The 288,358-nt window shown below is 46.1% G+C and overlaps 2 protein-coding genes and 6 long non-coding RNA genes across 9 annotated transcripts; 2 read left to right on the forward strand and 6 right to left on the reverse strand.

Moving 5' to 3' along the window:
- Positions 1-3,121: 3,121 nt before the first annotated feature.
- On the reverse strand, positions 3,122-5,183 carry LOC125390037 (uncharacterized). The gene is made up of 2 exons (XR_007228618.3): positions 4,419-5,183; positions 3,122-3,804 (listed from the first exon to the last, which is right to left on the reverse strand). It is a non-coding gene; the product is annotated as an uncharacterized LOC125390037 (long non-coding RNA).
- Positions 5,184-6,513: 1,330 nt separating this feature from the next.
- Positions 6,514-7,833, reverse strand: LOC148117778 (uncharacterized). The gene is made up of 2 exons (XR_015736770.1): positions 7,489-7,833; positions 6,514-6,836 (listed from the first exon to the last, which is right to left on the reverse strand). It is a non-coding gene; the product is annotated as an uncharacterized LOC148117778 (long non-coding RNA).
- A 23,892-nt stretch (positions 7,834-31,725) lies between these two features.
- On the forward strand, positions 31,726-32,642 carry LOC146889760 (uncharacterized). The gene is made up of 2 exons (XR_014999739.2): positions 31,726-31,948; positions 32,304-32,642. It is a non-coding gene; the product is annotated as an uncharacterized LOC146889760 (long non-coding RNA).
- A 3,623-nt stretch (positions 32,643-36,265) lies between these two features.
- Positions 36,266-193,758, forward strand: Cradd (CARD and death domain containing adaptor protein). 2 transcript variants are annotated; one of them, XM_085683228.2, is made up of 3 exons: positions 36,266-36,418; positions 49,738-50,044; positions 193,059-193,758. In XM_085683228.2, the coding sequence occupies exons 2-3, from the start codon at positions 49,744-49,746 to the stop codon at positions 193,358-193,360; spliced, it is 603 nt and encodes a 200-aa protein (XP_085539354.1). In that variant the 5' UTR covers positions 36,266-36,418; positions 49,738-49,743; the 3' UTR covers positions 193,361-193,758. The 2 variants fall into 2 exon arrangements, with proteins under 2 accessions (XP_085539354.1, XP_048274304.1); XM_048418347.3 differs by lacking the exon at positions 36,266-36,418 and adding an exon at positions 48,528-48,651.
- LOC125389710 (uncharacterized) lies at positions 98,814-104,629 on the reverse strand. The gene is made up of 2 exons (XR_007228520.3): positions 103,953-104,629; positions 98,814-99,024 (listed from the first exon to the last, which is right to left on the reverse strand). It is a non-coding gene; the product is annotated as an uncharacterized LOC125389710 (long non-coding RNA).
- LOC148117779 (uncharacterized) lies at positions 115,763-120,391 on the reverse strand. Its single transcript, XR_015736781.1, has 2 exons — positions 119,991-120,391; positions 115,763-116,893 (listed from the first exon to the last, which is right to left on the reverse strand). It is a non-coding gene; the product is annotated as an uncharacterized LOC148117779 (long non-coding RNA).
- Positions 193,759-215,849: 22,091 nt separating the features above from the next.
- Positions 215,850-218,613, reverse strand: LOC146889757 (uncharacterized). Its single transcript, XR_014999696.2, has 2 exons — positions 217,266-218,613; positions 215,850-216,581 (listed from the first exon to the last, which is right to left on the reverse strand). It is a non-coding gene; the product is annotated as an uncharacterized LOC146889757 (long non-coding RNA).
- Positions 218,614-250,693: 32,080 nt separating this feature from the next.
- On the reverse strand, positions 250,694-251,866 carry LOC148117780 (Y-box-binding protein 1). The gene has a single exon (XM_087901980.1). The coding sequence runs from the start codon at positions 251,742-251,744 to the stop codon at positions 250,776-250,778; it is 969 nt and encodes a 322-aa protein (XP_087758106.1). The 5' UTR covers positions 251,745-251,866; the 3' UTR covers positions 250,694-250,775.
- Between the last annotated feature and the right edge of the window lie 36,492 nt (positions 251,867-288,358).

Raw genomic sequence — 288,358 nt, forward strand, 5'->3', positions numbered from 1 at the left:
GATAGGAAGTCTTGGCAGATTTGCTTACACGTAACTTTATAAATGAAAAACTAAGAAAAGGTCAAGATAGGATTTCTGCTTTGCAGGACTGTGTTATTTCAGCAAATTTTTCATTAGCATTTATACAAACCTGAATCACTTAATTGTCTATCAAAAATATTTCTTTGAGTCCTTTTCTTATTACTGTGTAATTGTTAACTGCCTGGGAACAATATGTTATCATGTTTCTGTTCGTGTTTGGTTTCCCTTGGTTTTTATAGTCCACCAAATGCAGCATTGCTATATGAATGTAGGGCTAAACTCATCCTAACGTTTTATTCAGTTTGTTCCGATGACTTTCACTATTTTTGGGTAAATTTGCGTTGATAATGCTGTGTATAGCGCTAATTTCTCCTTTCCCCTTTTCACAGCTGAGGACTAGGTCAGCTGGTGTCTCCATGTACTTTTCAAGTCGCTCCTCTGCTCAGAGAGGCGCTAGCCTGGTCACCGGCCACTACTCACACCTCTAACTCAACGCCTGGTCAGGCATCGCCGGTTCCGGGATGGTAGCTTTTCCACACTGTCCCGCGGAGGTGGGGAAGTATGCTATTCCTTGATTCTGTGCTGGAGATGCAGTGGGAACCAACCAGGGGTGACACCTACCTACTGGGGCTGTGAAGCTAATGAAGACATGTTGCTCACGTCCTGGGCAAGCACCTGGTATCTACCTCACAGGTGGCCACAACGACCTGCCCATCTTAGATGCAAAAGAGCTTTGTAAGATGCCAGCGTCACTCAGATTCACTCCCAATGATGCCTTTCCTGGCCCAAGCCCTGACCCTTCCCCCAGTCTCACTGTGAACTCTGGTTCCTCTGTTTCTCAGTACCATTTATCTCCTTTGGAACACCATTCCCATAGCCTACCTGTTTTATTTCCGTGTTGTTTCATGTCGGTTTCCCCTCCTCTGTCTGACGGCATGTGGGATGGGCTCTCAGTAGTCAGTCAGACCCACCCTTACACTGAATACTGTTACAGCCTTGGTTGCTACAGTGTGATCTTAGACTGCCAGCCTGCCTTCAGTGCTGTAGAGAGCTGCCCTGCCTAGTAATATACCCCTTTCAATGGTTGAATCTCAGTTCTGAAATGCCAGCCATTATATGTACGTATACACACAATTATTTATTTGTTTATGTATTTATTTTTGAAACAGGATCTCACTATGTAACTTTGACTACCCTGGAACATGCTATGCAAGCAAAACCGGTCTTGAACTGACAGAGATCCACCTGCCTCTGGCTCCCAAGTGTGCTACCACACCCATCCTAAGCTAGCGACTCTTTGGGCCAGCCTAAAGGTCCTTTGAGGTGGCTTCATAGTCTCACCTTGTCTTGTGCTCAGTCTTGCTTCCTTCCTGGAATCCAGCGTGTGCCACCATGCCCTTGGTAAAGGAAGATCTTTACCATGACCCTGCTTGCCAATTGAGTGTGTTCAAATGATTCAAGGGTAACTGAACCTTTGGGGATATTGGTTTAAGTCCTGTTCTACCTCCCTTAGTCAAACGCAGTGTAGATTCTGCACAGGACCTATCTGGGTTTCTATCCTGGAGTTTATTTCTTCTTTTTCACTCTGCTCCATTTTCACTTTCCTGGTCTCATCCCTGCCTCCCTCCCTCCCTTTCTCCTCCCTCCTTCTCCTCCAGGTTCCTTTCTCTGGCTCTGATACTGGCTCTCAGGCAGTTGAGGAAGGAGGAGAAAGACCGGGGAAAGAGGAGACATGGGTGGGGAGCAGCTCCTTGGGTTTAGGTGTTGGTAGCTCCAGCACCTTCCCTCTGAGGCCGCTGTGGACCTTTGTGCAAAGCTGTGCTGCACCAAGGAAACCAATATCCCAAGGTGCTGCCAATTGCGCGGCGGGCCTCAGAAGCAAGGTGGTTTCTCATCCTGAATAAGAAGAGCCCTTTAAAGCAACAAAGCTCCTGTATAAATAGAGGGGAAAGAGAGCTCTCGTTTCGAGGCCCCATGAAAAACGGCCTCTTTGTTGTTCATTTCTCATCCCCAGAACAGGCTCCTGTAGTGAGTCCAGCGTTTTTGGTCTTTTTCAAAAGGCTCCTTCTGTCCATCCCAGAGAAAGCACCAGGCTCAACTCTGGAGTTTGAGACTGCGCTCTGGCGCTCGGGAGGCTGCGTCGGAGCTGAAGTCTGTATTCACCAGGCAGGCATTTGCTAACCAAGCCGGGTCCAGATGACACTCTGTGTGTGAACACACCTTGAGTACCTCACGATGCTGAAAAGAGATTGTCGCTTGGTTCTCACTTAAACAGAGCTTCATAGTTAAAGTCGATATGAAAACTAAGAAAAAAATACTGCAAGACCAATATAAAGCTTTAGAAAATATTTTTCATTTCGGATGAATGTTTGGCCAGCATCCCGGTTAGCTATCCAACTAATAACCAAATGTTCTTGTCATGCCTAAAAATGCCAGGCTTCTGTGTAAATCTCATTTCTTCACTGATACATGGCAGGCCTGAGAAGACTCATGAATGGGCCTGGGGGTGGTGAGGTGGACATTATTGTGCTGGATTAACTGGTACTTTTCTTGTTATTCTGAAGTCTCCCTCATTTCTCCAAACACTTGATGCTCCGAGACCAATAGGGAAAGTCTCCCATTCTCCCATCTGAGCACAGAGGAAGCTGTACGTCCTCAGTACAGGACAGTTTTCTGTAGCAAATGGGCCTCCCCCCCCTTTTTTTTTTAAATAGAGGGCAGATGTGTGAGGGGCCAGAAGAGACTCCAAGGGGCTGCCCCTTTAATGATAATAGATTATAAAATCCTTATAATATTTAGGGTTTACAGAGGTCTTAGAATTGCTGTATAATCAAATGTGAGAACTCAAGAATGTGGCCACCTTCTCAGCAAGATGTATAAATCATAGTAAATTGTTTTGGAACAGAGACTGGATCTTCACAAGCTTTAGGCTCAGCTACAGCCATTTTCCTGCAGCATAAGCCTTATAATCTATGTGAAACAGTGAGCTGTGACAAGCACATGTGCATGCGCTTGCACATGCGTGAGCACATGTGTGCGCATGCCCACACCCACACCCACACAATGCCATCATCACAAAAACAAGGAGACAGATACAGTGTCTGGTGTGATGCTTTTACCATGAAGATATTAAGACCATGAAGCTCAGCACTTTGGGGTGTGTGTGTGTGTGTGTGTGTGTGTGTGTGTGCATGTGTGTGTCACATCCTGTATGTGGAGGCCAGAGGTTGACTATGGGTGTCTTCTTCAACTGTTCTCTACTTTATTTATTTGAGGCAAGGTCTCTCACTCGTCCTTAGGCTCACCGATTCGGGCTAGTCTAGCAAGTCAACTTGCAAAGTCTTCTCCTCCCAGGAGACTGGATTACAGGTGGGCTAAAAATGCCCATTTGTTTTTAGTATGGGTTCAAGGGATCTGAACTCAGTCTTCACACACACAGGGCAAGCACCCAAGCCACTGAGCCATCTCTCCATCCCTAGCTCTAATCTTCGTTTTTCTGACCCTCTGTACTTCCAGTTGATCCTAGGAGGGTGGGGATGTAGTAGAGTCATTGCATCTAGGACAACAGTAGAAGGCATTCGTGTTTGTTGACGGTACCTAGACCTTGAAGAAATCATAGCAGAGAACAGGGATTGCTTTCTGTGATTTACAGAGTGGTTCTTCTGAGGAGTTCTTCCATCCATTGCGGGACTTTAGTCACAAGACAATCCAGGCACTCTTGGAGGTCTTGAATTATTGGGTACTGTTGGGGGAGGCTGCTTGTTAGTTCCTGGTCGCTTAGCCCTGAAAATAATCACACAGAAACTCTACTAATTAAATCACTGCTTGGCCCATTAGCTCTAGCTTCTTATTGGCTAACTCTTACATCTTAATTTAACCCATCTATAGTAATCTGTGTATTGCCACATGACAGTGGCTTACCGGCAAAGATTTGGCATCTCTGACTCTGATGACTCCATGGCATCTCTCTGACTTTGCCTTCCTCCTCCCAGCATTCAGTCCTGTTTTCCCTGCCTACCTAAGTCCTGCCCTATCAAGAGGCCAAGACAGTTTCTTTATTCATTAACCAATAAAAGCAACACATAGACAGAAGGACCTCCCACACCAGGGTACTGTACACAGTACACAGTAAGGACTACAGGTTGCAGGAAATGTGATGATTTCCTTCAGAGAACATATAGAATGGATCAAAAGGGCTTTGGTACTGTAGAAGGAGTGGCAGGCCGCTTCCCGCCGCCTGGCTCCTGGCTAGCTTTATCCCTGAAATAATTACACGGAAACTGTATTCATTGAAACACTGCCTGGCCCATTATCTGTAGCATCTTATTGGCTAACTCTCTCATATTGATTTAACCCATTTTTAATAATCTATATCTCACCATGAGGTAGTGGCTTACTGGGAGATATTTTGCATGTCTGGCCTGGCAGCTAGCTGCATGGCGTCTGCCTCATTGCCTTCTTCCTCCCAGCATTCTGTTCTGTCTACTCCGCCTATCTAAGCTGTTGTCCTATCAAAAGCCAAGGCAGTTTCTTTATTAACCAATGAAAGTAGCACATAGACAGTTAACCCTCCTCCATCATGGTACGAGGAACTGTTGTACCCCAAACACAACCTTTGTCTATCAATCAATCAATTAATCAATATGCTTCTGAATAGAGGTCCAAGGTTCAGGTCACAGAAACTGTTCCTCCCTTCTGCCAGAGAGCCTAAAATGACATTCTGGGGTGACGCTCTTCCTTTGACGGGACTGTGTAACACGGAACACCTGACACCTTAGTAAATGTGAAATGCTCTTATTCTCCTGCTCAAAAACTGCCCACAGCTCTCTGGTGCCTCCTACATAGAAACCCAACTGTGATAGCTGTTTCAAGTGTCAACTTGGCATGACCTCAAATCCCTTGGGAGAACCACACCGAGGGGTGACTTAGATCAGTTTGACCTATGGGCATGCCTGTGGGGGAATCATCCAGATGGTCTTAACTGAGAAGACCCAGCCTGAAAGTGGGTTGGGATCCCAGTCTGCATAAGCAAAAGCTTGCTGATCGCCAAGTTGAAGGCATTCATTTCTCTCTGCTCTTGGAGATGTGGCGTGACAAGCTGCTGCCGGTCTCGCTGCTGTGACTTCTCTGAAGTGATTCCAACCTAGAACGGGAAACAGAAATAAGCCTGTTCGCCCCTAAGTTGATCTTCGTCGGGATATTTTTTAACCACAGCAACAGAAATGGAGGTAGGACACCAGCCTTCTCATCGGGCCGTGACGTGAGTCAGCCCCAGCGTTTTGGGCTGTGTCGACTTCACTCTTAATTCCAGAATAAATATATGAATTTGTCCTGAGCGGTCAGGCATAGTTTGACTGCAGAACGCTGGGCAAGAAGAGTTTATAAATACCATGAGGGTTGCTGAGAGTTAGGATACAAACTAGGGCCTGACAGCCACCTTGCCACCATAGGTGGTGACCAGAAAAGCCATGCCATGAAGGGTAAGCAGTCACCCTAAGTGACACCATACAGTCATGGCTGACCCCTGATTTCTATGAGAACTCATTTGTCACTAGGTGGATTAGCTAGGGTTTTCTAGAATAAGGCAGATAGAATGAATATGTGTTACAAAAGGGGATTTATTAGATTGGGCTATGTGATCAGTAGTCTACCTATGGCTGGCTGTACTCTGGAGAAGCTAAGAAGCCCAGAACTGCTCTGTTTATAGACTGGATGCCTCTGCAGTCCCAATCCAGTATTGAAGGCCGGAAAATTCCTGGAGAGGTGCTGGCCTTCATTCTGTGTCTGAGGAAGCTGGAGGTTCCAGGGACGGGCAGCTAGGTAGGAGTGAGGGTGGGCAGGCAAAAGCAGTCCTGCTTCTCCCTGGGATTTCTGTGTAATGCTCCCACTCAATGGGAGGGTTTCCCCCATCAGTTAAACCTGGAAACTCCTCTATCCGAGTAGCCTAAGGGCAAGTCTCTTAGTTGATTGTAGATCAAAGCAAGGCGACAGTTAACCTTAACCAATCCAGTGAAATTCCCAAGTTAAGTTTCTGCCGCCTTCAACTGCCCTCATGCTTGAGCCAGCCTCTTCCCTCCCATTGCAATCCCCTTCCCATTGGAGCATGCAGGACCGTCCTTGGATAAGTACAATGCTATACTTGGCCCCCTAACAGAAAGTAGAATTGGGGTGAGGGTCAAGGGGTGCATCTTGATGGCTAGGGAAAGTATGTTCTGGGGACCAGCTCTGAGGTCTCAGGGAGATGGGTAAGGACAAAGGTTAGTGTTTGTGTGAGGAAGGTCACACAAATTTTTCCTGCTTCCTTATTTGATCCTAGCAACATAATGTGTGTACGTGCGTGCGTGTGTGTGTTTGGGGGTATGTGCATGCAACTGGAAGCTGGAGTGTTTTGTTGTTGTTTTGTTTTCTAGATTAATAAAAACACCTTTTGCCTGGGTTGGTGAAAGTGCTGGAAGGCAGATTAGAAAAACAAAGCCAAAAGCCAAGACACCGTTGCATTCCTGACATTTTATGAGTCACCTATGGCTGATCAGCCACAGCCATAGTAAAGAAACATTCCGCTCACCCGGTGCTCCCGATGCATCTGAATGGGGGCAGGGCGGGCGCTGGGGAACCGGGCAGGCAGTAACATTTGGCGTGACTCGCTCACGCTTTGGGGACCGCCGTACTAGTTCAGTTCTTCATCCTGACACGCAGGAAACACGAAGTGAAACTGAGGGTCTGTCCCGGGTGGCAATTCCATCATGACCACGCATGAAGACGGGGATTTTATAGTTCCGCTGCAGCCTGGGGTCCTCGCTCCTCTGTGTGCCTGCCTGTAAAAGCTCAAACATCAAACTGCGGTGTTTGAAGTCGGGAAACCGGCAACTCTTGTTGGTGTAATTGGGACTTGGGGAGGGTAAGAGAGGGCTCAGAGGGCTTGGTGATGCTGAATCTCCAACGCTGTGCGGGTTCCACAGGAGTGTTTAGTTAGGAAGAAGTGGTTAAGTTGCTTATCCGTGAGGGTCTCTCTCTCTCTCTCTCTCTCTCTCTCTCTCTCTCTCTCTCTCTCTTTCAATAAAAACATCACAGTGTGAGTGTGTTAAATGCTGTTACTGTAGGCAATCATTTGTTACCACGGCGGACTTAGAAACAAAATGAAGTTGAGGGTGTATTTAAGAAAATAATATTCACAGTGAAAATATAAAATTTAAACATTCAGTAGTGTGTTCACAACTCTCCAGGATCTTTAGACACTGGTTAAAAAAGAAATGAAACCTAAAGTAGGGGCTGGCTCAGTAGTTCGGAGAATGTCCTGCTCTTTTAGAGGACCTGGGTTCAATGCCCAGCTGTTACATGGTGACTCACCACCATGTTGTAACTCCAGTTCCAAGCATCTCACTAGGCATACACATGGTGCACACACAAGCATGCAAGAAGAAAAGAAAAAGACAGACACAGACAGACAGACACACACCCCTGAAGTACCTGAAGTCTTGTGCCAGCCCAGGGTGGTGATTTGAATATTAATGCACCCCATAGGTCTATGGATTTGAACACTTGGTCCTCAGCTGGTGATTTAATTTGGGAAGGTTGTGGAACCTCTAGGAGGTGGAGCCTTGCTGAAGGGAGAGCTTCATGGGGGTGGGGGTGGAGATTGGGGTTTTATAGTGTAGTCCTACTTCCCGTTCTGGGGTTTTGCTTCTTGAGTGCAGATGAAATGTGATTGGCCAGCCTCATGTCCCTGTCACCAGGCCTTCCCCGCCCCACTAAGTTGTCTCCCCTATGGAACTATAAACTGTAGTTAGCCCTTCCTCTGAGCTCCAAGTTGCCTTTCCTCAGGATATTCTATCTCTAGTGCACAGAGCTTGCTGCTTCCCATTCCCCACTGCACGGCCACCTGCCTTGTCTAAACGCCAGGAATCCTGGTTCGAACTGTAGCAACATCCTCCACGGTCGCACCTTGTATAATCCATCGTCCACTCAGTAAGAAATACAGATTTAAAACACGGAGGCTGGGAGTGGTGGCGCACACCTTTGATCCCAACACTAGGGAGGCAGAGGCAGGAAGGTCTCTAAGTTCAAGGCCAGCCTAGTCCACAGAGTTGTTTTCGGACAGCCAGGGCTACACACAGAGAAACCTTATCTTCAGAAACCAAAACCAAAACCAAAACCAACCAAACACAAAAGCTGGTTCCAATTACTCCCCAGCCTGAATGTCTTCAACTTTTTCCTAGCCCTCCAAGCCAAAGTCCAAGACCTGTTCCACAGCCTCCTGGAACCAACCATGAAACCCACGGTTGATCCCTGCTGCTTCTCTGGCCAGTTCCCAGCATGCTTTCTCAGTCTCACCAATTTCCAGCCCCTGTGCCCCACCCCCAGCCTTTTCCTGCTTCCCGTGCATCCATCCACACCTTCAGGATTCCACCAGTGCATATGAACAACAGGTCTCCCAGATCTTGGCACCGATAGCTGCCTCCTGTCCTTTTAGTATGCGACTCAAATGTCGCCTCCTTAATAGCCTTTCCCAAGCTGTTATTTGTTCTAGAACCTTATTTTATTTTTCACTGTACCCAAGACGTGTGTGTGTGTGTGTGTGTGTGTGTGTGTGTGTGTGTGTTTGAGAGAGAGAGGGAGAGAGAACCCCAGGAAACATGAGCCTTGGCTACCTTGTACAAGATGTGTATCAATCAGAGCACCAACAAGCAACAGATAACATTCTCAAAATACCTTAAGTGAAAGGAAATTAACAAAAGAAACTGTCTGCAGGGGCACAGGCGGGGTTAAGGGAACCAGTGAGGCCTGGCGAAGATCAAAGTAGCCTTGCCGCCTAGGCCTGAAAGGATCAAGAGAAGGCGGCCTTAGTAGTCTGCTTTTTGTTTCTATAATAAAATACCCGACACCGGATAACATCAGAAAGTTCAAGGCACCTGTTGATAGCCTTTTTGCTGGGAGAGTCCTGAGCTAGTGCTGCCTCTTGGATCATAAGGGAAGGTCCCACATGTGAGCGCACTTGGGGAGACTAAGTTTTCTTAATACCCCACAACAGGGATTAAATGGCAACAAATGAACATGTGTGTGTATGTGTATGTGACTCAAATCATATTAAGCCATACCAAGACCATGTCTAGAGATGGGAAATACTGGCATTGAGGAAGAGGGGCTGTGGCAGGGAGTGAGCGAGACAAGGCTACTTTACACACCTTTTGCTCTTCACTCGCCTTTCTGTCAGCGTTTCCTGGCCAAACCCTACTCCAAGCCAGAGGTTAAGGATGCAGAGGGAGTATGGCTCTTGCATGCCAAGCTCCTCCAGCTTCCTGGGGCACAAATAAGGCAGGGAAGAACAGCGATCGGAGCTGGAGCTGGATGGAAGCAAACCAGCAGAACCAGCCAGTCCCTGCGTGGGCGTAGGCCGACTGAGGAAGCCAAGGAAACCCAAGAGACAACAGGTACCTCAAGAAGCGTGGCTCAAGCGTCTGTAGCGTGCAGGCAGGCAGCCTCTCCAAGTCTTCAGTCAGGCGTGGTGGCTCACAACTATCATCTCAGCATTCAGGCTGCTAAGGCAGGAGGATCGCCATGAGTTTGAGACCAGCCTGGTTTTAGATCCGCCTAGGCTACCAGTGTGAGGCCCTATCTCAAAAACAAAAAGGGAAAAGTAGCCATCTTTATTTCTTCCAGGAAATCTGCGAGAGACAGCATCGCCCCTGTGTGTGGGCAAAGACCCTGAGACCTCAGAGGCTAAGGAACCTCAGTCGAGAGGAATCACGGCACCGAGATTACAAATGAGGCCCGCTTTCTTTTTTTTCCCACTGCATCAAGTTAAATATGTTTATGTACTGCCAATACTGACAAGGTCAGCAAGGACCCCGCATCGGTCATTGCCGGAAATGCCCCTCAATCCCAAGGTGCCTCTGCTTCGGCCTCTGTGGCTCTTAGCCTGCCCTAGGTCCACAGAGGAAGATGGCTTCCCCCAGCTGGAGACTCTAGTGACAGGCGAAGGCCATTCATGCTCCAAGTACCATCTATTGTTTTCCTTCATGTAGGCAGTCTGAACTTATTTTTATTATCTATAATTGTGTGTCTTTGTGTAGCTATGTGCCCAGAGTCGATGCCCAGAGATCAGAGGAGGTACTGGATTCTCCAACCCGAGGACTGGGAACCTATCTTGAGTCCCCTGCTAGGGCAGCACATGGTTTTAACCACTGAGAAATCTCTCAAACCCTTAATTTTTATTTTTTAAATAAAAATTTCATATAAACATATATTGTATGTTGAGCATATTCCTCCAAACCATGCCCTCCCCCCACATTCTCTCCTGCCTCCTGTCTTCCCTAAGACGGTTTCACCTCTGCTTTCAGATCTGATACATACATGATTTTATGTATCTATATTAAATCCAGGAACCACAAATGAAAGTGGGTTTTTGTTTGTTTGTTTGTTTTGTTTTTGGTTTGATTTTTTTTTGCTTGTTTTCTGAGGCTGGCTTAATTAATTTAGTATAATTGTCTCTAGTTGCATCCTCCCCACAAACAACATAACTTCACTTTTCATTGTGTACATAGATCACATTCTTTATTCATGCCTCCAACTTGGACACCAAGGTTGGTCCGTAGTCAGCCATTGTAGAGTAGAACAGAGCCAAGATCACCAACGTGCAAGCATCTCTGTGATGGTTTGATTTGAGTCCTTCAGGGAAACACCTAGAAGTGGGTCATACGCTAAATCTATTGTTAGTTTTTGGAGAACTCTCCGTACTGGTTTCCTTAGCGACCGGACCAGTTTACATTCCTACCGGTGGTATTGAAGGGCTCCCTTTTGCCCACGCCCTGGCCAACATTTATTGTTTGTTTCCTTGATGTCATCCAGGCTGGAGTGAGATGGGGTGCAATGCACTTTAATTCGAAGCTATCTGTTTCTTCATGGCATAATTATTTGGGAGCATCCCAGCTCCTTAAATCTCCGGAGAGGGTGGGATTCCTTTGTCCCTTGACATTACATCTGCAGCACTTGTTACATCTGCAGCACTTGGCAGGTGCCAATCAATACTGCCAGCTCTTCGGCGTCCTTTGGTGTTTAAGGAGAATTTATATGTGACACAAACTTGTACTCCTGTTTGCATCTGATATTGGATCGTGAGTAGTTTTATCACCCAAGCTGTATAAACAGTGCTTTCAAAATTATTAACATCTGTCAGTTGTACATAGTAATGAGTACATGTCTATAATGTGCTTGGATCATTTTTTTAATCACCCCATCATCCTCCCTTATTCCCCTTTCTCCCTAATTCTAGACTCCTTATTCTTCCCAAACAGCATTCCTTTTACCTTTATGACTTTTAAAAAAAGAATCTGGATTCCACATGTGAGGGGAAGTGTGTGATGTTTGTGGTTCTGAGGCTGAGCTACTTCACCCAATGTGATGACCTCCCATTTCATCCATGGTCCTGCGAATGACATGCTCTCTTTTCTTCATGGCTGAATAATTCTCCATCGTGCACCCACAGTGCACTCTCTGCATCTCTTTATCTATGGATGGGAGCCCAAGCAGTTTGCTTAACCTGGCTGCTGGGAATATTGCCATAGTACACAGCTCGGTGCTCTAATAGGAACCGTCGGGGTCTAAGTTACTTCTGGTCATTTTTGTTGCTGGAAACTTAGATACATTGTATCCCCATTCCACTCAATACCAGTGCGGTCAGGAGCTACCTTCTGGAGCTGGATTTCTTCCAGTGGCATTACTTCTACAAGAGTGTCTGTCTTTAGGGAATACCTAGAAAGGATGATTAGGCTCAACAGCTGTAATTACATCAAATAGACTCAGCTTTGAGAATCTAATTTGTTTTGCAATCTAATCCATCTTGTTGCGGAAGAGTCAAAAGATCAGCGTTACCTGGTATACACAGGTGGAAGAATACCTTTGTAAAACCCACTCATGCTTCTATCCTCTGGCCCCCCATTCACCTGCTGGGGGGTATGGCTTCTTCCTAGGAGGCTGTGGTCTTCTCCGAAGATATACCATTTCACCATCTGTAGTGTAGCCTTGCCTGTTGGGGAGCTAAGCCCAGAGGTCTTTATGACTGCTTGAAGTCCCACCCAAGACCACATCAATTTCATTATTTTGTTGGGCACTGCAGAAGTTTTTGAGGTGTCAAATTGAAATGTCAACTTTCATTGCATTTAAAATAACAAACTGCCCCCGTCAGCTTCAGAAAATCCCCTGAAAGATGCCTTAAAGCCTAGGGAGGGATGTGAGAAGGGAATTATAGATGGAAGTTTCTGTCCTACCCAGTCCCATAGCCATTCAGTCCCAAATAAACACAAAGGCTTATATTAATTACAGACTGTTTGGTCTATTAGCTTAGGCGTATCATCTAGTTCTTACAACCTAAATTAACCCATAATCCTTGTCTATGTATAACCACGTGGCTTGGTAACTTTTCTCAGTGAATCCTTCTCATCTTGCTTCCTCTGCGTCTGGTTGGTGACTGCCTCTCGGCCTTTCCTCTTCCCAGAATTCTTTTAGTCTGCTTGTCCCACCTATACTTTCTTCCTGACTACTGGCCAATCATTGTTTTATTAAACCAATAGAAGTGTTAAATCTTTACAGTGTACAAGAGCATTATCCCACAGTAGGGAGCCAACCGTATTGGTTGAGCATCAGTGTAAATCTGGTTGGAAACTGTACCATCTGTTTTGCAAGCACAATACACTGGCTGAGGATGGTGAAGTCTGATGCTGACTGCCCTGCCGCTGCTTCATTGACATCACTTCCTACTGCTTGAGCAGAGCAAAATTCTCAGTTTCTCTTCCTTACTTTCACAATCTGCCAAATAAGGTAAAAATGCCATCTCCTTTCCAGTCCAAAGAAGCCTCAATCTATTTGTACAGGAGGACACAATAAAAGGAGATTAATTCCTGGAACATGTTAAAGAGTGTGAATATTCAATATGCCGCTTGCCTTAGGGTCACTGTCGCTATGATAAAGCACCACGGTCAAAAGCTATTTGGAGAGGAAAGGGTTTATTTGGCTTACACATCTACATCATAGTCCACCTCAGGACATGGCTGGAACCTGGAGGAAGGCGCTCACATAGAGGCCATGAAGGGGAGCTGCTTACTGGCTTGTTCTCCATGACCTGCTCAGTCTGCTTTCTTATAGAACCCAGGACCACCAACGCAGGGATGGCACCACCCACAATAGGCTGGGCCCACCCCCATCAGTCATTAATCAAGAAAACACCTTACTGCTATGGAGCAATCCTTTTCTACACTGTGGACATGTATTAGTCTCATTTGTCAATAAAAAGTTGACAGGGCAGTACCCGGGCAGGAAATTAGGTGGGACAGCCAAACTGAGAATGGTGGGAAGTAGGAGGACGGAGTGGAGGGGGACACCAGCCAGCCGCCCAGGAAGCAAGACATGCTTAAGGACAGGGAAAGCCACGAGCCACGTCGCAATGCACAGGTTAATAGAAACGGTTAATTTAAGTTGTAAGAACTAGTTAGTAATAAGCCTGAGCATTCGGCTGAGTGTTTATAATTCATAGTTAGCCTCTGAGTTGGTTATTTGGGACCGAAAGTATCTGTTTACACCTCACGGAGTTGCCTACTGGCCAAGAGAAAATTCAAAATAGAAATGCTATAAAAGCATTTTCTCAATCGAGAGTCCCTTTCCCCAGAGGACTGCAACTTGGGTCAAGCTGACATAAAACACCAACACAGCGCTCATCTTATTCCAAGTGTTCTTTATTCTTTCCTTATGACCTCTCTACAGGGCAGATCAGGCATTGGAAAATGGTTAGTCAGTGGCTATGTTTCTCACCTCGGCCTGTAGTTCTTCCTTCAGTTAGAGCCCACACTTGGAATCCTGAAGTTTTATATAAAAGACCCAGATTTTCTTGGAAAAAAAAAATCTCATGTGGTAGCAACCAGCCTAAGGCAAATGCCACCGGCTTCTTGAAATGGGAGTCTTCCTTGCTGGCGTGCCACAGGATGGTAAAGATGGGTTTGCCTAGCATGTGCAGGGCCCTGAGTTCCATCTCAAACATTGCAAGTGAGCAAACACATGGGAATTATGTCAATGTGAGTAGTAGATACTGGAACAATCGCTTCGGGCCATGACTTCCGTCTTGGTTAAGATACCCAAGGTGGGACAGGATTAAAACAGTGGGGCTTATGTGTGTTTGAGAACTGTTGGTTCCTCATCGCTGCTGTTCCCCAACTGTCTGCTCGGATCACTTCAGGGTCAGCTCATAAGGTCTCCTCATAGCTACCCCTTCATCCACTGGTTAGGAACTAACAGCCAAAGGCTCACATAGCATATATTCACACACACACACAGGCACACACTCACACACATACAATGTACACACACACACACAAACACAAAGTGAAGGAAAGCATACCTTCTCAACGATGTATACTGTCTGTTTTCTGCAGCCATGTATTTCCTTAAGAAAGAAAGCCTTCATGCAAAACAAGCAACAACAAAAAGTTTGCCCGGCAAGGTAGCCCGAGTAGTTCGTGGGTGGGGCTGAGGCAGGAACTTTGTGGACCAGATGGTGAGACTGTTTGGAAACAAATAAAGAAGCCTGGCACAGTGGTTTAGTCTCAGCACTCAGTAGGCAGAGGCAGGTGGATCTCTAGGAGTTTCAGGAAGTGAGACCCTGACTACAAGCAGATCTGCAGAAGCCCACCTAAAGAGCACACACACACACACACACACACACACACACACACACACACACACTAGTCTCATCTGTCAGCGCCCTCCTTGCAAGAGAGATTCTTGTCTCATGTTCTCTGTTGCTCGGAGAGGAGACACAAGGTCTGTCCATGGGCAAGAAGGGGCAAGTCAGGTGGCTAAACCTCCAACTGCCAGGCGCTTCTCAGCCAGTAGGAACACACTCAGCTCCTGCTACGAAGCTAACCGGGGACACACAGTTTCTAAGAAAGAAATTGTCTCTATTTTTAAACTAGACAAAAAGCCGTAGAAAACACATAACTTGTTCAATCCAACAAATAATTGCTTAAGAAGAATGCTTGCCACATAGTAATCCTTCAGCAAATGTCAGCTCCCAATTCTCTGTCTTACGGGCAATTTGAGGAACGATTATTTTCCAAAATCACGTTGAGTTCCTTAGAAAGGTTTGAAGTGCTGCGGGGACTTCACTGTTTCGAGTTTGAAATTCATTCGAGCCTAGCGGTGACGGCGCACGCCTTTAATTCCAGCCCTCTGGAGACAGGCAGGCAGATCTCTTGAGTTTGAGGTCTACACCTGAGGTCTCACAGCCTGGAGTGAGCTCCAGGACAACCATGGCTTCCTAGAAGAACCCTGTCTTGAAGAAACAAAAACCAAACAAAGGAAGGAAGAAAGGAAGGAAGGAAGGAAGGAAGGAAGAAAAGAAGGAAGGAAGGAAGGAAGGAAGGGAGGGTATTCATTGGATTCTTTCATTCTGTGTGTGGACATGGATGTTGTGTACCACAGGGAACATGTGGAGATCAGCTTTCAGGAACCATTCTCTCCTTCCGCCACGTGGATCCCAGGGATAGAACTCAGGTTATCAGGCTCGTGTGGCAAATGCTTTCATCTGCTGAGTCATTAGGCCTGCTGCCCTGGTAGGTTCTGTGGCGGCCGCAGGAACTCATGGGGGATGCCCTTTAAGATGCTCTACTGAGACAGAGCATGACCCTCTAGGACCTCACCGTGGTCAGAACGTGTTTCCCTAAATTCACATGCTGGAACTTAATCGCAGGAGTGAGCGTACTGAGAGGTGGGGCCACCAGCAGGTGCTGAGCCAGCCGTGAGGGTGTCCAGTCCTCAGGAAAAGGGTTGGTGACCTTATAGAAGGTTGAAGGGAACTGATGCTTGTTTCTTTTTGCACCTCTGGCCCTTACAGCCCGTGAGGGCCCAAACTCTAGCTGGGAAACCAAGACCAGGTCTTCATTTTGACTTCCCAGCCCCCAGAACTTTGAATCATGACTTTTGATGATAGATTATTCAGGCTCGAATGTTATTCAGCAGCTGAAGGGGTTTGGACCTTCCTCCCAGGACTCTTCCCAACCTTCTGCCCAGAGTGGACAGGCAAGGAGTCAAGAGCCACAGTGAAGATTAAGGTGTCTTCCACTGATTAGGCAAAGCTGTCGGCAATTCGAATAAGACCCTAGAACAAGACCAGAGAAGGAGTTTGCTAGCAGCTAAGCCTTGGTCTGGCTGTTGAATGTTCTGGCCAGCACGTTTAACTGTTCCTTCTCAGCTCAGCTTTCTGGGTTGCCTTTCCAAAAAAGCAGGTTGGAGCCCCGCCCTTCACTATCCCCTGAGGTAATTTTTTAAAACTCCCAGCTGCAAGTGAAGGCCCTGTTTCCCCCCCACCTCCGAGATCCTTAGACCTCTTCACCATTGGCTCATTCTAGCGCTGGTAATTTCCCAGGCTGAATCATCCTGACTATCTGGCCATCTCCTAGGGGAGGCGAACAGTTTCAAACATTCTCAGTGACTCATGCATTCTCACTAGTTCTATTTATTTTTTTGTTGATGTTACACACACAGAAACTCATAGAGTACCAACATTTTCCGTGGACATGCCTTTGCTTGAACTTCAGCTTCCTCTCAACCAGCTGAAAGAGAGGTTTAATTATTTCATCTTTAACCAGCTCCTAGACCTCGACCCTCCAAACAGGGAGACTGTCGGGGTGGGAAGGGAACGGTATACTGGTTTTTATGGAAGGAAAACTGCCAGTCGCTTGAAATGCGGGGCCACTTGCTTTGCTTGCTTTCCTGACTCTGGCATGGGAACCTTGCGTCTGAAAACCCTGCAATAATGAGACTAACAGAGGCAACAGAACAACCCGTCTATGACTTAAAGCAGTTCCAAAAACAGTGTCCCAGGGACCAGGACAACAAGACCCCATGATAATGTCAGCCTGAGGTGGGAGTCAGGTGCGCCTCTGAGAAGAGCTAGTGCCTGGCTTTTAGCTTCTGCCAAAGACTTGGCTCTTGTGAGTCGGAGATCCTTGCCTGGGTCTTCTTAAGGCATATTTAAAATCTACAAACCTTTTTGTGCTTACTCTGTGGCCCATTCGTATCTGTGGCTGCCATTTGTGTTACCAGGAACTGACTTGCGAGGTTCTTAAAGTGATATCTCGGTCTCTGCTGTAGGTTGGTGTGAGTGCCTCAGGCTGCCAACTTCGCAGCACGCCAGACCCTCCATCCTCAGCCTGGCACCCTTCCTTACCCAGCCTTATCTTGCTGGCCTTTTCTCCAGTCCGCTGCACCCTCCTAACAGACTCTACAGTCCAGGCATACCTCATAAGCACACAGTTGTCGACCAAGCCAGGACGCTCTCACGTCAGAGATTCTGAACACTGTGTTCTGTCCCAGCAAATTCTTCCTAGCCCGTCTCCCCGGAGAACTCCTACTTATCCTTCATGGCCCAACTCAAGCATTTTTTTCCTCCCTGTATCTCTCCAAACAGCCCCGGAACGTCTGATCCGCCCTGTACCTAATGTACAACCCTGTTGCACAACCCTCTTGACCTCAATCTCGGTTAAAGGCTCTATTGGTAAGAAATTATTTTGCACTGTTTATATGCTTTTCATGCTATGGCATGTTGCGATAATAGAAAACACAGAATGCCTATGGAGAAAAACCTCCCAGACTATAGTAACAGACTCGAGTGGGCAGCTCTTTTCTGAGCTGGCACGCATGTTGGCGCGTACCCACACACTCAGATGAAACGGGGCTGTCTGTCACATGCCCGAGACAGGTTTGAATAACATAACAAATAGTTTGATATTTTCTGTATTTTAAAGCATCAGCTATTTATTATAACTTATGTGCCATACAACCACCCATTTAAATTATAGAATAAATTCGAGGAGTTTTGCTATACAGTTGCTTATGCACACAATTATTTTGTGAACGTTTATCCCTCCTACCCTTGGACAATTTCTATTTCCCATGTACTCTAGCCCTAGCCAACCCCAGGCAACCACTTACTTATTTTCTGCCTGTCTAGACTTGCCTGCTCTGCTCATGTCATGCAGATGGAATTATCCAACATTTAGCTGTTTGTGCTCCTCCTGCTTTAACCTTGTGAGAACAGGTGTACAAGTGGGTGGCCCTGTATCTGCCTAATAATTCCTTCTGTATGTTGTTGGTTTAGTATTGTTTATACTTGTTGAGGATTTTGTGACGATATATTAGTTTTTTTTTTCTTGCTATCTCTGTCTTGTTTGGTTCTCAGCAGCATGATAGACTCTCTGAAGGAGTTGGGAGGCAGTCTCTTGTCTCTTATACCTTTTGTGAGTTTCTGAGGAAGTAATAATAATGATTATTATTTTAAAAATCTATAAAGTTTACCAGTAAGACTATTAGCTGTTTTTTAAAATCTGTAGATAATTTTAAAATTGCTAATTGCCTTGGGATGAAGACTTTTATTATTATTCAAATATTGTGAGGTCAGCAACTTAAGAAATAAGTCTGAGGACAGGACAGTTTGTAACTTATGGCTCCCAAGACGACCAAGCCGTGGGGAAACATCAAAGGCCACATGGGGAAATATCAGGGCGGTCAGGGAGTAAAGGGGTCAAGGGGAAAACTCGGGCAAGAGACTTTGCTGCAGCTTCTCAGGGAAGAATGGCTGATGAAGGGTGAGCAGGGTTAGGGTTGCCTGGTAGGAGTGACTTCAGAGTATGGTCTTTGAGGCTCATGAATTGTTTATCAATTGTTTGGTACCTGGCGCTGCTGTGGTTACGACAGAAGATAGCTCAGGACTGGGGATGTATAGCTTAGCGGTAGAGTGCTTGCTTAGCATTTCAAAGACCCTGGCTTTGGTTGAAGGCAGTAAAGGATGTGGGTTTATTAGTTGGCACATGTCAAATCCTGCTAGCTGTAAGAACTGGTAGCCCGGGATTGCCTCTCCCCATGTCCATGAGACTTCAGGTTTCAGATCATCAGAAATGGTAATTCTCTTTAATGCTTCTTATAAGATAAATATGCAACTTCTGCACTGAGTCTTGTTTCATTTAATAGCTTCTAATATTTCTTGTCAACTTAAAAAAATGACTTTAAGTTGGGTGTGGTGAGGCATGCCTTTAGTCTCAGGATGCCAGAGGCAGCAGTAGGTGGATCTCAGTGAATTTGGAACCATCCTGGTCTACATAGAGAGTTCCAAGACAGCTGCATAGGGAGACCCTGTCTTAAAAAGCAAAACAAAATAAACAAAAACCCCAATTAATATCTACATGAGATTATTCTTTCTTATTACAAATGATGCAATCACTAACTTTACATATACGTCATCTAGGAAGTATTTGTTTTTGTTTTTTGTTTTTCGAGACAGGGTTTCTCTGTTTAACAGCTCCGACTGTCCTGGAACTCGCTCTGTAGACCAGGCTGGCCTCGAACTCACAGAGATCCGCCTGCCTCTGCTTCCTGAGTGCTGGGATTAAAGACGTGAGCCACCACCGCTCGACTTCTTTTTCTTATTTATTTAGGTATTTCTCAGACTCATGTCAAACTTCTAGAAGCAGGTGAGTCACCCACCTAAGCCCCCTACTGGGCCTACGGGTGTGTGTTATACTGTTCAGCCGACATTCTTCTCCCCTGCCTGTTTTTTTAATGCCGTGTGTGTCCATGATGTGTGTAGGTACATGCGCGACAAAGCACACATGCCCTTGAGGTTGTCTCCTGCCACCACGTGGGTTCCGGGTATCAGGTTCAGGTTCACAGGCTCAGCAGTATGCTCCTTTGTCCCCCGAGCTATCTTATCAGCCCCCTTTCCTTCTGACGCACAAGTAGTTTTAAAACATACCTAGGTCTGAAATAATTCCTACAATCCCACAATTCCATTCCAAAGTGGCTCGCCCTGCACATTCCACCTTCTTCTCAAGTTCATCACAGCGGATGCATTGGTTCTCTGTGCTTTGGTCTTTCCATGTATTTGCCTGTGAGGTCACACACACACACACACACACACACACACACACACACACACACACGGTGGTGGTGGTGGGGGGGGGTTGAGGGAACAGGACGACATGGTTTTGGCCTTACATCAGGGAGGTCATTCTTACTTTCTAGGCTACGCATTCTTCCAAGTCACAATTTAAGCTCATTCATTTCTAAGCTGCCCCACTGATTTCCAGGGCCAGTGAACAGGTGGTTCATGGGTCCGTACGATGTGTCAGCCCCCAGTGTTCAGAGACATCGTCTCATAGAATATCGCCACCACCATAAGGATGAATAAATTCACCACCCCATTTTGAAGAATGTGTAATTCCCACCCTCAAGAATACCAGCTTAGAAGAGGAGTTACTCAGTTAAAAGACTCTTGACATAAAATTGCTTTCTAAGAAGTGGGATCAATCTCTTTTCCAGGGAGAAGTGTGTAAGAATGTTTACTAATATGCAGATAGGACATTTCGAGTTTAATTTGCATTTTTATATTATTTTGAGAGTGAGTGCTTTTTCTTCTGCTCCTTTAGAGAACCATGACTAATACCACATTTATTAGACAATTGTATTTTCTTGCCGGATTACAAAATTTTTTTGCTTTTGCTAGTTTTTCAATAAGATCTATTTTTGTGTTGTATTTATTTGCATGAATGATATATTGTTTCTATTTTCCTTTTAGAGTTTCAGTTGAAAATATTATTTCGCATTTGTTTTGTGCATTTAATTAAAAATACTTTATCACTATTTTATGCATATGAGTGATTTTCCCACATGTGTGCTTGTGTACTACATATGTGCCCGGTGCCTGCAGGGACCACAAAGGTGTCAGATGTCCCAGGACTAGAGTTGCAGACAGTTGTGAGCTGTCATGTGAGTTCTGGGAATCAGGCCTGGGTTCTTTGGCGGAGCAGCCAGGGTTCTTAGATGTTGAGCCATCTCTCCAGCCTCTGTGCATTTAGTTTCCATGAATCATTATTATTGTCATTGTTATTATTATTATTATTATTATTATTATTTTGAGACAGGATTTCTCTGTGTGGCCCTGGCTGTCCTGGAACTAGCTCCGTACACCTGGCTAGCTTTGAACTCACAGAGTCCACCAGCCTTTTCTGAGTGCTGTCTCCTGACTGCTTCAATTAAAGGTGTGCACCACCAATGCCTGGCTAATTTTCATGGATTTTTGATAGACATATTTTTTAAAAATTCATTTTAATAAAGGCAAAACATTCAGAGTTCCCCCATTGCTATTTCTTTTCTTATGCTTTTACTACAAAATTCTTCCCTGAATCAATCCAGAGTAATAATCATCTGTTTACCTAGTTATTGGTCACTCTCTTCCACCCTCCGTTCTCCCTCCCCTTCGTTCTCCTACTGTTTTATGAAATGAGGTCCTCCCTCCACATCCCAGGCTGGTCTCTAACTCGTAACTCCCCTGCCTCTGCTTCCCGAGTGTGAGAAGGTGGAGATTCGGCATACGCTTGCATATCAGCCCTGCTTCCTTTTAACATGAAGCAATCCAAACCAAATGACAAGAGTTATGGGGAGCAGAGGAAGATCTGACTTTATTATCTTTCCTCAAAGCACACTCACAGATCTCACCGAACAAGTTTCCCTGTGTCTGGTGCCACGGTCTGTCTCCACTCACCATCCACGTGGGGCCCTGCCATTCATGAACAATTTTGACTTTTCTCAGAGATCCCATTCCCGTTTTGTTTACAGTATGGACAGTAATATCAATTTGCTTGATAGAGTTCTTAAATAATGTCTAGATCCTTACAGAATAAGCGTAAAATGGACATTTAATGGTAAAATCATATAGATCATTTACAAAACATTGATTGATTGATTGATTGATTGATTTGTGTGCAGGTGTGTGGAAATGCAGGTTCTTTACTTTCACTATGAGGGTCCTGGGTACCAGAATTAGGTTGCCAGGTTTGATGACAAATGCCTTTGCCCACTGAGCCATCTCCTGCCACCACAGGTAATTTTTACCCTTATTTCTTATTGATCAGTCTTAGCAGGTTCTATAGTTTGGGCCTTAAGTATCCTCCAAAGGTTCACATATGTAAGGCTTGAACCCCAGACTGTGGCTCTATAGAGGAGAGGTGGAACCTTCAAGAAACATAGGAGGAGGTTAGGTCCTTATGGTGCCCTGTGCTGCCACAGGCCCGAAACTACGAAGACAGAACAACCTCAAACTGAAATGTCCGAAAGCCTGAGCCCACATCAGCTTTCCTCCTCAGAAGTTGGATTTTTCTCAAGGATTTCGTCACCGTGATGGAGAGCTAATCCGTGAAGGTTGTGTCTGTTTTGCTTACCATTTCAAACAACCCTTCTTTGGTTCGTTAGTCTTCTCTTTCTGATGATAGCTCTGCCATTATTTTCTAGTGCTGGATTCGGTGGAACACGGTTACTGTATTTATTAAGCTCGGTACCTTTTTCTAATATACAGCTCCCTGTTTTTTGTGCTTTGGGGCATTAAATTTCATTTTATCTGGAAAGTATTCCTAAGCCGTTTGCCTTCCTGCGATAACATCCATCTCTACTCCTCTTTTGATTCTAGTTTTGATCTTAGTTTCACAAACCTGACTCTTACGTTCCCTACAGTACTCTTAATAGAAGAGAGACAATTTAGTTAGCTATAAGCTTCAATCTAACGCAATCTATCAAGTCCCCCCTCAAGTTGAAAGAAGATTCCTTTAATTCTCCTGCAAGTCTGAATTCTCTGATGATTTTAGACATTTTCACGACCTCTGTCACGTTTGCTTGTTTGTCTCCCTTCCAGGGCTGCTGTTTGTGCTTCCTTTCAGACGTGCACACCCTCTAGGTCTCTAAACACCCGAAACACTTTCAGCATTTTAGTCCTTCTGGATATGACGCAGCCGTGGCCCTCAAGCTCCATCTCCCAGCTCAGCAGGGAGATCGAGTTGTTCTCCTGCTGTGCTCTTTGGGATACTATTCTCGGTTACTGAGTTTTTCAGCGATATTTTTGTAACCAGTTTTGTTTTCTGTGTCTTCCTACTTTGTTAGGTCTTTTCCCCCGCAAAATTGTTCCCTGTTTTTCATTTTTATCGAGCATGTTATTGGCCAACGTCAACAATCCTGTTTCCTTTTTTTGCTGTCTTTCTTTTAGCGATTTTCTTCAATTCACATCTCCTCAAACCTACAGCAACAGCCTGCGCAGTAGACATAGTGTAGTGGTGGATTAGGTCCTGGGAAAGAATGGGGCCCCTTTTCACCTTTTCACAGGCTGTTAATGAGGATGAGGCAGATGAGGCTGTTATCGCTACCTGGCAGAGGAATTCTCTCTCTCTCTCTCTCTCTCTCTCTCTCTCTCTCTCTCTTTTCCAAGACAGGTTTCTCTGTGTAGCCCTGGCTGTCCTGGAACTCACACCTCAAACCCAGATGGTCTCAAACTCAGAGGTCCACCTGCCTCTGCTATCTAAATGCTGGGATTAAAGGTGCCACCACTCCCCAGCAAGGGGATTTATTCTTTTGTCCTCCATATCCTGTTTGGTCAGCTCAACTCCTAAGTAGCGTAACACAGAAATGACTTTGTAAGATCACGTGAAAGCACAAGGAAGAACAGGTCCAGGAGTTTGGCATCAGCAGCACAAGTGGCGAAAGAGGCACCGATAGGAGGAATTCCGAGAAAAGCATTCGCCTCACCTCGGTTTTAGGGTCATTCATTGTGCCCACAGCCGGTTGGTTAGTGAAAGCAGTGGTTAAGTGTATACTTAATTCATTTTTTTCCTCTTGTGCACATGCCTGCGTGCATGTGTGCGTACGAACGCAGGCGTCTGTGTGGCGTCCATGTGTGTATGCATGTTCACATGTATGTGTGTATGTGTGTGTGTGCGTGGGTGTGTACCTTTGTGCGTGTATACGGAGGCCCAAAGTGGATGTTGGGTGCCTCCTTTGATCACTCTCCACTGTCTCCATTATAACTATTGAGGCCGAAGTCACCAATTCTAGTTATTCTAACAAGCCAGGGAGTCCCCTGCTCTGCTCCCTCCCTTCCTAGTACTGGGAAGGCATGGAAGGTTTTATGTGGGTACTTTGACTCTCCACATCAGCCCTCTTGCTTGCGAGGGAAGAGAGCTCCCTAGCTCCCGTACTTGACGCCTGACAATAGTTGTAACATCTGGGATAAGCATCTGCATTAATTAGGTATCCTATCTGTCATAGCAGGACACCCAAGATGATCAACTTATCGAAACAATTCCTTTTGGCTTGCAGTTTTGGAAGCGCCAGTCCGTGGCTGTTTAGCTCATCGCGTTGGAGCCTGTGGTGAGGCAGTGTGTCGTGCCGGCACTGTTCATCTCAAGGCTGGGAAGCCAAAAGGCGGAAGAGGAAAGGCGTGGGTCCTGCAGACCCATTTGAGGGCACACTCCCCATCTCCAATAGCGTCACCCTGAGGAGTAAGGCTTTAATGGGTGGACATTTAAGATCGGAACGACAGCCCACCTTACTGTTACTCAGTTTCAGTACTGTCACTGGGAAAATTGGGCCCTGCCTCAGAATGCAGTTGTTTGAATACTAGGAGATAATATGTAACGTTTTAAACATGATTTCTGACCCTCAGTTGGATGATGATGATGATGATTTTAAGACAGGGTGTCACCAGGTAACTCTGGCTGGCCTGGAACTCTCTACATAATCCAAACTGGTCTCAAACTCACAGAAATCTACCTGCCACTGCCTCCCGAGTGCTGCAATTAAAGGTGTGTATCACCATACGTGGCCTCAATAATTAGAGTCTAATAAATTATAGTTACTTTTCCTAACTACTCCCCAATCATTTTTCTTCCCAAAGGAAATCATACACGTGGGACAAATGAACGAATATGATCAACTTTCAGGGACCGTGAACAACTTTTCATTTCGTATGTCGGTGCGCTCATACTTAGGTTATTCTCAGGCTGAGATTCAAGACGTCTTCCACCCTCTCCTCCTACACTCAAGTCCAAGCTTTCCGTGTTTCTAACAGATCTCACTTCGTTTCCGGCCTGGGTCCCGGAGCCCAGGCAGAGGGTGCAGGCTGTGCCCCTGCGCAGCAGCGTCCACAGGCAGAGGGTGCAGGCTGTGCCCCACCGCTCAGGAGCGTTCACGGCTGCCGGTCTGATAGCTGCTGGGGAGTTTTCATTATTTGTTTGCGCCTCCTCTTCCTTCGCCCTTCTTTTGCGCTACACGCTCCCGCCCCCGCAAACAGCTGCTATTGTTGGCTTCTGCCGTTATTATTCTTGCGAACACTGGGAACTGTTCTTTGGTCCAAAGTCTTCCCAGCTGGCCCTTGGCTAGTATTTTCCAAAACTGCGAAGTTTTACAGTTCCCAGTCTTTCGCATCAGCTGTACTTTCTGTATTAGAGATAGTCATGGCACGCTCAAAGGTTCGGTGAGTCATCCCCTCCCTTCCACCATGGCTTTAAAAGGGACAGAGAGTTCAAACTCCTAAGACAGACAGAGATGGATCACTTAGTTCCTTTCTGCTCGGTGGGGATGACTTGCGTCAAAGATGCTCTTGTCGACTCCACCTCTGGGTCCTAATTTGTTCTCGAAGTCCATGTGGTACATGCAGTTGTTTTCTAAGTTGTCTTCTGTCTTTATTTCTCTGTGAATAATTCTTAAGGAGTTCCAGACTTTGGAATGGGTACCAGGCTTTGAAATCTCACGGACCAAAAGTTCAAAACAACATCCACCATGAAAACGTTGGACAATAACATTCGGTTACATTGTATGGGGGGGTAAAAGTGGGGAGGATATCATCTTTATCAGTACAATGTCATTGAATGTTCACATCGAAATCGAAACCAAGGAAATAATCCTAGAATAAAGGCACATCCTTCAAGCAGAGTGCATTTAAACGGGAAACCAGCTATGTGGTGCTTTTTTATGCTCTGCTCCAGACTAGAGAAACCCCCTCTAAGCCACCCGCTGAAGGAAGGGCTCCCCCTCCACCCTCTTTCGAGGTTATCCCGAGCCCTCTTTCCTGATGCTGTCTTTATCGGGTCAAGGTTGTTCCTACCCGGCACTTTGCCCTCTTGCTTTAGCAACATTTACAGGCCTTTCTCTCGGCAAGGGCGTCAGTGCCGCTGGAGAGAGCCTTGGCCATCAATCCTGTCAGCCTGCATGGCAAAGGAGCTGGTGACGGGAGAGCCGGCAGTGGTAGCAGCTGTGAGCGCTGCGGAAACAGAGCAGCTGCTCACTGTCATTCCAGGGCGCTCTCATCATTCATCCTGCGCAAGGGCAGCCGAGGTGCCCTCCTCCACCCCTGTCCAAGTTCTCACCTGGGCAGAGGGAGCCTGGCACCCTTCATCTTGGTTCCATTTGTCTCATCCTCTTCAGGGACCGTCTGTCAGGTCTTTACATCAGATTCTGGTCTGTGGCCCAATGTCACACACAAAATGCAGGGCCACACAAGCCAGGATCCCCATTTGGCTTCCCTCAGATTTTTCTTCCCCCACCCCCTTCTTTTTGAGGCGAGGTTTTGCATAGCTAAGGTAACCGGCAACTCTGAGTAGTCAAGGATGTCCTTGAATTCCTGATCAACCTGCCCCACCTTCCCAAATCCTGAGATTACGGGTCTGTACCACTATCCTGGCTTTTTGTTGCTGTTTTGAGGCAGGATCTCATATAGCTCAGGCTAGCCTCAAACTTCCTATGTAGCCCAGGCTGGCCTGGAGATTCTGGTCCTACTTTCTCCTCTCAAACCGTGGGATGATAGGAATTGAGTCACCGGGCCTGGCTCAGATTCTCTTAATCCCAACCACAACATCTACAAAATCCAGAGGAAGATGAAGTGTCTGGTATGCTTGGATTGTCCTTTGTTCTCTCCCTTCCCTCCCCTCCCCTCCCCTCCATTCCCTCCCCCCCTCTTTTTCCCTCCTCTTTCGTCCCCTCCCCTCCCCTCCGGTTCCTTCTCTTCTCTTTCTTTCTTGCTCTCCCCTCCTCTTCCTCCTTTCCCTTCCCTCCCATACCCTCTCTTACCCTCCCCTTCTCTTTCATGGAGTTCATCCTAAGAACTGGTGACTTCACACTGTCATTCTCTCATCCTCCAACTCGCAAACAGTCAAATAAAACCACACGCATTAGGGGTCAGGACGTTAATCTTCTTCCTCACAAAGGTTACTGAAGACAATAAAGTGGAAAGAGAGTCGAGTTTTGGGATCCAGAAGATTTCGTTCCAGCCATGGCTCCACTTGCTGCTGATTAACTTGGGCAAAATGGGAATGAAAATAGTGAGATCAGCCTCATGAGACTGATGTAAAAATCAAATGAGATTATCAAAATGCTTGTCGCCGAAATGAGTTTTTGTCACTTCTTAGCATTTCTTTCTTCCTTTCTTTCTTTTCTTTCTTTTTTTTTTGGGGGGGGAGGGGGTTTTAGATACTAGAAATGTCCATGAGCTAACAAAGACACTGGATTGAAGTAATCAAGTTTCAAGACGTTCTTTCCCTACAAACAACATATCCTTCTAGAGTTTACTATCTGGCTCATGTAGGCACACAGTGAAGTTAAGATTTCATAGCCTTATGTCAGATGCTATTCCCACAAAGACTTACCAACACTGCAGTTTAGACCGGAACTGAACAAGGGCAGCAATGGATCAGCTAAGGTGGACAGGGAAATGTCTGTAGCCTCAACCTCGGTTGTCAGGAGCCTTGACCCTACACAAAGAGCTACAGACAACTTCTGAATGCTGAGAGCTGGAGACACAGCCTTACCCAGGGAAGAGCACACCAACTGGTTATCCAGTACCAAATGGTCAACCCTGAAAGCATCACACAAATAAAGGTACTTGAGAGGGAGGAATAGGAGTATATGGGAGGGCTTGGAGTGTGGGAATGGATAAATGATAGAATTTTCTTATAATGTCAAAAACTAAAAGAAATACTTAAAAATATTTCCTAGTCTTTTATTTTGGTTTTTAAATTATGTGTATGTTTGTGTGTCTGTACGTGCCCGTGAGCACAGGTGCCCACCCAGGCTAGGGATATTGTGTCTCCCTAGAGTTCCAGGTGGTTGGGAGTCATCTGGTGCAGGTGCTGGGAATCGAACTCAGATCTTCTGCAAGAACAGTCTTAACTGCTGAGCCGCCTCACCATTTTTTGCGTCGATAAAGAGCTATGTGACTGAAGTTTGGCGAACGGATTGTGGAAGCAGGTAGTGTATGTCTCTTACGGGTCTGGTTAGGTTAGTACTCCAAACCCACTGAGCATCATAGTTTGGCAGCATGACACAGTGGAGTACAGGTGACTTACCCCTGTGACAGCATGCTTCAGTGTCACCAAAAGCGCCCGAGATGCTTTCATTCCCATATCCCTGGCCAAGGAAAAGAGCAAACTTTGAAGAAAAAAAAAAGGTTCCACTGATTGTGTCCCTTTGATACCATTGTGGAGTTGAACCACCATGATCTGGCAAGAATCTATGTGGGAAGTCTATGTGCCCTTTCCTTGTTTGGGTGGTGGGAACAGGAAAGACCACACAACAACCGCCAGGCTAGCGTTGCAATGTATGGCAAACAACACAGGAGCCCAGATTCTGCCCCCAAAATGTAGGCCTTTGTGCGTATGCTGCCCTTTCTGCCTGAAGTGGCAACCACCCCCCAACAGTGTGTTAATCCTGGTTGATTTCAGGCCTCAGCTCCAACACACCTTCTAGGAGTGGCCCACTCACACTCAGGGTTAGGCCTTTGTGCTATGTACTAACACCTACACATGCTTCCTTAGAAAAGTGACATACCTTTCTTCGACTGCAAACATAATACATGTTCATAACAGTTCCTAAGGTTTGGATGTGGTTTGAACGTATCCCCAAGAGTATGTAGGCTGGGAGCTTGCTCCCCAGAATGGTATTGAGGAAAGGTGATGGGTCCTTTAAGAGGGAGCCCCCACCCCCACTTCTCTGGATTTCTGTCTTGCCATGTGATCTCTCTGTCCTTCTGCCAACGCTGTGATGGCATCTGCCATGAGGTCCTCATCAGGGATCAGTTGATTCTGGTGTCGTACTCCTGCACTTCAGAACCATAAGCTAAATGAGCCCTTTTTCTTGAAAGTTATTTGGCCCTAAACAAAAAAAGTATTTTGTTATAGTAAATGCTAATACATTGCTATAAACTTTGGAGTGTTCAAATATTCAAAAAACCCATAATCTTCCATTATCTCATCATCTAAGGGGAAACATATTTTCATACATATAACTTAGTTTCCCTTCAATTTTTGTACGTGCTTTTCCCTTTTAATTATATGTCATGAAGGATTTTCTGTTTACCTATAGGACACTGTGAAATTAAGTATGCAATAGCTTGTAGATGTTCCATAATTAAGCATCCCTAAGAATTAAGCCTTCTTGTTATGATTGTTTTACTATAATGAAATTTCCATTTTAATAAATGATTCTGAGATGAACAGCCTTGAATGTAAATCTTTGCCTACTTCTCTGATATTTAATTTTGAAAGAGTCTCTTATTTTATTGAAGTCATGAGTATGACTGTGGGTTTGTGTATGAGTCAGTGCCCTCAGAGGCCAGAGGTATCAGATCCCCTTGGAGCTAGAGTTGCAGGCATCCATGAGCTGGGTGCTGAAAACCAAACTCTGGACCTCTGCAAGAGGGGCACATGCCCTTTCCTTCTTAACCATCTCCCAGGCTCTTTTACTTCTTCAACATAAACTCTTAGAAGTAAAATTCTGGAGTCAAGGGGTGGGCAAATGGATGCAAAGATGAGGACGGAGAAGTGGAAAACCTCCCCAGGCCCTGCCCTTTCCTTCCTGGTGGTTCTCTCCTAACACCTCCTGCAGAGAATTACATACAGCATGTGCGTTTATAAAGTCCAGGTTGTGGCAAAAGGGGAAGACTATACACTCGTATTATGACTCACAAATGAAACTCCTTCCTTTATTTAATTGAAAAAATATTTTCATACAATATATATTGATTATGCGTTTCCTCTCCCCCAGTTTCTCCCATGAAACGTTTCTCTAATTTGGGGGGGAGGGGAGTGGGCTGCTGAGATGGTTCAGTGGAGAAAGGCACTTGCCAGCAAACTTGATGACCTATGTTCTGTTCCTGTACCCACATGTGTAGCAGGATGTTTCTTCTGGGTCACCAATCAGCTCCCGAATCGTGACACGGAGACTTATTATTATAAGTTATAACTGCTTGGCCTAGCTTAGGCTTATTTCTGGCTAGTTCTTTTACCTTAAATTAACCTATTTCTCTTTATCTTTTTGTTTTGTTTGTTTCATTTTTGTTTTTTTTTTTTTTGAGACGGGGTTTCTCTGTAGCTTTGGGGTCTGTCCTAGAGCTAGCTTTTGTAGACCAGGCTGGTCTCAAACTCAGAGATCTGCCTGCCTCTGCCTCCCGAGAGCTAGGATTAAAGGTGTGCACCACCACCTCCCAGCTTTTATCTGGCTTTTGCCTCGAGGCTTTTTACATTTTCTTTTTGTGTCTCTTACTTCCACCGTTTTTCCAGGCTGCCGGCTGCTTGACTTCTTGTCCCTGGGGTGCCCCTCCTTTTCTCCCTTGTTCTCCTCTCTCTCTCTCTCTCTCTCTCTCTCTCTCTCTCTCTCTCTCTCTCTCTCTTGCCTAGATTTTTCTTCCTGTTATTCTCCCTGCCTGCCATTCCCATCTCTCTCTCCTCTGCCTAGCTATTGGACATTTTTTAACTTTTTAACTTTTTAATAGACCAGTCAGGTGCATTAGGCAGGCAAGGTGCAACAGCAACACATCTTTTCCTAATTAAACAAATACAGCAGAAACAAATGCAACACACCTTCACACTGTTAAAGTAAGACTCTGCAGCATTAACAAATGTAACACATCTTTACATCGTTAAAATAATATTCTACAACACACACGGAGGAAGGACAGACTGACTCCTGAAAGTAGTCCTCTGACCTCCCTCATGTGCTGTGGTGCTCACGTGCCCCACCCCTACATCAATGTAATTAAACATTTAACTTGTTAGGAGACAAATACTTCCTCAGGCACTTTTGTTTATAGCTCTGTGACTACTAGTGGGTATGATATTTCTTCCCCAAATCTCCATTGGTCATCATATTTCTTGTATGATTTGCTGTTATGACTCACATAGAATGCATCAGTGCCTTTTGAAATCCTGTAAAAGCTCAAACTGCATCATCCAGACAGCACAAAGGGGAAACCCTTCACACGAATGGATGTCGATGTTTCTGTATGAACATGCATAGTTGAGCGTGTGTTTTCTAGTAATAAGGATAGATGGAAGTGTGGCTCCAAATGCAGTTGGCCTCTAGGGACTAAAAGGTCCTGGGGGAACTGACAAGGTGGCCCAGAAACAGAAATTGAGGCTTTCTAAGGCAAGCCAGGAAGTCAAGCCCAAACCTAGCCTTCTTCTCTGTGCTTCAGAGCGTTTGCCACTGGCCACTGTTTAAATCACCTTTGGCACAGCCTTTATAATGCCATCCTTTCTGGAACCACAGAGGAAAAATAAAATCCATCCCTGTATGAAACCACTACCCAGACGTTAATTAGAGAACTGTTCACCCGGACGGTGATGCCTTTGTTAACGAGCCCTTCTATAATTATCACCCAGTTTTTACCAAGTGTGAGTCCCAGTTAGAAGAAATTGCCATGGTCTCCTAAGAATGACATTATAGAATGCTGGAGAACACAGGCCAGAAATGTCTTTTCGTTGCCAGAGGGCTAATGCAGTGAGTCACTGGCTGGAATCTAGCGTTTGATTGCACCTCAGCAAAGCTTCTCAAATTTGCTTGGAGAGGCTTAGGAATTCATCTCACAAACCCAAGAGCTCCAAGCACTGAATGAAGAAAGTGGACGGATTTTTTATTTCACGATAAAAGTGGTTACAGCTTTTTCGTTGTTGTTTTGGCCTTAGGGATGAAAACTCAGAACAGCCTTCCGCGAAGCCTGGGATAAATAAACGTGCTGTCCCTTTGTATCCGACTGATGATCTTCATGAGCACAGCCACGCATCAGTATCACATTCAGGTAATAAATAATTACGCACTCCTTGCTCTGTCAATAACTAATTACTCGACTGTGTTAACAGAACCAGCCTGCACGGGCATGGTTATTTAGATTCAGGAGAACTGATGGTGTGATTACATTGACCTTTACAATAATTTATCCAAGTCAAACTCTTCACAGCCTGTGCTTGTGAACAGGAGGCTCAACAAGCCCCACCCCTTTCTTTTAACCTTGGGAAGTGGCTACGTCAATACCAACCCCGCTCCAGGTGCGTGTGCCAATAATTAAAACCTTGGCATGGCTCTGCATGAAAGATATGTAAACTGTTCCAGGCCGGGGCTGTGAATTGATTACCACCTTCCTTAATCAATTGCAGACATCCTTCATCCTATGTCATCCTGACAGCAGAGCCATCAATGGCAACCTGATGAGAGTCACAAGGTGCGCAGGGCTGAAAGTCGTTCATCTCCCCTGGCACGCATGTGGACGAAGAGATCCTAGAAATACGTTGACTAAAGGAGCTATCGGATTTTGTACCCCCAGCCTCCTCATCCTGGGATGTTTCTGGCCATGAGGAGCATTCCCTGGTGTTCTAATCTTGCCTACTCATTTTATAACAATCTTTAATGTTAAGTATTGAGTTTAAACTGATGTTATAGACTGACTGACTGTGTCCTCTGGACCCCAAATTCATGCATTAAACCATAGCTCCTTGTGCTAGTGGTATCTGGAGGTGGGGCTTTGGGGGAGGTAGCTTCTGCTAGATGGAGTCACGGATGAGGTTTCACCAATGGAATAGAGTACTGAGTTGGAAAAGGAAAACAATCACACCCTACTCTCCCCTCTGCTATGGAAAGCTGTAGTGAGAAGTCCGGAGCCCTCGCCAGGATCCGAACTGACAGAGTACCTTCATTTTGGACTCATAGACCTCCAAACTATGAAAAAGGATGCCCCTTGAGCTCTCTGGTTTACAGTAAACATCCCTTTGGTCAAAGCTCAATGTTGCAACTAACTGCAGAGGAGACTGAAAAATGCATCTTTAGTTGGATGTCTGTGAGCACAGGAAAATCTTGGGACTAGAGGGCGGGGAAGTGGTTCGGTGGTTAAGAATACTTGTTGCTCTTGCAGAGAACTTGGATTTGGTTTTCAGCATCCACATGGAAACACCAGCTCCTGGGTATCTGATACCCTCTTCTGACCTCTGTGGGCAACAAGCACGCACATGCTACCAATAATCCAAGGCCAGGCCAGTATATTATATAGAGTCATTTTATATATATATATATATATATATATATAGAGAGAGAGAGAGAGAGAGAGAGAGAGAGAGAGAGAGTCAGTATATATATATATATAGTAAATTATATAGAGTCATTTTCCAGCCAATCTATTCACACAAGCCTGGCTGATTTGGTAAAGACATTGATTGATCTTCAGAATCTCAGTATGTGTTCAACTCAATGATAGTCTCTCAACCTACCCAAAATGAAAATAAAAGGTAGGAATGAGAAAAAATTAAGATCATAGCAGAAAACTAAAAAGCCAAAAAGATACAACTGGGTGACGTTCTATTGATATATTCTACACATTTCAGATATATGAAAAAATGGTGATGGAATTCGACTTATGCTTAGAATATTTTATAGTCTGATAAGCTTTTCAGAGAATCACTTTGTTCCGTATGAGGATGAATCAGAAAGCAACTTCCCTCAGGAGTTCCTAGTGATGGACAGATGGTGGCAGTACTATGTGGAGATGAACATATCAGGGAAACGGCCAGCGAATTTGGAAGGGCAATAGTTTCTCATGGAGGAGGGAAGAGTGGGTGTGTCTGAGATTCACAAACACTATTTCTATCTGTGTCGTACCCTCCCCATCCTAGGCGTCACCACTCCCCTTCAGCAGGGGATTGCAGTAGCCCCCTAAATGGTCGCAAGCATCAGATGCTGTCCATGAGAGCTTGTGGTGAGACGGCCCTTTGAAGATCTCTCCTGTGCTGCCCTGACTCCATTTTCCAGGCTCCCCGTTGTTTTCTGGTTACATTCTCCTAGGAAGAAGAAACCGACTTGGAGATTAGAATGTGCTTTTGTTGCCTTATCTGCTGTGATCATTACTGCTGACTGTCAGCTTGACAAGATTTAGCATTACAATGGAAACATACAGGTTTGGATGTGTCTGTGAGGGAATTGCTAGATTATGGTAAATGAAGTAGTAGGACCCGCCCTTCATGTGAGCAGCACCAGTCCACAGACTGGGATCCCAGACTGACTGAAATGGAGAGTGGGTGCCAAATAGCAATATTCCTAGCTCTCTGCTCCCTGACTGCCTCCAGCTCCTGGGGTATGATGGACTGTGTGCCCTCAAACTGCGAGCCACAATAAACTCTGCCTTCCCTATCTTGTTCTGTCTGTTTTACCGCAGCAAAAAGCAAGCACCTTCTCTTAAAGGTAACCACTGAGGGTGAGTGAGGCCCCCTTCTTTTTACTTTTAAACTTCTATCTGTTCAGTTATTTTGATGTATACGGGCGTTTTGCTTGCATGTATGAGTGTGCACCACGCATGTGCCTGGTGCTTGCAGCAACCAGGAGACAGTGTCGGATCCTTTGGAGCTGGAGTCTACAGATGGTTGTGAACTATCATGTGGGTGCTGGGAACTGAACCCAGGTCCCCTGGGAGAGCATTTGGTTCTTTTTTTTTAACTACTTCATTATCTCTCCAGCTTCTAAGAATTTGTTTATAATATGTATTAATATATGTAATATTTATAACACACACATAGAAAATAAAACTGTGGGCTGGGCATAGTGGCTCTTGTCTCTAATCCCAGCATATAAAAAGGTGGGTGCAGACCACAAGGATGAGGAGTTCAAGGTCATCTTTGACGACATAGCAAATTTGAAGACATTTAAGGCTACATCATGAGACCTTGTCTCAAGAAGTCAAAATTAAAGGATGGAGAAATGGCTTACCTCTTAAGAGCTCTTGTATTTGCTGCTCAAATACAAGGACCCCAGTTCAGATTCCAGCAGCCATGTAAAAGCTGGGTGTGGTCCTGAATCCCCCATAACTCCCACCGTTGAATGGCACAGGAACAGGAGGATCGCCGAGGCTTGCTGGCTGTAAATGTAGTTGAATAACAGGAGGTCAAGGTTAAGCAGAGGTCGGGCCTCAAAGAAACAAAGTGAAGAGTGATAGAAGGTGATGCCCTTTCCCTTTCGCTACCCTCGGTGCCTACTGTTCATAGGAATCTACACACACACACACATCTTCACATAGACCACATACAAATATTACTCCCCCCCCACATGCACACCCCTGCACATACACATGAGCATAAACACACTCACGAAAAAAAGAGAAAAAGAATGACAAAAGACAAAGTAAACAAAGCTATGAGCTACTGTCCCATAATAATTAGTTAACAACCACGGATGGCTGCTTTGGATAACACACATTATGTTGCAGGTAAGATTGATTCTATTAATCAGTTTCCACGGAATGATTCTTCATCATAGTGAACAAAGAATTTTTGTTCCTGTACAGCCTAGACCTGCTTCGGTTGCTTAGCAATGGGCTCTACCAAACCATCACAGGTTTTGGGTTTTCCCTTCCCAAGGCATAGCACACCCCAGGTATTTCCAGACGGCACCACAGTACTCTCTTGAGAAAGGACCCATAATCATTCTGCATTTAATCTAACAAACCAAAACCCCTCAAGGTCACACTCTTTCTTTTTAGGTTGCTGCAAATTCGCTGTCCTCTTTTTTTCAAAGTGGAAACTGCATCCTCACTCATTGAAATAACTTGGGGACAGACTGGCATTTGCGACCAAGAATCGTCCGTCGGCTAATACAGGTACAGAGTTGGGGGCTAGGCAAGTGAAAGACCCAAGAGGCTTCTCACAGAGGGTCTTCGGACACGCTTTGTAGGCTGTAAAGTCACAACCATAAGGTACGGTGTCTCCTCTGTGAACTCTGTGATGCTCAGGAAAGATGAACTTGGGGAGAAAAAGAAGCAAACTGTATGGGACAGTATGCAATTAGCCGCTAGATGACGGAGTGTTCATGGAAAAACCCTTTAAGGATCCCGAGAGGGTGGAAGGTTAAGGAAAAGAGCCCACGTTAATCAAGAGTCTCCCAGGCAGCAGGCACTTCAAATGGACGCCTCTTCCAGTAGTCGTAAGAGGACCTCCAAGCCAACACCGCCATCCCTCTTCATTTTCGGGAGAGGACAGGAAGTCATAAAGGTTAACTGGCTCGCTTGTAAACAAACCCAGGACTGGGCGAAACGGAGAGCCCTGGAGAGTGGGGCCAGACGAAGGTCCTCCCACTGCGCTGCCCCTTCCCCCAGCTCTCTTTCCTTTATTCCTAAGCGCAGGGCTGAATTCCAGGCGGTATGGTCCTCAGGGGACCCAGCTCAGCTTCGGTTCAGGCTTCAGGACCTTTGTGAATACCCGTTCTTTGGGCCAACAGGAAGTCCCCTGGGACACAGGTAAAGGAAGAAGGATTTCTTTTGATACGGTCTTTGAACAATGAGGCCTGTGGAATGGTGCAGGATTTGTACAGACATAGTCTGACCCACAAAAGGACACTCCTGTTTTAATAGCGGCCAAATCTCTTCCACCCTCCTGATTCGCACTGGTTCACATTTCTGGCCCAGCTATCTTTCTCCTTGATTGCCTTCAGAACACTCTGGCCTCTTCTGAGGAAACCTTTCCTTGAATTTTATCTCCTACCCTGCTGTAAAGACTTTCCAAGTAACAGGGTGCTTATCACCCCTGACACAATGCCCCAAGGTCCAGTATCACTTAGGAAAACAGAAGATAAGTTGTTTTCTTCTTCAGAGAAAAAAATTAAGACTTGGGTGGGGAAGGGTCCCTCACAGCACCAGACTGGGCTTAGGAAGTGCTCTGCCTTCTCTACGAGCTGGGTCATAACAGGAGACACAGAAAAGGCTCCTGTATTTCCCAGATCAATACAGTTGATTATCTTCATGAGTCCTGGAGACAGGAAGGACAGAATTCAATCATGGCCATGCCCACACCATTTCCAAGGAGCATTTGTACAATGCATGTGTGTATCAAGAAGTGAAATGATTGTTTTAGGTGTGCATTTGTGGGTGTGTATGTGTGTGTGTGTCTGTGTGTTTGTGTGTGTGTGTGTGTTTGTGTGTATGTGTATACCTCGTGGAGGTCATATCATAAAGTCAGGTGTTAGTCTTCAATTTCCACCTTGTTTGAGACAGGATCTCTTGTTTTTCTGTTTTATTAGGCCATCTGGCCATGAGCTTCCAGGGAATCTCTGCTTCCCATCTCTCCGCGGGTATGCTGGGATTACTAGTGTTCACTTTGGATTTGGGGATTCGAACTTGGAGTCTCACACTTGTATGGCAAGTGTTCTTACTGACTGAGTCCTCCACCTAGCCCCTGTTAGGTTTAGTTTTGTGCAACATTGCCATTGTCATGAGAACCTGTCATACACACAAACCACAAAATACTAACTGTAATTTCTGTGATTCCATGTACCATTCAAATGGTTTTATACTGGTTTCTCTTCTTATTTATTCTTTTCTCATACAATACATCCCAACTGCAGCCTACCCTGCCTCTACTTCTCCCAGTACCCTCCTCCGCTCTCTCTCAGATCCACTGTTTCTCTTGTTCCCTTCAGAAAAGGGCAGGCCTCCCAGGGATATCAACTGAACACAGTTAACAAGTCACAAAAAGACCAGGCACAAACCCTCATATCAAGGTTGGACAAGGCAGCCCAGGAGGAGGAAAAGGGTGCCAAAAGCAGACAAGAGAGTCAGAGACACCCCACACTCCCACGGTTAGGAACCCCACAAACACCCCACGCTAAACAACTACAATATGTATGTAGAGGACTTAGCTCAGACCCATGCAGGCTCCGGGATTGCCACTTCAGTCTTTATGAGCCCTTAAAAGCTCTGCTTAGTTGATTTTGTGGGCCCTGTTGTTCTGGTGTTCTCAACCCCTCTGGCTCCTACCTTCCTTCCTCACCCCCTTTTCCACAGGGTTCCACAGGAGTCCACAGGCTCTGGCTAATGTTTGGGCGTGGGTCTCTGCACCCGCTCCTGTCTGCTGCTGGAGGAAGCCTTTCTGATGATATTGGGATAGGCACTGATCTGGAGTTCTGGCAGCTGGCTTGGCCTCTGGTCGAGCAGGGGGCTTCCGTTTGAGTTGTGGGCCACCGTTTATATTGGTTTTTATGAAACACTACCACAGAATATAAAGAAGAATGGTAAGAATAATGCTAATTATTTTCTTTTGAAGTGCTGGGGATTGAACCCTGGGCCACCATGCTTGCTAAATATGCACTCTACCATGGGGCTACAACTTCAGCATAATTTAAAGAGAACGGTTTCCTATTTCCTGTTTGCTTACTCTTTTTTTTTCTTGCTTTTTTAAATAGAAGGACTGAGGGAATAAAAAGAAATGAAGAAGGAAGGTCGTGAGGGCTTCGAACTCCGGTGGAAGAGAAAGTTTATTGTAGATAAAGGGAAAGCGTAGCCAGAGGCAAAGACACCTGGGAGAGGTCTGAGTGAATGTGACCCCCAACCAGGCCGTGTGAGGAGAGGGAAAATGGGTGGGGGGGAGTCAGGAGAGTAAAAGCTGCTGTCTCGGTTAGGATTTCTATTGTTATGAAGAGACGCTATGGCCATGGCAACTCCTATAAAAAAGTATTTAATTGAGGTGGCAGCTTACAGTTCAGAGGTTCAGTCCATTATCATGGAGAAAAGCAGGCAGACGTGGTTCTGGAGAAGGAGCTGCCACGTGGAAGCAGCTGACTCACTGAGTGTGGCTTAAGCATCTCTGAGCCCTCAAAGCTTGCCTCCACAGTGACACACCTCCTCCAAGAAGACCACGCCCACTGCAGCAAGGCCACACCTCCCATTAGTGCCACGCCCTTTGGGACCATTTTCTTTCAAACCACCACAGGTAGACAAAAGAGGCTGGGTAACCAAAATGACTGGATTGTACTGGGAAGGGGTGCTGGGAGAACCTGGCAGCCAGGTCTACTTTGAAATGTTAAATAGGCACCTCAGCCTTTTGTCCCAGGTTCCAGGCCTAACAAAGACCTCTATTTCACTTTGCCTCGGACTCCGCGGGTACTTTAAGTGCCTCCTTCTGGCTTTTACATCTGCTGTAGGTAAAAAGTAAGCAACGAGGTGATTGTCTGGACGGTTGTGACGTGCTAGGTTGACTGAGATGAGGGATGCTTAGGTAGCTAAAGTGAGGGTGGTTCTGGAAGAGATTAGCATTTGAAATCAGTAGACAGAATACAGAAGGTACCGTTCAGTCCCGGAGAATAGGACCTAAGAAAAAGATGGTGGGGAGTGAATACGCTCTTCCTAGCTCCAACGTCCATTTTTCCCCCCTGCTTGCAGGTAGCAAAGCTGCTGGTTTGTAGTCCTTCAGGCTACACAGGGAGTGCCAGCACCTCTTGTTTTGTCCTTGTTGCTTAAAAACTATCTAAACTACCTTAGTCGAAGAATGAGCTGAGAGCAGACTATCTCTTCTGGTAGTTGCGAGGACTGAGGGTGTTAATGGCTGTTAAGTAAGAAGACTTCACTAGACGTTAGCCATACAAGGATCTGACTTTGTTAGGGTCGCCCCTAACTAGCTCTTATAACATAAATTAATCAGCTTCTATTAATCTGTGCTCTACCATGTAGCTCTTTTACCTCTTTTCTGTTTCTGTACGTTGAACTTTTCCCAAGTCTCCTGGCATCGCCTGGACACCTAGATTCGTCTTCCCAGTTTCTCTTCCGCTGCCCTAAAGTCCCACCCACCCACCCATACCTCCTGCCTAACTATTGGCCACTCCGCCTTTCATTACAGCAAACACAGCAATACATCTTCACACACTGTACAAATATCCCACGGCACCGAAGTGGAAATAAAAGCCAGACACAGACACAGCCACTGTGTGAGACACAGAACAAACAGATTAAGCCTAGCTGACAGCAGTGGCCCGTGAGAACCCTGCTTGAGCTGCTAAGCCACTTTGACCAAATCCGCAGTTGTGAGTCAGTCAACACAGCAAACAGCAAGTACAACCGGGGAACTCCTCAAGGTCACCTTTACTTCCTTCCTGCTGGAGCAGGATCCCTGTGCTAGCACTTTGTGCTTGATTCCAGACAACGTGAAGAAGGAGGCACCGGATATAACACTTATCCAGCCAGCACTCCCTGGGCCTGGTTGGGCATGGATGGTATTATCAATAACTGTTCATAATAAACAATGGCATTTTACCCAGTGCAGAAGCGGAGAGGATCCTCCCTCCTTCACTATCTTTTTTCCCTTCTTCCTTTTCTTTCTTTCTTTCTTTCCATCTGTCTGTCTGTCTGTCTGTCTTTAATCCTTTTCTCCTCTGTAACGAGTCTTTTTCTGTCCCACCAGCCAGCTCTCAAAAACTGACATGGAGACTTCTTATTAATTATAAAAAGCTTGGCCTATAGCTTAGGCTTGTTTCTAACTAGATCTTATAACTTAAATTAACCCGTTTATATTAATATATGTTCTGTCACATGGTGTTACCTCTCTTCTGTCTTGCACCTCTTTTTTCTTCTCCACATCTCCTGACATCTCCCTTGTTGGGAGCTGCAGATCCCTGGTTGCCCCATGACTTCTTCTGCCTTCAGCTGCTCTGAGCACGAGACCCTGATGTCAGGCTGCTGAGTCTGCAACTGAAAGATTCCCGAGAGCTGGGTGTGGCTAAGGATCCCTATATAAGCTGCCCTTAGACACAGTAAAGTGGCATTTGGCATTCTTGTATCAAGGATGACCTGTGTCCGTGTCTCTCTCTGTCTGTCTCTGTCTCTGTGTTTGTCTGTATGTTTTTAAGTCTCCAGATTATTTCCTGGCTTGTGTACCAGTTCTGTAGTAGCACGGAAGCTACAGGACCATTGGGATTTTACAGGACTGTTCAGGTTTTTACACTCCCTCATACCCAGATACCTCTCCTCACCTTCCTTCCTCTCCCTGGAAATCCTACCTATATCTCCTATCTCACTATTGGCCATTCAGCTACACCAATCACAGCAATACACCTTCACACAGTATACAAATATTCCACAACGCTCTTCCTCCTCCTCTTCCTTTTCTACCTCCTTCCTTTTCTATCCCTTTGTATAAACCAGACTTCTCTGTTACAGGATATTTGCACACTGTGAAGATGCATTGTTGTGACTAGTTTAATAAAAAGCTGAGCCGGGCGGTGGTGGCACATGCCTTTAGTTCCAGCACTTGGGAGGCAGAGGCAGGCAGATCTCTGTGAGTTCGAGGCTGTCCTGGTCTACAGAGTGAGTGCCAGGATAGGCTCCAAAGCTACATGGAGAAACCCTGTCTCAAAAAACAAAAACAATAAATAAATAAAACAAAAGAAAAAGCTGAATGACCAATAGCGAGGAAGTAGAGGTTAGGCCATACATCTCGGAGAGGTTAGGCAGAGAGAGAAACTCAGGGAAATGAATCTAGGGGCTCAGGAGATGCCAGCGAGACACTGAGGAAGTCAGACATACAAGATGGAGGAGATGTAATATAAATTAATATTAATGGGCTAATTTAAGTCTTAAGAGCTAGTTGGGAACAAACCTAAGCTAAGGCCAAGCTTTCATAATTAATACATTTCCGTGTCATTATTGGGGAGCTGCTGGTCCCAAAGTAAGTCCAACCTCACTTTTCTGGGACTCCTTATGCAGCCCAGGTTGACCTAGAAGTCATGATCCTCCTGCTTCATCCCTCTAACGCTGGAGTGAAGGCAGCATGTCTGTGTGTTATTCCTCGAAGTTTGTTTTTACATAAGTGAGAGAAACAACCAGTGGGAACATGACTCGCTGGTGCGGGGCATATGGCTGAGGATGCTTCTGTGGCTGTGATGGGCTACCGATGGCTACGCACCCTTGACATTCCTCTCGTTGAGGAGCGAGACCTCTTTCTTTTCTCCCTGGATCTGGGCTGTGGCTGAAGAGCCTGGCTTTGGGAGAAAACAGGCAGCTTCTGCCTTTGTCTCTGGACGCCTTGAGCTTCTCTGCCTGCTGTCGGGAGCTGGCAGAATGCCTGAGAAGACATGGAAGGGCAGAGCGTTCCGATGAACCTAGACCCTGCCAACAAGCTAGTATAGGACAGAACCAGACAAAGCCACCGGATGCTATCAAATAGGCTTCACAACAAATGCGTAACTAATTCCCTGCCCCAACAAATGACAGTCGAGGAGGGGAGAGCAAATCCTCCTGAGATTTGCAAGGATAGGATGTTTCTGTTTACTGTTGTGCATTTTGTGTTCTGAGATCATAGGGGAAAATCAACGAGGGTCATATTCTATAGCCCTTTCTGCTTTTTCTTTTTTTCAAAGAGGCTGAGCCAGTACTACTTGCGTGGGTGGAAGGTGGGGGCTTGTTTGGGTAGAGACAATATTTCAATCCGTATCACGCTTCTACTCAACTGGTGTTCCAAGCCTCCAAGCATTTCTATTCCTGTTATCTAGGAGAAAAGAGACACCCAGAAGCCTCTAGCACTTTTTTTTAATGGCTTGCCTCTTTTCCTTATTAAATAATCAAATTAAATCTTCGTTTTAGCATGAGTGTTGGCTCTTTGTTCAGAACTGTACGCTCCCTGTATACCTATCACACGGCTGGATGCGCGCCCACTTAACAGCACAAAGGACAGGAAGGGGTAAATGGCTATATTTGCTTTTTATTAAGATGTAGCTGAGCTTTTTGGTGGATTGTTATCAGAAAGAACAGTTATCATTAATGATGCTAAAACAAAATCCTTATATTTAGCAGACATTGTCTAGGCTTTAAGTGGACTTTATGAAATAACCCAAGATAAAAACTTGGTCCATTTGACTACTTGGTATTTACTGATAGCTCATCCTGGCAGACCCATGATGATTTAATTTTGCTTGGAGAGACATTTTCAACAGGATTCATGGTGAAGTGCATTTGTGGTCAGTGTGACCAGTTGGTAAGAGTAATGTCCAGGGACTTTTGTGGGCATGCAAATTTTTCTGTGCATATTTACGATACTAAAGTCTATGGTTTTCAAATATATGGCTATACTTGAAACAGGTTTATACATTCTTCGTTGTTCATTAAAGGAACCTTACCACTGGGAGATGTAACTCAGTGGTGGAATGTTTCTGCGGTGTGAATAAGGTCCTAGGTTCAACCCCTGAGCTGCTAATATAAATGAATAATATCCGGCAACCATTGAGTTGCGTGTACATTGGAAAATATAAAACATCTTAGCTCATTCCCCTGGGACCAGGGCAGCCTGCTTCTATTTTACTTTACTTGAACAAGAATCTAAAGTTTGGCGGCTAAATTATTTTCATAAAATAACTCAGTCTCATTTATGCCTGCTATTTGAATTTTATAGTTAGCGCCTCTGATGCTGTGATAAAACTGACCAAAAATAACCTAGGGAGGAAGGAGTTTATGTTATTGTGTGATGGTTTACTCTTTTGGCATTTTTGGGGGGGACAACATCCAACACCCAAATAAATCACATGGAGGCTTATTCTTTGTTATGAATGCCCAACCTTCGCTTGGCAACCTTCGCTTGGTTGTTTCTTGTTGACTTTTCTTAATTTAAATTATCCTGACTACCTTTTTCCTCTGGGCTTTTATCTTTCTTACTTCTGCATATCTTACTTTCTCTCTTACTCTGCGACTGACTGTGTGACTGGGTGGCTGACCCCAGGCATCCTCTCTCCCCCTTTTCTTGCTCTTCCCTTTCCAAATTTCTCCTATTTATACTCTCTGTCTGCCAGCCCCACCTATCCTTGCTCCTGCCTCGCTATTGGCCGTTCAGCTCTTTATTAGGACCATCAGGTGTTTTAGACAGGCACAGTAACACCGCTTCACAGAGTTAAACAAATGCAGCATAAACAAAAGTCACACTCCTAAAAATAATATTCTCCAACAAGTTTATTTCGTCTTACCCTTCCAAGCGGTAGTCCATCATTGGGCATAGCCAAGGCAGAACCCTAAAGTCAGGGCCTGAAGCTGAGACCACGAAGGGGTGCTTCTTACCGCTTTGTTCTTCATGGCTTACTCACTTTATTCTCCTACAACCCAGAACAACCAGGTCAGGGTGGTACTGCCCACAGTGGGCTGGGGCTGGGCCCTCCCACATCAATCATCAAACAACACTGTGCCCCACAGACACGCCCACAGGCCAATCTGGTGGAGGCATTTCTTCAACCAAGGTTCCCTCTCCCTCTGTGACTAGTTTGTGTTAAATTGACAAAAAGGGAACCAGCACGCTGAAGCTCATGCTTTCTCTCTAACCGGTGACACCTGATGTCAGCCCGGTAGATACTCAGTAGACAAGTTAGCTATTAAAATGTGCCATTTAGGGAACTACAGGTTGGTTGTTACTTAGTATTTGAGAGGGTCTCAAGGGCATCTAACTCTTAGTCTCTCAGTCTTGTACTTAACTGTATCACTAGAAAACCAGTACCTGGGCTGCCTTCTCTTATGCAATGCATCTGAAGACCAGAAATGTAGCTTGGTGAATATTTCGGTATCTTATGCATAGCAGCATGGGAAAACCCCTTAATTTATCTGATAGTTCATATCAAGGCTCCTTTGATAATTTCCTGCTTGAACCAGGTCCAGAAAAGTTTAAGCTGGTACATATTGTCTTAGGGTTTCTATTGTAAGAACGAAACACCATAGCCAAAAGCAAGTTGAGGAAGAAAGGGTTTATTTGGTTTAGGCTTCACATTTTAGTCCATCATTGAAAGAATCCAGGACAGGAACTCAGATAGAACAGGAGTTCAACAGGGAAGCACTGTGGAACAATTCTTTTGCGTACTGTGAATATGTATTAGTCTCACTGGTTCAATAAAATCAACTGGCTAATAGCTAGGCAAGAAGAGGTTAAGCAGGAAAGTCAGACTGGGAGGATGCTGGGAAGAAGAATGGCCGAATCATGGAGTTACCAGCCAAACACAGAGGAGGCAGGTGATAAACATGCTGTGCTGAAAAATAGTACTGCCATGTAGTAGAGTGTAGATAAGAAATACAGGTTAATTTAAGTTGAAACAGCTAGTTAGTAACAAGCCTAAGCTATCAGATGATCATTTGTAATTAATAATAGTTCTCTGTGTGGTTATTTGGGAGTGGGCTGGTGGGACAAACCTGACTGATGGTCCTGATTAAAAACTCCACCTACAAACGGTATCCAAATGTCCAGCACTTACATCCACATAAGACCGAAGAAAGCTTATGAAATGATTCCAAACTTACAAAAACAGAGTCAAACATGTCTTCCTGATAACTGCCCTTTCTTTGGGAAGACTCAATACTAGCAGCAAACAGAGGTACAGCAATTTTAAGAGGCCCTACAGTCAAACACTTAAGTGAGGTTTATGAACAATGGGCAGGGCACAGTGGGCGGTGTGCTAATCAGTGGCAGCTTAGACCCAAATACTTCCCAGTGTTGGGGCATTACATGTGGCTCCCTGATACCTCCACCATGAGGCTAGGCTCTCAGGGAACTGAAGGGGAGGACCCAACATATCATGAGCTAAGCTGTACAGTGGTTTAAGTTTTGCTCACGTAGACAGAAAAGATTACAGATAAACAATAAAGACAGACCCAGATGAAAGAAACTTCTTAAAGGGTTAGTGTGTTTTAAAATGTACATAAGCTTGGGAGAGAAAAAAGAAAGAGTATAGACAGTTTTGGAAAAATAATAATTTAAAAACAATAAAGTACTTTAAAAAGGAATAAGGTAATATAAAAAGAAAAAAGCCCTATAAAGATGAAAAATTATATGGGTAGTCTGGACCTTGTATGTTATTGTATTGTTTTCAATTTTTTTGACTGCTGATGAATGAGCAATCACTGCTAAGACACATTGGATTGTGAAGGCTGCTGGATTAAACCAACCTATATATTTTAAAAATGCCTTGATTCAAAACAGAAGTCAAAAGATACGTTGCTTTGGGGAAGAGTTTATGCTTTTGTTCCCACAGAAAACAAAACGCTGTGGATTCATTTAAGGTTGAAGATGATCACATTTGATTGACAAAGACCCCTTGAAAATCCTGGCTACAGACATAAAGAAATAAACCTAGAAAAGCTACAAAGCACATAATGTATATTTTATCTGCTCAAACATAAAAAAAAAACCTTTGACTCACTTGTGTATAAAGTAAGTCTATACTTGTATTAATACAGATATGTATGCTACCTTTAAATGTTTTTGTATTTTCAGAACAAAGGGACTAGACACCAATAGAAACAAGTGGTTCAGGTGATCCACCATTTTGGAGCACCCTGTTGTAGTTTCCTCACAGTTTTGCATCCAGAACAGCTTCAAGGCTGCTGGCTGAGATGATCCAGCTTCATAGACCACTACAAATTCAAGAATTTAAAAGGACAAGGCTGTAGGCAGAAGTTTCTGTCCTGCCAACAGCTCCCAAATAAACACATGGAAGTTTATATTAATTATAAATGCTTGGTCTATAGCTCAGGCTTGTTACTAGCTAGCTGTTGTAATTTAACCCATATTTCTTATCTACCACTGCCACATGGCTTGTGGCTTGTTACCCCATTTTCTACCTGTCCCGATTCCTCTGCATCTCTGGCATCTCCTGCAACTCTGCCCTTCTTTATCCCAGCATCCTTAGTTTGGTTGTCTCTCCTGTACTTCCTGCCTGGTTCTCCGCCTGCCAGCTTTTAATTAACCCATGAGAGTAATGCATATTCACAGTGTACAGAAAGGTTATTCCTCAGCACAAGACATGGTGGCACTTATCTGTAATCTCAGCTACTAGGGAGGTTAGAGCTGGAGAATCACAGGTTCTACGTCAACCTAGGCAACTTCGTGAGACTCTGTCTCGAAATAAACAGTAGGGAAAACAGAAAGAAGGCTGGTGATATGGGTCAGTGGTAGGGTGCTTTCCTAGTTTATATGATGCCATATCTTCAATCCCCAGTACTCAATATAGTAAAGTAAGCTAGAGGTTGAACTGTCTTCTTCTTCTCCCTCTCTTCTTCCTCCTCTCCCCCCTCCATCTCTTTTTGAGATAAGGTTTCACTTTATAATCTTCTCTGGCTTTGCTACAAGCACCAAGTTGGCCTTGAACTCACAGAGGTCTGCACGCCTGTTTTGAGTGCTGGGATTAAAGGCCTGTGCAACTGTGCCCTGCTTAGAGTTATTTGCAAACTCATGAGACGTTATCCTTCTGTTAAAATTTTGATTCTTATTATATAATGGGAAAATACATACTTTTGTACATTGGAATTTTTCAGTTTCTTGTGAACTAAATCAAGATCTAGTTTTGTGATTATTTCATGTCTACTAAAAGAAGGAATCTGTTTTTTTTCTCTGTCCCTTTGTCACCTTATTTTCACATCTATGAAACTGGAAGAAACCAAACATCCAGCTTCTTTGACTTGTTATTTTTTTAATATTGCAAAAGTAAGGATCAAATTGAAAGACATAAAAATACTCAGGTCTTCTGCAAGAGCTGTCTGTGCTCTTAACAGCTAAGCCATTTCTTCCCCACCAACTCTTTTTTGTTTTGTTTTATATCATTTTGTTTCTCAAGATAGGGTTTCTCTGTGTAACATTCCTGACTGTACTGCAATTTGTAGACCAGGCTGGCCTCGAACTCACAGAGCTCCACCGGTCTTGATAAAGGATTCTTTTCGTATTCTCAATTTTTTTTGGGGGGGGAGGCAAGCTAGGTATGATGGAACACACCTTTAATCCCACACTTAGAAGGCAGAGACCGGTGGAGCTCTGTGAGCACAGACAGCTCTTGCAGAAGACCTGAGTTTGGGTCTAAGCACCCACGTCTGGTAGATTAAACTTCCTGTAACTCCAGGTCCAAGGGATCAAATGACCTCATCTGGCCCTGTATAAAGATCTGTTTTCATGCACACACACACACAGACACACACACACACACACACAGAGACACACAAAGACACACACACACACACACACACACACACACACACACACACACACACACACCCTACAATATAATAAAAGAATTAGCAGCTGGGCATTGGTGGCGCACGCCTTTAATCCCAGCCCGCAGGAGGCAGAGGAGGATCTCTGAGTTCGAAAGCAGCCTGGTCTACAAGAGCGAGTTCCAGGACAGCTAGGACTGTTACACAGAGAAACCCTGTCTCAAAAACGAAACAAAACAAAACAAAGCAGTTACATCCTTTTTGGTATATCATCCAATTAATTAAAAAAATGAATTGACGAGTTTATTAATCGCTTCATGTTAAAAAAGTAACGTGTGTGTTTGTGCAAGTGTCTGTTTTACTGGGCGTTGAACCCAAGGCTTAGTTGCTTGAGTAACTTTTGACCTGCCTGCTATGTGTAAGGCTCTCATGGAGAGTTTGTGTTAAGAGTCAACGATTCATTTACTTAGATAACTTCTTAGATCATTTAAAGTACTTTTTTTTTTTTTTTTAAGTCTGGAGAGGGTGTCTCTTTTACCCACACCAAACATGGCGGAGAAAGCTTTAAGCTGACTTCTTGGTCCCTCAACAAAGATGGCTCCCACACGCCCTGCCCTTGCCCTCAACAAAGATGGCTACAGTACTTCCTGTCTAGGGCTTTTGCCTGCAACAAAGATGGTGTTTATGGCACGGGTTCCCTAAGAGTTTGGATTCCGGTTGTAGTCTTTTTTTTTTTTTTTCTAAGATACGTGGTCGCAGACGTAAGTAACAGGAATCCATCTTCTCCCTAAATCCCTGCGCTGTGGCGACACCGCCCCTGCGCGGCTCTCTCGGCGCAGTTTGCTCTGGTCCCAGCAGGGCGAGGGTTTGGGTGGCGGGGCCGGGGGCCGGGAGCGGCATTCCCGATGAAGATCATTCCTCGGGTTCGTGTCCCCTGCACGTCGCTGGTGTGACACAAGGACGGCTTTCAGCAGCCGAGACAGGGAGACCTCAAAAGTTCCGCAGGGAAGCACGCTGCGGGCTATGGACACTCCCACCCCTCCCCCGCCCACCTGCCAGCTCAGGACTTTGCAGAGGCTGGTGGCAAGGTTGGGATCGGGTGTCCCCCGTCTGCACTCCCTCCGTGGGTGTCTGAAGCCCTACCCGCCACCCATGCTTGCCCTTTCCCCCCTCCCCATGACCTTCATTGCCATGCCACAACACACTAGCCACCTGCGCTCATTATACGTCCCGTCTGTACTGTGACCCAGGCTCTGGACTCTGACGGGTTTACTGTAAAAGGCACACAAATATTTTCTTGAAGGTGCTGTCCTGCGGAGGGAGGATTTGTCTGTAAGAAAGATCCATAAATCGTTCTTACCTCTAGATTGTCCTCTCTGCTCGCCCCCAGCCCCCCCATGCTGGTCAGGGTCTATAACTGTCCCTGGTCATTTTGGCAGCTCCTGTAGGATGGGTGCTGCCCTGATGGATGAAAGCAATATTACATTAAAATCCGCTATAATTAAATGCTGTTCTATAATTCTCAGGGATTGCATTTTGTGTGAGGTCTCAGATCTGTTTTCTGTCGGATCTCTTACTGAAAAAGTAATTGAAATAGGGCCCTACAATGTGGAAAGTAGAGATAGAAACAGATTCCTCATTAGTGTGGTTCATTATGCTCGGAAGTGTTTGAAGTTGACTTGACTTGGCTTAGCTGCCAAGGTAGAAAACACTGTGGCTTGACACTCTCTTAAGATGCGGAGATCTGACTGACCTTAAGGTGCTTATTAATGATGTTATAGCAACACTGTCTTGAGGGGGTCCATCAGCATTCCCATACCCTGAGTGCTGATTTTGTTTCTTTCCAGGGAGGAATGGATGCCAGAGACAAGCAGGTGCTCCGCTCACTGCGTTTGGAGCTGGGTGCTGAGGTTTTGGTGGAAGGGTTGGTTTTGCAGTACCTCTACCAGGAGGGGATTCTGACAGAAAACCATGTTCAAGAAATCAAGGCTCAAACCACAGGCCTCCGGAAAACAATGCTGTTGTTGGATATCCTGCCTTCCAGGGGCCCCAAGGCATTTGATACCTTCCTAGATTCTCTCCAGGAATTCCCCTGGGTGAGAGAGAAGCTGGAGAAGGCAAGAGATGAAGCCACGACTCAGCTGCCCGCTGCAGGTAGGCCTCAAAGAGATCAAAATGGCTCGGGAATTGTCGCAACTCTGCCCTTTGAATTGAGAATTGGGTGTTTTAGCGGGGCAAGGGTCAGTGGTTTATGAACACAGACAAGGACGTTGGATCGAAAGGGCATTGGGGTCACAATATGGAGGTGTTAGGAAACTCAAGGGAAGAGGGGAGAGGGAGCCAAGAGACTGAGAGGTTAAGGAGGGAGCCCAGAGGACAGCTGAGATACGCTTCCAGGGAAGCCTGGCAAGTCGCTCAGGAGGCATGTTCTCATGGGAGAGCCAGGTCAGTGTGAGCCCTTTGGCAACAGGAGCCGTTTGGAAAGTACAGATGGGAACGCAGGCTTTGGCCTACTGATAACTGAGGTGTGGGGTGCCAAGCTGCCAGCTGGAGAAGGTCAGATGATGGGGGAGACAGCCTCCAGGAAGGCACACCCTGCACCTGTCTCTTCAACCAGCCTCTGAGACCCAGGGGATTGTTAGTTAGTTAGTTAGTTAGTTTTTTAAAAAGGTTATTGGTTTAAAGTGGCCTTTGAAATTTCAGCTTTCTTCAGACACCTGGGGCATTTTGTTTGGCAAGGGCAGTCATTTGAGGGGGAGAATCTCATTTTGCTTTTCAAGGAGAATTGGAAATTGTGGTTTTAAAAGAAACAGTTTGGTGCTGTGTGCCTGTATATAACTCTTCCCTGTAAGCTGTCTAATGAATACTATTTTTACAAAGATCAGGGAACAGAGGCCTGACCTGGAAAGTCTATGTTTTTTTTTTTTTTTAACAGGTTGATAAAGTCAACTTTAGCCGTTTTCCAGAGTTAAGAATTCAACATATTCTGGCTTTTTGATACAGGACCACTTAAGTCAGTGGTCTTCAGAATTTATTGTTACTGTTTTTTAAAAAATGACTGTAACGGAGCACAGGTCTTTAGTCTCAGCTCCCAGTGGGCAGTGCCAGGCGGATCTCCGTGAGTTCGAGGCCAGCCTGGTCTACAGAGAGAATTCCAGGATAACCAGGGCTACATAGTGAGACATGACTGTAACTCTTTTAAAAACTTAAATGCTACCAGTAAATTCCTTTTATTAACTTTTGCACCACAGGTCTCGTATTTTGAATGGTTTGAGACCACATGTACTAAGTAATTATAACTAACGCTTTATTCATAAGTGACATGTATTTGGGTATCTGACTAGTATGGGACATCCAGTTAATTTAGAAAGACCCGGTAAACACTTAAGTGGAAAACCTAAAAATATCTGTATTTCTAACTTGTCCGAATTCCATGCCATTGCTGGCTTTTGAGGATCTCTAGAATTTTCAGCTTGGGTTGTCCTTAGAAAATGACGTATTCCATGTGCCTGAATACAACCAGGGTAAAATATCTCAGGTATTCCTACCACGTTGTTAAGAGCAGAATATATAACATGGAGCCGGGGAGTTGTCAAAAATGACTTGTGCTTTCTTGGTATTCGTTTAGAATACTGGTTCTCAACCTTCCTAATGCTGCGACCCTTCAATATAGTTCCTCATGTTGTGGTGACCGCCAACCATAAAAAACCATATTTCACTGCTACTTTGTAACTTCAATTTTGCTACTGTATGAGTTTTAACGTAAATATCTGATATTCAGGATAACTGATACGTGACCTCAAATGAGTCGCGACCCAGGGGTTGAGAACCACTGATGTAGCAGGCCTTCCTGGCTACATGCAGTTGGAAATGACGGAACAACCCCAAGCCTTTCACTCTCAACACATTTAGTTTAATTGTGTGTTTATTTTGGGTTATATAAACAGTTTTGTCATGGATTGTCCTAGAAATGTGGCCCTCGTTTTTGTTTCTTCAGATTTATTCAGAGAGCAAGAGAGAATTAATAAAAGTGAGAGAGAAGCTGAGGGGAAAGTGCTTCTTAAATATATTTATTTACTTTATGTGTGCGAGTGTTTTGCCCGTGTGTGTGGATGGGCCTGGCGTGAGCCTGCTGCCCACGGAGGGAAAAGGAGGGTGTGAGCCTGCTGCCCACGGAGGGAAGGGGAGGGGGCCAGATCCCTTGGAACTGGAGTTGTAGATGGTTGTGAGCTGCCATGTGGGTGGAAACCAGGTCCTCTGCAAGAGCAGCCCGTGCTTGGAGCTGCTGAGCCCTGTCTCTTTCTTCCCTGAAGAGTAGCTTTTAAAGGGGAAGTAAAATAAAACAGTGTGTGGTGAGAAAAAAAGTTGAGCATATCTGTATAGAAGTTCGGAAAAATAGATTTCCCGAGACTGTTAACTCTGGAGAGGTTAAGCGGAAAGCTGGATTGACTGTAGGACAAATGAGCACTGTGAATTGTTTGATTTTATATTAACACTGATAGTGAAAAAGATTCTGCTGTTGGGGGTTTGATCTGTAGAGTTCTCAGGGACAGTTACATAAACTCATGTTAAAATGTCACTGTGGTTAGATACTGACTCTTTTAAGTAACACTGAAGATTTAAGTCAGGCGTGGAGACTAACACTCCTCATACTGGCTTTAAGGAAAGTGACCCTCCTTTCATGGCTAGCTCTCTCTTTGCCGGGTGCTCGCAGATGTGTGAGCTCTCAGCTACTGCGGCAGTTTTGGCGTTGCCCTGCCTGCCTGTCTGCTGCCAGGCTCCTCGCCATGACGGTCATGGGCTCTAGCCCTCTATATGAGCAAGCCCCAATAAACTCCTTATTGGTAAGAAGAACAATTAACGCTGCAATTGCCTTTGGGAACCCGACATTCCTAATTCTTATGAATGCGCTGTGAGTTTGAGGTTCATCATTCATTCTCCTCCTCCTCCTCTTCCTCCTCCTCCTCCTCCTCCTCCTCCTCCTCTTCTCCTCCTTCTTCTTCTTTTTTGCAGTTTTCTAGCTCAGAAGAATCACTTTAAAAATCCATATTGATTATTGAAAATATATTATTATATTATGCCATAGGGCCCGGTGGTAAATGTGTATAGCTATAAGTTTTGTGTGTGTGTGTGTGTTTGGGACTGAGGATGGAATAAATATATTTTAAAGGAGCTGATACTTAATTGTTTTCTGTTACATTAAGTATTTTTAACTATTTAATTTCGTGAAACTATGATTTTAAAATTAAATTGAGGTTTAGTGAATTGGAAGCTTGTGTGGGTGTTGGTTTTTGGGGGGGTGGTGAATGGAGGGGGCTTAAAGCCACGGGTTAGCGCCAGAGCTGTTTGCCTTCTCACTTAATGTCTCTGGAAAGAAAGCAAACGCAGGCAGAGGCCTCTTTTCTGGGACCCGAGGGTTTTTCTCACGTGGTGTCAGAACAGCGTGAGCGGGCTTTACGGTGGCTCCCTTTTATTTTTGTAAACGCATCTTGGGCTGGGTGGTGTCAGTGCACTCACGCCTTCAATCCTAGCACCAGGGAGGCAGAGGCAGGTTGATCTTTGTGAGTTTGAGGCCAGCCCGGTCTAAAAAGCATGTTCCCAGGACAGCTAGAGCTACACAGAGAAACCCTGTCTCGAAAAACAAATAAACAAACAAAAAACCAAACCAAAACAAAAAGGTGTCTTGGATTCTGAGAACTAGATTCAAGGAAAATAGGGTGTTGTAACAGCGGCTGTTTCTTACTTTCCCTCCCGTTGGCTGTGATTGTTCTCATTGAACGGGTTTGGTGCCCTGCCCTTGGGAAGCCTGGAGAAGAGATGGGACGGACTGGCTTTCTCTTAGCCAAGCGTTGATCCTTCCCCAAGAATGACCTGACTTTATTTTTGCTTCAGTATTCGACTTTTTTCCTCTGGTAGTCTTGGCTTTCTCCTTTGTGTATTTCATTTCTGTGTTTCATTTCTACATTTTGAGCTGCATCAGGCATTTGTGTGTGTGTGTATTAATTATTTGTCTTTGTATATATGCTAAATGTAAGTTTTTAGAGAAAAACTGAGTTGTGTCTCATTCTCTACACCCCTAACTTCCACCCCTCAGCAAGTCCTCAAACATAAAAGAGCAAACAAAAGACTACCCGAAATCTTCTGATTGTATCTCAAAATTTTCTCAGGTCTCCCAATCTCTATTTTAAAAAAGCAAAACAACAACAAAAACAAAGTATAAAAGACCGAGACGTAAGAGGATAATTGGCTTGTGTTTCCTCACCCCACAAGTACTCTTACCTTTCAAAAGAATTCTGCCGATAAAATGGCTTAAGCCATCTTGGCACAGAAGAAGGAACACTTCGCAGGGCAGGGCGTTGTTACTGTGGCCAAGGTCACACACTAGACATTAGATCAGCAGGAACTCCTCTCTGGACTCTTGCTGGGTCACTTTAGGAGACAGGACAGCTCTGGGTGTGGCGAGGGCAGCCTGTGGCTGGTGGCCTGGCTTCCCCTCCTGGTGGGCCTGTCTACCCAGCAGCTCTCCCCAGTGCCTGAGCTAATCTGTCTGAAGCCCTGGCCTGGCTATCTGATGGGACTTAGTGTAAGCATGGTCTGTCTCGTTTGCCCCGGCCTGGCTGCGGGACTCTATCTGTGCCATGGTTCTCTCTTACACAGTCTTCCTGGGAGCTCCGCCTTTCCCCTCATCTTCCCTCCGGCTTGGGTTTTATTTTTTTCTCTCCTTCATCAACCAGAGTCCTGTTGTATTCTGGCCACTAGTAAGAGGGAGCCACAGCTCTGCCTCCTGCCTAGGTCCTCAGCCTGGTTCAGTGGCAGTCCCGAGGCTAGCCCGTGTTTCAGCCTCGCCTGACCTTCAGGGGGTCATCCCAGTGGGCGATATGTCCCGGGTTTCCTGACTGGCCTCACTGGTGCGGTACACTGGGTTAACTTGCCTATTTCCTCTCTGCCCAGAGGCGTCAGGCCCAGCCTGCCCCTTGTGAGCTGGCCTTGACTGACCCTGCCCAACACCGTCAGCCGCTCTCTTGCGAGATGCATTTTGATTCTTAGATATGCTCTGGGATGTATTTGACGTTAATTCAGCTCTTATGGCAGATGTCTTACTACACACCACCATGGGTTTATTTGGTTTCTGGCTTGGGGTTCTCCTTTGGCTCTTCCAGTCTTGCTGTGCTGCAAAGCCTGCCCCCCACCCCCCTTGTGATCATTGTGGTGCTGATCTCAGTTTCTCCAGCCTGGACTCTATATCCAGGCAGCGAGATTGTTCCGTTAAGCCCCAACATGCTTAGCATATAATTTCTTTCGCACTAAGGACCATGAATCTAGCGTGAAGGGTCTGCAGATAACGAAGGCTTTCCTTCCTTCAGCCTTTCACATGTGTTGTAGTGAGCGTCGATCATGTGTTAGCCATTAACACATGGGGACACAACACTAAATGAAACCGTGCACATGGAGCTCACTGTGTTCTCCTGGAGGGGAACCGAGGGTGTGGGCAGACGGTTAGCTCATGAAATCGCCGTGGCATGTGTGTGGTGGAGAGGTGGTCAGGGAAAGCCTCGACAAGCCTCTCTGATGTGCCGACCTCACTTCTGGGACAGCGCAGATGGAGTGCAGCTACGGGGAGAGACTTGCCTCCAGGAATAAATTACACGCTGCACCAGCACAGGCTCTGGCTCTCAGTTACTGCCCGTTGTGCAGTAGACTTTGTAGGGTTCATTTGTGTCTTGGTTTGGTTGGGTTTTTCAAGAGATAGGGTTTCTCTGTGTAGCCCTGAGTGTCCTGAAACTCACTCTGTAGACCAGGCTGGCCTCAAACTCACAGAGATCCCTCCTGCCTCTGCCTTCCGAGGGCTGGGATTAAAGGCATGCCCCACCACCGCCCGGCTGTATGGTTCTTAAGATGCATTTCGATCATTTGGGATGTGGGATTAAGTAATAGCGGAGCCCATAATGAGAAGCCACTTCCCGTTTACTTCTGTAACAGTCCAGGTAAGGATAGAGAGTCTATGCATAAATCATTGCAGGCAATAAAATTCTAACAGTGTTTAGTTGCTGCCCCCCCCCCCCCAGTGTGTTTTCCTGCTGGTAGAGAGTGGCAGAAACACGGAAGATTCACTACCACTGTTGGGTTGTTTAGAAAAGGAAGGGTCTGTGTAGCTCAGATGGCAGACACTGCACACAGTAGCTTTTGGTCTAGGCATTGTCATAGGCTTGTTCGATTTCTACCTTGGGGTCCTTCTCATGGGCCCCTGCAATTATACCACCCAGATGAACATGCCACGTTTCCGTGTTTGTTGTCTTCCCAGTGAGTTCTCTCTGGGCATTTGACCGTGACTGACTAGTGTATGCCATGGCGAGATGGCAGGACCTGGCTAAGTTTATCGGTTGGCACTATGAAGTTTGTAACTTTTTATCTAAATACGGTGTTTGCTATTGTGAGGCTCAGCAGGCTGCAGCCGTATCCTGGTATTTGGGAGCTGGGAGGGAGCCGCCCTTCATTTTCCTTTTCTCTGTGAAAACGGAGGCCTGGGAGATTAAGTCAGCTCGCGCATCATCACACAGCTAGTCGGTGTAATTTATTACCGAGACTGGAAGCCTAGCCTAGTCTTGATTTAGGACTCTTCCTGCCTCACAATTCTGCTTCCCCACTGGGTCTGCAATGGAACTGTATGATGCTGTGGTGTTAATAACGGAAAGAGGCTTTTAAACTTCCGTACTAATGCATTTTTGTTGTTGTTGTTGTTAAGAGTTAAAAACGTCAAGATCTGCAAGTGCAGTGGGTTGAGAGCGCCTTAAAATACCTTGTTTTTATGAACGCTGGTTTGAGTCATCTACGCGGAGTCATGCCATTCAGGGCTGTGTCTTATCAGCGGCTTCTCCTAGCATTTGCAGGGCGGACATAAGTAGAAGCAGACGACTTTTATGAGTCTTTATGGGACTGACGAAATAACGCATCTGCTGGCAGCTAATTGCCACTCTTTCTAGGAACGGCGAGCCATGTGACAGGTCCTGCCCCAGCAGGGATGGCTCCAATTCACTTCAAAATGCATTTAATGCTCTTTTCTGCTGAGAAAGTCTGACCGTGCCTCTCTCCCTCCCTCCCATAGTTACAGGGATTATTTGGCTGCCCTCAGTCTCCAGATCCCCTTCGAATGGTTAACCTGGCTTGTGTTGGAATTACCTGGGGGAATTTTTTTATTTTTATTTTTATTTATTTATTTTTTTAAATAAGAGTCCTGATGTGGGGCTCCTGCCCCAGGCCAAACCATTACAAACTTTCTGGAGGTAGAATCCAGACAGTGACATTAGACGCGTGCCCACTGACAGGCAAACCCAGACACAGATGGCTTACCAGCTTATTTTAAAGTAGAGAGAACCTTGAGATCTGGCCAGCTGGTTAGGTAGGCGGCTCGTTTCTTACTATTGCCCCCCAAATGTGGGCGCCCCAGAACTATGAACTGTTCTTGTTTTCAATGGGGAGACGCGGCAAGGTGGTAGAAACAGATGACAGAGAGGGACATAAGTGCCCAGATGCTCTCGGTCCTTGAATTTCTTGAACACTTGCTGAAGACTTTTCCAGAATGTCAGACCCCAGGCAAGCGCGTCTCCACTGCTGCCATTCAAATGTTGGGGACATACACGCTAGATGCGCCTAAGATCAAAATTGGAGGGATTTTGCGTTAGCTGCAGAAGTCGGATTTGGGGCAGAACTTTTGTTCTTTATTCACTCCGTGTGGCACTTGCAATACCCTCCCCTCCGTCTCTGTGCTCCGCAGATGAAGCTCTCACCGTGAGGAATGAGTAGCTGCTGCTCTCAGATGCAAAGTGAGCCAAGGTGGCTCCAGGGTGGAAGGGAGGGGGAGACAGTAGTCACTGGGGAGAGCAGGCCTGGCTCGCCCGTCCTGTGCCCCTGTCCGCCTGTCCGCCTCTTGGGTAGCAGGCTGTGTACCTCTGATTTTCTTTGTCATTAAAAATGAGTTTGGGGGCTGGCGAGATGGCTCAGGGCTGAAGAGTATTTGCTGCTCCTTCAGAGAGCCTGAGTTTGTTCCCAACACCTATGTCTGGTGGCTCACAACCACCGGTAACTTGAAGCTTTAGGGGGCCCAGCACCCTCCTCTGGCCTTCATGGGCACTCACAGGCACATGTGCATACACACACACACACACACACACACACACACACACACACACACACACAGAGCCAATGCCTGTCCGGGATGCAGGAGATCGTGAGTTTGATCCCTAGCTCTATGTAAACCGGGTCAAGTGGGGGTGCCTGTATTTCTAGTGCTGGAGAGGTGGAGACAGAGGGGCCAGAAGCCAAAGGTCATCTTCAGCTGCACAGCGAGCTCTAGGCCTGAGCTCTATGGAGACCTTTATAACGTGGGTGAGACCGTGTAAATACCGGGATGTTTAATAACTCACTTAAGGCTACACAGGTGTGTGGAGCCAAATTGTAAAGCCTAGGTGTTTTGACTTCAAAGCCTGCTAACTTATGCTCTATCTAAACACCGTATCAGAGTAGCCATTTCCCTTCCCGTGTCTGGACCACCCAAGTGTATTCCAACACTCTTGGCCTTGCGTAGTCTTTGCTCTGGCCAGACACAGGCTCTTAGAAAACCTTTTCCTTTCCCATTGTCGTGGGATTCATTCGCTCCTGATGTCCCCTTTCCTAATCTCACTCAGTCCCTTGAAGAGGAGGTTAGGGTCTGAAGCCAGACCCTATGGGGGCCCAGGAACGGAATCTCCCCATTTCTCTACTATCTTGAGGCTCAAAGCAGACTAAAACTTGGCCGTGATTAAGGGACGGTGTGGTGTCTCTGCTGACGCTGGAGTCAAGTCCTACTTCGCAGCTCTTAAATCATGCTAGCTCCAGCCAGTGGGCGCAGGAGCGAGCGAGGGCGGCTGGCGGGGCTCCAGAGCGTCACCAGCCGCCTAGCAAGGTCGCAGTTCATCTTCCTCAGCACGGTTCAGACTTGCAGGCTGCTCCTACAACCAGCTGCAGGGAATGTTTGCTTTACCTAAAATTAACAGGCAGCTGTGTTTATACTTGTTCTTCAGCTCGGCCGGTAAGAAGCATAGATGTATATGATTCTTTGGAAGCCCCCCACTTCCACCTTAATGTGATTTTCCAAATAATAAACTTGAATTCAAAAGGAAGTATGCTTTCTAGATGTTTCGTGAGGTTTTAGTCCTAGGCTTTGTTTTGCTAATGGCACGAAGGGATTTACCCCTTTGTAGGAAGTGTCCAGGCTCTGTTTATACTCAGCACCATGGCAGAGAGGGTGGCAACAGTTACCAAAATAACACCGCTGAGATGTCCGAAGTGGCTGTGAGGACGCAGGAATAAACAAACCCGGTCTTCACATTCTCTCACTAGGTCGTCAACACAGACCACTGCTGGGACTGATGAACTGGTGGGAGGGGGACAGCACCTCGGTGTCTGCTGCGTCAGCCGCCAACCTGAATCCAGCGTGTGATCCCACACCAGAGGACTCAGTCCCTGAGACTGCCCTCACTTCTAAGGCCAGAGTTCAGTCAGCTTAGAGCCTAAAGCCCTTCCGCTTAAAGGTGGGATCCCCGAGACGATCACCCCCCTCTTGCGTAGCTGATTTTCTTAAGCTTCTCAGAGAACTGAGAGAAACATATTTACCAGCTTATTATAAACTGGTTTATTAAATTATAAACAGTCTATTATTGTGAAGGATAGAGGTGAAGAGATGCACAGGGCATGGAGTGGAAGGAGAGACACTCTTCTGCGTGACCCCATTCTGATGCCTCCAACTGTAACCTTAGCCCTCCGGAAGCTCTCTGAACCCCACCTCTTGGAGGTTTTAATGGGCTTCTTTATATGAACACGACCGATTAAATCACAGCACCGATTCAGGTGCTCTCTGCTCTCTGGAGGGACGGGATTTGAAGAGTCATTGTCCCAGCACTTGGGGGATAAGAGGCAGGGGGAGCAGAAGTCGGACCTGTCAGTCTCAACTTCCCGCTCTGTCTCGGACTTTGAATGACTGTCCCCATCCAGAAACAATCAAGAGGCTGTGGGTCGTCAGTCAGCTTAGCAGCGTGGGAAAAGGCAATCTCTTTGAAGATCACCAAAATTTGGAAGTTGTATGCCAGGCAGTATGGCAAGGGCCAAACATTACATATTTTGTGATGTCGTAGTAGCAAACCAGAGGCCTGTGGATTTGAAGCCGAAGTGTAAGTCCTTAAGAGCCTGTCTCAGTTCCACCAAGTGTGAATGGCTCTGTTACCGGCAGCAGCTTGTCTACTGGGACTTTCCCTGCTGCCTTGACTATGAAGGTGTAGAGCCGGCGAAGATCTTGGTGGGTCTCATTTTTATAGATCCACTGTGCCCACTTTGAGTTGAGTTGCAGCCCGTGGACCACGCCTGGGTCACAGTGCTTCTGTTAGGCACTGGGATCATGTGGAGTGGAGAATTCTGGCCATCCAGAGGGGAGAGGGAATGCTGATGGGCACAGAGTAGGCTCTACTCCCCAACTCCTTCTGGGCTTAGCAGGCTCATATGCATGGGCCTGACAAGAAACAATAGCCAGTCCTTTAAGGTAGGAGGATGGTCCATGTTTTCATAACAAGGACCAAGTTAAGGGACAAATGTGTCAGAGAGAACACAGGAGAGTCATGTTTGGAATAAGAGACCCCCCCCCCTCCAAGCCTCTTAAAAATCAGAATACATTGGCAGGGGACAGGGTTGAACTTCCTGCGGGTTAGAAAGAGAGTTGGGTTTTGGTACTGGCCTAAGGAGCACACCCACACTTGTACGCACAGGCGCTCCGCCAGTTGGGTATGAAAAGTCAGTCTCTTTATGCTCTCAGAGACTGTTTGAGTTAGGTATTATGATTACCTCTTCCAGTTTACAGAGACTGGAGCTGGATACATTGTCCAAGCTCACGTGATGTGGCGGCGAGGCTGCTGGATTGTGAACAGACCACTCTTTTCCAGTCACTCAGCAATCTTATCTTTATTGCTGATGTCACTTCTTGCTTCTTACTGGGTCACCTTAGATTTCCTGACCTGACCCGAGATGACTTATTTTCGGACTCAGAGTTTCCACGTAACATTTTCATTGTCCATATACCAGAGTTTCTGCTTGTTTGTTTTTAACTGTTTACCAAGTAAGACTTTTTAGACCGGGCGGCGGTGGTGCAGGCCTTTAATCCCAGCACTTGGGAGGCAGAGGCAGGCGGGTCTCTGTGAGTTCTAGGCCAGCCTGGTTTACAGAGTGAGTTCTAGGACAGCCTCTCAGTTTCTCAGTTAGACAGAGAAACCCTGTCTCTAAAAACAAACAAACAAACAAGCAAACCAAAAACCAAATAAGACTTCTTAAAAAACAATTTTATTTTTCTATCATGTGTATATGCATGTGTTTGTGTAGGGAGTTTGTGCACTTAGTGCAGTTCTTGCAGAGGCCAGAAGAGGGCATCAGATCCCGCTGGAGTTGGAGTTACAGCTGGTTGTAAGTCGCTGGGATGCTGAGACCCTGGCTTGGGTCCTCTACAAGAGCAGCACTGTTCTTAACTGCTGAGCCATCTCTTTACCCCCAAACAAGAGGTTTTAAAAAAAAGAAGATGAAAGATTTCTAAGAAATGTGATGAGACAAAAGAAAGATCTCGAATGTGATAAGACATGGAACTTCTTTGTTCAGTTTTTAAAAATTCTTATGTTATTAGTGTGTTTGTGCCCACGTGTGCATTTGTGCATATGACAAGAGCATGCGGAGGTCAGAGGGCAGCTTTCAGGAGACTTGGTTTTGGGGATTGAACTCATCCTGTGGTTCCCATGGCAATGGCTTTTCTCCACTAAGACATCCAGGCTGGTCCTGTTAGCTTACTCCGAAAGCTTGTCTTTTCCTCCTTCTGTCTCTGCGACGGCTTGGTCGGTCGCATGCTGGTGCCATAGGCAGCTCTGCCCCCTCAGTTCTTTCCTATTTGCTTTGTCATGGTTTGACTGAGGACTCTTTGCTGTAACCAGGTAGAAATCATGAGTTGGCAAGGGGAAGCTTTTGCTTTTGCTTGGTGTGCGGCATCAGGGAGCAGCCATAGTGTGGGCAAGGGGGCAGCAGAGACGGTGGTAGCAACAGCAGCAGCACCCTGTAGTGCTACCATCCTCGTACCTCACCATTGTTACAGCCCTCAGCCCTCAGCCTGGGACCCCGGCTCTGGAACTCTCCTGGGGCCTTCACTTCCTCTTCTCCGCCTCCTCGCGCCCCTTCCTCCTTCTGTGGTCTTGGCTCTCCCTTCTCCCCATCCCATTTTCACTGTTTCTCTCCCCTTTCAGCTCTGGCTCCTCTCAAGCTCCTCATCCGCTACCCCCTGAGCTGCCACGCAGTCCCCTGCCTCACGGCTTTCACAGCTTGATCGCTTGAATGTCTGACCGCTCTGCTGCCTGCCTCTGCCCCTTCTGTTTCGTGGTCTCCTTTGTGTTAACAGCTCAGCGGAGAAAAGACCTTCCGAGAGAAGCCTCTTACTAGGCCTGTTACTGCAACACCAGGGGAGGCAGCACAAGAGAGTGTCTCTTAGTCCAGTCTCTGAGTGAGCACAGCAGCCTGTTCGTCCAGCCAGAGAAGTGTGTGTTTGGACCTATGTGGCCTCGCTCCTCAACACTTGTGGAGGCCATGGAGGGTTGCGTTCAGACCAGTCATAGCTTGTCTCTTAGACCGGTCAGCATCCCCAAGCTTCTGTTTTGTACCATGGCCTTGTCTTAGACCATAAGCCGTAGCTGCCCCTCTGCTAGAGTCCCAGGGGAAGAGCCACCGCCTTTCTGACCGTGTGGGAACTGTTCTAGGGTTCCAGAGTTCACCAGGGGCTGATGGAGTCAGCCATTTCCTTTGCTCAGCTGTCACAGACATCTGGGGAACTTGGGAAATGTATTGTGCAGAATTCTTATTTTTTAAATTATTGTTTCAAATTTTTATATATACATAATACATATTATGCATACATGTACACACAGATGTGTGTATGTATATCTGTCTCTCCATGTAGATCTTAATCACACATATCCACTCCTCAGCTTCTCCTTTTGACTCTTCCTGCTCCCCACGAATTCATGTCCTCTTTTAATTTTTTAAAGCTATAACGTGTTGAGTCTGTTCACTGGGGCGTGGGTGGGCAGATTGCCAGTGGCGACCCCTCAAAGTTGTCAAGGATCCTTAACCAGGAAGTTAATGCTGATTAGTTACTAAAGGAGTGAGGAGATCTCCAGGGACCGCCACTAGAAAAAGCGTTTTTTTTCTCCCCCTCCCCCTTTTTTTGGAGCTGAAGGAGAGTACAGGACACAGTGTCTAAGAGGGTAAGGATGCTGAGGTTGGCTCCCCACAACTGATGGCTTCCGACGGGCGTGTGGCAGGGGACGACTCAACTCTAGTTAAAGGGCGGGCCACTGAGAGTTTGACCTTGCTCCAGTGAGTGTATGGATAACACAAATTGATTTTTTTTTAATTTTTCATTCTTTTTTTGGGGAGGAAGTTGCAAGGGAATGGGGGCAGACATAGAAGGACTAGGAAATGAGAGATGGGGCGCATGATGTGAAATTCCTAAGATGGGAGAGAGAGAGAGAGAGAGAGAGAGAGAGAGCGCGAGAGCACATGCATGCTTGTTAGAGGCCCTTCCTCCCTCCCCACCCCTCACCCCACCCTCTGAGTCAGGCCTCATTGGAGAAGAAGTAACTCTGGCTCCTTACAGAAGTGTTCTGTGAGAGCAGGTCTCCCGATAGGGTGTGTGCATGGACCAGAAAGCTGTCTGAGATAGAATGTAGCAAAGAGGCCGCCTGGAAAGCAAACACTATGGACTCTCAAAGGCTACCAGCCGGATGTCTTAGTGGGTCAGAGCATCCCAAACTCAGAAACAAAGGCCCAGCCTTTGCCAAAGCCTTTTGGTCTCCCTGCAGTGCCTTCTAAAGCTGGCCCAGCACTGTATGGCCCAGGAGAGCAGTGGCGTCTCGGGATCCAGCTCAGCACCAGCACGGAGAAGACAGAGAGTGAGATGTGATGTGGAACTCCCAGGGCTGCGCAGAGCAAAGAGCTTTTGAATATTTATCATTACTGGATACTCTGCGAAGGATTGAAATTGTTGTGTTTACTTTATTTTATTTTTCATTCTGTACGACTAGGCTGCTGTGTTCTTTAAGGCAGGGAGCATCCTTAAATTTTAAAAAGTCAAACTTGGAAAGCATAGCCGAGTACCAGTTACATGCCGGTCATTGTGCGTTTACAGATGAAGAGAGGAATTCCTATGACCACCGAGTCATCCTTTCAAAGGGTTCAGGCTAACTAGTGAAAGACAGGAGCAAACATGTATAGTCTAGTAGTCCCAGGATTGTTTTCTGCTGCTGGGAAAATCACCCTGACAGGAGCAACTCGGGATTTATTTCGGCTCATAGCTCCAGAGGGACACAGTCCATCACGGTGGAGAAGCCTTAGCTGTGGGAACGTGTGGGTGGGTGCCTGTCCTTTTACTTCAGCTGGCTGGAAGCAGAGAGAAAGAACAGGAAGCGGGGCCTAGGCTGTAAAATCTCAACACTAGCTAGCCTTCAGTGATACCCTTCTGTCATCAAGACTCTACTTCCTAAAGATCCCAGAGATCCTTCGGTGCCTTGTGAAGACATGTTAAAGACCTTGCCAGACACCAGCACTGAGTGCCCGCGCCTTGATCTAGGACTTCTAGTGCCCAGAACTGAGAAATAACTTTCTCTTTGTTTATTACCGGTCTGGTGTTTTGTTACAGCGGTACAAACACAAACTATGTTACTATGTTGTTCATAGTAATTATATACGTTTTTATTTGTTAATTTCATTACATTTAAAGAGATAACTATGGTTTGTAATAAACTAGTAATAAAGTATAATATAAAAATTTTGAGCTGTCTTTTGTTTAAAAATCTATTATCTTGCATCCTGGCTGCAGGCTCCCGTCATTATTCTGGCTTCCTCTACCACTGTCTACCTTATTTATTATTCTTTTAAGTGCAATTTATTTTTATGTGTGTGTTTTGTTTGCATGGATGTAGGTGTACCACATGCATGACTAGTGCCCACAGAGGCCAGCAGAGGGCGTCAGATTCCCTAGAATTAGAGTTACCGTCAGTTGTGAGCCCCCCATATGGGTGCTGGAAATTCCACCTGGTTCTTCTTTCCGGAAGAACAGCCAGCACTTTTTTTTTTTTTTTAAATTTTGTTGTTTTATTACACACACACACACACACACACACACACACACACACACACACACACACCAGAAGAGGGCACCAGATCTCATTACAGATGGTTGTGAGCCACCATGTGGTTGCTGGGAATTGAACTCAGGACCTCTGGAAGAGCAGTCAGTGCTCTTAGCCTCTGAGCCATCTCTCCAGCCCCAGCAGCCAGCACTTTTAACTACTGAGCCATCGCTCCAGCCTCCAAACTTATATGAGGTGTACAATATGGATGCCTTCATAAGGGAAGGCCGAACTCAGGAAGCAGTTAAACTTGTGGTTTTTTTTTTTTTTTTTGAGCTTGATGAAATACAGAGAAACAGTGTAACCCAACGGTAGTAAACTCGGGAACTTACAAGGCCTGCAGGTTCTCGTTTTCCTCTGGGATCAGGACTTCAGAGGCAGGAGCCTCTGCTTTCTTTGCTACAGACAGGGCCTTCTCACAGGAGGGTCTGACAGTTGGGAAGGGGCAGGGAAAGCCGTGGTGAGCAGCCTCTGTCTGCTGCTTCCCCAGATTGCATGGTTTGGAGCAGAGCGCCCTAAAGCCCCCTCTCACCATCATAGGGGCTCCCGGTGGGAAAGCGCTCGCTCACCCCAGACATTTCCAGAAAGTCTCTGTTTACTTGCGACTAAGGCTAAAGTCTGGGATTTCTTACAAGACGCTGAACAAAAAAGACAAGTTCAGTTATGTATATGTGAGTATGTCACACCTTTTTAAGAGTCCTGAGTCAACTTGAGAGAGTCTTTTCAAGATTATTGAGACCTGTTGCAGCTTCACTTAGCAGAGGCTGAGGGTGTTATGGACTGAAATGACCTTACCCCAAGTGCCTCTTAAGGAACCTGAGACAGCATTTTCACTCTGCTGTTGAAATATTTTTTGTTTGTGTATCTTTCGGTGAGTATCCGATTTCAAAGCCTTTCCCTAGATGATTATATAACCTGACTCTTTTTTAGAATCCTCCATTCACATGTTTTTTGATATTAAGTTCCAAAATCTTTTCTTTGTTTTCCACAAACTGTTAGATTATAGGCAATTCTGATTTTGCCTGTGTTGTGTTAGAAGTTTTCTGTAGGTCGGGCTGGGTCTGTGGGCGTCTGGTCTTCTGGATCACTGACTGTCTTTCTGTCTGTGCTTTGTAAGGCATCCTGATGACTTTTTCACTTAATTGTAGAGTGTTTTATTGCAAAGGGACCAAACACATCCCTCCTCCATCACCCCTTATTCGCTGGCTCAATACCATGCATGAGTGTGGGGGCAGAAGACGCAATTGGTAAGTAGAGAAATCACAGTACAACTAACTCACACCTTCTTCAGCCTTCCGCTGAAGTAGTGAGGGTCTCCCATGTGCCGGAAGTTCAGTCAGTCTAGAAGGTCGTCAAGTGTAGTTCCTGGCTGGCCAACCCCCTAGGTCCCGTGAGCCCATCCAGACCCAGTGGTTCGCGTGGAGTCTGGCTTGTCGGTCAGTTGTCGTCATCATTAGATGGGGCTGCAGGACTGAGCTGCGCAAATTCAGCAGGACTGGACGTACAGGAGGAAGGTGGCTGTGGGGTGGGGCGTGTTTGTGGATGAAGGAGATACTCACGTCCGTTTCCAGTGCTTGCTGTGACCTAACCCCACTTGGTGCCTATTGTGTTCTCAAGGATGAGATGGATGCTGGAATTTCTACGTTTTTCCTGGGGAAGCTGAGCCCCTGTCCAGGCCACACAACATTCCACTGCGTACAGATGCTCTTAAAACATTGCTGGTGAGGTCAAAGCAGGATAAAGTCTTGTTTCTGCCTTTTGTATGCTGGTTACTGTTTTTTTTTCCCAACCTCCAAATTTAAATAACTTCACTGGTAAAGGAGACACCTCCTACTCATTTCCAGGGGCAGGTAAGGTTAGGGAAAGGACATGGGAATCAAAATTTAAAACCGAAATTGCTACATTAATGGGAGTAGTATTGTTTTTCATTTTTTTATGTGTGTGTGGACATTTTGCCTGCATCTGTGTCATGTATTATCAGCGTGTGGTGCCCATGAGACCCAAAGAGGGCACTGGATCCCCATGGGATTGGGGTTACAGATGGTTGTAAACTGCCGTGTGGGTGATAGGAATTGAGCCCGGATCCCCTGGAAGACTAGCTAATGCTTTTGACCACTGACCCATCTCTCTAGCCCCTGGAGGAGATATTTTTAATGTGGTCGTGTGCCCAGTCCATAATCAATAAGTACGTATTTTTCTCTTGCCTCACCTCTGCCTTTTATCCTTAGAGGCACCTGGAGAAGCTAGACATGGTGATGCATGCCTGGAGTTCCAGCCTTGGAAGGCTGAGTCAGGAGGATTGCAAGTTTAAGGCTGCCTGAGCTGCCTTTCAAGACCCCCTTTTCAGACAAAGAACTAGTAAACCGATGGTTCTCAACCTGTGGGTCACGGCCCCTTTAGGGCTTGAACGACCCTTTCATAGATTAGAAAGACCAGATGCTTACAATATGATTCATGACAGTATCAAATCACAGTTATGGAGTAGCAATGAAAATAATGTTATGGTTGGGGGTCGCCACACCATAAGAAACTGTATTAAAGGATCGCAGCAGCCTTAGGAAGGTTAAGACCCACTGCCGTCGAACAAGCAGTTCTCCCGACATGGTAGGCCCCCCCCCCTTTTTTTTTAAATTATTTAGGTGTTGCCAGACCCTCCCCCTCTTTTCAAGCCCTGAGGATTGGTTTTCGTACATGTTTCCTTCCACATACACACAGGGAGTCATTGTTTACACTTCCCTTTTAGTGAAGCTCGTAGACATTTTCCAAGTAGCCTCTTGCTGTTTTGACTTTGACAAAGCCACTGTCCTCCATTATGACTGTTGCTTTCTCCCAAGTCCGTGATCTTCCGGGGCCAGTGTCCTGCGTGTGGTTTGTTGTTGATCTATATGTCATGTGTTACCTAAGGTACAGCCACGTGCTGATATATTAGGGATTAGGGTTTCCACGTGGGAATTTAGGGGAAATCTTTGCTTTTCTATTGCTCTATAAAGCCTTTGAGTGGGATCATTAAGAACTCAAACTATGGTGGAGGGGTGCTGGACAGATGGCTCAGAGGTTGAGAGCACTGACTGTTCTTCCAAGGTCCCAAGTTCAATTCCCAGCAACCACATGGTGGCTCACAGCCATCTGGAATGAGATCTGGTGCCCTCCTCTGGCCTGCAGGCGTACATGCTGGCTGTATATATAAGTAAACTGTATATATAATAAGTAAAACTTTAAAAACAAACAAACAAAAAACAAACCCAAACTATAGGGCTAGAAGTGTTCAGTGCCACCCCGGGACTCTAGGCATACAACTCGACCCCACGAGGACTCTCTAGTGTATCTGATGCTACCAGAGGGATGTCTGAAGATTTGGGAGTTCCAGTCTCCCACGTGTCCAGGAGGCCACACATAGGAAGGTGTTCTGGGGCTTTTCCTGTTCTCTCTGTTGGATTTTTTTTTTATTTTATTTTGGACTGGTTATCTTTTTCTTTGTGCCTACTTCTCCTTTTCTGATGGGGATGCCTCCCCTGTGCTGTCCCGCCATTTTCATCTGGGACTAGATAACTTCTCTGCAGAATATCTCTCAGGTTCGAAGTTTTGCCCTCAGGATGAATCTCGTCTGGAGTCCACCATGTCTGGTTCAGATGACAAGCTGGATGGGGACTCCGGATTGGTGCTGGGAGGGGCTAACAGAATGAAACAGATGTATTTTGGATACTATCCTGACTCCTAGACTATGGTTTGAGTGGGTTTGTCTGCAGAGGTTCTCTTGGAAGCAGAATCCCTAAATTCATATGTGAGGCCTTTGCAGTGGTTGGGATTAGAGGAGGCCAGGGGAGTGGGGCTTCTAATGGCCTTCTAAGAAGAGGGAGAACAGGCCTAAGCTGGCTACTTTGCCTGGTCTCACAATTTAATACCTTCTGTCATGTTAAGATATAAGACGGTCCTCACCAGACATCAAATGGATGCTGGGACCATGCTCCAGAACCGCATCCCCCAGAACCACAGCCAAACACGTTCCTTACAAGCTGTCTTGTAGAGTGAACATTGGGCCACTTCCTGCCGCCCGCCCGGCTAGCTTTACCCGAAATAATTACACAGAAACTGTATTCATTTTAAACACTGCTTGGTCCATTAGTTTTAGCCTCTTGTTGGGCGCCACTCTGTAGAAGGAGCAGTGGGCTGGGTTCCTGTTGCCCAGCTCCCAGCTAGTTTACACCCGAAATAATTACTTGGGAACTGTATTCATTTAAACACTGCCTGGCCCATTGTCTTTAGCCCCTTATTAGCTAACTCTCACATATTAATTAACCCATTTCTAATAATCTGTATATCACCACGAGGTTGTGGCTTACCAGGAAGATTCTAACCCACCTTCATCTCGGAGAGGAGAGCCATGGCGTCGGCCTCACTGCCTTCTTCCTCCCAGCATTCTGTTCTGTCTTCCCCGCCTACCTATGTTCTGACCTATCAGGCCAGGCAGTTTTCTTTATTAATTAACCAATAAAAGCAACAGATATATAGAAGACTCTCCTACATCACTGTCTGGTCTCATAGTTAGCTTTAATGTCAACTTAATATGCCAAGTGGCACCTGAGAGAGGTAGTCTCAGTTGAGGACTTGCCTGGTCAGATCCACCTGTGGGTATGTCTGTGGGGATTGTCTTAGGTTCATTGTTGTAGAAGCACCCAACACACTGTGCTTAGCCCTGCTCACAGGGCTGGTGATCCTGGGCTGCATGGGTGGTCCTGGGCTATACTAGTCATCCTGGGCTGTACGGGTGGTCCTGGGCTATATGGGTGGTCCTGGGCTGTACGGGTGGTCCTGGGCTGTACGGGTGGTCCTGGGCTGTACTAGTTGCCATGGGTTGTATGGGTGGACCTGGGCTGTACGGGTGATCCTGGGCTGTATGGGTGGTCCTGGGATATACAGGTAGACGTGGGCTGTACGGGTGATCCTGGGCTATATGGGTGGTCCTGGGCTGTATGGGTGGTCCTGGGCTGTACTAGTTGCCATGGGTTGTATGGGTGGACCTGGGCTGTATGGGTGATCCTGGGCTGTATGGGTGGTCCTGGGCTGTACGGGTGATCCTGGGCTATATGGGTGGTCCTGGGCTGTATGTGTGGTCCTGGGCTGTACGGGTGATCCTGGACTATATGGGTGGTCCTGGGCTGTATGTGTGGTCCTGGGCTGTACGGGTGATCCTGGACTATATGGGTGGTCCTGGGCTATATGGGTGGTCCTGGGCTGTATGGGTGGTCCTGGGCTGTACTAGTTGCCATGGGTTGTATGGGTGGACCTGGGTTGTATGGGTGATCCTGGGCTGTATGTGTGGTCCTGGGCTGTACGGGTGGTCCTGGGATATACAGGTGGACCTGGGCTGTCCGGGTGGTCCTGGGCTGTACAGGTGGGCCTGGGCTATTCAGAAAGGCTAGCCAAGCATGAGCCAGTAAGCTATGATCCTCCATGAATTTTGCTTCAAGTTCCTGGTTGCGTTCCTGCTCTGAGCTCTCTCACTGATGGGCTGTGACCTGAAAGTGCAAGCCTAGTAGACTCGTTCCTCCCTGAAGTTGCTCTTTGTCGTGGTTTCCTGTCACACAACAGAAACTAAGGAGGACGACTGGCCTCAGCTGTCTTGTTATCAAACACAAGACAGACTAAGAAACCTATTATTGTTCATATTTTATCTTACATATTTATCTTAACTTCTCTTGGACAGCTAGCAGATAGATCTCTGCCTGACCTTCAGTGACAGTGACTCTTTGGCAGTTTTCAGCGCTTGCTGTGAAATGCTTGCTGAATATCAGCCATTAGCTATTCACTTCACCAGACTTTAGGCAGTTTGTTCTGGTCACCAGCCAGATAATTTCTAACATGTCTGGTTATGAATGCGTTTTATTGTTGCTAATGATAGCAAATATTATAATAATGAATTTCACTTGGGAATATGCTCCTCATCCTTTCTTTTTCTTTTCCTTTTCCTTTTTTTGTTTTAATGACTGGAAATTTCAGTCTTGCGTGTCCTGGTTAAATACAGGAACAGCTCTTGATTAGAACCCGTGGGGCCCAGCTCTGTCCATGGCCAAATCTTTTTTAAAATAAGGGAAATTCTAAGTGAGAGTCTGAAGCTCTCAGGATTGGTCCCCACTGGACTGATTTTTCCACAATCACTGCACATGTAGACAAGATGAAAGCCATCTCTCCCACGTCCACATTGCCCAGCGGATTTCCAACACTAAAGCGGTCTTTTCTGGCTGGAATTTTCTGTACATAGTAGCTTTGACTTTGGCAAGGGTTTGTGCAGGTTAGCTTTTGCCAGTTCAGCACAGACTGGAGTTACCCTGGGGAAAGGGGACCCCAACAGAGGGATTGCCTCCCTCAGGTTATCCTGTGGGCATGTTCTTGTCCCACTTGGCTTAATCTTAGGAAGCTAACTGACTTGAGACTGAGCCTTCAGAACCGTGAGCTAAGAGAAAACCTACTTCCTCTAAGTGATTTCTCTCAGGTCCTCGGTCCAGCTATGCAGAAGAAACTAAATACTTGCTAATTTATGTGTCCCTGCCCTGGCTTACATCTCTCTTCTAGGTTAATCCATAGCCCACCCGAGTTAGCCCTTAGCTTCGAGCTGACTTCTCTCTTGCCCCTTCATTCTCTTGGGTGAGGCAGAAATGGTGAGGCCCCTTGCTGCTGACCTTGCCTCTGTGTTCTTTCTCTACCTCCTCCATTTAGACAGCCTGTAGTTTCTGTATTTACCTCTCTTAGGAGCTGAACAGTTTTAAAACTAATTCAAGTCTTTTCAACAGGAAGAAAAGCTTATTTCATATACTATAAGGGAGAGTTGGCTGGGTAGTAACAAAAATATTGACTGCAGCCTAATTCCCATTTGTTTCTTTGCTACCTTGCCATGGGGTATGGAGTATAGAAGTTGAAAACCTATGGCCTCAGTTATCCTGGTTTATATGACCTATAAGCTAAGAACAGTGTGTGTGTGTGTGTGTGTGTGTGTGTGTGTGTGTGTGTGCGTGTGTATGTGTTTGAGATACTCCCACTGTGTGCTGCTGGCTGGCTTCCCATTCATGATCCTCCTGTTTCAACCTCCCAAGTGCTAGGGTTAAGGTATGTACCAACAGGCCTGGCTCTTTAGAATGGTTTACACTTTCCCCACCCCTACCCCCTTTATAGCAGTGCTGGGGATCAAACCGAGCCTTGCATGTGCTAGGCAAATTCTCTACTACTGAGCTGGCACACCAAGTCTGATTTTAAATGGCAGAGAGAGAGAGAGAGAGAGAGAGAGAGAGAGAGAGAGAGAGAGAGAATGATGGCTGAAAGCCCATGACAAACCCAGTGTGTAGAAATAGTTTTATTGGAACTCACGGTGGCTAATGTGTTAACATCCATCCTCTGGCTGCTCTCAGAGTTAGTGGTGCTTGCAGGGCCACACAGTTCTAAATGCTTCAGTGAAAAAGGCCAGGAAACCTTTGGTTCTTCTGATGACTAGAGTCAGCACTGGTCATCTTCCTTCTCGTGGTACCCAGCACAGTGCTGGATTAAAGCCCATGTTTAGTGCTAATTGTTTGGGAGTAAAGACTAAAGAGCCGTCTCAGGGTGAATGTCCCCTGGGAAGGTTTGTTACTATCTCTGCCATTTTTGCATTGAGTTTTGTCAGAAGAGAACTGTCCTCCCAGACCCACTGAACCTTTTCTTCCATTTCTGACTGTCTAGAAGAGGAAAGAGCATTAGGTAAACCTAGCTGATTAAAATGCCTTTGTGCTGGGCCCGCTCACACGAGGATTTGATTTCAGCTTATCCTGTGTACTCATTCCTGGTTTAGACTCAAGATTTTTAAAGGACTAGTCTGTGAGATAATGTTAGCTTTTAAGTACCACGCACAAAAGAGTTAGGCAAGGTTTGCGCTATGGAGCCTCACCTTTTGTCCCGGTCCGTCGGGTCCTTTACGTATTCACACCCAACCATCCGTCTTGTCTTTGTTCTCAACCCTTTTGGAGGAAATAATTTGTCACGGAGTCTCAAAACTCCTGACAAGTGATACTAAGCAAGGGTAAGACATTCTTCTGTTCCCTGAGGTGGTCCTTGTGCTATTTCTGTCTTTTGTTCTGAAGTGCAGCTGAGTTGGGCTTTTCCGCCCCTAATTACTCTTAGCACAGACGGTGCTGTGGGCCCTGAAGGGCATCAAAAAGGTCACACCAGAAACTACAGTGAGAGCCCTTCTCCTTCAAGGGGTTTATAGTCCTAGTCCATGTGGAGAGAGAGGGCTGAGGGCTCTTGAGCTAACATCTTTCCTTCTGTTTGTCCTGGTGCTGGGAACTGAACCCAGAGCCTCATAGACGCCACAACAGTGAGCCACATCTCCAGCCTCTGAATGTGAATTTCCCAACATGCAATGGGGGCCTCCAAAGAAATAACAGCGAGACAGGTGTCAATCCCAGCACTCAGGAGGCAGAGGATCTCTGTGAGTTCAAGGCCAGCCTGCTCTACACAGCAAGTTCTAAGTCAGGCAGGGTGACATAGTGAGATTCTGAAAGGAAAAAAAAGGAAAAAGAAAAGTGCCAGCGAGTTCCACCATAGAGCACACACATCATACACACATCACACACACACACACACACACACACACACACACACACACACACACGCACACGCACACGCACACACACACACACACACACACACACACACACACACACATACACGGAATCTGTTGTCCCTAGAGCCCTAGGCCGAGTCACATGACTAGAAGCCAGGGCTCTTGTTCATGCGCTTTGCCGTCTTTAGCATGTGACTTGTGGTCCCATATTGCCTCTGGAGTTGTCCTAGCAGAGAGGGGAGATGAGAGAGAAGACAGCGAGAGGAAGAGAAACTGACCAGTGCCCCCCTCAGGGAGAACAGATCTTTGATCAGGCGCAGTTCTCCGGTCTTCTGGGAAGAAGAGCGGTCCTAGGAGACCATACCTCCACAGTGTCTAACGACTTTGAAGAGCCCAACTTCCTGTGGTGATGATCCAGTCACTGAGTCTGGCATTCCTGGGCCTGTTTTGGAAGAGAGAGGTTCATCAACCTTTTCCTTGTGAGGGCCCTTCCTTCCTCCCTCTCTTCTTCCCTCTTTCCCTTCCTCCTTGTCTCTTTCCTTCCTTTCTTCCTTCTCTTCCTTCCCCCTTTCTGTTTACTTTCTAACAATCTCTCCTCTCTCTCTCTCTCTCTCTCTCTCTCTCTCTCTCTCTCTCTCTCTCTCTCTCAAAAAAGTCTCCATTTGCAGAGCTGAATAGAACCTTTTCTCAAAACCTCTCAAAATTCTATTGAATTTGGAGTGGCTTATTTTTTTTCTTGTCTCTCCCTAGATTTTTATAGCAATTTTTCTTTTACCATCTCTTGTAATTATCTGTAACTCCTTAACTTTTCCTCACCAGGCCCTCTGTGGAAGCCACAGCCATTATAGAACCTTTTCCAAAGTAGATGCTTCAGCCTAACACACGCCCAGTTGAGCTATTGTGACTGGGTCCAAAGTATGTCCCTGAATGACTGAATTCTGTGAGGGAAAACCAGGAAATAGATTATTTATTTGGCTTAAAGGAAGAACTTGTGTGTTTTAAAATGAAAGGGAGGGGGGAGGGAGGGAGGGGATGAATGCATGGGGGACCCTGATGTCTAGGCACTGAGCTGGAGGAGGCAGGGGAGCCCACAGGTTACTTCTTTCATTACTGTGACTAAGTCCCTGAGGAGCAGCTTCTTAAAGGGAGGAAGGACTTGTTTTGTCTCCCAGTTTGAGGAGACATGGTCAATGATGACAAGAGAGGCATGAACAGAAGTGGCTCATGGGGAGTAATATCAGAGTCTCCTGGGGTTTATATTGGCCATAGGCAGTCAGTTAAGTAGAGGGGACTGGTCCAGACTGGTTCAGAATGATTCAGGGCAGAACCACCAGAAATTCACTTCCTCTTGTGAAACTCCACCTGATAAAGGTCTCAGAATTTCCCAAAATGTCCACGCTAACTGGGAACTAAGTGATCGGACACACAAGTCAGTGGGGAGACCTTTTAAATCCATAGGGGTGGGGATAGGGGTGAGAGTGAGGCCGAAGTGGAAGGGCTCTGACTTAGGGTGCGAGGAAGGCCTCAGCCCCGGTTCCCATCTTTGTCAGCTGCCCCTCGTCTACCAGATTTCTCCAGAGACTTCCATTCTGTTTCTCATCTCAACTGAGAAAAGATGACCAGACTGGTGTCTCGGTGGCTGATGCTGATGCTGCTGGTGCTGCTAGGCCCTGCCAGAGATAGATAGTCTTAGAGAACCACAGGTCCTGCATCCCAGGTCGTGTGCCTTGGGCTCATGTGACGCGGTGCTCTATGCTGTGGGTTCCTATGAGGAGGGAAGCCATCCAGCATGTTCCTTGACTCTTTATCAGTCTTCTTGGTACCAGGCCCCACAGAGTGCTGCCCACCAGCTCCCGCCACCCCAGTCCGTTCCTGTGTCTCTCTGTTGCCTCCATTGCCTGTGGAAACGGCTCTCTTCAAGTAAGTGTCCCTTATAGGTGCTGTGGCGACCTTCCAAGGGGACGCAGCTGTCTGTTTTTTAGCAATATTGGTTGTGCACCATGGGACTGTTGAGCTCGGTGGCCCTCATTCCCTTACACAAAAATCCCCCTTTGGGATAAGCTGTATTCTTATTCATTTCACAAATGGCTTAAACCATTTCTGTTGTTTTGTTCAGCTCACTCAGGAAATGAAAGGGTAGACGTTTTAATTGTTTTGAACAGGGTTTCACTCCTCATTCAGCCTTCAGGAACCTGCCAAATGCAGATTTCGGCTCTCAGACTGCCTGATTGCACACCGTGTTCTTGCGTGTGGGGGAGGTTGTCTAGCCAAGGACTGGGGTTGCCTGCCACAAGGGCCGAAAGGCAGCTTCTCTTCTGTTCATTCCAGAACACAGATGCCAAGGAGGTGTCCCTTTTAAAAATGTTCCTTCCTTTTAGAGATCATTTGGATAAAATGTGTGGTATAATAAGAGAACTAGGAATCATCTGATCCAGGCTCAAATTTTTGGCCTCGTTCTGTTGGCTCTGGGTCTCTGTGCAAGTTGCGGTGGGTTCCAGGCATGAGTCACCGCTCCTGGCAAGGTGTTTGGCTGTTGTTATTTTGTTACTTGTCGAAGTACTTATTTTTATTTTATGTGTATCAGTGTTTTTCCTGCATGTATGTATGCACACCACAGGCCTGTCTAGTTCCAGAGGCGGTCAGAAGAGGGGGTCAGATCTGCTGGAACTGGAGTTAGGGATGACTATAAGGCACACCCTGTGGGCGCTGGCAGCAGAGCCCAGGACCTTTGCAAGAGCAGTGAGTGCTCTCAGCCCCTGGGCCGTCTTTCCGCGCCCACCATTATTACTTTTAAGTAATTTAAGACAAGAAGCAGTAACACAGAGTTCCTGGTCCACTTTATTCAGCTTCCCCTAAGGGCAGCACTGTAAGCAACCACATCGCATTGTCAAAAGCTGGAAGCTGATCTTGGGCAGTCCTGGTAGCAGACCTCACTGGGATCCTTTTTCATGTATTTTTTTTAAATTGACTTTAATGAGCTCTACATTGTTCTCTGTTCCCTTCCCTTCCTCTCCCCTCCTCTTCTTCCTTCTCCCATGACCCCCTTGCTCCCAATTTACTCAGGAGATCTTGTCTTTCTCTATTTCCCATGTAGATGAGATCCAGCTTTCTCCATGTATTTTCTATGTGTGCACACACCTCTGTGTGTAATTCTGTGCAATTTGATGTTTAGATTCTCTTGTGCTTTTGATTTGTAACATGCTTATCTATCTTGAAATTGTCTGGAATGTCCATGTGAATAAGGAAACAGCACTGGAAATTCCTTCCTGGGGAAGTCTTGGGGTAATGCTCTTAGTTGAAGGTTCCTGAACCAGGAAGTAGAAAGTCGGCTTCCAGCTCTGCAGCTTCAATGAAGTCGTGAATATGCTCAGAGCATCCACCCCTCATCTCGGAAATGAAGTAGCTAAGCCAAGCAAGACTCATGATTTCTCCTTTTTTTTTATTCCCCAAATCCCCTCACTGTCGTAGCCCCAAGCGTCAGGCTCATCCTGTCTTCCTCCATTGTTGCCCGTCCTCAGCAGCAGCGCCCACTGTCCCAGGGAGCCCCTTCCGACATCTTCCCTGCATCTGCTGCCTGTCTCCCTACTTGTCTAGGTTCGTGGACTAGATTGCATGTGTGGTTCCAGCCAACCACTGTCTACACAGCGGCCTGGATTTAAAACACCGATCATGGTGTCCTTTGCTTAACACTCCCCTTCAGCGGCTCCACGTGACACCGAAGGCAAAGTTGGAGCTGTCCCCTCCCCTCCAACTCCTCCCGGGTGGGATCTGAAACTGCTGCTAATCTTAGTGTCGGGGCTGTCATCTTCCCTTACACCGCCTGGGCTCCAGCCACGCAGCCTCCTGGTCGCGGCCGGTCCCCAAGTCCCTGCCTCCTTGCGGCCTCCCCTCGCTGCTTGTTCTCACTGTCTCATGTTTGGTTCTGCTAATTAGCCCCATCTGGTACTCGCTGTGAAGCCACTCCAGCGAGGCTACTGTATCAGCTCACGCCAGCCCCTCCCAAGGCGCTGTCCCTCGTGCCGCTGTGTTCCTCGTCCTCTACAGCATGTAACACTATATGAAATAACCTTTACGCTTGGCAGGACTTGGCTGTGACTAGCCTGGTGAGCTGACCCTCCCTAGACTGCCCAGCTCCGTGGAAAGGTCTGTCTTAGCTGCCCTGGGTCACCCTGCATTAGGATGATGCTTGGGTCAACGTAGGCGTCAGTAACTGTTGAGCAGGTGTATTAATGGACCAGATAATTACAAAAGCTCTTGAAACTGAAAAAAAGTAATATGATTAATTAATTAAAATGTTTTTTTTTTTTTTGGCGTCTTTTGGATTCTTCTGGGAACATTCTTAACAAATTTCTGTATCGATTTCTCTTATATATGTGTATCGCTGAAAGATCTTTTCTGAGGTGGGACTATTAGAGGTGGGGAAGGTAAGTTTTTTGTGTCCTGACAAGAACCAAGAGCCTTGTACATGTTAGACAAACACACCATCACCGAGCCACAACCCAGGCTCAGCTAAACACACCATCGCCGAGCCACAGCCCAGCCTCAGCTGTGGTTTTGCTTTAAAGAAATCAGGGTTTGACTTTCTTGACCCTTTGGAAAGTGCAGGAATCTTAGGATCATGTGGTTTGACTTTTAGCCAAACTCGCTTTTGTTGTCAGCCTGAATGCCTTCTTTACCTTTCGAGTTAAAGATGTCGGTCAGTAAGGACTCAAGCTGGAAGCCGCCCATGCTCTCGTTTTAACCAAAGGATGTGGTTTATGTCCTTGCTTCTCTTCTTAAATTCTCATTTAATTCCCATTTATTGATGGTCAGTGCCACACATTGAAAGTCTTAGTAACAGGCCCCAGACAGATCTTAGCACAACTGACTCCATGATGGAAGTACCATTCAGACCATAAAACTCAGCACATAGAGAATACCACCTGCTAAAACAAAAACAAAGAACTAATTTATCAAAGTCCATAGTTCTGGGAGTTGCTAAATATACTGACCTTGCTTTTTAGCCTCTGTAATTCCACTTCTGGCTAACTGTTCTTGTTAACTGAAGTATGTCAACCCAGAACATGGTTTGTGTGCTTCAAAGCTCACCCTGAGAAAGGCTCAATCCTAAACTGGGCTCCTGAACACCCATGGCCAGCTAGCTAATAAAGACTTTCTATTGGCTTAAACCCATGTCCAAGTAGTCTTCTCTGGTGGACACCTAACAGCATTTCTTTGCTATCCATTGTGGAGTGTGATGGAGAGACGGAGCGTGCATCCCTTGCTATCCATTGTGGAGTGTGATGGAGAGATGGAGCGTGCATCCCTTGCTATCCATTGTGGAGTGTGATGGAGAGATGGAGTGTGCATCCCTTGCTATCCATTGTGGAGTGTGATGGAGAGATGGAGCGTGCATCCCTTGCTACCCATTGTGGAGTGTGATGGAGAGATGGAGCGTGCATCCCTTGCTACCCATTGTGGAGTGTGATGGAGAGATGGAGCGTGCATCCCATGCTACCCATTGTGGAGTGTGATGGAGAGATGGAGCATGCATCCCTTGCTATCCATTGTGGAGTGTGATGGAGAGATGGAGCATGCATCCCTTGTTACCCACTGTGGAGTGTGATGGAGAGATGGAGCGTGCATCCCATGGTCATTCTGAGTTGATGACTTACTGCTACTTCCAGAGTGGTTCCTGTGGGGAGGAAATCCTTTAAATTTCATTAACTAGACTCATCAAAGAATAATTTTCTTTTCTCTAAATTCTGGAGGCTGTTTATTTATCTACTTATTTATTTATTTTTTTTGTTGTTAGTAAAAAGCAGTCTCCAGTGGTAGAAGTGTTGACTCTTGGCTCTTTTAGTTACGGTTTTCTTTGTTACCATTAACTGATGAATTAATTTCCATCGAGCACAATTATACTTCATAACGTTTCAAGATAGCATTGCCCCTTAAAAGCATTGCAGCATTTTATTTTTGCATTGTTATGCTATTAGCTTCTAGGGCATTTTCTTGGGTTCTTTCTTCTTGCTGGGTTTTTTTTTTTTCCAAGATGTGTCTGTCCTGGAACTAGCTCTTGTAGATCAGGCTGGCCTCAAACTCACAGAGATCCACCTGCCTCTGTCTCCCGAGTGCTGGGTTTAAAGGCATGTACCACCACCGCCCAGCTCTTTTTGTTGATTTTTAATAATAGTGTGTTAATATGAGTGTGAATTCAGATTATGAAAATGGGAGTGACAGGAAGTATGACATATACTTCAGGATGTCTTTCTTGATCCCCTGAGCTTGCTCTCCCTCTCCATGGTTGTACCGTGTAGCCCAGGGTGGTCTCTAGCTCGCTAGCCTTTATCTCTCTCTTTCCCCAGTGCTTGCATTGCAGGCCTATGCTATCATCCCCAGCTCAAGATGGTAATTTCTGTGAATAAAGATTTTTTTTTTGAGACAGCTCAAACTCAAACTCATTCTATAAAGGATGACCGTAAGCTTCAACCCTCCCCTGCCTCCACCTCCCAAGTGCTGGGATGATGGGTGTGCACTGTGCCCAGCTTCAAAGCAAGGCTTTTGTTCTGTTGTGTCAACACCACTGGTTATTCAGGTCTGCCTTAATGTTTTCTTTCGAGAGCAGGTGGCTTGGGAGAAGAGGGAGGGGCACAGGATGAATGTGCTGTCTCTAAGTCTTTCCTTGTCAGGGTTGGAAGTGGCTGCGGTGGCGTGAAGGACTTGACCAACGCAGGTAAAAGAGGCTCACATTTCAAGGGTCTCTCGGTTCCATAATAGAGTTCTCTTGGAGACACAAAAGGGTACTGTAAAGGGAAGGGCCATTTGCAATCAAGTGTTTCCTGTTCGCAGAGCATCTGAAGATAATTTTAGAACTTCCCACTGTCAAATGCAATCATTATTTAGTGGTTAGAATATTTATATCTATGGTATGATTACACATTTCATTTCTGTTTTAGGTCTTACCCTTGCTTTTTAAGTAGTGTAATGAATTATTTTCTTGTCTGTGGGGTTGACTGAGGCAGAATGAACACATAGTTTGCCCAGTTGCCCAATTTTGTGGCCCACACAATTCACATTGATGCTGTGGCTTTGCCTTAGGTCCATTCCAGAGGACTTTTGTGGACCCACAGTCCTGTCAGTGTGATTGACTCCATCTGAGTCACCTAACCTGTCCCTTTCCTGTCGCATGAATCAAATCTCTGTGGAGCAGTCACTGGATGTTGACCTTGACCATGACCTGTCACTGTGAGTGATGAGGAGGAGGCCCTCCGGTGAGCTGTGGGCCAGTAGCCATGTGGCCCTGATGGTTCTTTGGTTTCCTTGTCTTTTTTCCAATCTGCTGCACAGTAATTTGTCCCCCAAATTGGGACATTAAAGCCACTACTAAATATTGCTCGTTATTTCATGGGTGTGGCATTCAGAAGGGTTCAGCATGAACCTCCCTTTTGTATCAGCTGAAGCAGCCGGGCCTGACAGACGGACCCTGAGTTGGCTTCCTGCTCAGCGCCTGGAACAGCAGACAGTCGGTGCCAGCTCCTGGCTGTGTGCTTATCGGGGTTCTTGATCTGAGTACTGACACGGGGTCTCTGTCAGTGCCTGTGGTTGGTTTCTCGTAGCGTGGAAGTTGAGTTTCTCAAAAGGGGAGGGCAGCGTTCCAGGGCTCAAGGTTTCTTGTAAAAATATAACCAGGCACACTATTCAATTATTACCTCCATACACTCCGCAGAACACTGGTCCTTTTGTATATTGTGGTCAAGGATGTCACTAAGATCCACCAAGGCTCTGGACCGGGTGAGGGCAGAGGTGAAGTTACCCTCACCTTCCCAGGCCATCATTAATCCCATCAGGACAGTGTTTGTTGAGTAACACTTTGTACCCTCCTGAAGCTCAACAAGCTTACAGTGTAGTGACCAAGAAGCTATTCTGTGTCCTGGGACCTTTCACATGTGGTATGGTGTTCACTTAAACAAACAAACAAACAAGACCTACAGCAGCACATCCAAGTCACTAGATCCTGACGACCCCAGAGAGTGGCCAGACTGTCATCTCAACATATCTCGGAAGATGCCAGCCTTCTCTGATCCTTGCACAAACTAGTTTGTCAGGAGAGTTCAAGTCATTGATCCTCTAGCCGGAAAGGGTGCTAAGAGATCACATCATCATCGTCACCTTCCGGAAAGATTCACAGAACGTCTTCTAGGTGCCGGGACCTGGGTACATGGGAAGCATGTGCCAGATTCTTGCCTTTGACACACCATTGAGGAAGTAGAGGGAATGCAATACGAGAAGACGAGAAAGCAACGGAGTGTAGGCGGACTGGCACTTAAAAACCCAAGAATGAAGCGAGAGTAGAGGTTGTGTTACATAATCATGACCTATAGCTGGGAGGGGCAGTTAGGAGAGAGGCTGTCTGTCACACGGAAAACAAAAGCCAGAGGGCTGGTTCTTCCCTACAGGTTCCTCTGAAATACGGCTTCCTGCCTCTCCCCTAATCTCCTTGCCTTGTGACTTAATCTGGTGTTGCTATAATAAAACACTTGAGATCGGGTGGGTACTTTATAAAACCAGAAGAGTCTATTTAGCTGATGCTTCTGGAGGCATAAGAGCACAACACTGTGGCACCTAAGCAACTCTGGTGAGGGCCCCATGCTGATGGCATCACATAGCAGGGGTGTATGCAAGAGAATGAGGTTCACTTTCTCAAGAGGGTTACTGAGGGATGCAGGGGGAGAGCCAATATTTCTGTAGCAACCCACCCTCATGAGAACTGTTCCAGTCCTACAAGACTTGTTCCATTCTTTTTAAGAGCAGCTCTCCCATGGCTGGACCACCTTCCCATGGCCTCACGTTGTAATGATTCCACACCTCAATAGCTTCTCCCTGGAGACCAAGTTCCTGGTACAGTAAGTACCACTGGGGGCAGGTTACAGCCACACCACAGCCACTGTGTCTGCCTCTTACGGCCTTGTTCTGAGGTATGCAGACATGACAGGGTCTTGGTGCTTACTGCTCTTCCATCTGTGGCGAGTCTGTCTCTGTCCTGCCAACCAGCCCCCAGATAACCACGCGGAGACTTCCTGCTGTATATTTATACACCCATAGAGCCAACGGCTCTCTGTAGCTTCTTTCATAAAGATACTGATTCCATTTGCAAGAGCTACGTCCTCACGACTTTAACCCCCGCCCAGAGCCTCATTTGGTGCCTTCATACTGGTGGGTAGGTTTCAGGGTATGAACTCTGGAGGGACATAAAAGCTTGAGAGTATGACATAGGGCTGATTCAGCAAAGTGGAGCACACTTGCTCCTCCTGACTGCCTGCGTGGTCAGGTCCAAGAGAGGTGAAAGGCGTATAACCTATTCCCAGACACCTGCTTGAGCACCTGGCATCGGTGGTCCTTCAGCATCCTCAGGTGCTCACAGTGGCACTGTACTCGGCTTGTACAGGGAGGGTGCATTTTGAGTAGGAGCCTTAGATTGCCTTTCGCATTTCATGGAGATCTTGCTGTTCTCGAAAACTATTTTGTAGCATGGCCTTCCTTTGTTTGCCTCGTGTTTATACTTCCAACTGGAACATCACAATTTTTACTTTAACTTGCTCAGATTGCTTATCGTGTTCCCAGCCTTAGCTACCTGAAACGATTTCTCAGTTCTGACCGTTTTGTGTGTTAGCTGGCCTCCAACGTGGTATGAGTTAATGTGTCAGTAACATAGCAAGTGTGTTGGGTTTCAGACCTCAGCCAGGACTGGGATGTCCAAGAAAGGTTTTACTTACATGTCCCCCTTTTTACAGTAGATTGGAGCACTCTGGTTTTCTGTCACAGTGTCCGTTCTTCTGGGCTTGCATCTGGCTTCCTTGCTGGGTGGTGACCGAGTGCTAAAGTGGGCTGGAGTAGCAGCCACTTGTCTTGAAGCCTAGGCATGGAAGTGGCACAGCTTCACCGGCGCCACATTCTGTTAGCCAAAGTGAGTAGTAACACAGTCAGCTCAACTCAAAGGGAAGGGAAATCGTGCTGGCGTATGCATGCGTGCACGCGTGGAGAGCAGGGGCATTTCATGCATACTTGCAGACTGTCCACTTGAGTGTGCTGAGACACGCCCTGTCTTACGTTGTCAACAAGATGGGCTTCATCAGTAAGGCCTCTGGGCTTGGAGGATCACGTGATCCTTTTGGTTTTGAATTTGGAATTGCTTGATGAATAACCCACTGCGAAAACTTGACGATGGAATAGGCGTTGAACTGGCACCGGCTGTGTCGGCCTTGCTTTCTGCTTTGCCACTCTGCTGGGTTCTGCTGGGTCCTCTGGGTTGTGTAGACGATGGGACCAGGATTCAGAGGGATCTGAGAGATGATCCTGGACTCTTTTCTGCCTCTCTCACCAAGAGAGAGTGGGAAAGTAGCTGAGTCTATCAGCACGATGAGTTAACATGGAAGAGAAGCCCACCAGGGGCTACAGAGCGACTCACTGGGTAAGTGTGTGCCTGGGCCCAGGTCAGGCTGCTTAGAGCCTCCTGTAACTCAGCTCCAGGGGATCTGATGCCCTCTCCTGGTCTGTGGAGGCCCTTGTGTGCTTGTACACGTGCAAACTCACGTGCATGTGCACGCCCCCCCACACTACAAATAATACAAAATAAATCTTAAAATAAAAGTACACACAGAGGGCCAAGAAGCAGAGGTAACAAGTACTTTGTTCAGTGATGGTACAATATTAAAAGACGGGGAGCTGGAACTCCTTAGCTTACATCATCTGTCTCCGGACTGGCCTCTGATTCCATTCCTGTCTCCTCTATTCCCTTTCTCACATAGCACCCAGTGGGGCCTTTAGAAAACGAAGTCAGATTGTATTGTTCTCCTATTCAGAAGACCCTGGCCGGTGTTTACTCTGTCTGTGATCAACACAGGCTCTTCATTACATTAGCTCCCACCTCCTCCAGTGTCCCCCTTTCCTCTCCTTTCTTCCTTGCCTGTGATTGAGCCACGTTTTTTCCCTTCTGCTCCCAGAGCTCGCTCGGGCTGTCTTGCCAGGTTCGTTCCGTCTTGAGGCCCCTGTACTTGCAGTTCCCTCTCTGGAACACTCTGTACCTGGATCTCTGTTGGCTACTTCTTCATTTAGGCCTCAGCCCAGACGGTTCCTGACCCAAGACTCCAAGAGAGCGGTATAACCGGCTCTCTCATTGTTCCCTTACCCCTCTGTTTCTTTTCTTTTTAGATATTGGTCATCTGATTTTATTTTGTTTGTGTGAATGCCTGCCTGCATGCATGTCACCTTTGCTTGTGTGGGCCTTGGTACCCGTGGAAGCCAGAAGAGGGCATTGGCTCCCCTAGAAATGGAGTGACAGACCATTGTGAACCACCATTTGGGTGCTGGAGGCTGAACCTGGGTCCTCTGCAAGATCAGCAAGTGCCTTTTAATCACCAAGCCATCTCTCCAGCTTGTTCTTTTCAACAGAGCTCTGTTTTTTCTTATGCGAGGCGTTGGTGGTGCGTGTGCACAGACCTGTTACCCGAGGATAGGACATGCTAGGTGCTGTTTAAAAGAACATCTGGTACCCAGTGTGCTCTCTGTGTTAGCTTTGTCAAGATGGCACTTCGCTGCTGAAATGTCGCTTAATTGTATCTCCCTCATTGTCCCTCACTCATCGCTGGAGCGCCTGCTCTTTGAGAGCCGTTTCCCAGTCACTGTGCTGCCAGCCTGTTGTCATCGCCAGCACATCCTGAACAACTTGTAGAACCAGGAACCGAAAGGCCAACGGGCATGCCGAACAGGCCAGTGAACCAGGAAATCAGAGGCTGGGAAAGCCGACTGGTTTGTAAGAGAATGTTTACTTGTACGAACCAGATTTGGGATTTTAATTCAGTGCTCTCTTGCAGGACACTGAAAGAATTTGGGGACAATTGACTGTTAATTTTTCCTGTGGAATTTTGAAATGTAGCAAGTAGGATTCTGTAGATAGGCGATCAAGTCTGGCTTTTCAAGAGTAAAGGGTATGGGTCTAAAATTTAGATCGCTAATCCCAACATGTTGGAGGCTGAGACAGGAGGATTGGAAGCTATACAGTGACGCCTTGTAAAACCAAAACCAATAGTCCTGCACTGGGAGCTTTGTGCTCATGTAGTTTATTTAGAGTGTTTATTAAACGGTGTGGAGCCAAACTGTAGTACCAACACTTCTAGACGCAGGAGGACCGCTGTGAGCCTGGTCCGCCGAGGGAGCCCCTGTGTCCAGAGAAAAAGAGAGAAGTATGCCGTGTGGTAGGTAAATGGCGCTTCCCGAGGGAAAAGAGGCCTGGAGAACTGAATTGAAAACTTTCAGGTCATTCCTGAGTTTATAGCAGAACCACAGTGAACCCTGGTTTTCTCATCAACTGCTTGTCACTGTGGAACCAACTCTCGAGCCCATTTGTTTACTTTTGTATCTATTTGTTGTTGTTGTTTGTTCGAAACAGGTGCTTACTATGTAGCCCTGGAGGGCCAGGAACTCTGGGACTTCCTGTAGGCCAAGCTGGCCTCGAACCTGCAGAGATCTGCCTGCCTCTCACCTAGTAGTCTTAACGGCCGCTGACGAAAGTCGCCAAGGTTAAATTTTAGTAAACTTTAGGACTGAGAAAATGGGGCCAGAGCCTCTTCTTTCGGTTCCTCCTTACGCTACTCACCGAGTAGAGGGAAACTCCTGGCTTCACCCCTTACCTTCAGCGAAGATGAGCATATTGGTTTTATTTTCAGTTGTCTGAAAATGTCAGGCACATGACAGTTATTATCTGTCAGGAGAATACTTCTTGAGAATGTTGCTAAACAAATACAAATGTTAGCAGTTCCCAGCAGGCATTTGTTGCAGAGGAGACCATATGTGCCAAGAGATGTGTAAAGAGACGGAGGATAAACTGCTACCGCGTAAGAGGCTACCGCGTAAAATCAGGCAAATTTTAGTGTTAGGAATTGTTGTTATTTAAAAACCTTTTCCAGGGATAGCCAGAACCACAAGGTACATCTAATGGAAGCAGGCAGGAATCGATGTGCAGAGTTCCAGCTTGTTTGCACGTGGGACCGCTGTGGCAGTAACACGCTCCTGTAACCCCTTAGGCGTTTCTTAGACCCTTCGCTTCATTTGCTTTGGTCTATGGTAGAGAAGTCATTTCTCAAGAGAGGCAGCTCTCTACATCCGCTTGTTAGTGTTACCCACAGTCTGTAGTCTACATAGGGCTCAGTCTCTGTGTTGTAAGTTGCATGGATTTGGAAACATGTACAATGATGTGTTATAGTGTCATAGAGAATACGTCCAGTGCCCTAAGATAGCCTGTGCTCTGGTTATTCATGCCCCCTCCTCCATAATCCTGGTAGTCATAAATATTTTCAATGTATAGCCAGCCTGTTCTACATAGTGAGTTCCAGGCTAGCCAAAGCCACATGGCAAGACCTTATCTCAAATAAGCAAATAAATAAATAAATAAAATGAGAAAAAGAATCTAGGTGACAATAGGTATAGTGATGACTTTTGGGGTACATCCCACAGACATCCATTGAAGAGAGGTCTACTCTTGGAATAAAAACTGTCACGAGAACAAGCCAGAGAGAAAGCCACACAAAAGACTGTTATTCAAAGCATACGAAGAACTCAGCAATAAGAAAAAGACCAAAGACCTGTGTAGACACCTCGCTAAAGAAGACACCAGATGGCAAGTGGGCAGCGGAAAATGTGATGAGCATTCTAAATCACTAGGGAGCTGCGAATTCGAACACACTGAGATCCCACCATATACCTATTAGACCGGCCAAAATCCAAAACACCAACAACACAGGTGCTGGTGAGAATTCAGAGCAACACGAACCCTCGCTCAGTGCCGATGGGGATGCAAATCTGTGCAGCCTTGGAAACTATCTTAGAAGATAGTTTGTCAGTTCCTTAGGAGACGAAACATAGTCTTATCTTATGAGCCACACTAGTGCTTCCTGGTATTTACCTACCTAGTAAACTGAAATTGTATAGCCCAGAAGAAAGCGTGCCCATGGTGCTTATAAAGCTTTATTTAAAACTGCCAAAATTGGAAACCAACCAAGCTGTTCTTCAGAAAGTGCATGGATAAATAAGCAAGGTACATTCAGATAACAGGATATTATGCAGCACCTGGGAGAAACTAGTCGCTCGTGGAAAGCCATGAGGATAAGTAAATGACTATTACCACTTGGGGGAAGGCATTCAACAAAGGCCATCGACCCTACGATTCCAGTCACACTGCAGTCTGCAAAGATAAACTACAGGGACAGTGAAAGCGGATTGGTGGCTAGGGCGGAGGATGTAGCTCCGCTGAGAGAACACTTGCGCAGCATGCTCGAAGCCCTAGGTCTGACCCTTGACACTGCGTGTAGAACGGTGGAAAACACTTGTAATTCGAACACTAAAGAGGTAGTGGGCGGGCATCCGAAGTTCAAGGTCACTATCTAGATAGGAGATCCAAAGGTGAGCAGAGGACTCAGTAGGACTAGTCTTATAATTGTTGCTTCAGTTGGTTTATACCACTTGGCCCTCTTATCAAGATGGAGAAGTTAGGTTGCAGGTCCTCTCCTTTTACCCTTAGGACATTGTTATTTCTGTCCTGATGAGATCATCAGGCAAGATGGGGGCAAGCCACAAGGTTGCTATTTAAAAAATCTATTTTCCTTGTAGATCTAGTTTTTAAACAAGAGTTGAATCCAAGTTACATATACAGTATATCCGAAATAAGAGTTGAATCACATATATAGTAAATTGTGGCAAATTAAAATTACCTATGTATAGATTTTTAACTCTAAACCTTTTGGTATGTTTTAAGTTAAATTTTATTTCAGATTTTTTTTTTTAACCATACCCAATGAACTTACAAATCCTGCGAGAGTTTATAGCATAGACTTAAAGATTTTTTGAGAGCAGAGAACAAAAACCGTAGAGATAAGGGTTTTTGACTTTTTTTTTTTTGTGATAGAGTATCTTTACATAGCCCTGGCTGTCCTGGAACTTGCTCTGTAGATCAGGCCGACCCTTAAAGAGATTCACCTCCCTCCACCCCCTGAGTGCTGACGTCAAAGGGTGCGCCACCGTGCCCAGCGAGAGAAAGGAGCTCTAAGAATAGAAAGCAGGAAAACTTCACGATAAGAGGCTTCAAAAGTATAGAGCAGAGAAGGTTTAGATACAAAAAATTTGGGGGGTCATTTGTTTGTGCCGTGGCAGAAGTTGTTGCCATAAGAAAAAAATTGAAAATCAACTGTGCCATTGACTGAGCGGTACTGGGACCAAGCCGTTTGCAGTAAGATCGGAGGCTTTAATAAAATCTCTGAGTCTGAGGAGGAAGAGAGAAATGGTCATATAAGGCCCAGAAGGGCCTAAGGGAGCAGTGGGCCTTTCAGGAGGGAGCTGAGAGACAGAAGGGGCAGGATGAAGATAAGAACTCTGTTCGAGGTAAGGTTCCAGTATTGAAGAGGCCCAGAAGGGCTTAAGCATAATTGTTCATGTCTGGCTACAAAGGAATCTGGAGCAGTTGACTGCCTCTGAAAGGAACACTCTCGCTTTCAGGTCCTCTTCTCTGTGGACTTGTTATGTTTTACCGCCAGTGGTCTCGGTGCTTTTCATTTTTAACCAGCGGTTCACTCTGGGTATTAGAGGGATGGCATATCCAAGACTAAAGCCGTTTGGACCTCTGTGATTCCAAGCAGTGCTCGGATGAGTTCCCTCGAGCACTGCCTGCTCCGCTCCCTGCAGCTTCACATCGCAAACTGGTTTTGAAGAAGAAGAAAAATCAATTTAAAGAAAGAGGAGAAAGTAGAAATGAAGGAAAGAAGGAAGGAAGGAAGAAGGGAGGGAAGGAAGGAAGGAAGGAAGGAAGGAAGGAAGGAAGAAGGGAGGGAAGGAAGGAAGGAAGGAAGGAAGGAAGGAAGGAAGGAAGAAAGGAAGGAAGAAATGGACCTAGGTGTCCTGTGAAGTCTGAAGACCTCTGCCCCAGGCAGTTGGGCTCCTCTCTTCCCAGCCACATCCCCTGTGGATTACATGGGGAATGCTGTGACTGGAAGTGACGCCACAGTATCTGTACATAGCAGGCTGTGGAAAGCTGTAAGAAACTCTAATTGTGTTGAAGAGAATGTGTCTTATGGAACACTGTGCTATAGAATGTACTGCAGCGAGTGATGGAAAGACTTTGTATACCAAGCAGAAAGTGTCCATTGTGGGATGAGAAGCTGGGGCATTTGTATGGACCGTTTAGTGTATGAGGATTTGAATAGGAAATTAACTGGGTGCAGGTGACCTGTCCCTACTTTTGTTGTATTTACTGATTTCTCTTCCGCTTCAAAAGCCTCTTCCTGCTGGGCATGCTGGCACACTTTTAATTCCAGCACTTGGGAGGCAGAGGCAGGCTGATCTCTGAGAGTTCAAGGCCAGCCTGGTCTACAGAATGAGTTCCAGGACAGCCAGGACTGAGTAAAGAGACCCTGCCTCAAACAAACAAACAAACAAACAAACAAACAAACAAACAAATAAAAAGCCTCCTGTGAGATAGTACTTCCCTCATTTTACAGACGAGGAAGCTCAGAGAGGTAAATGTTTCCAGTCTCAAAAGTGTATAATTTTACTTAAACCAGCACTGATCAAATCCTGTGATTGCTCTGGATTAGCCTGCACGTTTGCAGCCCCGCAGTGCACACTGCTTTTGTAGTTAATGTGCACAGCTGGCAGGGAACGAGTACTTACTTATGGCTCTCTTGACTTCGTGAGGCCTCTGTATTTGAGACAATATATAGTTATTTGGGGCAATGTATTTTTTATATTTAGCTATTTGATTTTGTTTCATTTTGTTGCTTTTTATATTAGGGAAGAGATTCTTCTAGAACATCTAATGTGGGCTATTATCAAATCTAAAAAAATAAAAACTTACTGAGGTTAAAAAACAAACAGTGACCATGAACTTTAAAGAGCTACATGGTAGCCCTTCCTTGTTGCTTTCTGCCATAAATCCTACTAACTGAAGTAGTAGAAGGGAGGGAACAAGTGGCTATAGAAGACAAGATTAGACTACATACATGATGTGGCCTCTCATGTGCAGGAATTAGAAGGGACTAGACCTGTTGAAGACATTGGGAGATGGAGGGTCAGCTTTGGCATTCACCGTCTCCGTTTCAGGGTAATACTACAGCCCTAACCTTGGGCTTGCTCCCTCATGGTCTGCTCTTGGATAATCACCATGTGTGTTTAGATTTTGAAAGATCCTTATATCTTTTGCAATTTCATCTTGTTAGTATCAACTCTTGGTAATCCTATCATGCAATTTGCCTTATTTACGGATGCTCAAGAGGGAAAACTCAGCCAGAGAAGGTCACCTTGGTTGAATTGTTAGGTTTTAAAATCCCCGGATATGAAATCCGCCAGTTCTGATGTAATAAGCCAATCAAACTGAATTAACAGAGCCAGGTTTAATCTGAGCAAAGCACTCCTGGGTAACCCTCAGAAAGGTACAGGTACATTGGCAAATATGGCTACCAGGTCTTAAGTAGCCTATAGGCGTGGTCTTGAATATCCCCAAGGAGAGGCTGGCCTTTGGTGGGCTTTCTCAGGGGCGGAGTTTGAAGAGGGCAGCTCCAGGAGAGGGGCCACCGCTTGGCACACTGAGGGTGGGGTTTGCAGAGGGCAGCTCCAAGTTCGGGGTGCTGAGGACAGGGACTGGAATGGGGCTCCAAACCGTACATTCCAAACATGGCCCTTTCAATTGTTTTGATGACCAAGCAGGGTTCAAGGCTGGTGAATTCTTCCCGGGTTTGCTTTCAAGTAACGAGACAGATACTAGGATCTTAAGTGAAGCGCAAATGGCTGTGTGTTCTGGCTTTCCTTCTCTGTGCACGGCTTCCTGTGGACTTCGCAGAGGGCTGTTAGGTGGCAGGATCATCGTACAGGGTTTTTGAAGCTGATGAGGATTAAATAGTTCACGGACCTTTGAGCCGTGCAGGTCTGTGACTGTTCAGGACATCTGCATCTGTTCCCTCCATGACCATTGTCCCCACGAGATGGGACCATTGCTTCAGATACATAATGTCCCAATGTAAAAATCAGCCATCGCTCAATGTGGGCTCTAACAACAGAGCCAACCGCGCCCTAATGCTTCCTCCTGAGGTTCTGTGAGCAGAGAGGGGTGCAATTCCAGCCTGAATCGCTATATGATCAAATAGTCTACAGAATTAGAGAAAATGATTCTTAGGGTCAGAAAAATAACACCTGGTACTAGTGAAGTGGATAAATGAGGGACATATAGAGGGTTTATATTTATATCTGTGGGTGGTTTGCATGTTTGTGCACCACATCTGTACAGTGCTCATGGGGGCCAGAAGATGGTGTTGGGTCCCCTGGAACTGGAGTTACAGATGGTTGTGAGCTGCCATGCAGGTGCTGGGAATTGAACCCCGGTCCCCTGCAAGAACAAGAAGTACTCTGAACTGCTGAATCATCTCTCTAGCCCTCCATATGGTGATGTTTTATTATTAAGTACGAAAGCACTAAAATATAGAAAATAAAAACAAAGTAGTATGTAGACCAAGAAATTGGAAGTCATTATGATATGGGCACCTACATTTGACAAGGATTCTGTAAAAACAAATTATAAACTTCACGAGCATAAATTAACAATCCTTATGAACATGTTAGCAGAGTCCAGTACAATAGAAAGAGGAATTACTGTATTGCTTGCTTTTTGCGTTGCTGTGATGAAATACCTGGAAGGTGGTAAGTTTTGAATCCCCAGCTATTGGATCTCTGTCCCCGCTCAGATGTAATAATCTGAGCAAGCACTCCTGGGTGACACTCAGGAGAATGAGAGAGGTATCAAGTAGCAAATATGGCTATCAGGTTTTAAGTAGCCTGTAGGTGTGGTCTTGAGCAGTCCCAAGGGGGTGCTGATTTTTGGCAGGCTTTCTCAAGGGTGGAGTTTGAAGAGGGTAGCTCCAGGGGAGGGGCCTCTGCTTGCTGCCCTGAGGGTGTGGTTTGGAATGGGAGGAGTGAGACCTGAGCTTGGAATGGGACCCCAAGCAGGATATCCCAAACCGAAGGGTCTATTTTGACTCATGGTTCTAGGGTATGGTCCATCTTGTTTCTGTCCACTCTGGCTCCCCAGCCCATGGACCACCATTCACATTCAGGAAGGGTCTTTCCACCTCTATTTCCCCAACGCGAGAACCCCCCTCACAGACTGCTCTGTTGCTGAGATAAAAATACCGTGACAAACGCGACTTAAGGAAGAGAGCTGCATTGGGTTCAGATCCGTGAGATGATCTATCACGACAGAAGTCGCCAGGAGGAACCTGAAGCGTCTGGTCACATTGTATCCACAATCAGGAAGGGGAGAGAGATGGGTGCCTGTGCTCAGCTCAATTTTTCTTCCTTTCTCTCTCTTTCTATCTCTCCCTCCCCCTTCCTTGCTTCCTTTCATACAGTCTAGGTTAGCAGTCTGGGGAGTGTGTCACCCACAATGTGTGGGTCTTTTCACTCCAGCTAACCTGATCTAGTTAGTCTTCCAGAGACATGCCCGGGGCCATCTTCCAGGTGACTCTATAGATGTCATTTAGTAGATGATTAAGATTAGCCTTCTGTCCTAGATAGCTTTAGCTATCAACATACCCTAGAGACATCCAAGAGAGCATCAGCTGAAGAGTCACCCAGATATACTGGCCTGATGCCACGTCTGTGAGGTTGTCTTGACTGATGGTAGGTGTGGAAGGGTCCACCCACTGATGGGTGACACCATCCCCAGGCAGGTAGACCTGGGCTGAGGAAGAAAGTGAGCTGAGCCCCAGCCAGTGAGTGGGCTCTAGAGTGAGCAGTAAGCAGGGTTTGTTCCCTTTCTGAGTTTGTCTTGACTTCCCTCGATGACGGCTTGTACCCTGGAAGTGTAAGCCAAACCAACCTATTCCTCTCTGCTTTTGGTCAGAGCGTTTTGTCATGGCAAATGAAAGAAAGCCAGAACAGAAGTTGGTGTTAAGAACAGGGGATTGCTGTGTTTGCAGACTCTGTTATTTTGGGGGAGTATTGTGGAAGCAGTTAGAAAAGCCTTCGAGTGCTCGGAGGTTAGTGGGCTGGTCTGTGGGAGCTTAGCAGATACGGAATGTTGACGGAAATGCATGCAATGTAAAGTTTTCAGAGGGCAGCAGGGACTGTTTCAGCCCTTTATGTGGTATTTTGGATTAAGAATCTGAGATTATTGATTAACTGGGGCTGAGCAATCAGCTGTGATTGACAAGGGCCCAGCTCTGCCGAAGTGAAACTGTCTGGGCTTCCCGGGACCACGGATGCTGGTCATCTGGGGCTGAAAATGGAACTGATTAGTAAGAGTCCAGCATCATCCTCCGTGCTTCATCTGACAACGAGGCCAGCACACAGAAGCTGTCATCCAACCGGGCCAAGCCTGCATCTAAAGCTGGCCCCTGGACTTGGCAGCATCAAAAAGACCTTTATGTGGCACCGGTTTTGAAGCTGCAACTGAGGCCTGACCCCGTGTGACATGGTTGGAGCCCCTATGGGGAGGCCAAAAGAGTCCTGTGGGGAAGGTGCAGCTCCGCTTGCAGTGAAGATCCCGGGGTGCCCCGGGATGTGGTTATCGCGGGGTGACTGCCAGTGAAGTGGCAGGCGTGAAGTGGAGCTAGCCTGAGAGACAAGCTACATGTGCTGCCAATAGCAGAGCCGGAGAAGCAGGACTGTCTGAGAGAGCACTGTCTGTTGCGTATAGTTCTGGGGGGGGGGGGCAGAACTACCTAAGCCCTTTGACCCCCCCCCCCCCCAACTGCGCTGTAGCGCCTGCACTAGGGGATGGTATGCGAGCCGGGAACTAAGCTGGAGACTTAAACACACACACACACACACACACACACACACACACACACACACACACAGAGACAAGGGGACACGGGTCATCCATGATACAAGAATGCCAAGTTTATTGTGCTCCAGGGAAGCGTAATTAGGGATCCTTAACTGATAGCCACGTCCCGGCTCTCGGGATCTTTCAGCTGCAGGCCTGACCAGAACCCACTCCCCCACTCCCCTGCCATCAGGGTCTCGTGCTCAGAGCAGCTGCAGGCACAGGGGTTTTGCTCCGTTCACTCCAGCAGGCAAAGGGTCTGAGGTGGGCAAAGAAAGTCAAGGGGCCAGGGGTCTGCAGCCCCCAACACTGGGCATGGAGTTACAGCACTTGGTGTTTTCCCTGCTCTCTTTCAGCCTTGAGTCTAATCTTTCCCACGCCTCCACTCCTCTCTTTTGGAATGGGAGCGTATGCTACAAGCCCATTTATGTTTAGAGCTTATTGGTCTCAGAATTTTAGGCTAAGAATAATTGCCTTCTTATTCATAAATGGCATTTTAAATAACTTTTGAGTTTGAAGAATTCATAACGTGTTGGGATTTCATACAAGTCGTTTTGGGACAAAAAAGAATGAAGTTAAATCTGGACATCAACATGAATTATTTAAGTAAAAGTAAATAAGGGCTCTATAAAAGGAGCACGGTGAAACCAATGCCCATGTCATCTTTATTGTCTCGTGTCTTGTGGTGGCACCACTGCAGTCCTCTGTCGGCCTGACACCCTTAGCAGAACTAGAGAAGACTTAAAAGCAAAAGCAGATGCAATTCTGTGAGAGCCCTCTCTTCATAATAAGAGCTTGGTATCTAAGGCTAAAAACTAATGTCAAGATGGGAAAATGGCTGGCTGCATATGCAGCCAATAGTTATAACCCGGAGTTTAGAAGGGGCTCTTACAGATTAATAAGCAGAAGAGTGTTGGGGGCTGCAGACCCCAGACCCCTTGACTGTCTCTGCCTGCCGCAGACCCTTCGCCTGCTGGAGTGAACGGAGTAAACAACTTGTTTTCCTGTGCCTGCAGCTGCTCTGAGCACGAGACCCTCACGAGTTCCTGATGGCAGGGGAGTGAATTCTGGTGGGTTTTACAGCTGAAATCCCAAGAGCTGGGCGTGGCTAGCAGTTAAGGATCCCTATATAAGCTTCCCTGGAGCACAATAAAGATGGCATTCTTGTTTCAAGGATGACCCGTAGTCCCTCTCTGTCTCTGTGTGTCTTTGTATGTGTGGATAAATCTCTAGACTAGTGCCGCGAACCATACCGTAGCGTGTAGAGCAGACGCTGTGCTTTACAGAAGAGGAATTGTTCAGATAAAAACGGGACACAAATATGTGAGAACAGTATAGCCACAAATGGCTACCAGCAACACCTTACTATTCTGACTGAGACCCTCACTACCTGTCATTTACTGCTTGCCTTGGGCTAAGAGCTTCATGTTGGCACCCAGTGAAGTACTGTAATAGGCGTATGAAGTTCCGAAGATGCTCAAGGGGAATGGCTAACTGGCGCCAATGGGCATACAAAGTGTATGCTGGCCTCAGGGTCTCTCTGTTACAGAATCCATGCTGTTGGCATCCTGGCACCTTTCAGCACGTCTCACCCCACCTCCTACCCTGAACCTCCCTAGCTCAGGGACTTCCCTTCCCTTCCTCCAGTTTCTGATTCCTACAGAACCCAGCCATTTTGGCCACAGGCTGTGTTGGTTCTTCTCTCTTGGTTTACTTGTTCTCTCTCTCTCTTCCACTACCCCCCACCTCTTTTTATGGCTTAGTTCAGTCTGGATGTTTCCAGGTGCATCTGGCTATTGTCTCCTGCGTATCTACAATGAAACCCTTCTCAGCCACACCTTGGAGGCTCCAGGTCCTCGTTTTCATTCAAGGTGAAATGACTTACATTTTTTCAATTAGGAATTTCTACTCAGCGAGTTAAGGCAGTTTGTTCTCAGTCATGATGCTTTTATTCGGGCAGTTGGAACCTAAGATTGTCTGTCTCCAAAGTCCTTGTTCTCCAGGGCAACAGCAGTTGACTGCTTTTGTACTCGAAAGGATAATGCAGTGGAGGCAAGCAGAAGTTACTATTTTTCTCTCAGATTGGCATTTAAACACAGTACTTGTTCTGGCTATTTTTTATGTCAGTTGGCACAACTAGGGTCATTTGGGAAGAAGGAAATCTTAATTGAGGAAATGCCTCCTAAGGATTGGTCTGTAGGCAAATCTGTAGGGCATTTTTGTGATTGATGCTTGATGTGGGAGGGCCCAGTTCACTGCCAATGGTTCCACCCCGGGCAGCCAGGTGGTCCTGGATGGCATGGGAAAGCAGGCTGAGCAATCCACAGGCAGCAAGCCAGTAAGCAGCGCTCCTCCTTGGTCTCTGCTTCAGTTCCTGCCTTGCTCGAGTTCGTTGTGACTCCCTCATGACAGACCATTGCTGGGACAAGCAAGCTTTTTATGTTCGCATTTCTTTGAGAGTAATTGGTGGGTATCAGCTTACACAGACATATCGTGTCTCAGGTTTTCCCAAGAATTACAAGGCTTCTTCTTTCTTACCATGTTTAAAGGAATAGTTGGCCAGCTATTTGATTTGCAAACCCAATCAGTGTGAAGGCTGTGTTGGGTAAATGTCTTGACAGAAATGAGGAAGTTCTGTTGATCATGTTTGCTCAATCAGGAGATCAGCAAAGTTAGTTTTCTTTACTGAACTTATATCTCTATTACAAAATGAAATATCCTGATAGGATTTAGCAAAGTTGCCAGGGAGAGGTGATTGAGCTGATTTTGGTTTAGAGAAGATTTTTTTTTTTCTGACAGACTGTCATGTTAGGAACATCTCGAAAGGTTTGACATCTCCATAATCGATTGTAAAATGAGGTGGACTTGCTGGTGCATTCCTCTAATCTCAACACACAGGAGGCGGAGGCAGTAAGATCTCTGCAAGTTTGAGGCCGGACAGCAAGGGCTACATAGCAAGATTCTGACTCAAATAATTATAGACCAGCGAGATCCATTACTCATGGGGCCCGTGAGCAATTTACACAGTAGCTAAACATCATCTTGTCTACTCAAAGAACATTGCCTAGTGATAACAATTATGGGCTAATTAATATAGTGCCTTGGGGCTGGAGAGGGGGATCAGCAGATGAGAGCACTGGCTGCTCTTCCAGAGGATCTGGGTGTTGCAGAATCGTTCTTTAACTATACAAAGATATATTGCATTTGGTTAACTCGGTAAAGATGACTTGCATTTGTTTATGTTGCAGAATACTTGTTTAACTATGTAGAGATGTGTTGCATTTATTTAATTATATAGGATGTGTTGCTGTTTTACTTTGCCCACCTAAGGCAACTGATTGGCTTAATAAAAAGCTGAATGGCCAATAGCAAGAGAGGAGGTAGAGGTGGGACTTCTGGGCAGGGAGGGAATCGAGACACCAGGGGCCAGCCAGCCACACAGGGAGGAAGCAGGAGAGTAGGGCTTACAGAATGAAAGATAAAAAGCCTTTATGCAAATGTAGATGAATAGAAACAGGTTAAGAGAACCAGTGGAATAAGCCTAAGCTAAGTCTCTGTGTCCTTATTTGGGAGCTGGTTGGTGGCCCAAAGAAAATCCCAACTATACCTGTGTTCAGTTCCTGGTACCCACATGGCAGCTCACAACTCTGGTACCCTCACCCAGACATACATGTGGGCAAAGCGCCAATACACATAAAAACAAATCAAACAATAAAAATAGTGCCTTTTGAGATTCAGCTGCAAAGATGTGAGTTGTGTGTAAAGGTGGATTTGGAAGTAGATTGCTTCATTTCTTGTCGGATAGAGAAAGAAGCACACGTAGTGAAGAGCCTGGCTTTAGGGAACTCTCGAGGACATTTGGGGAGCAGAACAAGGGGGCAGTTGCAGAGAAAATGCTCCCTAATGGCTTTTTGAGGAGTACTTTAATGCAGTGGTTATTTAGAGATATCTTGAAGATACCATCTTGGCCCCACTCTTTCGTTTCGACATTCTCTTTTAGAGGGAACAAGTTGGAGTGTGATGTGTTTGAGCAGGGAAACTCTTGTTAGTGGTGGAGTGCATTTTGGGGTCAGACTGACCCGGGTTACAATTCAAATCTAGGCTCCATCACTTTAGTAGTGTATAAAACTCAGGCAAGTTTGAGCTTCTCTGAACTGAAGTGTTCTCATTTCAAATTACAAACTTCCCGAAGCCACTAACATTAAATGAGATATAAAGAACCGACAGAACCACACCAAATGCGCTGCAAGTGGCTGCTTCTGTCGTGGAGATTTATTTTAGAAGATGGCCTACTACGTGCAGCAGTACAGACTCCTGGTGCTGCCCCTTAACAACCCGTCATCTTGAGCACGTGGTTTCTGCTCCGAGCCTCAGGTTCTTGCCCATGAAATGGCATCCGTATTCTTTCCCTTGTCAGAACTTGTGAGATTAGAGGAAATATAGGTCAAGCTGCCAAGGTCCATGCCTGGAACAAAGTGAGTATTCAATGAATGGTTGTTGTTACAAAGCAGGTAAACACTGGGGACACCGTAGGTCTTGCCCTTTTTCCTTCCTGCCTCTGCTCTTGACCTTCAGCTGTCTCTTTAAGAAATCGCATGCACATAGTTAAGACTCCAGTACAGGGAATGCTTAGGAAATATTGTTCAAATTTACTGTAAAGAGGGGCTGGAGAGTGTTGGGTTGGATTTTTTAATTCTAGCCCCACACTGGAATGCCAAAATGTTGTTGGTTGTGTTTTTACTCTATTTACTCTTTGCTATTTTGGGGGCCCATCACTCAGCTCCCAAAAAATTCACACACACAGAGGCTTATTGTTACTTATAAATGCCGGACCCTAGCCTGGCTTGTTTCTAGCCAGCTTTTCTTAACTTATCCCATCTATCTTTTGCTTCTGGGCTTTTATCTTTCTCTATTTCTTTATTTTATTTATTTATTTACGTAGTTTTTGATTTTTTTCAAGACAGGGTTTCTCTGTAGTTTTGGAGCCTGTCCTGGAACTAGCTCTTGTAAACCAGGCTGGCCTCGGACTCACAGAGATCCGCCTGCCTCTGCCTCCCGAGTGCTGGGATTAAAGGCATGCACCACCACCGCCCAGCATCTTTCTCTTTCTGTATGCCTTTCTTTACTTCTTTCTCCACGGCTTGCTGTGTAGCTGGGTGGCTGGCCCTTGATGTCCTCCTCTCCTTGTTCTATTTTGCTCCTTCTTCTCCTAGATTTCTCTTTCTATATCGTCTCTCTGCCTGCCAGCCCCACTTTTCCTTTTTCCTGCCTCTCTATTGGCCGTTCATCTCTTTATTAGACCATCAGGTATTTTAGACAGTCAAAGAGTCACGGCTTCACAGAGTTAAACAAATGCAGCAGAAAAGGACGCAACACATCTTTGCACCATTGCACAAATGTTCCACAGCATAAACAAATGTAACGCATCTTAAAATAATATTCTACAACAGGAGAGAGTGAGTGCTCGGAGGTTATGAGCATTGGCTGCTCTTGCAGAGGACCCAGGATCAGTTCCCAGTACCTACATGGCATCTCACAATCGTCTATAATTCTAGTTTCAGGGGAGCTGATGCCCTCTTCTGGCTCTTGTGGGTACCAGGAATGCACAGCGTGCACAGAGATAATATAGACAAAGTAGACATACTCAAACTGATTTTCCTTGTGATGTTACACTTGCTCGAGAGACTGATAGTCACCAGCAGTGGTGGTTATAGTGGGGAAAGAGGTGTCTACCTTGGGCCTCTTGTGTCTTGGGAAGAAGTGTCAAGTGGAGCATATGATTGTTCCACCTCTAACTTCACAGATGTCACTGACATCTGACTGTGCTGCCCAACCGAGCAGCCAGCCCTGTGGTCGCTCTTGGAGGTACCCGGTGCTGGCTAAGCACCTGGTACGCACCATCTGCACAGCACACGCCCAGCAAATCTACTTGATAGGCACAATTAGCCTTCACTTAATTATACGCTTAAACCCAGATGTTTGGAGGCCGAATAAGAATGGCCCCCATAGGTTCGTATATTTCATAAAGAGGTTACAAAATGTGACCCAAAGGGGCTGGGGCAGTGGAGGGCTGCAGCTTAGCTGCCCATTGAGGGACCAGCGTAGCATGTTCAGTGATTTCCATTCGTGAACTGTTGCTGTATTCTGATAGGGGTATGCTCTGGAATCTTCTTTTTATGGTTCCTCAGATAAAAACAAAGCATTTACATATACTTAGGATGGTGATATTTTTCCTAAAGGCAGATGGAAGGCAGTGGCTACTATATACATATTGACTGTATAAATATATATTGCCTACTATATTGGTTACTGTATACATATTGACTATATAAATATATATTGTCACTATATTGACTACTGTATACATATTAACATTAAAGAACAAATTCAGACTTTGCCCTTTACTAATCAATGTCTAATAGGTGCAGTTTTTAAAGTCATTGGACATCGTCTGTTGTAAGAATGCTGCCCTCCTAGGGGTGGATATGGCCACAAAAGCAGGAGGATGGTCCGAACTGCATACAGTTCCCAGGCACACAATACAGTAACCAGGAGAAAAACAGGGGTGGCCCCACCTTGTCTACCCTGGCTGCCAGTCATTAAAGTGTCACTTTGGCTACTGGGTACCTTTTAAATCATGCCGGTTGCCCATCTTTGGGGCCTTCCCAGGCCAGGGATCTGGGTAGTCAGTTTATAGTTCTAGGAACCCGGCAGGACTGCTGTGTTAGCACTTGCTGGCTTTTTATGGAACAGGGGAATGTTGTTGAGGGAATCCAGGCAGCTGGAACCTGACACATTAGCAATTTGGTCTGAGGGAGAATTTGGGGGTGAGAAAATGTAGCTCACCATGGAAAGTCATTTGGGTCCCCAGGCAGCTGCCAGGGGACAGGACTAGTATTCGGAAGGCAAGCAGGAGTTTCCCAAGTGCTCCCTCTTTATTCATTTCTGTGAGGGCTACCTTTAGCTCGCGGACCCGACCACGTGGCTCGTTTTGAAAAGGGCAGCCGTGTTCTGCTGCCGCTTCTGAGCTGCTTTGTTAGCTGGTACAAAACAACAGCCCTGCTCATTTTTTTTTCTAAGGTTGGAGGAAAAAGGGCTGGCTGAAGAGGGGGCTGGGAGAGGGAGAAGAAAGGAGGGACCAAGGACCTGAAGCGGGCCCTGTGGCCTCAGTCCTGCCGGGCACCCTGCCCTCCGAAGCCCATTACCGTCTCATCGTAGTTTAAGGCAGGATGGAATTCTATGGAGTAACTTCTGGAGATGCCCTTCCCAACCTCAGGCTGCTTCCAACAGAGAGGTGACCTAACTCTGTAAGCTAGGCAAGCCAGTCCTAGGGTGAGTCCACCAGGATAATGCCCGGATATCCTCACCCTGCCCAGTGCCAGCTTCGTCCCGAACTGAAGCCGAGGCCTCCCTAACTTGGGCCTGCTCTGTTTTGTGCATGGAGCCCGGCCGCCCATTTCATGGCCATAAACAGTAAAACCCTCCTCTGTTGAAAGTTACAGAAGATCACGGGGACCGGATTAAGGGAGAATAAAACGTTAGTAAGTCAGAGCATTCGGCTTTAATGAGAGGAGATCTAGAGAGGGAGGGAGGGAGGGATATGGGGAAATCAGGGGTAAGGGACAGGCAGGGTGTCTGGTTGGCTTTGGAAACTGTCGCGAGGAGTCATTCAGTCTCTGGGATGTCTTTCTCTAATTTCCAGTGGTAAAGTGTGACTTTGAAAGGATATCGGGAATCTGGGGGCTGTATGTGCCCCTCCCCCATTTCAGGGCCTCTGTGTAGGGGTCTGGCTGCCTTTGAGCTGGACTGCGCTGACCGAACTTGGTTGTGGTCAGAGTCTAGGAGGAAGTCCGGTGCTGCCAGCTCGGCACTGTAGCCTCTTCCCTAAAATTATATATAGCCTACTTATTTACAATATGGATTTGATGCTGATCCCCATTCATCCAACAGGATGTGTGTTGAATGGATCTAATCCATTATTTTAAAATGTGCTATCTGGTTTTTATGCCGTCAGTCTGGTTTTAGGGTAAACCGACGGGTTACTGATGGCCGGGTTTGCCTGAGCTGCGAATCTAGAATCTCTTTTATTGGCACCAGGGGATAGCTTAAAAAAAAAAAAAAGACTCCTAGGATTAAATATCACACATAGTGTCAGCACAAACACACAGTCAGGAGCGTCAAGACTGTTGTCAGGTCTTGTTGCCATGTTCCCAGGAGCTATGGCAATGCAATGCCACTGAGTTTTCAAAACTCAAGAAGAGTGCCAGCGGCACAGAAGGAAAAAGAAAGATGGTAGAGGTTAGCATTATTGTTCTCATCGTAGAAATAAGGACTTTTTCTTTTTGTATTTCTTAATACAAAAATCCTGTGCTTAATGTTAAGTTCAGGATCGTGTAGGGAGAACAGCAGAAATCATTGCGGACTGCTAACCTCAACCAGGCTTTTGTTTCACGTCCTTCCTTGCTCTGCCCATCCCGTTTCATTATAAGAGGCTTTCGCGAGAACATTCAAATCATTTATTTTGGAACGCTTAACTTCAGAAGACGTTTGCTGTGTCTCCTAACAGAAAATATAAACATTTTAGTATAGGAACAAATGGTGAACTTAAGACTGCGCTGCAGCAGGGGGGTCTGGCCAGAGAGAGCAGCCTGCGGAAGATCGTGCCACTGACTTTTAAAATAGGGGGAGAAAAAAAATCTGCTGACGCAGACCAGGTGCTTTCTAGATATTTTGTTCGAGTTGAAATTAGCTAGTCAAGGGGAGTAATTGGAATAACTTCTTTTCGATATCTAACGGTTTTCTTTCTTAAAAAAACAAACAAGAAAATAAACCCTCAGTTAACGGTGATAAACTCGCAGGAATGAGGCACCATCTAGCTACGGAAAAGAGACTTGTGTGGCTTTTAAGTTACTGGCATTTTTCCTATGATGTTAAAGAGTTTTTTGTTTTTTTTTTTTTTTCTTAAATATGTTGCTTTCTCAAAACCTTCCATAACGTGATTTACTGGAGGTTTTACTTTTAAGTTAAGAAATGTTTTTAAAGAATCTGGGGGAATGCTTGCCACCGCTTTTGTTGCTGTAATACAAGAGAGTGAGACGGAGGCCGTTCTTAGAATAGGAAATTATCTCAGTTGCAGGAATGCTTATGTGGTGAGGACCCACCCCGGCCCGAAAATGTCACATTTGGTCACTCATAATCATTTGGAAATTTTTTGTCATTTATTAAAAACAAAGTCAGCCTTGACTAACATCTACTTGGCTGTTTATTATTTCTGTAGCAGCTTAGCTATTTTTCCATGTAACCAGGTTCTTTTCTTAATGGCTAGCGGCAAAGCGGGCATTATTTTTGATAGGAAGTATGTTCCTTTGATAACTTTGTTGTATGTGAACCTACCTGCTCCAAGCCGTTTGACTTTCGGTTTTAAGCAGCTCTGCCGTTTACAGTCTGCAGATTCCAGCTTTCCCTGTGGTCCTGCTCGCCAAGTAATCTTGCAGCGTTTGCCTTCGCTCTCTTATAAACAGTTTAGAGTCCTCCCTGCCTTCCTTCAGGCCTGCCGTAAAGCTCGAAGCAGGGAAGTCCCTATGAAGCTGTCCTTTCTCTTTGCCACCATCAAGAGGGAGTGGTAGACTCTGTGTGTCCCCCGTGAGCCACTAAAGCCAGGGCACCCACAGCAACTCTTCTAGGGGAACTGTATACCTGCTTTATTCTGGGGAGGTGGTTTTGTCCGCTTGAGAGTTTTACGATAGGTTTTGTTGTTCATATGCTTAGGCAAAGATGCTGCTTTTCGTTTAGAATATCTTGTAATGTGTTTGTTCCTTCATCCAGAGCACCCAAGCCTGGGCTAAGCCTTTATGAATCCTTTTATGAATCTGGATTTTTATGAATACGGATTTGATTACTAGAAAGAAGGGTTAAGATGGACCCTAAGGATTTTGAGTCCCTCTGTAAGGACTATCAAGGGAAAGAAGTTAATGTGGCAGAGAAGCTACAGGAAAACGATTTCTTCTGTAAATTTCTCAAGCCTCACAGGAAGCTTCGCATCTTACTCTCAGCTACCAAAATAACGTGTGTGGAAGATGCCACCGGAATGGAATACACGTAGCAGCCTGCGGCGGATGGCCCTTAGGGTGTGTGGTTATCAGACTTTGCCTTGGTTTAGAGATTATACCCTGTGTGTTGAGTTTGCAGATAGGGTTGGTGGAGGTTGGTTAGTCCTGCGTTTCCGCTGAGTCGGAGCCTGGCTAAACAGAAAGAGCCTCCCATCTCTGTGACTTGCTCTAAGTAATGGTCAACGTAGATTTGGGAACAAAACAGACATTTTCTTCCTAGTAAAAAAGAGGGGACAAGGCATGCTCTTTCTAGGCTCTGAACTAAGTAAGGCAGGCTCGGTCCTCAGACTACTGTACTCCTAGTCTCGGGTTAATCAGATTTGCAAGTCCGAGCTGTGGATGGTTTCTGTTGGAACACAAGCAGCTCAGCGTCCTGGCTGATAGCAACAACCCGAAGGCCTTCTCCTATCACCTGGGAAAGAGAAATCTTTCTAAAAGATGGCTCACCGCTTTCCTGCTCCCCAGCAGGTCTCGAGCTGCATCTGGCCGAGTCGGGCAATCCAATCTATTTTAAAGCAAAGATTTTCCGAGAAAGCAGGAAACCAGCAAGGGGAAGGCTTTCAGGCATCTGTTGTTTCATTTCCAGATCCCTTGTGTTAATTTAATGTTTCTAGGGAACCCGACTCTTTTCTTGGAATCTCTTCTCTAGGAACTGGTGTGCTGCGATAAGGGTAAGGCCAGGGGGCTGCAGCGGGAAACAGCGAACAGCGTCCAGGGTGCAGACTTTCCCGCCGCCGCGAAGGTGACAGCACACTTCAAGGAGTGTGTTTGTCCGTGTGCACTGAGTAGGAGAAGCAGATGTGAAGGAGTGTGTTTGTCCGTGTGCACTGAGTAGGAGAAGCAGATGTGAAGGAGTGTGTTTGTCCGTGTGCACTGAGTAGGAGAAGCAGATGTGAAGGAATGTGTTTGTCCGTGTGCACTGAGTAGGAGAAGCAGATGTGAAGGAGTGTGTTTGTCCGTGTGCACTGAGTAGGAGAAGCAGATGTGAAGGAGTGTGTTTGTCCGTGTACACTGAGTAGGAGAAGCAGATGTGAAGCGACTGACATGCCCTCGCCCCATCAAAACCAGGGTAACTCGACTCTGTAGAGGAGGCAAAACCCAAGCCCTAGTGAAACGTGAGCCTTGCCCTTGCTTTGGGGGTACAGCAGTTTCTTCCAGCAGCCTCTGCAGCTTCGCTCAGCCAGCAGTCCCAGGTTGCCGCGAGTTTAAAGGATGGGATGAGTTTGTGTCCCTGCTTGCAGTCAGGTGTTCCCACCGATGTGCCCTGGGTCTCTCCAGCAGACCAACAGCCGCCCTGGCCTCTCCGGCCTCTCTTCTCCCACCACAGACCTGAAACTTCCCCCCAAACTTCATTTCTGCAAAGGAGTCCTGAACACAAAAGCCTGCCCTTAAAATATAGTCTCATTTTAGAATATTGCATGCTATTCCTGCGTAGACTCTTGCGACGCTGATAGTCCACGCTACCCCCAAAATCGTCCTGGGTACCTGATGCTAAAATAGAATGAGTTCACCGGGCTCTTCAATAGTAGAAACTGAACCACAGCTCCAGTAAGACTGGCGTTCTGTTAGTGAGCTGAAGTAATCCCAGAATTCTAGAGGTGGACCACAGCTCCAGTAAGACTGGCGTTCTGTTAGTGAGCTGAAGCAATCCCAGAATTCTAGAGGTGGACCACAGCTCCAGTAAGACTGGCGTTCTGTTAGTGAGCTGAAGCAATCCCAGAATTCTAGAGGTGGGCCAGAGAGTGTTGCCATTTAGGTCAATTTAGTTTTTGGACATTTTAGCGATCTTTGTCTATTTCTGATTGCTGTGGGAGGCAAGCAATTCCATTGCTTGAGAACTCTAATGATTGCCATGCTATTTCTAAGACTAACTGGAACTCTGAGTAACTGCTCTTTAAATAATGAAAGGCTAAAATTACTCTTTTCCACATATTTTAATTAGTGTGGGTGTACTTGAAGATCGGGATAAAATGAGCCTTCTATCCTTCTGTTCCCGTTTAGCCCCCAGTCCCTGCTCTGTGTAATCTGAATCTGAATTAGTGGAAACATTCTTTGTTTTTAGGTAGTGTTTTGAAGTTACATAATAAAATGTTATATTACAACATTTTAATTTTTTAAACGATCTAACAGTTAAATAAAGATTTTTTTTTTCCCCTGTGTGTGTGCTCTCGAGGACAACTCGATGCTGTCATCCTCAGGAACAGTTGCTACCTTCTTTGAGACAGGGTCTCTCATTGGCCTGGAGCAATACACACTCGTTCTCTTACTGTGAGTTAGAAGTTGGGGTAGAGATGCCCAGGGCCTTAGAAAGTCGAGGCAGCATTATGCCTGGGCTCCTCCCCTCTTAATCATTAGGTCTTGGGAAATAATTCAGTTCATTGGCTGAGTTTAGTTCTGTAGCAGGCTTTCTTTAGGGCCACCAACCAGTTCCCAAATCGTGACACAGAGTCTTTTTTATTAATTATGAACTCTCGACCTTGTCTTATGCCTGTCCCACTAGCTGGACACTTATAACTTAAGTGGTTTCTCGTCATCTATGTTTTACCTCAGGGCTTTTTTACCCTTCTTTAATTCTGTGTGTCTACTCTGCGGTGGTATATTATTTGTATTTTGATAAATAAATCTTGCCTGAAGGCCAGAGGCAAAACTAAAGCCACTCTGGCAACAGTGATACACACCTCTAATCCCAGGATTAGGGAGATAGAGGCTGCTGGACCCCTGAGTTCAAGGCCACTCTGAGCTACATGAAATGAAGGCAGAAACAAATCCAGGCAGTGGTGGCTCACACCTTTAATCCCAGTCCTAGGAGTCACACACCTTTATTCCTAGCACTACAGGGAATATAAAATGGGAGGAGAGAGAGGCTCTGGCTGCTTAGTCTGCCGTTGCCCAGCCTTGGTAGAGGTCAGACTTCTCCAGTGGCTTGGCTGCTTTTCTTTTCTGTTTTTTGTTTTTGGGTTGAACCCCAATCTCTCTCTCTGGGTTTTTATTATTCATGCTACACTACTTCATGTCTGTCTGGCAGATGCCCAGGTGGCTGGCCCTGGATGTCTCCCTCTCTTTTGTCCTCTTCTCTCCCTCCTCTCCCCTCTCAAGCCTAGACTCCTCCTCCTACTTAATCTCTCTGCCTGCCAGCCCCACCTAGCCCTCTACTGCCTAGCTATTGGCCGTTCAGCTTTTTATTAGACCAATCAGGTACCTTAGGCAGGCAAAGCAACACATCTTTACATTATTAGACAAATACAACACATCTTTGCATAGTTAAACTAATATTCCACAACAAATTCTGTGAGGATGTTGGGGTAGGGGGTCTTCCACAGGCTGCTCCCCTTCATCTGCATAGCCAGCAAGCATGAGGGAGGAGTCAGGTTTCTATGCTTCTCTCTGGCTGCCTCTTCTGCTTTTAAAGAACTCGCTGCTTACACTGAGCTCACTTGAACAGCCCATTGTGATTTCTCTATAGTCAGCTGACTAGTTACCGGAATCACTCCTGCATGTCGTGGTATAAGTTAGCCAGTTACCAGTTTGATTGATAGAACTTTAGGTGTACTTTTTTTTTTTGACATTTTTGTGTCTCACCATCTAGCTAGGGTTTTTCCTTTGGTCACAAGAGCCATAATTCATCATTTAAAGTGGCTTATAAGCATCTTAAGGATTAATTTTCTTTTGCAAGATAAAATTTAAAACCCTGGTAACATTAGATATTACCTGTTAATCATTTTTTGAGTTTAGGCAACAATAAATATTTATCATAATTCTTTCTCTTGTTTTTTTTTTCTTTTTCTCAAAGAAACAAAGTCTTACTGTGTAGCAAGGCTGTCTCAAAATTCTAGAGCCTCCCATGGTGGCCGGTGTGTGTGACTATACCTAACCTGGTGTTTCAAACTCAGTCTCTGCCTCACAAAACTTCTCCAGTCTTTGATTTTTGATAATATAATAGACTTGTATCAGCCAAATGCCTGTTTATAGTTTAAAACACACACACACACACACACACACGCACGCACACACACACACGCAGACACACGCACACACACTAGCCATAGTAGTGATTGTTTAAACAGGAATGCTTTTCATAAATTCTGATTACAGCCCTGGAGAATTTTTGATAAACTATAATAGATTCCTCCAGAATTCTGTTTTCCGTGAGAATTAAGGTCTCCTGACCTCACTGTCACTTAGCGGACTTGCACCTTCCTGGTTATAGTGCATATATAAATGCCCTCTTCACTTATGGAACCCAGTGGCTCTTTAGGCTTGATTTTGTTTATTAATTTGCCGTTTCTGAAGTTTGATTACTATTGCTACATAAATTCTATTTTTTTCTTTAAGAAAATAATGGTGTGTGTGTGTGTGTGTGTGTGTGTGTGTGTGTGTCTCAGGGGTTCTAGGCAAGCATTCTACCTACTGAGTAGGAAACTAGCTGCACATTCAGATAAAAATGAGAAAGCAGGGATTCCCTTGAACTTGTCCTGTTTTGAGAGAGACATTTGATTCTTTCCTTCTGCTGGGAAGGTTAACTATAAATTGCAACAAAAGTCATAAAAACATAATTTTGGCAGACCCTGAAATGGACAGAGTGACAGACTGAGGCAGACGGCTTGGCTCCTCCCCTTCCTGTGGCTGATGCTTGGCTGGAGGCCTCTGTGATGATTCTCTGGGAACCGGAAGCAAGACTTGAGTTTTTTGTTTGTTTTTGGTCTTTTTGCTTTGTAGAATGACAAACTTTAGTAAAAAGAAGTTTTCTCTATTTTATACTTAAAAAACAGAACTCGTGGTCTTCCAGGGTTTATTTTCAAGTTATATACTTGAAATTAAGAATATATTTTTCTCAAGGAAGTAATGTCTCTAAAGTATTTTGACTTTTCAGTGAACCTAAAGTTCAGAGAAGTTAGATTGAAATAAGCACAGGACTCGAATTTTGTATTTAGACCTTTGTTGAACCTGTGAGGTGCATGTGTGTTCCTGGGGCTTGGGAGGCTAAAGAAGGAAGCATTAGGAGTTCAAGGCCAGTCTGGACTACTGTGAGTTTAAAAAAACAAACAAAATGGATTTTTGCTGAATTCAGATTTTTTAAAAAGGATGATATTATGTGTATACCAGTTGTTATAAGGCCTTGAGATGTGGTCTGGAAAAGGCCTCTGTAATCAAACACATTAATATTTCTGCAGTTGGTCTGATGAATATTCACACACTGTGGCAGAAGTACAGACTATAAATAGCCTGCTGTCAGCTCAGGTCAACTTTTGTCACCAAATGAATCCAGGCCTGGGGAGTTCAGCTCAGGTCAGGTTTCCCTGCCAAATAAGTTAGAAGAAATGTTCAGTTTCAGAGCGTTAGGATTTCAAGTAAGTACATCTCTATGAAACTTAGTTTTTATTTTTTAATATAAAAAATCCCACAAGTATAATAAACCCTGGCCATAATATAATATTATTTTATGGTAAAATGTATTTAATAGCAAATAATCAGCCTTGAAAACATATGTACAAGTAACATATGGACTAAGCAGGTTTTATTTATTTATTTATTTTTATTTATTTATTTTTTGAGACAGGGTTTTTCTGTGTAGCTTCCCTGGCCATCCTGTAATTTGCTCTGGAGACCAGGCTAACCTCAGAACTCAAGAGATCTACCTGCCTCTGCCTCCCAAGTGCTGGGACTAAAGGTGTGCACCACTATGTCTGGCAGCAGGTTGTATTTATATATTTCGGGGCATACATACAAAACAACAATTAAAGAAAAGGAGGCCATGAATTTGAAAGAGAGCAAGGGGGGGTATATGTGGAGGGAGGAAAAGGAAGGGGGAGATGACATAAAATTAAAGAATTAAAAGTGTATTAAAAGTCCATGATTCCCACTCAGGAAGCCATCACTCTTATATGCAGCGGGAGTGAGAAACTCCACCAGGTGAAGTCATAGTGAACTGAGCTTCCGGTATAGCCATGTGGTGATCAGAGCTTCCGGTATAGCCACATGGAGTCATAGTGAATGGAGCTTCCGGGATAGACTCGTGGAGTCGTAGTGAATGGAGCTTAGGCTGGAGTTGGTTGGAGTGTGGGAGATGCTGTGGTCTAGGAAGTGTGAGGGGACAAGTGAGAGCCAAGGTCAGGGGGTGACTTTACCCCTCCCATTGTTCCCCCTTCTCCTCTCCCTTCTTCGAGCCATCGTTCCATACACAGCATTGAAAAGTAGCCAAACTTAGGTTTCAGGTTCTCCCTTTCCTTATTTGTGGACTGTCAGGTGGTTTGCTTAAGTTGTAAATAAAAAAAAAAAATCCCGAGAGTGTGTGTGTGTGTGTGTGTGTGTGTGTGTGTGTGTGTGTGTGCACGCGCGCGCACACGCACTCATACTTTCCGAGATAGTTGGGAAGACTGAACGTGATGTATTTTGATAAGCATCAACGTGGAGTAGCCCTTTAGTCCACATCAGTGTCCTTCCTCACTGTCCTCTCTCACAGCTTTTAGTTCTCTCCTCAGCCTCCCGGGACTGGCTGCGAATCAGGGACTCAGGCCAGAGCAGACTCAGTATGGCATGGGTGGACCGGTCGGGAAGGAAAGAAGGTCCTCGGATGGCGAGAACAGCAGCTGTGATGGGGTGGTGAGAAGGAATGCGCGAGGGCTTGGAGCCTAGCTAGGTGTTTGCGTTTCATCCAATCACGGGCTCCAGCCTTCTGCCTTTCATAAACTATATCACCTAGAAGTTTCTGGAAGAAAGAATCATCTTCGACCACATCTGCAGTAGGATAATAAAAGGTATTTGCAACTTACCTGAAATGGTTGTCACCATGAAGGCTGATGTCGGGACTGGCAAGAATAAGTTAATCAGAAACCACAAGAAGGTGCCCAGTGACTTCCTAGCTTTGTCATGGGGTCCTGCGGTGGGAGTCTGGATGTTTATATTAACTACATGAATTGTTTCAATAATATTAAGTGCTTAATATGTGCTAGCCACTGTTCTGGGGGATATAACGGTTAATGGCCTAGACAAGATCCTGTTGTCATGGAAACACTGAAGAGTAGCTTGTTTGAAAATAACAACATCAGGTTGAGTGAGTGGGTGAGTGGGTGGGTGGGTGAGTGCTCCTTAAGATGGGCAGTTAGAGATGGGTCAGAGGAGGTGGCAATGAGGCTGTACTTCAGGATGAACAGGAGCGAGTAGCCATGCAAGGCCAGCAAGGCCGAAGGATGTAGAGTAACATCGTGTGGCCTGGGACCCGTCAGAGTCATGTCTCTGGAACTGCATGAGTAGTGGGAGACCAAGGCCAGGACCAAGCCAGACATGCTCAGCTTTGCCAGCCCCGGACAGGAGTTCAGGTTTTATTCAGAGAGTAAGAAGCCCCTGAGGTTTTCATCTGGGAGAAAGGCAGTTTGCATGAGTCTCCTTTGCTTTTCCAGTGGATTCCTGTGGTGTTAAAAACTGGCAGGACTCAAGGCTAATCCAGTGTCACATTTGCTTTTAACTCAAATGCAAATGATTTGAAGTCACTGTTCCTCTTTTTATGTTTTAGGTTTCCACTTAAAATACTGTTGACTGTCATCGTTAGTGTGGCTTGTGGGTATAAAGACCTGTGCATAGTCATCTCTATAACACTGATTGGTTTTCCTGTGTTTTGTTTACCAGGTTTTCCTTTTTTCTTTAGTTCTGTAAATGTGTCTATTGTCTTCCAACACCTGCGTCTTTGCTGCCAGCATCAGTGGGTTTTCGTTCTTCTGTTTTGTTTTTGTTTTTGTTTCTCGAGACAGGGTTTCTCTGTGTAGCCCTGGCTGTCCTGGAACTCACTGTGTAGACCAGGCTGGTGTCGAACTCACACAGATCCACCTGCCTCTGCCTCTTGAGTGCTGGGAATAAAGGTGTGCGCCACCACCCTATCCGCACTTTACCCTTAAGTCTTTACTTTGCTTGCACACTTTTGGGATTGTGATACTATTTTATATTCAGCTCTGTCATGACCTCTAGGGGCATTCTTTCTTGGCTGTCCTTTTTTGCTTTATAAAACTTGGTTCAATATAACAAACATAGAACACCCCCCCCTTCCCCCCACCCCAAGCACCCTCCATGCCTGTGAGGTATTTGGTTTTGTTACGTGAGTAGACAAACCTGCAGGAGCAAGGTCTGCTGGGCTCTTGTGGTGAACTTGACAAACACCGTATTTTTTTCTAAGCAGTGTGTTGTTCAAAGGCCACTTTGAACTCTCGGGGTGAACACTTAGAACCATAATAAAGTGGGGAACTCAGCGCAAGGGGAGTCCTGGAGTATAAATGTGGCTTCTGAGCCCAAGATCCAGCCCGTTCCAGCTCCGGGAGACACAAGTACAGTTAGCGTCGTGGCCAACAGAACCAGGGTTCTAGTCTCGGGAACAGAAGCGATCTGAAACTTGGTACTGAGGTGGCAAAGTGGAGTATGGCCTTTCAGAGTCAGCCGAGGCAGGGGACATGTGAGTCTCTACAGAATCTAGCTATCTTGTGTTTATTATTTGCTATTAATTCGTCCTAGATTCTGCAAAGTTAGAGGTTAATACAATATGAATGAGTTTGGGCAGATTGTAAAGAAAGCCTCAAAGGTTATGCAGTGTTGGTTTTTGCCTACTACTAATTAATTAGACTACTAATCAGGCAATGCTAAATCTTTTATATAATTTAGACTTGTATTCTAACATTCTTTTTTTAAAAAATGATTTATTTAATCTTTAATTTGTGCGTGTATGTGTGTGCGCGCTCGCATGCGTGTGAACTGAGAAAGCCAGAGGTGTGAGCTCTCTCAGAGCTGGAGTTTCAGGTGAGCCACCTGATGTAGGTGCTGGGAACTGAACTCGGGTCCTCTGTAGACATGCTCGCCCTCTGAGCCATCCAGCTCCCCTGCTATTCTCCTTTTAACTGGTTATATGCATTAGGTTCTTTGTCACCTTGCTGTCATTAATGAGTTATATAAATTTTGATTTGTACTCACTGTGTATTTGTATAAAGTTTGTATTTTTAACTTTGGAAAATTACATTTTGACGTTTGTATTCAAGAGCGTCCTTAGGCACGAATGTACATGTCCCTATCCCAATTCCATGTTTGGGTTACCCTGTAGTTTCTGAATGGAAGCACCCCAGTGTCACAATAAAGAGAACTGCAGTGTGAGAGTGAGGTTTAAAATTCTGCCAGGAAACTGTGCTTCCCTTCAAGAGTGTTTCGGAGGGAGCTGTTCTGTGTAGTTCAGTGTAAGCAATCTTAATACGTATTAGAACATTCTCAGGGAGAGCTCTCTTTGACTCAGGCTGGAGTCCCTGAGATAGTGGCTCAATAAACATATTCTGCATGGAGAAGGACAAGACTTTCCCCAACAAGAGGCAGCCAGGGTTTCTGGGTGTAGCCTTGACTGCCCTGGACTTTGCTCTGTAGACCAGACTGGCCTCGAACTCACAGATTTGCTTGCCTCTGCTTCTGGAGTGCTGGGATTAAAGGCTTGTGCTACCAACGCCCAGAGGCAGCTTTTGTGCACACTAAAAGCAGGTGCAATCAAAAGGAGGAGGAGTCTAGCAGGCAAAGTGGATGCGAATATGAGTCGTGAGCCTCTTGACTTGCTAGGTATTCAGGTGTCTGGGAAGCTTCCAGCCCCAGGGGCACACAGCCTCCTTGTCTTTCCACATTGAAAACCAGCCAGCCAGCCTCCCTCCCTCCCTCCCTCCCTCTTGCGAGCCCACCTGTAGTTGAGAAGCCATGAGCACCCTCTTGAGGCACAGGAACAATTCAGTGTGAGTTGAAAATAATAAGTTAGTTTCTTGACTGTGTTTACTCACTTTGTTACCACTGTCGTGGCAGAAATTTTCATCTAAGGAACAGCTTAAGAACCATCTCTTCAACCACCCCATCCATGTTGTTGGGAGATTTACACTAAACCCGCTGTACATGCCCCTGTTCTTATTAAGCCTATTGACTAGCAGCGTGGGAGCATCGCCTGGTATTTCCCTATCATTTCAGGACCTGTTGCAATAGAGTTTCCCAATTATTCCACACATAATAATTTACTATGTTTTTAAACATCCCAGGGGGATGCCTGGGTCGCATCATTTGCTGTCCTGCCTGTCTGGCAGGCTGTTGGTATTCATTCTCTGGGCCACTCTCATGACCACCTGGAGAGTTCTCAGACTCTCCAAATACAGTTTCTCTGATACGGAAACAAGTACTGCTTCATCAGGCTTACTTAATAACGAATAATACAAAATAAATAAAAAGTAATCATCCACAGTAGACTTTGTAGATATGAGCTCATAACACCCGTGAGCCTCCTCTCCAGGCTTGCCCAGCTGATTCTCACAATTGTTTTCTGCAAAGTTGGGCTCAGATACAGGATTCTAGATCAGTGAGATCAGCAACTCCTGTTTCTCTTCTATATTTTGAAAGTAGTCCGGCACACTGATGAAAATCTGATCATTTTAACCTGGTTCTCAAAGAGCTGGGCCAATGTGGGGGCACCATCTGTCCAACTGCCCCACGAAAGAATGGTAAGGAGAAAGGGAGAGGAAAGGGAGAGATGCCAGGACCACCAGTGTCCGGAAGGAGTGTTGAAAGATTCCTCTGGCTTTTGGGTAGAAAAAGTGGGCTGGAGGATTGTGGAGGAAACAAGGTGGTGGTTGCAGAGTCCATGGATGCTGTCCTATGGGGCAGTGGTGGCCCATGCAAGGGTGGACGTGGTGTGGGTAGGGAAGCAGCTAGACTTAGCCTTCATCAGAAGCAGAGTCGCAGGGCGAGGTGTTAGACCCAAGACTTTATGGTACGTTAATGAACGTAGTAATTAGTGTTTACACTCTACACCTGACTTTGCTAAGGCATGAAGTTTATTAGTTCTGGTGGCTACTGCTGCAACCACGGTGGATTGCTGTTTCTAAATTAAAACTATTCTTTACCCCAGGGGCAAGAAATCCAAGTGTTCTGAGATTAAAATCTACATGTACTTAGCAGTGAGCATGCGATCCCCTCTCATTACTTTATTTATCAAACAAAGATAAACCTGGAGATTTGTTTATATACTCTGCAATTTTCACGAAAAAAAACCCCACAGATCTCCACATCAAAAACTTAAATATTTCTCAGGGGACACTAAGAAAGTAAATCAACTTGTTGCTTTTATTTACTCCATCAGCAGTTCTTTATAGTCCCCCGGCAGCTCTGCATGAAGTAAGACCGGCTCTGCCGTTCCGAGCTGTAAATGTGATTGGAGGGTTTGTGGTTGCGTTGCACATGGTCTGCTTGTTCACCTGGTTTATGTGAGCATTTTATCATTCACTTCAGACTTCTTAGAGCTTAATCTGTTACCATTTAGAGGAACTCACGTGCAAAAGCTTCATTAAAATCTTAGGATGTGCCAGTTTAGCCTGAAGCCGATGGTGCCACTGAAAGTTCTGATACTTTTGTCAGAGGAAGGAAGTATGGGAACCTGGGCTTGGATCGGTCATCCGAATTCAGATACGTTCCCACTGTCATCTCGGGCTGTTGTTTGCCCTGCTTCTGCTGAGCCTTGGTCTTCTGAGCTATCCTCACAGGTTTCCAGGAACTGAAGCGCTCAGAAATATCTTACTGAGAATTCGAAAATATCGAGGCATTTAATTTTGTGTGGGTGTAGAGTGTTTTATGACTCCTTAAGTTTTGAGGACCAGCAGAATGGAGAAGGATACTGTGTTCCACAGCGTGCTAGTTATAAATGTTTGTTTTTATTGCACATGATGTAACCAGAGTGGAAAAAGCCACAGCAATAATAATCGTTGATATAATCTTGGCTTCGAGGAAGGGGCACACGGGGAGTGGGGAGAACAGCAGAAGAGAAAAAAGTCTGTTACCAATTACAGCCAAGTTATGATCGTTAAAAACTGCATATATGAATAATAATAAGACGTTCTGCTAACTTAATTGAAAGGGAACAAAATTCTGTCTCCTCGGGTACTGGAGGGGGGAGAATTCTTCCTGTACACTTTGCTTGAAAGCTGAATTAGTTTGCTCTGTGAATCCCCTCATTCCTGTCCTCACAGAGTGCTAGTTGGCCATGTTGAAACCATCCATGTCCTCAGCTTGGTTGCACCTTGCCAGCTGGAGCCTCTCTGTCCTGTCCCTTTGTCCTGCTGCTCTTGTTGCCCCCACCTCCTTTCCCGTAGCCGAGGAAGGAACTTGTTGACCATGGTTTCTCTGAGGAAGCAGCGACTCCTCTGCAGGTGCCCCATCGTGGTCAGCTCTCAGCAAGATGAGCTGCACGAAAGCACGCAGCTAAATCAGACAGGGATCAGCAGCCGCTGCCAAAGGCAAAGGGGAAAACAACAACAACACTCGCGGATTTCCAGGAATGGGGATTATTGGTAGTCTACTCTTGACAAACTAAGCTGTGACTGGGAGCCGAGCACCCTCTCAGTTCCTCCCATTTGCTGCAGGAGTGTGGCAAACGGGGTTGTTGGGCTTGTAGAGGTCAGCCTGCTAATTGTAGATAGAGTGGACAAATAGGCTCACTCCCTAGAGGCGGGAACACCGGCCATTTGTCATTCCGGGCCCCAGCATAAGCAGGACACCAAAGTACGCGGAGGATGCTCAGTTTTGGAGGAAAACGAGAGAAAAGTACAGAGACAGGCCAAAGGAATTAGAGAAAGTCTCATCCTACTGCTGGGGTTTGATAAGCGTCTCTTTAGGGCCCATGTGTGCCAGCTTGGTCCACAGCTTGCAGTTCTAGTGGGAGAGAGTTAGATCTGGGGCAGGCTGGGCCTTGACGAGGGTACTGGGTCCCCAGCCCCATTCTGTTTCTCTATTTGTTTCCTGGCTGTTGGGAAGCGAGTGGTTCCCTTTGTCACCCTTCCTTTCCCTGGCGTGCCCTGATACAGGCTCAAAGTGACAGGGCCACTCAGTCATGCCTGAAACTTCCGAAGCTGTGAGCCAAAGCCCGTCTTCTCACTCGTGATCTTATTGTTGCAGGTGTCCGGCACTGCGGTGACAGGAAGCTGCTAACCCTACTGAGAATGTTAGTGTTAAGTCGTTGTGATTTTCCTCCCACTACCCCTTCTCCCAACCTCTGGCTTTGCCCTTGTGCTTTTTGAGCTGGTCGTGGGGTTGAAGTGTAAACAAAGATGACTGAGAACAAACCTAGCTCCGTGGACAGGTCTGCACACGGATACCCTAGGTAACCTTAGTGCACTCGGGGAGAGCAGCCGCTGGTGAGTACCAAGCAGAAGTTTCCCAGAGCTTCTGAGAAAAGTGGCCCTGTGGGTTTGCGGAGGCCAAGAACCGGGTATGCTTGTTTACACACACTCATTCCTGTACCCAAGGCGTGCCAGGCGTCCTGTTGGGAACTGAGAATAAAATGGGGAACATGTGCAGACATGACCCCATCTTCAGGGAGCTTGTGTGCTAACGGAGACAGAAGACAGGCATGCGAAGCCAAGAGCCTCGGGCTGTAAGGAGGGCGGGGAAGGAAGTAATGCAGGCAGTAACTGGGGAACCACCTTCACATGGGCTGCCTTGGGAAGATTCCTTGAACACAGATATTTCAGGAATTATCTGAGGGCTAACAGGGAACCAGTCTGGGAAGAAAGGGAAGAGTGTTTTAGTCAGAGGGAGCACCATGTGTCGGAGATCTGAGAGCTGTGTCTGCTCCATGACATTGTATGAGGTCAGGCTGGAACATGGTAGGGTTTTCAAGATGAACTCAAAAGATGGTCTGGAACCTTCAACACAGCTGGGTTTCAGCTTAGCTTAAGTGAGTGTCATTGAAAGGGATTGTTGTGCTGAGTTCTTATATTCAAAAGTTCAACCTTTGATCTCTGTAGAATATATGTTAGAGTAGAAGTATGGAAATGATGACAAATGCCTCTTATATATGTGTGTGTGTGTACATGTGTGTGTGTGTATGTATGTGTGTGTGTGTATGTGTGTGTGTATATGTATACATATATATCTGTATATGAAGGAAATAGAGAATGAGGAACTTGGGTTAGAAGGTGTAATGAACAAAGCGATATTTATCTGATCTTTTAGGAATGATTGAAATTTTGACAAGCAGGCTTGGAGAAAAGAGTTTTTTGGTGAGGGGCGTGGTGACCAAGTGAGGGGCCTAGAGGCAGGAGGCAAATTTGGAAGTGGGCCAGCATGAAACTACTGTGGGCACAGCAAGTACCAGCAAGGAAAATGCAGGTTTCTGCTCAGTTATACGTGAGGTTACACTTTTAGGGGTTTGAGTAATAAATCTAGGGGGGGGGCTTTTAAAAAATTTTATCTAGGCCCAGTTGATTCACTAGGCGTGTGCTCTGGTGTTTGTTTTAATTTGATTTAAAATGAGCTAGATCCATAGAGCCACTCTGTCTCTCAGATGCCTAGTGTGGGGATCATCATATAATTTCCTCTCCTGTGTAGTCTACAGAATTACATTGAGCCAAGTTGGGCATGGTGGTATCTGAGGCAGGAGAATGGCCATGAGTTCAAGGCTAGCTAGGTTATCATGAAAAAATCCTGTCTCAAAGAAACAAACAAAACCACCAGAACAACAGAAAGGAAAAGAAGCCAAGCCAGGCGATGGGTGTAACGGGGCTGCTGCGGCAGGAGCTTACACTGGAAGTGTTATTTCCTGGTTGATTTGTTATCCACTCATTCATTTGTTCATTCATTCATTCATTCATTCAGCGAGCAGTAGCTGAGCACTGGCACTGTAGCAAGCACTTACTTATCTTGAGTGAGTGCAGGGCTCCTCCCCTCCCTTGAAAGTGACCGGCTGTGAGGGATGCTTTGGGGAAGCAGGGAGAGGCTCAGAGGAAATTAAAGATGGGTTTCTAGTGTGGGGACCTGTGCGGTGGGGCAAGTGGAGGGCTCATCTGAGTTAGGGACAACTACAGGAAGGGAGTTCTGCTGGTGCAGGAGATGGGGAGGGGGTCAGATGGCCTCCCGTGGGCGCAGGGCTGTCAGGTGCCCTCCCCTCAGGCCCTATCTTCCTCCCAGCAGAACCTACAGTGTCCGCTATTCTGAGTGTTAGCTGCATTCTCTGACAAATGGGAGTGGAGAGAAAATTCTTGGTAATTTCCCTCGTTTTAATTCTCTGTTTTTCAGTATGCTCTGGGTCCTGATGGATTTCTTGCTGATTTTTTAAGAAAAATTCTGCCCGGGCTTTAATCTAAAGGAACGGATGAATACTGCAAATTCAGAAAATTGCAGTATTTCTGAGGACGAGCTTTCGCTTTTCTGCCATTTTCTGTGCTTTGTTTCTTCCTCACCATAAAGGAGACACCACCCAGCCAGTGAAGCCCGAAACAGATCCGGCTCAGCGGAACGTTGAAACCCAACGAGCTTCAAGTGCATTTGAAAGCGCCATTACCTGGACACGTTTTTAGGCTGGAGAAAAGACTGGCTGTCTATTAAGTGACAGTCGGGCTCCTCAGCATCCCGGTCCAGGATGAATAAAGGCACCTGGTTGTGGGTGAGTGGGTGGCAATAGCCACTGCTCTACCCAAACGTGCTACCCAGCATCCATTGCTTCATTTTTGGGACGGCACAGGGGCCGATACTGAATCCAGCTTGCTCTTTGCCTCTGTTGGAGTTGTATGCCTGACTCTCTTGAGTCAGTTGATAATGACGTTGAAAGGGGACCAGAAGCTCAGAGGAGGCGCGTGGTCAGCCAGGAAGGGATGAGTCAGTGACGACCCATGGGCCACAGAGACCGACTCTCACATATTTGGGAGTTGAACTGGACTCTGCGTTAGAGACCTTTGCTGAGCGTTGGGTGGTAGTGCTTAGAATTTGTTTAGAACTGCTGACGATGGCGTGCACGTGGCACAAACGCTTGGGGCTTCTTTCTCCTGTTCCCAGTCCCTCGGTTCCTCTTTGCAGAGCCTGTGCTGCTCATCGCCTAGAAACTTCCCCATAATTAATGTCAACTTTTTGATAATGTAGTTGATGGATATTTCATAAAAATATGTATCCTGTTTCCAGAAGTAAAACTTCACAGAGAAGAGGGGCTGAGTCAAACAGGAGGAAACCAGCCTTTCTGGTCTGTTTTCTCGGGCAAGCACCCCTAGTGCTGTTTGCTCCCCCAGTGTATGCTCACACCCTGATTGGAATATCAGTGACTACACAGCCAGCCCTTTGAGGCCAGTGCTGAAGATTACTGACTCCACAGCTCTTTAATCTCCATAGCCACACGGTGGCCCGGCCTTCTTACAGCTGAGGAAGCTGGGACTCAGGCTTAGAGGCCTCGTAGCAAGTAGGGTGTAAAGCTGACTCCCGAGCCAGATCCTTCCCCACTTGCTAGTCATGGGACCTTGGATGAGTGACTGTAAAGTTAGGACTAAATAACATACTTGTTCTACGTTTTCAGTGAACCACATGGGCCCAAAGCACTTAGGAAGTGGCCAGTCCAAAGTCAACACACTGGACACGGTGGCCTGTCTCAGCCCCATACTTTATCAGAGCTCTCCTCCCTTTTCCTAGACCGGCAGTGCAGTCAGGGTCTGGGGCTCTTCCATCTTGGGATCTTGAAGGCGAGGCAGAGGGCAGTGGGTTGAGTAAGATGCTCGGCTGTGATCCCTGCTGCTTGTGTGACTGTCTCAGCAGGACAGAAGCCAGCCATGTTCCATGCCCTCTGTTGATGCCTTAGGGGGTATCTTATTATGTACTTTTAAGATTTCTCTTTTTTCCTTTCTGTTTTTTTTTCTTCTAAATTTTTCATGGGAGGGGGGATTATAACAATTTTTCTTCCTGATTATGAAACTTTTTGTTTGAATTTGTGTGTGTGTGTGTGTGTGTGTGTGTGTTGGTTGACAAGAAATGTCATTAAAATATTTTAAAAATTACCTTTCTCTCCCAGTGTTTTTATGTCAGAGAAAATTATCCTTATGTAATCTAAGTTTCTGTGAGCTGTTAAGGAGGTTGAATACCTCACTAAATGAAAGCTGTCCATTTAATCTTGATTATTTGAGAAATAGTCCCTATGGGGAAATTAAAAAGTTTCTCCAATTTAGAAGTTCTGAATTGCATTTTTCCCTAGTAAGTTGGCATAGAACTGAGCGAACATTTAATTGTGAGCATAATTGCAGTTCAGAAATGTAAAAAAGAAAAGAAAAAAGAAAAAAGTCTAAGGTCCATCACAGATGGTAAAGACAGGCTACATTTTTTTTTTTCCTTTTTCTGAGTCAGGGTCCCATTGTGTAGCTCACTGTGTAGACCAGGCTGACATCAAACTCAGAGATCCACCTGCCACTGCTTCCCGGATGCTGGGATCATAAGTGTATGCCACCATGCTAGGTCTAAGGCTGGATAACTTTTAGAAATACTGATGGTTGATTCATGTTCTTGTTGAACCTGAAGACAATCGCTATTTGGCACAACTTACCCTCGACTTAGGGAGCAAAGAACTGGATCTGTTATTTAGCAGGGTCATGAGAGAATTGCTGGTTTTGTTTTCCATTACTAGAAACTAGTAGATAGTGGTCTCCCAGTGGCTTTGCACAGCACTTTACAGTTACATTTGTCCCTGCAAGGGCATGACTCATTCAGTCCTCCGCGAAGGAGGCAGCGGCAGTGCCGTTAACCTATTCTACAGATCGTGAAACAGACCCAAGACGTTTATCTGAGGCCATCTACTTCCCGAAGCAGCGTTTCCCCAGTGAACACCAATTTGCTTGGTGCCTCGTGGTGATATCTCTTTGCAGCCCCATGAGGGGGGAAGAGAGTGAGCAGGCTCCCGGGTGCTGCCCAGATTTCAGTACAGGGTTCCAAAATTGAACGCGCAACTCCACTCAATACTCGTGCCTGGGAACCATGGGTGTTTATTGGCTTCGGGTCTGTGACAGAGTACCCAAGACAGCCGTAAGGAGGCCAGGCTTTCAGAGATCTCAGCACTCACCTGGCCTGTGGTTCTGCCCCCATGCTGGCACAGTATCTCATGGGGAGAGCGCATGAAGAAAGCCAGTTTACCTCATGGTTGCTGGGGAAGTAAAGGAGAGGAAAAAAGGGGCTAGGGGCCTGATGCCCCTCTTCCAGGGCTCACCCTGACTTTCTTCCCACTAAACTGCATCTCGTAACAGCCCTGCCACCTCTTTGTAGTGACAGGAACGATGTCAATTCTTTTAAAGTTTGTTTATGTTCTATTAGCGTTCCTTGAAAAATCATCAATAGGAACACAGGTTTGAAGCAAGAATTATGGAGAAAATGCTTCTCATGGACTGTCAGCTTCTTTCCTGTCGTGTCTGATTTTGGCGGAAGCTCTAGAGTACATTGGGAGCCACAGGAGGCAATCCTTGGAGACACAGTGAGAATCACTAACAGGATTATTATAAAAGTGATTGAAATTGATCTGATAAGCACTAATATAGGTTTTAAAATTCATTTTGGAGGGAAATGTTATACTAGGAACCTGATATCTTAGAGATGGCCGGTAAGTTTGGAAAACCCAATACATCTCTGCTTTCTTTGCTGACTTTGATCCACATTACTAAGCCTCCGCCTCAGTTTGAGACCTTTTCCCTAAGCCTTCCCTAAATGCCTCAAAGGCTTTGGTGGTGCCGGGCTGTGTTTTCTGTTTGCCATGCCACACCTCAGCCCAATCACAGTGTCTTTTCGTTCATATAATGCACAACCTTGTAACAATCGGAATGTAACGGGCCATTTGGTGTAAAGACATGGCTATTTTGATTAAAGCGCAATACCCTCTGTCTGTCACCTGCAGCAGGACGTGTTCTGGAGTGTCCCACTAGGCCGGCGTTTGGTGTGGCTCTTTTTCTGGCCGCTGTGGCCTTGTCCCTGTATTGACTCAGCTGAGTTCTCAACAATCTCTACTTCTTCGTCTTAACCAGAGCCAATGGGAGACTAAGTTCAGGGTAAAACTTGTTCTAATGAGGATTTTTTATTCTTACTTGTTCCCAATTAACCACTCCCCCAACCCCTGCCACCACCAGAAGACCCATAATTTGGGTGTTAATGGCATCAACTGTCCTTGCTGAGAAGTGCCAGGAAGGCAGGGAACTTGTTTGGTTCCTCCCTGGGTCCTGTCATTGAGGAGGCGCTGCAGAGCTCTGAGAGGAAGGCTTTCTGCTTAAGGGATTGAAACCCCCTGTGGGGGAGTTGGAGATGCCCGCGTCAAGGATTTGTGGTCGCAACTAATTCATTCTAGAATGATCCTGGACTTATTTCCATGTTTCTCTTCTGCTTGTGTGTGCCTAGCTAGACACAGGGCCTGGATATTTCTGTCTGGACCCAGGCAGAAAGCTCATTGCCTATGCTTTTCAAAATGCTCAGTCTCACATTCATCAAAGATCTGATTTTTCTCCTGCTTTTCTGTCATTCCGTACCCTAATCATATGTGCAAATGATCCCAGCAAGCTTCTTTGTGATTTCTTCATAGGCTTCATCTTCCAGAGACTGGATGCAAAGTTAGCAAATGGCCCCTGTTCTTTACTGCTGATAAACCTTAATCTAAGCCACTTCCTGTGTGTGAAGCCTTCCCTGCCATCCTCGGTCTCGCTCTGTGTTTCCTCAGAGTGTTGCCAGCAGGTTGTGCTGTGATGCCTTGCATTTATTTGTTTGTCATATGATGGATACATTTGTTCCCTTTCCCTCCATGTTCTGCACTTGTCAAGCTGATACTTAACTGAAGCTGACTCCGTGTTAGGTCCCGTGTGTTCGGTCCCGTGCTCCGGGTAGAGCTGAGGAGATTCATGCTAATTCCCCAGGCTGTTTTTGTGTTAGGCACCAGTCTCCTCGTATCATAGGCTAACGGCCAGGCCAGTTTTGAGCGAGGAGCTGCGGTCAGGTTTCTGTGGCTGGTAAATCGCAGAGCTGGGGTTGAATCCTTTGTGGAAGGACAGGGTCTCATTCTGGAGCCCAGGATGGCATCAAGCGCGCGACCCTTCTGAGTCAGCCCCACGAGTGCTGGGATTACAGGCACACACCCGCCTGCTCAGCTTGGAGGTTGGGTACTGACCTAGTTAGTTGTGGTGACTCGAGTAGGAATGGCCCCCATAGGCTCATGGAGTGGGATGCTTACTTGGTCTTTAGGGAATGGTGCTACTTGAGAAGGATTAGGATGTGTGACCTTGTTGGAGTAGGTGTGGCCTTGTTGGAGTAGGTGTGGCCTTGTTGGAGTAGGTGTGGCCTTGTTGGAGTAGGTGTGGCCTTGTTGGAGTAGGTGTGGCCTTGTTGGAGTAGGTGTGGCCTTGTTGGAGTAGGTGTGGCCTTACTGGAGTAGGTGTGGCCTTGTTGGAGTAGGTGTGGCCTTGTTGGAGTAGGTGTGGCCTTGGAGGAAGTACTTCACTGGGGTGGTTGACTTTCAGGTTTCAAGGGCCCAAACCAAGCCCAGTGTGTCTCTCTTTTCCTGCTGTTTGGGGGCTGGATGTAGAACTCTTAGCCACCATGTTTGCCTGCATGTTGCCATGCTCTGCCCTGTGAGGATAGTGAACTAAACCTCTGAAACCGTAAACAGCCCCCAATTAAATGTTTCCCTGTTTATCCAAGTTGCCACCATCCTAGTGTCTGTTCATGGCAGCAGAACATGGACCAAGACGTTAGTTTACATAGATCATCATCTTTCACATCCTCTTAAAGGAAAAAAAGGTTCATGGTTCCTGCATTCAACAGCCACCACCGTTCCTCAAGAGAATATCAGAGAGAGTCAGGCATTGTGGCTCACGCATTCAGTGCCAACACTCCAAAGACGAGGTAGGCAAAAGAGGCAGAAAACCTAGTTGAGGCCAATCTGGCCTACATAGCAAGTGCCAGGCTAGGCATGGCTACATAGTGAGACCTTGTTTAGAGATCTGATGAAGGAAATGTCATAAAGAGATCTTGGAATAATCTTTTGATAGACTTGAAGTAATTTTTTTTTAAGACAAGATTTTATTACATAATCCTAGCTGGCTTCGAATTAAGAGATCTGTCTGTCTCTGCCTCCTGAGTGTTGGGATTAATCACACCCATGAAATGATCCATTTGTATATAATACAAGTCCTCTGAGCAAACACACACCCAAGCAAATCAAAGTTAACATCACCAGAAACAGTTTCAGTCAGAACAAACAATTGTTGACATTTGTGTCTGTCCTTTAGATAAGTTACTATCACATTTGCTTTTCTATGTGTCTTGTGCATGTGTGGCATGGCATGTTTCTATGTGTCTTGTGCATGTGTGGCATGGCATGTTTGTGGAGGTCAGAGGACAGCCTGCAGGAATGCATTCTCTCCTTCCACCGCGTAGGCTCTGAGTGTGGAACTTGTTTTCAGACTTGCTGTAAGTGCCTCCTCCCATTTTACTGTCCTGCCACCCTCACGCCGCCTTCCATAGTTGTAATGCAAAGAATCAAGTGTTTCCATTAGAAGAACCCAGAGGCTAATAAACTGTTAACAGATTCTCAATGTAGCCAAAGTTGTGCACTTATTAGGCGTTAGTTTTTCCTCCTGTTTATTCTAATTGAACTTACTATTATAATTATGAAGTCTAATTAAATAGTCCATAAACCTTTGGAATACAGCTATAAAGATGGAGTCGTTGCTTCCGCTAAAATAAAGTCAGATGCTTCAGGAAAATGTGATAACGATGACGTTTTAAAGCAATCACTCGAAGTCGGAGTGGGCGGAATAATTGTGCAGGATTTGAGAAGAAATATTAAAAGTCATGAGGGATTCAGCATTCATATTGCTTCACATATTTAAATTTTTGTTCCACATTAAGGGAACTAAAACCAAAAGTGGAACAGAAGATGAAATATGAATATGATTTATGCGGATCCTGTAGAGTCTCCAGTGCTAAGTAGGTGGTTTTCAAATTATTTTAGAAATGAATCCCCTACTTTACCAGCTTTTGAAATTAAGCAATTTCTGGGCCCGTTTTAAATAAAAATGTTTGCTCCATGCATAGCTTGAGAGTATTATGTAACTGACTGTCTATTTTTGCTTAGTATTTTATGGACACATTTAAAGTCCATAAATATGGATAAAAATGCTTTATAGCCTGTGTTGACTGGTTTTCTGTCAACTTGAGCGAGCTGGAGTTATTTTGGAAGTGGGGACTTCCATTGAAAAATGGCTCCAGCAGACTGGACAAGGGACAAGCCTGTGCTGCATTTTCTTGATGTGGGAGGGCCCATCTGATGGAGGGTGGTGCCACTCCTGGGCGCCACTCCTGACTTGGAGAAGACAGCAGGCTGAGCAAGCCATGCGGATCAAGCCAGTCAGCAGCACCCCTCCATGGCCTCCGCGTCAGTTTCTGCTTTGAGGTTTCCGCCCTGTTTGAGTTCCCGCTCAAGTCCTCCAGGGACGGAGTGTGACCTGAGGGTGGCCAGCTGAAATGAACCTCCTCACGCTGCTTTCGGTCAAGGTGTTCATCACAGCAGAAAAATAGAAAAGTATCGAATACACAGTCATATGACGTACTTGCAGAAAAGTGCCCAGCTCGTAAGTGTTCATTAAATTGTTAACTTGAGATACCTGAAATTACTGACAATGACATGAACACATCTGAGTCCTGGCCATGGCACTCAAAACAAAACTAAACGTAAACAGAAAACATTTCTTGTACTGTCAGGAAAAGAAATGTCCTCCATGTCCCACTAGAGAAACCGAGCATTGTAGTATCTGCTTTTGAATTTTATGCGGGTGAAATACCGTGATTTGGTTTTGGCTTTCTGTATTTAGCATCGTTTGTGAGAGTCATAAGTTTTGCATGCATTGTCTCTGCTGCATGTTGCTCCCCTGAGAGAGCACGTTGTCACAGTTACTCCTCCTGCTGCTGATAACCACTGAGGTTGTGTGGAGTCCAAGGCTGCTTGTAAAATGTTCCTGTGCCCACTCTTGTGTTTGTGCCGTGGTTTGCACATGCAGATTTGAAACCTGTGTTTGTTTAGGTGCTTTGTGGCGGCAGCGCAAAGTCGTGTTACCCTGCTAAGGTGGCTGACCTAGATTCCTGTCACCATAAGTATCTGTGGACATACCTGGATTCCTGTCACCATAAGTATCTGTGGACATACCTGGATTCCTGTCACCATAAGTATCTATGGACATACCTAGATTCCTGTCTCCATAAGTATCTGTGGACATACCTGGATTCCTGTCACCATAAGTATCTGTGGACATACCTGGAATCACAACAACTTCCACAATGCTGACGCGGTCACCATATTGATGTTGATCCAGGCTGTTGGCGTGTTGTATCTTGTGAGCTGCATTTTCTTTTTCCTGATAGCTAGTGAAACGGAGTCCTTTTAAAATACCCGTATGGGCCCTTTGCTGTCATTGAGGGGAGTCTGATGTGCTAAGTCTCTAGCCTGCTTTCCTGTACAGACCTCTCCTTAAATGCACATACTCTGCATGTTGGTTCATTGTTAGAAATACCCTGTCCTACACGGTGGAAGTGGCACACGCCTTTAATCCCAGCACTCGGGAGGCAGAGGATAGTAGGTCTCTGTGAGTTTGAGGCCAGCCTGGTCTACAGAGCGAGTTTCAGGACAGCCAGGGCTACACAGAGAAACCCTGTCTCGAAAACAAAACAAAAAGAAAAACCCTGCCCTACTTCTGGGGAAACAGAGGTTTAAAAATTTACGGCCCAACCTAACAACTCGTTCTTTCTGTTGCTGGCCCATTTTAGTCTTGCGAAGTCTGCCAACCTTCAAGGCCTTGAAGACCTCCCTGCAGTATCTCCTACCAACTTTATTGTTTCGACCTTTCCCACATACACCTGCAATTCTTATACAATTAGTTAGTGGATATGATGAGACGTTAGGGTTAAGTTTCATCTTATTTCATATTGGTATCTAATTGATGAAGAATCATTTAACACAAAGACAACTCGTCTCTCATTGCTTTGCCGGTTGACCCTTTTCATAAATCCGGTATCCGCCAGCGCTAGCCTCTAACTCTGGACTCCTGTTTCTTTCCTTGGAGTAATAAATGCTTTGCTTACTGTGCTTTAGTAGGCTGAAGACTAGACCCACTTTTTTTTTTTTTAAAGAAATTGTGTACATGTGCCCATGCATGCACATGTGTTTGCATACACGTGTCCCCAGAGGCCAGAAGAGGGCGCTGGATTCCCTGGCGCTGGAGTCACAGGTGCTTGTGAGTTGCCTAAGATGCTGCTATCAAATCCAGGTCCTTCCGAAGAGCAGCAAGTGTCCTTGACAGCTGAGCCCTCTCTCCAGCCCCAAGAGAATCTCGTTTGTTTTTAATTCTTCGTATCTCTTAATAAAGCTCAACACACACACACACACACACACACACACACACACACACACACACACACAGATCGACGCAGAGTTGCCAAGATTCTGTCTGAGTTTATTTAGATTTACATCTGCTGCTTTTAATGGTCCCAGAGAGGAGCATCTGCATCTATGAAACTTTGAACTCTCTCGTTCAAGCTCAAGGAATAACTTTCCATTTATTTCGGTCTAATTTACCTAGTGTATATTAGTCATTTAGTTTCAATGCAGTTCTTTTCAGTGGCTGCTGAATATTTTATGAGCGTCATCTCAGTTTATTTGATCCACCCACACGTGGTTTTATTTCACTAGTGTGAACTGTGTGATCTTGAACATCATACACTCACATCTAAGTACCTTTCTGTCTTCCCAGAATTCACTTGTGACATTGGACTCGGGAGTCACACAGCTTGCGCCTCTTCCTCTTCCCCTATGAATTGTGGTTTTTCCCCACTTAATTATAAATGAAATAAGCCCCACTTTTAGGAATCTGGAGAATAAGAATTCTAGTTTATGACTTTCCAATTTGATAGGAAAAGAAATAACTCATTATAATTTAATTTGATTTTTTTTGGTTTAGTTTTTTTCTTGCTTGAGACAGAGTCTTATGTAGCCCAGACTTACCTTGAACCTTGAACTCTTGATCCTTGTGCCTCTGCCTCCCCAGTATTGGAATTACAGGAATGTGCTACTGTGCTTGAATTTTGAATATTTTATTGCTCGTGAGACTGAGCAAATTTTTATTCAGCCAATAACTTTCATGGGATCAGTATATTTATCCTGTTTTCTTATTGATAGTGTTTCTTATATATCATAGATAATAATCACGTATCACATATATTTACAGAACATAAGTCTGTATAGTATATTAACTAACCTTTTATTATTGGAGTAGGCCTGTGTTTTTTGTGGGGGGTGAGAGGAGGAAGAGGAGAAGGAGGGGAGAGAGAGAATGTTGCCAGTTTGTTCCCAATTCATGCCTTTAGATCATTTAACAATAGCATATCAATAACATACATAGTATGTTAATAGCTAGATGAGCTAAAAGGAAGATACTATGAGTGGGAAGATCATTGGCATTGATCCGGAAGGTGGTTCTAGACATAACTCCATCGCTTTTTACCACGGTGATACTGAATAGCACACATGTTCTCTTAGAGCCTTAATGTCCTCCTCTCCACCATAGGTAGACTTATGCCCATCCTCTCAGGGCTAGGTGAGATCGTCTGAAAAATGGTTGCTAGGGCTGGGGATGTGTCTCAGTTGGTAAAGTGCTTGCCTGGCATTTCCAGGGTTCCGGGGTTCAATCTCTAGCACTGTCCAAAACCAGGTGTGGTGGTATTCACTTGTAATCCCAGCACTTGGGAAGTAGAGGCAGGGGGATCAGGACTTCATCATCCTCAGCTGCACATTTGAGGCCAGCTTGGGCTGTATGAGACCCTGTCTCAAACACAGATAAGAAAAAGGATGGCAATGGTAACTGCTACATAATATAAATTATAATGCCAATGACTATGTTATAAGCATAGCTAGTATAGAATGTATTTTTTTCTGAAAATATCTTCTCAGGTAGCCTCATTTATAAAATAGTCTTAACAAATATCTTTCTCGCTTTGTGGTTTTGGGGCTTGCACTCATTTGAATGGCTCTTTCAGAAAGAAATGGTTTATTGCTTTAAAAATAAAAAAGTTCAACTTGATGTTCTTTGCTGCCATTTGGAGGGTGTTTGTGGCTTTATTGGCTTTTAGGGCAGTAGGCTGTTGGCGGTATTGACAGTCCTTATGAGCTTGTTAGCCACTGTTCTGGTAAAAGTCATTTTGATCTGGGATGGAGCCCCAGCATTAAAGGAGTATTGAGTTGGAAATCTGTATTTTGGGCCTTTCATTAAAATACACCCATCACAAAAGAGGCAGTGTGCATTTGCATCGCAAAGGGTAGCTTATTTCCTTCTGGAACTCTTGAAGCTAAGTAATTTAATTATGTCTCTGCCATAGCCTTTTATCTCCCCCTGCAAAGGGACTTTCTCTCCTCTGACAGTTCATATTGGAAGCTGGTCTTCTTATCCCTAGAATTAATTAACATGCAAATACTTGTCAAGAGACACAGGAACACAGCTTTTTCAATTAGCTTTTAAATGTCACTCTTAATGATGGTAGATTGTCTCTTTAAGAGAAAATTAAATTGGTGCGGTCGTCTCCTGCTTTTTCCTAGTGAATACCGTTATTGATTTTTCTGGTGATTGGTTATTAGTGGGCTCTTTATGTTTTCACCATTAGAGACTAGCAGTTTGGATGGGACTTGATTGCAGCGGTGCCTGGTTCTCTGCCTCCTGAGTGCTGGGATTCCAGGGGTGCGCCTGCGCACCTGGCCCTAGAAGGGGATTTTTTTTTTTTGAATTGGGTGTTAGAGAATGGGTGGCAGTTGCTTAGGAAATTGGTCTGCTCTGAAACATGGACACACAGACACACAGACCCACAGACCCACAGACCCACAGGTGCACAAGCACACTTGATTGATGTAACCAGCCTTGACTTTATGGATGCGCACAGGGAAAAATTAGAAGAAAACGAAATAAAAATCAAAAGTAACCCTAGCTTTTGTTTTTAAATCAAACCACCCATGGCAGATTATCAGTTAGCCTTCACAAACTGCTATTCATCTATCATTCTGTCATTGTTTTGGCTGGTGAGCAATTCCATGAAGTAACCATTTAAATGCAGGTCAGTCACCGTTGAGTAGCTCCTTGAGCTAGTAGCTTTTTGACAAGATCCACTCATCTAGGCTCAGTAATCATGGTTTTTAGGTAGGGACCGCTCCTGTGAAGGATTCGAAAAGGCAGAAATAAGAAGCACGGAATTCCAGTGAGCCAGGAATTATGTGAGGGAATAAACACACGGTGCCTTGAGGAGGGAGCTCTCTTCGAAAAGTTTCTGTTAGGTGCTGTGTTGTGCTTAGTTTTGCAAAGCTGATGGAAGTATTTGGTATCTCCAATGTAGTCAAACAGCAATGAAAGAGAATGGGTTGCCTGTGAACTAGCAACTAGGACTCTGGGGCTGGAAGATTTGGATGAGAGCTCCATTAGTAAATTGCAGAGCCTAAAGTTTTATATCTAATTTATCTTTTGTCATAACTAAGGAAAACTATAACTTCTTCAACCCCATCAAAGACTCTAGAAGGATATATTACCTAAATAAACAGAAATTGCATTGTAAGCAACTTCCAAAACCCTAGAATTGACAGAGACATCTCGCTGCCTGAACAGTCACCCAAAGTTCTTCTGTAATGTTGGCCATTCATCTTCAGCCTACGGGCCCATAGTATCCAGCAGACTTTTCCATGAAGAAGGAAATCTGAAGATCTGTTTTGCCTTGTACTAGATAAGTTCATCAGTTGCTTTCTTCTGCAGAATGTCTGGCAGCTTTCTCTGTGAAGCAGGAACCCTGAAGGACCATCCCATCTTTTGGAATATTCAGCCGTCACTTCTCTGTATGTCCTGCATGTTTAGTTCATACAGCATACCATAAAGCAGTCTAGGCAAAAGCAGCTTCTTGCCCAAATGGCTAGCCGTGCCACACTGAAGGCAAATTTCATAATAAATTTCTTCAATGCCGGTCAACCTCTCTGAAGTAGTTGGTGCTACCAGAAGCAGACATCTCATTGTCGAGAAAAGTCTAAGTTCTTAAAACATTTTAAATGCCATATTCTGTATGTCTTTGAAAGGGTTGAAGAATATGTAGCCACATGAAATATCTCTGTATATCTAAACCTAACTAATATGACTACATTATAGATGACTTCTATTAATCTGTATTTCTTAATTATACATTTCATTTTAAATGAGTTTCACAAACACAATACCTTAACCAAGAGCAGAAATATATATATATGTGTGTGTGTGTGTATAACAAAATTGACGTTAAATTTGTATCAATAAACCAAGATCTATACCAATGCAAACATTTATAAGCAATCATTTAGGGAATTTGGGTGTTTTCTAGATTGGGGTGCTATTAATCAGGTCTTTCATAGGGTATCCTGTGTGGTAGGTCCATCTCAGCCAGCAGTTCTGAAGCTGTCATGGATGTTGGACCATGTATGTGGGCCATTGCTTGGCGGCGGGGGGGGGGGTCTTGTTTGAACAAACCATATTAGCTGATAAGGAATCCACAGCTTTCTATCCTTTGGAAACAAAAGCAGAACCTCTTTCCCAAAGCAACAAACATATCCTTAGACCCAAATTCTAAAGTCAAGATACCTTTATAATATACATGTTGGTTTAGCTTAGCAGCCTATACAATGAAATGTCTCTCTGTACTTAGCTCATTCATAGTCAAAAAATTAAAAGAAACATAATAGTATACATAATCCAGACTCTCCATGTATATTCCATCTTTACATGGCTTATTTCTTTTACTCTATTACTTTTTAATATTTATTTTATTATCTTTGCTCCATTAATCTATGACTGTCTGTGCTCTGTCTCTTTAAGGACTTTGTTTTATTCTTTGAAACTATTTCTTTTTATAACTGTCTATACTCTTTTTCTCCTCTCTCTCAAGCCTATGTACATTTTTTAAACACACTGTGACTTGTTCTGTCTGAATCTGTCATCACTGTGTATCTGTAATCATTTTCTGACCAAGAGCACTTTAAAAATGGTAAACAGCTAGATCACAGTGGCCCTGGACACTGGTTTCACCTCTCTCAGTTTTTCAATGTGGTGGAAGTACCTTTACCACCAGCTCTGGGACCGCTGGGTGGGAACTGCGCTCACCACCTCAACTCTGGTAAGCAGTTGGCCCACGCTGCCACCAAGGAGCTTGCAGCAAGCTATCCACAAACTCCATTCAAGTGCTCGACCTCCTGAAAGAGCCAGAGCTGTTCCTGCAACTGGCACAAACCAGGAAGCCTTCTTAAAGGGGCCACACAATTTTTGCTGCTACTGCTAAGCGAGGAAGCCTTCTCTTCTCCAGCAAACAGAGCAAATCTGAAAAAAATATATGGCTACCAAGAAGTCATGCTTAGCTCTGTTCTTTTGTGTCTAGAATTCCCTCCCAAGCTCTCTCAGGCTTTATGTGAATGTAGTTGCCCCACATTGGTGCGCCATTTTGTAAGTGGAGACCGTGTGTTCCTTTCCTGGCTGCTCAGATCTGAGTAATCACACAGAAACGATATTAATTGCAACACTGTTTGGCCAATAGCTTATGCATATTTCTAGCTAACTCTTACCTCTTAAATTAACCCTTTTCTATTAATCCATGAATCACCATGAGGTTGTGGCCTACTTGTAAGGTTCTCACTGGCTACTGGCATCTTTCTCCTTTTACAGCTACATGGCATCTCTTGACTCCTGCCTATTTTCTCTCCATATATTTGTTCAAATTTCCTGCCTGGCTTTACTAAAACATTGACCAAAATAGCTTCTTTAATAGCCAGTGGTAATAAAACATATTCATAGCATGCAGAGAATCCCACATCATATATACAGTAAAGTATCAGGGTACGTCTAGGAGAATTATTTTAAAACACACATTTTAGATTCTAAACATATTTCCATGGTAATCAAGTTATACCAAAAGGATAGAAATTTAAAATTTAAATTAAATTTAAAAAATTTAAAAATAATTGTCCATTTTTGCCAAAATTCTAATCTTTTTCTTTTTAAAGAAAATGAATCTTTATAGATCTGGATAATCAAATGCACAGTTGCTTAATGGAAGTAGATTTGTTTACTATTTGCATTTTCCGTAAGCCGCTTTCATAGGAATCTGCAGGAGAGCTTTCTCAGCTTCTCCTTCATGTTATGGTGTTTAAGCACTGTTGTTGTCTGTCTTTGTTCTGCATCTTTGTTCTGGATGCTGCCTATCGTATTGTATGCTGTGCTGCACAGAGCATCCTTGGAGCTGGCCACAAACTTGTCACGGGCTGATTTGTTGAGGACTTAGATCGAAATCCTTAGGTTCAGGAGTATATGCGTATCTCTTCTAGGAAGAAACCAGTTCCAACTGCTTTCATCCTGCCCACAGTGCCTGTGAATGGCCCGTCACCACGTACTTCTTTTAAAGCAGAATCCCGAACTCAAGGCCGGAAGAAATAAAGGGAAGTTGCTAAAAACAAGTGATGGCCAAGATTTATGAGAGCCTAAATTCACACAAAAATGTGTACACAGCGGCATTATCCATAGCAGCTAAAATGTGGGGACAGCCTCAGCTTCATGAGCTGGCGAATGGACGTGAACATGTGGAGGTAAATGCAATAGCAATGCCGTTACATACATGGATGAATGCTACTCAGCTCTGGAACTAGATGCAGTCTGGAGGCATTCTGGTCCGTGAAAAGAGCCAGCCAGAAGTGACCATGTAGACCTCTCTGCAGTGTTGAGAATGGCGGCTCCTGAGAGGTGGAGTGGGGTAGGGGCTTGGGAACTGGCTGCTAATTGGCACACTGTTTCCTTTGGGGCGATGGAAAAATTAGATTGTGGTGATAGTTGCACAACTCCAAATAGATGAAAACCCTCTGAATCGCATATTTTAAATGGGTTGAGGTTTATGATGTGTGAATTTCAAGCCACTCTAGTGATTAAGAGAAAATTAAAATAAGTGGCGCCCCATGCACGAACGGGACAAAAGATGAGGATGCACGCTTCACCATGGGCTTTTGGGCCAGGCAGAAAGTCAGTCGTAACCAGTATGGCTAGCAGTGTGTTGGAGCCCTGCATTCATTTGGGCTAATGACAGTCAGCTGTGGGGGTGCATTGTGCCGACTTAGAATCAATGCCATGTTCTTCAGGGTTAGAAAAGAGGCCAGCACCCTGAATTACTGCCCTGTACGTGGTCAGTCCTTCACATACACAGGCGGCCCTGTTCTCTTGGAGGGCAGTAAGAGTTTCCTTTGCTGACCCACAATTGCTGGCCGTACTCCAGCGTTTGGAAAGGACAGGTCGTAGAGGGGAAGCTGGAGGAGCTGAGCTCAGCTGCTGAGTCAAGGAAAGCCAGAGGAAGACCTGAGGTCACAGATGAAGTTGAGGCCCTCATCTTCAGTGAATAAGTGCAGTCAGTTTGAGAGTTAGTAATTAAGTTTTTTCTTGCACAGTGGATGGCACTGTTCTTCTGGAAGTGTTTGCCAGTGAATAGCATGATAAAAATGTTTGAAAGGAAGTTAGCTTTTTTAAGTGGCTCCCAGTTAGGTTGATAGATAACATTTAGCTCAAGAAAATGTGGTTAACTTTGCAGTGCACATCAGCAGTTAAAGGAGAAGCAACAGGTCCCTTTCCCAAGCCCGTGCGTCCTTGTCTGTGTATCTTTTGAATGCTGTCTACTTTTTACCCTGACCTGTGCATAAACTGGATTAAACTACAACATCCCAAGCCCTTTTAATTATGTTCAGGTCTGAATTTTTCAACGCAGGAAGAACGGGGTCCCCGTGCTTCATTCGAAGGCTGTTTACCTTTAGGTAGCCCTGTTGGTCTAATTAGTTTACTTTAGAAGCCAGGGATGGCGCGTGTGTGGGTCGGTGTTGACCCAATAACCAAGTCATAACTGGGCAGTCATAACTAGGCAGTCATAATTAGGCAGAAGTTTTTTTCTTTGTCACTGGTTTTAGTCACTCTTTGTGTTTTTGGTTTTATTTTGTGTTGTTTTTCTTTTCATTTTTCCTTCCTTCCTTCCTTCCTTCCTTCCTTCCTTCCTTCCTTCCTTCTTTCTTTCTTCCTTCCTTCCTTCCTTCCTTCCTTTTTAGTTAAACTGAAGACTAGTCTTTGGAGAGCTGGAGTCATAACTCTGGTGGAGACTTGCCCTGCACATATAGTACTGTAGGTCCAATCCCCAGCCCTCTTTAAGACAAACAAACAAACAAAACCCTTAAAATTAGTCTCCGTGCTTGATTAGTGGATGTACAGGAATCTCAGCTACTTTAAACACTGTCCAGTCATTTTTTTTCTTGTTTATTTTTTTTCCTTTGCTTCTGATCTTACTGTGAATTACTACAGAAGCTTTAGCAGTGAGGAAATGCGGTTAGTGACTCAGGGTGAGGAAGGGGAAGACAGTGTTGCTGGCCTGGGAACGTGGGCTGAATGGGGACTGGTGAATGTTTTGGTTTGCATTTATTGCTATTTTTAGTTTAAGGCTGTGGCTGACTAGGGAGAAACTCAGCCTGGTTATGGTCCTGACACACCGAACTTTCTCCTGAAGTCCAGGAAGCCTCACTCTCTGGGAGAAGCCATCTTCCCTGATTGTTGGAGTGCAGCCCCTCTCTGATGTAACCTCCTCGTAGTCAATAAATGAAGAATAGCGTTTTGACAGGTAAACTAAAAAATAATGTAAATTATTCTTTCTGTTAGTCAAACGCGAACCATTACACGTAACCACACAGGGGTTTTATTTCCTAAATGTAATTTTGAAGACAACTAGCCATGGATTACTTTTGGGTCTTGTGTTAGTTTATTGGAAATAGCTCTGAATTCACAGAACTCGTGAATACAAGAGCAAAGCATCTCCACCATGTTCTGAGTTGGGGATAAACTTTCATCCTTTGCCAGCCCCTTAGAGACTGACTGTGAACAGCCCCAGCTTAACTTCAAAGCACAGCCTGTTCTTTTGCCATTGGCACTGAAGCATCTTAATTATGCTTGGACAGCTATTATTAGTATAGACAAGTGAGTACGAATTTTTCTTTGTTGGTTCATATTGCTGCTTTGTGTGATACTGTATGAGCCTAAGATCACCCAGTTATCACAGTTGCCACATGCCAATATACAGTCATTGAAGGAGACTTTTAATTCTTTCAGCATCTGATAGATGGATGTTCCATGCAATGTTTCCTGTCATGCTATCTTCGTAAGCCACAGACTTAAAAATACATACTTAACATGATTCTGAAGTAGGATTGGCTAAATCTTTGGGCTGTAGTAAACATGGTAACTGCAAAAGAGAAAAGTTGGGTGTAATCAGTTTCACTAACTGTGATTTCAGGAGCATGTAACTTAAAGTAAGACAGGTACTTTTCATGTCCACATGCTTGCAAAGATGGTTCCAAAATAAGGAAAATAAAAAAAGGAAAATTCAGGCATTAAAAGCACAACAGTTTAGATAGGGAAGAAAAATGGAGGGAACCATTTGAAGAGCAGGAATCTCTTGTGCTTGGCTCTCAAGAGAACACACACAAAAGACTCGAGGAGGCACAGACAAGCACAAAATCAGAAGAGCAGTGTAGACCCAGTAGGTCTGGAGTGTTGGGACTAATTGAGTCCTGGTCTTCAGCTGCTCTTCCCTGCTAGAGCCTTCTTATGGAAGTTACTAGAAACTGTGCCTTGCCTAGAGGATCAGAGGATGGGGTTTTCACCTGTTGGCCATTGACGGCAGGGTATTTAAGCCTCCATGGTGCCATTCAAAAAGGGCTTTTTGTACCAGAGATTGGAGGTCCGTGTGTTGGTCTGTCTCTGCGTGTGTTTCCTCAACCTCCAGCCCCTCGCCCAAAGCTCACAAACTGGATTCTAGTGCATAGAGCGCAGACGGGAGGCACGGTGCGTGGCACTGGAGAGAATGCCAAACCCAACAGAAGAGATCTTGACAACGGTGTCCAGAGTGAGAATAAGTAGAGACTAAGCTCATGACTTGAGGCAGAAGTAATAATGTTAACGTATGACAAAAAGCAGAGCGACTCAGATGTTCGGCTTCTCCCTTCTATCAAGGAGAGTGATCTTCAAATAGGAACACGCAGCGTAAACATGGTTGAGAATAAACTGAGTGTGTGAGATAGGTGATAGTAACAGACACAACAGTTTGCTGAGTTTCTATTCAGGACTGAGCACCGTGAAAGGGGATTTGACTATTCTTTTCTAGTATTTATGGGAGATAAATTATTGTTATCAGCCCCATACCAGACAAGAGATTTCATAATAAGCCTGAAGTTTGTGAGTGAGTGTAGTTGAATTTTTCTTTTGGCCTTAGCATAGGCTTGTTTCTGACTAGCTCTTTTAACTTAAATTAACCCATTTCTATTCATCTACTTTTTGTCATGTACAGCCCATCCTGCTTCCTTTGTGTCTCCTCATCTCTCTCCCTCTCCCCCTTTCTTCCCCCCTCCTCGTGCCTAGATTCCTCCTCCTCCTTCCTTTCTCTGCCTGGAAGTCCCACCTATACCTCCTGCCTAGCTATTGGCTGTTCAGCTTTTTATTGTGCCAATCACAGCGATACACCTTCACACAGTGTACAAATATCCCATAAGTGAGAAGCTAAGATTCCGATGCTGACTTGACTCAATTCAGTATCTGGCTCTCTGTAGGGGGCAATTTCATGCATGTATGATATGTATACAATGCATACCTATGTGTGGAATGTATTGTGATTATATTTGTTCCTTATTGCCTCTCTTTTCCTCTCCCACTCTTACTGACCTCATCTTCTGAATTATTTTGTCTTAGTTAGGGTTTCTATGGCTGTGAAAGGACACCATGACTTCAACTCTTAGAAAGGAAAACATTTAATTGTGGTGTCTCACAGCTCAGAGGTTTAGTCCATTGCCGTCATGGCAGGACATGGAGGCACTCAGGCAGACATGGTGCTGCAGAGGTAGCTGAGAGCCCTACGTCTTGTGCAGGCAACAGGAAGCAGTCTGACCCACTGGGCGTGGCTTGAGTATATACGAGACCACAAAGCCCAAATCCACAGTGACATGCTTCCTCCAACAAAGCCACACCTCCTTATAGTGCCACTCCCTTTGGGGGCATTTTCTTTTCAAATCACCACAACCTCCACCCTACTTTCATATTCCTTTTGTTTTTTGGACTCACTGGATTTAATTAGGGTGGCTTGTGTTATCATGGGTGGAATTTATTTACTGGAGCACAGGCAACTTCCCAGGGTTACACCACTGGAGAAAATGATCGGCTGCTTCTTCAGTAAGCACCCCAACTCTCATGCCTACTAGCACCAAACCGTTAAACTGGATTGCATGTTCCAGTTTAAATTATATTGTCAGACATAAATAAACAAGATAAACCCAATAGGTGGCATTGAAGAGCCATACAAGGCAATGGAATACCAAGATTATAATGAACAAGGCTGTGGGCCAGCTCAATTGCACAGTGCTTGCCTCCTCTGCGCAGGGCCCTGAGTTTGAGCTCCGGCACTGTAAGCAGACCATCTTGATTTATTCTGAAAGGTTCACTTTAGGCTTTTTGAGCCAAAAATTTTGATATTGATTCTTGGCAAATCAACAGAAAGTTGGTCTGTGAAGTTCTGAGCGAAAGAAGGGAACCTCAGGAGACAGCCTGTATGTTCACAAATCATGCTGTGTTGGGTTCTCCAATCCATGATCCTTTTGATGGAAGATTTCATAGGGGTTTATAAACAAGGGGATTCATCTGGGCTCCATACAGTAGATCCATATTTGATTTAACTTCTTTTGCAGAATATTGATTTTCAACAGGTTTTACTAAAATAAGATTGTGATTATGTTATTCCTCTGGACCATCAGAATAGTAACCCTAATCTGATGTGGGAGGTCCTTTTGTCTATGTGTTGCTTTTATTGGTTAATGAATAAAGAACTGCTTTGAGCCTATGGCAGGGGAGAACAGAACTGAGGGGAAAGCTAGGCAGAATACACAGCCCATGACCTACACAAGTGTGCTGTGGCATGTACACATGTCATGTATGTTCCTACACATATACCAAATAAATACATAAATAAGTAATTGAAAACCTTGCGAGCGGAAGCCATTTTATTATGGTCCCATTATTAGCCAGGAAACTTGTTTGTCATCTCAAGTTCCAAAGTTGCTGTCCTGATGACTCATGGGGACAGTAGTTGGAAAATGGGTCTATTTTAGCAACCTTTCTGTTTATTGCAGCTATTATGAGACTATCCGTGGCTCAGGCGTAAGATGGTTGGCTGTCACCAAGCCCTTATTCCACGTGGCTTTCTTTTTATAATGCTCATTAAAGAAGAGACATAAAGGTTCGTCAAGAACCTGTTGGCATAAACACTGTGCTGAGGTCTCAACTTCACAGAAGTTTGAATTAAAAAGGCAATGAATCTTGCTTACAGAGGGACTGGAAGCAACGCTGCCGCCCGTGTTTAGTTTTTCCAAACAAGTGGTCGTTCTTTGAAAACCGCTAATTTTCCTATAGCAGCGAGTAAATTACAGAGTGTTGGGATCAGCGGGACTAGGTTTCATTAGCAGGACCAGACCTTGCCAGCACTCAGGGCTGGTATTCGGTACTGGACTGGGATGAACTCCATGGCTGTGTCTGCATCTGGGAGACCACGGGGAACAGCTTTAAATGCTCACAGCACCACCCGCCCTTAACAGTACGAAGAGAGCGAAGGGCCCCCAGACCTCACTGCTGGTGAGGGAATGTGAGAGCAGAGCTTCCGCAGCTCTCAGAGACCTTGTCCAAACCTGAGAACCGTAATGACCACAGCGGGCAGTTGTCTGCTGCCAGGCCGATTCTTGCCTCTGCTCCTGAACTCTGGTCCTGTCGTGTTGTGAACATGCGTCCAGGTGCCCGGCTTGCCTGATGGACCGGAAGCTTTCGAAAGCAGTCACCGACTGACACTGTTGCATGAACTTGATGTGGACTGCTGATGCAGCCACAGATCCAGGATCACACCGCTCTGGGGGCTCTTGCACCATGGAGGCCCCTCCTTCCTGCATCTTAGCTTTGAGGTCTTTGCAGTTGAGTCTGGGGCTGCAACACATGCTTGTTGAAGGAATAATGAACCGCAAACTTTTGTGTGTGTGAGACCAAGTCTCTCACTATGTAGCTATGGCTGTCCTGGAACTCACCCTTGTAGACCAGGCTGGCCTCCAACTCACAGAGATCCTCCTGCCTCTGCCTTCGGAGTGCTAGGATTAAAGGCGTGCGCCCCCACCCTGACTGCAAACTTTTTACGCACCTCTGTATTTCCAGAACTTTCTGACAGAGGGACCTGACAACAGAGACACTGGTATCTGGCTGTGTGATGCTTTGAGTAAGAATGGACCCCTTAGGGCTTTATGTTTGGATGCCTGGTCATTAGGAAGTTGCACGACTTGAGAGGCGTTAAGAGGTGTGGCCTTGTTGGAGGAAGTGTGTTACTGGGAGGGGGGGGTGGCCCCAGCCAGGTCCACTGTCTCTCTTCCTGCTGCCTGTGGCTCTGGATGTAAGAACCCTCAGGTACTTCTTCAGCATCATGTCTGCCGGCATGCTGCTATGTTCCTTGCTATGATGGCATGAACTAAACCTGTGAAACTATATGCACGCCCCAATTAACTGCTTTCCTAAGAGTTGCCGCAATCATGGCATCTCCTCGCAGCAACAGAACCCTGACTAAGACAGGCTGTGTGTATGCAAGCATGGCATGCAAGCATTGGCTGTTGACTAACACAGACACTGGGATCCAGCTGTGGGTATAGACATGGCATGCAAGTCTTGGCTGTTGGCTAACACAGACACTGGAATCCAGGTGTGTGTGTGTGTGTGTGTGTGTGTGTAGGCAAGGCATGCAAGCACTGACATAGACACTGGTATCCAGCTGTGGGTACAGCCATGGCATGCAAGCACTGGCTGTTTTAATATTGCCGCCATCACCTCTTTTACCTGCCCAGCTTTGACATTATTTTCTTTGCTCATTCTAAGTAGCAGCCTGTTATTGCCCCTCCTCCGTCCCTCCTTCTTGCTCTTCATCCGTCTCCCTTCCCCATACCCTTCCGCTTCTTCCTCCTCCTTCCTGCTCCTGTTTCCCATCCCTCCTTCTCCCCTGGCCCTCGTGTTGCCATCACAGCCACTGTCAGCAAATCCACTCTTCACCTAGAGCCCAGACACCATTTTAGATCTCTGCCCAGCCTAGTTTATGACCTGTCCAAGTAAACCTCCCTTATGAGGCTTCAAAAAATAACGTTTAAAGACCATTTCAAAAATAATAATATAGAAACAGAAAAACAGTTTTTGAACGGTAGTTTTTCCTTCACAAACTCTTTCTTACTGTGGGAATGTGAGACTCACTTCCCTGCTTAAATGTTTCCTGACATGGTACCTCGTGTCACCCAAGTGCCGTGTCCTGCATTAACATGTACACATGAGTGAGACAGATCTCGCTATGTGTTCTATAGGATTATCTTTGGCTTGGCATTCACATAGAAAAGGAAACTCTGGCCTGTCTATGTCTGTTCTCACCTCTAGCTCCTACAAAGCAGGTGCTTGGGGTTTATAGTTGCCTGGCTCAGGGGCACCTCTCTGTTGAGAAGTAGTAAATTATTTCTGGTGATTGAGAGAGCTCTGGAGGTTCAGTTATCCAGGAAAAAGCCCAGCCCCTAACATGCATTCTAAAGTGAACTCTTACAGGTGACCTCTACCAAGGTCAGTTAAAGTGTTCTCATCTTGGAGGTATTTTAATTTCTCTTAGCCTTCAGTAAATGACAGGTAAGGACACTTTCTTCAGTGTAGAGGTTGAAAAATCCCTCCTCTCTCCCCCTCCAGCCTTCTCTTCAGCTCTGGAAGCTTCCATCTTCACCTCACACATTATGTATCCAGACCTTGTACTGAAGGCCTTGTGTGGAAGGCAGACTTTCTCAGTTAGATCATAGAGACTTTCTCAACTATATTTCTCAAAAAAAGTCCACTGAATAGTGCATATTTCTTCTACTTTAGAAAAATTACGAAAAAAATTATAGTAGTTTTGGCTGCCATTTGAAAACTCTCTGGATTGATTGGCTTTCCAGAGCCAGACTGAAGGTACACCATGCTCCAGATGATGGCAGAACACATCCTTCCTTAGGACATTTATGATGGGCTGGGCTTCTCTTTTTTTTCTGTCTGTGTGTCTCATTATTGGTAATGATTTCTGAAGCATCAGACTTTTTTTCCACCTCTGTGTGAAGTTAATCAAAGGCACCTTCTCCGTGGCCTCGAGCTGTTCCACGTTGAATCCGATCCTTGTCACGACGACTCTGTACACAGAGATGAGGTTCACTGGCGAGCAGTGCGCGGCACATGCTGTCCCAAATGTCTTTTGACTAATAACAGCGTCTTTTCTAAAAACCATCAAAGGGATCAGAATGAATAAATACAGGGGTTTGGTTTGGTGTGGGTAAGCATCATTAGTGTGTGTATGTGTGTGGTGTGTATGTGGTATGTATGTATGTGTGTGGTGTGTGTGTATATGGTGTCTGTATGTGTGTGGTGTGTGTGTATGGTGTGTATGTATGTGTGTGGTGTGTGTGTGTGTGGTGTGTGTGTGTGTATGGTGTCTGTATGTGTGTGGTGTGTGTGTATGGTGTGTATGTATGTGTGTGGTGTGTGTGTATGGTGTGTATGTATGTGTGTGGTGTATATGTATGTGTGTGGTGTATATGTATATGTGTTGTGTGTATATGTGTGGTGTGTTTGTATGTATGTGATGTGTGTGTATGATGTGTATGTATGTGTGTGCTGTGTGTATAGTGTGTATGTATGTGCATGGTGTATGTGTGGTGTATATGTATGTGCGTGTGGTGTGTGGGGTGTGTATGTGATTGTGGGCTTGCATGCCATGCTGCACATGTGGCAGTCAGAGGACAGCTTTGTGGGTGGGTTCTGGTAGTAGAATTCAGGCTGTCAGGTTTGCACCACCGCGTGACAAGTACCTTTCTTCATCTCCCCAGGGCCTTTCTTTTGCCTTTAAGATCGAATGTAAATGGAGAATGTTTGTTACGGACAAGTTGGGCTTTTGCTTGAGCATGCTGCTCTTTCTGTTGTCAGATGCTAGCTTTTAATCTTGTTTGAACTTCACAGCAATCTCATTCCAGAAATGACAAGTTCCAGAGCAGCAATTGGCTGGGGCTCAGCATCCAATGTGGTATCAGGCAGTGGCCGCAGTGGAACCTTGGCCCCAGCGTGAATGCTGACTCTGCCTTCTGGAGAGTGTTTGCCATTCAGCCGGGGTGGTTGGTTGGGATAAAATGGTGGCGATCCAAACTATTTTAAACTCATCATATATTATAGCACGCACACACACACTCACACACCACACACTCACACATGCACACACATATGTATTATGAATTTTCAAACTTGGTTCTGCAGTGTGTGGGTGTGTTCAGCAGCATTTCTGACAGTTTTCTTCCGAAAGGAGGACGTTAAAGGACATTCACAGGTCTTGTAACCCAGAGAGTCAAAAAACCGAAGAACTGAAAAGCTGACCTGCGAGCCGTTGTTTGCGCTGTTGGTGATTGAACAAAACACAGCTGACATGAAAGGCTTCTCTCTAATGTTTTCCCCTGGGCGTATCAAGAGAGTGCTTTGCTTGTCAAAAGTGAAAAACATTGGTTGCAGCGTATCTCTCTGTTTTCATTTGAACCTCACCATATAGATTTTTCTTCTTTAGGGGAAGTGAAGGTTTGGAAGGCATTATCTTTAGGACGGGGTGAATAGTGGGGAGGAAGTTGAGTGTCTCTGTGGTCTATTGTCTTATAGTTTGGGTCTTGAGCATGTAAATGCCTTTTTATATAAAAAGTAAGAAGAAAAGCAAGTCCTTTGGAAAACACTGAAAGAAATGAATATAACTGTGTGCCACAGAGAATTTGAAATATTTTGACTCTGCCTCTGTTGTGGAAAACAGCTGAAGGCAAAATGAAAATGATCACAAGGAATACTTAAACTGTGTCCAGTATCCTTAGTGTTCGTTTATTGTTAGTTGGAAATGAGTAATTGGTACAGCTAGGAACTAAGTTCTATGTAAGCAAAAAAGCTCAGGTATGAACTCCAAAGAGCGACAGAGCAGTTACCTTTCATTGGAACAGGAGATACCAGTATAGGTGCAGGACTTACGCTGTTAGACGTGCCGTGGCATCCAGTAGCATTCAGCACCTGTGATACCCAGATTGTGGTGGCCTCCCGATGGCCTTTCTCACTAGTAAGCATTAGAACTCCTTGCTGAAGCAGCTCAGTTCAGGTCTGGGATGTGGAACATACAGGGTGGTCTCGAGGCATCTAAAAACTGAAAACCAGCAAAGAGAGAGGTGGGATTATGCCAGAACGACCCAGAAACCAGCCTGGAGGGGCTCTGGGGACAAAACATAGGACAGTGAACGTGAAAAGGATTTAAATACATAAAAGTGCTTGAGTGTATCATCATACTTCGAAAAGAAAGCACGACAAAAGCCCGCTTACCTGTCCCGTTTAAATCTGCGAAGTGGCAGCTGATGGTTCTGAGTGTAGATTAAGGAGGAGCAGGGAAATCTGGCGTTCATCTCCACTATGCTTATGGGCAAATCCCTCAGAGTGAAAAAGGAGGCTGGAAAAAGCTGTGGCTCTGTAACAGCCGGGAAGGGCGCTAAAACCAGAAGACGAGGCTGACAGTACTTGAACCCACAGATCTGTGTCCATAAAAAACGAGCCAACCAGACGCTATGTTGCATAGAAACAGCAGCACCTGAGAAGTTTTCTGGTCCACACTCTTGTCCCCCAACGAACTTGAACCAAATGTGATAAACATACGTGTCTAATTACAGTGGATTCCCACTTATCCATGGAAATATATTCCAGGTCCCCCCCACACACACAGTCTGTGAACTGTATGGCATACTAATCTGGCATCCATGCTAATATACACACACACACATACACACACACACACACACGTGATAAAGATAAATTTGTAAATTAGAGAAAGTAGTTAGATCACAGTAAGAACTAACAATGACCTAGAGCGGTTACGATACTTATAATAATGGTTACGCAATTGTCAGCCTCTCAAAATGTCCTGATGACCGCACTCAGACCTCTCGTGTGACCGTTTTCTTTCCCACTCTGTGTTGCCGGATATCAGACCCACGGCCGGTAGACAAGCATTTGATCACCATGCCGCCTCTGTCACCATTTCTTTTTCTTTCTTCACACTCTCAGAAGAGTCCCTGTTATAGATCCTAGCGACCCCTGCACACCTAAAAAACTCGGCTGAAAAAATTAACTCTTTCACTGAGAGGAAGCATTTATGGCGTCTGTTTTGAATATCCACATTTTCAGCGTTGCTTCTCTTGCACTTTGGGTCATTATTCTGGCACATAAAAGCCACTGGAACCCGAACCCTGAGATACCATGGCAGTCAGTCGGTTAACAAGTATGGCTTCTGACAGATAGGCCAGTGGCAAATTTGGGTTTCCCGTCCCCACAGCAGAATGAGTGGACCATCCGGGACCTTTATCACGCTACTACTCACAGTGGCATGTAGTTGAAAACATTTGAATTGTTTGTGTCTGGATTTTCCACTCAATATTTACAAACTTTGGTTAACTGGGGGCAACTGCTCCTGATAAGGGGGATTCAGGGCCAGGGGAACATGTTCAACACCCCAGGTGTTAAAGTAGTCCGTGCCCGAATATAGAAGTTCTACCAAACGAGTGGGTTCATTGCTTCAGCAAATAAATATTACAGAAGAAAGTGGCAGAGGGGCCCTAAGCCAGGGCCAGAGACCTCTTAGCCAGTTTCAGATCCCAGCCTGTTTGGAACTGAAGTCGTACCGACCGGACATAAGGTATTTTTCCTTTAAAACAACAGGAGAAAATGGAATGCGGCTTGTGTGCTGTTAAGGGATCCTTGATAATTTCATTGAGTGTTGACAGTACTGAGATGTTCGTAACAGTCCTTATCTGTTGGACAGACTTACAGATGAATTTAAATGATGTCGGAGATTTTCTTTGCAAATAGTCCATCATGAGGTCGAAGACACATTGTATACACATGAAACTGTCAAAATATAAACACAAGATAAAAGAAAGGAAAACACTGCCTCGAAGGAACCAGGTCTGCATAAGGCCATAGATAAAATCAGAGCGATTGAATGTACTACTGGTGTTTGGTAATGAGATCACGAAGCTCTTTATGGCTTTTCTCTGCTTTATTGTAGATGAGAATTGTACAGGGTAAAAACAATTATATTTTGTTGTCCGGGAGCAGAACCTGGCAAGAGGCCTGACTCTGACTAGAATGCCCTCTGCTGTCCTCCTATTTCTCTCCTTTCTTTTTATGCCCTTTCTATTTCTTCAGAAGACATTTGCTGAGCCATATCTGTGCCTGTTACTCTGGTTTCACGGGTGAAGAAAAGAAAACTTAAAGATCGTCCTGCCCACTGAGGAGCCACCATGGCAGAAGTACTTGATACGATGGTCATTTGGCCCTCGTTCAGAACCGTAGGGCTGCAGTATGACATGCCCAGAGTGTGTGGCCAGAGGGTTCCCTTTGTCTCCCGACTTCCTTCCACCCGGTTCCACCTCCTGAAGGTCCCACTACTCTCAACAGTACCACAAGCCAGGGACCAGGCTTCTCCCATCCAAGCCTTTCAGATTCTTAGGATTAAACCACAATGTTCATCTTCTCACTTGTCTGTCCCAAGTCCAAGTTCATAGTCATTGTTTGCCTTCAGTGGCATTACAGTTTGTAGAGAGCCACGTGATGCCACGCCTTACAGGTGGCGCTGATTCCCACCTTCCACCTTTCCAAGGGTAAGTGTTCTCAGGTGCTTAAACTCCATATATGGCTAATGCTAAGATCTGGCTTGCTTCCGCGTTTCTGGACCTATCTGCGTCTCCCACGTGGCTTGCTGGGGTTGGCTGCCCAGAGGTTATTTAAGCTGCAGACTGGCTTTTCCCCGGGAGGAGAGGTTGTAAGAGGTAGCGAAAGGATGAGAAGATTATTTTAAAGGCCTGAATAAACCACAGTTAAGAAGAGTCCGGTGTTGCGTCTTCATTGCTGATAAGGCGGACGCAACAACGGTTGTTCTTCCTTTGTTTGTGGGTTAATTTTGGATGGCTAAAGAAGGACAAGTCAAGTGGGCCAATGCCTGTATTTCTTGGGAGAGGGTGCAGGCATCCTCCTTGCTGTAGCAGTTGTGAAGACCTAGTCAGAGACCGGCTATGACAGTATATGACAACTTACATCACATTCATAATAGGATAAAACCCTGCAAATCAAAAAATAGCATTTGTTTGTACTTAGTCTCCAGTGAGATGTGTTCAGTGATTTGTTTTCCTCGAATAAGACCTGAGGGAAAAATAGATGATTTGGGTTTGTGTGAGTGAAACATTTTTAGGACTATTGTAATAATAATAATAATAATAATAATAATAATAATATAAAACCCTCTAAAAATGTCAAAACAATCATACAAAGAAAGTCCTGAACTTCTGTGCTGTGATTTCCCTTATTTCCTGGGAAAATTATTTTGTCTTTTGTAAAACCCCGGGGGTGCCCGAGGGCAGGTACCGATCTTGCTGTCACGTGCCGTGTCTCACACTCGAGATGTCAAGAGAGGCAGTCATCTGTCAGGGAAGGGGAGTGAGCTGCCTCTCCGAGTTCTTGCTGTGGGCTGTGTAAGAACCCTGCCTTCTGCTCCACAAGATTAAGTGCGAAGTGAAAGCCACCTGAACACGGCGCTTCACGGCTGGGCTCCCAGCAAGATCCGTGCCCTGGAGATGTCTGACAGGGCCTGCGGAGACTGTATTACTGCTTCTAACATTGTCGTGTCCTTCAGAAATCAAGGCTCCAAATATAGTCAGGATGAATGAGGAAATTTTATTCACATTCTGGGACGAGTGGGAATGTAAAGAGTAGAAGAATAAATATCAGCAATATGCGTTGAGCCTTTCGGTATGCCAGATGCGGTGCTGAGCCTTATACGCACATAATCCCGTGCAGCCCTCCCAGTAAGCCCATTTTACAGCTGAGCTGGGTTCTAGGTGCGCTCCAGCTAATCCCAGAGGCTTTGATCTCTATCCGTGTGCGGTCTCCATGGCAGCGGAAGGTAGCAGACGCACAGTAACGCACCCAGTACGGAGTTGGTCCTTTGCTCTGTTCCTTCCCTTTGTGGCTCTCTGGAGGCTAGTACAGGGGTGGAGGGCTGATGATGAGAGCGTGGCAGATCACTGTGTGCAGACCGAAAGCCACATGGCCTGGCTCTCCTGCAAGGCCGTTACCTTAGGGATGAATAATCATTGCAGCTCCGAGGGAGAACAGATCAGGCATGAAATGTAAGCGAATGGCAAAGCAATGCCGTTTAACTGTAAATACCAAAGTAACACCCGCCTTTACTCAATAGGGTAAAGTCTGTTCTTTACCAATTGACTAGAAAAGCGCAGGGACCATCTCCTTTGAAATCCCAGCCTCCTTCAGGCACAGCCCAGTGGGACACACTTGTCCCAAAAGAATGAGACTTCGACAACTGTAGTTTCTGGCCTCAGTCACCTATAGAAACATTAGAAGGAGCACAACACAGTATTTTATTTTTTTGTAGAAAGATGAGAACTATATTTGAAAATATCTATGCCCAGGCACTTCTAAAAGTTATTTTCGATTAGCAAGTTGTTGTGGGAGTCTTTCCCTTGTCTGTGAGGAGTTTTAAAATGTGTATCTGATAAGCTTGGCATTTTTAGGAGTAAAAAGGATATGTTTTTACAAGCTTACTACATTAGCGGAATATGCTTTGCTCCTTCTGTAATCATTGACACTGATTCAGGCTAATTTTCTCTAACATCAAAAACAAAGATGAAAATCCTGTCCACTCTGGCAGGTGGTGAGTGTGAGCCATGCCGCGTCTGAGTGGTCTGCGGGTCACGTGACCTCCAGCTTCCCCCCCGACAGGTGTGCTAGACCTCAAGATGTGCCCCTTCCTGGTCCCAGATCTCTCATTGCTGTCGCTTGACCTCTCTCAAAACAATTTTCTCACCTTCCAAGGTGACCTCCTTGATGGTGTCTTCGTGTGTGTGTGTGTGTGTGTGTGTGTGTGTGTGTGTGAGAGAGAGAGAGAGAGAGAGAGAGAGAGAGAGAGAGAGAGAGAACTCGAAGCCAGAGATATCTGGGAAGAAGAACCCTGATTAAGAAAAATGCTTCAGCCGGGTGGTGGTGGTGCATGCCTTTAATCCCAGCACTTGGGAAGAAGAGGCAGGCCTGGTCAATGGAGTCAGTTCTAGGATGACCAAAGTTGCCTGTCTTAAAAACAAAACAAAACAAAGCAACAACAAAAAACAAAAAACAAAAAAAACAAAACAAAAAGAAAAAAACAAAAAAACAAAACAAAAAAAAAGGGAAAAAGAAACTGTTCTATTAGATTGGCCTGTGGGAAAGTCCGTGGGGACATTTTCTTGATTCATGATCAATGTGGGAAGGCCCAGCTCACTTTGGGTAATGATACCTTTGAGCAGGTAGTTCTGAGTTCTACAAAAAGAGCAGGCTGAGCAAGCCAGTCAGCAGAACTCCCTCATGACTTCTGCTTCAGTTCCTGCCTCCAGGTTCCTGCCCTGACTTCCCTCTGTGATGGCGTATGACCTGAGAGTTACAAGCTGAGGCCAACCCTTTCCTCCCCAGACTGCTTTGGCCGTGGTGTTTGCTCACAGCCGTAGAAACCCTAAGACCACAAGAGAAACACACGTCACCGTTTTACTCGTAGCATCACGTGTGCCATCAGCGGAGTCAGAATGTTTGAGAGCATTTGGGGGCCTCACGATAATGAAGGCTCCCTTCCCTTGGCCTTCTGCCACAGTGTATTCCGCAGCTGGGATGAGGGTGGAGGACGGCAGGAGGGATGGTAGAGACAGACCAGCGTGGAGTTGGTCAGGCGTGCTGTGCGGGTTTCCTCAGCGCTGGCTCGCGGTGTAAAATGGTGTTAGATTGCCCACGTCAAGCGTGTGCAGTTTACTATGTGTCAGACGCCTTCGTAAACTTGGCTTAAAAGTCGCACCTTCAATATCCTAGACAGGAAGAAACTTAGAAAAAGAGATGTTTATAGAAAATAATGTTCTAGAGAGACCAAGGTAAACACAGTCCAAGTTATTTTGGTTTTGAAAATTTCCTCACAATTTCTTATATGGGCTAATTGGAGATCTCACAGACATAAAAGCGGTTTAGAAGGACCATTCTGAGCCTGAGCCCCCTCTGTAGGTTAAGTCAGCCCTCGCCCAGGGCTCGGCGGATCTGTCTGCAATGTTTTGAGCCGCCCTTAGCAGCTAGAGTTGTGGTGGATGGGGATGTCTGGGATGCTGACTGGAGGCCACAGAGATGTGGCCCATTTGAAGAGCATCCTGTGGCCCCACATCAGGTAGGACTGACTCCTCTGGTTGGGCACAGCACACAGAGCTCCTCCCAGGGACTGTGCTGAGCGCAGCTCCTTTCTCTTTCCCGTCTCCAAGAACCAGAGATGTAAGCTTGAGGGTACAGCTGTGCTAGGCATGACCTGCAGTTGGACATTTTCGTTGGGACTGCTGTCTCCCCAGTAATGACACAGAGACTTATTATTAATCACAAAAGCTCAGACAATAGCTTAGGCTTGATTCTAACTAGTTCTGATAACTTAAATTAACCCGTATCTTTTAACCCATTTTTTTTTTTTTAAAACATGATTCAGTTACCTTTGCTTTGCAAAGCCCAGGCTGCTTGCTTTGCATTCCTGGTGTCTTCTCATTACTCTGCTCTTCTTCCCAGCATCCTCTGTGCCTGAAACTCCTGTCTAGCTGTTAGATGTTCAGCTTTTTATTAAACCAAACTGAGTGACCCCTTTTCACAGTGTTCAGAAAGTTTATTCCGCGATGGCTTGCTCGCTGGTGGTGGCTTTCACTCACCTGAACTCTCTATCTTGTCATTTTATGACGTTGAGTCCCTATTTCTTGGTGAATAGTGAGGGTTTCAAGCCTCCCCACCCCCAGTTCTTCTTGTGGTGATTCAGAAATTGAAATCCATGGTTTAGTTCCTAGACTGTCCCTTAGGCAAGAGACCTTTTCACTAGGAAAAGTCAAATGTATGAGAAATTTGAAACCCAGTGTGATTTGTCAGGTCTAGTCGGGGTCTTTAACTTTTCCCTGATGATAGTTAATTCTTAGGTTCCAAATTTTGGACAGAAGTTAATTTCTTATGATAAGAATAATATTTCACATGAATAGGGCAAAGGAAAGAGGTAGTATTAGCTCTTCAAATAAAAAACACTGGATACATTCTATGTGCATCCATGCACACACCCTTCCTAGTCCTACATTCTATGTGCGTCCATGCACACACCCTTCCTAGTCCTACATTCTATGTGCGTCAGTGCACATGCTCTTCCTTATATTCTATGTGCATCCACGCACACGCCCTTCCTAGTCCTACATTCTATGTACATACATGCACACACTCTTCCTAGTCCTACATTCTATGTGCATCCATGCACACACCCTTCCTAGTCCTACATTCTATGTGCGTCAGTGCACATGCCCTTCCTTACATTCTATGTGCATCCATGCACACGCCCTTCCTAGTCCTACATTCTATGTGCGTCCATGTATACACCCTTCCTAGTCCTACATTCTATGTGCATCCATGTATACACCCTTCCTAGTCCTACATTCTATGTACATACATGCACACGCTCTTCCTAGTCCTACATTCTATGTGCATCAGTGCACACACCCTTCCTAGTCCTACACTCTATGTGTGTCCATGTATACACCCTTCCTAGTCCTACATTCTATGTACATACATGCACACGCTCTTCCTAGTCCTACATTCTATGTGCATCTATGCACACACCCTTCCTAGTCCTACATTCTATGTGTGTCCATGTATACACCCTTCCTAGTCCTACATTCTATGTATATACATGCACACGCTCTTCCTAGTCCTACATTCTATGTGCATCAGTGCACACGCCCTTCCTTACATTCTGTGTGCATTCATGCACACACCCTTCCTAGTCCTACATTCTATGTGCATCAGTGCACACGCCCTTCCTTACATTCTGTGTGCATCCACGCACACGCCCTTCCTAGTCCTACATTCTCTCTATATATTTCCTTAGAATTCTATTGTTATTTTCTATTAATAAGAAAATGAATATTATGTTATTTTAAAATAGAAAGAGGGAAGAAAGTAATGCAGAGAGGCTTTTCTGTCTCAAGTCTAACTTTCAGAGAAGTCTATGGTGACACAGACTGGTTGAATTTTTTTCACTTATCTTTGTTTCTCTGCATTAATTTGTAATAGTTTGAGATTCTAATAAAAAATTTAAGATTACAAATACTTCTGAGAATGCTAAGATGTTACTAACCACATGTAAATTACCATCATCTTTCAAAGCATTTTTTTTTTGCTTTGCTCGTCTCTGGAAAGGCTTGGAGGATACAATGTATTTGAAGAATAGACTTCTGGAGGGGTAGCCTGGTATTGCAGGGAAAGATTCAGGCTACAATCCAGAATTCAGGAACCTAGGGCTTAGAAATCATGGGGCTAGAACGCCAGAGAAACTCACAGGAAGAAGGGAAGATGTTGGCGGCTCTTCCCCCTGTGTTTACCTTTGCCTCAGCTGGACCGCCTTATGGGGAAGATTTGTCTCATTGCTTTCTGCGCTAAATGGCTTATGACTGCCAAGTCCAACTCATGCTTGCAGTGCATACCTTGAGTACATGGTGAGTTAAATAGGTTTCAGTAGAAAACTGCCCACCGTTGATATTATTAAATCTGCCCCTTAAGGAAGTTTAAAGTTGGACACTTAGGGATTTCCAAGGTCATTATGAACTGTCATAGCTAGAGCAATTGTTGTGCTGGATACAGTAGCAGTATTTCCTATAAGAAAGACTAGAACTGAATATATGGGAGATGCTGATCTGCTTACGGGACAGTTGTTCATTTACGTAATTGAAGTGGATGCCGTCATTATCCTCCCTTACAGGTGAAGAAACTAGGAAATGAAACCATTGATCACTTCCCGAAGGTGCGTAGGTGGTCATTGGCAGAGCTTTGACCTGAACCCGGGACGTCGAGGTCCACTTTCTGTTCTGAATTGCTAGACTGCCTCAGTAGGACTGAGATCTGCACAGCTAAAGCAGAATTAACAAGTATTTCCCAGTATTAGAACAAGTTAACAATAGATAGGATTTTCTAGACTAGAAAAATTCCTCTCTCAAATCTTTGTCCTCACAGTTGTCTCAGAGATAATTGTGAATTAATAAGTTACAGGTTAATTATACAAATTAATTAGCACAATTAACTAAGTGACTTAAATTTGCATCACCACTACTGAGGATGTAGCCAGATAATCCCAGATAAACTACATTGTTGCTAAAGAAAGTAATTAATTTGTGGCCAAAAAGCAAGAATGAGTAAAGGGGACAAGAAAATTAATATCTCCTTGAGGAAAGTGTTTCCAATGCAAACACTCAGATCTGTGCAGTCCCCCAGAACTCACTTTTGAAAAGCCCACACATTGCACACATATAAACCCAGTGCTGGGAGAGAGGAGGGCCCTGGGACTTGCTGGCCAGCCAGTCCAGCTCAGTCTGTGAGGTTCAAAGAGGGAGCCTGTCTCGAAGAATATTGTGGAGAGAGATTAAAGAAGACACCCGACATCAGTTCCATCTCACATGTGCACACTCGAAACAAGCAGACATAAGTAAGTAAAAGCTTGGTGTCACAGGATCGCCACCCTTGGGAGTTGGAGACAGAAAGATCAGGAGTTCAAGGCCAGCTAGGACTGCCTGAGAGCCTATCTCAGAAAATGAAGTGGAGGGGCAAGAACAGGAGAGAGTGTCCAACTCTAGTTTGCTCAGCACACATGGGTGATAAGGAGCCTTTCCCAAGTTTCCAGGAATTCCCACCGCCTGGCTGTTCCGCAGCAAGCCAGGCTGTGAGGCCTTCCGGCATCTTAGCATAATTTTGATTAGGCATCAGCTGCAAACTCGAGGAATGTTCCAGTTTTAGTAATCTCAAGTGATTCCTCAGTAAGATTGTCACCTCATCATCCACAGATCTAAAACTAAACCAAAACAAAACAAGAGGAACCTGGCAAAAGCCTCTAAGGAGGCCTTCCTCCACTGCTGGGAACGAGGGTGCTTCCCCACCCAATCAGCATCTTCCGTGACAGCGATTCTGACCCCTTCCCTTCTTCAGATAAACAGCCCGGTGCTGGCCTCTGGCTCCTCTTTGTTTCCTTCCCTCACTCTTCTTAGAGAGCTGACTTCTCATTTAACTCCAGCCATGGCACTCCCCAGAAAGATTTTCCCTGGCCGCTCTACATGGTGTCCGTGCTGCTCCAGGCACCATCTAACCTGTGGTCTGTTTTATTTGAGTTTATTCAAGAAAGGCACATACATGTGTGCGCGCATATATACACACACACACACACGCACACACACACACATACACACAGGCACACACACACACACACACACACACACACACACACACAGAGGCACAAAGCCAATATGTGAAGCATGCAAGTTAAGTATCTAGTTATTAAGTATCTATTTTTCTCTTTACCTATAAACCCAGAAGAGTGGGTCCTGTTCAGTGCTCCCTCTCTGGTGCCTAGAATAATACATAGAATATTCAGAAGATGAATATTTATTACATGCATGAACAAAGGAATGAATTTTGTTTGTGGCTGAAGGTGTGGAAATTTGCACCTAAAAGCATCTGTGCGCCTTTGCCCCAGCCTAATTTTCTCTTCCCCAAACTCTGTCTGTAGTGGGAAGGCTTGTTCGATGTGGTCAATATATTTGAAGAAACACTATACTGTGGTGTTTTGCTGTTGTCTGTTTTTGTTGTCTTTAACAGTCACGTTCCATCCTGGACACCATCCAGAGGCATCTCATTCAGCGCCTTTGAAAGTTAGCAACTCCATGACCGCTAGCATGCATCTTGTCCCGTGGCATTTAAGCTCACGGCGTCCAGCCATCAGCACAGAACGCAGAACACAGCAGGTCCACTTGTTTCGTGAGCCAAGACAGACTTCCTTTTACCTTCCCCTGCCTGTATTTAGTGGTTAGTCTGCTCCTTCCTATCCCTTCTATGCTTCTTTTCCTATATTAGAAACAAAACAACAACAAAAGACCAGCCCTGGCCAGGTGCAATGGCATACACCTTTAATCCCAGCACTCGGGAGGCAGAGGCAAGTGGATCTCTGTGAGTTCGAGGCCAGCCTGGTCTACAAAGCAAGTTTCAGAATAGCCAGGGCTACACAGAGAAACCGTCTTGAAAAACAAAACAAGCAAGCAACCAACCAACCAAACAAACAAAACCCAAATCTTACACATTTCTAGTTCAGTACCGTCAGTTCATAGAGAACCTATTTCCCAAGCTTGTGTAGAAAGCCCAAAGCTACACTCACATCTGGACTTGAATGTGATACTGGAGCAGCTTCCTTGGAAATACCTGCAGTAAGGACAAGGATGTAAGTGCGACAAAGTGGGTTTGCGATGCCTCAGTATTGTTGTGATGGTGACATAGTTCCTAACAGACTAGACTCTTGGCCACATCCCCAAACAGGTCCTACTTCAAGAATGTCATGTACATGATAGATATTGTGAAAGAACCCACTATGATCTCCTTATCTTGTGGGCATGATCATAGCTCTGCTTCTGTACTTAATGGATTGGTGGGGGTGGGGCAGGATTGTTCTCTTTTCTTTCTTTCTTTTTTTTCCCCTCTAGGATTTTTTGTCCCCAAAGAATTAAAGAATGTTATCTTGAAAACTCACATAGAACACTAAGCCATTGGGAGTTTGGTTTTGATTTTCTGTCACAGTGAATAGTTTTGTGCGCAGGTGGTTTCCTTTTGCAGGGTACAGACGGAATTCTGTTCTTTGAGCAGTGTCCTTTTAGATCAGTAGAAATCCTTATACGGGAGATCACTTTCCTTGCCACGGTCATCGTTTAAGGTTTTTATTGGAAGTCCCTATTTCCTAAGGCCCAGGGCAAGAGGGTCTCTTTCTTGATCAGGATCGATTGTGGTCCTTTCGGCCTGTGCTCTGGTAAGAGTCTGGCCCCTGGCAAATCTCTTTCCTCCCGTTGGCCATGTTTCCTGGTGCTCACACTCGAGCCTGAGATCACCTGCTATCTCTGTGTGCTACTCGCCCTGGCTGCTGCGGCATCTGCTTCCCCTGGAGTGAGCCCCTCCACTTACACACGAGCGGCAGGAGTCGGGGGCCTAGGCATGCTGCTGCTGGAACATCTGGCATCGGACTTAAAGGAAATGACCTTAGGAAAAACATCTTGATGAGGGAAGATGATGAAGCCCCAGAGGCCTGGACCTTGGCAGAGTTGCTCTGTATGAGTCAAGGGGAAACATTGATTGGTTGTTGAGAGATGAGGGGAACTTGTGCTATAATAAAAGGTTAAGGGAGGAGGCGGGACAGAGTGGAAGGAGGCCCTGAACATGTAACCCCACTAAATGTTGAGAAGGCCATGGATTTATAGAAGCCATCGAGCCAGTGGGGTTTTAGCTATCCTTTCTTACATCTCAAGGGCAGAGAGTGTCAAACTAACATCTGGCTGTATCTTGGTGATTCTTGATATATCTTATCAATTCTTACTGACCCTATGAATGTACGCAAATAGTGTGTGTCATTTTCAGTCTTAAAACTGGGGGCTCGTGGAATGGTTCCGCAGGTAAGGTGGTTGCAGTGCACTTCTGACCGTCTCCGTTTGGTCCTGGGACTCACAAAGGTTGAGGGAAAGAACTAACTCCAGAAATGCCCTGTCTTCCACATGCATGTCAAGGCATGCACACCCGCTGCATGCTCGCACACGCACACACCAAATAAATTAAGAAATGTTGGCAGATAGGAATTAAAGCACCACAGTGGATAATTCGGCTCCTCGCCTTGTGCTTTGTGTGTATTTGCTATGTTGGTGTGCCTTTAATCCTCTTACAATTTTTAAAATTGCACAAAGAACATTGCAGCAATGAATAGCTCGGGCAGCATTAACAACCGAGGAAACAGAACACGCTTAGGCCGGCTACACTAGCGGGCAGGTGTGTGAACAGAAGGACCATCAGGATGCAGTTCCCTCGTAGGAGGAGCCCTTAGGGTGAGCTCACAGTTCCAGCACCACATGGACCGGCTTTGTTTTCCACTCTGGTTATCCCGGTACTTAGGAGGTAGAGGCAGGAAGATGAGAGATTCAAGGTCATTCTTCCACTACACCTCCACTTGAGGCCAGCATACACCACCGCAAACCAAAGCCAATAAAGCAAAACACCTGTACTGGAGCCCCCAGTGGTTTATTTACTTTGTAAGCTGAGGCAGCACATAGCTGGCCGTCTTTGAACATGCCCGTTAACAACACCTTGTAGTAGAAAACGTGTTAACAAGTGTGCCATGATACCTATCCCCAAATCCAGGTCTTCCACATGCTAGACAAGCACTCTGCCACTGATCCACTTTATTGTACAAATAAAATGTCATCCTTGGGCTAGAGAGACGGCTCAGCGGTTAAGAGCACTGGCTGCTCCTCCAGAGGACCCAGGTTCAATTCCCAGCACCCACATGGCAGCCCACACCTGTCTGTAACTCCCAGATTTGACACCCTCACACAGACATACATGCAGGCAGAACACCAATGTACTTAAAATAAGAACAAATAAATTACAAAAAAAAAATGCACCCTTCAGCTCCTTGGGTGGTATTTGTTAAGACTGGCCACTTTTGGAAGTTAATGTGAACACTAAATTCTGAGAAGAGATCAGAGTTGATCAGAATACCCTTCTTGCACACACGTGTACAAACAAGGTCATTTTGTCTCCTCTTCCTCCTCACATGCAAACTACAGTGCCCAGCCTGTACCACTGTTAGGAGAAATCAAGGTTGACTCAGTGGGGGTAGGAATAAAGGCATAAACTCCACATCTGACCCACGAAAGCCTCCCACGTCTTCTCTTTCTTCTTCCCTGTTCCTCTGGACTGACTGGATTGGAGGCCACAGCCCTCAGAACCACTTTGGAAGTTGTCAATCTCCATCAGCCGGGTACCTAGTTCCATCGGAACCTCCCTATCTGCGCAGAACTAACTGTCCGTGAGTAAGAAAAGAGGCGTGTCCCATATGCGGCCCGCCTTAGCAAACATGGTTCTCTTTTCTGAGTCATTTCACACTCTTAGCTAAGGATCAAAAACCACCCAACACCACCCCTAAGTGCCCCCATCTTGCTCGTAAAATAGCAAGCTTTAACCCAGGAGGTCTGTCTCCTCTGGAATTCCGGGGAGCAGAAGCCCAAATGATTTCCAGCTGAAGCAGAAAACAAGCAAAACAAAACAAAGACATGTGTGGTAGGCAGAGCCTGCCTCGTCTTAGAGATGTTTGTGCCCCAGTCCACAGAACCTTTAAATCCATTACATGGTACGCAGACACAGTTAAGGGCATTGCTTTGGTATGGAAGACTGTCCTGGACTGGAGATTGTAGTATATTGTAGATGTTCTCGAACGTATCACAAGAAAAACAGGGATGCAGAAAGGCAGGCCATAGAGATGTGCTGTGAGAATTCAACTCAGTATCATGGCTTGGAAGGGACCATGGACCTAGGGACACAGGCAGTCTCCAGAGGCCAGAGAAGGACAGGCCAAGGGAATCACCCCAGACTGTAAAAGGAACACAATCTGTTGATGCCTTGGTTTAGCTCACTGAGCCCCGCATCAGGGTTTTGACCCAAAGGACTAAAAAATAAGAACATCGTGTGAAGATGGTACACCCACACAGAAAGTAGGAAAATCGGTTTTTAAAGTGTCTCTATGAAGTAGCCACGACATTGGGTCTTACCCTATGATTCCAGATGTCTGGAGGGTGGACTCCTGTTGCCCGGCGTATCTGAGCGAGCGTTCTAGTTTTCACCCTCAGTGCTCTGGCAAGGGCTCACATGCCAGCCCGTGTGAGCTGCAGAGGAACTGAGGAACCCCCACGTCTCAGAACAATGCTGCTTGGCCCTAGGTGTCCGCCTCACATCTGGACGGCGTGTTCGTCAGGACTAGCTGCTAATACTGTGGTCAGGCCCCTGGGCAAGCAGCACAATTAGGATTCTGTTTCCTTCTAAATCATACTCCCCCCTCTACTGTTGAAATGTGGCTAGCTGCTTCGTCTCCCAATTAGAGAGTCGTCTTTCCCATTCACACCAAGTAAAAACAGTTGGAAGAGAAAGCCGTATGGCCTGCGCAGGGGGAAGGGAAATTGGGAGGAAGAGCCAGCAGTTAGGAAGCGAAGCGGCAGGCGAGGCTACCACACTCAGCTCTCGCCACCGAACTTGCCACGGACTGTGCTGGGTCTCGCCTTAGCCTCCCTGACCCTTAACTGCTCAGAACGCAGAGAGCAGGAGCTCTACTGGTGCCTTACGGAGGTGGTGAGAATTAAAGGTGGTGAGGGGTGTCCTCAGGGGCTCACAGAACACCTCGGAGCTTCTTGGGAAGCTGATGAGTTCAGTAAGTCATTGTATGAGCGGAAAACCAGGTGTCTTTGTACTGACTATCCTTAAAGTAATCGGCGCCAATTTCCTTGCTATAGTTGTAATGCAGTTGGAAAGATCAGTTGCGTTTATCTTTGCATAACTGTTGAGGTTCCTTCCTTCCCATGTACAGGAACTCTGCAGCAGAAATCAGCCTTTATGCCGAGTTGGGGGCCAAGAAATATTTCTCAGTCATTTGTTTAAATATATGTGCTAAAACCCTTACTGTGACAAGAAACAGGAAGCCATTATAGAAATCACCCTGAAGGGAGAATAGACTTTCTTATTTAATAAATCACTGATTTACTGGAGTTTACCTTACATCATAATCATTTTTTTTTCCTTCTCTGATTTTTAGACCTTTCAGAGCCTGTTAGCTGAACTGCCCGTTTCTCCCACCCACTTCAGTGAGTCAGTCAGCAAAAAGGAAGATAGGATCTTATACAAGAATAAATATGTAAATAAAAGCACAGGAAAAGCTAACTAACGTGAAAACAGAAACAGCCTCCTCGGAGTCTCTGGAGAAGTGTGGACTAGCAAGGCCACTGAAATCTGAACCTGGAAAATGGAGCCATGTCCCACTCCTTTCTATTCTTATTTTCTGCCCTGCCTGGGGTCCTAGCCTGCTGCTGACCATGACCCTGTGTAGTAAATGTCCTGGTGGTGGATGCACGTGTCAGAGGGAAAGAAGGGGCATGGGTCATCATGATGCTGTGGCCAACAGCGCCCTATCACTAATCTTACAGCGATGTTCAGCTGGTCACACCTCAGCAGGTCCCCGGAGGGATGCTGTGACTCAGCAGGTCTGCTGAAGGAAATAATGATGGGTCAATGACTGGCTGCGTCATTTGATGTTGGCCACGGTGACCGTTGGTCATGAGCTAACTAAGTCAATTTGTTTTCCTCTTTTAAGATGCTTCCTAGGGCACATGGTTCTGTCCTTCCCTCCATCCCCCAGGGGGCTGAACAGGTCAGTTCCCATTAGACAGAGGTAGCTTGCCTTTCTAGAGACAAATAGGGAGTGTGGTTTCGGGCAGTTCATTCCTGAGCAGATGTCCGCCGAGTAGAGACTTGGAGGCGTTCGCCATGGGCTAAAGCCGTGGGAGGAAGCGGACACAAAGGTCCTCGGTCGGAACATGGCTGTCACTGTGACCAGTGTCTGGACAGGAAGCCAAAACCATCACTGGAGGTCAAGTCTCCTGGGCCTCACAGGCCGTTGAGACGATCTTGTATTTGCTCTCTAAACACAGCGAGTGTGTGCTGTGGGAACCACTGCAGGGCTCGGAGGTGGCAGGTGACATGGTGCAGCCGAGGTTTGTAATGGATTGCTCAGCTGCCATGGGGAGAGCAGCTGTGGGGGGACATGAGAGGAAGAGGGGGCCCTTTAGGACCCAGGTGCGACCCAGGTGCGAGGTGAGAAGTGATGGGGCTCTGGCTGGGCTGTGAGGATGGAGGTACCATGACCTGTCAGACTCGGGTGGGGGATGCCAGGGAAAGAGGAGGCCGTGTGTGGGTTAGGTCTGAACAGGTGGAAAGAGAGAATTGCATCCGATGAGATGGATAGGCCTCGGTAGAGTAAATTTTATATTAAGACTAGGGGCAAGAATTCTAAGAAAGTGGAATCCTAAAAATGTTACTGGATATTAGACATTTAAAAGAAAATGGCCGTATAGGTCTTAATTTACATATGATTTTTCAAAATGGGGAAATATCAGAAATGGGGCAAAGTGAGGTAAAAGGTTGCTTTATTTTACGAAAACTTAGGATACCCAAGAAAGAAATGAGAAGAAAAATGTGGTAAACATTTTAGGAATGAGCAAGAAGCACAGTAATAACAAATGGGAGATTCCCCTTACAAGACAGAACGTGCCTGAGAAGAGACTTCTCTGTGCTCTGCCAGTGAAATTATGACGGCTAAAAAGGTATCTGTCTCAAAGAAAACATCAAAAGATAATCAAAGGATTGGAAAGAAATATACAAAGCAAACAAAAACAGTGGTGGAACCCCCCAAAAGAGTTCAAGATGAAAGTCCCCTCAGTGGGCTAGACATGTAGCACTCACGGTTGGTAGACCTTCTGCCTCGGTGGGTGTCTGACGAGCATCTCGGCTGTAGGAGGATGGGACACTAGCAGTTCCTTGTCTTGATGCGGCTGGGCTCACTCTGGAGAGAGAAGGCTGGGGCCCCAAATGATTGTGCATCTCGAGACAGCTGTCTTCACAGAAAGTTTTAGGGTATTTGGAGACAGGGAACTTGGTCAGTACTTGATGGGGATCGTTAATATAAAGACTCACGACTTTCTGCAAACTCAGAAATGAAAAGATATTACCCTTTCACTATTTCATAACCTTCTTTCCCTTTTCTAGTTTCTCTTAGAAATGTATGTAGAAATTAGAATGTAGGGGTACTGTTTCCCCAGGATTTAGAATGTTAGGAACTTTAATGTTCCTCTGAAGTGTTAGAATCAATAACATTGGATTTTTCAACTTCAAGTTGAATCTTTTGGCATAGATTTGATGCTGCTTTTTCTTCTTAAAATATTATGATTAGTCATTGATAAAGATGAAAATATATCGTGAAGCCCTTTGCTCTGTGGAAAAATGGGTTAACTATAACATCTAAGACGTCTTTTCTTCCTTCAGAAAAACCGAAGCATCACTGTAAGTTAAGACCCAGAATCTAGCGGTACAAACTTCCCATAGCCTAGATTCCAAAGAGCCGCCTGCTGAACACAGCCAGTCTCTTGGGAGGACGGGGGTAGCCAGAATCATCGTCAGCTCCCAAGTCAGGGAAAGGCCAGCAGTGCTTCAGGGCCACACTGGTGCTTGCCTTTAGTGACCCCCAAGTTCAGATGCTTAAGCGGGTCCTCGTGGCTTAATATGCAGGCGTGCTGTATAAAAAAATGGGGAATTAAAACGCCCTGTAAGTTGTCCACGGCTCTTCCATATACTTGGACACGTTCCCTAGGCAGCTTAGTTTTATTGATAGAATAGGGAGAGGAGCTGGGAATGGGAGTTTTTGTAGTCTGTGTTGTCTGTCAAGAATGCAAATAAAGAAGCGACTGCATTTGCATCAGGACAGGGACAGGTTGAGAGGAAGGGACAAGATTGGTGAATACAAAAATGGGCTGAATTAGCAGAGGTCTCGTGCCTGCGTGTTTAACTTTTAGTGAAGAGCTATGTTTAGTTCATTGTCACCTACATTGAAAAGATGAGGAATGAGGCTGACATAATACCAAACAAATGTGTGTATCCATTCTGTATTGAGTAATACAAATATTGGCGCGGGGGGCTGTGTGGAGGGGTGGGACACGGCTCAGTAGTAGAGCACTTGCCTAGTATGCAGAAGGCCCTGGTTCAATCTCAGAACATAAAGAAAGCCTGGTGTAGTAGCTTACACCCTGCACTCGGGAGCTGGTGGAAAGGGATTGCCACAAGTCTGAGGCCAGCCTGGGCTACATAATGAGTTCTTGACCGGCTAGGACTCCACAGGGAGATTCTATCTGAAATCAATTAACAGCAATGATTTAAAAAAAAAAATCTTTGCTATAATTATGTGACAGTAATGGGGGTGAAGACCACGTCTTCATATGGCAGCCAAAGACACACTGTCTTGCAGAGCCTCCTTCAGCTCCAGCTGGAAAGTCGCGTACACCCCCCAAAGCAACGGCATGACTGTCAGTTCTGCACTGCGCTTCTCGGCTGTCCAGATTGCTATGCAAAGTGCGCTTTCTAAACCACACGGGTTTTGCCCTGAGACTAAACATTGCTCCTTTCCTTAAGCTTGTTAAGCCACCTCCCCAGGCTGTGCCCAGCTGTGCTTCTTGAAGCAGGATGCTATCCGTACTTGTTTGAAAGCTCGTGTGACCACCGTAATGGAAGAACCGCCGAAAGAGTGGGTGGGCGTGCACATCGTGCTCCTTAACGATGCGGAATTGCAGCGGGGGGAGAGGGGGGCGACAGACACATTATAGCTGAGACATGGATCGTGACCGGGTAGATGGACTCTCTGCCCTCAGATGGCCGAGTCCACATCATGCCCGAAGTCATACAACGTACATGTCGGAGCTTGTCTTAAATAGTGTTGGACTCAGACTGGCCATCTTCATCCAATGGCTGCCTGTGTTTCCTGCCCAGCTCCTGGACTGTGTGCCAAGGGACAGCTGTCTTGGGTTCAGAATAAGGACCTTCTGGGACCATGCCTCAAAGGCGCAATGCTGAACTCCCTTGTCTCAAGCTGTAAATACTCCTAAGTGACTAAGTTCTGTGTAGGTTCAAATCTTTGGTCCCCTTTTCCTTTTTCTCAGCTGAGAATGGAATCCAAGGCCTTGTACATTCTTGAGGCTGAGCTGCACCCCAGCCCAATGAACAAGAGCTCCGCTGACACCCATTCTAGGGTAAGGAGATGGGAGTGGCCCTCTTTTTAAATCCCCCATTCTAGAACTGCTGCCGCTGACCTCCTTTTAAAGAAACCCTGGATTCCTAAGCCTGTTCCTGGGACTTTTACTTAGACAATTCTGGTTCCACTTAAAATTTCTGGCCTTTCTGATGGTGCAAAAGCAACACCCATTTCGTAGGAACTATTTACATTTGAACTTCGCTCTTTCCCTGGGCTAGTGATGTTGTGCAAATGGTCTCCTGTGGTGTTGGGCGGAGGCGGCAAGCTGCAGCTCACACAAGCCACTGCCGTGAGAGGAAACAGCTGGCCTGCATCTAGCCTGCTGCTGAGCTAGCATATGCAGTCCGTTGGGGGCCTTCAATGCCTTCCTTTGTGATGGCAGCTTAATTTAAGATATGTTTATCAGGATATAGCTCCATTCTAGTTTAAGAGCCCATATGTGCATCAATAAACATGACTGTGGAGTGATTGGGCAAAATTTCATTGACAGCAGGCTGCCGATAGCTAGAGTTACATTGAGGTGTGGCTGCTTCTAATGCCTGTCACCTTCCAGACTCACAGTGCCTTGCAAACCTCGCCTTGGGGCTGTAGCCAATAGGGAGAGGAAGAGTTTGTGGTTTAGGGCAGGAGAAAAAGCAAAGTGATGCAGGACTTTTGTAAGACAGCTCCTTAGCGCCTGTGTTGACGAAGTACAGGAACCGAATGTGAATCCATGAAGCAAGGTCGACTTCATACACCTGCACCGTTGGAGAATCTACCCTGAGCACTGAGGTGGCTCTGGGGTGGGATAGTGAAACTGAGAAATCACCAGCCCCTAAAGCCAAATCACCCTGAATTTGGACCCCAGCATCAGTCTTCACACTGCTGTGTGACTCGAAGCTAGTTTCCTGACACCTTAGAGTGTCAGGTTTGTTTTTTCCTTTTTTCCTCTGAAAAGCAAGGATAAAATACACACACTGAGGACTACCAAAAGGCTCAGCAAAAGGAGGTGGCATGCGGGACACCTAGGGAGTTCAGCAGTTTCCTATTGAGCTAGACGAAGTTTACCGCGTGTAAACTGTTTGCCCAAATGCTAACAGCGTATGCCCATAAACACTGATACAGGAATGTTTACAGTAGTCTGTTAGCAGCCAAGACACTAGTGTGCCTCTGTATAGCGAATTAGTATTGGGCAACAATAAAGAAACGAGCCGGCGAACCCTGAAAAGACATTGGATGCATGTTGATCGGTATAAAGCGCCAGTATGAAAAGTCTACACACCGTGACACCCCAACTTTATTACCTTTGCTCTAGGTTTTCATTGCTGTGACTGTATCTGAGTGAATGGGGTGAAAGTTTGGGGAAGTGGGTTCTTTGGCTGCCAATGTCAGAGGATAAGCCCAGGGAAGATTGTTTCCATTGCTTTGGATCTGAGGCAAAGCCGACGTATCATGGCAGTGGGAAGATGGGGCGGAGGTTGCTTACCTCACGGCAGCCAGCCGGGAAGGGCGCAGCACAAGACACAGCTTTCATATAGATGCTCCGCAATTCCTGCCAGTAGGCCCACCACCTCCCGGCAGTGCTATCCAATTTTGAGTCTACCAGTTCACAAGTCCATGAAGTTAAAGCTCAGAGAATCCAGTTGTTTCCCCCAAACTCCCTATTTCTGAATTCTGTTACATGGAAAGCCAGACCCCCATGCAGAAACCTTCTGGAGGGATGCCTCCTATCCAGAGCTGTGGCTGACGTTCTGGGAAAAGCAAAACAACGGAAAGAGTGAAAAGGCTAATGGTTGCCCAGTGTTCAGGAAGGAGTGGTGGGGTGTGGAGGTGGGGATAAAGGGTGCTTAGGTGAAGAAGCACAGGATGCTTAGGTGAAGCACAAGATGCTTAGAGCAGGGAGAACTGTTCTGTGTAACCCTGTAGTAGACACATAACACTGTTTATGTAAAAAAAAAAACCTACAGTGTGCAACAAAGAATGACCTTTATATACTCTGGATAAGTAAGTCAGTTTTCTAAAAGAGTAAATAGGATAAGTACACAATAGACTTCTTACCTAACACATGGTGGGTGCCAATGAATGGTGATTTTTTGTTTGTTTTACTTCATTTTTATTCCATTGTTATTTGAGCATAATTTCTATTTGTGTTTTAAAACTGTAGTGCTGCTGTTAAATGAGAACTGGCTATGCTTTACAATGGGTACAAGAGGGTGTTGTATTCTCTCCCTTGCTCCACATCTTAGTTAGATCAATGTAGCGTGTGCACTACAGGATGCCATGTGAGCCAGGAACTAAGCCGGAGACTTAAAAACACACGCACACAGAGAGAGACACAGGGACATGGGTCATCTTTGATACAAGAATGCCAACTTTATTGTGCTCCAGAGATCCTTAACTGATAACCACGCCCAGCTCTCAGGATCTTTCAGCTGCAGGCCTCACCAGAACCCACTCCCCCACTCCCCTGCCATCAGGGTCTCGTGCTCAGAGCAGCTGCAGGCACAGGGGTTTTGCTCCGTTCACTCCAGCAGGCAAAGGGTCTGAGACGGGCAAAGAAAGTCAAGGGGCCAGGGGTCTGCAGCCCCAAACAGACCAAGTTAATGATAATTCGTTGCCAAAACCAACGAATGGAAACTGGCTTATGCAGACATTTTGATTCAGGCACCATGATCTGTAGTTGGTGTGAAGTCTGGGTCTGGACTTAGTTTGTCTCCGTGCATTTCCAATAGACTGCATCTTGAGTTGATTTCCCCAGATCCTGCATTGTTATGTAAAATGCTCATTTTAATCAAAAGATGGTCCAATGCACTACCCTTCTGTGTCCTGCATGAAGTCTCTCTTCTTTTGTTTCAGAGAGCTTTTGGGAGTGTCGTTTGTTTCCTTGTTCATTTTTTTTTTGATATAGGTCAAATTAATGTGCAGAGAAAAAGCAAGCAATGTAAGTTTGAATGAAATGCTAAATCATACAAGAATTAGAAAGCATTAAAATGGTGCATAGAAAACTTCGCCAGCGCCTAATGGAGGGCAAGAGTCTATAGTTAAATAAAAAGCAGCCTATTTTATGACTGGAACGCTTCTTGCCAGAGTCTCCTTCCTCCTGAGATGCTAAGAAACCTTCCAACATGACCCCATCCAACGAAACCTTGAATCCAGTGCAGCAATGTGAAAGTTGTCAAGAGCATATAATAAATAGACTCTGAATTTACAGTACACTTAGAACGAAATGTTACATTTTCCACCTTCGCTCTTGGCAGCTCCCCTTGGCTCGTTCCAGAAACCTGGAATTATAATCAGAGAAAGTTGGGGCAGAAACTGTGATATGCACACTATGTGTGTGTACGTGTGCATGTGTGTAGGTCAGAGGGCAATCTGTAGGAACTGGCTCTCTCCTAATTGGTGTAGGAGTTCCTTTTGTTTATGTGTTGCTTTCATTGGCTAATCAATAAAGAAAACTGTCTTGGCCTAGTTGATAGGGCAGAACTTAAGTAGGCAGAGAAGACAGAACTGAATGCTGGGAAGAAGGGCAGAGTGGCAGACACCATGGATCTCCTGCCTGAGACGGATGCTGGTTAGAATCTCGCCGGTAAGCCACAGTCACGTGGCGATACATAGATTAATAGAAATCGGTTAAACTAAGATGTAAGAGTTAGCCAGTAAGAAACTAGAGCTAAAGGGCCAAGCAGTAATTTAATTAATAGAGTTTCTGTGTGGTTATTTCAGGTGTAAGCTAGCTGGGTGGCCGGGACAAGCAAAGGACCACCCTCCTCATGCAACACCTACTACCTTGCGGGTCCAAGGTATTGAACTCAGGTCATCAGGCTGGGTGGCAGGCGCCTTTAGCTGCTAAATCCCTTTCTACACACCCGTGCCTGTGCATTCTCGCTCATCCACACGGTATGTACCTCCTGGAAACTCTAATGCCTGTTTCTCCGAGCCTGTCTTTCGTGAGATCTGGCACCATTATAAGTTAAGTTCTCTGGTTCCTGGATTGTGTGATAGATGATGATCTCAACGCCAAGGGATCCTCAGTGCACCAAGTGTCAGCAGGGAGGCTTACATCATGAGATGTCCTTGGTCTAGGTTCTGTGGATCTTCAGGAATCGTTGGCCTGAGGGAGGTATGGAGCTGAGCAGTGGAGAGAGATAGGTGAGCTTAGAGTGGCCCAGGCGAAGTAGAGAAGGTATCTGGGGGAATCTGGGAACAGCCTGGGCATGGCTAGAACCTTCCTTTTCTCCAGCTGCAGTATCCCAGGAGAGGGACTGACTGGGGCCAGGGCCAGAGGAGATTGCTCTGAGACAAAGCCCAGACAGAGGGATGAGGCAGCGAAGGGCAAGCGAGGGCAGCAGGATTGGTCGTCCTAGGCTGGTGGCCTGAAGAGGTTTCTCAGCTGCCTACTGAGACAGTGCCAGCCATGAAGTACAAGCCAGGCTTCAGTCCTGGCCGAAGACATATTGTTTTCCCATAACTGCTGTCATTTAAACAGGATCCAATTTCTTGGCCTGAGCGAATTGTTCCCGCTGAGGACACACACTCCGCTGAGGGGCAAGGCAAGGCAAACCCTCTGTGGAGCTGGCTGGACTTTCCCATTCCGAAGCAAACAGTACTGGGGGAAGAGTCTACGCTGCCCCCGAACTACACAGGGTTCCCATGGAATTACGCAATGGGAATGCGTCGTGACTGTAACTTAACCTGTTGGGGGGATCTGAGCACTTCCCGTGTCCTCCTCGGGAACCCTAGAATCCCGTGGCTCTGGGAGTGACCTCTGCCTTTCCCTTTGGAAGAGTTCCAAAGAATTCGGCTTCGGCTGTGACATCCTAACAACTGTAGATTGCTGCAGGAAGCAGACGCATAATGTGGAGCTGGTGCCAGGGGCCCAGCCTCCCCAGCTCACCTGCCGCTCACTCCAGATGCCTCTGGGCCTCTAGAGTCCACTCCTGAGCCTTACCCCAAAAGACAAGTCTCTTTCATTTTGTATTTGTTTCTGTGGCCTCTCCCCCAAGCACAGTGTTTCGGGTACCTTGACACATGCTGTTGACTCGAGAGAGCTTATACAGCCTTATTCAACATTCCTAGTCAGTGTCTCTCTTTCTCCCTCCCTCCTTCCCCACAAGGGGTGTGTGTGTGTGTGTGTGTGTGTGTGTGCGCGCGCGCGCGTGCACATGCGCACGTTAGATTAGACAACCTTGGGTGTCATTCTTCAGCTTACTGTTTTTCTTACCAGCCTAGAACTTAACAATTAGACCTGGCTGGCTGGCTAGTGCGCCCCAGGGATTCACCTGTCTCTGCCTCCCTAGTGGCAGAACCACAAGCAGGCACCATCACACGACTGAGGCCCTCATCACTACAAAGCAGGCTGTTTGCCAACCAAACTCTCTCCAGCCCGGCATGTGCTTTCGGTGAAGCGTTTCCAGCTCGCGTCCTGCCTCAAGTCAGGTTGTCTTTATAACTCGAAATGCTAGGGCCAGTTGGTTAGGTTTTTGTTAGAAATTTGAGTATTTAGCTGTGAGGAGGGGATGACAAAGTGGGCCCGGAACAAACGTTAGCCTCCCTTCAGCCTGTGGGGCAGTTCTCTCTCCTGATTCTCCTAGAAGTTTCCGGAGGCCTCCGTTTGCTGAATTTGGGAGGGTTCCCTTACTCAGCCAGCTCTGTCTGGGCGTGTTTGTGGGCAGGAGGTGAGACAGAATACTAGCAGTGAGGAGTGTGAAGATGGACCTGTTAGAGGGAGCTGTATGCAGGGGTGAGGAGTGTGAAGATGGACCTGTTAGAGGGGGCTGTATGCAGGGGTGAGGAGTGTGAAGATGGACCTGTTAGAGGGGGCTGTATGCAGGGGTGAGGAGTGTGAAGATGAACCTGTTAGAGGGGGCTGTATGCAGGGGTGAGGAGTGTGAAGATGGACCTGTTAGAGGGGGCTGTATGCAGGGGTGAGGAGTGTGAAGATGGACCTGTTAGAGGGGGCTGTATGCAGGGGTGAGGAGTGTGAAGATGGACCTGTTAGAGGGGGCTGTATGCAGGGGTGAGGAGTGTGAAGATGAACCTGTTAGAGGGGGCTGTATGCAGGGGTGAGGAGTGTGAAGATGGACCTGTTAGAGGGGACTGTATGCTGGGGTGAGGAGTGTGAAGATGGACCTGTTAGAGGGGGCTGTATGCAGGGGTGAGGAGTGTGAAGATGGACCTGTTAGAGGGGGCTGTATGCAGGGGTGAGGAGTGTGAAGGTGGACCTGTTAGAGGGGACTGTATGCTGGGGTGAGGAATGTGAAGATGGACCTGTTAGAGGGGACTGTATGCTGGGGTGAGGAGTGTGAAGATGGACCTGTTAGAGGGGACTGTATGCGGGGGTTGGGACAGGGGCCAGGAGCCGCCCGCTGATAGCAGAAAAGTGTTCCCAGGCGTCTGGCAGGGAGGACCCCTCCCAGGCTCTGGGGAACTGAAGACAAGAGCAGATACAGAGAGGGGCCCAGCTTCAGAGCACCCACAAATTCAGTAAGGTGAGAGATGGCCCGATTTCTAGGCAGCCTCACCATCACACAAGGTCAGGTGTGTCAAAAGGCACAGCCAAGCAAGGTATCTTCCAGATTCGACGCTGCGATCTAGAGACAGGGCTGGCAAAGATCTGCAAGGAGAAGGAACAGTTAGCCAATTCATTATGTTGACATTTCTGGCCACCACAAGGTCAGTATTTTACAAAATAAGGCCTTTTCCCTTAATTGGGGTTGTGACAGAGAAAAGTGTATTCCCAGCTGACTCATGGTACCCACGTGTCCAGGCCTATTATCCCCATTTGGCGTGCCCCGTCTGTGTAAGAGGGCGCACTCTGTGTGCCACCATTGGCAACATTGTAAAGGATTCAGAAGGAATAAATGTGGAGCCTGCTTCCTGTTGTCCGTCCAGAAGAGAGGACCCATTCAATACACAGACCAAGAGCCAGCAAGCTTCGCTGGCTCAAGAGTGGGGAAAAGAAAGTGAGTGGCGGGGGAAGGGTCATCTAAACGCCAGTTCATGTGAGGAAAGCCCTAACAAGAAGTCTAGAAACCAGTTCAGATGAGGCATATTTAATATGAGAGAGGGAGACTAAACAGAGCTGCAGATATCACCTGAGATGCTCGGGGAGGCAGCAGAATCCAGTGTGTGCTGTTTCAAAGCGTGACCAAGAAGTCAGGTTATCCGGTTCAAGTTCTGGTTAGTCCACTGAGGCAGTTCTGACCATGGCGAGTTAGTTACTGGCCACTGTGCTTCCGTTTCCTGCTTAGCAGAGTGACTGTTGCGTGGTGTCTGTCTGGTGAGCTGTTGGGAGAATTGAGCGGCGATGGTTAGCTCGAACCGCCAGCTTGGCACGACCCGGTGTCACGTGGGGAAAAGTCTCAGTGAGGAGTTGTCTTGATCAGGTTGGCCTGTGGGAATGTCTGCGGGGAAATATCTCGATTGCATTGTTAATGTAGGGCGATCCAACCTGATAGTTGGAAGCATACTTGCCTGGTGTTAGACCCTAGACTTCGTGAGAAAGCTAGCTGAGTGCTCAGCGTGGCTTTCTCTTAGCACATGACTTTCTCTCTCTGCCCCGGGCTGTGGATGTGATCTGAGGAGCTGCTTCAGACGTCTACCAGCACGACCAACCTGCAGTGATGCGTTATCACCGCGGATGGAGAGCTGAAGCAAGCCTTTCCTCCCTCAGTTCTCTTTGCCAGGGTATCTTATCACGCAGCAGAACTGAAAACAGGACAAGCGAATACACGACAAACAGCATAATGCCTAGCAGGGTACGCACACTGGGTTAGTGGTATTTATCGCTGTGTCTAGGAAGGCTACACCAGATAACCAAAGAAGATCCAGTGCTGGACCATAACATACAGCCTAGCTTCTTTAGTACTTAGTGTCCCCAGAAAGTACCTTGAAAAGTCACGAGCCAAGAAAATGACAGAGTTGAATGGATTGTTTTGTAGCCCAGACCCATGTAGCTTCTGCTCCTTTCTAGTCACATGACTTTAGCATTCCCCCAGGTATCTCCCACCTAGCTATGCAAACACATCCCAATCTCACTTCTACTGGCCCCTCATGCATGCAGCTTTCTCTGTGTTATTATTATTATGTGTGTGTGTGGGGGGGGAATCCCACCTTGAACTTGCAGAAGTCAGGACAGCTTTGAGGGGAGGGGTTCTCCTTCCATCATGGGAGGGATTGAACTCGGATCATCCAGATTGCTCAGGTAGTATTTCTACCTGCCGAGCCAGCTCCCTGGCCCAGCCTTCTCCATCTCGATTCTAGCGGTGGCAGTGACCCAGTCACTCACACTAGAAACCTGGCAGCACACTGTCTTGAACAACTCTCTTGTCTTGTGCCATATTTAACCCACCAGAGGACATCATTCCCTTTCTGTATTGTCACAGTCTGTCTGCTTTCTCCACAGCCCCTGCCTCTTTCTTGGGCCAAAAGTCATGATCAATTTCCCCCACAGTGGCTTTCTAACCGTCCTTCTGGTTCTACCCCTGCCTGTTTCAAGGCTGAAAACTTCCAAGGAACCATAGACTAGGAAAACTACTTCCCCCGCCTCTGAGCCTTTGCAACCCTTGTTCATAGGGCAGCACCTGCCGTCCCTGCCAGGCATGCTTGTGCTTTGCTCAGCCGTACGCACTAGCCATTTTTCCAGCACGTTCTTCCAGGTACAACCAGAGTCGTCTTGCTGGCTAGAACCAGGCCACGCCAATCGCAACCTCATCCGCGGTCTTTCAAGGTTTCCTGTGCCCTTGAGCTCCAAAGCAAATCCCCGCTTCACCCTGTCCGCAGCCCTGCGCTGTGTCGTTTCTGGCTTCATTATCAAATAGACATTAATCAGGGCAGCGATTTTGCTGGAAAAACATGCCCTGGGACAGATCGCAGAATGTAAGCTCTTAAAGAAAGCTTAGAGACATGGCCTAGTGCCGAGGCCACAGACTGAACCCTTAGGATTGCAGCCAGCCTACACATACGTTTTGCTTGGCTTACACAGCATTCTTAAATGGCTTTTTGTTGTTGTTGTTGTTTGTTGACACTATGTAAAACTAGGAGATTTTAGCCAAAGAGGGGGGCGCATGCCTGTTATCCTGACACTTGGGAGGTGGAGGCAGGAAGATAAAGTATTCATGACCAGCTTTAGTACATAGGAAGTTCAAGGCCAGCCTGGGTTACGTGAAACCATATCTCAAAAAAAAAAAATCCAGAGAGATTTTACCTAAAATCTGTGACTTTCTTCTAAAAGATGTGATGTAGAGACATTGTCTGCCTTGTCCAGAGCCACAGGTAACTCCCGAACAGCAGCTGACCCCTAACTGGGGCATATCCTTGTGGGTCTCCTCAGCCCCTGTGGATCATGTTTATGCTGATTTATAATCTCGATCACACCTTTGGAGATATTTACACTTGCGGTCTCTGTAGCTGGTTCAACCTTTGCATTTTACAGATGTAGAAGGTGAGACCAGAAGGTGTCACGCCGGTTTCTAGGTCACAGACCAGCTCATCACCCATCACATGGCTTCCCGACTCCTAGGCCTCTGATCTCTGAATTGGACACGCTGTACAACTTGGTTTGCTAGCGGTAGCTGTGCCCGCTAGCTGATGTGCCCTTTGGTTGATCTTGTTTGTCTCTGAAGCGAATGGAAGGCCAAGACGGCGTTCTAGAATGCCCCTACAGAGGGGCAGGACATTTATGAAGAGGGAAGGAGTAATGGGGCAAGTTCTCAGAGAAACTGTGTGTGTGGGGGTGGGTGGGTACGTGACATGCACTCACCTTCTAGGGTCTGTTTCTAGAGGGCTTTTCTGTTTTCTTGATCGTTGGAATCCTGAAATACCTAGTGATGTTTCACGGCATTTCCGGCATTATGGTGGTGTAAGTTTGGAGTCAACCCTTGTGCAGGGGAGGTGCAGGTAGGCAGGTTCCTAGGGCTTGCCGGCTACCCAGCCCAAAGCGCCCTTTATTTGTAGTTAAGTGAATCCAAGAACTTCTAAGACACAGACTCTCTAATGAGTAAGTAAATGTGAGTAGAATAGTGTATCATGAAGAGAATCGTGGAACCAAGGGGATCGGTAGCCGAGCCTGGGCACCTGAGTTTCAACTCCTAAGACCCAGGTTTAACAGCTGGCTGTAGTGATGTATGTTGGTGTCAGTCCTCCCACAGGGGAGGTGTAGAGAGGCAGATTCCTGGTCCTCACTGGCTACCTAGTCCAAACTAATTGGTAAAGTCCAGCTAGCGAGAGACCATGTCTCAAAAACAAGGTGGACAGCACCTGAGGAACAGCACATGGCGTTGTCTTGTGCCTTACACACACATGTGTGCGCACACACACACACATGCACACAAACATGCACGCTCACAGGTACACATATAGGCATGCATGCATACACATATATATGGGCCAGGAAAAGAGAGGGAAGAGGGAAATATGTTGTCCAGGACCAGGCATAGATGTAGAATCAAGGACTCTTTCAACCTTCTGAGTCATGGCTCAAAAATGGAAATCAGATTTATGATGCTGGGATGTCATCTCCTACTAACAGCGGACTAATGAGACTGGTGATTTATGCTCCAAAAGGGACTCAGGGATGAATAGGTTCTCATTGTTGCCATTTATTTCGAGAATCCCAGGGATTTTTATCTGTTTTTTTTTTCCCTTTAGAAAGTATACCCGAAGAGCGAGTTATAATAACTCGCACCACCCGCTTCCACTCGTTTCCCTCAGACAGACAATAATAACTGTTTAATTGCTTCTGCTAATGTATTTAATTGGTTGGATCAACGGAGATAGGAAGCACGTTTTTTTCTTCTTCTTCTTCTTTTTTTTTTTTTTTTAAATTCTCTGCCACTGAATTCTTTCAGCCAGAGAATGTTGGCTCCTATTCATCCCTCTTTAGTTCAGGCTTTGTTTATTTGGAGTATGAATCCATTGCCGTTCTGGGCTCTGCCTGTCTTTTTTAGAAGGGAGGCCCTTTCCTTGCTAGGCTGTGGCTCATGCTGAAGTGGCCATAATGACTGAGCTAAGAGTGCAGGAGGAGGGTACAAGGAGCTCCTGGAGGTGGGGCAAGCAGTAGGGAGTAGTCAGCCGGAGCACAGAGAAGAAGGGCTTTCCGAATAGCCTGGCTCTAAGAGCCCACGCTGGAAAAAGCCAGCAGCAGCATCTGGGCAGTTAACAAGCAGCAGAGTGTCCATCGTCAAAGTGGTTTGAGAGCAGCCCTGCCACCGCAGTGGAACCGCCGAGCTGTGGAGGACACTGTGACCCCAGCTGACACAATAATGGAAGCCGTGGCATTTCCCCACTGAGTGGAAAGTTGTTGTTTCTACCGTGTTCCAAAACACTGGCTCCAGTCAAGTGCGTGCTTGAGTTGTGTTTGCGAAGCTCTGCATTGCTGCTTCCTGGAAACTCTCCTTGGAGTCCTCGGTGGCCGCCTTCACTCACTTCCCTCCCACTCACCCCCATTTCACCTCCAGGCTGCAGTTAGGACACACCCCCTCCTCGTGTTCAGGGCCACAGCGCACTCTCAAAGGCTTCCAGTAATTGCCTGTGCAAAACATGAAACCCAAAAGCAGATGGGACCTATATAGATGAGCTGTTGTTCACCATCCCTCTGATTTCCTAACTGACAGACAGCACTTCCATTTTCTAACCATAAAATCTGCTTCTGTGGTCTTTGGGACATCCACTCAGAATCCCACCAGGAAACGGACTAAAAGAATATGACAAGGGATTTTCTGTTATGTTTCTTCCTCCTCCTCCTCCTTCTTTTCTTCTTCTAGCACCTTCATGTTGGGGGAGGAAATTGAAAATATTACTTTGGCCCAGCCTTTAACCTCAGCATTCAGGAGGAAGAGGCAGGTGTATCTCTGAGTTTGAGGCCAGCCTGGTCTACACAGTGAGTTCCAGGACAGCAAAGGAGGTTATACAGAGAAACCCTGTATATAATCTCAAAAGAAAAAAAGGAAGGAAGGAAAGAAAAAAGGGAGGGAGGAAGGAAGGAAGAAAGGAAGGAAGGAGAGAAAATATTACTTTGAAGCCTGTGTTTTTCAGAGTTTGTGTTAATTATCTCTGTGGAACTGATTATGCTCAACTCACAGTGGGTTACGTCTTGGTAAAGTTATCCTAACCTGTAATATCCGAAGTCACAAATGCATTTTAACGTCTGTACCCTACTGAGCACCGCTGCTTAGTAGTGCAGTTGAGGATTGGGTTTCTCTGGGGTAGTGTACCATGGCTGGTAGCTGCAGCCCACTGCCACTGCCCAACACCTCAAGAGAGAAACGTGCCACAAGTACCTGGAAAAGATCCACATTCTAAATCTGAAATATGCTTTCTACTGAGTGGATCTCATTCTGCTGCGTGATAAAGTGAATGCTCAGAAGCCGGGGGCCATGTGGGTGGTCTGTACCCCGAAGGGTGAGTTGGAGGATGTGAGAGCTGTGTCGATGGTACAGCCCCTGCTGAGCAGTCTTGCTCTAAGTTCCCACTCTAGAAATAAAGCATGCATTCACCAAGAGCAAGGTGCAGTCGGCTCCATCCACATCCTCTGCAGTCAGGCAGATGCGACTGACCTGCAGGAGGCAGAAGATGTCACTGAACACAATGAAGCACGCCGGGAAGACATGAGCGAGCATTTTAGGTGTCTCTTTGGACCACTCCTCTTTGGGTCCGTCACTGTTCACATTATCTCTCCATGTAGATGTTTACCAGACGTGTCTTCCCAAGGGGCTTCTCCTAAGTCAGTCCTGCGAAGTGTGTTCCTGTTGTCAGTATTGTTTGTTAGCGTGGATCCACCCCTAACTCCGTGACAGGAACTGTTTCCCTCTAGGATTCTACGGCTGCAGCATGAATTATGGAAGTGTGTAAGAATCACCTTCTCCCTTCGGGCCATGTAGCATTCTTCTCCAGAGTTTTCGGGTTAGCCATCCAGTAGGGGTGTGTGTGTGTGTGTGTGTGTGTGTGTGTGTGTGTCCACCATTTCAGAATCGCACTCAAATAGTCGCAATGATTTTCTGGTCTTTCTTTTTTTTTTTTTCTCTTGGGATTGGTGGGTGACATTCAGCTGTATCTCATCAGCATCTTAGCAGACTGTCTGGAAGAACCCACCCAGGCCTTCAGCCAGCCAGAGCGGGATTTGAGTCGGTCTCAGGCACTCACTAGTTAGTATTTGGGGCATGTCATTCAGTGTCTCCTGATACTAACTGCTCCTCTTTGAGAAGCTGATGGTAACTGTCTTATGCCACTGCCTCTGGGAGCACAAGTATTTCTTTGTCTCCCCTCATCCTCATTTAAAAACGATACGAACAGAAAACACACTTGAATCAGAGCTCTCGGGGACCAGAAGGAACCATACCAGGACTTGTTCCTAAACGTGGAGCACAGCAGCTACTGTATGAGTCTACCCAGTCATGAAGGAAATTACCTCATTTTGCTTCCCTTTCCTTATCTCCCTAGCAGCGAGGAGGGAATTGTGGGTCTGGCTAACCTAGGATAAGGGGCGACCGGGTGTCAAGGACCTGTTCCGCGCAGCTCTTTCTCAGAAAAAGCTGCAGTACAGGACAGACCCTTCAATGCCAGGACACCAGGGACCCCAACCCCAGAGGGGGAGGCACGTCAGTGCCATGTTCCCTCCGCTTTCTTCTTCCGCCTCCTACATGGTTCTGGTTGTTCCGTTCATGAAAGCACGGGCTGTTGGAAATGAGCAAATACGACAGAAGCAACCCCAGAACCTGGCGAGTAGTTACAGAGCTCTGGTTCTGTTTTCTGCCTGCAAGATGTCTGAGGACGGCAACAGTGTCTTCAGCAGAATCGGAAGAACTTACCAACGTGTGGACACCTGCCTCCGTGAGGAATGTTGGCCACATTCTCCGTACCAGGGGCCCATCTGTCACTCACATCGCCAATTCAGACGGTCTTTTTTCTTGAGCCAAGGCTGAGGCAACAGTCAATTTTGTGGAAAGATCTCTTTAATAAGAAAGGAATAAAACTATCAATACTAAATAAAGTAGACCACTGTGAAACTTGGGTTAAGTCCCACGGGGAAGGGTATGTGCGATTAACTACATTATGTAACAAGACCGCCTTTTAATAGCTGGCATGATTCTTTTTGTTGTTCTTAGGGGAAAGTGGCCAAGGCTGAAGCCAGAGCACATGATATTATTTGAAAGCACTGCAGCCTCTGGAAATGTTCCTCTGAGAGATGTCCAGAATCAGGGTTCACTGTGATTTACGGTTCTTCTAAATCTTTAATACTTTTGACATTTTTCAAAGCCGTACCCGCTGCCTCCAAAAGCCTCTGGGTACGTTTCTGCTGCTTTGAAAGATACCTTTCAAGTGGAATGTTTTAGAACTATGCAAAAAAGAAGGTCCTGTAGTGCTTGATTCTGAGAGATCCCCATGGGTGAAAGGGATAGGACTGAAAGGCATGGCCCACAGCCCCACCCCCACCCCTGCTTGTGAGTACCAACAGCGGCTTCACTGGAGAGCATGTTCCCAGAGTGGCGGCTCCTTCTGTCAGCCAGAGAATTGGGCCAGAGGCTCCCCAGACCTCTGAGCTCCCCAGACCTCTGAGCTCCCCCACCCCAAGCTGTCAGGTATGGCTGGCAGGCAAGACGGAGGTTAAGCCGGGGCTAACTCGCATTTCTTCCAGTCGGAAACAGAAGGGCAGTGGAAGTTATGCGAGCACAATCTACAAAGATAACCAGATGGGAATCACACGCATGGGTGACGATGGTGATGGGGCCAGGATGCGACGCCGTGGGAGAGTCTGGGGAGGAGGCTCGAACACAGTGATGCGGGGTTGGGGCCAAGATGGAAGTGACACATTTGGGTGCTCTAGAGGGAGCAAGTCAACTTCTTTGAAGTACAATCGGCATGAAATGAACTGTAAGGTTCAATAAGCTATGCAGGATAGGGTGGTGCGTACCTAGAATCCAGCACAGAAGGAGCCAGAGTCCAGGGCCAACCTCGGCTACCAAACAGGTCTGCAGCCAGCCGAGGCTGTGTGAGACCCTGCCCCTAAAAACAACGGGATTGACAAGTTTTTGACACATGTATACGCCATCTCCACAGTGTATATATGTATACACTGTGTATGATATGTATATATGTATGTATGTATGTATGTATGTATGTATGTATATATATATATGCATGCGTGAGTGCATGTGTGTGTATATATACACTTGAAAACTTTTCTCATGGTCCTTTGTAATTCCCTAGGCCTGGTAAAGCGTGGATTGGCTTTCTGTTGTTATTCATGAGTTTTATTTTCTAGGTTCACATATATGGAGTCCTACAGTCCCCACCCCCCACCTTCTTCCTCTTTTCTGGCTTTCACTCAGCGTAATTATTTTTAGACTCATTCAGGTTGACGCATGTGTAGTATGTCCTCGTTTTGTTAGACGGCCATAGCCCACTGCACAGATATCCCATACGCTGTTTCCTCATTCACACGTTGAGAGCCTTGTAAATCATTCTGCAGCTGTTATCAATGAAGCTGCTGAGAACACCCGTGTGCATGTCCCTGTGTGGATAGAGGTCACCTTTCTCTGTCGCAAATGCCTAAAAGTACAGTTGGAAGAACAAAGGCTTGCTCTATATTTAACTTGCTAAAAACCTGTCAGGCCGTTTTCAGAGTAACCTTCCCATGTGATGATCCCCTGGCAGCGGGTGAGAGAGTTCAGTTGCTCCGTGACCCTGCCAACATTGTATAGAGTTCTCCTCAATTTCAACCTTTTTCCCCATTGGACTGTGACCACAACATGAGACAACGCGATATGTAATCATTAACTAGACACAGAGCTGTGTGACAGATGTGAGGGACCCATTCATCTCATGTAGGTGAGACTGTACCTGACAAAGTCATTCCCTTTCCCACCCCCTACTCCCAGCAGACATGACTCCACCTCTGTGGCTGTGACCATATTGGACCCTCATGAGAGCAGCGTCTTGCAATATCTTCCCTTCTTTGCTGGCAGCCGTGTTCATCTGAGTTGAGTGGTATTCGACCTTCCCTAGTGACTGATTCACAGCGCCATTTTGTATATCTCTTTCTTACCCTGTATCTTCATCACTGAAGTCTCTGGTCTAAACTTTTGTCCACTTTCAAAATGGTGTGTTTTATACCATATACCTAGGATATGTGACTCAAGCTGGATCTGACCTGAAGGCCACTTCCTTTCAGTCGGTCTTTCATGGTTCCAGAAAATATTTTGCAAGCTGCCAAGGAAGGGGAATAATTGAGCAGTCCTCCCCAACTCCAACACCATTGGACCATTCCAATGACCAGCATGGTGAGATACACATAGAGGCGCTCGCTATAGTTGCACTCACGTGTCAGGGCAGCCTGCAGTTGCCTAGTTGGACTTAAGGCCCACTCAGCAGGAGGGGAATCAACATATCCAAATTTTCAGGGCTATTAGGTCATGGCTCTTAGAGGGGGATCTACTACCGCCACTTTGCTAGACCGGCGTGATTCCTTACGGCATTCTAAATCTTATCCTTACACCCACAGGTAAACGTAGGTATCACCCCTCCTCCCAGAAGCCTCTCTCTACAACAAATGGAGACCATCCCAGAAAACCACAAATGGACACAATATAGGGATCAACAGGTCATGGGGGGCTCAGACTCAACCCATACATCTATGGCATAGCTCCTGCATCTGTGCTCAGGGAATGTCAAGGAAGAGGGGGTAGAAAGATTGTAAGAGTCAGAATACCAGGAAATCCACTGTAAAGCAGTCTCTCCCAGGAATAGCTGCACAAACAAGACTAGAACAATGGCAAGATCCATAGATGTGCTTATATGGGAGAGGGAAAATGATCACAGGATCCCAGCCCTAGACAGAGAACCATGAGCAGCTAATGCCTGCTGGGAGAAGAATTAGCCTTTCCCCGGGATGAGCCCTCTTACTGGTTGTCCAATGCAAGGCAGGGAGAAAACGATGTAATTCTGTCTCAATTGAAAAATAATAAAGTTGACAAAACATACAAGTGGGGTTGTTTTCTATTAAGCCCTGGATATTGCTCGTACATGTTGCACGTATGTTGTTTGTAAGATGTGTATATAGAAGGAAATGATTTGCAAATATTTTCTCCCCGTCTATGGCTTGCCTTGTGCTGCCGTTTCGTTTCTCTGGTGCTTGGGATCGACCCTGTGTGCTGGCAAGCGCTCTGTAGCTGAACTGTGTCTCCAGCTTCTGCTGTGTCTTGTCTTTCAAAGCACAGAATTGGAACTTAGACTGGTGTTTGGTTGATCAATTTCTTTTATGGGTAGTGCTTTGACATGGTTTCTGTGGACCAGAATGTAGCTCTTGGTTATTGCCCCAGCATCATGCCTGTCTGCCCACTGCCATCCTGGTCCATAAGCATGAATGAGAGGTGGGGTGGCAGAGGGAAGAAGGAGGGGTAGAAGGGGAGAGGGAGAGAGAGCTTTAACTGGGAATGGAGGAATGGCAGGGGCTTTTGAAATCTCAAAACCCATGCCCAGTGACACACCTCCTCCAACAAGGCCACACCTCCTAATCCTTCCCAAACATTTCCACCAGCTAAGGCCAAGCATTCAAAAGTGTGAGACTATGAGATCCGTCCTCACCCAAACCACCACACTGTCCAAGCTGATTTTATTTTACTAAAATCTTTTGTCTAGATTTACTCTTAGAAGTTGTGATTTTAGGTTTCCATTTGAGTTGTACACATCATAAGAGTGAGTTGGCATTCTCATGTGTGCGCGCGCATGCGTGTGTATGCGTGTGTGTGTATGTGTGTGACTGCACAGCCAGTTATCTCAGCATCATTTGTTGAGACTACCATCCCTTTGCCACAGCATCTGGGCTTCTTTGTGGATCTGTTTCTGGGCTTCAGTTCATTCCATTTCTTGTCTACCTTTTCATAACGTCTACTAATAATATCTATAGCTTTATAACATGATATCGATAGCTTCAGCATAAAGACTTGAAAGTAGGTAACTTGTCCAACTTTGTTCTTTTACAAAATTACTTTTGACTATTTGATTCTTCACATTTCCTTGTATATTTTAAAATCAGCTTGTTCAGCTTCTGTCTTTAAGACAAGAGGAAGTTTTGATTGGGAGCGGTTAGGTTTTCAGGAAGGTGTGTCCATGGTAAGGAAACACATTTTTATATCAGAGGCTACTCTAACCGTGCTACGTAAGCATTGTACCACTGAGCCCAGAACCCAGTGGGATTACATGAGGTTCTCTCCACTTGGCTAAGCCAGGCAAACGCTGGCACTGATGCCTTATGGGATTTCCCCAATGGCTTCCTAAAGGCAATTCCTGTACACACACACACACACACACACACACACACACACACACATTCAGGCCAACTGGCTGGGGGGCCCTGGGTGTGAGGCAGTCCTAGAAGCTGAGCTTTCACATGCAGGGGGAAGGGAGGCGACCAGCGTGCAGATGACATCAGGGAGCGGACAAGCAAAGCCACAAATACTGGATTTTATGAGTTTCCTATCAGATTCTCTGTAACTGTACTGCATAGGCCAAACAGAACTCATATGTGGCTGGATTTAGTCCATTGACTCCTGGCAGCCTCTGATGGATGGGCTCTTTTATATGCTTGCAGGGCCAGCTCTTACAGTTCCTTAAAGGGTTTCTTCCTTTTTTTTTTTTGTTTGTTTAATAAATTTATTTATTTATTTATTTATTTTACATCCTGGCCACAGTTTCCCATTCCTCTCCTCCTGGTCTCTCTCCAACACCCCCGACTGTTCCCACGCCCCAATCCATTCTCCTCCACTTCTGGTTAGGAACGGGCAGGTCTCCCATTAAGTATTGACAAAACATGGCATCTCAAGTTGCAGAAGGACTAAACACCCATTTCAACAATTACTTATTGAGAACTCACCATATGCCAGAAAGCATTTGGGTAGAAAGCCATTCCTCTCCTGGACCCCTAGGACTCCTGCTCCAGTAGGGGTGCAGGGGGTCTCAGGTTTGGCAAAGCGTCTTGGTGGCACCTCCCCCTCTCTCCCAAATCTGCTAATGATGGCGGTAGCTAATGATGGATGAGCTTCGGACCCTACTCTCTCCCCCAGCCCCCTGAATATACACTAGAGCAGGGCTAGGCAAACTTCTGCCTGCCATCAATTACTAGGATACAAAATTAATTTCTCAGTTACTAAAACACAATTAAAATAAAGCAGGGCAACATATTGCGAAGGTGGTTTCTTTTTCTGTTAAACTCTTCTCACATATATACACATGCCTATAATACATCCTTATCTTTCGAGGTAAATTCTTGGTTAAAAGTATAGGAAAAGGGCGGGTGGTGGTGATGGTACACACCTTAATCCCAGCACTTGGGAGGCAGAGACAGGCAGATCTCTTAGATCGAGCCAGCTTGATCTCCAGAGCAAGTTCTAAGACAGCCAGGGCTACACAGAGAAACCTTGTCTCAAAAACATTAAAACATATATATATGTATGTGTTCTCCTCTCATATATACGAGAGAGAGGGAGGGAGAGAGGCTGGAAGAAATTCCTGTTTTCACGACTATTAAAGGAATTAACAATAGTCACCGTTGCGCATGCATTCTTTCTGAAATCCTGCAGAATGTGCACCAGAATTGTGACCTGGGCTGCTTTCTGCAGCTGTCATAGGCATGGGTGCCTGTTAGGACAGGCAACAGCACATGGCTCCGTGGCTGAACTTACGGCTGGAGTAAGCAAGTGGCTTCAGTTCTCTTATTTCAACTTCGCCGTGATACACGAGTTTGGCTAAACAGTGGTGTTCAAGCCAGGAGGCTTAAGACGGTCCCCAAGCAATTTTCATCACTGGCTCGATCCGCCTGATGGTCTGTCGTCAGTGCCTCACACGTGCCTAGCTGTAATAGTGAGCCTCTGTGAGAATTTGCATGATTAATGTATGGAGTCCTTGCATTTTACATGAAACGAGCTATGTACCCACGAGTGATAAAAATATCACTGACGCCATTTTGCTCACACCATTGAGACACTGCAAAGTCTAGAAAAGTACAGGCTTATCAAGAACCACAGAATTCCACAGCCAAGTGGTTTGCTCCAGTTTGCTTGGCTCTCCCGGGCGACAGCATGGCCTGCACCTTTTCAGGCCAGTCACACGTCACGTGAGACTTGAGGCCTGCAATTCTCGAATTCATTGCAGCTGCCCCAGAAATCAGTCCTTCCCGGATGCCACTTCAAGCAGCAGTAGCAGTCAGGGCAAGTTTCTCCACTTCCTTTTTTAGAGTGATGTGAAAATCCAGTGGTCTCAAGACAGGAAACTAAAAGACCAGCGCTATTTCTCATTCGTTCGGTTTCTCGTGACTTTATCATAAAAATTCTGCATGTGCTTTGGTGGAATCCAAGCCACATCTAAAAGGAAAAGGGAAAAAAAACCTCACAAAGAAGTATCATCATCATCAAGGGAATATCTGTGTAAGCATGGAACTATGGGTGGATGGATGGATGGATGGATAAAGAGAAAGGGGGGTGCTTCCAATAGAAGAACACCCAGGAGCTGTAGTTACAGACTGCGGGAGATGTAGTTACAGACCACAGGAGATGTAGTGACAGACTACAGAAGCTAGTTACAGACTATGGGGGATGTAGTTACAGACTGTGGGAGATGTAGTTATAGACTACAAGAGATGCTATTTTTAAAGTTTAAAAATCACATTTAACTTTCCCAAACTTACCAAGTGCCTTAGCTTGGGTTACTATTGCTGCAGTGAATCACCATGACCAAAAGCAAGTTGGGGAGGGAAGGGTTTATTTGGCTTACACTTCCATATCCCTGCCCTGTTCATCATTGAGGAAGTCGGGAGAGGAATTCAAACAGGGTAGGAACCTGGAGGAAGGAGCTGATGCAGAGGCCATGGAGCAGTACTGCTTGCTGGCTTGCTTGCTCATCATGGCTTACCATTGGTTTCCTTGTAGAATCCAGGTCCCACCACAATGGGTTGGGCCCTCGGCCACCAATCACTAAGTAAAAAATGCTCTATAGGTTTGCCTACAGCCCAACCTTATGGAGGCATTTTCTCAATTGAGACTCCCTCGTTCCAGATGACTTTAGCTTGTGTCGAGTTGACATAAAACTAGCCAGCACACCCAGAACAAGAGGAAATTGAGAAAAGAATTCTGAATTTTAAGTAAACTTTTTTCAAAGTAATAAATGCTGTTTATTTCTCCTTATAAAACCAAGAGGGGGTAAAGAACTTTCTGGGTGGGCTTTGTATTTTTCTAGTTGTTTCTGTGGTAGATCTGGTGTTGCTGTTCACTTCTCTCCCCTTCTGGAGTATTCAACAGACCCCCCCCTTTCTTTTTCTTTTCGCTTCTTTTTTTGTTGTTTGTGGTACTCAGTAGCACTGTAGCTGTACCGTAGAGAGCGGAGTTAAAGGAAGGTTGTAATTGAGGTAGATCATCCTTTGTATTTTCTCACTTATCCTGAATCATCAAGGGAAGGACTGCTGCCTGCCAAGCCTTGCTCTGGGTACCTGGGTGTATCAGTAGGCAATGGGCAGAGCTCCCTGGTGGTGAGGCGTTGACCGTGTTGTCAGGGACAGTAAGCAGGGCTCGGGAAGGGGAGCGGCAGTAACACATAGGTAGGGGATGAGAGGCTGAAGGTCGTAGATGGACAAGGGAATCAGAGTAAGTGGGGATTGAATTTGACAGCTGGGCAGGTAGAATGGCTTGCTGAGACTTGCACTTGACCAAAGATGTGTCCCACAGAGAGGGGACAGCTACTGCAAAGCTGTGCCTGAGAGTTGAGTTCAGGGAAGGATAAACAACACACAGCCAGAGCTGTGTCTGGCAGGTCCCTGCGAGGCTGTGGAAGAAGCGGCTTCACAAGAACCTCTGAAATGTTTTGTGTAGTTTTTGGGGGAAAAAAATCTATTGTACCACATATTCTTTTCACTTTTCTTTTTCTCTTCAGAAGGCATGGTGTCTTGACAAAACAAAAATAATTAACTGAAATTCATTCTCAAAAGCTTGCAGGCCTGCTGCTGCTTTAACAGACATGCAAAGGGACAGAGAGATAAATGGTTAGTGGTTGATTTAATGAGAACCCCAAATCAAAGGTCTGTGAAAAATAATTGAGTCGCTTCTGAGAGATAGTACCACATTACACCTAATGACGCCTTGGGCACCCTCTGGTTTTATCTTTTATAAATGAACAGTCTGGAAAGCGCTAAGTGACTTAGCCACGCTGCCTGGTTACCTGGTGGCAGGTAACTTTCAGGACTGTGCAGACCTGCTAACCCCAGACCAAGAGGGTGTCCACCCCACCTCCTGCCCAGCTCATTCAGTGAGAACTCAGTTGTTGCTGGCTGTCTCGTTGTTGGCCTTCCCAGACTTGACAGTCACATCAAGTTTCCCATCACAGTAAATAGGGTGCGTTTGTGTTTTGCAGCGTGACCTTCATCTTTGGAGTAGACTGTCACAACATCAGTCTGGAAATTGGCTTCAGGAAGATCAAATAGCCAGTTTGATCTGCCTCTCCGGGAATGCAAGGTGTTCTTTGTGACTGTCTGTCAGAATGAAGGTTTCTAATTGGTTTGCTTTTCCTCTCCCAGAAGTCAGTTCCTCAGCCAAAAGATGTTTCCGCAGTCTTTGTTTTCAAGGACTGGAGTTCACACAGATCCTTAGAGGTGGCGGCTTGCTAGCTGAAACATCCCCAACCCAGCCCACCCACGACAGATAACATCCCACGTAGTCCTTGCCAGGAGAGACACAAGATGACTGCTTGGTGGTGTGAGTCTTCCTCGTCTGCCCTTCTCCCTTCCTCCCTTTCTTCTCCTTCCTCTTTCTCCCCCGTCTTCCTTCCTCTCTTCCTGTTCTACCCAAGCCTGTCCTGTTCTCCACACTCATCTACTTCTTTGTGTTATACTGTATTTTATTCGCTGATTTGAGAAGCTTTTTGGCCTTCATTTCTCCTCACTTCTATTCGCATCCCTCTCTTCCCCATAGATAACTACTTTGTTTGATGCATATTCTTCTATTTATTTGTGCGGTTTTGTCAGTGGCATTTGGACATTATTTTTAATTTGTCTCATTCTGGATCCTTTTTCGGTGCTATACCATGTTCACCCATCCTTGCTGGTGCCTCTATACCCTTCCTCTTAATCTTCCCCATCATGAGCTGTTAGGTTGCTTCCAACTCCAACATCCAACCATATTGCCTATGTGATTTATAAATATGTGCATCACCCTGGTGAATACGCTTGAGAATATATATGGGATGGGCATATACACATTTTATAGATAATATTACATGTGCATCTTCTAAATGGGATGGCTGAGTTATAACGTGTGTTGATACTGGCACAAATAATGAAACAGCATACAGACAGCTTTACATATCACCTTGTGACTGGGCTTTAGAACTCGTCTTGATACTCTGAGCTGAAACCAATATTCCAAAGTACATCTATTTCCCTCTGCACTGCCAGCTTGCTATCTAGACAAACCTGGTATTGTCTAGGTTTTTCCACACAAAATGATCTATTGTCGTTGTTTTCACTCTTGTTCCTTTGAATTCTGTGAGTTAGTACCATTTCCTCTGCTTGCCTTTATGGATCCCTGAACTTGAATCACCTTTCTGACTTAAGCTCCTCCCTCTCCTGGTGGCTTCTGGGAGTACCTTGTACATTCTAGGTGCCAATATCAGCCTTTGCGGCCCTTGTATTGGGTGCAGGGTGGACTTGGGTCACACTCATACCAATGTTTTGTATGTTGGCCATCACATCTACTTTGATATGGTGGAGAAATTATAAATGACATTTTAAACCCCAGATTCCAAGAATTAACGTAGATCCGTTTAAATTGTTAACTAAAAAATTCCAAAGGTAAGTACATTTCTAAAGCAGATACAGAATGATAAAATGGAAACAAAACAGATAAGGTCGATTGAAAATACAAAGCCACTGTAAGGAAGAAGAGTCAGGAGGAGTGTGGGAGGCGCACACACAGCCAAACCTCACCAGTGAGACCCAAAGACCAAGGCCAGAGGCCCGGGTCTGTCCACAAGTGCACCCAGGTGTTCCGCATCAGGCCTTCCCCAGCACCTCAGAAGCCCCACCATCCTCATCCTGTGTCTTCCTAATTGCTAAGAACAGGCCCACTACACCACACAAGCTCGTCTGCCCTGGGATGATGAGATTCTCCATGGTGATGAAGGACCCCCAGACTCTTCTGGAGAGAAACCCCTCCCCATACCGCCCTCTTCCTTATTCTCTCAGCCTCTCGCCCCTCCATGAGTGGACACAAAGAGTGTCCCTCCTTCCTCTGCTGTCTCCTCTCCTCTCACTCGTACCTGGGAGCAGCTATCCCGGACTCCAAGCTGCAAGCCTCCTTGTGACATCTGTTGGTGTAGAGCCACCCATCACTTCCTATGAGGTGGCTGCCACTTATGGTCTTGACCCACAGAGATCATGTCTTCCACGTCTACGCCCGCCCCTGCCATTTTTAGCCCCTAACCAGGGGCAAGAGAGAGCCGTATGGACTGAGTGTGATAGTTCATGCCTATAATCCCGGCTCTGGGGAGGCAGAGGCAAGGGACTAAGGAGTTCAAGGTTATTTTTGGCTCCACACTTTTTTTTTGAGGCCTGCCTGGGCTACATGAGGCCCTCTCATGAGAAAATACAAAAAGAAGAAAAACATGAAATACCATTTCCTGATATTTAATCATAACATTACAGGGGTTGCCACATCCTTGGCTTCATTGTGGTAGGTGGGGTCTGCATGTGTATATTGCTCCTTTGGAAACAGGTGAGTTTAGCTTCCCCGAAAATTAGATTTGAAAGCCCAGTGGTGGTGATGCACGCCTTTAATCCCAGCACTTGAGAGGCAGAAGCAGGTGAATCTCTGAGTTCGAGGCCAACCTGGTCTACAGAATAAGATCCAGGACAGCCAGGGCTATGTGGAGAAACCCTGTCTGGGGTGGGGGGAAAGGGGTATTTAAAAGCTACATATAAGATTTAAGGTCTGTATAAAGCAGGCCATTTTACCCAAGTAAACAGAGATGAATTCTCATATAGGGCCTTACAGACTAGACCAGACATTCTTCAGCAGAGTCTGAGTTGGCCCAGAGAGTAGTATAGACACTGATGGTCTCTCCCCAACATGCAGTCGACTGAAGGGAAAAGCAGTCAGAAGCAAAAAATATCTCAGACTCCTTACCCATTAAAAACCAACCCCATCTCTCCCTCCTGTCCCCAACTGCCATTCTCCTTTCTGCCTCTGTGGTTACATGACTGACCACCTTAGGTTCTTCCTGCACTTGAACCACACAGTGCTTGTTGTGTCTGCAGAGAGGCTGTGTTTGCTTAGCACAGTGCCCTCAAGATTAGCCCCAGGTTGTCAGTACTTCATTTCTTTTGAAGGTTGACTATTCTACACAAAATGTTGAATAACCAAGTTGGCATCAGAATTCTCCGAAGCAACATTCCCAACCACCAAGTAGGGGCGAAGTTTGTAAACTTGTAAATATGCAAGGGAAATAAAATTATTTATAAACCATCAAGGCATGTTTATAATTCAAAAGTAGAATGTTAAATAACATGAAATAAATATGATTGCTTCTCTAAAGATGAAGACATTGTTCTAATGAGGCAATAGGCAGTCTTGACCTCAAAGACCTCCAAGGCCATAGTAACTCTGAACATCTCCTGGATGAAGTCACCTTGTGATGAAGCTGACCAGCTGTCACAAATCAAAATGACAGACACGGGAACAGAAGAGTCGCAGCTAAAAGCCAATCACAATACAATAGCCAAGAGTGCGGCTGAGCAGGGAGGCTTTGTCCTGTTGCCTTCCCAAAGGGTGGGGCATGGGATGTCGATCATCAGTTCAGAAACTGCGAGAAAAGTAGGCAGTGACACAAATGACAAAAGAAACAAAACCAAGCAGTGTAGGGGAGCAGGAGAGGAAGGGGCAGGAGGGAATGGGAGGGAGGCACAGTGTGAGTTGTAGCCGTTGCAGTGAGAGGGTTTCAATAAAAACCAAGTGTTTTTAGTCTTTTTCCTCGGTCTTGTTTTGTTAAGAATTTAACTGCAGGTTGCAAGGACATTTAGGTCTGCTTCTGCTTCTTCTTTTTCCTGCTATCTTCAAAGGCAGTTGGTAGAGGAAAGCTCTTCCGCCACCCCATTGACTGTCACTGCGATCTAGCCACCCTCCTGGTGCCGTACGTAAGGAGGGGTCCAGGTGGAACAGTGGTGTCCTGATTTCTTCTTCGTGCTTCTCGTGGGTTTTGACTTTTTTAATGAGCTCATATTTTATAAAAATCTATAAAATCGTGGCTGTTGATTTATCATCGAACAGCAGTAGTATCTTCGTTATTCCATGTCTAATTGTAGAACCAGCAAATACCGGAAGGGCTTTTGTAACTCAGTCTGAGAGTTCTGACAGGTGACTGTCCAGGAGTCAGAGACAAGGGCTGTGGGACCCACTGCTCTCCCAGTGGGATCTCTGGCCTTTCTGTTGAACTGGGAAACGAAGCCGGGACTGGTGGCTGTGAAGTACACTAAGATATGATGACGCTTGTGTGTACACACAAGTACACAAGTGTCATATAGTTGCCATGGCATCCCACATCGGTTGCAGGTTAGAGTCAGACATCCCACACCATGCAGCCAGTGCCGTCATCTTGGATGCTCGGAGCCCCTCTCAGACTCTCCCCTCGGCCGCCGTCCACTCCTCCATGTCTTCCACCTTTGCACAGGCATTGCCCTTGGGAGCACAGGGCCCCCCACTTCGCCCAGCTTTCTCTGGCTCAGGGGTTAGCTTTAGCTTTACTCTGTGAGTCCCACCAGGTTAGACACCCCTGCTATGGTTGTGCTGTGGACATCAGCGTCACTTACTGTCACACTTCTTAGATGGCAGACTCAGACAGGATCATGTAGAGGGAAGTTTCTGTCCTGCCCAGCCTCTTAAAGAGCTGTGAGGTGTTTGCTGCTAACACTGAGTCAGGAAGCCTCTCTTAAAGGAACTGGGCCTCTGGTGGGATAGAGACTTTGGTCTACAGGATTGGAATCCTGTTTAGGAAGTGTAAGATCAGGCTCTCCGAGCCCTCTCTATGACTGGGATGGTGAGACCTCTCAAATGGCCTCTGCTCTCTCCCATCAATTCTTGTCTCTATGGCTTGTTTTTATAGTGGGGGGTGGGGGTGGAGAGGGGACACTTTCTCCTGGTGTAGGGGAGAGAGGAGCTGCTGCTTTGGCCTTGACCCTCCACCCCCAGTTGGAGCCCCTCCTGCAGGGGGAGCAGCACTTGCAACTTGGAGCATCACCCCCTGGCCCTCAGGCTGGTACCCGGGGAAGTGTGGCCTTCAGCCAGAGCTCCTGGTGTGGCTTCTGACAAGAGATGGGACTCAAAAAAACCTTGTGAACAAAATAGCGTGTTCATGGGCATGATCCGTGTTTGTGTGTATACACAAGGAAGCGGAAATAAGTGGCCATCCGTGGATTTCTCTGCTCTGCAGCTTTTCACGGATCTTCTGCAGCAAACTCTTTCAGGGATGCTAAACAACACTTTCAGTCCACTGCACCAAACAGTCCAGGAAGACCAAGAGTAGCTGCCTATCTGCCCCATCCCCTCCGTTCCCGAGTCTTCCCCGTCTGAGGGGTTTGCACGTCTCATTCACCTCCCTGTCCCTTCCTCCTCAGGTGACTGGACGGCGGGAATCCCTTCACACATCCTCAACAGCTCCCCGTCAGACCGACAGATCAACCAGCTGGCCCAGAAGCTAGGACCGGAGTGGGAGCCCGTGGTGCTGTCTCTGGGACTGTCCCAGACCGACATCTACCGCTGCAAGGCCAACCACCCCCACAACGTGCAGTCGCAGGTGGTGGAGGCGTTTGTCCGCTGGCGCCAGCGCTACGGGAAACAGGCCACCTTCCTAAGTTTGCACAAGGGCCTCCAGGCCGTGGAGGCCGACCCCTCGCTGCTCCAGCACATGCTGGAGTGAGCCCTGCCCCTGCCACTTGCTGGGGCGTGGGCCCCCAAGTCACACAGGCTGAATCGGACTTTCACTCAGCAGCTGGCTTCGCTCTAGGTAATTTTTTTTTTTTTTCTTTTCAGCGAGCCTTAGGTGGAAGGAGAACACCTGGAGTCTGCCGGCTCAATAATCCAATGGCCTTAATTGCCTGAAGATTGCATTGTTGTCACCGCAGTTTTGAACTGCGCGGTTGCCTTTTAACAGAGGTCCAGAAGAAAAACAAAACAAAACCAAAAAAGCCCATGTTACCGCATTGCACGCAGGTGTCCTACATACAAAGCATCTGCTCTTACGTTGCCTGGAAACTGGACTGTGGATTTAGCCCTTCATAATGATGATGATAATAAAAACTGAATTGTGTTATAGAACGTGCCTCTTTCATGAGAAAGTATACTCCCCGCCCCCATTTTCTGCTGCATAGATTGAGGGTGTAAAATTGTGGGTGTGGAATGAGTTTGATAGTGACTGGGAAGTCGTGAGGATCAGTAGCTCAGGCAGAATGAATGGATTAAGCCCGAGACACCAAAGCTCCCTGCAGAAGGCAGGAAGAGAACTGAAGCCCTCATCCTAACTGATTGCATAAGAAATCTCTGTCCATTTTTTTTTTTTTAAAGGGAATTGGGTCTGAGACAGAGGGGGCTCGGTGTTTCCCTCAAAGCCTGAACGGCTGAAGGTGTTGCGCTCCTGAGGAAGGTCATGGATTGCCTGGCCTTTCGTTGAGAGCAGTGTTAACCAGACAGGTATACACGTCTGTGACCCCAGCTCTTAAACGACCGACACCTCAAGGCCCAGCCTGGGCTATGACTACACAGTGTTCCAGATCCGTTTCAGCATTAGCAAGACCCTGTCTCAAAGCAAATAAACAAAAGTTGGTCATGCAGGATTTCTCAAATGCTTCTTCTCAGGGCTTGTTCACTTGTGTGTTCTTGTCGGGGCCTCTCAGCAAACCTGTGAGGCACGTATACAGGGTGGTTTGCCTCTCCTTCAGAGGTGGCAGAACCTGCATGGGCTAACTAAGCCAGAATGTGGTTAGCCTTGGCATGAATGGATTAGAGGCAGACAGGGTGCTTTCTAAGAAAGACACAAAAGGCTCTCATAGGGGCTGTGGGTGTAGCTCAGTGGGTAGGGTCCTTGTCCAGCATGCTCAAAGCCCTGAGTTCCAGCCCAGCACCTCATGAACTCAGTGTGGTGGGGAAAGCCACGATCTCAGGAGGAAGTGGAGGCAGGAGGGGCAGAAGCTCATTGTCATCCTTGTCTACAGAGGGAACTCAAGCCCGGCGTAAGTTACGTGTCAAGGGGAGGAGGAGGGACTACATTAAAGAGGACAGCGAGACAGTTTGTTTATCTTTCACAGGGATGGAGAGCCCAGTTTTTAATTCTGTAGAATTCTCAAGGGGAGAAAAAGGTATACTGCTTAGCTCCCTCCACCCAAGGACAAACCTAGAGAGAGAGGGACATGAAGCAGATGCTCAGAAAGGTGGCAGTGGTGGCTCGATGTCCTTCCAGATATCTGGGACCCTCTTTCCCTCCGCCAAAAAAGACCAACTGCTCCCCAGTTCCTTCAGTAGGCACAATCCCCAAAGCCTTGTGTCCTGGCTGTACCCGCTCTAATTTTCCATCCTGTGGTTCGGTCAATGCTTCATTATTCTCTAAAGCTCGTACTTTCGGCCACATCACTGTCCGCACTGATAGATCGTTCTTTGGTAGAGTCGTCAATAAACCACTTATCATTCTGAACTCCCTTTTGACTGCTCTACCATGTCCCTCTGGGAGTCCCAACAGGGAGTTGCTTTGCCTGTTGTTCTCACTATTCAGTCCTAGGCTCTGCCGCAGCGAGCTGGTGTAGACCCAGCGGCTAGCTGACTAGCTGCATGCCCCTCCTGTCCTTTGCAACGAATCTGCCTGTGCAAGGACACATCTATGCTGTCAGTCGTGCGGGGTAGTGGAGAATGAGGCTGTGAAGGGCTCCCGGTGGAGGCAGTCATTAGAGCTCCGGTCACTGCCTTTAGTAAGCAGGGCCGTGCCACTGCCAAATGACAAGGTCTTCTCCTTGCCCCTGCTCACTTCCTGCAGAAGCTCTTCCGAGTAGAGTCGGGCAGCCGCATCATGGCCTGTCTTTACCTCTGCAGAGTGATGCTAGGTCTCATCTGTTCACTTCCCAGGAGGCGAGAGGGAACCCACAAGGATTCCATGCGATTTTGCACAGAAGAGTCTCTGGGTTCAGAGACCCGCTGCCCCAAAGAAAATTCCGCATGAGTATGGTGGGGGCAGAGGGACTTCTGAGGCACTACAAGCTGCAAAACGATGTCCTATCTCTCTGTCCTTGTCTGTCTGTCTCTGTCTCTCTCTGTGTGTGTTAGGCAGAGCATGTATGTACTTGAGTATGTCTTTTAACAGTTTAAAACGTGTAACTTCTATTAAATTTTCTCAATGCGCATGAAATGCATGTCTGTTGTGTTGTGTCATTTTGGAAAACTAACAGTGAATAAAAAGGAAAAGTAAGAGTGTTGTGTGTCCGTCCCCCTGTTTGTCTGTGTTCCCCCCATTTGCTCCCCCCATCACCACAGTCTGCCTGTTCCTCATGCAGCAGGAGCGTGACTGTCCTGTAAAGCCCTTTTACACTTGGCTTCCTCGACTTAACACACAGCGATTGTTCTAATGCCTTAAGGATTTTTACAACATCTTTAGCTCTTAGAGCACACTTGTAAGTGCTGTAGTCTTGGCAGCACCTTTGAAGAGATGAAAGGCACTTAGCAGCAGAGTATACCAACAGCTTCTCCCATAAGGACCTTCGCTGGCATTGCCGTCTCCCTTGATCCCCCTCCCATCCTGTGCCGCCCCCTCCTCCCCGTTCCCCACACCACCACCATGTTTTACAATTTGAATTGTTCATTGCCCCCACTGTGCATTTTACATCCCCCCCAGAAGCAAAGCTTAGCATGTTTGGACTCGGAGCTGTTCCCATGCCCCAAGATTTCCCCTCCACTGCACTGTATCTAGTCACGGCTGGGTTCTGTGTCTTTTTCTGCAAGAGGATGTTGGGGGGAAAGTGGGGGGGGCAGTAAACTTACATTCCCTGCTGATCAGAATTTGGCGGTGTACTTTAAAGGTCAGTAGGCCTGTGAATGGCTACAGTTCAACCCTTTTCCAGTGTGTGCAAAGCCACCATTGTTAACCACATCAGTCTTAGATGGAGCTTTAAGTACTTTCACCATTACAAACAATGAAGGGGTGTCCCCACCGTCCCATTTGTGGAATCTCCATTCACCAGAGGCTACGGTGAACGGTGTCTATTTTATTTAGCTTTAAATGTATTCTAATTTGTTGTCAGTTAGTTTTTTTTTAATCTATTGCAAACCATTCCAACATGCATAGACTTAGAAAAAGAAGTGTACCAGCCTAAAACATTTCTGTGAGCTGGGGGGATGTCGCTCTCTGGGCCAACTCTGCTGTCTTCAGCTGGGTTCATTTGTGTCGTCTCACAGGGGCACCAAAGCGGGCAGGCTAGCTGCCCTTCCCCAGTGGGCTCGCCGACCCCTCTTCACCTGGCGGTGCCAGCAAGAGTCACACAATGAGAAGGTAAGCCCACGTTGTCCACGCCTGCATTTCTGCCGCTAACATTCTGTTGCCCAGAGCCAGTCACGTGACCAGTTTAGAGCCAGTGTCATCAAAAGACATGGAGCAAAGAGGAGAATAACTGGTCCCCTGCATGCAGTCTCCCAAGCTAGCATTCTGACTGTTGGGTCCTGTAGAAGCATCATCCCCCTGTGTGAGACCCTTAACCCAGTTCCTTCTGCTCAGCCCCCACAGAGACACTTGATCTCTGGGAACAGAGCTACTCTGATAACTTGCCCAGCATGTACAAGGTTCTAGATTCAATACTCTGCATTACATTGCTGGGGCTGGGGATGGGGGTGGGATTGGGGCAAGAGCAAGAAGCCTACCTTCTCTTTGGTGACATATAGGAGATTTGGATTTCTGTGCTACTTGGCCCCACTAGGCTTCCATGGCTCACTGAAAATGGGTGTTAGAATGTGCACACTCCACACTCCAGCCACCCCGAGATAGCAGGAAGACTTCCTCATCTATTGCTGGGTTTCCCTGGATGTAAGAGCTCTGACCAAGGGGTGAGGGATCACCCACTATTGTGGAATGCTGTGGTCATTTCTGCCTTGAAATCAAAGCAGCCGTGACTACCCATATTTGACTGTCACGGGACTGGCCCTCATGGGAGTGAGGCTCACAGAATGTTGGACAGAGGTCTCTTGTTGGTTCCTGGTCACCCTGCTAGCTTAGATCTGAAATAACCACACAGAAACTGTATTAATTAAATCACTGCTTGGCCCATTAGCTCTAGCTTCTTATTGGCTAACTCTTATATTTTTTTAATCCATTTTCATTAATCTGTGTATTGCCACATGGCTGTGGCTTACTGGGTAAAGTTTCAGCATGTCTGACTCTGGTGGTGGCCCCATGGCATCTCTCTGACTCCGCCCTTCTTCCTCCCAGCATACAGCCTAGCTTTCCCCACCTAGTTCTGTTCTTCTCTGCCATAGGCTCAAAGCAGTTCTTTATTCATTCACCAATGAAAGCAACCTCCCACACCAACACCTGGCCCCGCCCCTTCCTGAGAACATGTAAGCCGTTGACAGTGGTTGGAGGGGAGAGACTGTTGGGTGGTGTAGTTGTCACCTGTGAGTTGCCTGTGTCCCTGTAAGTGACCCCTCACTGCTGTTCCATTGTTCCTTGTAAGTGGCTCCAGTAAAACCCTCATTGTACCAGGCTAGATTTGGGTGGTGTGGTTTCTTTGGGCTGTCACCGATGTGCTGTCTGAGGAGAATCGACATGTGCTCATCTCTCCGGAAAGGCAATGCCGTGCTCTTGAGAGGCTAATCTCGTCTCTGTTGATTGAGGATATTAACAGCTGACCAATAAAAATACAGTCCCTTCTCTCTTGGGCTCACTGCCAAATGAGACAGCCACTGAGGTCTAGTCACAATGCGGTGGGATCAAGTCTACACCCGAGTACTGAGCCTCTGCATTGCTCCTCGGGACACGGGAGGCCTGAAGAGTAACAAGCTCCATCACTCAGGCAAGTCCCTCTGCCTTCTTGGGTAGGCTTATTCACATGTGCCCAGTAACTGGCCTACAGGTGCCAAGACCTTCCTGAGGTAAAAAGATGGATTTTTACTACGATGGATTCTGTCACAGGATATGTCTGGGTGTTTTTGTTTTTGTTTTTGTTTTTGTTTTTTTCTAACATTCTTTACCCAGCCAGGGACTGAAAAATGCTAGGCCAAGGCCTCTCCTCCTTCTGGGACTTGGAGCAGCAGGGAGTATGTGGTTCTTCCGTTCGTTCCTAGGGACACAAAAAGCAAGGCAGTGTGAATTGCTGGCACGCTGTGGAGCATGGTTAGAATCTGGGTGGGAGTCTGGTCTAACGCTTGGCTTCCATTAAATAAATCCCTACAGTCATGGCACAAATTCTTGCTGGTTACAGAGCATGACGAGTGACTGGAGATCCAAAGATAAATAAGACATAGCCTCTGCCCAGCAGGATCCCAGTCCGTCGGGATGGCAGGTACAACAGCCAGCAACTGTGACACTCTTTGGCCTGCAGAGAAAAGGGAGCAATTCAATTGGCCGCAGAGGAGGTGAACCCTTGTAAGCCCTGCCCAAGTTAGTGTGATGGTCCCCTTAGGGGATATTAGGAGACACAGGAATTCCATTTAATGTATTCGACATCCAGCTTGACAAATGGCACGCCTGCCATCTGTCTGTAAGATGAATATCCCTCCAGAATGCTATCTCAATGCCATTAGGAAGTAAACACATTGACAAATCCCATCCTGTTCTGTACCTCAAGACAGCAAGGGCGTGTTCAGCCACAGCAGAAGCAGGGTCAGGCTTCCAGGGTTAGGTATGAGGCATATTGGAGGGTGCTTTTTATATCACCCCTCTCTTTTTCTCCTCTCACATTTGCACAAACTCCAATTAGATGTTGCTGCATGCCAGGCATGTCTTGTTTACTCCTTTGAACTATAACCAGCTGAGAGGAACAGGGATGTCTGTCTCGTTGGCGTTTACTGCTCTTACAGGGAAATGAAAGGCTCTCAAAGACACAGTTCAGTGAGCCAATTAAACCTTGCCTTTGCTTTGTTAAACTCACACAAAACATATGGCCACGATTCTGATAGCTATTGTTCATCCCAGGCATCAGCTATGAAACCCAGGTTTGAATGCTCGGGAAGAAGAAAACAGATCCAGCATCTTGGCAAGAGGCGTGTGTCTCCATTTCATTTTCATATTTTATCTCTAGCCAGTGCTGCTTTGGGTGTCACATTGCATTCTTGGTGGAAAATGTGAAATATGGGTTGGATTTCACGAAATAATTGGTCTTCATGCTCTTGGTGACACTCAGCACCCCAGTTTCTAGGAGACAATGGGTGTTGTGAGGGCCTTGCTGTGCCAGTGTCTCTGAGGTGACTTAGCTCATTGCTCACCCCTGGGACGAGGCTGGATGCCTCCACATGGCTACAGATGGAAGTAGATGGCAGTGAACTTGAGTCTTTGGAACATGCCTGGACCAAGGATGAGGCATCTGCTTAGGAGATATTTCTTTGAAGAAACATATGCAGGAGAAAGTGATTCGTTTCCATTTAAGGGCACAGATTTTTTCCTGGATGAATATTAGAAATTGGTAGAAACTTCCTTCAGAAAAACACATGTAAGGCACTTGCACACTCATGTGCACAGACACAGACATGTACCTCAGTTGGCATGGAATTTTGAAGGAATTTCCAGTACAGACTCCAACTCAGGCTTCCCAGGAACCCCACGTATTCACACGATCCCTGGTCCTGCAGCGCCAAACTCTTCTACCAAGAATATTTTGGGTTTTAAGTGGTATTGGGAGGTCTCGTGTTCAGTGGAGTTGGAGCTCTTTGTATTGGATTACACACGAGTACAAATCAGTATGAAGGTATTGGAATGAAGGTAGAGTCATTTGTCTAAGTCCGGGTCTTTATATAACTGATCACAGACCTTTTCCCTTGTGGGAGTCTGGCCTGAAAGTCCTCCTGGACCCACCTTTTTGGCAAAGAAGAATTTGCAGCCATGCCATGTGTGGCAGTCTCTGCCTCTGAGGGACTTCCTGCCTTCACCTCATCTCCTTTAGAGCTAAGGATCGTCAGCGAGGGAGAAATGAGTGTCTTATGCATCGCACACTGAGAATGGTTGGTCTCATGGGGGAAATCAGAGGAAACAGAGCCCCCATTTACTTCACATACTAGGAAATTGTCCCTAACAATATCTTTTTGTGTGGCCATCTGCCTGAATCTCATTTCTGTTGGCTTCTGGAAGCAGCTCTTTTCCGCCCAGGAACTAACCTCCCTGCTGGTGTTTGGCTGAGGGAGTGGACCCTTGGGCTGCCTGTCATCAAGACCTTTTGTCACCCGATACTGTCACCTCCTGCTTTCCAGGGGACATCTGATGTTAATGGCTATAAAGAAAACCTCCCAACGCACCCCTTCTGAAAGTGTGAACGACAAAATATACCAGTCAGCCAGGGTATAATCTTACTGGGGCTCAGACAGAGTAAGAACGTTCATTGATGAGGAAGGGAGAAGCTGGTGTTTTGAAGGCAGATGAGAAAGGACATCACCTATGCGTAAATGCGCTTGTGCTTCCCCGGCTGCTCAGACCCAAATAATCACACAAAAACTATATTAACTGCAACACTGCTTGGCTGATGTCTTAGGCATATTCCTAGCTAGCTCTTACATCTTAAATTAACCCATTTCTCTTCATCTGTATATCACCACAAGGCTGTGGCCTACTGGTAAGGTTCTGGCATCTTTCTCCTTCAGCAGTTACACGGCGTCTCTGACTCCACCTTTTTTTCTCCCTATGCCTCCCCCCACCACCTCTATTCTGCCCTGTCATAGGTCAAAGCAACTTCTTTGTAAATCAGTGGTAATCAAACATACTCAGAATGCAGAAAGGAATCCCACATCACCTATGGGTTTCCTGGGAGTCAGGAAGAAGGACGAGGCAGGTTTTAGACTGCAAAGCCCGGATGGTCCTTTGCAGTTAGTCAGTTCCTACAGCTAAAAAGGATGAAGCATAGCTTAGCCATCCCCGCTTTCCCACAGCAGGGGTTTAAGTCCAACACTGTCAGGCCTCATTTCTGTTCGAAATGGGTGTCCCGGTGGCTAATGAAATGCACTTGATCGTGTACCTCCTGAGGGCTGCTTACGTGCGTGCAATTCCTGGGGATCTAAAGGAGATCACATACTGAAACCAAATGGTGAAAGGCCATGTGCCCTGGAGAAGGCTGTGATTTCTTTTCTGGCTGCTGTAGTAGGGAGAAATTTTGTTAGCAAGGGAAGGCTCAAGGAAAAATATCTTAGAGTTTTATAGGGAAACAGAGTGAGCAAAGGAACTATCATGGCGTCTTCTGGGGAAGCATGGAGATGGGTCCTAGAATGGTCACGTCTAAGACCGTTCACGGTGTAATTCATGGTGGTTAGCTGACTGTTCTCTCTTTTATTGATTTTTGTTGAGCTCTACATTTTTCTCTGCTCCCCTACCTGCCTCTCCCCTCCCCTTCAACCCTCCTCCAAGGTCCCCGTGTTTCCAGTTTACACAGGAGATCTTGTCTTTTTCTCCTTCCCATGTAGATTAGATCTATGTATGTCTCTCTTAGGGTCCTCATTGTTGTCTAAATTCTCTGGGATTGTGATTTGTAGGTTGGTTTTCTTTGCTTTATGCTTAAAAATCACTTATGAGTGAGTACATGTGATATATGTCTTTCTGTGTCTGGGTTACCTCACTCAATGTGATGTTTTCTAGCTCCATCCATTTGCCTGCAAAATTCAAGATGTCATGTGAACACAGTAAAGGATCTTACTCTTTTGGTTTGACATGTGTTTGTGCCGATCATGAAATTAGCATATCCAGTGCCTGACACTTTTTTCTTTAATTGCTATTGTTCTCAGGGAGCAGAGGAATAAAGTTAACAGTGTTAAAAGTCAGACTTTTGTTTTTAACTTTTAAGGCCTGGTGTAGTGTGGGTACCATTTGTCCCTAAAGACTCATTTGTGGGGAACTCTGTCCTCAGTGTGGTGATGTGGGAGATGGAATCTTTAAGGAGCGGGGAATCTACTGGAAGGTCTTTAGGACTTTGAGAGCTTTTCACTCAAAAGAAATGACGAATCTTCTAGTGGGATCTTGGGTTAGCTCTTTAGAGTGGGAGTCGTTATAGGATCAAGAGTGACCCCTAAATTTATCTTTGTATTGATTTCCTGTTTGAATGTGGTCTTTCCCATACACAGGCTCCCCTCCCACGAAGCCCAACTCTGCCAATAGGCCCTCACCAGAGACAGATCAATGAGGTCACCCAATCTTGGACTTTCTGTCTCGAAAGCTGCAGTCTAAACAAACTCCTTTCATTATGAAGTTGGCCTTCTTTAGATATTTCATTGTCTTAATGACTAATATGAGAGCCTAAAACATTTGAAAGAAAAAAAATCAGTTCTGTAAGATTTGAATATGAGACAAATCAGAATGGTGGCATTTCTAACAGACACTTATCTCCTTAGTTAGTCTGGGAAAGGAATCATCACTAATGCCTAATCGAATAAAGGGAAACAGCTCTTCCACCATTCTGCCATGGAATGATTTTCAGTTTGGTCAATCATTCAGCTTACATTTGTTCACTTCCTGAGCAACTTCAGGATCCCAGGCAGGAACTTTGTGATATAGTACTCGATGTAACAACAGTCCAAAGTTTCTCCCTGGGATGAGCTCCCTGCTACTGAGAAAGCATAACAGAACAAAGAGACTGTGAGAGCCAGGGGAAGGAGAAGAACTACTTCAAAGTGTCAGAGAAAGCCTGGCAAGAAGGTAGCTTGAAGCCGAGCAGCGGCACCACGCGCCTTTAATCCCAGCACTGAGGAGGCAGAGGCAGGAGGATCTCTGTGAGTTCAAGGCCAGCCTGGTCTACAAAGCGAATTCCAGGACAGCCAGGGCAACACAGAGAAACCCTCTTGAGGCTGAGGCCAACCTTTGGCGCGTTTATGAGGAAACACATCAAGCAGTATTTTTCTATAAACCCTTTAGAATACATAGAAGAATAGAATAGTATAGTATAGCTCCCATGTAGAAATGAAAAGAAGAGCTGTTCATGGAACATGTATCCCACACACCCGGGGCATCCCACACACCCGGGGCATCCCACACACCCGGGGCATCCCACACACCCGGGGCATCCCACACACCCGGAGCATCCCACACACCCAGGGCATCCCACACACCCGGGGTATCCCACACACCAGGGCATCCCACACACCTGGGGTATCCCACACACCTGGGGTATCCCACACACCCAGAGCATCCCAAACACCCGGGGCATCCCAAACACCCGGGGCATCCCACACACCCGGGGTATCCCACACACCCGGGGTATCCCACACACCCGGGGTATCCCACACACCCGGGGTATCCCACACCAGAGCATCCCACACACCCGGGGCATCCCACACACCCAGGGCATCCCCTACACCCAGAGAGTCCCACACTCCCAGAGCTTAATGCTGAAGGAAACCTGAGACAATACAATGAATGGTATGGCACTAACAAATAGAGATCTGAAAAAAAAAACTCCCAGTAAAGAGCAAGCTCACTGTGCAGAAGAGTAATTGAGATGGCTCTTGAACTGGTGCGTGGCAGAAGTCTGGGATAAGTGGAAATGCTCAGAAAGTGTTAGTAGAAGCTAGGCCCGAGGAACATTGCCTGCAGCCCCAGTATTCAAGAGTCTGAAGGAGCTGTGGGTCACAAGTCAAAATCCAGCCGGGCCTACACAGTGAGTCCAAGGCTGAACCTGTCTTAAGACCATACAAGTGTTAGCAGACAGAAGAGGAAGGCAAGAGTAGGCCCAACGTGGAGATGCTCTTGAGTAGATACATACCGGAAACACCTATGTGAAGCTGGCTTGCCCATCCCCTGACAAAAATAAATAGATAAAAATGATCTCGAATAAGATAGGGCAGATCCATTGGCTGGGATCACACCTTTCAGATCACAAATGCAAGAGAAGAAATTGCAAAACTTTCAAATACCCGTGTGCACCTGCTACCCACGGTGGAAACAGGCGCTCCTTCCCACGCTTACTTACCATTGGAATTTTTCGATGACACAGCCCATTCATTCCTGGGAAATATTTGTTCCTCAGACACACTGAGGTAGAGTGCACCCAACTTTGGAGTAGCTCACCGGTACCAAAAATAGCCAAAACTTCTTAAAGGTCATGGATAGGATCTCAAGTGATATTTCAGTAATATTAATTTATTCTCCTCCCCCCAAATTCATCTTCACCCACGTAGCGCGTCGCATTGCAGAGCACTTGCAGAGAGACATATGGTTCTGTGAATCTTCCGCTCCTCTTGAATGATGAATACATTTGTGTGTTTTTTCACTCTGTGACTCTGATATCCTTGCAGATTTCCTCCTTGGCTTTTCCCACTCTGCATTCAGTCTAAGCCATCACTTGTACTGCTTGCCCTTGGGTAGCCAGCGGACACTCTCTCGGGTCGTCATCAGCGGTCAGACATGGTACACATACTTCAAGCAGAAAGGAGCTGGGGTTTCCCCATCAGGATGTCCATGTCAGCAAAGCTGTCTGTGGCTCTAGGCATTTCCCGTCTATTCCCATTCCTACTGTGTCTTTACTGTCTTCTCTGTCTTCTCGTTTGCATTCTCATTTGCTCCCCTGGTACCTCCGCCACCGAGCCCCAATATAAGTGAACTTGACTTTCATCTTCCCTGTGTGTATTTGTGTTTCCGGTGCAGTGTCCATTAAGCCTCCACTTCAGCAATGCATTCTAGTTAGGAGTGGTACCAAATCTCCCAGTGCTCCAATGCATGGCATTTGGAAACCTTTAGAGGCTTTTTCCTTTTGGCAGTGAGAGTTTTCACCCTGCATGTGGGGGATTAGGGGTGGCAGAATCTAGGGCTATTGTATACTATAGATAACTGTACATGATAAAGAGATGACCTGTCCACCGTGTCGGTGACACCAGATATTAGCAACTGTGTTGGTCCTTTCTAACCAGCTCCACTTGACAAAATAACTTAAGAGGAGAAAGGTTTATTTCAGCTCATGTTTTCATGGAAGGACATGTGTCCTGGTGGCCATCTGTGGCTGTGGAGCCTGGAGCAACAGCTCTTCATATCATGATAGACCAGGAAGCAGAGAATAAACCGAAAGGACCTAGATTCTGATCTTCAAGGCATGTCCCTAGTGACTTATTGCCTGCATGAGGGCCATGTCTCAAAGGTTCCATGAGTCCCCCCAAACAGTGCCCCAGCTGAGGACTGAGTACTGCGATACACGGACCCTGGGGGAGCATTTCACATTCAAACCATCACCATGGCCGCAGCTTCAGGAAAATATATATTGGTAATAGTCAGCTTCTAAGATACTACCGATGCCGGCATTCATTTACTATTTTTCTGGACCCATCTTTTGATCCCATATCCTTTGGAGTTTGGTGGGGACATCAGCCTACTATAAGCTTTCTCTTCTGAACCACAAAGGTCTAAACAAACACCATGGGGGACTCCTCAGCATGCGCATTATAAAAGCAAAGGGTCTGAGTTTGGAGACCCATAAACACACTCTGTTTTATATAAAAATGTCTGTCCCCTAGCAAGAACGGTACCCATGACTCCAACCAGCTATCTCTTTGAGGGTTCCAAAATCAAGCATAAAAACAAGGCTTAATTGGCATTTCCCCCTCTGCATATAGGCTCAGTGAGCGGTGCTCTTGTGTCTTCAGATTCTATCTAACCTAATCCAGAGTCTGCCATACAGTCCTGATTACAGTCTTCATGAAAGAATAAAACCATGAACACATGTAAGTGATGCCGTCCTTCTAGTTCTCAACACAGAGGAACACACATGGCCTTCACTTTCCCAGAACATAGAGTGACATTTCCCCTCCCCAACTCACAGGAACTCTCTTAGTGGTTACCTTGAGCAGCACTAGGACATAGCCAATTAGCTAAATTCCTGTCTTTGCAGGAATGAAGTGTGTGTGTGTGTGTGTATGTGTGTGTGTGTGTGTGTGCGCGCGCGCGTGCGTGCACGCGTGTAAAAACCAAATATATACACAGGGTTTATCTGTTTAGCCTTTGCTGTCCTGGAACTTGCTCTGTAGACCAGGCTGGCCTCGAACCCAGAGATCCTCATGCCTCTGCCTTCCAAGTGCTGGGATTAAAGGCGTGCGCCACCACCGCCCAGCTTTAGGAGTGAAATGTTCCTGTACAATGAGTAATGGAGGGGCAGGGGTGCAGGGGAAAAGATGAGTTGTCATAGGACTCCTGGTAGGCTCTCCTGGTCTTTGGGAGGGATTCTAAACAAGCGTGAGTGTCCTTTTATAACAAGGGCTCAGAAACTCTGGTTGATTACAAAAACACCAACTTCACTTGACAGGCCACTAAATGCAGAGTAAGTCTCAGCGGTTCTGCCTTTATCCTGTGCCCATTTCCTTGACTCTGGGTCGGATTCCTACTGAATTTGCCACCTAGGCATGTTAATCACCAAGGGCTATCTGTCTAAAACTGGGTGACACCGGTTGATTGGTTTTTGAATTACCTCACGTACCTCATCGCCCTTTCAAAGTTACAAGTACAAAGATTAAATAACCAAGTTATATTAGTACCATTTTTACAACATCCTGTTCCAGACGCCACCCCCCACCCCAAAGTGACCCAAAATCTCCAGTCCTGCAGTCACGTTAATTTCAGAAACGCTGGAACCTCATAGGCTGATCACCCCAGAGGGGATGACAGAAGTAATTACCCGAGAACAAGAGCTGGATCTGCCTGCATACCCAGGAGGGACCAGTCATCTCATGTGAACTGGATTTGTCCCTCAACTTCAATAAGAACTTTCCTGAAGCTACTTTTTGGAACCAGAGCTTAGGTAATAATGAGATGTGCCCCAGTTTGACCGAGTCTGCTTAGTTATACCCCTTCTCATCCTCACCCCCATTCTCCCCCTACTTAGAAAAGCTCTTATCTGCACCCCAGAGATAGGGTGAGCTATTCAGTCTCCATCTGTGTGACATGGCCTTACTGCTAAAATTCCTCCATCTTTTTCTTTCTTTGGAGGGATAAGTATGTATGTGTATATAGTATCTGTGCAGAAGGAAATGTATGTTTACATGTGTGTTTTGGAGGCCAGAGGCTGAGGTTAGGTGTCTTCCTTGACCACTGTTCACCTTATATATTGAGATATGGTCTCTTGGTTGAACCTGGAACTCATTGATTTGGCTAGTCTAGCTAGGCACCTTGCTCTGGGGATCCCAAATGCCTTCCTTCCAAGTTCCGGGGTTATAAGCAGGTTACTACACCCGACTGGCATTTCTATTAGTGCTGGAGATTCGAATTCTGGTCCTCATATTTGTATGCCAAGCATTGTACCCACTAATCCATCTCCCCAGCCACCTCCCACTCCTTGGCCTGCTTCCCCAGAGACAGTAGCTGGATATGACTGGTCATCCTTGCGGTCAAGGACTCCAGTTACAGCTTAATCCTCTGATGCTCTTAGGAGTCAGGGGTTGAGCCTTGTTTGCCTTTACTTTACAGACTGGAGAAACTGATGCCCAGGAGGAGTTAACCGCTGTCCGAGTTTTTGTAACCCCTGCCATGCTCTCAGGAGGGCACCCCAGAGGCATAGTCTCTCTCTCTCTCTCTCTCTCTCTCTGTCTCTCTCTGTCTCTCTCTCTCTCTCTGTCTCTCTCTCTCTCTCTGTGTGTGTGTGTGTGTGTGTGTGTATGCGCGTGTGTCCCGCCATCAGGTCATGTGACACAGCGGAGTAGAATGGGGCTACAGTTGGTTGTCCCAGGGGATTTAGGATTAGTAAACAGCCAAGATCACATGTCTGAGCGAATGTGGGGACAGGTGCAGCCTGGGGTTCTGACCATGGGTCTTGTCTCAAGGCTGTAGGAAAAGCCCTCCATTGGTGGCCTTGAATAGACAGCTCTTTGCGCGAGAAGGTGTAGGAGAAGCCGGCGTGTTTCTGAGAAAGGGTTCTGCTCTGTCCCCCTCCACCCCTACCCCACCGCCACGAGTGGATCCTACATCCCACTGCTAGCAATACTGTTTATTTTTTTTAAAACGTTTTTGATAAATGGTTTAATTTCCCCTTCTCCCACTATTCTAGGGAAGATACAGTGACGACACTTCAGTGTGTGAGCCCAGGAGAGTTGTGGCTTTTGCCAGCCGGCCACACGCAAAGTCCTCCTCCTCTAAGGAACCTTCTTTGCCCTCTGTCTCTACTCTAAACCCTCTCTTTTGTCCCCGGGGAGCCCATGCCAAAGCTATTTCCAAAGTGAAATGTCATTAGCCTCCTCTACCCCCGGAGGAATAATCCTCCTGCCCTTTAGCCGTGTCTGCCGCCGCCGCATCCTGCTCTCCACACAGCTAATCTTATTAAGCCAGCAACAGGATTGGGAAACGGGCCTATCTTCAGAATTTGTTAATTCCAGCAAAGATTATCTAAGGCCACTGTTGGTCAATCTAAAGTTTGGGTTCCTAAGAAAAACCCAGAGGATTCTCCTCCTAGCTCCGTGAACAGCTTCCCACCGAGGGTGCCCTCCCCGGAAACTGAGGGGCACTAATGTTCCCTAAGCCACCTAACAAGCCAGCTTGCTCTTTGCATACTGACTTGTGCAAATCGGCCTCTTTTGCTTTCCTTCCCTTTGCCTGATGTTGTAAATTCTACAGAAAGGGCACACCTGCGTGTTTATGATATTAAATGCCTGAGTCGTCTAAACCAGGAGCAAGGAATGACAAGAGAAAAAGAAAGACCCACCAGGTCATGAAGCCTTTGACTCAGTAACCTTCCTTCTAATTTACAGAACTCAGAATATCAGTGATTTTTCAGATAACACCAGAAACGTGCCACTGTGGGAGTCAAGTTGCGCCTAGCCATCTGTAGCTAAAAAATGCTACAGTGAATTTACTGTGTAAGTTCTTCCCTTTCGGCTGTTTGTGAGTTTTCCCTGGACAGGCACCAATCTTCTTCAGCTTGCTACTTTGTTGCCGGTAGAGGTTCTTTATTCACCTGTTGCTCGGTTTCTCAAGTCCCCGGCTTCCTCCAGTGGCGGCAGAAACAGCCTTCTTATAGTTAGAGCCCCAGTGTTTACGACTCACAGTGGGTGCCTGCAAATATTTGCGAGTGGAATTTCCAAGCACAGGCGAAACTTGGCTCTTCCTCCCTGTGTCCAGACCGTCAGCACCATGGCAGAGGAAAGATGGATGGCATAATTTACTCTCTCCCCCTTGGCAGTTCTTAGTCAGGATGGTTCCGTATAATAACAGAGCTCAACAAGAGAACAGGAAACCGGAAGTTTAACAACATGCATGTATAGGTAACCTAGGGGGGTAAGTGTCGGATGCATTGCCTGTGGAGTGCTGATTGTCATCCATTCCTAGAACAGAGACGAGAGGGTGAGGGGCTCTGCTGAATCCTGGCAGAATGCTCAGGACACACATGAATGTCCTGTGTGCGGGTCTGTGCCATCCCTTCTCCGTTGTGCTGTGTTTCTAAGGACTTAGTCTCATTTCCTTCTTGGTGCAAATGAAGAGCCCTTCATAGATGGAGATTTCTCCTATAGAAGGCTTTCTTCCCATCTGTTCTCAGCTTTTCCTGTGACTGCAGCTTCCTACATCCAATTCAAAATGCTCCTCACACCAAAGAAGCACTTTTGGGGTGGCCTATTCCAGACGCTCACAGCCATACTTTGCAGTAGCAGGTTCTGGATTCTAAACCTCTCGTATCTCACATAGAGCCGCCAGTTTTTCTTCTTTTCAGCTCATGACACGGTTCCGGAGCCTATATTTCACTGGCTTCTGTAAACGTCCTTGCTCTCACTTAGTTGGTTCACTTAGTCTTTCAACAAACACATTTTTCTTAGTGTCTCCAGTGGATCATACAAGGTATACTTAGGCTGTGGAAACACAAGCAACAAAACCAAGCATTAAACAAAAACAAAAACAAAACAAAACAGCAACAACAAAACAGGCCCTGTCCTAATAGAGCTTACAATCTACTTTAAAATTGTAACTATAGAAAATGATCAGAAGCAAGTTATGAAGCCTGGAGAGATGGCTCAGTGGTTAAGAGCACTGGCTGCACTTCCAGAGGACCCAGGTTCAATTCCCAATACCTACATGGCAGCTCACAACCATCTGTAGCTCCAGTTCCAGGAGATCCAATGTCCTATTCTGGTCTCTGGGGTACTGCGTACATATATGTACATGCATACATACATGGAGGCAAAGCACTCACATATGTAAAATAAAAACTAAATATAAGGAAGCAAGCTATGGGAGCATACTGAAAGGAGAGTTTCTCAGGGAGGGGTCACAGGCTGCAGAGCTGGATTCTGGATTCCTCATATCTGTCGGTCTTCCATTTTGGTGGCTCAGTTGGATGATTATTTATCTGTTGGTGTTATTTGAGTTTTACCGTCTTCAGTCCCCTGAGTCCTCATAGACTTGGTTCAGCTGCTCATACCAGTGTACTAACCGAAGAGGAAAATTCCACATTAACAGCCTCAAATAACTAAGAACAGAAAGTATTGGGGGGCTGTTAATACAGATGTAATTCTCTAGTCACCATTCCATACACAATAATATAACTGTTGATGTAATGCTCACATTGCATTGGTTATTAACATGATTATTAACAGTTATTAAATCTTGAGATGATTTGACATATCAGGGAGCATGTGTGTAGGGTTTTTTTTGCAAATATTATCCAGTGCCAACAGGGAAAGTCCTAGAACCAATTCCCTGTGCATAGCAACAGATGACTGTACACATTAAAATTAAAATTTTGAATGTGGGTTTGTTTTGCTTCCACAGTTTAATTTCTACACTTCTATATAGAAGACTGAAGATGAATACATTAAACCTGTTTATTGCACCATTGCTTGTAGGGCAAACTGGAAACAGAAAAATACACAGTATGAGAACCTATGGTGCTGTTGACTCAAATGTGACTTGTCTCTTGTAATCTTTCCAAGGGGGCACATTTGCAATAAACTAATTTAGTCTCTTTCAACGAACATTGAAAGAATGCCAGTTCGTAACTCATAGGTCTACTTAACGATCTATATTTCTGCAGCCTTAATGTTAAATATTTCAAGCACTGCCAATCATGGAAAAGACACAAGGTTAATTAATTACTATCAATCAACATGAAATGATATATGAAATGTATTGTTTATTAAAATCGTCTTTATAAAATAGAATATATCATAACATCATAACCGCTTATGTTTAAATTTATACAAATTTATATAAATCTTAAATTTATATAAATTTATACAGTAGTTCATATCAGACTAAATTTCCCATTAATAATGATAACACACACACACACACACACACACACACACACACATATATATATGCCTAAATATGCAGAGTTCTAAAGACAGATTCAAAAGCAGGCGCAACTGAATGGGGGCATAATTACACTTTAGCCCTCTCCCCCGCAGACATTCACACATCTGCAGGAAGCAGGTTTCCTCAGCTAAGGAACTCTGAGGGAATTCATCCAGAAGGTTGGTCCAGTGAAGGAGGAGAGCCCAGATGTATATACAAAATCTTGGCAGAAGTTTTAGGTGGGAATGTCCAGGGCAAAATTCCAAAGATCACAGCAGCCGGAATGCCAAGTGGAGCTCTCAGCAGCTGCTCGGCACGGGGGAGAGAGTCTGGAGTTAACAGCCTACCAACTCGGAAGAGCTTGACTGGCATCTCGAGAATTCCGTCTGTAACACACATGCTGCATGGCTTAGCTATACCAGGGCATTCCTAAAGGATGAGCCGTATCACAGGATTCAGGGCAAAATTAAACCAGGACCAGCTTAGCAAGGCTTAGGAAAACGCCTCCATTGCATTCTGGTTATCCACAAGAAACTTAGCTTCCAGGGGCATAAAACTAGTCTCGGTTAAAGTCGTGGTTCTCAACCTTCCTAATGCTGCAACCCCTTAATACAGTTCCTCAGGATGTGCTGACTGCTCCCAACCATAGATCATTTTTGTTGCGGCTTCATAAATGTAGTTTTGCACTGTTGTGAATCATAATGTAAATATCTGATACGCAGGATATCTGACATACAAGCCCAAGGGGGTCCCGGCCCCCAAGTTGAAAACCACTGCATTAAAGGGCAATACCATACGTTCTGGTTTCTACAATGTCCAGCATACAACCAGAATTACCAGATGTACAAAGAAGTAGAAACGTGTGGCCGGGACACAGAAAATGAATCATCTCAGCAAATAAAGAGTCCCCCTCCACGAAGCAGGCACGTGTTAGAATCAGCATAAACAGAATTTAAAACGACTACTAAATTTTACCAGAACAGATGAATATAATGTATGAAGATGTAGGGATTGCAGGAAAAATAGAAAAACCCTTAAGAAAACAAAAACCCTGAAAATGTTAGAACTGACAGTGTTACAATTGAAAAACTAAAATATCTGAAATTAAAAAAAAATATATAATTGAAAACATGGTGGGTGAGACTAACATTGGTTTGGAACAGGCAGAAGAAAAGATTGGGACATTTGAGAAGTAGTCAATAAGAAAAAAAATTATCAAATTGATGAGAGAAAATGTCTGAAGAGAAATGAACAGAGCCTCAATTACCTAAAGGAAAATATTCATAAACATTTCCTATTTGTAGATAAGAGAGAATTGATGAGGCTAGAGATATTTTAAAAAGATTTGGCTTAATAACTTTCTAAATTTGATACTAATTTAGATTATTATTATTAGAAAAATAATATGATTTTTAAATCTATGAAAACAAAAAAAAGTAGAAGGAAATTCCTATGTAGAAATAATTTACCAAATGACTGATAATGACCATTGGAAAAAGAAGCCTGTAACAGATAGATAAAAAGGCACACATACAGGAGACACAGAATAAGGTTGCCAATGATTTTCATCAGGAATAACTAACGGCAAAGACAGGCAAGGATTGGGCGTGGCGGTATCCGGCGTCCTCTGTAATCTCAGGGGTCAGGGAGGTGGAATCTGGCTCTCAAAGTCATTCTTGACTCCATAGCAAGGGTAAACCCAGCCTGTCACAACAGATCCTGTCACAAGATCCTGTCACAAAGAAAAAGATCTCAGTCTGTTCTCCCAGTGTCACAACATCCCCCTCCACCCCACTTTTTTCTTTGGTTTTTCAAGGCAGGGTTCCTCTGTGTAGCTGTCCCTGGCTGTCCTGGAACTGGCTCTGTAGACCAGGCTGGTCTCAAACTCAGAGATCTGCCTGCCTCTGCCCTCCAAGTGCTGGGATTAAGGGTGTGACCCACAATTCCCTGCAACATCCCTCCTTTTAAAAGAGGCTTGCTGCGTAGCCCAGGAGTACCGGGACCCTGAGATCCTTCTGCTATAGTCTCTAAAGTACTGGTGTTATAGACAAGTATCTTCATGCCCGGATGAAAGTTGGTTTTTTCTTAATTCATTCCAAGTCTTTGAAATTCTACTAAAGGGCTACGGTAGGCCACTAATGGAGAAGTAGGTACCCAAGAAAACCTACACCTCAGTAAACACTTGTGGTACCTGAGCCATGGCCACTCTCAGCTCTGCCCTGAGCTTGGGGAATTAAGACATCGAGGGAGGCCTTTCCTTTCTCCTTGCTCCCAATTTGGGGCTGCAGTCTCACCCTCTCAGGGATAGATCCTTGGCACTTTTCATGTTCTGTTACTTCATGCTGCGGGAGCTATATTCCAGGTAGACACAACCAACAGCTACCTTCTATTTCCGAGCCTTGCCCATACTGGGGAATCAGGTCTGCCTCAGCTGTGGTAGGCAGTGGTACCGCAGTACTGGGTAGTACCGTACTACTTCCAACACTTCCACAGCAGACCAGTCAGAGAGCGGTGTTTCCACACTGGACCCGGGGGCGTGACTGTTCCTGGGAAGTCCATTTCTCTTCATCTCAGACAGAGGTGTCTTGGTCACTGTTTTCTGTGAAGAGTCCCTATGACCAAGCCAACTCTTATAAAAGAAAAGAGTTTAATTGGGCACTTGCCTACAGTTTCAGAGGCTTAGCTCGTTACCGCCATGGTGGGAAGCATGGTGGCATGCAGGCAGACATGGTGCTGGAGCAGCCACTTCAGAGTTCTCTGCCCTGATCCATAGACAGCAGGTAGAGAGACGATTTCAAAGCCCACCCCCGAGTGACACACTTCTTTAATAAGGCCAGACCTCCTAATCCTTCTAATCAGATCAAAGAGTTCCACTTCCTGGTGCCTAAGCATCCAAATAGATGAACCTATGGGGGCCATTCTTATTCAACCACCACGGAGGGCAAAGACAGACCAAAGAACTAATTCCAGCCCAGCGTAGTGAGTCAATGAGTTTGCTAGAATTACTTCCAGGAGTTACTTCTAGGGGCAAGGTTAATGGGGGCAGCTGGGTCACTGAGAAGCTCACCCCAGTGTGGTAACAACTCAAGAAAGCTTCATCATGGCAGCTCCCTGCACAACCTGTAGGTGGGTATTGGAGGAAAGGGTTTTTCTTCTCCAGCAATTGTTTAACGCTTATAAAACCCCAGGAAGAGAGCCACATGGGACTTCTAAGTCTCTCTCCCTTTCTCTCTCTCTCTCTCTTGTTTTTCGAGACAGGGTTTCCCTATAGCTCTGGAGCCTATCCTAGAAATTAGCTCTCGTAGACCAGGCTGGCCTCGAACTCACAGAGATCCTCCTGCCTCTGCCTCCCGAGTGCTGGGATTAAAGGTGTGTGCCAACACCACCTGGCTTTCTCTTTTTGTTTTGATTTTAATTTTGTTTTATGTGTATCTGTGTTTCTTCTGCAGATCTGTGCACCGCATGTGCGCAGTGCCCTCAGAGGCCAGAAGAGAGAATTGGATCTGCTGGGACTAGAGAGACGTGGTTGTTAGCCACCATATCGGTGTGAGTCCTCTGGAAGAGCAGCAAGTGGGGTTAACTTCTGAGCCATCTCACCAACCCTGGGTCATGTAAGTCTGCCCAGGCTTTGTAAGATGCTTTTGAGTTTCAGGAACCTCCTAACCTGCCTTTTCAGCGGCTCTAAGTAAAATGTGATCAGCTTAGGAGCTTTGTCCTTGAGGGAAGAAAGGGGAAGGCGTAGATCGACAGAGCAGATTTCCTGGGCGCCTGGCCCAGCGTTAGCTCACTTCTGAGAATCCAGACTTAGGAGACAAACAATGTCAGGCTGTCCTCTGTGGGTTTATTTTTTTATTTTTTTATTCTCCTGCTTCTTAGAGGACTTCTTGGCCTTCAGAATCAACATTTCAGTCTCAGGAGACTTCAGAAATGAGTGAAAACAGACCCAACGGCCACAGTAAGGGAGTTGGAATGATTGTGTCTTGGGGGCCAGAAAACGTCAGCTTAATAGAACATAATTTTATTAACCTTGAATGTAACTTAACTGGGCATAAGAAAAAGCAGATGATGTCACCTTATGGTGCACGTGGAACTGAACTGCGAGGGCAAATTTGGAGACCAATTTGGAAACCCTCTGTAAAACAAGAGAGTTCTCGTTTTGTCTTTTGTTTCTACATATGCTTTCTTATTCAGCCCCTGAAATTCAATACAAATTGCCACATTTAGCTTTCTCCTGAAAAACATTGAAGCAACTCTCTAAGCATTGAAAATAGGAAGTTTGAATAGAAGCTATGAACAAAACTATGCTTTTTTTTTTAATTGAAAAGTGAACACCCGTGCCAGCTACAATGCTAGACACTGAGGATTTGAAGCACGACATGGTTCATTCCCAGCTTCAAAGAGCAAAGGATAATCAGACAAGGAGGAGAACGTTCCAGAAGGGCAGTCACAGGTGTCTCCCTGTATCAGGCTTGTCCCGCTCTAGGGACTGGCTTCCCCCATTATGGCGATCCAATTAAGAGATCAGCCACGGCAGGAACTTTGGGACCTTGTGTAGCTTGCCTTGAAGATGTCATGTCATTTCTTATGTCAAGTTCTGCTGGTCACACAGCTTCCCCTCGGTACAAAGAGCATGACTTCTAGGAGGGCGGGTTTGTCGGGAATCACTTGAGAGGCTGGCGATCGCAGCTCCCCAGGGACAGGCAGAGGACATGAGTCCACAGAGACGGTACTGCTTTTAATAAATAGATTCATCAGTCCAAGTCTTAACTGTGTATTAACAGAACGCCAGACTTGATGGCACACACCTGGGATCCCCGCAACCCAGAGACTGAGCAGACGGACTGCAAGTTCAGACCAGCCTGGGTTATACGATGAGGCCGTTTCAAAAAGCAAACGAATGAGTAAAAGCAGAATTTCTCCAGGATTCCTAAGTCTGGAGAGTAGGTCATGGTACTTTCTAGAAGGGATGCGTGGGAGGAAGGTGACAGAAGGGCAGAGAAAGTCTGACAAGTCACCTCCCAAGGCTCCTGCAGGACAGACTCAGATGCTGAACCACACAGAACCTCAGAGAAAGAGCACCGTGCCTCAGGAGGGCAGCCTTGCCCGCCCACTGACTGCAAGGCGCTGTCCCTGTCCCAAACTCTCACCATTCAGATTAACAACTTAATCTCATTGTGATGGAGAAGAGGGGAGAACAGAGTTCAATACTCTTTCCTTCTGCCCGGAAGGCGTTATCATCCTTGCTCTTCCAGTGAGGAAGCCGAGCTACTAGACAGCTTTGTTATCAGTCACAGGGTCAGTCACAACAGCACTTAATTACAACTGCCCGTGTGATGAACTCCAGAGTTTTCTTTTAGCCGTTCCTTCTTTGCCGTATCCCTTTGTGTTGTAAAGTCAGTAGCGATGGACTCACCTTCAGGACACAGAAGCGCAGGGGAGGACGTGGATGCAGGTGTGGCTGGCTGCCCTTTGCCGAGTGAGAAAGCAGCCATCCCTGGGGCTCACGGTTGGGAACAGGACACATAGGTCTTTTTTGTCTTTACATCCCAGTTCGGTGCTTTGTCTTCTATGACACTGACAAGAGCTCCCAAGCGCATACTCCCTTGGAGGTTGACTGGAATATTGTCCTCCCCCAACTGTGTGAGAGGGGGAGAGGGTGATGTGGGAAGGACCCCGAATGTAGAGCGTAGCCTCCAGTTCAATCCAGCTCCATCTTGCACAGGCTGGTGTGCCCCTCAGCTGCTTCTTCTGAAAAATAGGTATGATAACAGGCACCAGCTTCTAAAAGGGGATACCAGCCGTGAAACATGTCTGTAGGATCAAAGTCCTTGGGCGACATAGGGAAGGTACCAGTCTTTGGACATGTGAATCTGTAAGCAATCTAACTGCCGAACTAAGATGGCCAGGTCCCTTGCCTCTTACCTTGGTCCAAAGAGGGTGTTAGCTCTCCACCCTTGGATATTTCACTCCCTCCTCTCCACGTGACTTTGTTTTCCCTTGCCCACTCGAGTTTTGAGTCCCTCTCTGTGATTACAAGGAGGAGCGCCACTCTCGAGAGCAGAGAGTGAGACAGTCTTGTCATTTGTCTGGAGTCTCTAAAGCGTTCACTGCTCTGATGAGTGTGGACACCAAGGCTGATTAGCAACTGCAGTTCACAGCGAAGACTCGTTCTCACAGAAAGTGTTCTCCGTCCAGAGGGCTTCCGTGGGGACTGTCATGTGGCTAGGGTATAATGAATAGCAGAAGGTCCGGGGAAGGACATTAACACTGTTCAGCGCTTGTCACACTCAAGGCAGAGAGAGAGAGAAAGAGAGAGAGAGAGAGAGAGAGAGAGAGAGAGAGAGAGGTGAGAGGCCGGCGTCTTTCTGTCTTTGGAAGCTCTGGAAAGCTTCTGGAAGGTCAAGTGGGTCATGAGCTTCCGCGTGGAAGAGCTAACGTTTGAATCCATAACCTCTGTGTTTCCCGTAACTTCATGCCAAGGGGTATCCAATCTGGTCACTTAGATTTTGTAAATAAGAGCAAATACACGGGTCACCAGAATAATCATGCCGCCTTAGTCAAAAGTTTAGATCCACAAAGGTCTTTAGTTTTTGACTTTGGGGAAAAGTAAGGTCAAGCTGTTGATTTAAAGTGAAAGAAAATTCCTGTGTTTCTCCTCTTAATGCCAGGTGCAGACGTGCTTTTTATCAACGCTTTCCCTTCCAAACACACCCTCAGGAGATTTCCACGCCGGGCAGGGCTACTAAGGCGTAAAGGGCGAGGGTCATGCTATGATACAGTGGCCCTAAAAACGAGGTTATGAAACTGTATCTGTCTGGCAAGGAGAAATAAAAGGAAACACAGAATGTTCTCAAATACATAGAAAGGGATTCATTTCACAACTTCTCCAAACAAATTCTAAAATATGTGTATTTCTAGGAAGCCGGGCCGCTTGCAAAGGCCCAGCTGCTCACATCCAACTCGTAGCCTTGTCAGAGAGCATGGCCTGACCTGCGTGTCTGCGTTTCCCAAGCAAACACGCGCTTTCCCGGTAGTGACCCTTAATGCAGCTGCTAGAAGGTGACTCATGCCGTTGGTGCTCTGAGCACTTTCGCTGGAAAAATAGATCTCATTGAGCACATAGTCAGCTGCAACCAGATCACGCGGGACTTGTAGCCTGGTGGGGAAAGGGTCATGGCTTGTATTTTACTGTGAGAGTTGAAACAAAAGTAGCCAAGGTAGGTCTGGGAGTTCAATGAAGGGTATCTAAGTGTTGGCAGGTTGAGTAAAAGGTTCCTGCCTCGAGTGTTAGGCTCTGTTTTTGCTTCTGAGTTGGGGAGCTCTCTTTCTAAAAAGAGTAACTGAATGAGATTCCAACCCCTACAATCCTCAATTAAATGGTGGCTTGACCTTCCATTTTTCTACTCTGTTATGATTATGGAGAAGCAATACGTGTGCAGTTAAGGAAAACTTAAAATAGAATTTTTAATGTGCAGCCATGGGCCAGTGGTAAAGGTGTGGTCCTCTGTTGCTGCTGTGCAGAGGCGGCAGTCCCCAACTCCCAGTCAGTCAGACAGTCTGAGGGGTGTCCTTGACGCTCTTCAGCGGTGGTTCTCAACCTGTTGCTTGTGATCGTTGGAAAAAACACAGATATTTACTGTTGGTGGAGAGCTGCTTGTTGGTTTCTGACCACCCAGCTAGCTTAGACCCAAAATAATCACACAGAAACCATATTATTTAAATCACTGTTTGACCCATTAGCTCTAGTTTCCTATTGGCTAACTCTTACATATTAATTTAGCCCATTTCTATTAATCTGTATATCACCACCAGGTCGTGGCCTACCAGCAAAGTTTTAGCACATCTGTCTCCGGTGGCTCCATGGCGTCTCTCTGACTCCACCCTCGTTCCTCCCAGCATTCAGCTTAGTTTTCTCCGCCTACATAACTTCTGCCCTGCTATAGGTCCAAAGCAGTTTCTTTATTCATTAATGGTAATCACAGCATACAGAGGGAAATCCCACATCAATTTACATTATGATTCATAAAAGTATCAAAATAACAGTTCTGAAGTAGCAATGAAAATAATCTTATGGTTGGGGGTCACTACTATGTGAGGAACTGTATTAAGGGGTTGCAGCACTAGGAAGGTTGAGAAGCACTGGTCTACAGCGAACTGTGTCTAAGCTGTGATGCTCCACAGTGTAGGTGTATTATAATAGGTATGCTAAGCCCGTAAGTCAGGAGCATCTATATATACATTAGTTAGAAAAGAGGTGTAATGATTAATCTTGACTTTCAGTTTGAGAGGATTTAGTATCACCTAGGAATCCACCCTCTGGGAGTGTCTATATGGCTGGTTCTGGAGACAGTTCACCAAGATAGGACAATCCAGGTGTACGCTGCACCGTTCAGTACACTGGAGTTGCAGACTCAGTCCAAAGGAGAAAGCAATGGAACTCATCTGTCTCCGCTTCAGGGCTCTGGTGCCATGTGATTAGCTGCCAAGGTGCCTAGAGGCCACTCCAGAGTTGGTGCACGGGGTCACGGACTGCGTCTCGAGCTCTCAGTCAAAACTGGCAGCGCCATCCACACAGTACTGGTTCCACAGGCAGCAAAAACTGCAAGAGTTCCGGGAATCATGGGGGCTTACACCAAGTTTTCAGAAAGCAACTGAGGCCAGGCAGGGTCAGATTCCATGCAAGGAGGCCCCAAGAGGGCCATGGCACGAAGCTGCAAAAGTCAAGTCCTAAGAAGAACTGGGTATACCCAAATGCTAGAGATGCCAAGCCATGGGACGTTGGCAAAGGAAGCGATAGGCACCTAGTGAAACCTTTCCCGATGGACCGACTTAAGAATAAGACCAGCCCAAGAGAGAGTCTACATGTGCTGGGCTGGCACGGTAGGCAGAATGTGGTCCCCGAAGCCCTAAGGTTCCATCACATGCTTGACGTGACGCTACGATATTTGGGGTTTGCTGTGTTGGGTTTGGGGACTTGCTTTGGTCCCATTTTTCCTTTTTATATCCCCATCTCTCCCTTTTGGAATGTAAGTGTTTATTTAGTGTGTGTCATTGTTTGCTGGAAGTATCTAAGTTGATTCTGGTGTTACAGGGGCTCAACAGTTAAGAGACTGCCCGGGTCTCAGAATAGACTCTGCTCAGATATATACACATACATTATATATAGACTTGTAATATATATATATATATATATATATATATATATATATATATATACATATATATATAATTTGGGACTATTAAGACTCTGAGAACTCTTATATGTGGACTAAATATGTTTTACATTATAAGATGGGCACAAGAGTTTAGGGAATGGAAGTACATACAATGCTATCATTCCAAAGTGATGTGCTCTGGTGTCAGGTTGACAAGCAGTGGTCTTGCAAGGGTTAATCTTGACTGTCATTGATGGAACTTGGACTCCCACAGGAGACGGATTTCTGGGCATGTCTGTGAGGGTGTTTTTTTAGAGAGTCTTAGTCCACATGGGAGTGGAGGCAGCACCACAGCACAAGCTGGGTCCCCCGAACTGATAAAACAGGAGAAAGAGAAGGGAACACCAACCTTCCCCTCTGTGGATAGTGTTACCATCCGCCTTGTACTTTATCTGCTGTGTCTTCTCCACCATGATGGACTGTACCCTCGGAATGCCATTCAAAATCAGTACCTCTGGAAGGTAGTTCATCATGGAATGAACAACAAAACAAAACAAAAGCAAACAGGAGAGAGAAAACATCAAAAGGACAAGAAAAAGAGAGAGAGAGAGAAAGAGAGAGAGAGAGAAAGAGAGAGAGGGAGGGAGGGGGAGAGAGAGGGAAGTAGGGAGGAAAAGAGAGAGGGAGGGAGAGAGAGGGAGAGGGAGAGAGAGGGAAGGAGGGAAAGAGGGGGAGAGAGAGCTGTTTGACAGAAATAGGAGCCTGGGAGCCCAGCCAGCCTCCGAGGGTGCAGGTGGGAACCTGTCTCCCTTCTATGTACACACCCAGGGCCATTCGAGCTTCCTAGAACTCTCTGATAGCCTGTAAACTCAGTCCACACCTCCCAGGATGGACGTGGGCCAGGCTGTTTCTTAGCCAAGGAATTTGGGGAGCATTGTTTGTTTTCCAAACTTCAGATTTACCTTCTGTAGGTGAGAGTAATGAGTGCAGAATTGTGAGGCGTGAAAGACACAAACCCCTAAAGCCTTGAACTCTGCTAAGAGGTAATGTGTTATCAGTAAATGGGAATGATTATTATTGGTTTTTTTTTTTTGCTAGTTGTCAAATACAGCAGATAGAGAAAAATGGAACGTTTTTAATCATTTGCTAAACATATTTTTCAAGGCAAGGTGAATATTCTAGTTTTTAAACATTAGTTAAAATGTGTTCTCTCTCTCTCTCTCTCTCTCTCTCTCTCTCTCTCTCTCTCTCTCACACACACACACACACACACACAGTATGAGATAAATAAGATACCTTCCCATAGTCAGCTTGGGACCTTGGCGTGAGTCCACAGAGGGTTGAGGCTGGAATGTTCTTGATGGGGAGAAACGGGCACTTCGGAAATGGGGGTTCCAGGCTAGGCCTGGTCCTTTCAGCCCTTTGCAGGTGCTTGTAAGTTTGATTGTTGTGGAGACCCTGTCGTCCAGATGTGGGGCAGATACCATTTTCTGAAGGGGTGAGGGACAGTGTTTTCCCTGACCTGCTAAGATGGTACCAGGTTTTTGCACACTAAAGGCCTTCGATCTGATGGGGTCAGCGAGATGGCTTAGCTGCTGTAGGTACTTGCCACCAAAGCTGATGTCCTGTGTTCCATCAGATCCCCCTCGTCAAAGGAGGAGGACTGATAATCTTAAATTATCATCTGTTCCCCACACACATGCTGCAGCACCATATATATATATGGGTTGTATATATGTATGTATGTATGTATGTTATATGCATACTCACGACAAATAAATGTAAAAAAGCTTTGAAACAAAACAAAACAAAACAAAGGCCCCTGATTGTAGCACTTCCCAGCTGCACTGAATGAGTTTTCTGCATAGATTTTCTCTGTATTTTAAAATTCATATTTCATAGAATATGAATTCCACAATATTATGGATTTTTGCAGTACTTTTTTCCCCCTTAAAGCATTGCATCACTTACTGTGATTACTGATTTTTTTTTTTTTTTGGTGTCCTGTCAAGACCTAGACCCCAGCCCACGTGTCCTAGACTGATGGGTTAACCCTGCACCAGGCTGCCTGAGGAGGCCAGTCCAGCCTCCCTGCAGCCTCCTCACAGCTGCCAGAGGGGCGGTAGTAAGTCCTCCAAAGCAGGTGGGTGCTTGCAGAATGCAGACCAATTTGTGTAGCCAAAGCAAACAATCTCTAAGAAACAAATCTACCAGGGGAGGAAGAGTGCATTCCAAAGACGGCCAGGAATTATCTCTAGAATATTTATTCTTTTACGTTCTTGGCGCTTCCTTCTCCAGAATACAGGCTGGCTTCCAGGGGATCATCTGTCAGTTGCAACCCTCCCCGCGTGAGGACAGGACAGTGTTGCCTTTTTGTTTGCCATGAAAGGCACAGGGAACCCATTCAAAGGAGTTCTGCCTTGGAGGAGAACCTGTTTTCCCCTGGAGCATCTCTGCTCTGGGGCTTTGGATGATGGCAGAGTTGGTGCCAGGCACCTGCCTGCTGCCCACCCCTGTGTTCTCCGCCCACTCCCAGAATTCCGCTTGCTCTTAAACCAAAGGGAAAGGTTGGAGGTTTGGCAGAAACAGTGAGTAGGGAGGAAAAGGACTTCTCTGTTTCTTCATCTAACTGAGAAACTAAAACTCCATCAATACGACAGAAGTCTTCTCAAGTGGTATGAGTGAAATGTCAGCCTTCGGGAGGACAGATGAAAAGGGCAGAATGTTCTAGGATACTCAAGAAAAACAAGTGAATCAGAGATCTGTGTATCAGCAGAGGGAAACATCAAATTTATCATCGGACTTGATTCTTTTCAAGCCTATTTCCAGGGAAACTCGAGCTGACTTGCTGTCTACACATCCTGAATCCAGGGTGGTGTCTGAGTTAGTCCCCTCTCTTTCCTTGGCCCTCTTCTCTGTTCCTCCAGTATCTGTGAGTGTCCTTCCCTACCTCTCCAGTTCTGCTCTCCCCATCTCTCCAGTCAGGACAGGTCACGTGTGTGTGTGTGTGTGTGTGTGTGTGTGTGTGTGTGTGTGTGTGCGCGCATATGCCATGGACCACATTAGGTTTGTGCAGACAATACTCAGGACACCCCATTATTCCATCTCTCTCTCCCCCACATGAAGACTTGATAAATTGAGGCTTATAGCATTTGGAAGATGGACGGAGGCTCTGTCCACTGTGAAGAGCCAAGCTGAAGCTCCAGGGCAGCCTCTTCCCACACACGTGTTTCTCCACACTTCTTCCCTTGCACCTCTCTCCACAGCTCCTCAACTTGCCTTTTCTTTCCTACTCTCCAAGACCATCCCATCTGCCCGGCCACTGCCGGCATTTCTACACTTTGTGACGCGTCCATGGCGGCCATTGGTTACGATTTATCAAACGCTAGAACTTGGTCTTCACAATCCCCTGATGGAGATGTGGCCAGGCTTAAGCCTAGGGGAGCAATCTAAGAGGTTGAAAGTGAGTTTGCACCCTCATGGGGTTAACTGCTCTTCTGTCTCAAAATTCAGGGCTCTTTTGGTATTCGCATTGCACGGAGCGCCTCTGTAGGGACTTTCCAATGTCAGAGTCAAGAGGATGCCACCCGCTGGGAGCGTCCCCTACCTGTGAAAGTACAATCTGATACTTGGAATGTTAAAGATTTTGTTCGGTGTGGATTTTTAAAAACTAATCTTTATTTAAACAAATTCTATTAAAATCTTATTTAGTTTGTCTCCCCAGGGGGTACCTCTTTTGCCTCTTGGTCTCACTACCTACAGCAAGAACCTCCTGCAGGGTCAGGCTGTGTGAGCTGGCAACAGGACTCCCAGCTGCCTACCTTCTCTGATCCTCGATCCTCGCTCTTACTGTTTGGTTCGGGCCCGAGATCTTCCAGAAAACCTGCCTGGTCAGAACAACCCTGGGAGAGCAGGTGGGCACCTGAGTAGGTGCTGGGGACAAGACATCACTTGCTTTTTGCCAGAGGGGCCGACAATGCTGCAGCAGACAGGTTGGCCGCCCGGCTGCTTTGAGGGAGTTAGCATAACGAAGCCCTTTTCTGGGAAGGGGGACTCTTCAGGCCCCGACTTCCATGGATTCCCTCCTCTTTGGCCTTTAGGAAAAGAGAAGGAACATTTCGATCAAGGTTTTTCTTAGAAAAGCCCTCCGTGGACCTGTTATGGGAAACGAAGCTGGTTTTGTTTTCTTTGATTAATCGCAGTGTCCTGTTTCCCAAAGCAAAAGTGGCCTTGGATCCCCCAAAAGAGCACAGCCTGTGCTGTGGAGGAGTCCCCAGGACCCGCAGCCCCGGTCCTCTCCCGCCGGTACCTGCCAGGGAGTTCAGGTTACTCCCCACTTCCCTTTGTGTTCTCGGCCGGTAGGAGCCGGGAGAGGTCTTTCAAGCTTTCTTTACAGTTCCTTGAAAGCTGGAGGGAGGACGGAGGACGCCAGCAGTGAATTATATAACAGCAAAGCCGTTTTAAAGCCACAGAGGCTTCCTATGGGCATGGGATAGTTCCCGGCCAGTTTCTGTTTCTGACTATACAGGAAAACGTACACATTCTGTGAAGAAGATCAAGGAGACCCCACCAGCCCTCCGACCCCTGCCCTCCCCTCTAGCTACTTCCTGTTCTTTCCTCGGAGAAATACAGTTCCCAGGATGATGATGGGGCGGGGAGGGGGAAGAGGAGGTGGGTAACGACAGTGGACAGCAGTAACAACAAAAATCTTCCAGAGCCCTTCCTGAAGAAATCTTGTTTGCTAATCTTGGGGGAGCAGCACTGTTATTCTGTGAGAAAGGAGAAGAGGGGGAGAAACAGTCTAAAGCATGTGGAAATCTTATAAATAACCAGCCCGGCCTTTTCTTTTCAGGGGAGCCCCGCCCTTTAAGCTGTGTATAAACCCCGGCTGTTTTCGTTTATCTATAAACTAAACACCCGTGGAAGTGTGTCACGTGCAGCCTCCATGGCCCCGTGATTCCACCTTCTCTTTGTTCCCGTTTTAGAGATGAGGAAACTGAGACTCACGGATTCCATGGCTTGCCTGGTATCCCAGCCCACCAGATGGTCAGCTAGCATTGCCAGTGTCACCCCAGGAACCCAGCTCCTTGCCTCTGGGTAGTGATTTTCACCTAAGGGCAATTTTGCCTTCCGAGGGAGGGGGGGACTTTGAGCAACATCTGGAGCATGTGTGTGTGTCCGTCCGTGTCCTTCTTCATACATTTGTCCATCTGTCTGTGTCCTGTTTCCAAAAACAAATGTGGCCCTTGGATCTCCTGAAGGAGCGCAGCATACGCTGTGAAGGAGAGGGCCTGGAGCGGTCAGTCTCACACAGCCCAGGCCTCAGGGACTAGCTCTTTGGCCTGTAGCTTCCGGAGAACTCAGGCTGCTCTTGTGTGTTACCAGTAGGGGCCTACAGCTGACACGGTAGTAGAAGGAGACTAGGGGTACTTACACATGACCCCCACCACACAGCTGGCCCCCCCAAAATGCACGTAGCACAGATGCCAAGAAGCCTTGGTCCATACTATACTAAACAACTGAGGGAAACTCTCAGCTTTGAGGGTTGCTAAGAGCTGTTCTGCCTCGCAGCAGGATTGGCCTCTCTCCAAAGGCTGCCCCAAGAGTCAAAGCTGCTGCTGTCCTGAATGCCTGAATGCCCTCTGGCTATGGTCAAGTGTTTTCCCCCACCACCACTACCACCACCAAGTTTACTGCAGGGACACACAGCAAGCTCATCAGCTGGATCTGACGTTTTATAATTTATAGTCGCAGGGCGCCTGTCTTCATTTAGTAGCAAGTCGGCTGGCATCCATCCTGCCAGGGAGGAAGCAGTTACAGAAGAGGCCCTGAGGCCCAGGCCAGCTGACAGCCCATGGTATTTGGGGATGGCTGGTGCTCAGGGGCACCTGGGAATAGGCCCGGCCTAGATGGCGCTGAGCACGCGGTACCCCTTCAGACCCATCCGTCAGCAGCAGGCCTTGCCAGAGGATGGCCTATTGAACATTTCCAGGAATAGCGCTGCCAACCCTGTCAACTGCTTTCTTGGAAATACACTCAATAAGGATGGCTGTCCTCCAGCAGGCAGAGCAGAAAGCCTGGCCTGGACCTCAGCACCAAGAACCGGCAGCGCCTGGAGGCAGGCTTCCTCAGGACTTTGGGAATGGGGTCTGTTCTTGTGGGGCTCCTTGGGGGACTTCCAGCAGTTTCTGAAGTCACTCAGGGTGGAAGGAGATGCAGGATGGCCTGCAGAATTCTTGGAACCGATTTCTTCAGACAACTTGTGTCCTTCACACGCAGAAGCTGACTTTTGTTTGTTTGTTTGTTTGTTTTGTTTTTCCCCAAATAGCAGCAGGCAGGAGAGTGACTGTCTGGCCAGGTCTTGTCGGCAGTGAGCCCTCATGACCTGGCAGTGTTAGCCTGTGCACCTTCTCTCGTATTTTACTCGCAAGGACGACCAAAGGAGCCCCAGAAAGGGGAATTCTTTCTTTCCTGTCCCCATATTCCAATCATTCTGAGAATATATCAAATACAAGACAAAAAGGAAAGGAAAAAAGCTTATAATTTAATTGTCTTGCTCCAACTGTATGCAAAATTAACCTTTTCCTTCACAGAGGCCTGATGTGCCTGTTGGCATGTGGCCACCCTGCAACCTCCCTTGACCTCTAGGATGGTTCAAGGAGGGGCATGAGTGGTGATGTTGAATTCAAAGGGCTCCCTATAGATCCAGCATGGGTGTCGTGCACAAAGAAGAGATCCAAAACGCTCTAGAGCATCCGGGAACTGCTTAATCATATTTTTTAAATCATGAGAGAATTAAAAGTTTATCATAGAGCAGCCTTTTATTTTGAAGAGCCACAAGAAAGCATTTGAGACCCACACAGAGTACCGTGAGCTAGGGAGTCACACAGCAGAAACTGTGGGATTCCCAGTTTGATTTAAATTTTGGCTAAACAAGAACTTACCTTTTGACATATGTCCCAAATATTTGTTGTCTTTTCAAAATGCAGATGAACGGGGCAGCATTTGTTTCATTAAATGATCAGGTTGTTAAATTGCGACAGGAAATATCAACACAGAATCAATATAAAAAAAAAATCCAGACAAGCAAGGGGAAGGAAGGAGAATAGAACTCAGGAAGAAAGAAAGAGAAAGACCGGAAAGAAGCAGAGACAGGCCTAGTGAAAGAGAAATAGCAGGCGGTCTGGTGAAGCCCACCGCCGCCGCTAGAGAGAGATGAGTCTCCAAGCTGTGACTGCATCATCTATGTTGATATTACCACAGATGGGGTTTTTCCAGAGACTGACCTCCTGTAGTAGAACCCTAGGCACCAGGCCAAGCCTGAAATTGGGACCCTTGTGTGCGAGACCAGGTGAGCAAGCAGACCTCTGGAAGCAGTCAGCTTTCCCTAAAATACTGAGAGTCATAGCAACGGATAGGTAGAGCTTCAGTCTGTCTGGGCTGGCATGATCAGGTCCCCGTTTTTCCTGCAAGGAAAGTGACTTTGAGTGGCAGTCCCCCTGTTAGTCTTGGTCTGTGTTCCTGAAGCCCACTGACTGCCTATACTTCACTCGCCGGAGCCTCTTCTACAGACACCCACCCGGCCTAAGAGTCCCCGATAAAAACCTGTGTGACTTTTAAACGTCTTTTGTCAAATACTGCCCTTTGATAGGGTGAGACCAGATCTTAGACCCAATCCAACGGCAGGACAGGCTCATTCGACCTCTCCCCACCTCTCCCCACCTCTCCCTATACAGCGTAGTCACGTTTTAAAGAACTGGGATCTGAACAGTCAAATGGACTCGGTTGCCACAATCGTGTGGAACGTTTTCTTGTTGTTGAAGATGACTCAGGACCCTCCAGCAGCTTCTGCTTCAGGGCCATCGTCTTGAGGAGCAGAAGTCCTGGCGTCCAGCGGCAGGCGCTTCTTGAGTTGCTAGCACCCTTCTCTTTTACCCACAGATGGAGGTCAGGGTGGCCTAACCCGGAGACGAAGGCTTGGCAGGCTTCTGAGGGTGGAGATGGGAACTGGGCCTTCTGACAAAAAGGCCTGCACAGGCTGAGCCTGCCAGCTGCTGTGCGTCCTGAGATGTTTGAAAAGAGGCTGCCTTTGGTTAACCCTTGCCATTTGGATGTTAAATGCCTACCCTCCCAGGTCCTCGAGGACCCGCCCTTAAAGGAGACTGGTGGACCTTTAGTCTCTGTCCTGCATCCGCCCCCCCCCACCCGTGTCCCGTGTGTGTTGTGTGTGTGTGTGTGTGTGTGTATGTGTGTGTGTCTTAAGTATTATTTCTCAGGGTCTCATCCACTATTTTTTGTTTTGTTTTGACACAAGATCTTCCACTGGCCTAGAACTCAACAAGCAGGCTAAGTTAGCTGGCCAGCAAACCCTACGGAACCCCTTGTTTCCGCTCCCCAGCCCTGGGATTACAAGTATTTACCCCCATGTCCAGCTTCTTAAAGTGGATCCTGGCATCCAGTTCTGGCCCTTATGTAGGAAAGGCAAGCAATTTGCCAACTGAGCTGTCTCTTCGATCCCTGCTTTTCTTCTTCTCTTCCTTTGCTTCCTAGCCAGGGGAGGAGCAGTTTGCTCCGCCATCCGCACACTTCCGTTGCAAACCAGAAGCCGCACAACCCAAGGCCTAACAGCAATGGGTCTTTCTGATGATGGGCTAAAACCGTGAGCCATAATAAACTTCCTGGCTTGAGGAGTAATTTGTTACAGTGATGGAAGACTGACTCTCATGCTGGACTGAGAAGCAGGTCCCACTGTAAATCCCAGGGGAGAGCAGAAGAGACACCACGTGGAATGTCACCCTGTGCCAAGACCTTATTGCAGGCACTGGGGACATTCAGGCCAGCCACATAGGACAGTACCAGGAAACAGCCAACGTTTACTGAGAAGCTGTTCTGACTGTGCATGAACAGTATCCCAATCAATCTTCAACTCCTCCTGCAGGGAGCTGATATCATCACTGCTCGTTAGTGTTATTGAGATTGATAAGAACAGCAGTATTAATAGGAATGAATACTTATTGCCACATAATTTCTAAGACAGAGAAGTAATGGCTTCAGCAGTTAAGCTGTTGCCTGGAAAGTCAGTTGATGACCGAGGGTGAGGGTTGAGATTCATTTCGGGGCTCCCTTACCTCTGGACCCGGCGCCTTCTGTGCCGTTTGTGCCCCACTGCAGGGCCTGAAGCCTAGCTGCCTCACTCACCACCTACATGATGCTTTATGCTTACATGAGTGACTTTACGCCCCTGTGCTTTCTCAGCGTGTGTGGAGAGGGGGTAGGAACGGCGCCTCACTCTCGGAACTGTGAAGAATCAGTGAGTTCACGTTAGTGATTGTTACCACTGCTTCTGATGCTTTTTAATTTTAGTTATGCCAGAGGAGCTGGTTGGGCATGCCAGCTGTCAGTGTTGTCTGTCTGGAGGGCACAGAGGACGCAGTCCTTCCTTTCCTGTCTTCAGCCTTTCCATTCACTAATAAGTGGTTATTTGGTTCTGAGGTAGACAGTCCAAGATGGCTGCCTCTAGGCCAGGAGGGCCGTACGTGGAACACCAGTCATAGGAGACTGTGTTCTTCCTTTGTGTCTATTCAGATTCTGCCAGTTGAAGTGTTATCCAATGATAATGACAACAGATCACATCCACTAAGGGATTACAGGGTCCCTTTTTGTATTTTGGGTCACCTGATTACCTCAAGCAAGATTAGGAAGTAGTTAATGGAACCCTCTTTATATACAGCTAAAGAACTCGGGCCCAGAGGTGCAAATTGACTTGTTCAACATCAAAAGGTGGGTTTGCTGAAGTTCAGACCCCAGCAGAAGGCGTCCCAAGACATAGTTGTAAGCTCTGTGCTTACTTCCCAATCTCTGTGGTTTCTGTGTGACTCATTGTCTGGGCGGTATCCATACGTGCTTCCACTTGTGAAGAAGGTATTGGTTGTCACAGAAAGCACCAAATACTCTCTGTGAGAGAATTTCTGCGAAGAACGGATTTCTTTAAGTTTATTCTCTATGTCTGTTAGTGATGGGTACTAGTCAGGATCTGTCCGTGAGACAAACACAGTGCTGTAACAAATATGCCCCCAGAGTTAAGTGGTCTATCACAGTGAAGATTTCCTCCCAGAAAAGCAGAAGGAAACCTTCCTTCGAGCGCTCACTCAGGGATCCAGGCTGTTTCCACCTTGTGCCTTGTCCCCTTGTTTCCATGGTCACAACCAAATGAGATGAAAAAAAAAAAAAAACGAATAAATGCCCTGACCTGCATTACACATACCTTCAGTTCCCTCATTGGCCAGGAGAGTGATATGGCTCCAACTAGAGCAGGTAAGGAAGTTGAGGAGCATGTGGCCTTTTGCTTCCCAGATCCTCCATGAGCGCTCCCTCAGTGAGCAAGCCTCAGTCATAGCCCCAGGTCAGGAACAAACGAACCCTGTGAAAGAGCCCTCTTCTTATCAATTATGGTCACGTATTTATTGGATGGAGGCACTTTTAATCTGTCTTCATCCAATAAATATTTTTTCTAATGTTCCCTCTCTCCCAGGCATTTTATTTCTGGGGATATCAGTGAATGAATCAGGAAAACACCACCCCTTCAGAGAGTTAGCCTTCTCTTAGCAAATAGGGAAGACATACAATAAACATAGAAAATAAGAAAGGAGAAGGATGGCTTGTGAATTGTTGGGTAAAAAGGTGGAACATAAAACATGGAAAGACTGTGCATGTAAGTATACATGTGTAACTGTATGTATGTGTTCGTTTGCATGTGTGTTAATGACTATGTAAGTGTCTGAGTGTGTACAAGTGTTTGTGATTGTGATTATGTGCATGTGTGTGTACGTGTATGAAAGGGTGTATGGTTGTGTACGTGTGTCTAAGGGCATGTATGTATGTAGTGTTTCTGTAATAAACAGTGAGCCTGTGAAGTGTGTATGAATGTGTATGTGTGCACATGTGTGTAAGACTGTATAAGTGTGTGTTTATATAAGCATGTATATGAAATATTTGTATAAGAGTGTGTGGGCCTGTGAAAGTATGTGTGTGTTTGTATGAATGTGTTACTGTATGTACTCATGAGTGTGTAAGACTGTATAAGTGTGCACAGATTTGTGCATGTGTAAGTGTGTATTTGTTTAAGTGTGTGTATATTTCTAAGATTATGTGTACATGCACAAGTGTATTTGTGTATGTGTGATATTTAACTGTATGTGTATGTGAGTGTGTATGTGTGTATAACTATGTGAGTATATGCATGTAAATGCATGTGTGTATGTGTGTGTTAGTGCATGTAAGCATGTGTGAATATGGATGTGTGTGTGTGTGTGTGTGTGTGTGTGTGTGTGTGTAGGGGAGCAGTTTTAAACATGATGGGCTAGGACAGGCTTTCTGGGAAAGTATTGTCGGCCCGAGGCCCAAAGAATGTGAAGAACGCAGCAGAGCTGGGGTACAGGCCTTCTGGGAAGAGTGGGTGATCCAAAGGCTCTGAGGCAGACAAGCACCTTGCATGTTGATGAGCAGTGAACCCGTTACAGTGGCTTCAGAGTGGAGCACTGGGAGCTGCAGTCCTGGTTTGGGGACACTGACCCTTTGGGGTATCATAGCCAGTGTAAGAATGTTTGCTGTTACAATACTAGCCCCTCCACCCCCTCCCCAACCTCTAACACACTGTACCTCTGCTCCTCACAGCGACTCTCAAACTTGAACAGGCTTTGGAATCACCTGGGAGACCAAGCAGACTTCTGCTGTACATGTCCCTACATTGCTGGCGGGAACGGAAAACCTGAAGTTCCAGCAGCATCCAGGGGATACAGTTAATGAGCTTATGTCCCCACCAAATTCACATGCTGACTCCTATCCCGGTCTGGTAGCATCTATTTACCTGGGGAATCCTTAATTCGTCTTCAGTAAATATTCGCGGAATGAGGTTAAGCCCTCTGGGACATGACAGGCTCACAAGATCAGAACCCTTCGGAGTGGAATTAATGCCACAGAAGTCCCAGGGAGGGTGGAGCTCAATGGCTGAAAGGACTTCCTGTTCTTGTCGGGGACCTGAGTTCAGTTCCCAGCACCCACATCAGGCAGCTAATACTCCAGCTCTGGGAGAGGGGGCTGTCAGATCCCTCCGAGCTCCTCGGGCAACCTGCTCACATGCATGCATGTGTATGCAAACACATAATTAAAAATAATAGAAAATAGATCTTAATAAGGAAGGAAGGAAAGAAGGAAGAAAGGAAGGACGCAGTCACTAAGAGCAGGCTGGCTGGCCCTTCCACCATGTGAAAATGAAGACAGTAGTCGGCATCATCTCTGGCTAGGAAGAGAGCAGACTCCAGGCCCAGGTCCTGTTTTGAACTTGGGCCTCCAGCCTTCACCAAACTGTGAGATACGTTTGGTGTTTAAACCACCCAGGGAGTGTGTTCTGTTACAGACTGACGGAGTGTAGCGCCTGCACTATGGGATGATAAGCAAGCCGGGAACCAGGCTGGAGATTTAAACACATAAAGACACACAGGTCATCCTTGATACAAGACGCCTCTTTATTGTGCTCCAGGGACGCTTATATAGGAATCCTTAACTGATAGCCACGCCCCAACTCCTGGGATTTCCAGCTGTAAAACCCACCAGAACCCACTCCCCTGCCATCAGGAACTCATGAGGGCCTCGTGCTCAGAGTAGCTGCAGCCACAGGAAAACAAGTTGTTTTGCTCCGTTCACTCCAGCAGGCAAAGGGTCTGAGGCAGGCAAAGAAAGTCAAGGGGCCAGGGGTCTGCGGCCCCCAGAAACAGAGACTTGGGGTCACACTGACTCGGGGCTCCACTCTGGGAGATGAGCGCCATCTTTTCCATGAGACTCTTGGTTTTTGTTTTCACGATGCTGGAGCTCAACCCCGGGGCCCTGCACGTGCTAAGCAAGTGCCCTGCGTCTCAGCCCCGCTTCCAGTTTCCTCCTCATGTTAGACCTTCCCACTCCCCCAGGACCACCTGCCCTCATTCCTCACACAACAGCCACACCAATTACAAGGCCTAACGCAAGACCCCAGGTTCTCGCTCAGAAAAACAGAGGAGAAATGGGCATTTTCTGACTGTAAACATTGCCGTTGAAAAGCATTTTACTATCAAAAGTTGATAAGTGTAGTAACATTAAATAACTATAGATTCTTAATGGAAAAGATATTCTGAGGTCATAATTTTGTGTAATAAGCAAATACTCTACATTGTTGCGTTGACCTGGCAAGTCATAAGCTGTTTCAGGCTTGCTCTCTTGCCTATTCACTTAAATGGTGACGATCACCCGTTCAGCAAATCCATTTTCAAATGACGCCATCGAAAGCAATGCCAGTTGCTGTTGGCCAAGGGAAAACCAAATACTTTCAGATAAATTTAACTTTGATAATAAAATCCAATACAGGTGTTCCTGGAAACAGGTGTTCCTGGAGACAGGTGTTCCTGGAGACAGGTGTTCCTGGAGACAGGTGTTCCTGAAGACAGGTGTTCCTGGAAACAGGTGCCATGACTTCATAGGCCGATGATGTCAGGGTATAGAGTTCTGAAAAATGACTTGAAATATGAATTTTAGTAAACCTTGTGGTGAAAACATGTGGAGGACTACTTTTATGAAAGATTTAGCTCTTTTTACAGTCAGCTTCAAATATTTCAGTATTAATTATTACGTTTTCTGATAGATCCTGAGATGTGTGTAACTGGGGGTCGTCATGGTTTGTATATAATTTAGGATGTCTTTTTGTGTCCTTAGTGGCCGTATATCTTCAGGCACCCGGGAAATTAATTCAAAGGATATTTAGCCAGTAGCTGCCAGTTCATCGGAAACTCTGTATGAAGTTGGTGTTTCATTGTGTCAGACAGAACGATCTTCATATTTAAATTCTATTTCCAAGCCTGTGGAAGTGCGGCTTGTAATGCGCCACCGGTTCTCAAAACCAGAGGTTCTAAACAGCTGAAAATAACGGCAACAGTCTCACTATGTAGCTCAGAGTATCCGGAAACTCACAATCCTCCTGCCTCTGCTCAGGCACCCCTAGTGTCCTTTACTGGCACGTGCCTGTGAACGTTCTTATTTATTAATTAACTTTATTAAATTTATTAATAACTTACTGAGGAACTTTCTCCCTGGGCATCAGCAGCCACTGTCCCGGTGTTGACTGGAGAGTTACTATTTGTCTAGATGCCACAGGGAAAGTCATGGATGGGCAGAGAAGCTGTGTCCACCATGTTCCCCATGCTGCCCTCAGAGGAGGCCCTCCTCCCTCCCACAGCTGTTACTGCTGCTGACCCTGCCTCCACTACTCCGGTTGGCACAATCACCTTAGACTCAGGCCCCGCTTGTCACTCTTCCAGCTTACACGTGGGTCCTACCATTGTTATACTCACAAGCTGAGCTTGCCCGTGGATGGTAGCTTTCTGTTACTATAACAAAATGTCCCCGGGTGATTAATTCAGGAAGAGGGAAAAGTTCGTTTCAACCTCCAGGTTTGGAGTTTCTTCCCCATAACTGGGTGACCCCATTCCTTTGGACCTGTGACCATCGTGGAAGCGTGTGATGGAGTAGTTACGCTTTCGCACACATTATCCACAGTAAAGCGTCTACTCCAGTCCAGGAAGTCTAGCGTACCCCACCTCTCACTGGATGGGTATGTGACAAGAAGACATCAAAGACCGTTCTCTCAGCAAATGTCCAGGGTGTGGACTCTGGTGTCATTCATTAATCTTCACGATGTACTTTCAGTCACTAGGCCCGTTCATCCTGCAACAGCACAGCCTCATACGGTTTGGCCAGTGTCTTCTCGTTTCCTGCTTCCTCTGCTAACCGTAGATTTGCTGTGTCTTTGCTTTCCCCTTTGTCTGCCTTGTAATTCTGTGTTTACTGAAACATCATTGTTCATGCGCTGTCTGTCTGTGTCTGTTGGTGTTGCGGCAGTAGGAATGTTTGGCTCCTGAGACCTACACCACTTGTGGCCTGGGATTTTATGCATTAGATTTTCTGACAGTTGTACTAGACTATAAACTCCACAAAGGCAGGGATCACATCTGTCTACGTCATGACTGTGTACTCCAGGCCTAGAGCGGGGCCTGGCATGAAGAACATGCTCATTTAAACCCCCTTGAAGAAAAAAATACAGAAAAATTAACTATGTAATTGCTACTATTTCTTTCTTTTCTTTCTTTCTTTCTTTCTTTTCTTCTTTTTTTTTTTTTGGTTTTTTGAGACAGGGTTTCTCTGTAGCTTTGGAATCTGTCCTGGAACTCACTCTGTAGACCAGCCTGGCCTCGAACTCACAGAGATCTGCCTGCCTCTGCCTCCTGAGTGCTGGGATTAAAGGTGTGCACCACCACCCAGCTATTTCTTTCTTTTTCTTTTTTTGAAAACTTTTCTTTAAGATTTCACTTATTGTGTATACAGTATCCTGCCTGCAGGCCAGGAGAGGGCACCAAATCTCACTACAGATGGTTATGAACCACCATGTGGTTGCTGGGAATTGAATTCAGGACCTCTGGAAGAGCAGACAGTGCTCTCAACCTCTGAGCCATCTCTCCAGCCCTTGCACTACTATTTCTGTAGTTATTTATTTTCTTTAAAACAAGTCATGTAAAGCTTATGTTTGACTACACTTTAAAATGCCCGTATAAAAAGGATGTTTGGGATGACTTACCTTACTGCGAAACCGACTCTTTAGGAAAGCGGCAGGTGTTTGTCCTGTGGCTTCACACGTCCTCGGGCACATTGCCCCCACCCCAGTCTGCAGAGGCAGTTCATGGAATACATGTCATCATCACTCAATACTTATTGAGCAGACCAGGGGCCACCAGGTGTGAGGCCGGAGATGGGCAATGACACCGTCACGTCTGACCCATCAGAACAAACAGAGCTGGGAAGTCAACAGGAAACAGACTCACTGATTCATAATGTAGGCAAGTACAGATCCATAGCGGCCTGAGGAGGGGTGTCAGGGGAAAGGGGGAGACCCAGAGGCGCGCAGTGGCTGTTCCAAACCCGCACATATTCCTCTTGACTGTAGGGTCAGAAAAAGCTGCTGCCCAGACCCTGTCTGGTCTCAGATCCCAGATAAGGCCTAGAAAGGTAGTACTCTGTAAAAGGAGTATTACCAACCCTGATTATGGAGAACTGATAAAACCGGAAGAATGGATCAAGAGACTAGCAGAAGATTAGAAAAAAAATTAAAGAATTAGAATGGTGTGATCCAAAGCACACATACTCAACACTTGAGAAAGAACAGATATGGTAAAGATTAAGAATCTTCTGTAGGCAATGGTGTTAGGATCTCTCCAGTTTGGAAAACCATGATATACTCAGGACACATCAACGGGAATGGGGAGGGAGCAGATTTTCGATCGGAAAGTACATACAACATGCATGCAGAAAGTTGGGCACGAAAGTCATCTCAACTAGTACATACTCAGGTCTTATGAAAAGCTGGAACCTATTCAGGTCACCTGACCAATCACCTTGGGCTTCATTCCTATTGGATGCCTTTGGCTTGGGGTAACTGGTATGGCCAGGACAACAGTGGCACAGAAAGCAAAACGGCAAGGTCACCATTTCCAGAAGTTGCCAAGGAGCCAGTAGGTTCCATAGTGGATTCTGATGGTTACACTTTGACACTGAGAATAAAGATTGGGTTGTAGGCCGAGGAAACCTTGGGAACACCTGGTTACCGCCAATTTTAAACATCCCATGTGAGTTTATTTGTTATATAAGATCAACAATCGACCCTCAGTTTTTTAAGGCAAAAAAGCCAGAGATTATTTATGACCAAATTTTCCAACAAGTCCCAGAAAGCCGATTCACAGAATAGCTACTGTTTATTTTTTTTATTGCTGTCTTTCATGGGGACTTTGCTCAACTCTTAGAGGAACAATTTTGTGATTAGCCTGAACGAGGGTTGGTTGCGGTGAGGTTGGGGTTTCCTGACTGCCTTGAGAGTAAAATGCTCTCCTTGCTGAGGAAAACAAGCAGAACAGCCCAACCCTCCGTGACTCTTTCCAGAACCCTCTGTGGACAACACATGTCCTAGAATTGCAGAGGCCCGGAGCTTGCAACACATATTCCAGGGATATGTTGGTACAGCTCAGCTGTGGGAGCCTCTTTGTGTAAGAGAGAGAGAGAGAGAGAGAGAGAGAGAGAGAGAGAGAGAGAGAGAGAGAAGGTACATAGAGGTTTCTAAGCTGATACTTGGAAAATCTATTGACGGAGCAGAAGCCTAAGGGACACGCTGGTATTTGCCTTTCAAGTCCTTGCTAAGGACAAACAGGGCACCCTCTGCAGCTCTACCCAAGAGGAACTATGTCTATTTTTCATTTAACCCTTAAGGGAGAAGCACCTCAACACCCAATAAATCTTCTTAACCTTATTAAAATGAAAAGTAATGAAGTAGACGTCTGTAAATGAAAGAGAAGCAGCTTTTCTCTGACAGTCCTTGTGTAGGACACAAGTTGTAGTTTTTACGTATTGGTCTTTAAAAAATATATTTTTTAAATGACTTGTTTTCTTAATCTCATGTGTATTGGTGTTTTACCCGCATGTATGCCTTTGTGGGAATGTTGAGTTCCCTGGAACTGGAGTTATAGATAGTTGCGAACTGTCATGTGGGTGCTAGGAATTGAACCCGGGTCCTCTGGAAGAGCAGCCAGAGCTCCTAACCACTGAGCCATCTCTCCAGCCCCTTAACAGCCTTCTGACAGCCCCCACCAGTTCACTATACAGACCCATAGAACTGGAAGGCTGACTCTGGCACCTGGCACCTGGCACCTGTGCGATCTGGCAAACTTCCTAAATTCTAGAGGCTTCCATTATCCCATCTGAGAAATAAAGATAATAACGGTACCTATTTAAAGATTAAATGGGAACATCTTTGGAGTGACTAGCTCAATCCCTGGCACGCACTGGGGCAGCTGTAACTGTTAGGATTATTTATCATGAAAATAAGGGAGCTGCGGGTTCGAGAGATGGCTCAGCAGCTAGGAGAACTTGCTGTTCTTACAGAGAACCTCGAATGGATTCCTAGCACCCCACCTTCTGCGAACACTCCCCTCCTCCCGCGGTAGCTCACGACCATCTGTAACTCCAGTGTCCTCTTCGGGCACAACATGCATGTGGTATGCTTACATATATATAGGCAACACACGCATACACATACAATTAAGATGATCTAAAATCAGGGAGCTTGGGAAAGCTAGCTGGTTAGGAGATGTTAGTGTTGTTAGCTGTTATTCCTAACAGCTGAGCCACACCCCATCCTCTCCTTTGTACTGTGAAGAAGTTTCTGGAGAAAGATGGTGGTGACATTCGCTCAGCAACGTGGTTGCACATAACTCTGTGTAAAGTGGTTTAACATGCTAAGCTGCATGTTCTGTGTATTTTATAAGATGAGTCAATGAATTAAAATTGAAGCTATTTTTAAAAAATAAACAGCAGACAGACAGACAAAAACGCTTTAGGAGTTTTATTCTCCATGACGTTTAGCCTTGCTAAAACTTTGGTTACTCACTTTGGTAGATCACCATTTGGGCTGTAAATGTCCATCAAGGTACATGTGGTAACAGCTGGATTATCTGCCTGTGGTACCAGCAGGAGGGGGGGGCAGAGGTTTTGGAAGTGGGGCTTCAGAAGGGAGGAGGTAGGGCACCGGGGTGGGGGTGTGCCCTTTAAGGGATGGGGAAGATTTGCAGAAAGAGGGCAGGATGGGAGAGGTAGGACTCGGGGATGGAGGAGGCCTGTTTAACTCTGATTTCAGTCAGAACAGTTGCTGGCGCCTTTAGATGAAAGTTGTCCCAGCCTTCTCCACTTTCTCCTGCTAACGTCATAACGTAAGGCGTGCCAGGAAAGGCGGCTGAGAACTTGAGTTCCAAGCATGAGGCTGAATTCTCTGTGTTTTTTTTTCCCCTTGTAATGATTTTTTCTTTCTTGTCCCCCACCTTCTCTGGGTCCCCTCTTTATCACAAAAAGGAAGTGCTTCCTCGGTGGTGGCCAAAGAACTTTCCAGAAAAAGATAGGAACATCTTTTCTCATGACTGCCTCCAATTTGTTGGCCCGTGAGCATGTTCCCTAAGGAAACCCAAGCCCTATGATGAGCCCCATCCCAAACCTGCCCTTTTGTGTGAAGGGTTTCTAAGGTGAGTATATTTCTCTTTGTCCTAGGTCTCCTCAAGGGTAGGACAGGGGGCCCTGGTTGTGGCCGTTCAAGAGTCCAGTACCACTTCTTTCAAGTATCCTCAGGAAGATCCAAACTGGGAAAGAAGACAGCTCAGCATGGGCTGCTGATAAGCCATCTTTTCAGGAGGCCATTGAAGAAGTGAGATCCTCCCACTAGTCAGTGAACTGGAGAAAATGTGAACATCAAAGTAAATGATGATGGCTTGGGGGAGGGAAGAAGAGCGCTTGCCTACCATATGCAAGAGCATCAGGTTCTACCTCAGCACCACATAAACAGTGTGGCGGTGCATGTCTATAATTCCAGCACTTGGGAGGCAGAGGTAGGAGGATCAGAAGTTCAAGGTCATCTTTCGCTAGGTAGTGAGCTGAAGGCAAGCCTGGGATACATGAGGCTGTCTCAAAAAATTAAATGAAGTAATAATGGCAGAAGCCATTTGTTCCCAATTCCCACTATAGCCCATTGATTATAGAGTGGGATGTCACGAGTCCACATCCCCAAATGAATAAGTAGAAAATTCAGACACACAAAAAAGATATTTATATAGTTTAAACTACCTCTCTCAATATACTTACTAATTACAAAGAGCAATCACAGTTCTGGCAGATGCATCCTTCTGCAAAAAGATTAAAAGAGGATGGCCAGCTGAGTTCTCAGTCCATCTGCCAGGCTGCAGCAAAAGGACCCCAGCATCACCCTTGTGCCATGCCTGGCTGAAGATGAATGCCTGACTCTTATGGGAAACACAGAAAGTTCCAATTGGAGGATCTTTCTGTAACGTAAGTTGTCTTCAAAAGAGTCAGGGTCATGAAAGGCAAAGACCTAAACACTTTCAAACTGAAGCATAGGAAAAGACAGGAAACTAACCACATACAGCTTTGTTTCAGGTCTCTTAACCATGAAGGGCATTATTGGGACAACTGGTATACCTTCAGATGGGGTCCAACGTGTGGGCAGCAATGTTCACATTTTGGTGATGGCTGAACTGTGACTATGCAGGATGGCATGCTTGTTTGTAGGACTTATACACTGAAATGTCCAGGGTGACTGGATATCACAGCAACAACTGGCATATCTGATCATTTAAGGAAAAATTCTGTGTACTGAGCTCTTGGTTTTAAATAAATGTTACCATGTCTCAAAGTGAAAAGAGAGGGAGGAAAGGAAGGGAGGAAGGAAGGGAGGGGGAGAGAAAAGAACAGAGGAAGGAAGAAGGAAGGGAGGGAGGGAGGGAGGGAGGAAGGAAGGAAGGAAGGAAGCAAGGAAGCAAGGAAGGAAGGAGGCAGCACCATTACAGTGAGGTTCATTCAGTTGGTCCTAGCTTCAAGCCTTGGCTTCTCCTTGAACTTGTGGAGCCCGTTTAGAGATTCCTGTAAGAATGTGTACCGGTTGCTTTAGTAGCATCTAAGGGGAGAGGTTTACTCAGATGCATGATATGGAGACGCAGTCCATAAGACAGAAAGGGCATAGAAGCTGAAGTGACTGCCTGTGGCAGCAAGAGTTGGTGGCAACTTCTTTACTTGTTGGCCAGCCAGGAAGCAGAGGTTGGGTCAGAAGCAGTGTTTTCAAGGCTACCCACAGTGACCTATTTCTGCTAAGTAGACTAAAGCTTCCACAGCTTCCTAATAATTCAAATCTTAGTAAGACCTGTGTGGAACTGGGTGGAGGCAGAGGGAGGAAGGAAGAAGGAAGAGGAGGCAGTATGAGCAACAGGTAAATGTCTGTACTTAATCTGGTGACAGCCCAATACTTGATTGGAAACATCTTTAAGTGGCTGCATGTGTTCCTGTGTATAGAAACTTCTAAAACTGGAGATCCTACCATTCATACAGTTTATGACCTTACCTATTAATATCTTCTGAAAATTACTTTTTTTTTGAAGATAGGTCTTGCTGTGTAGTTTTAGCTGACCTAGAGCTTGTAACATAGACTCAACTGGCCTTGAACTCACAGAGAGCCACCTGCCCCTGTCACCCACGTGTTGGGCCTAAAGGATGTGGTACCACGCCCCGTGACACGTTATTCTAAAGGTTAGTTAATAAATAGCCTTCGGTGGTGAATCATAGTCATTTATTTAACTAACCCCAGCTGTAGTTCGGCTTAACACTCCTGTTCCACCCTCCGTCCTCCGGATATTGGCATCTGTTATTCCTCAGTACGAGAGCAAAAAGGAAAACGCCTACAAGATAATTTCTAGGAGACCTTATAGTGTTTCTGCTTTCCCATGGGCTGTGGAATTGGGCTGTGGAGGGGAAGTTTTGGGAAATGAGTTGAATTCATTTTTTTTCTTTTCTTCATTTATTTATTTGTTTGTTTGTTTGTTTGTTTTTGATGGTAGAAGACTCTCCTGGAGACTGAATTTAGGGGCCTCATGCATTCAAAGAAAGCACTCTACACCAAACTACAGCCCCAGCCCCGAAATGATCTGAATTCAAATTCCAATTCTCTTCTTCCCAGAAGAATCTTAGGACATGCTACCTAATATCTCCATGCCTCAGTTTCCTCATCTGGAACATAGGGGTGAAATAAAACATACACAAAGTCACTGAAAGACTGACAAGTTGTGAAGCCTTCACACAGGGTATATGTTCATATAGGGTATGTGATCACTGGTTTTAGCCATTGTTAGTATTATGAATAAATGCGAGGCAGCTTTTGAGGTCCAGAGAAAAAGACAGCAAGTAGGTGAGCCCCTTCCCCGAGAGGCCAAAGTTCCCTCTCCTGGTGACAGGGGTAATTATGATGGAAAAAACATTTTGCAAGGCCTGGAGCTGACATATACTCCTCATGACATTTCAATCTCCGAGTAATAGATTCCGTTGCCTACAGAGCCGTGGCATTTCCATTTATTGCCTTTTCCTCTTCTCTCTCAGACCTGGAGTCTACTCCTGTTGACTCTATTCTCCCTCCAGCCACCAGGCGCTGTTCCTGGACAAGACTCACTGCTAAGCCAGGTCTTCTCTGGCAAGGGGGCCTGAAGACCCAGCAAGGAATGTGGAGAGCGCTTAGTCCCCCTCCTGTCCTTACATTTCCTCCCAGTGGTATGACCAGACGATGTTGGGTATAACTTTAAGATCATTACATTGGTGTCAACACTTCGTGATGTTGTCCAAGGCACTATACTGTGATTGTGACCATAACCCTAGTGTTCCAGAACATGGTCCCCCCGACACACTCAGAGACGGCAGTCTATATGTTTCAATGGTGTTTTATTTCACTAAAATTATTTATTTAATTAAGCTAAGGAAGCAAACTTCTCAGTGGGGGAACATGAGTAGAAGATGGGGGGATTGGGCATAACCCAGTCTTCACAGTCTTAGGGTTCCCATTGCTTCGATGAAACACCACTACCTAAAGCAAGTTGAGGAGGAAAGAGTTTATTTGGCTTACACATCACATTACTGCTCATCGTCCAAGGAACAGGGCAGGAACTCAAACAGGGCAGTAACCTGGCATGCGGAGGCCATGGAGGGTACTGCTTGCTGGCTTGCTTCCCATGGCTTGCTCTGCCTGATTTCTTTTAGAACCCAGGACCACCAGCCCTGAGATGGCACCACCCACAATGGCCTGCCCCCCCCATCCATCATTAATTAAGAAACTGCCCAACAGGCTCGCCTACAGCCCAATCTTGTGGAGGCATTTTCTAAATTGAGGTTCCCTTCTCTCAAATGACCGTAGCTTGTGTCAAGTTGACATTAAGATATCCACCACAAACGCCTATGACACACTTGCTGGGAATCTCACACTGTGATTCAAGGCGTGCTGAGTGAGGGTGTGGGCAGTTTTCCTTTAAACTGTGGGTAATCATTCCCCTGATCCCCGTTATGAAGTTCTAACTGGTCTCCTTCTCCTCTCATATCGTCTAGCCCTGGCTCTTTGTATTCATCTGCTCTGAGCCCCTTCTGCCCATCTTTCAGGCCCAGGCCAGGCACGGCAGAGCAACACAGAAAAGCAATGATCTCCTCACCCAAGGGTGCAGTTTGAAGGTGGGGAATAAAATGCTTGCTGGCATTTTATTTTTAACCTCCAGCTGTAAACATGGCTTGGTTACCCAACGAGCTGTGAAATCTCTCCTTTCTTCTTCCACCAAGGCCTGCCCACCCGGGCCATCTTCAGGCCTGGTTTAATCACCACGAGCTTCACGTGACAGAGAAAAATCAACTGACATCAAAGTTTCTGCTTCAGTCCTGGAGAAAAAAAGCTGTCTGCACACCTTCAGTGTCGAAGTTGCCGCTTATCTTATCAGTAAAAATACCATAAAACAGCAGGGAAAACCTTGACTCATATTCCAAACAATCTCCATAACCTGGAAGGGTGGCTTTCTTTATGCTCCGAGAGTAAAGATAAAAGTAATTATTTCTTGTCCAGGAAATAGAATGGTGCTTGGGCAAGGAGTAAGGAAGAGGATCGCAGCCCAACTTCTCTAAGCATGGCAGGGACGTGTCAAGAAAGCAGACGTGGGGAGGGGGTGTTGTGGAATATTATTTTAACTAGGCAAAGATGTGTTGCGTTTGTTTGTGCTCCAGAATATGACTTTAACTGTGTAATGGTGCATGGCTCCTGTTTATGCTGCCCTTGTTTAACGATGCAAGGATATTTGTTTAATTAAGTAAAGATGTGTTGCTTCTGTTGCGCCTTGCCTGCCTAAGGCACCTGATTGGTCTAATAAAACACTGAACAGCCAATATATCTAGGCTCGTGATAGGAGGGGCTGCCAGGCAGAAAGAATAAATAAGAGAAATCTGGCCAGAAAAAAAAAAGGAGGAATGAGAGGAGGAGGAGAGAAGGAGGAACATGCTTGGGGCTAGCCAGACAGCCACTAGTCAGCCAAAGAGAAGCAGAGAAAGTAAGATACACAGAAGAAAGCAAGGTAGTAAGCCCTGAGGCAAAAGATAGATAAAAAGAAACGGGCTAATTTAAACTAAAAGGAGCTAGCCAGAAACAGGCCTAAACTAGGCCCAGCATTCAAAACTAATAGCAAATCTCTGTATCATGATTTGGGAACTGGTTGGTGGCCCAAAACAAAAAAAGCAGTGGCCTTTGTGTGGTGACCTGCCAACTCCAACTCCTTCCTGGATTCAGCGTCGGAGAAGCCATGTCCTGTGGTAGTTTGATTGTTTCGAGAACGCCACAGAATTTTCCAAGGTGGTTTCTGATATTCGGCAAAGCTTGGAAATTTTGAATCCCCCTCCATCACAGAAAGACAAGCTTTTCTTCCCCCAGTGTTTGGGGAAACTGAGAACCTTGCACATGTTAGGCAAGTGCTCTGTCGGTGAGTTACACTGATTCCTGCCCCTATTGTCTTTTCTTCCTACTACTAAAACATACCAAGAAAAATGGTTTTCCCACAATTAAAAAAGTTACCACTCCAAACATACACATGGAAAAAATTAAGAAATTAAGACGAATTTGTAATTTTACCGAAAGACACCAGCCTTACTTCATCCCGAGCTGGTCCCCTTTTTTCCAGAAACCATTTCTCTGAATTATAAAGTTTTAAATTTCCTGATGGTTAGCTCCACAGTGATTAAAAAATGCTATACAGACTTTTGTGGCCTGTATTTATCCTTTATACACTGACTTCCTGTCCGAGTGAGTTTCACCCTTTCTCTCTTCCAAGCTCCCCCGCCCTTTACAGAAAATATCATTAGCTTCCGTGCATGGCTTTTATAAAACCCTGCCACGGAGTTTCTATTGATCTCATCATGTATTCTATTTTGAAAGCAGTTTCTGCTAACTTAAAGAAAAATCAATACCGAGTGGAGGAACAGAGTGAGAGGCATGGTACCTGCTACATGCCTATAATTCGATCTCTTGTGAAGTTGAGGCTGGAGATTCAAGGCTTGAGGCCAGACTAGGCTACAAAACAAGCTCCGGACCAGCCTGGGCTACATAGTGAGACTCTTAAAAAAAAAAAAAGCACCCATTTGTAGCCTGTAATATAGAGGTCACAATGAAACAGCATTTGCTTTTTCCTCTAAGTGCTGTTCCTTGGGAGGCAGAAAAGATTGTCCTTGCTTATTTCCCTTCTTATGGGGAAGTAGAGCAATGGTGAGATAGTCCTCACGTGACATGCTTGCTTAAGTTCAGGTAAAATGATTGTTCTTCTCTGAGTAAGAAGACAGACAACAGACAAAGCTCTCCTTCCTCCATGTTCTAAGTGGTGTGTGCTGCCGCAGAGAGCGAGGGCGTGTTACAGGGAGGCTGGCGCTTAGGCCAGTTTCTCTGCATTGGTCTTACTGGGAGTTGCTTGGCTTTGTGTCTTAGGCCCTAAATAGATCATCACTTGGTGGGGCCGATGGTCACACCACAAGCCAATTTAAAGTCAGCGGCCACATGTGGGTCCACGGTCCACCTGGCTGAGTTTCCCGTTTGTCTTTTTAAAAACTGTTACTCTTTGAGATTATAATGCATTTGGACTTTCAGTTCACAAATGACTTGAAAGATAATGCCCTCCCTAATTGGAACTGGGTTGTCGCCTTTGACACAACCCTTCATCTCTCTGTCTTCCTTCCAAGAACCGGCACCATCACATGTTCCCCTAAGTCTTGGGAACGGGTGGAGAGCAAGTGGCAAGGGTAACCCAAAGGGGCAAATCCCAGGTTCCCGGACTCAGCTGCAAAATCGAATTTTTAGAGGTGTTCTTGTTGAAACGTTCTGTAACCCCTTCTGCAGTCGCAATACAGTTAGCATTCCCAGGGTACTGCTCTAAGCGTCCGTGGCTGTACCGAAATTCTGCATGCTCGTTCCATTTCAGCTTCACGACACCCTGACGTGGATACTCTTATTGCCAGTTGGAAGTGATAAACTTGTATGTGGTAAATTGTTGAAGCCGAGTCATCTAGCTACCGGGAGAGCCAAGGTTGGTGAGCGAGCAAAGCAGTCAAAATCCGAGCGGCTCTGCTCCTCTGTCTCCCTTGCAGAGTTAGTTTTGGTTTTGTCACTTGGTCCTTAACCTGTGAAACAGAACATGGGCAAAAGTACTGTTTAGTCGAGTCAAAGGTTTATGTTTTGACCGAAACGTAGTCGGATCAGTTCTGTGTGCAGGCACTCAGAGAAGGAAGTTTTGAACTTTCTCTGATTGGTCTGACAGGCGTGCAAATAGCGACACTGGTGGCTCTGAAATAATTTGGATTAGAACAACTAGTGAAAGAAACTGATGCATTCCATGCTTAAAATGTCTTATTGTGTTTATTTATTGGTGGAGGCCTGCCAAGGTCGGAGGACAGCTGGCAGGAGTTGGTTCTCTCTTTCAATCATGTTGGGGCCTGGAGAGCAAACCCAGATCACCTGACTTGAATGGTAAGTGCCTGTACCCACTGAGCCATCTCACCAGTTCAAAGATTGATTGAATAATGTGAATTTACCCTGTTACCATTATGGTGCATTATCTTACGATATTCATAGATTTTTCCATTATTGTTGCTACCATATACATATGTTTGATAGAATGTCACATATAAATGTACACATTTAATACAATATATACTTTGGAAATATATATCTGAAAGATATTTCAGTTTCCAAAAGCACATAATATTTCCCTAAGGATATCTTTCAGACATGCCCATGACCCATCTTCTTTCCCACTCAGCTGCAAGAATCTAAGAGTTTGGCCAAGACCCTGCTATCTGCCTTCACTAAGTCTCTGCCGGCCAAATGCTGGCCGCAAAAGGGTATATCTTAAAGGAGATGGGAGTTAGGAAAGATTCAAGTTTACTCAAAACCCACAAGCTTGGGAATATAGAGGGGTTACTGACTTAACTCTCCAATGGGGGGGCTCAGGAGCACAAAGGGCTTTGCAGGGCAGAAGAAAACATGGGGTGGATCTATGTTCTCTTCTCTGAAACTCTGCGGTGAGTTATCCTCCAGGGCCAGTTCCTGCAATTCTCCTTTTGAATCGTTGTGCTTTGTGTTAGTTGAGACATAGAGCCAAACAATGAATTTCTGTGAATCTGGGAAAAAAAAAAAACAACCAACTTAACTGTAAGCGTCTTACCCATCTCCGTGGGACTTTTCTTCAGAATTGAGAATGCCCAGTAAAAAGGAAGGGGACATGGAAGGAAGGGGAGGTGAGGAGGGCGAGAGGAGGGAGAAGTCAAGGACAGCTCTAAAGGGGTGGCCCCTGGTAAAACTTGGCTCTGGATGCAGCCCCAAGGAGGGAAGTTGCTTTGATTTCCAAGAGGGGTGTGTGTGTGTGTGTGTGTGCGTGTGTGATGTGTGTGTATGTGAGTGTGTATATGTGAGAATATATATGTGTGTATATTTGAGAGTGTGTGTATCTGTGTGTGTTTGAGTGTCTGTATGTGATGTGTATGTATGTGAGTCTGTGTGTGATGTGTGTATGTGAGTGTGTATGTATGTGAGGTTGTGCATACATGTGTGTGTGTGTGTGACAGAGAGAGAGAGAGAGAGAGAGAGAGAGAGAGAGAGAGAGAGAGAGAAGGAGTGTGCATACAAGTTTCTTCTTCCTTATTTCTGCTGCCCAAGCTTTCACCCATCTGGATGCAAACACAGAAGCTTCCTGACCCCTCAGACCTGACCTTTTGAGCCCGGACCAAAGAAGAATCAAGTTGGCTTGCAGCTGCTCTCACACTTGCTGTGGGATGGAGGCAAAGGGGAAGGAGAAGACTTTCCCTGGAGAGCACTGCTTTCCTGGAGAGAAACACACTTCCTAAAAGCAACGTAAGCATGATTTATGCAGCGCCCAGCAGCCAGGCTCCTTTTGTTTCTCTCCAGCTCTGAAACACGGGCTGGAGGCTCCTGCTTATCTTTCATCCCAGAAGGAGGCTCTGATCCTTGGAGGAGGACTTGGTATTGTGCCAGGATCTGAATTAGAAACCGCAGCCTTGAGATGATGCCAAGTGGGCCAATTAAGAAGGTGTTGACGACGCTTCCCAGGAACGAGTTTCTAGATATTTTCACTTTGATGGAAAAGTTTAAGCTTCTAAAAATCCCCAAGAACCTCATATTTTCCAGGGAATAGTGCCTGGGCTCTTAAGAGCTTCCAAGAAAACAGGATTCTCGGAAGGTCTTCCGACCTTCAGGCTCACTGGTCCAATCAAGAGATGTATGGAAAAACAAAAGCAAAACAAACTGTGCCTGCTCACACACCCTGAGAGATTTGAGATAAGTTAAGTCTTTAAGAAGTTTGCTGCAAATTAGGACGGTGCACCGGCTTTGGGGAATAAGCTCCCTCCTGTTCTCCCCATTTTTGGCTGCTGGGCACGGCAGGGTTGGCCAACAACAATGTCAGAAGAAGGGGTTCAGATTAACACTTTCCCCACCTGGATTTCTCTCAGAATCCTGGCACACCTAATAATCTTCTTCAAAACTGGCACAGATTGGTTATTACCATCTAAAGTGTAAGGGCCCACGAACCCTGTGTCCTTACTGCAAACCCTACAAGGTAGCCCTCATATCTGTCTGTCTGTCTGTCTGTATATGAGAAAACTAAGTCTTGGGAGGAACCAAGAAATTCAGGGGAAGCTCAGTTGCAAGCGTGACTCAGACAGGTTCGAACTCACGTATTCTAATCTAACTAGGGAATTCCTAAGAACAGGTGAGAGCAAGGTCAGGGCCAGGGTGGTTTGGAGAGTCCGGCTGATCTCCGTGTTGACCTTCAGCTCCTGGACCCTGGTGGTGTTGCTGGAGTCCTGCAAGAGAGGCCTGGCTCTAGTGGGAAGGGATTCTAACAAAATAATAAAAAATCCAGATAATGGAAGAAGAAAGGGTGAAAAACAGCAGAGAAATTTCGTCAGTATAACTATGCAAGCAAGGCAAAGGAGAGCAGAGCCCTTAGCTCTGTCCCAAGGAACACTGACATGAGCTCCCAGGTTATAGGGGAAAGGGAGAGAGGGCGGGGCAAAAAATATGCATAATCAGTCTCTGTCAAGCGGTGGTTCCATTGGTCATTATCTCTCAGCACTGGTTAGGAAGGGCTTTGTTGCAACAAGAAAGTCATTGCTTCCTGAACTCTTGTCGCAGGATGTACTGGACCCTGATGTAAGTGCAAAAGAGAACACCTCATAGCAAAGGTGTCATATGCAGAATGGAGCCAGCAATGCCAAGGTTTTCTGTTTTTGGTTGTCCATTGGGCATTTTGGGGCCAGGTGGGGGAAGAGTTGATGCTTTGAGCAAAGGTAGCCTCTAAGCCAGTGGTTCTCTTTTTTTTTTTATTTTTTTTATTATTTAAGACCTTTATTAACAGGTGCTTGCAGTTTGTTGACTTTTTTTGAAAAAATCAAGTTGTAAACTTTTTATTACAAATCAAAAGTGAAGTTCTTAAAAATCTTAACTTGACCAGATATGAAACAATTTAAAAACCATTAAAGGTGTATTGAGAAAAACCAGACCTTTTTTTAAAAAACACATTTGTCATTACCAAAAAGAGACATCTTTAGGTAAAAATAATAAAAACCCCATGCTGCATAGATAATGCAGATAGTTCTAGCGTATCTGGTCAACGGGCAAAAAGCAAGCACTTAAGGTCTTCAGCTCCAATCTTTGTTCATTTCTTATTGCTGGAATTTCATATTCTTTTCTTCTTGTTGGATGACCAAACCGGATGATGGTAGAGATGGTAAGCCGGCATTTACTCAGCCCCGCCCTGCTCAGCCTCGGGAGCGGACGAATTCTCAGCTGGTGGATCGGCTGCTTTTGTCTCTTTGCCATCTTGTGGTTTAGGGTTCTCTGGGCGTCTGCGTCGGTAATTGAAGTTGCGGCGATACCGACGTTGAGGTGGCTGCTGACCTTGGGTCTCGTCTCCTTGATTTTCTTTGTCCTCTTCATTGCCATCCTCTCTAGGCTGTCTTTGGCGAGGAGGGCCCCTGCGAAATCGTGGTCTGTAACCCCGATACATATTCTGTCTCACTGGTCTACCTTGCTCTCCTGCACCCTGGTTGTCAGCACCCTCCATTACTTCTCCTTGCACAGGAGGGTTGGAATACTGTGGTCGACGTCCATAGGGTCTCCGCATATAGTAAGGTGGGAACCTTCGCCTGCGATAAGGCCGGCGTTGTTGGGCTTGGCCTTCAGGAGCGCTTTCCGATCCCTCATTCTTTTCCCCACTCTCACTATTCTGGTAATTTTGCTGGTAATTACGTGGAGGACCCCTACGACGTGGGTAGCGTCTATAATGGTTACGGTCTGCTGCGTATTTACTGCCTTGAACTGGAACTCCACCAGGGCCTGTAACATTTGCTGCCTCCGCACCCTTTTCTCCTTCAACAACATCAAACTCCACAGTCTCTCCATCTCCTACACTGCGAAGGTACTTCCTGGGGTTATTCTTCTTTATGGCAGTCTGGTGTACAAATACGTCTTCCTTGGTGTCATTCCTGTTGATGAAACCGTATCCGTTCCTTACATTGAACCATTTTACTGTTCCCAAAACCTTCGTTGCGATGACCTTCTTGTCCCCGCCGGCGGGCGCCGCCGATGTGAGGCCGCCCGGGCCGCCACTCCCCGCGCCGCTGCCCGTGGAGCCGGGCTTGGTGTCGGCGGCGCTGAGGGCAACGGCGGGGGCGGCGGGTGGCTGCTGGGTCTCGGCCTCGCTGCTCATGGTTGCGGTGGTGGTGACTGGGGCCGGCTGCGACGGCTGCGGCTCCTCCCGGGGTGTGATGGTGACTAGGCCGGCGGCGGCGGTGGGGCTCTCAGGGCTCTCTGGGGTCCGCTCTCCGCTCCCGCTACCGATCGAACTCAAGCCAGTGGTTCTCAACTTGTGGGTCATGACCTCTTCACAGAGGTTGCCTAAGACCATCAGAAAACACATATGTTCACATTGCAATTCCTAACAGTAGCAAGGTTGCAGTTATGAAGTCGCCATGAGGATCATTTTATGGCTGGAGGTCACCACAGCATGAGGAACTGTACTAAAGGATCAAAGGTTGAGAACCACTGCTCTAAGTTCCTGTTACCCCCAGGAGCAGCAGGAAGAAAGCAGGTGAGAAAGCCCCTTTTTATTAAACTATTATTTTAATAATCATAGAGCCAACACAGCCAGCCCAAGATGACCGAAGACTGGAAACGAGTCCCAGACGTAGGTAGATGAAGGCCGGGGTCAGCTCTGCTTTTGGGGCGGAGTGGAGGCATAATAGGATGGGCCATTAGGAGCGTCTGGGGTGGGGGAAGAATGCGCAGATGTTGGAGGCATCAATCCACAGGCCTACAACTCATTTACTGTAGCTGATTGAGGGATGAGGTTTGGAGCTGGGAAGTGGGAAAGAGCCATTATAGAAGGGAAGAGAAGGGCACACAGAGAACGGGGCACCAGAAAGACACATAAACTGGGAAGCGGGATAAAATCAGCTTAGGCTTTGGACATATGACTATGGATGGGTTTTAAAAATCCTAAACTATAAATTATCCAACTTGCAAATAAAAACGTTAAGCAAGTATTGAATGTAGCAGACACTTTCCTTACACTGAGCTAAAACCCATGCGCTGGCTTGCCTGCCCTCTGAGACAGTCACATCACCATTCCCTAGTGACTCCATGTTGGTCTTGCATCACAACTGCATTTTATCTTCTAACAATTTTGCAAGAACTGGATCTTTAAAAAAAAAAAAACAAAAAAAATTACACTGCTTAGACAAGTGCTTGCCTTCTGCCTACATCTCCCCAGGAGTCTTCCCTGGGGCTGGATGTTGTTTCTCTTTTTTGGAGATTGGTTGTGGATTTGCTGAGAACGAAACCATTCCTCAGAATCACAGCACAAACCCCCCACCGCCTGTGGTACCTCCCGACACCTGGATTTCCAATTGCCTCTGCAGAGCCGATGGACTGAGCTCATTTATATACCCACGGCCACCTGCAGTCAGTCGAGAGCCGTAAAATGTTGCTATTCCCTCAGAGGTCAGCACTCTAGCTCAGCAAATTCCTTTAGCCCTTCATTCCTGTCCCGCATAATCCCAAAGCCCCAAGTATCTGGATCTCTTGTTAATGCAGATTTATTATGATTGGTATACGAGCCTCACGAAGCCACAGTTATAAGGGCAAATAACCAGAAGTCATACTTACCAGTGCCAAACGTCCAACTCTCAGCACAAATATTTGGAGAGTTTTGTTCTTCTCTAACTTGATTGCTTTTGGAGGAGAGAATCCATAGTGTTTCATAGTTTATGACCCAGGTGGGACTCATTTTCAGGGATCTGATCAGGTGCGTGTGTGCATGCGTGCGTGCGTGCGTGCGTGCGTGTGTGTGTGTGTGTGTGTGTGTGTGTGTGTGTTTGTATCTCTGCGTGCACAAGAGTTCTGCTCACTTCTAACTGGAGTGACCTAGGTTTGTTTCAAAGAGGAAATTAGGTGCAATGGAAGAAGCCGTTGACTGGGTGTCGTGAAGTTTGAATTCTGGCCCTGGCTATGTGCTCCCTAAACAACCAGTTCCTCCATCTTCCATTTTGTCCCATGCCAGACCTGTCGCTGTCTCAGCCTGGAGGGCTGGCTTAGTCATCTCCCAGAGGGGGTGGTTTTCATTCCCTGTGCTTGGGGCACACTTTTAGTTACTAGTTAGTGAAGCACAGTTAAACGTTCAAGGACTGCAACAACACTGGAGATGTCGGCCACCCTTAAGTCCATCCCTTACTACAATAGATCTGTACCTCCCAATTCCCGTAAAGACACCCACAGTGTGTGTCTCCATATCTGGTCAGTGAGTTCCTTCTGTAAGTTGCCCCCCCTCCACTCACTGTATTTCCTGAATAACCCAGAACAGCAGGTTTCCCACTGTATCTTTTCATTCTCTCCATCTCTGTCAGACCCATGCCTCCCAGCGCATACTCTCAAACCTTTGTCTACACCGCTTAGCGATCCATCTGATATATGAGCGTGTGCAACACAGAATGCTCAACTGTAACCCAAACTGATTTGTAAGCAAGTTGGGCTAAATATTAAGAATAACTATGTCCAAGGGTCACAGAGCTAGAAAAGCTAGTCTTATAGCTTTTCTCAATGGAAACAAAACACACTGAGGCAAGAGCTGACGGGGCTGGTTCTGTAGGCTGAGTATGTTCTGGAAGGGCTCAGATACCAGAGGACTGGTGCTCACGTTTCTGTGTTGAGGGTACTGAGAAGGTGCCTCGGGAAGAAATTAAGGTAGGTCTCAGGAGACTACTGTTACTGCCTTCAAGGGTGAGATGGCCTAACAGGGTGAGCCTGATGTTTCTCTTGGTCTCTGAGTTTTGTTTCATCCTCTCATCCCCCCAACTTCCAACATGATGCCACCCACCATGGTGTGAAGTTGCCAAGGGAACTCCCAACAAAGGCTGAACCAAGAAGGCCACCTGATCTCGGACTCTTGGCTTCTAACTCCGTGAGACAAATAAAACCCCCTTCTTTAAAAAAATACGGGGCTTCAGATTTTCTATTGTAACAACTAAAAATAGATTAATATATGTAGAGTGTTTAATTAAGTCTATATTAGTTGGAGAAAGGAGTCCTTATTGAAGAGAAAGTGAGCTGAGATGTCTCCTCAAGGCCCGGCACCCCCCCTTCCCCCCGCATCTGCAGAGCTTTGGGAACATTGTTGGAAGAGCGAACGGAACGGCTCACAGGGCTGGACTATGAGCAGCAACGGGACAGAAGGTTTTTTAAGTACTCAAAGACAGGTTGTGGAGGGCACTAAAGCCTTGGCTCTGCTGGCTTCCTGTAAATCCTCTTTGCTTCCTCTAATGCCCTCTCCAAGCATCGGCTGGTTTGCTGTTCTAGGCAGAGAAAATGGCAACCTGCTCAGTGGCCGCTCGACAGCGATTCCGAACTGTAGTCAAAGAACTGCGAAGATCAAGGCTTTCAGACGCTGGCAGCAAGTGGATCAAAGGAAGTCTTTATCAGTGTCTGGTGGGGTGTGACTTTAAACACCAGAAAATTGGCCTTTGGAGTCCACGTATTTATCATTAAAGTGTGTCTAATTTCTAGGGAAACAAGGAACAAGGTCCTCAGCTCCCAGTCCATATTTTTTTTTTTTAAACCAGGAAATGAGTAGGTAACAGGCCTGTGATCTTCCCTTTCTTCTCTAATGAGACTCAGGCATTAGAGTAGGTGTGTTTACGGTGTACCAGAAGTGCACTGAACACTTCAGATGCAGAAGCGGCTGAGGCCCCTGCCCTCCTGTAGCCTGCGGGGAAGCTGGGCAGTTATGGGAGGTACCCACAACCTGGTCTGGCTGATGCAAAGAGAGGGGCACAAACCCGGGCTCCAACCTGCAGGAAGCCCGTGTGATTGAGGTGGGGGCAGTGCACCAGGACGCACAGTTCCTAGAGGAAAAGAGGGTTGCTACAGTAAGATTAGCGTCGAGAATGTAGAGGGATACCGCCAAGGCGCTAGGACCCAGAGCGAGTCAGCGGTCACCTTATCCCGGAGCCCTGGAAGCCATGCTAGAACTTATTAAGAAGAATGAAAAAAAATCCCTGGAAGATTCTGGCTAGGAGATTAAGATGAGTAACTCTACACATGTGTAAGAGGAGCCAGGAAAGGCCTCTTGCTAGAGATCAGGGACTGATTGTCTCAGCAGGTTTTGAGAGAGCTGCCCAGAGGGGGCTGCTTTGTGAGCTGTGCCCACGTGTGTGCATTGTTGGAACTACATAGTTCTCTCTACTACATCCCCTTCTACTTTCCCCTTTCCCCCATCCCCATCTGGCGAGGCCACCAACTCCCAGAGAAGGGCAACCGGATGCTGACTTCTTCCCGTCGTACGATTTTTTTTCATCTCGGCTTGAGCTGCTACCGGAAGTCCGCTTTTCTTTTCCTTGGTGTCGCGGTTGGAACTTTTGAGCGCATGTTACGAGTACCGTCCCCCGTCGAGCGACATTCCCAGTGAGGCAACCAGACATCTTCAAAGATGACTGGGAATATTTCCTCCTCTTCATCTAGATGCCATTCTTCCTCCTGTTCATTCCCGTTGGGGTTGGAGAAAAACACGAGCTGACAGCAACTTCACTGTACACGCCCGGTTATCTCGTGGGAAGGCAGTGAAGACTTTGATGTGTGTGGACTCACTGGTGCTGCTGTCCTACAGAATCCCATTTTGTACAGATTTAAGCAGAGTTTCTGGAAGGATCAGGGTTGGGACATGGAGTTGGAGCCAATCTGCATCCCACATTAAAAAAATAGTAATAAAAAAAACAAGACTATTAAGAATGACTCATGAGCACCCACTGAAGGCAAATGCTTACTGGAAGACTTTATGCATGAATGAATGACCACAGCCCGCATTGCATCTGCAGGCATGAAGTAGAGCCAGGCTAAAACTTCAAGACCCCAGGCCAGCCTCATCCATGAGTGTCCGGTCCAAACAAGAGAGATTGTCTCAAAACCCAAGGTGGAGAATGACTGGGGAATGACCTCTGACCTCCACACACCTGTGCAGACACACACATGTGCACAGATACACACACATGCACCACACAATCTGTACTTACAAAGGCATCTCCTCACTGGACACAAAAGGGAGATTCTAACTCTCTGTGGTCTCAGTGGATAAAGTGACCACTTAAATCTGTGCCAGAATCAGGCACAGTGGCACATGCTTGCCAACCCACAGGCCAGTCTACACTACATACAGTGTGAGACCGTACTTGCTATTTTGATGTCATTTTAACACAAGAGTCATCAGAGAACAGGGGACCTCATCTGAGAACATGTCTCTATAAGATTGGGTTACAGGCCAGACTATAGGGCATTTTCTTAATTAGTGATTGATGGGAGAGGGCCCAGCCCATTTGGACGGTGCCATCCCTGGGCCAGCAGTCCTGGATTCTATAAGAAAGCAGACTGAATGAACCATGAGGAACAAACCAGTAAGCAGCATCCTCTATGGCCTCTGCATCAGTTCCTGCCTCCAGGTTTCTGCCCAGTTTGAATTCCTGTCTTGACTTCCTTGGATGATGAACTGTGGTGTAGAATTGTAAGCCAAATAAACCCTTGCCTCCCCAGCTTTGCTTTTTCGGCCATGATGTTCATCACAGCAATAGTAGCCCTAACTAAGACAGAGACATGTCTCAAAACAAAATCTGAGCAAAACTTTTCCATATTCAAAGTGCCTTCTCTACAGCTTCCCCCCTTCAAGTGGATACCCGACCCCCTCGTTCACTTTTGTTTTAGGGGACATAGCATTTAAGTCTAAAGTCAAAGCTACCATTTTGACATTTACTCAGAATCTTGGCATTATTTCCTGGCTATTTCCCACCAATACATGACGTACGCTTCACTCAATATTTTTTTTTTTCTGGTTAATATAACTTTTTATTATACAGCTTTTAAATTTTACTCCTCTCTCTTGTAGTTTGGATGTCCCCCCAAAGACCATGAGTTAAAGGTTTGGTCCTCATCCACTACGGGAAGATGGTAAGGGAACCTGCCTTGTGGAAAGCAAGTTAGGTCATTGGGGGAGTGTCCTTGAAGGGATAGTGACCTCAGTCCCCTTAAGTCTCTCCTTTTCCCATCCCTACTGCTAGGACGGGAGCAGCTTTGCTCTATGACTTAACTGCCTTGATGCTCCTCCAGCCTCTCCATGGGCCTAAAGCCACCTGCCCAACACTGACGGAAACATCTGGCTTACCCAGAAGACCCCCCCTCCATCCTCTTCACACTGTTCTGTGCGGTCATTTCTCCAGAGAGATGGAGAACCGACACACTCCGCCAGTGATGATCAGTCCTGCATGGGGTCTGCCCCAGCAGTGCAGTACTTGAGATGCTCGTCTTGTCAGAACAGGGTTGACGTCACTGAGAAGAGCTTGTTACCTGATGTGCAGAGAAACCAGTGCTATGAGCCTGGGTTTTACAAAAAAAGAAAAGGCTTTCTTGTACATCCGACTGGCAGGAGCTACAAGCTCAGATCTAATTCTCCAATCTGTTAGAAGTCAGGGGAGTTTGCCAGAGGTGAAAAGAGATCTATTGCTTGTTGGTTGGATGACAAGCTCAAGGCAAGCTGGTGAATATTATTTCAAGGTGTGTTACTTTGGTGTATGCTGTGGAACATTGGTCTAATGATATAAAGATGTCTTGCTTTTGTTTCTGCTGTATTTGTTTAACTCTGTGAAGCTGTGATTTGTTGCCTGTCTAAAACGCCTGATGGCCTAATAAAGAGCTGAATGGTCAATAGCAAGGCAGGAGCAAGGATAGGCAGGGGCTGGCAGACAGAGAGGATAAACAGACGGAGAAATGAGGAAGAGGAGGAGCAATGAGAGAGGAAGGAGAGGAGGACATCATAGGGCCAGCCACCCAGTCAACCATAGAGTATGAATGAAAGTAAGATATATGGAGGTAAGAAGAGGAAAAAGCCTAGAGGCAAAAGGTAGTCAGGATAATTTAAGAAAAGCTGACAAGAAACAAGTTGAGCTAAGGCTGGGCATTCATAACTAAGAATAAGAATGTGTCTCTGTAAGTGTGATTTATTTGGGAGCTGGAGGATGCTTCCCCCCCGCCCCCAAAGTCAAAAGAGTAAAACATAACACAGCAAAAGACCCATCCTTGGTGTGGGAGGTCCTTCGGTCTATGTGTTGCTTTTATTGGTTGATGAATAAAGAAATTGCTCTGAGCCTACAGCAAGACAGAACTTAGCTAGGTGGGGAAAACTAAACTGAATGCTGGGAGAAAGAAGGCAGAGTCAGTGAGAAGCCATGTAGACCCTGCCTGAGACAAATGCTGGAAGTTTACCCAGTAAGCCACAGACTAATGGCAATACACAGATTAATGGAGATGGATTAATTTAAGATATGAGTTAGCCAGAAATATGCTTAAGCTATTGTCCAAACAACATTACGAATAATATAGTTTCTGTTTCTGTATGATTATTTCAGGGCTGAGCAGCCAGGAACAAGCAAGCGGCCTCCTACAACACATCTTTTTCTTTTTTCTTTTTCTTTTTCTTTTTTTTTGGTAGGGTGTGTGTGAAGCTAAGCTCTCTGCACCAGGGACTTTTGAGTTCGTAAAAATCATTGACCAGACAACCTGAGTTCTCATGTCCATTCCTAAAGAGCTGGCCTCAAACTCTACACACCGTTAGCAAAAAACCTGGTGGCTTTGCCTGGAAAAACCACTTAAAGTTAAGGAATTTATGTCCACGTGTGCCCAGGCCTCTGCTGCTTTCACTCACGGTCCGCAGTGGAGGCTGTCGTCAGCTGGGCAGCACGGGGTGGGGTAGGGGCTACCATTCCTGCCTGCCTGCCTGCCCCCAGCCTTCATCTCTTCCCGCCTTCGAGCCCTTTCATGGTTAATTCTTTAAATCCGATCCTTTCATTGAGGAATGAGCATGTGTGGGTTTCTTTGTCCTCAAAGGGTCGGCATTAGGCTGTGAGGACCTTCAAACAGAATTTTATCCTCCTTTAAAGATGAAAAAAAAATCGATTCCCCTTTTATAAATTATGAAGATGTTTAGCTAATCACGTTGAAGATGTACGTTATTAGGATTTTCCGCAGGATGGCAGTGGCAGATGGATGTCTGTTGGGTAAAGGGAGGGTTCTTCTCATAGCCTCTTCGTTGCTCTAAGTCCACTAGGCAAAGCAGGATTTCTTCAGGGCTTCGCGTGTTTTAGAACTGCACTCGAGGGAAAGGAACCCTCGTCTTAATCCTCCCCAGTGTGCTTCTCAAGGGCTCACAAGGGTGTTGTCGCTTAGGCAGCTACTCTGTGATTCCTTTGTCTAACAGAGATCCAAAGCTACGTGGCCACAGCAAAAGAAAAAAACCAACCCCACTTGACTGACTGCTTTGAGGCGAGCATCTACAGGGGATGTAAAATTCAGTTCCCAGGCTGGTGAGATGGCTCCGTAGGTAAAGGTGCTTGCCGCCACCGAGTCTGACAACCCGGGTTTGGTCTGCAGGTCCTGCAGGGCTCAAACACTGTGGTAAGGAATGCATGGTGGCAGGGGCTGTCCTAGCTGTGGCTCCGAGAGCTCGAGGCGGCTCGCCAGGCTGTAACATTGTGTTTATGCGCAGGGAGCTGAGTGAGGTGAGTAATTTTTCCTTTTCCTGGTTTTATTTGGTCCAGGACCCAAGCCTGTGGGATAGCACCATCCATATTCAGGGTGAATCCTCTTCTTCAGTTAGCCCTGCCCCTCCCCCCTGATTCTCTCATGAATACCCCCAGACGTGTGTCTTCTGGTTGGTTCTAAATCCAGTGAAGTTGAAGGGAAGGAAGCATCACAGGTCACTCACTGTCTTCTCTTTAATCCAGCAAAATTTCACGGCAAATTCAAGCCACAACACTGACAAAACACAAGTGTGCCGTAGCCATGCCCAGTGTAAGAGGAATTGGCCCAAAGCTGCTTTGCCTAATCCTTCATTTCATCAATAATCATTCTGCTACAATGCCAGATGGACAGAGCTGTTTTCTTGGGATTTCATGCAGGAGTGATGATCATATCAAACTCAGATTACTTCTGTGTAACCTTTCTTCTTTGATGGCTGCTTTAAAAAAAAAAAAGATTTAGTTGACATGTATGGGTATTTTACCTGTGTATATCAGCACTGCATGTCATAAGAGGTGGTATTGAATCCCTTAGAATCGGAGTTACAGGTGGTTGTGAGCTGCTGTGTGGGTGCTGGGCACCAAACGTGTGTCCTACAGGAGCAACCTATGCCCTTACCTGCTGAGCTATCTCTCCAGCCCCTTTTTTTTTTCTTTTTCTTTGGCTGAGTTGGGATGAAGTTCAGCCAGGTGAATGATCTACACCTTCAGTATAACTGTTGTTCTTAACTGTCTTCCAGTGTTGAAATTTTGGAACCTAGATATTTGGGCTTCTTTCTCTTGCCTTTCCAGCCACCTCTTGACCACCCCCACTACTCAAGGATTTGCAGAATTCCTAGGGTCCTACAAAAATGCTAAAACTTATTGGGTACAACATCCAATTTCAGTCATGATGGAAAATCGACTTTCCATAATCTCACCCCTGTAATGTACGAGGAAATGACTTGCAGGCATTAGACAACATGCCATCACATGTAATGATCCATGAAGAAAGGAAACTATACACAGTGAGCTTTATGGTTAGCCCTGCAGACAACGTCATTATTGAGGAAAAGAAGTTGCCTCGGGCACACCACAAATAGAAACACAGAGACATTGAGCCCAAGGAGAATGCAATGGTTTTCTAGGCAGAGAAATGGCGGATCCCAGTTCAGAAACGCCGAGGCTGCCTGGGATCTTCAGGATGGGATGCCTGGGAGGAGAAAAGCCCCAAGTTATGAGGCGAGGTCTCCTTGAGTCACTGACAGGGAACTACACTGCACATGTTCAGGGTGAGACGCCAGGAGGGCTGACAGGGATTGATGAGTGCCGGAGTGGGAGATGAGTGACAAACCATCTTGTGAATGAGGAAAGCTCAGCCTATAGCTTAGGATTGTTCCTAACTAACTCCTAGAACTTAAGCCATTTATGTTAATCTACATTTTATCACATGGCATTACCTCTCTTCCACCTTGCACCTCCTGTTTTATCTCTGTGTCCAGGCGTCTCCCACATGCCTAGATTCCTCCTCTTCCTTTTCTCACCAGAAATCCAGCCTCCTCGACCTCCTGCCTAGCTATTGGCCGTTCAGCTTTTTATCACACCAATCACAGAAATACACCTTCACACAGTGTACAAAATATCCCACATTTCCCCAAATATCTTTATGTTCTAGCAGAACATAAAGACCTTAGGAAAAAACTTCAACGAACAGCAGTTAGTAGAGAATCTAGAGGACCAGATGTGAGGAGTAGGGCCAGATGTATCCATATATGAACTTTGTCATAGTTTGTTGTCATAACCACTCTCATTTATTCATTTTTGTTGAGCTCTTGCTGGCCTGATTTAGCAATTATACTTTATCCCAGGTAGATATGCATAGGAAAATACAGTGTAGGTAACTCCCAAGGTCCACTGGTGTTGGGAGCTATAGATCCCTGGCCCCTTGGCTTTCTTTGCCTTCAGCTGCTCTGAGCATGAGACCTTGATGGCAGGCTGATGAGTCTGCAGCTGAAAGATCCTCAGAGCTGGGCGTGGCTAGGATTCCTATTGTAAGCTGCCCCTGAGCACAATAAAGTTTGGCATTCTTGTATCAAGGATGGCCCGTGTCCGTGTCTCTCTCTGTCTGTCTTTGTATGTTTTTAAGTCTCCAGCTTAGTTCCCGGCTCGTGTACTGTCTTGTAGTGGTAGAGGGGCTACAGGACAGGCACAGGACCTGGTGGCTTTTACACACTGGGTTCTTGAAATGTACCCCCTTACAGGTAAAGGGGGAGGAGCTACTGTAGAAAATACTTGTCAGTATCTGTCATACATAATGGAGTAAGTGAACTAACTGACTTTGTGTACATTAGGAAATTAAAGTCAAAACTGTTGCCTTTCCCATTCTGCAGGACTGCTCCACAGCAGAGTGGCCCCTAATAGCTCTTATCCCGACTCCATATTCATTGAATTTCCTAGGGATTGACAACTATTATTCTACGTGTAACTATGAACCGAATGCTATTTGTTTGTCTTCCCTGATGGGAGGCTACACATGTTGACATTATAAGAATTTCCAGAAAAGGAATGGAGGGCAGGAGACAAGACTCTTTAAATATTGTGATGGTTGATGTTGATTGTCCATTTGAGGAGATGTGGGATAAGCACAAGAACAACCCCCTAAGTGTCTCTGAGGAAACTTCTAGATTGAGTTAATTGAAGTAGTCAGAATTACCCTAAATTTGAGTGGCACCACTCCAGTCCTGGGCTGAGTAAGAAGGAGAAAGTGTCTCCACCGGGCTGGAGAAGACATGCTGCTCTTTGCAGGGGACCTGAGTTCAGATCCTAACACTGGAATCAGGCTGCTCACAACAACCTGCCAGGGATCCAGAGCTTCTGGCCTCTACAAGCAACTGTACACATGGATGCATGCACACACACACACACACACACACACACACACACACACACACATACACACACACACACACATACACACACACACACACACACACACACACACACACACACACACACACACAAAACGCCTGTACTATGGGACAGTACATTAGCCGGGAAAGGGGCTGGAGATTTAAACACATATACACACAGGCAGAGACACAGGGACACGGGTCATCCTTGATACAAGAATGCCAACTTTCTTGTGCTCCAGGGAAGCTTATATATGGATCCTTAACTGATAGCCACGCCCCAGCTCTTGGGATTTTTTTCAGCTGTAAAACCCACCAGAAACCATTCCCCTGCCGTCAGGGGAATCACGAGGGTCTCGTGCTCAGAGCAGCTGCAGGCACAGGAAAACAAGTTGTTTTGACCAGCAGGCAAAGGGTCTGAGGCAGGCAAAGAAAGTCAAGGAATCAGCCCCCAACACACACACACACACGCACACACACACCCCTCTTATATACAATTAAAAGTAAACTGAATCTCTTTAAAAAGCAGAGAGACGGAGACTCTGATTTCTGACTGTAGACACGATGTTCGATGAGCTGACCCCGGTTCCTGCTTGAACACGGAGTGAGCGACAACTTTTCCTGCCTTCCCTTGCTTCTGTCAAGGATGTCAGCACGGCAACATTTAAGACAATTAGTGCAAATACTGCCTTTGAAGCCTCTGGGATCTACTTCTCAACCCCGCGTGCGCCAATGTCAATGAGGCCCATAGGATGAGTCCATCTTCTTGTGGGAGATAAAGGAGCTGGCCTTTCATAGTCCTGCAGAACTTGCAACAGTGTCTTCCTATAACGCCTGTGATGTTGCAACATAATTACTGTTGCTTAAAGAGCCTCCACCGATTGCCAGGCACTATGGTAAGTTCTTGGCTTTCAGTTCATTTACTCCTCATTACAGCCTTTTAAGTACTATGCTATTTCCCTCTCTTATAAGGTAGAAGACCCAGGCTTGGAGTTAAGTTACTTGTTTGAGTCACATATTGAAAACTATAGAAGTAGGACTCCACCCTAAACCTCTGGGACACCTCAGCCCATAGACTCATGGGAGTGTTTCTTTTCCGACATATAGATCAATTGTGTCTCTTTTAAAAAAAAATTTGAATTTCTTGAAAGTACTGTACATGTTAATGAAATAAAAATGTAAAAGAAAACAAAAACTGAAGTATAACTCTTATGTTATAAAAGAAAAAGAAAAATGGGACTGGAGAGATGGCTCGTTAGTTAAGAGCACTTATTGCTCTTCTAGAGGACTTGAGTTTAGTTCCCAGCACCTGAGTCAAGGTAGCTCACAATTGCTTATAACTCCAGCTCCAGGGGACCCAATGCCTCTGGCCCCATCAGGCTTCTGAATTCACCTGTGTGTGCCCACATACACACATCACATAATCTAAAATAATAAAAATAACCTTTAAAAATAAATGATCAAATCCATCCCTACATTCCCCATGCCCGCTCACCATTATTTCCTCCCAACTTAATTTGTTTAAACAAAACAAAACAAAATTTAAAAAAAACACTGAATGCACTTGTATGTGCTTATCTGTCTGTGCATGGGTATAGGGCCATCTACTGGGGCATGGATAGTTACTCAGGGGTCAACTATCCCCTGGCAATTCCGATAGATCCTCAGCGGAGTGGAACGTCATGACTCCCTCCCCATTTGTACATAGATCTTGTCTGGCTTGGTTTGGGTTGGTCCTCCACACATCGTCATCACTGCTGTGAGCTCAGACCACAGCCGTCTCGTGTCCCCCGGACACTCTTTCACTGTGGTCACCAAGTACCCCCGCAGTCACAAACGTCTCTGGCTCTTACAGTCTTGCCACCCACTCTTCCACGATGTCCCCTGAGCCCGTGGGGGGAAGGGAGTGATACAGATATCTCGTTTAGGTTTGATCACTTTCATTCTGCAAATTTTATTAATATCGCCAAATGCCTCCCCTCTTGCTATCCATGGTTTTTCTGGCACAAGTGTGAGAAGATCCAGTCTGTATTAGAGCTTTCCTGGAGGGCTTCTGAATTGTGCAATTTGGACAGGATGACGAATCTAAGGCACAGGCCACGGAGGCTGTGCCTTCCTAGATTATATGATGTCATAAACTCATAACTTCATAGATGAAACTTGCTCTCCACATTTAAATACCTTTTCATAGTTTTGTCTTGCAGTTTGGGACCTTAACAACTTATCACCCATAGTAAGCAGTCATCACTTGTAGGCGGTCTGAAGGAGGCTGAAAATGCAACTTCTACCCCAGCTGGGGGTGGCACATCCATCCTGGGTAGGGTCTCCCCTGGAAATTTTACTTTCCGGAGTTTCCTTAGCCTCTTCCATGGTGCATCCCGATGCTCCAGAGGCCTTGGTTTCAAGGCCATTTGGTCTTCACTATCAACCCATCCCCCAAATGACATAAATCTGAGACGTGCTGGCTGACCTCTGTCGTCACAATGCAGCCACAGCTGGAGACAAAACCTTTTTGCTGCAGTTATATTGGACTCCTAGACAACACGTGTAAAGCATCCTCCAGAGGGGCTCAGAGAAGATAAGTGCATGCCAAGCTGGGCCTGTGCAGACCTCAGCTCTTTAACCTCAGTCTGTTCCCAGGGATAGCGTATTTATTAAATCCCCATAACAGTTACTCTTATTTTTGTGGATTACAGAGCAGGTACTTCCTACCGTAGCTACTCGAGCATTAGAATGGGATCATGAGTCTTTCCTTGTTCTGGCTGTTGGCACTCTTTTTTTTTCTTTTCTGCTGTAATCTTTTGATTTTTGATAGAGATATCCTAACAGTCAATATGCTCATATTTTCCCACAGAAGTCAACGGAGGTCAGGTTTACTCATTTGGGGAGTCAAGTGCTCCCCAAATATGGGTTGAACTGCCATTCTTGTTTACTTAACTTCTGCAGAATTCAGATATAGTTCAGCTCTAGGCACAGCCAAGGTTCTGGCTCATCCTTTAGTCTCTCTGTGACTGGACCATTTTGAGACCCCTGGCTGCCCTTCCCATTCATCTGCAAGGATTGGCTTGGCAAAACTCTGTAGCCTACTTTAAGGATTTTTTTTTCTCTCTCAATTTGCCGATGCTTGTTGCTAACCTTTTATTTGATCGTTTTCCTTGATTCTCTTCAACCTGAAGACGGCCATTTTTCAAGCTGTGACTTAGAGGAAGATTTTGGGACATCCCTTTCGATATGGAAGATTCAGGCTTGGCACTTGTGGTCTGTTTCTCATCAACCCCCCAATCTATTCCCTCTTCCCTCGGTGACCTTCTAAGCTGACATCATCTTTGGCCTGGTTGCCTTGAGAAACGGGAGAGGCCGGGTATGACGGCACGGAGCCAGCACCCCTCAGACATGTAGAGTCGCAGAGTAACCGAATCGCAAGGCTGGATGCGCACCAGGAGATAGGTTAGTTCCATATCCCTCCCCGTGCAAGAATTTGCTCCCTCAATATCCAGTCCCGTCCTCTGTTAGAATTCTTCCAAGCTCATTAGTTGGCTGGGCAAACTGTTCTGTGTTTCAAGTTCTAATTGCTGGAGTTATTCATCAAGCTGGACGCTGCTGTTTTTCCCATTCGTTCTAGATCTACCCTTGGGAGTGATGCAGGTTAAACAGGCTGACTTCTTAATAAGACCGCAGTAATTGCTGTTGTGTGTTGAGTTCTCACTTGGGTCTCTATCAGCTTTCTTACTCTTAGCAATGGGCACCAACTCTGCCTAGCTATTTTTTTTAGTTATCTTTGGCCAAACAAGAACTACCAAAACTTGGTGCCTTAAAGAAACACTCATTACTTCACAGTTGCTCTAGGCCAGGAATCCAGAAGCAACTTGCTAGATGGTTCTGGACCACAGCTTCTCTTCTGGTTTCAGCCAAAATGTCTTCCTGCTGCAGTCATCGGAAGGCTTGACCCAGGATGTGGGTCCACTTCTGAGCGCTCCAACATTACTGATGACAGTAGGCTCTAGTGTCTTTCCGGCTATTGGCCAGAGCCATCCTTTTTTTTTTTTCTATTAAAAAAAAAGTCTCCAACATGGCAACTGGTCTGGTATAGGCTATAAGGAGAGGAGAGGCAATCCTTTTATGACTTAATCTATTAACTCCCTAACAAGGTTTCTTTTCTTTTCTTTTCTTTTTTCTTTCTTTTCTTTTCTTTGCTTTTCTTTCCTCTCTCTCTCCTTTCCTTTTCTCTTTCTCTCTTTCTCTCTCTCTCCTTTCCTTTCTTTCTTTTTCTCTTTTCTTTCTTTCTTTCTTTCTTTCTTTCTTTCTTTCTTCCTTTCTTCCTTTCTTCCTTTCTTCCTTTCTTCCTTTCTTCCTAGTGTTGGGGATTGAGCTCAGGGCCTCATGCATTACTAAGCAGATTTTCTCCCACTGAGTTACTACACACTGTACCTTTTGCATTTAGTTTATTGTAATCATAACGTTTCTGGGCCAGAGACACAGTGATTATTTGATTACAGACTATCTTAGGAACTCTTCCGTGTGTGCCATTGACCCCCTAGCAACCTAGCAATGGCATGGGGTGAGAGCGGCTGATCTTGTGCAGGTGGAGGAGAGGATCTGTTCTACCTGACAGGAATTCCAAAGCTGCTAATCCAGACTCCATCTTCCAGCTGAATCCTTTACTCCAGTTCCCATTACAGAAAAGGAGGCAGGACCTAGAATATAAAACAATCTCTAGGGGAAATAGGAAGTGCTTTGTCTAGGATATAGGCATGTGGCTTTGGGGAAGGTAAGAACGATTTTACTTTCCTTTGACTAGATAATCAACGGCTACCCCAAAGGATGTGTTTATTGGTACGTGAGTAGCAAATTGTTTTCTATATTGTAGCCAAGAATGACCCTGAACTTCTGATCTTCCTGTCCCCACCTCCAAAGTGTTGGAATCACAGGCTTGCACTACAATATCCAGTTTGATACCGGGCTGGAATCGAACCCAGGGATTCATGAGGCAAGCACTCTACCCGCCAAACTGCACCCCAGTCTGATAATCTGCGTTTAGAGGGCGCGCCTGTTTCCACTGCTCAGAAAGCTCTGCTTTGTAGAAACATGGAGATAGTCACACCGTTTCCCAGTGCCCAGCACTGTTCTTTCTTCTTCTTTCTGTTTGTTAGAAATAAGTCACTAAGTCCAGCCCACATTCATGGCAAGATGAGTCAGGTCCCACCACTTGAAGACCAAAGAAACTAAAACATAAAAAAGTGGATGTTTTTAAACCATCGCATTCTACCCCCTTACAGTTTGAATATATATATATGAAATATGTAAATATATGCACCCCTCCCGGTTCCTGTAAGTGACACCATACTATGTCATCTTAACTTACAGAATTGCCATCTGAATGAAGTCCAGGTGACTATTTTTTTTTTTTTGTGGTAGTTCCTTAAATACACTTCTAATTAAAGATCCATCGACTAGAGTCCAAGATGTCCCCCCCCACCCCGCCCCGACCCTCCACACACAGTGAGACAGGCCTGGGCTTGCCAAAATAGATAGTTCTGTACCCCAAACAGGAAAACAGGAAGCTGGTCTTTAGCGACGTTGAGTTCCAACTGGCACGCGTTAGAACTTCTCAGTCCAATTGGGAAATGTCAGAAGTAGACTAGGGCTCAGAGCGTACTATTTCTCCGTGACCCTTGCCTCTGTCTTAAGGTTCTTCATGCTGCCTTTTTAGCGACCCTCCCGAACCTGGGCTCAGTGGGTCGCGTTGGAGTGAGTGCAAACTCAAAGCAAGCACAGCCAAGACCTCACAGAGCAGAGACCAGTTTCTTACTGGCAGCAGGCAAGAAACATGGGGTGTCTCTAGTTCTGCCCTTTTGGAACGAAGGCAGCTTGGATCAGGAAGTCTGTAGGTATTCACACACGGCTCGGTCCATTCCTAAGCATGCTTCGTTTAAGGTCACACTTAAGAAAAGCCTGTAGACATGTTTTGCTATCCTTATCTTGTGGAACACATGTTTAAAGGATTAAAAGGATGGCTTGGAAGGCGCTGGGCGTTGCACCATAAATGGAGAAGCATACGATGATGGTAAATCCTGGCTGGACACAGAGGTGGGCAAGGAATGGCTTTCAAAGAGTCTAAAAATAGCCCAGGATAATTTGTCCACGGTCTACAACAGTTTAATTCCCTGTACTCCCAAAGTTCAGTCCTTTGGCCCTGTAGAATCTTCAACGAGGGTTCAGCCTCTCTCTCTCTCTCTCTCTCTCTCTCTCTCTCTCCCTCTACCTCTCTCTCTCTCTCTCTCTCTCTCTCTCTCTCTCTCTCTTCTGGAAACTTCAGTTTACAGTTGTTACAAATACCAAGTACTCATCGCCCTCACAGCTTGAGAGTTGGGAATCTTAGGGCGGGTGATGGAGGTAGTTCTGGCTTGGGCTCTCTCTGAAGTTACAGCAAAGATGTTTTTGGAAACACTGATAGAAACTCCAGCCTCACAGATGGAATTCAGGGGATAGGTCATGAGGAGTCTGGAGCTCACAGTGAGGAAGCCCTGCCCCTTAATGCCACGGGGCACTCCTGGGCCTAGGACTGTGGTTAGAATCAGGAGCCAGCAGGTTATTTCTGGCATGGTGAATGAATGGCCAAGTCTGTGAGTAGCAGAACATTAAGTCTGGGGCTGGGAAGGAATAGGCTCCCATCAACAGCTCTGCAGCTGTTTGGGGTTAATCTATCACATGCTACAGCATTCAAATTCTTCATCAGTTACTGACTTTTCTGGTCACATGCGGGTTCTTGGAAGTCCCTCTGTGCGGTATTTAATGGCTCCAACATCATCTGTCCAGTTAAGGGAACAGGAGGGCCATTAAAGACACCTAGAAACTCTGCCCAAGGTTCTTGTTTGTGGGACAAATCAAGCAAAAGGAAATGGTCACAGCAAGAACGTGGGAGAAAATTGAGAGCTGTCTCTGCGGCTCATAGAGTCGCAACTACATAAGTTTTATCGTTTTTTAATCCTAGGGCCTCGGGATGTGGACGTGTGTTCCTACTTGTTCAGCCCAATTAACATCACTTGCTGTGAGGGTTGCCAATATACAGATAATATTCCTCGCGTACAGAGATGGTTTCTATTCAGAGATTCCCTGGACCAACCATCAGGCCCGAATATGCATGACCTCACTCCTCTCCGAGACAATTTCTGGGAACCTCGACCAAAACCGCTAGCTTCAGTTACAACAGGGAAACCATTTAATGCCCTGCATCCTTGGCATCTAGACTTTAACCTTATCAGTTGGAATTCTGTCAGGTGCCATTGGGAGCCACATTGTAATTTTATGTAAGTTCCTTAGTAATCCTTAAAGGGCAAAAGCTTTAAAAACCCACCAGAATTGTTTCTAAGGCTATTTTCAAAGCAATAAAGTAGGACTCACTCTTTGAGAAGCCCACACCCATGCTCTAGGGTATAGCTTCTCTTTTTCTTAAGCCTCCTGTTTAGAATCTCTACTAAGGGCCTTGAGAGTAGTTCACTGGTTCAGAGTGCTGCCGGCTCTTCCACAGGATCTGGGTTTAATTCCCAGCGTGAAGGCGTAAGTCACAGACAATACCACACCAGTTTGGAATTATGACTAATAGAATGGTTATTTATTCAAAGGGGAAAAAACTTACAGATTACCGTCCCAGACAACAGCCCCTCTGCGCGAACAGGAAAGGAGTGCCGGAAGCGGAGCCAGAAGCCAGAGAGGGAGAGGAGGACAACTGCTGCTTTTTTTTAAAAGAGAGAGAGACCACGCCCCAATGGGCTCGTAACTCAGCGGCGATTGGCTGAAGGAGCGGAAGGAGCTCCTGCAGCACCAGCATTCACATGATGGCTCACAACCCAGGGGATATGACGCCCTCAATTGGTATTCTCATTCACCAGGCACATGCGTGACACTTAGACAGAAATGCGAGCCAGCCATCCATACACATCGAATAAACTTAGAATCTCCTAAAATTGATATTAAAGATGTCTTTTCATACTCGCCTTCATACTACTTCACCCTCAACTTCCCTTTTGCATGAAAGTCAAGGCTCTGGCTTGAGTTGAGGTTCCTAAAAGATGAAGAGAAGCCCTCGGGCTGCTAAGAGAGGCAGTACCAAGCTCCCATCCCACCAAAACTGGTACCTTTGGATGTGCTAAGTCTCATTCGGAAAGTGTCCATTATCCCCAGAGCCAACCTCGGTCACACCCATGCCCTGTTTTCTGCACGAGCGTGTGCATTCTCTCCTCCGGGCCTCCTCCGCTATCCTTGCGATTCTCCATTCTCATCAGATGACGCCTCTTAAGAGCTATAATCGCGTCTTGTTTGTTAGTAAGCTATACTTCACCAAAACAGCAGTTTCTTTAGGAGAATCTGTTGCATATGCATAGCGTGTAGGCCAATGGTTGGGTGACGTGTTGGCTAGTTTAGTTGTTTGCTTTTGTTTTGCTTTTGTTTTATTGTTGTTGTTGTTCTGACACAACTCAACTTGACACAAGCTAGAGTTATCTGAAAGGAGAAAACCTCAGTTGAGAAAATGACTCCTTAAGATCCGGCTTTTCTTAATTAGTGATCCACGGGGGGCGGGGGGAGTCCAGTCTATTGTGGGTGGTGCCATTCCTGAGCTGGTGGTCCTGGGTTCTGTGAGAAAGCGGTCTGAATAAGCCATGTTGAGCAAACCAGTAAGCAGCTCCCCTCCATGGCCTCTGCATCAGCTCTTGCCTCTAGGTTCCTGCCCTGCTTGAGTCCCTGTCCTGACTTCCTTCAGTGATAGGCTATGGTATGGAAGTGTCAGCCCAACAAACCCTTCCTCCCCAACTTACTTTTGATCATGGTGTTATGTCACAGCATTAGTCACTAACTAGGACAGAAACTGGCACCAGAATTGGGAGTATTGCTGTGGCAGACCTGACCATGTTGTTTGGGGGAGGGTTGTAGAGCTTTGGAACTTTCAGCTAGAAAAGCCATTGGGTGTTCAAAACTTGGTGAATTGATGTATGGGAGCTAGAAAAATAAGAGTATTGAGTGTCGTGATCTGGTGTCAGCCCGGACCGAAAGGCATACATTGGGAGCCTGGATTGTGAAGTTCTAGAAGGAGGTTTGAGAATCCCTTAAAGACTACCATGGCTGTCGCATATTTTGCATTAAGAATCTGTGGGTTCTGGTTAGCTGGGGCTGAAGAATCAGCTGTAATTAACAAGCAACCAGAACCGATAAACTAAAACCTTTGCTCTACTGGGACACTAGATGTCGGTCAGCAGGAGCCAAGAAATTAACGATGGTTAAAAAGAGACCCACACCATTGAGATAAAATCTTCTGGGAGGTGTTTCCTCCGAGCCCCCACTCAGAAGCTGTGCTCCAGAGGTGGCCACCAAGGTTGCACTTGTGCTGATAGCTGAACTCGGTAGTGTAAGAGCCACCAAGGTGGCACTGGTTTGAAGGCATGGAGGGATCATAAGAAGCAGCTGAGGCATGGCACTGTGAGAGGCCAGGACAGGACAGTTGAGAAGGCACAGTAGGGGAGCCTCAGGACATTTGAGGCCCCAGAACTGAAGGGCTAATGGAGAGAAGCTGAGGCCTGGCACGGTGAAGAGAGCCTAGGAAAGGCCGCTGATGAAAGTGTTGCATGGCCTTTCTTCACAACAACAGTAACCCTGACAAGAACAGTGGATAATGCCGGCCTTTTGACAAGAAATATTGAATTAATGCCTAGTTTGGCATCGTTTATATAACTGGCATAAAGAAATTATTCCTTAGGAAATATGACACCTTTCTGGGTTTTCGTGAGGGTTTAATTCATCGCTGTGAGGAAAACATGGCGCCCTCTTGACCGAGCTTTCTTTCCTGTCCACTCTCTGTCCCCATGAAGGTTGATGGTGGTAAGATTCTCTCTGTGAAGACATTCAGATCTCTGAAGACCTGTGGACAATCTTTAGAGCAATGATGCCACCTGGATTTCTGGAATCATTCACAAGAATCAAGACACGAGATTTATGCCATAGGTAAGTTTAGAAGTAACGGATGTAACTAGCACTGGGTGGCAGACGCGGTGAGTCCAGATGATCCCATTTCAAGATCCTGAATTTTGTTAAATCATCAAAGACTCCATGTGAAGCTCTGCACTTGCCTTACAGGGTTCAATTTGGCCAACAACCAAGGGAGAGATGTATTGTGGACCTCCTTACTTAGGGGGGTGCTGTGGCTTAGCAAGCAGGATTCGAAGTAGCTTTGTCTGACTGGTTTTGAGAATTTTCTGGGGTTTCATAGTCCAAGTTGTCACAAGGTTGTGCCTCGTACTTTCTTGCTGCAGCTTCTTAACTCTCAGTGTGACATTTAGCTCGGAGGGATACACTTGGTTCTTCTGTGAAGTCTCTCCATCCCATAATCCTTAAGGCGCTCCTACCTTCCCTTCCCACATTACTGCATGTTCCGTACAGATCTCTGGAGCATGTTTTTACGTACCACCTTGACTCACAAGGGTTATTGCTTCCCCTGGCACTCAAGGTGTCTGTCCCAGGGCTGTCTTTCAACAGTTGGGACCTGCTGGGGCAATGAAACTAATTTCTCTTTTCTTTCTAAAAGAAAACGGATTATACTTACTTTATAAAGTCATTAAAAAATATCACACAAGAATGTCTGTTGGGCTGAACAGGCTAGGTTGACCTGCTAGTACAAGAAACCCCTTAAAACTCCATGGTTTCATTCCGCTTAGTGCTGTGCGCTCACCGCGAAGTCACGAGCTTCATTCCCCAAAGGGTGGTGATGCAGCCCTTGTCTGGAGTGCATAGTGCATAGCCCATGTGGTCCAGTAAGAGAATTGTGTCTTTGCGAAACCAGTTCCTGCAGGATGTGTTTCGACGCCAACTATACTGAATAATTAAACCTTTTCTAAGTACCCTGGCTTTGTTCTCTAGGTGGGTGGCTGTATTTGCTTTTTGGAGAAACTTAACAAACAACTGCAAACTTGGCAGCTTTAAGATGACAGAAACCGAGGGCTCTGGAGGTCCAGGATCTAGGTGTAAGGTGGTGGCAGGGACTCCAAAGGTTCTCAAGGAGGCTCCAAGCTTTTTGCTTCTTACAGCTTCTGGTGGCTATGACATCTCTTGACTATTGGCCCCATTGTTCCAAGCTCTGTCTTATAAGGACATTTGAAAGTGAAGTGTTGAGGCAGATCTGGATAATCCAGGATGACCTCCTCTCAAGATCCTTACTGGCATCCATAAAGCATTTTCTTTGAAATGATGTCATAGCCATAGGTTCTAGGAAATAGAACACAGGTGTGTCTTTGGGGACCAGCATTTAACCTACTGCTATGACCAAGTAGGTAGGTAAATTGTTGAATATAATTTAAAATGAGATGGACTTTATATATATCCCTTTTCTCCTGGTAAGCAAGGATTTAACTGACATCCAAAAATCAAGTGACACCCTCCCGCCAAAGCCCTGTGTGTCACTGGGAAATTTCCCTAGTGACATGTTAGTTCACATGTGTGCATGTGTGTGTGGGATTGATAGCATTTTCTCCCCACTGGAGGTTGCTTTCAGAATGTCAATGTCTCTAGCATACAAATGTACACTGAAGCATAAGTCATATTTTCACATCTGACCAAAAAGGAAAAAAAAAAAGGAAATTTTCCATGTAACTGTGGACTAAGGCCTTCTAGGAAATTCTCTGGGGCAGTCTGTACCCAAAACACAGAGTCATTATGAGAGATGTTCCATAAGAAAATCATTATAATTCCTAAGAAGTTTTGCCTATGATTAATTATGTTTTAAAATAAGTTATACTTGCTTTTGTGCTTTGGGGAGGAATTAAATGTAATTGAGTATCCGGGAAGAAAATGTCAGCCTAGTCCTGTCCGTTCTTGTCTTGTTCTCTCAGGCTCTTGATAAAAGTTAATGAGCCACACACTTTTCCTATTAGCGCACGCGCCTACTCTTGGTGGAGAAAGACATGGATGTTTGCTGCCCTTCCCTGACATGTGATGGAGGCCAGGCAGAAAGAAAGAGTGGTAATTTGTTGTCATGGAAATGAGTTAACACAAAGCCTCTGATTTGAACTTTGACATGAGATTCTTGAGAAAGAGGAGGCCAAAAGATAATACAGCTACACCATCAGGAAGCCAATGTCCTCCGAGAGATGGGGAATAAAGTGCTGGATAGGTTTTTGTCTGCTTCTCATTTGAATATTCTGAGCCTGGGCTGGTCAAGAACTAGCAGGCAAGTTCCCATGAGCTTTTACCTCCTTTTAGTACACTGTGGCCAAGTATGCTATTCAGTAGACTTAGCATCCAGGCTCAATATTTCTTGGATAACTCTGGCTCCGATTTTAATCAAAAGACCGAACTTGAAGCATTCTTACCAGCTGCCTTTACTTCCCACAATCCGGTTGGCGGCAGCTTCCAATAATATCTTAGCTTCTTGAATGACCCTAAACTGACAGAGCCCTGTGACCGTATCTGGGTTATTGATCTTGACTGTCCTTCCCCCTCCAGCCCTTAGATCTCACTCGGTTTGATCGGTTATGGTCATTTGTCCTCCTAGACATGATTGATTGACCCAGAGGTGAACATCTGAGGAATACCCGACCAATCAAAGTCATTTCTCAGAACCTTTCAAGTGGGAACAACAACAACAGAAGGAAGTTGGTTTCGTTTGGGAGCTGACACCATACCAGGGGGATGTTGTCATGTGGTCCGTGTCCTCAAAACCCTGATAAGAGATCAAAGCATAGAACAGCAGACAGAAGATGAAAGGAGGGGCTGTTGGGATGGCTCAGTGGGTAAGGACACTCGCTGTCAAGCCTGACAACCCGAGTGCTGTCCCTGCAGAGCAGAGAAAGGGAACGGACTCCTGCATGTTACCCTCTGACATCCACACACACTGTAGCCTGCATGCCCCACCCTGTGAATGTTTTCATTATAAAGATCAGAAGATGCGCACTGACCAGAATCAAGTCCCCAGTGAACTTTCCCCGCGGTGCACCGACCAGAACCTAGCCCCCAGTGGACTTCCCCCGCGGTCCAGGGCCCTTTCCACAGTCATGAGATCCACCTCCAACAAATTCCCATTGCTGGGCTCCATTGCTGGCAAGCAGCTTCCGTCTCTGAAATCAAATCTTGACTGACATATCCTCTTACATGTTCTGACTGTGACTAGATCACTCTCAGGCACGTCGTCAGCTTCCTAGGGTGTGCTTAGGGGTTGGGTGACCTCAAGGAAGAAAGCCACAAAGCCCTTAGGATTTCTTGTGTTAGATGAGGCCATAACTTAGTGGTAGAGTGCTCGCCTAGTATGTGTGAAAACCTGAGGGAAATACCCAGTAACCTCCCCCCACCACACACACACCAGCCTTATTGTCAGGCCAATGCTGGGTATTATAGTGAATGACTATAATCCTAGAATTCAAGAGGCAGAGGCAAGAAGACCAAGAGTTCAAGTCCAGCCTGGGATGCATAGCAATATATTGTGAGTATGTTATTGCAGAAACATAGATGGACATATGTGTGCCTTTCCACAATGTCAGAATTTACGGAATAGAAAAATAAATTCACAAGCTACATCGCTTTGGCTGTCTGCCCTTTACCAAATAGCTCCAACTTTCACGTGATAGCTGGCCACTGGCCATCTATCCAAGTTCTTATATCCAATCTTAATTATTAACTCTCAGACACTATATTACACTTCATACAAGTGTGTGTGTGTGTGGGGGTGTATAGCGGACTTCAGAGTTTACAAAGGTCCTCAAATTGGGGTTGAGAGCTGATCCAGGCACAAGGGAAAGCCTTAGTAGATATATAAGAAGTCTTAGTAGCATCAGGCCCAGAGACTTGTTGGGGCGCAGGTGTCCGATGCACGACTGGTTGGCAGGCCATTTCAAGGATGACTGTGTAGTAGAATGAGCGTCAAAGGCAAGAGAAAAGTGCCATCAAGTTGGTACAGACACAGGAGTCATTCCTGCCACATTTGTGGTCTTGCGATACTATATTAGGCTTCCTTTTAGGCCACCAACCAGGTCCCAAATCATGACACAGAGACTTGTTATTAGTTATGAATGTTCAGCCTTATTTTATACTTGTCCCCACCAGCTCTTACAACTTATATTAACCTGTTTCCCTTCGTCTACATTTTGCCTCTGAACCCTTTCCCTTTCTTTCATTCCATATGTCCTACTCCGTGTCTGTCTGTCTGGCAGCTGCCTGGCTGTGCCCAGGAGTCTCCCTCTCTTTCTCCCTTGTTCTCCTCTCTCTCCTCTCTTTTCTTCTCACCTAGCCTAGATTCCTCCACCAGCTTATTCTCTCTGTCCACCAGCCCCACCTATCACTTCTCTGCCTAGCTCTTGGCTGTTCAGATTTTTATTTATCAATCAGGCACCTTAGGCAGACAAGGCAACACATCTTTACCTGGTTAAACAAATGCAGCATAAACGTATGCAACACACCTTTTCATAGTTAAAGTCATATTCTGCAACACATACTTGCTATTTTATAGTCCCAAGTGAGGGGAGTTTATGTCTGGCCCTGACTGACAAGCTTGTGTCTGGTGTTTCTCCTATTATAGGATGTATTTGCAAGTATTATTTATTGCACAAAGAAATTATTTCTCACTCTGTGCCTCCTTTTGTGCTGGCAGGTGAGGGCTATTACGTTAGCAAGATATTGTCGGTCTTCTTTTTTTAAGAGTCATTTTTATTTCTGTATATGTATGCGCCGTGTGTGTGTGTGTGTGTGTGCAGGTGTCTGAGGAGGCCTGAATAACTGGAGTGTCAGACAGGTTGTCAGGAGCCTCCCAAAATGGGTGCTGGAAACGGAACTCAGGTTCTCTCTCCAGGAGTAGCGAACACTCTGAACCTCTGAGCCATCGCCCCAGCCCTGAGACTATTTCTTTCTTGGAACTTCTACTCGATAATGGACTACCCCAAAATTAGGCACAGCCTCAAAGCTGATGTTCCGTACGACACAGAGCAGGTTCAGCCTGTTCCCGACTCAATCCCCAGTCGTCCTCCCCTCCAACAATTAACAGCTCCCTCCAAACAACTTGCTGTGAAACATAAAACCGGAGACCAGAGAGTTTGTCAGAAGAATGTTCTGTTCTGATGGCGTCAACTGGGGCTCGCTGGACACTGCTTCCTGGGGTTTAGAAGAAACGCCTCTGTGTTACCGAATTTTGTCTTGCGCTGAAAGCACCTTTGCTGTATGCAAGTCCTTGGTTGGGGTTGAACTCTTGCATCTTCACCTGCGGCACTTTCTCAGCCAGTGTCACATCTTCTCCCCTTCTCGAGAGCCCTGGGAAGTGAGGGGCCAAACAGAAGGAATTGGCTGTACCCTCTCAGGATGAACTGATTCGTGAGAGCTGCTGCTGGGTCAGGACAAGCTGGAGATAGGGTTTCCTCGGCTCGCCAAGTGGTGCAGCAGGTAAAAGTGCCTGCGGACCTGAGTTCGGTCCCCGGGACCCACGCTGCGGAAAGAGAGAGCCAGCTTCTGCAAGATGTCCTCTGACCACTACACTTGGGTCTTAGGATGCATGTGCATTCATGGACACACAAAATTAGTTATCATTAAATAATTAAAAGAAGATAGGGGCTAGAGAAATGACTCAGCAGTTAGAAGCACTTGCTGCTCTTACAAAGGATCCGGGTTCAGATCCCAGCACCCACATGTTGGCTTACAACCATGGATAGCCCCACTTCCAGGAGATCCAAGGCTGCCTTCTGGCCTCCAAAACTACCAGGCAAGGCATACACATGCTGCAGTCACACACGCAGGCAAAACGCTCTTACACATAAAGTAAATGTTATTTTTTTCTTAACCTAAGAAAATGGGATTTCCTCACTCTTAGGACTTTACTTCTGCTCTGCCCACAGTAGGTTAAAACCAAATTAGTTCCGTGACTTTTCTTGTTTCTAGTCTGAGAAAACAGAGTCTAGGAACTGGAAGTTCTGTTGGATTTTCCATGGGGGCTTACTGGAAAACGAAATGATTTAGAAAGTTCTTGGACCGGCTGGGCCTAGACGGGTGCACCCGCAAAGGGGAACAGGGTGGATTCAGCTAGCCAATCACAGAAAGGGGGCGTGGTCAAGTCTTGGCAGTGCTTGTTAAACACCTATTAAGGAAAAAGAACCTTAATCAGTGGATTTGTACAATCTTTTCTAACGCCCCGCTATGTCTAGAACTGATATCCTGTCTGAAAGAACATCCCAGTATGGTGTGAACGGAACATGAGGTGCCTTGCTGCACCTAAGTAACCCTCTGGATAGTGGAGGTCTTCTTGACCTGACTCACACTCAGTTAGCAGGCATCAGTTATTATTAAGCTTCTTTGGGGGAAATAATGTATTGATCCTAGAGCCTTCAAACACTCTTGTCCTTCTGAAGGCGTTTTCCTCATGCGAAGTGGAAGCTGACTTCCCAGCAGCCTCTGGATCGTGACTAACAGGGGCCTGACTCGGAGACAGATAAACTACGGGTGTGTGGACAAGGTTAGGTTTTGACCTTGCCTAATCATCAGAACGCTGGGGTTATAAATTAGTAAGGCAATAAATTATACCGAGCCCGGGTCGTTAGCAAGACAGCCAGCCAATATTTCTGTAGTAAGGTATGCTGACATAGCGATCTGACTGAGAAGGCTCACTGACCTTTCCCAGTGAGCATATTCTCAATACAGGAGCTAGCTTGATTCCTTCCTTCTCTCTCTCTCTCTCTCTCTCCTTCTTTCTCTCTCTCTCTCTCCCTTCCCTTCCTTCCCACCCTCCCTTCCTTCCTCTCTCTCTTTCTCTTTCTCTCTCTCTCTCTCCCTTCCCTTTCCTTCCTTTCTTTTTCCTCCTTCCCTTCCTCCCTCCCTCCCTCCCTCCTTCCCTCCTTCCCTCCCTTGCTCTCTCTCTCTTTTTCTCCCTTGAGTCTCACTATGCAGCGATGATTGGACTGGACCTCATTTTATAGACCACACTGACCTTAACTTCACAGATATCCACCTGCCTCTGTCTCCCAAATGCTGGGGTTGAAAGTGTGTGCCACCATGCTTTGCCACATTTTGAACAGGAACACAATCCTTGTGGGGACAACAGTTACAGGAAAGTGAAAACAGCTTGGTTGTGAGGTTAGAGATGATGCTGAAAGTGTTGATGGAACAAACATGGTGGTCACAAAAATTAAAGCTCATAGACCACTGTTTATAGGCGGGGAGGTGTGTGTGCTCTGGAACCCGTCACTAATTTCCACACAGTCCCCAACCAGGGTCAGAGCCCAGCAGGAATGAGACAGCCTATCCTAGGAGACATAGGAATCCTTTGGTGTCGGACTTTGGCCTGAGAATCCCCATCAGCCTTGCCAAACCTCTTCTGGATTGTACAGTAGTCTAGAATGCTTCCCTCCATTGTCTTCCCCACTCCCCCCCACGCTCCCCCCCCCCCCCGCCGACCCCAACCAGCCTTGGCTTCTTGGGGTTGTGGTTTTTACCATACTTACTAACTGAATCCTGTCCTGGCGTCTGTTTTTCAAATGCCTCAGATGAGCACAGTGAACTCACCCTATTGGACTCCAGGCAGGAAAGAGAAGTAGGCTCCAAGTGAGATACTGGAGAGCCATACAGAGACCAAATGAGTGGGAGCCAGTGCTGCCCCATATTAGGCAAGAATGAACAAAGGCAGGGAGCAGTTTCTGGAATCCAGAAGCTGTGTGGCGGGGGTGGGGGTGTATGGGGTGTGGGGTGTGGGGGTGTTGCTTTATAGAGCTAGGAAATTTCCACAAAGGATATAGCCATATGCAAGTCCCCAGGTTCAGACACATCGGCCTTAATCCTTTGGAGCTCAACACTCTAAATCCATCGCCCCCCCCCCGCCCCCAGCTGGTGTTCAACTCATTTAGAAGTGACAGGGATCATGGGCATGCTGGCAGCTCATGCGTGCACCTCATGAGTCCCACACAGGGAGCACAGGGAGGACCAGGGTGACAAGGAGGATCTGGGAAGCCAAGTAAAGATGTCCCCAGTCAAAGGACAACAGCAGGCTTTTGTGTTATGGCAGCAAGCCTTTCTTCCAGGTTTGCCGGTAGCAGCAAAACCCCAAAAGAAAATACTAGCTCTGCAAATTGAAGAGCGACTTTCTTCCAAGGGTTTGTTTCAGGACAGAAGCCCGGCAGCACATGGCCCTTACTTCCTCTGCATCTCTTAGTCTCAAACTCCCCCATGTGGTAGCTTCATCCTCAGGCTAGTGGACGGATAACCAGATCTCTTCCTGGTGTCACAGTTTCTCACGGTCAGAGGTAGGGCAGGATACCTCGGAAGATTCTCGTTCACGGCCATGGTTACAAGGAGGGAATTTCAAACAAATTGGGGGTTCTGTTAGAAAGGAAGGAGCCCAGCTGTACGTGTTCCTTTCTTTCTTTTCGGCAGGGTCTTTGTATGAAGTCCAGACTGGCCTTGAGTTTACCATCTTCTTGCCTCTGTCTTCCAAGGGCTGGGTTACAGACACGTGTGCCCACCCCACCCGCTTCATTTAATTTCTACACTACAGACATTTGCCGACATCATTCTTTTCTGCTTAAAACCCTTCAATGGCTCCAACTACCACCACCCCATCAAATGGTACCCATTGTTCTATGACCGCAGTGAAACTGCCCAGCTTTGTTTCTCTGCCAACTCTCCATCTGCATTTATAGAAGTCATGATCTACCCGTGGCCATTTCCTTTGTGAGTTCTTCGTGCCCCAAGTCTAGAGCACTCTCTCTTCATCTGACCGCCTCAGCTCACAGGACATGCCACATGCCCATGACATCTCTGGAACCTTCCCATGGCCTGCCCTATGCTCCGTGATACCTAGATTTTTCTGGACGGGTTCTGTATATTCCACTGACCCATCTTCCCGTCTGTCTCTTCTGATGTCTATGCTGGATGAAGGAGAAACCTGCACCTACCAGGAGGCACTGCTGAAGACCAGGGCCGGTGCTCAGCTTCCAGCATCAGATGGCCTGGGGTTGGTTCTTGGCTTCATTGTCCTTGTCTAGTGACCCTGGGCAAGTTATTGAATTTCTCCGAGCTTCTGTTTCCCCACCTTTCAGTAGGAACCCAATAGCAAAAAGCAAATGGGATTTGCAATGAGCATCAAACAAGGTAGCTTTCTATAAAGCACTTAGCAATGCCTGGTGCAGGATCACTGCACAAGGAGTCCTTGCAGAGCGAATGGCAATATGATACATAACAGAGCTGAGTCTCTCCCACTGCTCCGGAAGAGCTACGTTCTTCCCTAATACACCTGCCCAGATAGAGGACCCCCAAGGCTAATCTTTTATACATAAAATGTAGCTGGCTGCTGATCTCCCAACGCCTTGACCATCTGCGATGAGGCTCAAATCTGCCCTTAGAGGTTGATCCCCACGTGCCAGCCATTAAGCGAAACTTACTAAGCAGAAACGGTTTGGAGGGTGTAGCAAGGGACTCACTTCCTGCCAGCAACACTTTGGTCTTGTCCAATTAGTCAACGTGGAAACGGGAACTACATTGACCTTTAAAGGAGAGCTCGACATTGACCTTGGGAGGATGGGTAGCACTTGGACAGGTAGAGTAGGAAGGAAAAGCTTCTGCAGAGGAAGGGAAGAAAAGAAGGCCGGGGAGCTTAATCAATGGCTAAGGGTGGTGTGCACATCAATGAGGGACCGCAGGGTCTTGAAAGAAGAAAGCTTTGGGCATTTTCTTTGGAAAAAAAAAAGGGGTTTGAAGAATTGCCTTCAATAATGTCTTATCACAGAAGTTTAGAATCGGGAAGGAGTTTTAAATCCCCTTGTTTGAAGAAACTGGAGCTCAGAAAAGTGTTTTGAACAAAGTAACCTCGTTAGTTGGCCAGAGACACGATACTAGAGATTCTTTCTTTAGGCTGTAAAGTTCCTTTACCCCTACAAAACCATCTCTTAACAGTTTGGGAAGTTTGACTTCTTAAAGACACACCGAGGTTATTGTGTGGGGGAAGATCTCCATTTTGTTGTGGGTGGGAAGAGTGAGATGATCCACGCAGAGAACAGGACCAAGAAGAGAGGATGTTGCTGGGACACAAAGCCTCAACACGTTTTAATGTTGTTTTTTCTTTTCTTTTCTTTTTTTTTTTCTGTAGAGAGCTTAAGCAACGAATTATTCATCCTGATGGGTAAATAACCTAAAACCAACGTCAAGAGTAACCATTCTGAGATGGCTTAGGCCAGGCAGGCTTTGTGTAGTCATATGGACTATTTTAGGAATACTTATCTTCGATCCCATCTGCTAGAGTCATGCCATAACATTGAAAGAAACGACCACACCCAGGGAACCACGCATGACATTCTAAAGGGATAACTCTTGAGATATTTGAGGGCAGATGCCATGCCACAACCCTCCTCTCACCCCTCGGTTATTTAGGCTAAATGTAGACCATTCTTTTTGCCTCTCATTTCCAGTTCAGCCTTGCTGCCCTGCTCTAGAGGAGCGGCCCTCTGTCCGTGTCTTTTTCAAGGCACGGTGAACGGAACTAAGATTCCAGTTTTGCAGGAAGCTCCGTACAGTCCCCTCCAAGTCGCTACCCTCACAGTTCGTGTGTGTGTGGGGGTTCTATTCATGGAGTCTGAGGAGCAGTCCCAGTTGTGCTAGAGAAGAACAGACAGATACTGGGGAAAACGTAGCAGTTACCGTCCCGTTCCCAGCCAGCTCCTCACTCGTACGCAGTTCTGAAACCACAGGGTCATTCCTGCGTAGCTAGTTCTTTCATCCCTAGGAGATTTTGTGGCTTTTATTCTTTCCATCAAATCTATTTTGCTTCTTAAAACGTTTTCCCCTGTTCCTTCTGTTTCCACGCTCACTGCCATCTGAAGAGCTGCACTGGTCTATGGTTGTTCACTCCCGAGCCAGATGTTCTGATTGGTGGGCGACCTTCCTTCCACTGACTACTGGGCAGGGGCACCTAGAACTCTTCCCGGGCACGTACCTTGGACACAGTCTTCTGCCACCCATTTGGGGTTGGGCTGGGGTTGTAATCAACGTTCTGATTGCGTCGATCCCTCCTCAGGAGAAAAGAAAGCTGTTCTTTACAATATCGTAACCTTCTACTTAGGCTGGCTGCTGGCTGTGTCCCACCGGCCTCACCTCGGTCCCCCTGTCCCTCACTGCTCCTCCAATATTTATGTCACATCCTGTACCTTTAGGACTTTTTGTGTCACCTAAGAAGAACGTTAAGTCTCCCCCCCACCATATTCTTTTTGTTGTTGTTGACTTAAAAAAAAATAGAGTCTCATATTGCCTAAGCTGTCTCAAATTCACTGTGTAGCAGAGGGTAACCCTAAGGTCATTCTCCTGCCTCTATTTCCCAAATACAGTGAACAGGTGTACGCTACCATACCCAGTCTATAAAGCCTGGGAATCAAACCCAGGGCTCTGAACATGATAGGCAAGTACTCTACAAACCACAGCTCAGCCCCTATAGGAGAGTGTCACTTGTTGCTTTGAAAGCCTCCTGTCTGCCTCTCATCCATCCCATGCTGACCCCTTTAAAATAATACTTTTATTTCCTAAGACTCTTCTCCTTAGAAATCTCTGGTAGCATTCATTTCATCGGGGATGACGAGCTCATCTTAGCATTCTCAAAGCTGATCTTTCTGATTGACCAGGACACTCTTTTCTTCCTGACTCACCAGAGGAGGCATTAGACACCTTCTCTGGAGCCCTTATTATCCACTTCCTGAAACTGGCATGGAAGATAAACCTTTTATTCTTCTGCCTGAAAAATTCCAGGCACAAGTTGGGCTTTGGTGGTCCTCTCTGAGCATGTTCGTGAAGTATATGTCACATCTTGCTGGCCCATATGTGTAGGCCCTGCTTCCTGACATGGACTATGAGTTCAATTTATATTTTCGGGGTGTGTGGGTGGGTGGATTGGTCTGTTTATTAAGCGACTGGTTTCTGCTCACAGAGTGAAGGCAGACACTCTTTGCAGGTGTTTTTCAGTCAAAGAGGAGATGTTGGAGGTTGGGGTGGAGCTGGTAGCAGAAGAAAGCATGGCCCGGAGAAGAATCAAGGTCCAGGGAGCGCAAGGCAAGGTCGTGAACAAGCAGAGCTGAGGATGGCCAAGCCTGGGAAGAAACTGGGAGGCAGAGTGCAAATTGGGACATGGCAGAGCAGACTGTTCGGAGCTGAGGCCGGAGAAAAAGCTTCTGGGAGCTGTCAGAGTCGCCTCTGTGCAGGATCAACCATTAAAACAGAACTGTGTGTGTAATCGGCATTAATGCCCAGAGAAGCGAAAACATAAATCCAAGAAAGGCTGCCTAATCCGATGTTGAAATGTCGTATTAACAGGAAATTTCTATGGTTTCCTCAGTCTTCTACATCCAGTTTTATGTTAAAATACCAGCTTGGCAACTCTCCCTCAAACTACTGGGGTCTCTTGGGGTATCCGTAATGTCTTACTTAAGCCAGCCTGGAAAAGCTCCCCGTGGCTACACATACTACTAATACAGCCCAGCTTACAAATGTGGCGGTGGAAACCAAAAGGCAGCACCTAGGGACTTCTACAGATTAGAGCCAGAGGAAACCTGGGTCCCCTCCTCCACTCCCACTAAGTCTGAGGGGGCAAACTTATCGCCACAGCTGTGAAAATTAACAGCGGGTGACAAGCTCAGTGACTCTCCTTTGGTTTGATTTTAGCCCTGGCAGGAACACGAACCTTCTGACGAGGTGCTGGTCGGTGGCGTTAGAGGGACCGGACTGTAAAAGCAATGGGCAAGGAGGGAAATCGAGTCAGGAGGCAGACATAGCACATGGGAGCAAACAAAGCACCAAAAAAAAAAAAAAAAAAAAAAAAAAGCCAGGTGACAGAGGCAAGGGCCGCTTGCATTCACCCAAGTGAGCAGAAACGAGTTGATGCAGGCAGTCCCAGGAAGAGGGGAATATCTGCTTGCCTGTCATGAACCATCTAATGAGGGAGGCAAGCCACCAACTCCAGTTAACCTTGTGGATTAAAACAAAACTGAGTATTTTGATCAGGAGCTGCTGAAATTGATCTGTATTGCTGCATGCCCTGATAGCTGGAGGACCTGTCTCAGACATGAGAACCCTGGGGGTGGGGGCGGGGGTGGGGATGGAAAGCAACCTGCAGTTCCACCCGTGTGGTTCCCGTGTCAGGTGGCACAGGCATTCTCAACTGAGCTGGAGGGGTTTGCACCGTCCACGCTGCCTTCCAGCATGTCTGTTTGCAGGGCTGAGGCGGAGAGGGATATTTATAGTCCTTTGTATTTGAGAAGCTCCTACTGGCTTGCGGAATTTCAAGTGCTAGGGTGGCCAACTGCTGATTGTTATTGTGCAGGCGGGTAGTGGGCATCTGTTGGGTTTTAGAAATTCAGGACGGGCTCCACATTCCCTTACTAATAGCGCCTGGTTTTTGTTCTTTGAGGATGAGGCTTGTTTCCTCCCGTGGAGACCATTTAATTTTCTTCAGGGTCTCTTTCTTTTCCCCAGACAAGGAGTAGGCCTGAGAACCACAGTAGCCACGAGGTGGTTCTCTGCGTGCTCCGTCATGCTTGTTTGTTGACTTATTTTTATTTTTGGTTTTATGAGGCAGGAACTCTATGTGGTCAAGGCCGGCCTTGAACTTACTAGGTAACCCAGGTCCACCTCAAACTGACTCAGCCTCCAAATATGAGATTGCAGAAGTATACCTTCATATCAAGTTCATGTTTAGTATTGACCAAAAAGGTTAAGAGATTGAAAAACAGTTAACTCATCCCATCTGCCATGGTGTTCTAGAAAATTAAGCTGGGTGCTTATACAATGCTGAGATTCCTAAGGCACCTTGCTCTTCAACCATCTCTGAGTTAGATCTTAAGTCTATTCTTTTGGCTTCCCTATGTGCCTTCAAACCTGCTTTTAAAAAGGCTGAAGTTGCCTAGGATGTGTTTGCTACCTGGGGCCAAGGAAATTTATTTAATACAGACTCATATCTGTCAAAGTCTTTTTGACAGATATTTAAAAGGAACGGTGAGTATCATAAGTCAAATAAGTTTGTCACATGAACACTGGTTCAGAAAACTCTCATGTCTTTTATAAGGCTCATTACTTAACACCATATCTTGCCTTCCTCATCTTCTCCTGCCTCGAAGTGCCTCTTATGATTAATTTGTTGTTCATTTTAACTCCTGCGTCCCAATATCCTCAATGTAGTAATAAATGGGCGATGGATTATCTACAACCCTGATGGCCCAAAAATATAATTCATTCTGTCAAATCTCATAGGTTACAAAGTTTTTAGTTTTGTTGTTGTTTGTTAAGTGTGACATATGTGTATTTGACTATTCGAATTTAAGAACAAAGGTAATAATTTGAGAAGTATAAAAATACGATAAAATGTCAAAAGTAGTGAGGGAAAGGTGATTAGGTCATGAACGGAGCCTTGGGATAGGCGGAAGGCACTTACAAAGCAGAATGAACATGCCACTTCTGTTCTGTCTCCCTGTGAGGTGACAATGAAAAGGGACTTGGTTTCTCTCACTCAGTCTGCTGGTCCCCTTGTCCACCTCTAGAACTCTGAGACATTATATTCTGCTGTATAGTAGTCACCTATCCCGGTGCTGCGGGAGTATCTTCGGCTGCTTCAGTCAATAGTCGCTGAAGCACGAGCCCACGGTGCTGTGGGAGGGCCTTCTGCTCAGTCAGCCAATAGCCGCTGAAATACCAGCCCACTGGGGCGTGGTATATTTCTCTTTTAAAAAAGAGCCACAGATCTCGGCTCTGGCCTCTTGGTTCCAGCACTTGGTCCCAGCTCCTACTCCCGGTTCCTGCTCCAGCGACTAGGCTCCCTTCCTAACGGTTTATGGTGTATGTAAGTTTTACCCCCCAAAATAAATAACCCCTTAAAACATAACTGGTGTGGGATTGATTCGCTGTTATCCCAGGGTATTTTGTTTTATTTATTTTTATTTATGTCTATGTGTGTGTGTGACTGCTTGTCCGTATGTGTGCCACGTGAGTACAGGCGCCCGTGGAGGCCAGATGTGGGTGTTCCCTCTGGAACTGGAGTTACAAATGGTTAGGAGCCACCTGAAATGGGTACTGGGAACTGAGCTCAGGTTCTCTGCAAGAGCAGCGAGTGTTCTTAACTGCTGAACCATCTTGTCAGCCCCTATATTTCCTTAATAACAGCCACAGAGAGACTGAAAACCATCCTCAGTTCATAGATATAGCAAAAATGTATGCAGATTATAGATATAACAATAACTGAGTCTATGGAGCCCTAGCTGACTAACAGCCAGTGTTCTGTCTCCTACATATAATTAATTCAGTCCTAATTGTCTAACTAGGTACATGCCGTTAACACAAGTAACACCCATAGATAA

This window comes from Myodes glareolus, chromosome 26 (assembly GCF_982192425.1).
Source record: "Myodes glareolus chromosome 26, mMyoGla1.1, whole genome shotgun sequence".
Lineage (NCBI taxonomy): Eukaryota > Metazoa > Chordata > Mammalia > Rodentia > Cricetidae > Myodes > Myodes glareolus.

Excerpts from the sequence above, each read along its gene's own strand:
- Cradd (XM_085683228.2), top strand. The coding sequence starts at position 49,744 with ATGGATGCCAGAGACAAGCAGGTGCTCCGCTCACTGCGTTTGGAGCTG. Across the intron at positions 50,045-193,058 it reads GACTCAGCTGCCCGCTGCAG|GTGACTGGACGGCGGGAATC; the intron begins GTAGGCCTCAAA and ends CTTCCTCCTCAG.
- LOC148117780 (XM_087901980.1), bottom strand. The coding sequence starts at position 251,744 with ATGAGCAGCGAGGCCGAGACCCAGCAGCCACCCGCCGCCCCCGCCGTT.